Genomic DNA, 282826 nt, shown 5'->3' on the forward strand with positions numbered 1-282826 from the left:
GCAGTTTTCAAACACTCAAACCCATCTTTGGGTTTAGATCAGGGATTCCCAACTTGTGGTACGCGAAGATCTTCCAGGTGGTACGCGGAAACTTCAAGTTTTTCACAAAAACCTGGATTCACAGCTTTCTAGTTTACTTATCGGCTTTTGTTTCGAAATCAATAAATTTTCCTGTAGCCCATTGTTCTATGAATCCTTATGGTTTCGTAACAATACGATCTTAAAGTACGGGTCATCTCAACAAAGAGCGTTACTTCTCATAAGCGTTATAGACATTAGGTGAAATGATTCCTCATAAGTCATAACTCATAAGCGTTACTTCTCTCACAGCTTCATAGTAATTCTATGAAAGTACTGGAAGTAATGCAGGTAGGTGCGCAGCGTAAATGCAGGCATACACGTAATGTGGTGTAAAATAATGCAGGCAACGGTAATGTATATTCGTCTTCTGAATAAACTAAGATTCCATCAAATTAGTTGATTTGCAAGAAGTGATACGTGTTGACAATACAGGATGCCCAAATGGTACGATATCGTAAAAAGGTTGGGAACCCCTGGTTTAGATAATATAAAAACACCTGATTTTATGAGGTCAGTTAAAAATTCCCGTGAATAACTACATCAAAACATTTATCCTACCTTTTTGTTATATACTCTCCTGGGATTAACACGTTACGTCCAACATCATCGATTTTAAATATATCATTTTAGGTATACTTTGATGGGCTATATGGCAGAGGTTTCAACGTATTTTGTCCATGCTGCACAAGATCGGTTGCCAAATGCCACGATACACTGTATTGCTTGTTGTAAGCAAACAAAGTACACATTTAGCAGTAAACTATGTCATGTTTATTAATGCATGTGAAAAGTGATTGAACTACAGTTGGATTGTGCAAGATTAGACAGCCAAAACGTTATTTGCTCTTGTATAACCAGTAGGGATGTGCCGCGAGGAAGATTATTCGGGTTCGTGCGAACCCAAATATCATGAAGGTCGACACGAACGAATCTCGAATCTATTCGTATTAGAAACAAACAATAAAATTTCCTCCAAAAGTGGTCAAGTCTTGCTTCTATAATGACGTAATCGATCAACAAATTGCTTTCTTTCGAAAAATAGTGTTTAAAAAACGATCGAAAAAGCAAAATCGTTACAAAAACGACCTTCATTGTCAGTACTGCTGACTCTAGTTTAGCATTGTCGGGAAACTAGATCATCATTTTTTAGGAAAGTCAGTAAATTTATAAGCAATATTGTATTCGGGTTCGCCATTGTTGGTATTCGTGTTCGCCCGAATCTTCCATAAAGGCGATATTCGGCGAATCTATTCGGGTCTGGGTTCTTATCTGCCAATCCCTAATATCCAGTATATTTAAAGCATACCAATGCTGTATTTGTTTGTCTACGGACATTATAAGCAACCAAAATGAATTTGTTATCTACAAAGGTCTGCAGACTTCAAAAATGGAAGTGTTGGTAAAAAAGAAAAAAGATTAGAAAATTTTGTTTGGAGAATACACACTAAGAATAAATTTAAAAGTTAAGTTAAAATCTTGCAATTAGGGGCGAAGGCAATGTCATCGATTACTTGAGAATGACAAAAACAACGAGAAAAAAAGCAATGTGAAGCGGTCTGGTATGGCTGCATAAAATATTGTGTTTGCAGCGTTGGCCTACAGACTATAGCATGTTTTGTGTGTAGTCGTTTTCGTTTCGGGCAAAGAGAAGCTCACACGCTGGGTTGTTATAGTTAAGCGAGAGCGCTACAGGTTAGCGTATAGTTATAGAATAAGTACTGCGACACGCCCAATTTCCAAAGTTGCACAATTTTCCTGAAGGTTTCGAATGAAAAAAACCTGTCTGCGTTACTATAGGCCTACTTCCAAGTACCAAACATCGGCATTGTATAAATTAGGAGTTTTTGATGACGTCTGTCGTGTTATTAACTAATACAGCCAGCCACTTTACTGACTATAATTTATATAATTTAAAACAGTGGCATTTAGCCCTACAGTTACCGGAGTATTCAAATTAATTTGGACGCATTAAAACCACGCAGGTATTTTTGTGCTACAGGCCTGTCACCAGTCAATCCGACCCTGGGTACAACATTGTCACTTGGACTGATACGTCGCTTACAAAATAGATGTAAATTTAGAACAAATTCTGTTAATTAGATATGAATTTGACGTGCACTGGTATTTTAAATTACAGCTCAGCTCGAAACGATGGGAAAGTATGTAACCAAATTGTAAAAACAGAAAAAATTACAACGCATAGATGCTATTTTTCTAATTTCTCATACTTTTTATTCATGTCTTTGATTAAACTCGGTCAAGACAGGCAGACAGCTTGCAGAATTGCAGCTTCAGACAAAGACAGCATCAGCAGCAAAAAAAGTTACGTGCCGCAATGTGAAAACTAAGATACATCTTAAGAAGCATATTTCTTTTTTGTTTAAGTCCAGCTCAAATTTCGGCCAAGCATTTTGACCAGGCCTTCGTTATAACTTCTATAAAAATCTCTCAGCTTGGATGCAGTAGTATTTAACATTTCCATGTTTCCATTTCTTGTTCTTCCCTTTCCGTTACCTAAGCAACGCAGCTTGTTCTCCTGCCAATCTTTATAACAATAAAATCTTTTCTCCGGACTCATGACTAAGTCTTCTTTCAGTACGAGTTTTGGAAGCCCTGTATAGTCTTGCACTTTTTCCATTAGTGGTCCCGGATTATTTATCAACTCCTCACCATCAATCACCATTAAATTGCTGTTATTATAGTATTCAAACCACCTATGCAAGTGCAAGGCATAAAAGCCAGTAGTCAAAATAGTGCTTAAGTAGAGGTTGCCATGCAGCTGGAGCACAGTCCTCATTTGTTGAGATGATTTGTGTTCGTTGTAATCTCCTACCAAGCCTGATACTAAAGGCAAGTAGGCATCCAAATAATCTTCCAATGTAGCATACTTGGTGATAGATCGTGGGTGGCGAAGTTCATACATTTTTTGCTTCGATAATAAATGAAAAATAGTTCTGTTATTAAAATTAGGCTATACATTATTATGTACTCTTTAGATTGAACGTTTTTGCAATGAATCCATAGCCCAATAAAGTTAATGGAAAACGTTAGAAACGTATTTTCTGTAATTAATTTAGAAATGCATATAAGTTATATGTAATGGAAATATAAACTTGAAAAAGCATATAGCTGCGCCAAATGAAAGTACCTCTTGAACGTAGTCAGATAACACCCGCTTCACTGGGTCACATAAAATCAACAGAAGTTTAGCCTTCGGCGCTGTTGTATGTATCGCTTTTGGTATCGTGTGCGGTGGGAAGCTGAAATAAGCAGGAGATTTTTCCGCAACGAAGGCACTCTTCTCGACTTCGGGAAAGAACCTCCTTTGAAGCAATTGGTTAGAATTTCGATGAAGAAAAGTTATCATGCTTTTAAAACTAACACTGTTCTGTCGTTTCGCTTATTTTGCACAAGTTAAAATATGATATAGTTTATATCGTATACGTCGGATAAATCCTCTCAACTTTATCCAGAAATTGCTTCATCAGTTGTGTCGCAGGTATTAGTATATAGCGTAATGCTTACATATATTCATCCTTCGAGTACTTGTAACCATGTGTGTCGAAGTAATGGACTTCAAGATTTTTTGTTGCAATTCTCAGCGATGGATGGAAGCGGAGAAAGTGAAATAAAGCGCCAGTACCGCATTTTTCCACTCCGATCCCTATTATATCCGGTAAACGTCTGAATTTAGTCTGTGGAATTAAAAACAATAATCCGTAGATTTTTCCATCTTCCAATACCATATGCGTTTTAGACTACGTAGCTCGTACTTACACATAGGCTAACCGCTACACGGTTTTTTGTTATCACTTATCACCATACAATAATTACATTTAGGCTAACCAACATCATTAAATAACGTTAATATTACAACCATAAGCTTTGTGGTCAAGAACGTTACCTCGTTTTTGAAGTTTTCTTCCAAACCTTTCCACAAAGCTACTCTTTGTTTATGTCTTGACGCGGATGTAAGGTCCTCGTTTGATGATAAGGGAATTTCCTTACAAAAATAGCAGTATTTTTTGTATTTAATCAAATGAAGCCGATGAGCTATCTTACAAAAATGGAATTACTATTCCTATCTTATCGTTCAATACACAGTATTTATAGCGATCATTTCCAACTCCATTGCAAAGTAGCCTTTTTGAAATACAATGTAGTTACCAGTTAATGCGATTAATATGTAAGCGACTTTGCATAAACCGAGTAGGCCTATAACGTTGTTACAAGGTATTGCATCAATGGCCGCAAGACAACAGATTCTTCTCTGTATATATTTTTCAAATTGGATTTATTTAAACAATACATTTAATTACGCTTTGTACGCCCAGCCATAAAATGAATATAAAGCCAGCTTACCTTTTCACTGCTAGCATTATAATAGGAGATTCCATAGAACGCGCTAGAAAAAGCGATTAAAAAAATTGTTATGACGTATGCCTTGCCTCGGGCCATAGCAGGAAGGTTTAAATTCAGCTTTTAAGATCCACTTCTAGTCATATTTCTAGCAATGTCGGTCGCTAAAACATATTTATATTTCAACTACAGCGTTTAAAAAATTTTAAACCTTGAATCTGAGATATTATCCTTCAAATTTTTGTTACGCTTTACCTTCGACTGCAATTCTTTAATATTTTAGTTGCTATTGATTTTGTTAATACACCAGATATAAACATGCATGACATTTTCCAACAGCAAAATATTTAAGACTATTGTTTCACATCTTCTTGTTTGTTTCATCTCACTAGCTCATAGTTTGGTTTTGTAACCTTCGTAGGGTCGGGTAGCCAGTGTACGAAAAACGCTATGTCTTGCTGATTCAAACACAAATGAAACAAGTTATACTCAACGTACAACAACAAATCCTGCATAACATACTTTTAACACTAGAAGGACGGGGCGCGTCAATTGACGCATTTTCAACCTAAGTGCATCTATAACTTTTAAGTGGTGCATCGCACAACCGTGATATTTCCTGACTTTTCCTACATTAGTGTTAGGTAACTAACCCATGAATATGAAGTTTTTATTTTACCGGTAGAGATAATTAACGTGGTCACTACCTAGAAGGACGGGGTGCGTCAATTGACGCATTGTTACTTCACACTACAAAAACCAGTTCTCGCAATTGAGAGCATCGTTTTCTTTCTGCTGATAATTACAGGTTTATCGAATTAGGTCACAGCTGGCGTGATAGGAGGGCGCAACTTCCCTGTGAAGAGTTTGTGGGGGAGGTCGTGGGGATGTCCGATGTTTTCCCAAACCATGGCAAGAGACAGGTTTCTGGAGCTCATACGATTCCTTCGCTTCGATCTGAAGACGGAAAGGCGTAGGAATCTATTGCATGATAAATTTGCACTCGCTTCACAACTTTGGAACAGTTTTATATCAAACTGCCAAAAAGCATTTATTCCACAGTGGAAGATAACTGTGGATGAGCAACTATTGCCGTGTAAGGCACGCTGCAAGTTCATCCAATATATGGCCAATAAACCAGACAAGTTTGGTCTAAACTTCTGGCTTGCAGTTGACGTTGAAAACAAATATTTATTCAACGGCTTTCCTTACGTTGGAAAAGATGACGCAAGGAGCCCCCACGTGAGTGTGCCCACCGACGTTATACTGAAACTCATGGCGCCGCTTTTTCAAGGAGGTTACAACGTCACTTGCGATAATTTTTTCACCTCACTTGACCTGGCGTTGCGACTTGCGGAAAAGAAGTGCAGCCTCGTAGGGACAATGCGCCAGAACAGGAGAGAAGTCCCGGAAGAGTGCAAGAAGAAAAAGGAGTTGCGTGAAACAGAAGTGTTTAGGCACGACGGCCAAACAGCAATTACACTCACATCATACCAGTGCAAAGCAGCAAAAAACGTGGCAATTTTGAGCAGTCTACATCTGGACGTCCACGTTTCAAGCGACGAAAATACGAAAAAGAAGCCTGACTCTATACTCTACTATAATGAGACAAAAGTGAAGTCGACGTTTTTGATCAAATGGCACGGTTGTACTCGGTCAAAGCAGCAAGCAGACGATGGCCGGTGCATGTATTTTACAATGTAGTTGATATGGCTCTTATCAACAGCTGGATTATCTACAAACGCGTCTGCCAGAGCAAGATCAGCCGCAGAGAATATATACAAAAGATAGCAGAAGAGCTTACCGGAAGTGTGGAAGCAATTACTCGCAAACGTCCAGCAGAAGGCGGTTGCGGCCCCAGTACCACGATTACCAATCCAGTTGTCAAACAACACGTTACCTGCGCTACCTCAAAGTGCAGAAATCGTACCACCGAAAGGTGCCAAGACTGTAAGAAAGCGGTATGTGGGCGATGTGCTACCAGAAAGTGCAAATCGTGTGCTTAGGAAAAGTATTTTTGAGTATGGACTTATAAGTGTTCACTGGTTTCAAGCGTTGTTTCAAACTGAGGCTTGTATTTTCAATGCGATTGCTTTTGTTAATTAAAATGCACAAAGCGGACATGCGATAGAAGTAGTTTTTTCGGAGCAACAGCACAGTTTTCTCAACAAAAAACGTTAGATTTGCGCCGTTTTGACCTTATGCGTCAATTGACGCACTCCGTCCTTCTAGGTATACGAAAATTGCCGTCCTTCTAGTGACCGCGTCATTTAGCCAAAAACATTTCCAGTAATGACAACTGTTGTAATTTTTTTTATATTTTAAAGAAACATAGAAGAGTTAATGCACATATCTGTGAAAACAAGACTCCCTGACTCGTTTCTTTAGGTAGCCATTGATTTCTTTCTGTGCTTGCTACTTAAAGACTCAATACACACGTTCTACTGTTCCTAGCCCAACAGTTTCTAACTCCAAGTTGGGTTTGCCATAATCTACCTGAAGGTCTAGTTATCAATGGCGCCAGAAAATATCCAAATGTGCGGGGGCAAACAGTCCAAACATTAACTTCTTTAAAATATTGCATTTTGTGATACATTTTCTGTAACTTGAGCTATAGTAAATATGTAACTACAGATAGCTATCTCAGATAGACGCCTCCGGGCACACGGCACCAATGGGTATGATAACATGTATGGCTCAGCTTCACCACTAAAATTCAGAAAATTGAAGTAAGATAACCCTGGTGGTTTATATTCTGACTTAGTTTTTGAGTACAAGCACCAAAGAATGTTATCTGCTATTGCTCTTGTTATAAATTCAACATTACTGATATATTCAATTAGTGGAAACACAAACGTCAGTAAATGTTGAACTACTTTAGTTCTGGTGCTTTTGAACTGAAACTAAAGTAGTTATAAAGTGCCATAAAACTGCCAAAATTTTTTTTTTCTACAAACTGCGTAGGGAGATGTAGGGTTTTTTTAGGTGTGCTGGTAGGGTTAATTTCTTTTTTTGAGTGGCAACACTGATAGCAACCCCTCATGACGTGTTTGAAGTAAACTAAGCAAAAACGCAAACTTCACATTTTAGTGATTTAGTCTATATAATTCCCATCAATCCAGCTTCCACCTTTTCTGCAAAACATTTTAACTGCATATACTTACTGTTATTTTTCCAATCTTAATTACAAAAGAATCCCGTCTCCTGATTTTTCACATAAATTTCCTTCAATAAAACTTTCAGTAGGCTAATCAAGCAAAATTTTGAACACATTAGGATTTATGAGCCAATTGTTACGGTACCGTAACCAGCTAATTAAATTTACCTGCACTGCTTCTAACCTGCTGTACCTGTCGGCTTGCTGTCCAGTTAGATTTATTAGCTATTACTTGACACTACCTTGTCGACAAGACAAGATGGCTACTTACTCAAAATTCTTACTATAATCATGACAATCTGTATAATTAATTACACTGGACAACAGCAAAATTATTCCTCAAATAAAAATAAACTGCCTAGACTAACTTTGGGACGCTGATTCCAAATCTGAAATCAGAATTGGTCTATCACGTCAGGTTTTCAAGATATGAAAATTCACGAAATTCGGATTTTGCATTGATTGGCACTATATTATGAGGTTCTACAGTACAAGGTATTGTGCAATTTTCTTTCCCAGCGAATTGTTGGTCATATTATGTCACAATGCATGTTATGTAAGATTAATATTGACATTATTTTGTAAATGCAATGTTCTATCTTTTCACAATTAATGCATTCTTGAATGTTCTTGGCCATGACTATAGAGGGGGGGGGGGGGGGTAAAATCGAAGACTCTGTGTGTTTTTGCACTGATGTTGATTCACTCATGTATGAGCTTGGCCACCAACACATTAGCACTGAGTGGAGACTGTTCATTGATTCTAGCAAAGCTAGTTTGAAAGCTGTCCTACTGCACAATGGGAATGAAAAGCCTTCTGTCCCTATTGCTCATGCTGTCGATTTGAAGGAGACGTACGAGTCTATGGAAACCATCCTACGGGTCATTAACTACCGGGCTTATAACTGGAACATATGTGGAGACCTTAAAGTTGTGTCACTTTTGCTCGGATTGCAGTTGGGTTACACCAAGCATATGTGCTTTCTCTGTTTGTGGGACAGTCGAGACGATGCAAACCACTATGACACAACTGAATGGCCAATGAGAACGGACTACATTGTTGGAAGATATAATGTTAAGTGCCAACCCCTAATTGATCCGAGCAAAGTGTACTTGCCACCACTTCACATTAAACTGGGCCTGATCAAACAATTTGTGAAGGCAATGGATTTCAATGGAGATGGATTCCTGCATATAAAAGAAAAATTTGGTGCAATACTAAGTGATGCTAAACTGAGAGCTGGAATATTTGTTGGCCCCCAAATACGTGATTTGATCCGTGACCCAGTATTTCCATTCAAGCTTAATTCAATTGAATTAAAAGCCTGGAATGCATTTGTACAGATTGTACAAAATTTTCTTGGGAAGTACAGGGCAGAAAATTACTCGGAACTAGTGGACAATTTGCTGGAATCATACCGCGAAATGGGCTGCAGAATGTCGGTTAAACTGCATTTTCTTCATTCACACTTGGAATTTTTCCCGCCAAACCTGGGTGATGTGAGCGACGAGCATGGGGAAAGATTTCACCAAGACATCTCTGTGATGGAATCGCGGTATAGAGGTCGATTTAACCCAAACATGATGGGGGACTACTGCTGGTTTCTTCAGCGTGAAACTGACACTGAACATACTCGAAAGAGCAAGTGTATAAAGCACTTTTGAGGGAATATAATGTTATTTTTGTCTGATTTAATTATCCTGGGTTGTGTTAAATTGTGCAGTATGATAATGCTGTTATTTTCAATAGAAACTACTGGGTTGATTACATGTAATGTTTTGTTCCGCTCAGCCAAAATTAGCCAAAATCACAGTTATGGGTTGTCGTGAGCATATATCATATCTCAAAAACGTGACGTGTTAGAAAAAATCTAAGACCAGATTTGGATTCAGCATTGCAAAATTAGTCTAGGTAAACTTGAAATGAGCGAGGAATAAAAAATAAGTTGTAAATTGTTGTCCAGTGTTATCGAACAAAGACCAATATACAAGACATGCAAACTCGAACAAAAACAAACTTAGGATCACGTGAGTGGCGACCACTCATGTGTGTTATGCCGGCGAAAATTACTAGCTAGTAAATATATAAGATTTTCCACGTCGGAACAAAGAGATTTAAACACATGAGTAGAAACTTCTCTTTTGCGCATGACGTCATGTTTGTTTCTTTTATTCTCTTGCAGCATATTCTACTTTCTCCACGGTCACGGTTCACTACATAACAATAAACATGCAGACGACGACAATGATTTTCAGATCTGTTTGCTGCTGGAACAGATTAGTCTTATTATTACGATGCAGTTATTGGGATCCATTGGGTGTTAAATTTAATTGAAATTAATTAATGAAATCAGGTGATAGTTTTAGGTTCAGCAATTAACTTAGTTTCAGTTCCTTGAACTGATAATGCTGCTGTTTTGTATCAAGGCATGGCTTAGCCTACTTGAGTTGCGCGGGAAGATTTTTTCGTTCACCACATTTAAGGTAAAAATAAAATGAATGGATGAAAAATTTAGATAGACCGAGTCATATTGTATTGTTTCATCTGCGCATAAAATTACGCTCCACGCGCAGAATAAAAACTTTACAGATTAAGACTCAGTAGTACAGGTCTTATGTTGCAGGCTTTGAGTTATTGAAATAAGCTAAATAGTCTGAAATAATGGCAAACTTGTGCTGTTTACCAATGTGCAACAACAGGTCACCTGCCGTGACTCTGTTTAAGATACCTTCGAGAAAATTTGTAAAAAAGGAGAAGGAAAGCTGGGCAGAAAGGTTAGAGTGTATCGTGCTGGCTTGCAGAAGCGACGAGCACATAAAAAATCTATTTGCTCGAGATGCTGTGAAAATGTGTGAAGTGCATTTTGAAAGATTTGACATTGTTTTAAGTAAAATTTGTTTTACATACACTTACATGTAGTGTAACTAGTGTATTGAGGAAAGATATTTAATGTAATGGCATATCTAGCGTTTGATGCAGTGTTTGTTTTCCATGAGATGGTTTGATGCAGAACTTCATTAAATTTACTAGCGAGTGAGCACAGCATAACACTGCATCTGTAACAAGCTATTAGTGCAAACCTTCACTGTGGTTTCAGATTAATATATGTACCATTACAAGTATCAAAGTACTTTGGCGCAGGTACATTCAAGAAAGCCGCCGAAGAAGCGTATCTTTGAAACAAAAGTACATTTCAAATCTGTTGCGTCCTTGAAATCTGCTCGCTTGGCGGAAGGTTGGCAGAGATCATTTGAAAACAAAAATCTTGTTTTTTCTTTTTATGATGGCTGTGATCAACCTAAATACTCGATTGGAGTATTATATGACATGTCATTAAAGATATGCTATTATGGCTGGAAAGCACCTCGCTCAAGTTGTATTTACTCCCTGGACATAACTACTCAAACACTACACGGCACCATAAAAGATATTGAATCGTTTTCAATATGTTCTGGATTGTACAATTCTGGAAGTGGCCTGCCACACATGACCACCAAATCTATGACACCATTCAGTTCTGAAAATGCACCAACAGTTAGGAAACTTGCATACAGGTGAAACTAGTTTTTCAATTGTGCCTATTGCATTTGTTACATAAATGAAATTCATCATTATTTAACATTGAATGAATCATATAGAGTGGTGGGATTCAGCCGGTTCGTGCGAACCGGTTCTTGGAATTTTAATGACATCTGCGAACTGGTTGTTAACAAGCATATGTATAAGCCTATGTGTATGTCGGTAACGGGTCAATATGGCATGCTGCTAGTGAGAGAAGGAAATTTTAACATATTTCAATCCCACCGCTGACCATATACTTACTTATTTTTGGTAACACTGATAATGCATTGCACTTAAAGTGTACACCGTATCTTAGGCATATTTTGTGACTTTTCTTGTTAAATGAACCAAATTTCTTGTTGTTAGAAATGCAAGTTGTGAACTTTTTCTCAAGGAAAGTGGTCAGTGCAGGAGTTGTTGTAATGTAAATGAAAAGGAGGGACGGCTCAACCAGAAAAGGCTAAATTATTACCATATGGTTAAAGATCAACCTTTAAAACGATCAGCGCAGCCAACATTTAACCTACCATCTCGAATTACCTCCACCTTTACTGCTAATGAAATTTGGTGATATTGCACTTCGTAATCCTATTAGTAATAGTCTCATTCGCAAGGTTGTCAGTGTCAGTAGCTGTGCTTTTTACACTTAACTATATGTAGGTTGAGCAATGCCAGAAGATAGAAATAAAACAGTATTATTTAAGACAGTCTTGTTGTTATGAAGTAAATCTTTATTAGCATTAGAGAATTGGAAGCTAAGGTTTCGACTCTGTTAGCTGATGATACGGTGCAAGTGGAGGTAGATAAAATTATGTCAGATGACATGACAGCCATTGTTAAAGCAGGTATCATACCGATTACAAAGCTGGTAATCCAGAATATGTTACTTATAACTATTCTAATGAAGCTACAAATGTAATGTGATGCACCTACACAATGCATATAACTCAGTCTTTTTTGTGTCGTGTGTTTTTGTGAAGTTTACGTAAATATCATACATTTTATTTAGCTCAAGATGAGGATAAAATTGATAACTTCTACTCAATCTTTTGGAAAGAGCAGCAAAAGCTAAATAGTATGAAAAGAAATGGGGAAGGATATCACCCTGAGTTAATAAAGTAGGTTTAGGTCTCCTTGAGTAATAAACTACTGAAGTAATTGGTGTAAAGATATCAACATGTTTTAAGTTCAGTTGACCTCAATTTTTTGTTTATTTCGTAAAAGCGTGCTAAAATCAACCCTTGCAATTTTCTTTATAGATTCTGTTTGAGTCTAGCTGCTAAAAGTAAAAGCGCCTATGAAGAATTACGACAAAGTGGCATTTTACGACTACCAAGCTCACGCACCCTAAATGACTATCGGTAGCGTATGGGTTCTGTTCTCTGCAATTTGGCTACTACTAGCTACCTACGAGCAATTGTTTCACTTGCTCACTTTTGTACTGTTTTCAGAAACGTTTACTGCACTGCACCTGGCATTCAAGATAATGTTTTAGAAGAACTGAAATCCAAAAGTCTCAGTCTAGCATCACATGAACGATTTCTCGTTATATCAATCGATGAAATGAAAGGTGAAACTTTTCTTGGTATTTTTAACACTATTAATCACACTGTGTAAGATTCTTATTCATGCTTTATGACAAAACAATGACACAAGTTATTAACTGTATATGCACGAGATATAGCCTGTTGCTTATTTTGTTTACAGTGAAAGAAAATATTGTGTATAATGCAGCAACAGACCGAATAATAGGATTTGTTGATCTGGGTGTCGACAGACAATACAATAATGAAGCTCCTGCCACACATGCCCTACAATTTTATGGTAGGAGTATCCTCAGCAATTTTTCCCAGGCCTATTGTCTTTTATGCCACCAAGAATACAAAGGCATTTCACTTGGTTAGCATGTTCTGGGAAGTGGTTGAATCCTTGGCCGGATGTGGTTTTACAGTCTTAGCACTTGTTGCTGATGGTGCATCCTGCAATCGAAAATTGTTCCAATTGCTCAATAATTCCAATTTGACCGTCCCCTACAAGTGCATTAATATTTATCAGCCAGAAATGCCTATTTATTTGATTAGTGACCCTCCACACTTGCTGAAGACAGCCTGTAACTGTGTGAGATCCAGCCGTCCAGGTGGAGCTAGAATGATGAAGTACAATCAACATTTCATTTTGTGGGAGCATTTTTGCCATGTTCCTTACCTATTTGAAAGTTCAGAGTTGAGAAGTTGCAAGTTGACTGATGGCCATTTTTCCCATAAGAGTTACGCAAAAATGCGGGTTTGCTATGCCGCACAATTGCTCTCTGGAACTGTCTCCAGTTTAATGAAGAGTCGTGGTGGAGAAGAAATGAAGATGAGTGCGTGGTTTGCTGGTTTGATGAATAAGTGGTTTGACCTCATGAACACCAGATTAAATTATTCATACAACCCAGACTTGAAACCATATACAACGATTGATGATCCTCGTCTGAAATGGCTTAATACATTCCTTTCAGAGTTAAAACAATGGAAAAGCAGTTTAACTGGGTCCGTTTCCGAACAGTCAAAGCAGTTTCTGAGCCATCAAACCTACGACGGTTTAGTTTCCACATCCATGGCCATTGCTGAATTGGTGAAATTCTTGTTGGAGAACAGCCCAGAAGGTTCATACGTCTTAACTAAGCGCTTAAACCAAGACCCATTGGAGGCCTATTTCGGTCATATGAGACAAACTGGCCGTCGAAATGAAGTGCCTGATATTCACCAATATGCACAATTTGAAAATGTGATAATGTGCAAAAAGAATATCAAGTCACTTAAGGGGTCAAATGTAAATCACGTTATTGACTGGAAACATGGTGATGTTTGCGATGATCCAATGCCGAAGCGAAAAATATAACTTGATTTCGAGTGTTTTGACAGTCTGCTTGTGCAATACAGTAACACTTAATCCTTCTTGAGCTAAAACTGACGAAGTACATGTAAGAAGACAACTATGTAATGTACATTCATTTTAATGATTTTCTCAGACTTACATTTTGATCAGAGGTTACATGCAGTACTGAATTTAAATGATTGGCTTTTTGATAGCATCTAATGATTAGATTCTAATCTTCACGTAAAATTTACATATTTTCATGCAATTTTTGCAAACATTCATCAAAAACAAGATTTTCAAATATATCTTTTATGTTACAAACACTCAAAGAAGACATGCAACTTTCCATGATGTGCTCCTTTATGTCTTGTTTCCTAAAGACACTTTCTGCATACATCAACAATTTCACTAGTGATTTCGCTGGAACTGTAAGATGTCCATAATTGTTATTATTTAAAGCGGAAATCAAGGAACTATTAGTGGTTTCATTACTATAATCAGTTAAACAAGATAATAGATCTATTTCTCTCGGATTTATACAGCGCTTAGTGAGTTTCTGCAAAATATAACCACCTATGTACTGAATTATGAATTCTTCGTCTCGGGTTAACTTGTGTAATGTCAAGTGTTTCCCCTTTTTGTTGTGTGCAACAGTGGTAACGTGTGATAAAAATACATCAAACAGTTTTCGTGTTAAACATAGTGACAATTTTCTTGGCAAGAAAAATAGTGATGGGATGCACGTAATTCCATCACAGGAGAATTTATGAAACAGTTCATCCGGTGAACTGTACGAAGAAAATAGCTTCATAAAATAGTTAACCGCATCTGCAGTTAGATCTGTTTTAACGCCACCCACTGTTTCCCACCATTCCATCAGCTTTTCTCTTGTAACATTATTGCAAGAAGATTCTGCAAGACAAGTGTAAAATTAAGTTTGTTTGATTTTTTTAATCGGAATCTGCCAATGATAGAGCTCCAAATGAAATAAGTTTCAAACAAAAAACAAATATACCGTGAGCAGTTTTTTGATGAGCCAGCAAAGTTTCATTACTTGTGCAATTATGCAAACATTGTCCACATCTGCAAATAAATATTTTCATTATCAGATTAAATGACATCAATATATCAGTACAGCATTTCTTCAAATATTCGTTACGACTTACATTAATTTGTTGTTTTGCTTGGCTGTTTATTATAAATTGGCGAGAACGTACGCTCTGGGTGACCGCCATACAGGACAAGCTCAACAGCAGTTGGCTAATTGATTAATAGGCATATCGTATCTTACATGAAGTTTGCTGCATCGTCTTCTGGGTCACAATCTATTTCAATAATTAACTTCAAATTGACATCCATTAGATCTCAACAACTGCACCACAATAACAAGATCTGAAATCAGACTTCCAGTAGCCTATTTTAATGACACAACACCTGCAACATAAGGCCTATGCTAATGAGTTTAGTTGCTAATTGCCTGGTCGAAGAGAAATGTGGGGAACGAAAAAATCTTCCCGCGCAACTCAAGTAGGCTAAGCCATGCCTTGATACAAAACAGCAGCATTATCAGTTCAAGGAACTGAAACTAAGTTAATTGCTGAACCTAAAACTATCACCTGATTTCATTAATTAATTTCAATTAAATTTAACACCCAATGGATCCCAATAACTGCATCGTAATAATAAGACTAATCTGTTCCAGCAGCAAACAGATCTGAAAATCATTGTCGTCGTCTGCATGTTTATTGTTATGTAGTGAACCGTGACCGTGGAGAAAGTAGAATATGCTCCAAGAGAATAAAAGAAACAAACATGACGTCATGCGCAAAAGAGAAGTTTCTACTCATGTGTTTAAATCTCTTTGGTCGGAATTATGACACTAATAAATACCATTAATTATTTATTCACATTAGGTTTTCCTAAATGAGCTCGTTGGCTCTGAGTCACAGGAGCCAGATCAAAGAGATGAAAGAGCCACGGGTTGCCGACTTCTGGTCTAAACAGACTCTCAATTGACAACAGTGTATTGTTTTTCCTGTTATCATTTCTTCAAATTTATTACAGACTTTAATTAATTTGTTCATTAAAGATTTGTGACCATGCTTCCACACAGGTATGCAGTACCGAATGTAACTCTTCATTAAAGAGTGGCAAAGGGTGGTTAGGTGAGCTTTGTTTAAATAGGCCGCAGGGGTGTCAAACTCAATCGCACCAGGGGCCAAATCTCAAAACTTATTTAACGCCGCGGGCCGTAAGGATGAAACTTGATTGAACGATTTGTAACTTGACGTGATTTGATTGAACGTTTCGCGACACCAGTACATGAATTGGAACAGGCATCGAAATAACACCAAGTTTTTGATGTTTAAAGCTCGGTGTATTATTCTTCTTCGAATACGAGTCGCACAAATACGGACGAAAAACAGGAAAAATACGTCGCACTCGATAATATATCCTACCAAAAAGTAGAAAGAAAGGTCACCTACCACGAAGTAGGCTTATTATTGAAAACAAGGCTTTGGGGAAAACCCGTGTATTTCATGAAAATTGCGCCGCGCAATCAGTTAAGAACAACGTGAATTGAAAATTTTTTTGTTACGTTTGTGCTGCATTGTACGATGTTTAAAGAAGCCGCTCTCAAATATGAGCACAAAGTAGACCGATAAAAATAAAATGAATATGTAAAAAATTAATGTACGCGGCATACGGTATGCTACAACTATAAGCACATACACAGAAATGCAGTAATAAGATTCTGTCAAACACGACCATACTACAGGTAGCCTGTATAAAAAAATGTAAATTAAACCGTGCATTTGAAAGTTAAAAAGTTAGCAAATTGAAGCATTCAACTGTCTTCACTTCAGTGGTGCCACTTTATCAGAGCTGGATGTTTGACATCTTTTCATGGAAACAAGTTTGTCGATGTTTGGGGTAAGACTTTGTGTTGCGGAAATTCTTAAAATGGACTGTAGGTGTTCATCAGTAAGACGACTTCTGTGTGATGTTTTGTTAATCTTCATCACAGAAAACAACTGTTCACATATATATGTGCTACCAAACATACACAAGGTTCGAGCGGCATGTAGACGGAGATGGGGCATTGTTTCAGGAATAAAGCGAATAAATTTTGTAGGCCCCACAGTGCCGTACTTTGCTTTTAGTGTCCCATTACACTGCAGTTTTATAAGCTCCATCTGAATATTTGCAGGGGCAGTTTCTACGTCAACTGCAAATGGATTGCGCAGCAGCTCAAAATTACTTTTCTGTGCTTCAAAGTCACCAAAACGTCGTGCAAACTCGGAGCGAAGTTCGCTCAATTTTTCAGCGAAGTGTGCTTTTGGGAATGTCGTGGCACAGAGTTGGGGGAACATTACCTGGCAACAGGAAAAGTGAGATAAGTTGCATTGGTGCGTTTGTGCCTCCCATAAGCGCAACTTTACCTGAAACGCCTTTACTGCGTCATACATATCAATAATCATACAGCCCCGTCCCTGAAGCTGAACATTCAACGCGCTGAGATGAGAACTTATGTCAGCCAGAAATGCCAAGTTGCATCTCCAGATTTCACTACGGAGTATAGTAGTGTCTTTTCCTTTGCTTTGTAGAAACTGACAGATTTCCTCTCTCAGCTCAAACACTCTGTTGAGAACTTTTTGCCGGCTTAGCCATCTCACCTCTGTATGATAAGGCAAGTCGCCAAACTCTGAATCTAACTCCTGCAGTAAAGATGTAAATTGTCGGTGGTACAAACCTTTAGCTCTGATAAAGTTTACGGTTTGTATTACCGTGATCGTTACGTTTTCCATTTTTAGTATTTTTCCGCACAACGCTTCTTGATGTAGGCTATGATGCAGTGATATGCTGTTAACTTTCCAGAACAGTTCTCTTGCTGCATCTTTAACCGTATTCTTCCCACCAGTCCCTTTTTCTCACCACACATCGCCGGTGCCCCATCTGTTGTAAGCCCAACAAGTTTGTCCAATGGAAGGTTCATGTCGGTTAGACATTGACATACATTTTGAAATATGTCTTTCCCTGTCGTGGTCCCGTGCATTGATTTAATGCCCATTACTTCCTCTGTAATGCATAGTTTGCAATCTACTCCACGGAGAAAAATAGCCAGCTGTGCCGTATCAGTCACGTCCGTACTTTCATCAACGGCGAGAGAATAAGCAACAAAGCTTTTACCCTTTTCAATCAACTGCGTTTTTACATCAGTTGCCATCTCGCAGACTCTATCAACAATTGTATTTCTGCTAAGGCTTACATTTGCAAACAACTTCTTTTTCTCTGGACACAAAAGGTCGCACGCTTTCATCATAGAGTCTTTCAAAAATTTTCCTTCTGTAAAAGGTTTGGCTGCTTTGGCTATATCCTTTGCCAGTTCAAAACTTGTTTTCACAACAGCTTCACTTTGGGATTTCGCTTTGGTGAAAAATGTCTGCTGCGTTGTCAGATTCCGTTTTAACTCTTCTACCTTCCGCAGTTTCTGCTCTGCATTTAAGTTTTTGAAGCTATCTTGATGTTTGGTTTCATAGTGTCGTCTTAGGTTATATTCCTTAATTACTGCGACACTATCGCCACAAATGAGGCAAACCGGTTTTCCTGAGATGCTATTGAACATATACTCCGCTTCCCAGCGGTCCTGAAAATACCTGTTCTCTATATCTACTTTTCTTTTGGCCATATTGAAAGCTGCCGTACTATTAGACTTGCCAAAATTAAACTGAGGCTGCTGAATAAGAGCAGTTTTCACTGGGCTATTTTTGATTATTCTTCTGTTACGTCATTATGTTGCATTCATCTCCTTCCAAAAGCAATAAAGAATCAATAAAGAAAAAGGCAACCCAGATTACAAGCGTTAGATTAAATCTACTTATTGTATCGTATGGTGGAAGAACTGTTGTGCTACTCTTTTGTGCAATTTGTTATAATCTTGTTTCTTACTTGAAAAAAGTAAATTATACTGTACAATGATCTCGCGGGCCGGAAATAGTTCAATGTATAAAAAACTTTGCGGGCCAAATTTTATTGTAAAGCGGGCCGGATGTGGCCCGCGGGCCGGGAGTTTGACACATGAAATAGGGGTTTGTCTTTCTAAATATGCTGAAGTTCATGCATAGTTTTTGCAACATGGTGTTTATGTGGATTTTCCAAGAAAGATTTTCCTGCAAATGCAGACCTAATTTTATAGACCTTTTATTCTTGTCCTTACTCTCACTTTGCAAATACAGTTGCTCAGCAAACCTGTGATAATTAATCTGCATAACATAATTAGAACTTAACAATTTTGGCATAAAATTTTTCTACATAACACCACGTTCACAGATCTTGTAGTTTATTTTATTGCAGTTTCAGTTGAAGTATTAATAAAAATAAACCTATATTGTAAATATATTATTGTTTATTTTTTGCCATTAATTCCGTGAAATGAAAGTATGATACATGCTATTTAACATTATATTATTTTTTTACAAGCAGATGAGAAAGGCAGAAAAGCGGTAAAGCTCAAAGACATGGTTATACATGATACAATGTTGAATAAAACAAATAAAAAAATTATTTGTTTAGTCATTACTCATTAGTTAACAATCATTTATACAAGAAAACTTTGATGATACATCTGTAGCTAGCAATGACATTTGTGTAGGGATGGTAAAAAGGAAACCTAGCAAATATTTCACTATCACAGAGATCGGAACTCTGTTTCTTTGCCAGGTTGGTAAAATGCTTGCATTTTATGGTTTAGTGTCTCATGAATAAATGTAATAAAAACTGTCACTAAAGAAAACTCTAAATTTGATATGGTTAATGTCATCCAGAATTACAACAGAAACTCTTAAGTCAAAAGATAAGATTGTTATGACCTCGAAACTTAAACACTAAATTCAAGTAACTTAGGCTTTAATGAAAACAGAACAATCCTAAAACAAATAGAAATCAGTTACTTAGTACTTATACTACATAATACTTATATATGAACTCGACACTGCGCTTACTACTGAAATGATGTTGTGAAATGCTTACTACTGAAATGTCAGACGAGACCAACACATTTAAGGCGGCAACAAGCAATTAAGGCGATTAATTACAGAGGCTTGATTGTGCGCGAGGCAAACTGGCGTAAACAAAGGAATGTCACCACAAAGATACTCCTTGTTTATTACAAATTCTTGCTGTCAAGGTAAAGTCTGGCAAGGTTCTTGTATTATTTGAAATCAATAGTTTTTAGATTGCTGTAAAATATAGTAGTGTAAAAATAATTTAAAAACAGGATTTATTTTGAATGTGATTATTGTGTGTATTTATCATTTACTTTTTTCATGCTCAATTGCTTATCTTACCTGGATCTTTTTGTGTGATTGCCCCAAGGTCATTGAAGTTGACATATCCCACTTCATCTGAACATCACAGAATAAAATTAAATAGAAGTTTTTTGGACTTCATTAGTTTAAGTAAACATTTCTAAACAAGGTAGTGCTAATGCTCTAGTACACTGTTTATTGATCGAAAAGGCATCACATGCTTCTTTTTAACACTTTTGCATTCATGACTGTTACAGTAATATCCCATTTAAGTTCGCAAAATTTATTACAAAATCTAGATTGAACTTTTTCAGCAGTTTATCATGTCATCAAAAACATGTCAACTTGTCATAGAAAAGTTAAAAAACATCTCTATTAAAGTTCACAATTTATTAAACATATCATGAATCGTTAATTGGTGCATATTTGCACATATTATTTACAAATTGCGTCTGTTGTACATGCAAAAAATTTAGCCCAACTTCAATTGAGGCATCTATCGGTCTTGAATGGTTACTGATTAGCGCCTTCAGTTTTTCTGATATATACAAATCATAACAATACACCTATTTTGTAGCTAACTGTATTTACAAAACTATATTTGCTGATTTCACACCTATCACATAAGTTCGCACAAACTGCTCAGATTCAAGTCGCGAACTTAACCGGGATCTTACTGTATTGTATTTAAAAAAGTTAGTTTTTCTGTAGCTGATTTTGAAGTGTTTTTAGTATGAATCTTTCACACTCATTAACTAAATCTGTAGCAAATATTTTACATCGCAACCACACTTCTTTTTGCACATTGCTCAATCCGAGTGATGGCGAAGGTTTGTCCTGATCTATCATAATGGTTACAGTAAGTAATGGGGAATTGTTTGCGAAATCAGTAACGCATTTGCATATTTGTGAGAATCCCAATGAACGGGAATTTCGCAAGATATGATATTTGCAGCAAATTTTTGTGTTCTCTTTTTGCAAAATATTGGAAATTCAAGTAAATAGATTGTTTCTTGATAAAAAGGCATTAATTTAGTTTAAATAGAATTAGTATGTACATCTTTTGTTTGCAAGTTTGGAGTTAGATACATACCAGTTTTCAATTCCTGAGATGAAGACAGGCTTCCATTTGTTTGTCTCTGTATTGATAAGTTATACTGTATCAAATATTTTGCTTTAAACGTATATTAAGAACAGTGCATTTGTGAGTGTATGTGTAAAGCTAGGAGCTAAGTGAAGTATTGAAGTAAGAAATGTTACTTTCATATCAGAAGTGCTTCCTTTCATCTCAAGATACCCTGTCTCATCTGCAAATAGAATTTTGTGTCAGTACAGTTTGATTTTGGCAGTGAATCTGACTTAAACTTCTCTTTCAAGTCCAGCAGTTCCAGGTGTAAATTACTTTCATTACACATTACTTTCAAGTCCAGCAGTTCCAGGTGTAAATCCTCAGGACCCGAATAAACTTCTGTAGTGAATGGAGAGCTGAGCATATTAAACTGCGGTTCCAGGTTCTTTAAGTCTTGGAACTTTCTGCCGAATTCGATAGCCAAGGTATCCAACTCAACTTTATACTTTGCTGCAAGTTCACCAGAAATGTTTGCTTCTTTCAGCAAAGGAAAGTGACAAAACCTGTTGTTACCAGCTTGTCTGAGGAACAATGACAGCTTCATTTGGAATGATTTGACGTGGACGTACATCTTGTGTGCAAATAAACCATTGCCCTGAAGTTTTACATTTAATTCGTTCAACTTTTCCTTGATATCAATGGCAAACTTAAAGTCCATCCTCCACTCTTAATCAACTATGTTGGTACTAAAATCACATTGAATGCTTTTCATTTCCAGGAACATCACGATTTATTCTCTTAGCTCCCACACTCTCCTCAATACTTTGCCCAGGCTCAGCCAGCGGACATGGTTGTGGTAGAGGAAATCCAAATGTTCAGTTTCTAAATCTGCCAGCAATGCCCGGAACTGCCTGTGGTTAAGCCCCTTGGCTCTGATAAGATTGACAACATCGACAATTGAATCAGTAACGTGCTTAATGTTCAGTGCACCTTTACACAGACTTTCTTGATGGATGACGCAGTGAAGTGGTATGAGGGCATTAGTACTGTAGAATTTTTGGTCAACCTAGAAAAAATTCTTATAAAGACGTATTATATACCGTTGGAAAGATAATTTTATCAGCTTTTCAATGATGGGTTTTGTCATGTTTTGTACCTTGGGGAAAAAAAGTTATGACCAAAAACGTGCCAGGGGGTAAAACACTATTTTGCCAAACATTATAATACAATTATAAGCTAATATACGATACCTTCGTAACAGAATACAACACCATAAATTGGAATATTACTATCAGCAAAGCAAACTAACAATAGGACAGCAAAAAAATAAAACATAACTTTATTAAGAGGTATTTATCACACGTTTAAGGGGGTAAAAGTTGACCGAGACGGATATAATAGGAGAGATTTCACCGAAATAAAAGGTTTTTCTTTTATAAGCAAGGTCATGTAAGCAACACATAAAAGTTATCTAAGACGTAGTGAAGATGTGTTTAGTTAAAATGCTATTTCATAGGGTATTTTGTTACAAAAATACACCAAAAATCTGTACACCCCCAGTCCTGGAGTGCCAAAAAAGCCCGGTCTTGCTAGGGTTAAACCAACTGTAAAGATGTAAAAACGATATTTACAGTTTTAAGTTCGAATAAAATATAAACACATTTCAATCAAAATCATGCAAACGCATCCATAAAATGTCTTTCTTCTTCTCCCAATTCGTCATCAAACACGACTGTAGTATTTGTGCATGTCATTCCGCAACATTCCTTGCATGACGATGTGCATGTTAAGCCCGCTTTCCGACAAGAGCAGCGTCTGTTACATGATCCCTTGCAGCTACATCGAATGATTTTCAAGACATCTTCTGGTGCAGCAGCTACATCCGTCATCACTGGAGAAAACATGTCATCTTTCTTTTGCCAACCCCATGACAAGGGTTTCAAATCTGAGTTGCTTAAAGTTCTCCAAACTTTCAGCTGGTGATATACTCTGAGGCCGTGGTGATATGCAGCTCGTGGTGATGGTGGAAGGAGAGCTGGATCAACGTGAGAACGATTAGACATGACCATTTCCTCGTACTTCTGTTTCCTGATTTGCAATAAAGTATACGTAGACGAGTTTAACAATTCGAAGAACCGTATCGAAGCCCTGCCAACTTGGTCTGGAGACACGTCGTCTTCGTAGAAAACATCGGCAACATTTCGCAAACTGCTTGATTTCAACTTCTCAAATACAGATATCTTGCCGAATTTATGAACTGCTGAAGTTGTATCGCAGCCCGTAAATGCATGAGCGAATAACAAGTACTCCAAAACAATAACATCTACCTTCTCAATAATATCTCTAACTCTGTAGCACTGTCTTTGCTGGCAGTTTTTCCCTCTTGTAATGTTTGTCAAGAAGATATCAGGATAGTCGCGGTGCATAGCATGATACACTAGCAAGCAAAGGACATCAGTATCGTCGGAGTACACAGTTACAGGTGTCCCACCTACCGAATCAAAAGCAACTTGAACGATTGTTGTATCTGCATCACTAGGGCACAAATGAACTTTGAAACCATTCAACTCCAGTTGTTTCGATAAAGCCAACACAAATCTTTTGTTTGTTTGTATAGTTTGAGAAAAAGATGTTGCTTTCAGTTGGGCAAGGATTTTGATTATTTAATTCAACAGTTTGAGACGTCGTACCAGAGCGTTTTTGATGGGTTGAATCTTTGGTTGACACCCTGTAGCCATCAAAAACAATAACATTGGCGCGCAAATGCTGAAGAAAACTGATGTACTTTTTGAAGATCTCATGGAACTTCTCATTCTTCTTCCAGTCACAACACCACAACAAGGCACCGCCATCAATAATTTTTGTGGAGTCCGGTTCTTTAGTCATTTCAACTTTGTCCAAGATGTGTGACTTTAGTTTTGATTTTTGCGCAGTTCGTAGAACTCCATCTTTGAACAGTGACATTGGGTACAGTGATAACTCGTAGAAGAAGTAGTCTGCAATTTCGTTTTCTGGCTTTCTCTCTATGACAACAACCAATCTCAAAAAGAGCATTAATGGATCAATGGTGATAGTATCATGGTCAATTTTCACACGGGAATAAAGGCTCTGTATTGTACGTATTTGCTTCTTCCTCTTGAAGGAATAGCTGGCAAAGGTTTTACCATCAAGTTCAGCTTGGATAGACGCCCCTATCTCCTCAGCTCGGTCACAGGTCACACTGTTGTTGTCATCAACCAACCCTGAGTCTAGAGCCATAAGCTGAACTCCAACTTTAAATGGATTGTGTGAACGAAACCAGGTTTGTACTTTTTCAAAATCATCATTATCACGTTTGATTCTTCCAGCAAATGCCTCTTTGTGTTTATCATCAGAATTTGACAATGACGTGACTGTACTGAGTGCATCTGTCACTTCTGCACACCTGTGCATGGTTTTAGTCCACACCCTTAATACATTATCGGTGATGCCCTTGCCGATGATTCCGCCTTTTCCTTTTAGAGATTTCATGAGAATCTGTTCAATAGACAAATCAGTCCAGATTCCTGCCCATTGTGCCCAATGTTACCTGTTTAACTGGGGCCATAACCAATTCGTTCATGAATACTTTTAGCAATTCCGGTACATGGGGGTTTTCTGTGCCAAGAATATCTTCAACTGAAGGATACGTACTGCTTTCGTGTTCATGATTTTTTATGGCATACTTTATGAGTTTTGCTGCTGTTTTAACAATGCGCTCAGTCTCCTGAGATACATTGCTGTATCTTTCCTCATACCATTTTTCACCTATAATTCCACTCACTCTGTCAAGGAGAATAATTTTACTCTTGCCATTTCTTTCGACGAAGCGCAATGAATTTCCATACTTTTCTATTATTTTTATTTGGGTCATCTTCAATGAATATACATCATCCCCAAGTTCCTGCATCATGGAATGAAACTCTGCAACGGTGTACAAGTCCATATCATCTTCCATTTTTTTATACGCAGCATTAAACAATGTCATTTTTTCAGTGGATGTTGGACGACCAGGTGTTGAATACTGTGCAGGATTTTCAAACCTTGTTCTGCATGGTACATGGTATCTGGCTTCAGCAGCCACCAGGTCGTGTGCACTAAGCAGTCGTACCTGAACAGTTTTAGCAAGTTCATCGTCTCTACTTTGGCATAAAGCAAGTGTTACGTAATATATTCCTGATGATTTTGTCCGCACCTCTTCAAATTTATTTCGATCAGGGTGCCGTTCATCAAACATACAACTATATCCACAGTAAAAACACTGCTTTTTAAAGTCGAACGACTGTTGATCTGACCGGGTCGATACTCTCTTGATACTAGATTGTTTAGTGCTTGAGGCTGGACGTTTCTTGGATCTCGCATGGTTTCTCAAGAAAGTACGGCATGATGTGTGGATGTACGTAATATGGCCATTTTCTTTATTTTTCTGCAAAGTTGCGACCAGCGTTTCACAATCCAGTTTCAAAGCATGACCAATTATAGTGTCCAAAGGGTGTGTGGTACTATCACTCTCGCAGAAATAAGCTCCAACATGACATAGCCTTTTCTACACTTAACACAAATTGCTGTTTCTTTTTGACTAAGCATTATCTAAAAAAACAAGCAAGGTAAATAAAACTGACCATAGTAAGCAAACAATAACATAATAAAGTTATAACGAACAACGACAGCTCTAATGGTCCCTCCCCCCCGTCTTGCTCACTCTTACTCCCTGAAACAGATATATAATTCCTTTTTTATTTTCATTTATACCTTTTGCATCTATATCCTGCTTTTCTGTTGATAATTCATTACTTTCTAGCCTTTTGTTCATATTTTTATGTTAAATTGTTTTCCCTAATTTCAATTTTTACCCCTTGGCACGTTTTTGGTCATAACTTTTTTCCCCAAGGTACAAAAAATGACAAAACCTATCATTGAAAAGCTGATAAAATTATCTTTCCAACGGTATATAATACGTCTTTATAAGAATTTTTTCTAGGTTGACCCATTTTTAGACCAAATTCTACAGGACTACATGGCCAGGATGTTCTGCTTTAATCTTGTCATTGATCAACTTCAACAGCCCTACATTTTTTCCTGTCAAAGCACGAGCTCCATCAGTTGTTACACTTGCCATTTTATTCCACTCAAGCCCAGTTCTTGCAATACAGTTTTCAACAGCACGAAACAAGTCCTTACCAGTTGTTCTGTCTTTTAGGGACTCGACACTAAGTTGCTCTTCAGTCAGTTGAAAATTAGCATCCATTCCCCGTATAAATACCAACAACTGTGCAGTGTCTTGTACATCGGTGCTTTCATCCAATGCAAGCGAATACCACAAAAACTGCTTGCTTGTATCCTTCAGTTGACTCATGAGATCGTCACTTATTTTTCCAACACGTCTAACCACAGTTCTCCTCGATAAGGCAATGCTATCCATTTTGGTTTTCTGTTCTGGACACATGATATTAGCTACGTCAGAAATGCATTCCTTGATAAACTCACCGTCTGAAAACGACTTGTTCTTTTTTGCAAGTTTGTAAGAAACCATAAAACTGGCTTCCGTTGCAGCATCTTGTATGGTCGACTGTTTGGTGAAAACACTCTGTTGTTTCTTCAGCTTTTTCACTAGCTCTTGGCATTTCCGTTTTCTTTCTTCACTGATGAAATTTTGTCCAAAGTTTGCGTGCTTGGTTTGGTTGTGTCTTTTTAAATTGTACTCCTTGAAAACAGCCACGGACTCACGGCACAACAAGCAAACTGCTTTGTTCCCAATTGAATCAAACAATGCGTGAGAAGTGTACGGCTAGTTGCTGAGAGCATGTTGCAATACATGCGCGACTGACGTGTGTGTGTTTACGCACTGAAAGTGAAGAGAAAAACACACTCGTAAAGGGAATAATATTTTGTCATGTAACCTGTTTAATTAAAACAATAGGCCTAAGTGATGAGTAGGAGTTTCTGTAAGTGCCCGCGGGCCGCATAAAATGGGCCCGCGGGCCGTAGTTTGCCCACCCCTGTGTTAGACCAATCAGAGGCCAGCATTGCGGTGTTGTTTTTCAATGCGGGAATTACCGTAACAAACGGCAAGTTAGAAACTTCCTGGTCGTATTCTTAGGTTAGGCTAAAATGTAATTGAAACTTGAAAAAAGTTGACTTTTTTGGCCAAAAATTGCTGTCTTAAGTTTAACGAGCTATTGCAAGAGCTAGAGATATTTCATTTTCATTGTGATGCAGGATTTTTTGATTAATTGTATTTTTAGTAATTTCGCTTTATAATGAAACAAAAATTTTCACAGACGGTTTACCAGTACTCGACTGAAAGAAAATTTAAGAATCTCTTTTGTTTGTTTATCCAAAAAGGTTGCTAAAACAGGAAAACGCTTTCAACGCATGGTAGCCTATAGGCCTATATTTATATAACTTCAACCACCATGCTGAAAAAACTTCTGGAAAAAATTCAATTTTAAAATGGAAAAGGATCTAGCGTGTTCAGATGTGCCAACCAATAAGTGCTTTTGGCACCTGTATACAATCAAAAACTTTGACGCATTCGGTAAATTTTACTTTCGGGTGTTTTTGGGTTGAAATTGAACTTCGGAAATCAGTGTTGTAATGACTCAAGTCATTGACTTGACTCGAGCCGCATTTTTTGATGACTCGAGCCAAAGGTCCTAAATAATTATAATAACAATAATAACTTTTGATTTCATAAAAAATTTTGTTCGTTTGAAAACTTTTTACAATGTTATAGGGATGTGCGTAATGGAAAAAGTGTCGGATTGGTGAGAATGCGACTCGAATCCGAATCTGCTGATTTTGCTCACCTCGCTTTATCAAATTACCTGTCAAGATAATTATGCTTAATGACAAATTTGGGGCCTAACTTTGTCATTTTGTTGGTGAATAAAAAATTAAACCTATTTTCCGCTTTCAAAAATTAACTAAAACATTTCGCAAGCATTTGACTGTCTTTTCAGTGGAGGATAGGCTACAAGCAAAAACTTGAGTCTTTTACGGTTCATTTTTTACTATAGCCTATGCAAAATAAAAGTTGCAAAATTCTGCAAAATTCGGATTCGTGAAAATAACTAAAATGGTCGATATTCGGGTTCGATTCGACACATCTCTACAATGTTCACAAATTTAATGCAACATCACTCACCCTTTCTAATCCACGCTGTTCCTTTTTCACTTTAAAGTTGAAAAAGCGCATTCGTCATTTTATTCTAAGCTTTACATAACTAAAAGACCTGATGTGTTATTTGTCATAGTGTGATAATTTGTGGTCTTCCTTGACCAATCACTAATTGCGAATTGCCCGAGGCAGCTTCTCTGTTCAATGTAGGGCGTTCCTTAGTGCACTGGGACCTGTAACATTGCAGTATGTAGTGCATTTGGTTGCCTTGCTTGTTGTGACGAGGACTTTTATTTATTTACTTATTTATACTTTAATTATATTTATTGCTTGGTTGATTCGTTATTTGTTTGTGTAGATACTGGAATTGTATGTTTAATAAAGCCTATGTTGAGGTTAAATTGATTTGGTCCATTACGCATAGGCCCTATATACACCAAGCAAACTCTATCAAACTAAAGCAAGCCCATCATAAGACACCTTCTAACCCAAAAAATATTTAAAAAAAAAATAAAACAACTCACAGTACGATACAGCATCACAGTAAACAACTCACGATACAGCATCACAGTAAACAACTCACAGTACGAAACATTCCTTTACAAGTAGGCTACATCAGACTGCCAAATGTCATAGACTCATAACTAACATCACAAAAACATTAAACAATTGCAATATTAATTTTACAGTTAGTGGAATACTGTCTGTAAAACATTGAAGGACTTGTAATAGACTTATAGTGTTAAAATCACGGAAATGATAAATTACAACAAATAAGCTAGTTACCGTATCATACGTGCAAATAGGCAGTGTTAACACAGTGTCTCATACCCACAGTTACTGTACCATTATCAAATGACAAACATTTATGAATATAAATCACAAAGTTGTCTAAGAAACTAATTAGGCAGTGATCTTCTGAGATCAAAAACAAAAAGGAAAATCATCATTGTCCATAAATTCCACCTCTTCCGCACAACACGATCATCAGCAGAATATTTATTCACATATGATCGTCTAGCATTTGCATGCAGCCGAGCTAGTCTTGGTGTGACGTCAAAATTATCAGAAAATTTCTCACTCACTTTTATAATTGCCTCAAGAGTATTTACACCAAGATTGTTTCGCAGTTTGGTTTTGTTTAAGTTCAGCTTGGAGAATGTTCTTTCCACCACTGCAGTACTCTGTAGAAGAGCAGCTACCTGCAGCACAAATGTTGCCAGAGTTCTATAAGAATCAATTTTGCTCATAGCAAGCCAAAAATTTTCAAATGACTTGCCTTTCCATTGTCCAGAGATGATATTTTCATCTGCTAAAAGTGATCTCCATTGTCGGTCAATCTGCATTAACATTGAGCATAGTTGTAATGCAAGCAAGTCCACTAGCAATCGTGGCTGCAGCAGTGATTGAAGAAGTTTCGTTAACAATAGCAGATGGTTTCAAATGCGAAAGAAATTGGAGTACAGGGTCATCTAAATTGATCCTTCGATATAATTGCTTCACTGCCTCCCTATGCCATTCCCTACATCTTTCCAAGAAACTTTCTTTCTGATGAGGTAGCAATTCTTTGATTGTGTCACTTGCCATCAAGCCTGGATAAACCTCTTGGATAGAAAGCCAGCGGGAGCTTTCGTCAACATTAAGATGGTGGATATGACTATCTTTGATATAAGATCGCTTCATAAAGTTCAAAGCAAACATTTTGATCACACGGACCACTTCGAACCACCGCGCGCAACAAAGTCGTAAATCTACAAAACAAGATCACTTGATTCCTGTCTGCTCAATCTGCTGATTCTGCTGTCTCACTCTCCAGTCTCCACCTGTTGGGCTTCTCCAACTCTTTTTGCAATTTACAATTATTAGTACAGTATAACCACAACCAAGGCTTAAAACTAGGTCAGCCCTGACGTACAGCTTCAATCTGACAATTTACTTAACTAAAGTGTCCATTGTTACAACAATGAGTCCATTGTTACTACATCAGATAGAACGCATTGTTTCATAATCTGATCAAACAACTCGTCTAGACCGGGAAAATGCATGTCTAATTCAACAATGCTAATTCATTAAAGAGCCGCAGTTTGGCCACCCCTGGTTTAGAGTAGACTATGTTTTTGTCATTATTCAGTAAATTTATTATTTGAATTTATTTTTATTTTACTTTAAACAAAAGGAAATCTATGAGTAAAGGTGAAAAACCCGTAGGGTCACCCTACAAGGGGCCAAAAAACCCTACCGTAGGGTAAAATCCCTACGAGTGGCAGCCTTGGTTGCTATACTTCTAAACTGCCCTTGAGATAGTGTCGTTCAGCTTTTATATATAGAGAGAGTTAATTGTTTAAAAAGTTTTGTGGGTATTTTTTTGCCACTACGGGTTAAAGAGACGGTATTTCACAAGTCAATTAAACACGTTAAAACGTGAAAACTGGGTTCAAGCCTTTTACTGAGTGTGTCTATATATATTTCACACGAATTAAAGTTAGTCTACTTAATCATACACACTCGCGTAAATTATCCAACGAAATCACAGGTTTTCTTCTGGTAAAAAGCTTTATCCATTCACCAGTCGTTGTAGGCTACAACTTAAGCATTGGACGCTGTGTACAGTGGTGTTAAAATGATTTTCTTTATAAAAAGGACAATATTCGTGACTGGCAACAAGAGTTAGAAATAGAAAACGACAGTATCGAACAACGACACAATTACAAGTTGTACAGAAAAAAACGCGACCACAAAAAACTTAACACACATATATCTTACATATTCGAAAATAAGAAAAAAATAAATAAAAACATAAACAACAAAAGGGAAATTCTCAAACCTACTACTGTGTAACATCGAAGTCAAAGTCGTGTCCACGAGTAAATTGTACCAAAAATACATAATCAACTATATTAAAATGCAGGTAGATTTAAACAATACGTGCATAACACTGATTGAAACTACCAAAAAAGTGAAGATATATCAAAGAAACAATATAGCGGACGTATCTGCCAAAATTCGATTCCGTCACCTACTCCATATGCGGCCTTTCGAGCAGCCTTTCTGGAGCTTCTGCGTGTAAGAGAACAGAACATAAATACGGAGGTAGAGAAGACCACATTTTACAAAGTTGTTTGCGATGTTCAATAGCTTATCTTGCAACATTTCTAAGGCGAAGTGATCGTACTTTCGGTTTCTGAATCCACCTCGTCATAATTTGAACCTTCTTCTGCATCTAAACGAGGACTGCTGACTGCATTGCTTAGGCTGTCTTCAGAAAGAACAGTGCATGTAGTGGTGACACTGACTTTTGCCTGTTTATCCACAAGCGGGCGCAGAAGTCGATGTTTTGATTCAGGAGTGACTTGATTAGCTGAGCTATCTTCCGAATCAGAGTCATAAGTTGAATGTGAGACGTTAACATGGTGGCTAATGCACTCTTGCACCTGTGCGGGATGTGTGATGTCAGCCACACCAAGCTCGTCACTTGTGATGTCAGCCACATCGTCACTTTCGTCTTCTGGAACCTCAAGAGTAGACATCTGGCTGTAGGGTGGAATTGTCTCATAATATGGGGCTTCATCGCATTCTTCGGAGCCGGGAAAAAAATCGTCCGTACGCGTGATCGTCTGGGCTTCGATCAGCGATTTCTGGTCAGGGCTGTCTCCATGTGGCTCCACACCAGGCCATATACTAGGGGTATGGGTCAAACGCGTTGAACTACTCGTGTTGCTGCCACTCAAAAGCAGAGTGCTGTGACTAGTTCCGCTATATGTGAAGTTGCGGAAACTAACAGCGCCATTGTCGGCGGGGACGGTTGATCTCTTTCTCTTTCTTTTCAATTTTCTACGTATAACAGCAAATTTAGGTTTAAAAAGTGCACAATAATCACGGTACAATTTTCAGTGTTGGCGTATATCATCATTAAGTCGCTATTCACCTCCACATTATGAAGCCAAACCCGGAGAAGATCACAAAGACGATGAAAGCAGTTGCAAGAAACACGGCAAGAACGTGAAATATAAACTGATCTGTAGCACAAGTGTACCTTACATTAAATAAAACTATTCTTTACAATGTGGTTTCAACTAATACAGAGAAAGATAAAATGAACGTACTTGTATCACTAGCGTCGCCAATTGCGTCCGGAGATATCAAATTAATGAAAACTGTACTATTTCCATGAGCCAATATAGTCGTCGGATTTATGCTGGTAGCAATAGGGTAAATGCTACAGTTGCGTGCTTCTGGCTCAGAATGTACTTCGAGAACAGGCATATCTGTGGCCGGGTTTTCTGGGTCGGGGCAAGTACAAACGTAATTAGAAGGACCTTTCATAAGGCACAAGTGTGTGCACCCTCCGTATCCCGTAGTGACGTCACATAAGCTAGTGTCCGTTTGTCTGGAAGCTGAGACGGCCTGTAAGTGAAAATAAAACCATTAAAAATTCAATTGTAAATTAAGTTCTGTCACCGTATTTGATGTTTTTTGTTCAACTCATGCTACATATTCAGTTTTTATCCTGCAGCTATACTGATGCGGAGTCTATGTCTCTTACTTTTATGTCCATGAGACTTTCCACGCTGCTCAAGATTATCTTGCTTTTCCCGAGCTCATAGGGGTATGCGCTTGAATGGATTTTTTTCGTGTGCCAATCGGTCCAGTACAATACACCATTCAACTGCATTTGAAAGAAAATGTTTAGAATTAGAAACGTAATTATGCTGTACGCTGGAGCTGACGTCAAGTTAAATTCGTTTGCAACATATCTTCTCTTACATTTGTGATTGAAAATCCATGTGGAACTGGTGAAACAACAATTTTTCGATTCCTTCCGTTAAAATCGCAAGTCTCTATGCGGTTATACATGTGATGGGCGTCAACCCAGAATATTTTAGAATTGACATAGTCGATGGTGAGACCGTTTGGCCATTGCAAGTTCTTCCGAACAAGAATCTAGAAGAGCCAAACTTCAAGTCAGACACCAAAAGAAGACAGTAGAATAGCATAACTGAATAGTTAGATCATTAGTTACATAATTAACTATATATTTTGATATGATCACCTTTCGTCCACTTCCATCCATGAAAGCTTTTTCAATCCTTGCCTTTCCTCCCCAATCCGTCCAGAAGATCGCCCCTCGAGATGGATGGACGCAAAGAGCACGAGGCTCATCCAACATCGCATTGATTATCACTTTCCTAAGAACATAGTACAAAGTAAAATGGTATACAGTTTAGAACTCGGTATACATTTTATGACTAACGTACCAACTATAAAAGTTTTAGGTTACTAAAATATGTTGGATAATAAAGGAATATTGATAAAAAAGTGATATGAACCTGCTACTTCCGTCTAGCCTGGCGACTGAGATAGTGTTCGGGCCAGCGTCTGTCCAGTAAAAATTATTCGCTGACCAGTCGACGGCTATTCCGTCCATTGTCTTAAGGTCTCTTGAAACAATAGTCATCGCGCCTGTTCCGTCCAAATTTGATCGTTTAATGACGTTGAGGTACACGTCAGTGAAAAAAAGCAGCTGTGAAGCAACACATACTTTCATCGTAAAACCTAAATCATAAACGCGAGCCTAACGCTATGAAAATCTTAAACAAACCATGAATACTTTCAAAAGAACGTTAGTTGATGTTTCAATTACGTTTCCTTAACAATTACAAAACGTTTAGAAATTTTGCTACCTCAGCAACTCACTTGCTTTCTGTAGTGATAGTCCAAAGCGATTGTGTTCCTTAGATCACTGATAGGTAGCTCAGTATCCGTCTTTTGATCTGCTTCTAAAGAAACGCGTCGAATCGCCGTTCTAGATGTGAATAGGAGGTATTCGTTCGGGAGATCTGTGCAAGTTTTTCCGTCGTCGTGCAATCGAACTCCGGTGGGGCATGCACAAGTATAACCAGTCTTACTAACAGGGCTGCGGAGGCACAAATGACTGCAACCACCGTTATCACTTCCACATCTGTAAAAATTAATAACGACTTTAGGTGTTTTCTATGTTTTGCAGCGAACACTTTTATGTTACACCAAGGTACTTATTATTTCAAAACTCAAGGGGTTTAAGGTGAATTCTCACCTGTTGTGCCCTTGAACTTGCAAGGAAACAGCTTTCATGCCCATCATGCTTGGCATGTTTTCGCGAACTATTGAAACATCAGTCAAGTTTCGGAGATTTATCCTGTGAATGTTGCGTGTTTGCCAATCATTCCAATAAAGCATGCCGTCCATACAAGCAAGGCTGTATGGATGGGGCACGGAGGAGTAAATAACTCTACGATTTTTCCCGTCCAGGTCAGCACGTTCTAATTTCTGATTTTAACAAAATTCATCTTAAGTGACCCATAAGTTTAATTTGTATTGATATAAAATTTAAAAATAACCAATAAATATATCTAATACAATCCATTCTTAAATAATAGTGCAAATATCACAAACCCAGATATGTGCGCCTTATATTATACGGCCTAATGGCACGTAGCATGTATATATACCTCGCTCTGCGCATCTCCCCAGATTATCCAATCTTGTTCAAAGTCGATTGTTATGCCGTTCGGCCACACGAGATCGGTTGCTACAATCACGGAGCGGTCGCTTCCGTCCATGCCAGCTGCTTCTATTTTGGGGGTTGTTCCCCAGTCAGTCCAATACATGTACCTAAATACAAAAGGTTTATATTGATTCCTTTAACGTATAGTCCTTTTTGGTATACCTATACTTTGTTGGTCACTATTTGAATATTTGATAAACATACCCCTTTTTGTAATGCAGAGCAATAGCTCGTGGGGCATCCAATTTCTCATTTATCAAGACACGTTGAAAGTGACCGTCCAAAGTTGACACCGATATCATATTACGGCCGTCATCTAAAAAACAAACGGCCGTTAAGAGTTTTGCAAAAGTTAGTCGTTATAGCGTATACGCGTATCACTGTTTCTATACAAAACAGCTTTGCATCGATACAGAATTTCTGAATCAATATCCAGTATTTACAATGTTGTTCAACCTCCTGCTGGGCCCCCAGAATTCCCATGTTTATTGTATAAGAATGCATTTTACACTTATCTGTAGCATCGCTTATTTGTTGCAGACGTTTCTCTAGTGTTGCACGTGGTGTCTGCAACAGGATTTACTTTGTTTCCGATCATTAAATCGGCGCCAAAAACAAGCAAATGATTAACCATCGAATTCTACAAAACCTTCCCAGAAACGGTTAAAATTAAACAATTTCTTTATATAAAAAATAACTGGTGTGCGATTCATTAATACACTTTTTTGTCTTGCTCGCTTTTATGCTTAGAGTTGGGGCTTTCTGGCTGAAACCATGTTGTGTTATACTGTATAACATACCAATGCAATGGCAATATGCCAATTGCTTTATTAGTAATTATGTATCCGTCATTTAACTAGTCATGTAACGACTGGTCAATACTTTGACAAAATGATTCGCAGTATAAGTATGAAGTGATATTATAATGACGTTAACTTTTAGTGATCAGTAACGAATAATATCTCACAAACTAGTAATCGTTGGAAATATTCTGAGAACTAACAAACTCGAATGCATTAAGCATTCGTAGGCCTGCAAATGAGGGACACAGTCTTCAAGAACTGCGGAGAAAAAACATCCACGTATACCTGTCCAGTATAATTTGCGACCAACGGGGTCAACAGCAATTCCATCAACAGTTTCCAAGCCAAAAGCTATGACCGTTTCGGACTTCTCCGGATTAGCCAGTGATGTGTAAGTTATGTTGGTTGACCCGATGTCAGACCAATAAAGATGACCTGAGAGAAGAAAACAATTTGAAAATGAAGCTGCTAAAAAGCGCCAAAATACTTAAGTTTTTGTTTGCCTTGTAGAAAATTTATGGGTTATAGGTGGATTACATGTGTGATTTACCCTCAATAGGGTCAATTGCAATATCGACTACGTTGGTCATATACCCATCAATAGATAATTTGACGTCAGCAGAGTATGGAACGTCTAACGAGATAACCCGGATGTCCGAACGACGGGCAATCGCCAGGAACCTGCGCGAGAAATTTAACTTAGTTAACTGTTAAGTTTTCTATTAATGAATAATGCACTTTAAAGTGAATCTTATAGTAGTGTAAAATAATTATAAATAAATAGTTAACATTACAGTTAGTAATTTACTGACTTGTTCATTTCTGTATTACATTGTTTTCCCTCTGGTCCCAACGTAAACCCAGTGGGGCATGCACAAGAATATGGGGTGGAGTAGACGTCACCCACAGCTGTTGGGTTCTCACTCAGTAGGCAAAGATGAGAACAATCTCCGTTCCTTATTGAACACGGATTTGGCGAGATGGGTCTGGTTACACGATGGAAGCGGACGTCCATTAAATACAAAAGGTCTTTGCGAATAACTCGACGATTTTCACCTAATAAACAAACGGTTAGACAGGGTCTCTCTAGACAATCCAGCAGACAATCTACTTTTGTTAACATTTTACCCGATTTGTCAGCAGCGCTTATGGTCTTTGTACGCCAATCAGTCCAGTAAATGTTGGAATCATCCATGGTTATACCGAACGGGTGCGGAAGATTCGAATCAACTATGACATGTCTGGCGCTTCCATTTAAGTCACACGACTCTATCATATGAGTACCGGCGTCAGTCCAATAAATTCTGTAAATCCGAAACAGGGAATTTTATGCTGAGCGCATTAAAAACCTCCTCCTCTCCTTATGGTTGTTTAATGTGTTGGTTGAGTAGCTACCTCTCAGCGGAATAGTCCATGGTAACTCCGTTGGGCCAAGTTAAACCCGTGGATACAATGACCTGTCTATCCTTGCCGTCCATGCCCGCACGTTCAATTTTGGGCACCTTACCCCAGTCTGTCCAGATCATGAAGCTATAAGCAAATATTTGGTCATAAATCAGAAAATGTTGTAGTCACTGGAAGATAAATCGTTGCACTTACCCTTGTTTAGGATAAACTATGATTGCTCTGGGCCGGTCTAGCTCGGTCCAAACCAGTACACTGCGCATCGAGCCATCCAATAGAGCTACTTCTATGCGGTTAATACCGGAATCTGTCCAGTATATTTTGTTTGTTATCCAGTCCACAGCTAGTCCAGCAGGGGAATCCAAACTGCTGCTGACTAAAACTTGCTGATTTTTACCATCCCATTCTGATCGGCTGATGGTGTCCAGGCCTACATCGGACCAGTAAATATGTCCAGGGTGTCCGCTATGCCAGTCAAGAGCGACGGCGTTTTTCAAATTTTCCAGCGGTAAAATTGTATCGGCCATGGCTTGCTCGTCAAAAGAAATGCGCCTTCAAAAATGTAAATATATATGCGGTTTATATAAACGGGGAAAGATGCAATAAATAATACTTAATGATTAATTGAATATTGTAGATAAATTTGCGTACTATATTCTTATATCAATACGCTGTGATGGTTCGTAATAATTTTGGCAACGTTACACAAAGACCGATGTTTTTTAATATAAAAAACGTGAACTCTAAACAATATTATGAGAAATATTTCATGGAGCACCACTGCCATTAATGCTTCAAATAATTCCTTAACTAACCTATATACCTGATATCAGATTGTCGGGTAAAGAATAAGAAACGTTCAATGTTTTCTGCGCAGTGAGTATCATTAACGGAGCGATAGCCGGTTGGACATGCACATGTAAACCCGTTTGGTTTTGGTAAGCAAAGATGACTGCATTTGGCGTCGGCACACAGATTTGGACCTAAATAAAAACACCAAACTTAGAGGTAAAACGTTTATCCACAACTCGATAAAACGATAATCCAAAACGTCCACAAAAATCTTTTATAGTCTATACTCTATACTCATAATAATAATAATACAGTACTTCGCAGCATTTTAATAGCGCCCTGTCCAACAAGACACTGCTCAAAGGCGCTTAATCTACACATACCGGTCGGTTGTCGAAGTGGATGATATGTTTGTATGTCCATCGGAAAGTGAAGACGTCTTTTTATAGTTTTTACACCGCTTCCAGTAAATTTATTAGCGCTGTTCACGCTTTTTGTTCTCCAGTCCGTCCAATACACCTTATCCTCAAATATGGTGATCCCGAAGGGATGTGGCAGACCTATGACAACAAAGTAAAGACAAATGACGTGATGAAGTCCCAGATTTTTTGCAATTTCGTTAAAGTATCCCAAAGCGAATCCTACCGAAAAACATTAAAAACCATGAACTGCGGAGACTGAACAATAAAGTAAAAAGAAACAACAAAACAGTTGTTAGTTATGTTGTAATGACAATCTAACCACTCAAGTATGAATGAATATAATCGCTAAGTCGACGTACCACGACTGACGACTGCTCTTCTATCTCCGCCATCCAAATTCGACGTTTCAATGATGTGATACTTTGCATCGGACCAATACAAATGATTCCTTGTATAGTCGATGGCCAACCCGTTTGGCCAATAAACGTTTCTGGAAGCCACCGCCCGACGCTGGCTGCCATCCATGAAAGCACTTTCTAAACAAGGTGCTTCCCCCCAATCGGTCCAAAACATAAGGCTGTGTTGTAAAAAAGAATTTAAAATCAGCCAGTACCCAACCATGATTTTAACGGCATAAGCTTACGCATTACATGGTGCTAACTGGCACCTACCAATGCGCAAATCATAACACCGATCCTCTAAGTGGATCCAATTTGTTTATAGCTACCAAGCAACCTAGCATCAAGTTTTGGGTCTCTCTGGAGAGAATATTTGTCAGTCGTGTTTCTTACCCTTGCAATGGATGAAGAGCAAGTGCTCTTGGCTTCTGGAGGTTATCCCAAATAATCACCTTCCGATTCCTTCCTTCCAAATCTGCTACCTCAATCCTGGATGTTCCAGAATCAGTCCAGTAAAGGAGATCGTGGATCCAATCCACTGCAACTCCACCTGAAAGAAAACAACAGTTCATGAACTTTAAAGAGTTTTAAAAATATGAATGACGTCTTATCAAAAAGGTTTATGTTGCATTAGCGTATGTTGTACTTGTTTTTAAAATTTTTTTTTTCAACCGGTTTGGTGTTGTGTAGATTGACAACACTACTGTACGTAAGACACAATTCTGACTAAACTAGTAAATGTGAAATTTCTATTTTCATAAACAATTTCAACGCATTATGAACTTCTAAATGGACCGATCGATATATGCATACACCAGAAAAACAAGACATGCAGACAAACATGAGATTGCGTGATATAATTTTTTTTTACACAGTAATGGCAGTAATTTTTTTGTCTCTGGTTGACTTTCCACTAGTAATGCGTTGTATAAAATAAAAATTCAAGTACCTATATCGAAAAATTATCTACCGCCGCCTTACTAAGTTTAACAAACGCAGGTTTGTAAGTACAACAGGGTAATGACAGGCAATTTTACTTTACGAGCACAAAGTGGTTAATACTCCGACATCGATCCATTTTCAAGATGTTATCGCATTAAAAATAGCGGATGCAAGTCATAGGCTCAATACTCTATACATTGTGTGGCCGAGAAACGGTTAACAAAAGCCGGCCATATTAGTATATATTTGGCCGATCTATCATCAATAATGATAACAGAACCTTTCCTTTTATCAGGCTGTTATCGAAATGTAACCGCAAATGATCCTCGAACGTCAATGATGAACAGATAAACGGTAAAAAGCAAGGAAGTGTTCAGCTTGAGTGGCAGTGTATGTCAACCGTGAAAGTAGATGTATTGTATATATAGACGCGGAAACGTTTGATAAGTGTAAACGTTTTTTTTTTTAAATCACGGAAATGTATTGTTTGTCAAAACAATGACACAATGTTTTATTTTGCAAAAAAAAGTTAGTTAATGACATTATTCTTATATTTATTACATCTTTACATTTTCATGAATAAGCAGTATTTTATCTTAAACATAATATGTCGTTACTTTATTTTACTTTTAGGTGTTACAAATAAATCTTTTGCGAACAAATTTGGCCGTGTAGAATTGCATGCTTTAATGCCGGAAAAGTCGTATTTATTTTTTCACAAGGCTTGCTGAAATGCTTACACATACAAAACTGGCAAGTTGGTCCGTTTTTATTAAAACATACATAGCGAAGGTGAGCATAATTTACAGTAAAAGTGCCATACCGGTTGAGTGCATGCTGTCTTTTTATACAAACTACGTTGTCAAATTTTTGCCAATTATAGGTTATGCTATTTCAAGATAATCTTCATGTCCAGTTATCGTAGCAAACGATGTTTTTTGTAAAATTATTGCAACCGTATTACGCAATTGTTGTTTACTAAAATATCTAAGTCATCCTTATATTAAATGATAAATTTACCCTTTTGATAACACCACAGCTCGGCTAGCAAAAGCAAGAGCTTAGTAAAGTTCATGCAGCCCATTACTGAGCAAGTATAAACATAAAGTGTCTGAAAGAGAGGCATATCAAAATACAATTGTAGACGCTTATATTAGCAGTTGGAGACCAAAACATTTCCTCGAATATAGCAATTCAACACGTCTATCACTTGGGTGGCGGATGAAGTGAAAGTTGACAAAGACCAACGCAATGACTTTGAATCCATGCATACGGTAGAGATGAAAAACGAGTGTTGAAGTTTGGCGCTTTGTTATCAGTAAATCAGTAAATCAGTTTGGCCGGTTAGCTCATACTGATAGACATTTGTAAGGTCTCACTTAAAGGTAGAGGAAGCTTGTACGGATTTTGCCCGAAAAGATATTATCTTGGGCTTCAGTGTTGACAAAATAAGTCAACCTCACACTTTTTAGAGTTTAAAAGCAAAAACTCCGCAAAAGCAAGGTTTTTGAGTCCACTTAACAATTATTGCAACTCATGAACTGAAACATTGTGCCATAAACACTTTCAGGATCTCGTGAAAACGCTAATGATGCATTTGAAAATTTCAACTAACCCAAAATTTCCGCAAAAACAGACGTAAACTAATTTTGTGGTTTAGTGGTTAACACGATGGATAAACAGAAAAAACATTAGTTCACATTTTCTTAGCTTTTGACCCCAATGAATTAATAGGTAGAGAAATATGTGAAGAATCTGTAAGTACTGGAAGATATTTCACGGTAAGTTGGGAAAGCTCATTTCACGATGATTTTTCCGCCAAGTCTGGCCAAATAACGCGAATGAGTAAATAAACGTTACTAAATTACCTGGACTTTCAAGTCCTGAAGAAATAACCTCCTTCACCTCGCTGCCGTTGACATTTGACCTCATAATGCTGTCTAACGTAACGTCACTCCAGAACATAAGCCCATGTTCGATGTGATAATCTGGAATTGGTGCAAGGAAGAATAAACTTAATAACCAAGTTATTAATCAACACAAGACAAAAACTTTGAGGTTTAACCAGGTGACATTGTTTGCGCGAAAATAATCGGTTTGTTCATACACATATCTCCTTAAAACAGCCATTTTAATTTGATATTTTAAAATACAGGCAAACTTGATCAAAACATCATAGCAGACCAAAGCAAAGTAACCATTTCGGAATGCAGGCGATCCCGGCCAACAAAAGTCAGGTTACCGCTTCATCGCACAAAAATTTGCTGTTTTCCTGCACGAAAAGTTATTTTTACCGGTGTCCGAAGCCCGATAAGTATGTTTTTGTCGTTAAAAACGGAATGTGCAATTATGCGCGACGTTTTGCAACAAATAACTGTCCAATAACGCATTTGGCACATAAATAACAGGTTGAAAAGTCTATCTTTGAATATCTCACTCATATCTTTTGCCGTATTTTCCCGCGAGATCGACCACGATCAACAATAGTGCAACAACACTGATACAACGACCAATTAGGGTATAAAGAACCGGCAGTTATCAATTGATGTTTAAGTGTTCCCATGCTTAAAACCGCGAACATTTTGGGTTTCAACAACAAATTATACCAACGTAAATTTGACGCATTCGTTCAAAGAAATAGAAAACATTTCCCGTAATCCTAATCACCGTTAATAAAGGGCGTAACCACCATAATGTATATACAATTTGCGTCGCTTTACAAGCAAATTCAAAAGCTTGGTTTACCACTTTAAGCTCATAATAAATATTTTCCCTGTGGCTTGCTTTGGTAACTGACACATAAATTATCAGACTATACTGAAACTTTAACAGCGCCGGATAATTCTTTTGAATTTAAACTTATTTGTCAAAATGTGCGCAATAAAAGGGTGTCATAGGTAATAACACATTAAAAGGTTCATTTTAACAAAATACTAGCAGTAAAAATACTTATCGGGCGATTAGCAGCTCAACAAAACCTTTGAAAACGCTTCGGACTTTTGTGTATAAGCACCCATCAAATTGAAAGACTGCGTAAAACCATACACGAGATGGCTTATAGGTAAAGAACTATTCTTATTTGTCTACGGCATCACGTATCTGAAATCATCGAAAGCCGTGATCCATAACGTCTTTTATAAATCCTTATCCGAAACTTTGCATGGATAATTTAAGCAGTTAATGAAGGCTAAGAAAAAAATTACCAACAAAGTTGGCCAGCGATTATTTATGAATGTTAATGTTTCGCCGAGACATCGTTCAACTGATTAAAAGATTAGGACTGGTGCCTGCTCTTTCGCTCCACACAATAAAAAGAAATAGAACAAGATACTACATCCGCAATTGGGGATTGAAAAACTACACATGTCGTAGAAAATAAACGAGGTATGTTATAACAGCAACTATGGTGGGCGGATAGGAGAATTAAACGTCAAAACAGCAAAAACTCCGTTAACGCAACTTTGCGTTTTGGCTGTTGTGTTAAGTAGTAATACACGGGAAGTGGCAGAACGATTTAACGCACGAAATACTATAGTGATAACGTTAGTCTTTTGTGTTGGTTTTGTCTTCTACATATAGTGCATTATATGAATAATATGATTGTAGGCTGGTAATAGCAAAAATGGCAAATTTTTCACTTGCGGTTGGTGCGCCTGGTGCACCATATCAGAAAATTCAAGTCATGTTTGGTTTGTTTCCGATTTGCTTTTATGAAAACAAGCTTTCTGAAGTAAGAAATCAAGACCACCTTCATGTCAAAATGCTCTAGGTAACTGATCTTTGTTTTGGCGTCTGACAAAGTGAATAAGGGAAAATGGACCACCGGGTCTGTCGTTGGCTCCTGTTAAACTAACCCGCTGGTCAGCTACAGGACACACAATAAAAATTCAAATGAGGCGTAGCTTTGGGTTTTACACTTAAACTACTAAGAACCCCATTTTCTATCGTTTAACATATTTTTCAGCAAAAAAAAATGCAACATTGATTTCTAGCAGACCTTGACAATTAGTAAAAAAAAAACTACTTCAACGTACTGGAAAAATGCACTTGGTAAGCCATGCTTTTAAAATAAATTTTGACTTTTTATATTCAAACAAATTCATGCAACATTGGCGACATTATACTGCATAACCACAATTTAAATTAACGACACGAAGATAATTGCGGTCTGCAGATATAGCTCACGGTGTACGCAAATCGCGAAATGCTCTTTTCAAGTCAACTTTGTTTATATGATGTTTATGTTTACATGTAATGCGCGCATTATTCTCACGTGAACAAGCTCTTACCAAACGATCAAGTCCGTTGAACGTTGTAAAACAAATCAAAAGATGTTTATACCAAAACATGCGACAACGTAACAATTATGTCGTAGTTAGATATTCCATCATCGACAAAAAAGTCGCTTCATGAAGTTGGGCAGACCTTTACGATTTACTGTTCACTTTGAACGTAACGAAATTCAAACGAAATGGTTAAATAGTGCGCTGCAAAATTGCACAGATGGACAATTTGGACCAAGAAAGCGAAAAGCTGTGACTTTGGTGGTAACAAGAAAGGACAATAGCAAATCTTTAACCTCTTTATTGCACAAGTCGAATGGAAACACGAGCCCTTGGTAAATGAGTTCTATGACGCAAAGACGTAAACGAATTTCTTCGCCTGCTTTTTCCTTTTTGACATAAATGTTTTAAATTCTTACGAGCATGCTTGTAATGACAGGTGAAGCATGTGTAAGAAATCCATGAAACGGTTGCATGTATTCCCATACATCATCTAGATCGAACTATAAAAAGCTATACCTTAAATTTGCCATTAATACTTAAAAGGCATCAATCTAGCGAATTCTTAACCAGTGTGCGTGACATTAATCTATCAAGAACAAGACCTAACATGGCTTGCTTTATTTTCTAAGCGGGTTGTTGATGTGACATACACAACCACAGCAACACTAATTAAAACAGACGAGCAGAAAAAACGGATTAGACAAAAAATAAGCTTAATCTAATGTAAGGAGAAACGTGCAGAAAATACAGATCAATTTTTATTTGGGTATTATTTTATTAAGATGAAATTTGTCGAATCCTGAGCATCTCTCAACTCAAATATACTTAATTGGAAATCTTACCCAATCCAATCGCGTTTTTGAGATCACGGAGGATCGGCTTAAGTTCCGATTTATCCGGAACCATTTTACGGATGTCGATGCGATTGGTAAAAAGGAGAGCCGGTTCCGGACCAGTTGCCTTGCAGGTCCTTTGGTCCAGTCTTAGCGTGTAACCAGTCAGGCAGGAACAGGTAAAGCTGCCAAAGCTGTTGTTACACGTCTGGCTGCACGAACCTTCCACCTTGCACTCGTCGATATCTGCGCACATTATCAACTTAAATTGAACTTGTTATTCATTTCAGGCTGTTCAACTCTTGACTTTATTATTTTGAAGAGTTATATGAGCGCAATTCTATCATCTAGAAGCACTGCTTTAAAACACACTCGCAACGCTAAAACACGTTTACACTTAAATAAAATTGATGATATGTAGGTAACATATCGGTGAAATTTTCATTGCAAAAGTAGCCCAGTTATTTGCAATACATTAATTATTTATTAAATAATGAGTTCTCCCTGACCGTTCCAAAATTCACCTTACGTCATAGCCCTCTACGTTGGAATCATGACAAAGATTAGGTACCGGTACAGTGTTGGATACAAATCACTGAATTATAGGGAAACGAAACATTAACGTCTGTTAACGTCACAATCTTTTATAGTCGCTTGTTGGCAATACTGATATAAGCTATGCACACATTAGCTTCAAAGGGTAAACAGTGCGCTTCATTTTACAACCAAAACAGTTGCACGCTTAAGACCGAAGGAAAGCATCAGGCAGATAATGACTTGGCCTATATATACCGATAAAAATACAGAAAATGTGTTTATTTCAGATCAACGAGGATAATCGTAGTTTGCTTGATATCAATAACTTAGTAAATACCAATAATGCAATGATGCAAGCTCAAACATTTAAAGTTAGGCTAGATTAGACCATGACCATAAGTATAACAGCTCACCTCTATTAGTTTAATAGAAATTACGAAGCGAACAAACACTGTTATTAAAAAATAACAATCCACTCAAGCGTTACCCTGAATGCCAAAAATCTGTAACCAACACTGCACTTGGTAGACCTACCAAACTAATCTTCCGACAGACTTGGGCCATTCGTGCGGAAAGCATCTGTTGGGTGGTTATGACGTGAAATAAATTTTGAAACAACCGCAGAGTAAAAAAGTCAATTTTTCTTGGTTTATTTCTAGTAACTACAGGAGTGTCCAGGTACAACGAGCGAGGAATTATTAACTACAGATAGTGCGAACTTCATTCTAAGACCAACTTGTGTTGCACTTAATTGCTCAAAATAGTAAAAAAATACCCAACCACCCACAGTTGGACAGCCAAAGCATGAACTTCATTTGAAAGAAAAAACATTTCAGCAAGGAGAACTCACCAATGCAAGATCGCATGTCGGATGCGATTTGAAAACCAGCCGAACAGACGCATTCAAAACGTCCGCTAGATGTCTCCCTGCAAGAGTGTTCGCAACCGCCATTATGATCCGAACACGACGTATAGTTCGACCCAACTACAAGTGTGCCGTCTGCATAATAAACGTAACATTATAAATACATCTGTAGCCTTTCAAGCTTTAGCTGTCACACAGAGTTCGTTAGGTTAGGAGGGTAATGGGTATACCGCATGGTAAACGCCAGAATGAAATATGACGTATGAAAACATAATATATGCATTGCTTACTACAGCTGCGCTGAGGTCTTTCATCGGAGCCATCGACGCAATCAAATATGCCATCGCATACCTTTCCTATAGCTATGCACTGTCCGGAATGGCAGTGGTATTGTCCGCTAGAACAAGCTGTAAAAGAAGTCTTTGAAATCTACCACTATTTACGGTATTTGCTTAACGTTTCATAATTGACAGTGTGTCAATGTTGACATATCACGTCGTGAAAGTGATCTGATTGTAAATCTGCAAGAAAACCCACAGAAAATCACCTTTAAACGTCGCCATTTTATGACAGTTGTTGCATAACATTAACTTCCTTGTTACTTTTTAAGATTTGAGGATTTTATGATTTCGTGACTATAGAATTAGGTACAGCCCTTTCAAAACGTTGCCATAACTGACTGTAACAAAGTATTACAGCTGTAAGGTAAAAGCCAAAGAACAATTGGCCACGTATTAAACTCTCAATTTTACGAGATAATTTTCCGGGCACGAACTTACGGCAGTCTTCCTCGTCACTGCGATCGTCGCAATCTTTTTCCCCATCGCATCTCCAGCTTGAGCGAATACATCGACCGCTTTCATGGCATTTGAACTGATCTGAGCCGCAAGTCGTGTCTTTCTGATCTAAAAAGTTCAAATCAGCATTGTGCGTGAGTTCGCCTGCTGGATAAGGTCTAAGGATTAAAGGATTTTTATGGAGAACTCAAAATACCAGTCATAAGGTCTATACTGGTGATTTACAAATAAAGCAGATTGGCGGCGAAATATGAGCAAGCGAGTGACGGACGTTTTCCCTCAATTGTATGTGAAGTTTGTCTTATCGTTGGCTCGTAACGCCAATTAGATCGTAATAAACTAGTCAAACTTAGAAATCACACATAGTTAACGACAGACTTAGACTCCAAGTGTTACATGATAAAACGCACGCAAGTGATACTTTACAATCATTGTTAGCGGTTTAATTGAGTCACGATATATTTGCGAAATACCACGCACGTATGATCTCGGCAATCAAATCATTAACCATTCGTATGATAAGTACTTCATATTACGTGGCTGACTTCGAAAAAACAACAGCTATTATAACTTTGTTAACTCAAAGAAACATCACTATTATTAACATAGTGTAACCTCGAAAAAACTCAGTGTAATGTAGGCTATCCTGAATTCACAGACATTTGTTCAGAAAATGGGTGCGCTTTTCACAAAAGCATGCATCGGTTTCAAAAACGAGGGAAGTCAGTCACAGATAATGGCAAGACGCTTGAAAATAGAAACAGATCTTTTTGAAATGAATGTTTTGTTACGCAACATGCGAACCGCATCGACATTTTCAATTAAAATTGCAAGTACCACAATTACAAAATCAACAATCGGTTGTTTTCGTGGAAAGCTTTTTCATACTTGGCAATATAATTATCGTTCAACCCTCAGAAAACTTATTGACAGCAAACTAAACTATGCAGTAATCTTTAACAAAAAGAACTGTTAGGCTTAACACATCATCGTAAGGGTCAAGGCCATGCGCATCACTTTGCATATATAAGGTCATCTAAAATATGTGCATGGACCATAATCCTTACCTGAATTTACATCTGAGATAAAAACAACCCATGATGTAACTAAAATTTCAGAACACATATTACAATACGAACTGGCGTTTCATATTGTCATATTCAAAGCTAGTGATGTTTTCTTAACCCATTTTGATGTTGTACTCTGGGCGTTATACGACAAGGCTATAAGCCTATAACATTTCATGGGATGGTAGCACAGCCTTCGACTTATTCATGAAAAAAGTTGGCATATTACGTCAATCCAGCTCACCACACCCATCTTCATCTGATCCATCCTTACAGTCGCTGTCTCCGTCACATCTCCATCTTCTGCTGATGCAGAATCCGTTCTCGCACTGAAATTCTCCGTCTATGCAAGCTTCGCTTTCGGCTAGAAAAATTGAAATGACGTCAATTAAAACTGCTTTGACAAGCACAACTCCATTCCAGGTCGCGCAAGTCAAACAGTAGAAAATGTGGTAAACACTGGTGGCTTATTTAGGTGGTCGAGGAATGTTACTTATGAACATTAGGATAAGCGCCAACCCCATTGTAGATACATGCAGGTTTTTACAATGCTACAGAACACACACGGCTGTTTAAACTGCGTCTCAATTCTTGTGCAAAATTCATACCAAGCAAACAAATCGCCTGACAGCAAACAGCTAATCGGCATAAACTGCGGTTTGAAATCAAAACAGTGAATAAAAAGGCAGTCACTTTGTCATGTTTGATACTCACGACATTGTGTTTCGTCGCTTCCGTCGCCGCAGTCGTCGTAACCATCGCAGTGGTCGTTCAAGGAGATACACTGGCCGCTCTCACATCTGAATTGCTCCGGTGTGCAAGGCTTAGCTGAAAACAAAGGGAGATTATTGGCTAAAAGAAACGCAGCGGTCATTACTCGATATAGCGTAATTGTAATGACGAAACCAAAAACTGTGCAAATAATTCGCACGGGTATTAGTTTACCTAATAAAGTTGTATATAACAACAAACAAACTCTTGCTAGTCTTGGAGTCAGGACTAAGCCTTTGAATGGCAAGTCCAACACAGGATATTCGCTCGCCATATTGTCAGCTGAACAAGATTAACAGCCAATACGTAAAAGCAAATCATTGATACGGGTCTATTTCCCTATTCGCAAGTTACTTGCTCACGCGCCGCCAACAAAAGTAAAGCATTGGATTTAACTTAGCAGGGGTTAACTTAATATGCAGGTGAGGTGAAACGTAACGTCATGGGCTTAGAAAAACCTATACTCGTCGCACGCAAGTACGTAGTTAATAGTGTTAAACTTCAGAAGAAACAGTATTAACATTTAAAATAAACCAATGGTGTTTTTCTAGGGGCTTAACTATCCAGATAAAATCGTGACCATAACATTACAACCAGGAAAAAACTTTAAAATGTCCTATAAGTAAGGTAGGCTACCGTCGTCGGAGGTACGTTTGACTTAGTTTCGAATAATAAGTGGTTGCCAATGTGATTTGCAGTCAATCAACGCTCATAGGCTCAATTGAGTTTCTTTTCTAGTAACACTGTATGAACGCCGACATTATCAACAAAATGAAGGAAAAAGTAGTCTAAATAAACACTAAAGAAATAATGTGCTATTCAAACATTTACAAAAATACAATTTCGGCCGTTAACCGCTGGAGGAAATTCTTCAAAATTATGAAAACTTACTGCAATTGCTTTCATCCAGTCCGCTTCCACAGTCCAGTTCACCATCGCAGACGTAGTCAAGAGGAATACAGAAATCGAATTCTCCTCCAGCAAAATCGTTTCCACTTCCTTTTCCTTCGCACGAAAACTCTTCTTCCTTGCAAGTGAGGTTGCTTGGATCGGGAATTGAATCCACAAGTCCGTCAGTTTCTTAAAAAGCGGGTTTATCAACCGAGAAAGACGAACCGAGACCGAGAAACAAGAACTATATTAAATGCTCTTGGACGCTTTAATGTCAGGCGATGGCTTACCTTCCGGTCTGGAGCAAAACCTCGGATCTTCATCTGATCCATCTCTACAGTCGAACTCCCCATCACAAGTCCAGGATAAGGGCACACATTCGCCCTCACCATCGGTGCAATTGTAATGCGTGGAAGTGCACGGTTCTCTGTCTGCAATAGAATAAATGCTTTTACATTAATCATATAAACCCATTGGAAATTATTTAGCTCAAAGAATTAACACAAAACACAAGACTTCATTAAAAGTTTCAAAGCATGTAGGCCAACCCTATATAACTGAGTGTAAGTTTGGCTATCAATTGCAGAGTTCATCGCTACCATTTTGTATAGAAAATGTCAATCATCAAACAAGTATCTCGGCAAACAAACACACTCCTTAGAATGGTACTCAAACGACGCCACTCAAACAACTAGTGACTTGCGAATGGTATCGATAAGACTTCAAAGCCAGTCAAGCAGTTAAGCAGTGCTTAATCCTTTCGCTTCAATAGAGAATGTGCGAGAAATCAACAAATGTCGATTTCTAACTGAGATAGCATTACCACAGCAAAGGTTAAACAATCTGCAGCAATCGTCGTAGTTTGAAAGGTGTTCCAGAGTAAGCCGTGCATGTCATCATCTGTCCGTCAATTTAGTGCATGCTGACCAAACAAACTTCTACACTGCCATTTACAACTTAAAACTGCAAGTACCGTTTTAAATCACACGTAGAAAGACATGACGTTTTAATCGTATAACCTATACTTGCTGCTTACGTACGTAGTGTCTCAATGAAGATCGTAAACTTATGCTGTCTGATCCGGATGTTTAAAGAATTGATATGATCGTAAGTCTTTGATAGTGATAAAAGGTAAGGTCACGCAAACACGCAGAAAGAAATGATGGTGCAATAAAATCAATCATCGTATCAAGTGGAAATAATTATCCAAAAATAACGATATCGTTAGCTATATATGCAGATTTCTTTACAAGAGTTGTTGGAAGACCAAACAAACACTAAAAAGCCAAGTCTGTCGGTTAACGATGATATAGGCGCAAATCAACACGGTGATCATGGTGACGGACACATCTCGTGTTAGACATGTATTAGGGCAAAGCACTGCTCTGGTAACACGAGGAACAAACAAACTGATTGAAATCTTAATGGAAAAAACGTGCAAATCGTCGTTTTTACAAACGCCACCAGCGATGGCTGTCCATCTACATACAGTCTGACGCTTCCAGACGTGTCAAATCTCGCAGGTGTAGCTGTACTTACACCTGCTTCATCTCAGTCTGCGGCACATTATTTCTGTTTAAAGTCTTTTTACACTTTGGAAAGATTCCCTGTCGGTGGTTGCTTTAGGCAGCTGTTGAAATCTCTGCAGCAAAGCAACGACTCGGGCTCAAAGAGGTAAGCTTCTTAAGGAATAAAATGTGTGCACCAAAACGCAAGAATGTGAGTTCTTTCATTAAATCACAACTTATGACATCCATGATTAACCAGAAGAGATTAACGAAATCTGTCGATTCATGCTGGAGACGCTTATGTGGTAATTACGAAACTTTTATGTAAAGAATTTTTCTGAACATGATTACTACCCGATCGTAATACCAAAGCCTAACATTACCGCCAAACAAGCTTGTTTCAAACGACCACAATTACCGAGTTAATGTCATAAATTTTGCAGCTAAATGTCAGTAAAGAATATACTTGCAGTTAATCAGCAACATAAGGTATTTGCAATATATCGTAGGAATTTCAGAAGACTACGTTACGAAAATAACCTAACGTGACTATTTTTTCACAAATAAAAGCAAACCGATAAAGATGGGGAATTTTTAACAAGACTTACGACATTCCTTCTCATCGCTTCCGTCTGAACAATCCTCCTCCCCGTCGCACCACCATCTCTTCAGAATGCACTCACCGGAATCACATCTCTTATCCACTGTCTCGTCGCATTCCACCGTAGCTGGAAAATGCAACGCTGTATCAGTAGGGAAACAATTTCAAGTGTAAAGTAAACATTTCGCTTACAAAAAAAACAAAACAAAAACACGAACCAAACAATTTACATCAAAAGCCAAGATCATCATTAAGCCTTTGCATTTATTAGCTCCGAAGAAAGTTGTTGTTAAAAGGTGAAATGTCATGGTGAAATATAATGCGGTTCACCGCTACTCGAAAATACAGTTACTCGGGTATATAGGGAGACGAATAAGGATGCAGTCTGCATTAGATGCTGGCATGTATGTATTGTAAACAGCATCAGATTCCCCATATCGGGAATATCCATGCAGCCATGACTAATACTTCAAAGACCCACTTATAGATGCCACGCGAAAAGATAAGTTTGTTGCATCCTTCAATCCTTCGCAGCTGCACATTCATTAATATCTCGTACAGCCGTGAGATAACGTCAGAAAAGATTAGTTGTACAATAATTAGCCATGAAAATGCAACTAGCCCATAAAAGATGAGTGAAAATGATTTCTAGGAAACCTTTGATTTCTCTGCTGTAATTTTCTTGTCTAGTTTTTGTAGAACCACTATAGCGAATATACATGGCTCGAGTATTCATCAACCAGCGTGATATCTTTACCGGTTCTCTTTTGTTATTCACTCAGTTTTAATTCAAAACGTGAATTTGGTTATCCGCTATATGGTTTTCATTCAGTGGTTTTTCGATTTATTGATTCGTAGACAAAGTTGGTTTAGATTAGAATAACGGATAACTGAATAAGTACCCGAGAAACCAGCAAACAGCCTCATGTTGGTTGTTCATTATCACAAATTTGAAAATGTTTCGCACCATTAAGGAAATGATTTTATCGGAACATTAACAACCGTTATCTTACCTAACACAGATTATAATTATTACACCAAATACCTAAACGGGCTACATTTGAGGGACTTACGACAGGATTCTTCGTCGCTGTCGTCGGTGCAATCGTTTTCACCATCGCACTGCCACTCACTTTTAATGCACTTGCCGTTTTCGCAGCGATAAAAATTTGGCGGACACGACGGCATAACTGCAAAAGTTAAAATAAGGTTTGAAATTTTGTAGCAATAGAGGTTACATATGGTCTATGCCTATTACCTATATACTATATAGTATCACGTCTAAATGGATATTTCTAAACACTTAGCAACCACAATAGGATATGAGCAAGCTTACAACACATTTCAATAAACTAGGAAAATGCAAGATAACGTTTAGCTAAATCGACTTTACAGAATAAGTTTGTGTAAAATTCACTTTGTGTGTATCTGCCAATTGAGAATAGTGCAACTGTTAAACCGGGTTTACAATTTCTCAATTTTGCACGTGTGGCACTTCACAGAATAGAAGCGCAGAAGAAATGACGCGGTATAGCCGCGGCCGCTGTAATGAGGGTGCTTGACACAGGGTATTTGATTTAAAAGGTCTATACCGTGTAATACGAGAGACCTTAACCACAGCAAAGGCTAATACCTGATGGGTGCCATAAAAGCGGGGTCTATGACGGCGGTCTATTGACAGACCCAAGTCGCTTTGTAAAAAGACCGTGGGAATAAACCAAATAAAACAACTAAAATGTTTCCTGATCCCAGTTTACACAGTCCGCCAATGCTCATAGAATTTCAATTGTGGTCACGTTTTGTCATATCGAATGAAGATCCTCCATAACCTTCGGGGGCAAACTACTTTTCTTGAAGCAGTCAGATTAAAATTACGGTTACACTTAACCCAAGGTATAAAGCAACAGGAAGTGCCTGAAATGCCGCAAAAACTTCAAAAGCGGTTAGCTGTGTTTTAAGTGTTATGCTTTCTGCTGAAGAAATTTTGTGTCTTTCAATCTGAAGTCACGATGTGTCAGTGAATGTTGCTGTTCATGGTAAATCTCATAAATATGTCGACACATGGCCCTATAACTGCCGGTAACTATTTTTTTTGAAGTGATGAAATTGCCGCTAAAAAGATCGGAAGAGAACAAAACTAAATTCAACGATTTTCCAAATGTAACATTATGAAATGTTTTGTCCGCGATAAAGGTTTGTCACGCAAGTTACTAAAAACACTATGTTACCCTCGTATAATTAACAAAACATTGCTGTTATGTCAAGTTTTCTTTTTATTTGCACATAATGCAGTCTAGCCAGGAAGTATCTTGTTTACACTATCTGCCAAAACAGGGAATAAGGCATTTATTTACTGTTTCATAAGTGAAGTCGTAACAGAAGCAGAAAATCTGAAGGTCATACCCGCATCATTTCTCTTCTAAATATGGATGCGGCCAGGCTGTAAATGACTATGTGGATTATTGTAGTATGCAGAGAATGCTGTTTGCAAACTCCTCTCATCGTTCAAATGTTCAAGGCTTAACGGCACAAATGGTACTGGTCGTATTGAAACGAGCTACTCATTCATCTCCATTACTAGGCGAAAGTTTTGCAGAGCCATGAAACTTTGGGTTTCAGCATTCTTCGTGAATTAATAATAAAGATTCTTTCAAATCTTACAGGTAAAAACAAAACGCAAGCAAGGCTTTTACATGTAATTATTTGAAAACCTTTACGATATCTCCTATTTCAAAACCGGAGCATGGTGTCATCTGTTAGAGTTAGACTCCTTAAACTTAAACTCTAAGAATAAAAATCTTAAGAAAATGTTATCGACAGCCATATTTGGGTCGAAACAGTAAATCATCATCTTAACAAACAAACAAACAAACAGAATAACAGTGATTGAGCGCAAAACGTAAATCAGATCTACGGTGAAACGATGACTCAGGTTCCAGGGAGTTGCGGCGCCCTTCACAAGATATTGTTTTGTCGCGCTAACTAACATCTAGAATCTAGATGTTATATAGAATAAAGGAACAAGTGCTAGGCCTGGTGTAAAAAGCCGGGTTTGCAAAGGAAATTAAAGAAGTTAAGTGGAGAGTTGTTGAATGTGAATCAGACATAATTTCTTTAAAAAGGAATCAGATTGCGCTTGGACTGAACATGCAAACACTAAACGCTCTTTTATGGACACAAACTGTTGCGAATATACAGAGTCTGATGCTATGCCTGATGTCTGATTTCCAAGTAGGCCTATACATCAACACCGGGAGCCAGTCGTCAAACTTTTAAATTCAAACGGGAATTCTCCAACTTATGGGTAAAGTGGGTCACAGAGGTCATCATTTTTCGTCACGGAAACTCGGCAGCAAAATAAAGTTTGACAAGCTATTGCTGGTATCCAATCAGTTACAAACGTATTGCTGCCTGTATCTGAGATGTTATCGATGTACTGAGGTTGTGTTGATGGAATGCAATTAACGTGGTATTCACGTAAACAAAATCGTGTAGTATGAAGTGTGTTGTTTATCCTAGTATTCTTCGTCACATCATGCGACATTCAGCAAGAAAACTCATAGATACAGGGTGTACACATGTTTGCACGCAGATAATTGCACATACAGTACATATACGTGATCAAAACGTGGCGATTATTCAGTACCAGTAATTAAGCAGTAAACAAATGGTTGTATATCTGACAGCACAACCTCTGCAAGAATATTAACTTTAGTGATGTCTAAACCTGTTTGGTCAAAGCAGTTTCTATCAATTGCTCAGTATGTTGGATGTTGACAAGCTAGCTGATAAAACATTTGGTTTTTGCAAATACCAATCCACAAAAAATCAATTTCCATTCCATTTACCATATCACTATACGCACTCATACTTCGTACATGTTCGACTGCGTCATATTCATATCGAAATTTCCATATAATTCATACATACTGTATGTAAGACAGCGAGTATGTGGGTTACACCAGCAAAAAGGTGAAGACCTCATTAAACAGTCAACAACCAAATTAAACAGTCAAACTCGATTGCGTAAGCGATATCTTTCAGTAGGAATTGAACTGATTTTCCCACGTGCAAGTCTTATGATGACCATGTCACGCCTGTTTCAATTACACCCTATAGGGCGTATCAGCTATGCTATAGGGTATATACGTGGCATGGATAAAACTTCTCATTCCAAGATAATCGGATTTGAAGTCTAGTTAGATATCTATACAGAATTATAGATGTTTTGGGGGTCGTTTAAGTGTACCACAAACGAATAAATTTTTAGGTATCTGATTATTACTAGCGTTATTTGTGGTCATGTAAAAATGTTGCAAGTCGGTTGGCATACAGAAATATCCAGTGCTCTTGTTATTTTTGACCACCCTCATTAAAAATATCCACGGTATTTGCACACAACCTCTGCAAACCGTCTACGCTGTCACAGTAAATCAAGATAAGAGCTCTTGCAAAATATATATTTACTCGACAACCATACTAGATCACACATAAACCTGCTATTTATTTAAAGATTATATTTACAACGGAAAAGCGGTTAAATCGTCGTGTTGCTTGTCCAGAAAACTCATTTAGATGAGTACTTTTAAGTTTTAACTAATAACTAGGCGTGCCGAAGTAAGCTTTTTATAAGGTAAGTTATTTAGTAAACTCCATTAAACTATTTAGTAGTTAGTGTTCAATTTTTTAACCTTGAAATATATACGAGTCACTTCAGTTATCGGATTTTTAATTTGAAAAAATGCAATGGTACAGTAACACGAGCCGTTATAAACGTGTAATTAGTGTCCCGCAGAGAAAAGTAGTTCACTTGAATATGCATTGATATGAAGGGACAGCGATCTAGTTAAATAAAGCTTTCATCGCAACAGCCGTGAAGACAAGGCGAGGGGCACGGTGCTATTTACCAATACTTTAAAATCTTGTTTTGTAAAAGTTAACCCATTGACTTATCGTGGGTTGAGCCGCTAGTCCGATCAGCGCAGTGGGTGTTCTTTTATTGAATTAGACGAATTTCATCAAACAGAGTTCGTGATTGAAACGCCAACTCAATATCACATGTTTGTTATTTTAACAATAGGATTTACTTTTCACTGCGCAAAACCCCGCTACAAATCCTTACATTATTATCGGCATTCAACAAAACTCCTCTGGGCAATGGTCACCAAATTACCAAGGCCAGATTTGGTAATCCTTAACTTTGAAAATCCAAAGCGTTGCTGAAGTTGAGGTTCAAGTGACGTGTGAAAATATGTTTGCCTTGTATTAATACAACAACCGCTTATGCTTTGTTCGGTCAAATACTCGAAGCAAAATATGCCAGCCACAGCTATCCCAGGAATGGGACTAGATGAAGGCTGTCCATCATCAAGCTGTGGTCAACCAATCCAAACAAAACTAAATATATCACCAACCGCCTGAGATAGGTCACGACGATGCTGGGGTGTAAACTTAACAAAGCTTGGCACTTGCCAAGCAGAAAAAAATTTTGATTTTTTAATCGCAAGAAATTCGTATACTCAAGCACATAACACAAATATCAGTATATTTATAGAACTTAATTTCATGTAACTTTATGACGTCATAAAAATCTTGTCGACTTACTGCAGTCGCTCTCGTCGCTCATGTCGCCGCAGTCATTGTCGCCGTCGCACTTCCAAGCAGTCGGGATGCAGACGCATTTTCCCGAATCGGAACCGCAGGCGAAGTTCTTGCGAGTGCATTCACATTTCGGAGTCCGCCTGCTTTCTCCCAGATCTACATGAAAGAAATTCAAAACGCAAATCGTATACAATATTCAAGTTATCGAAGCTAAGAAGATTTATCACGCAACATGTAGTAAAAATTCACGTACACTTTTACAGTCACAGTCTTTAGAATTAGATATAACATAATCTAAGTAGTAAATATATCACGAATCCGTTGTGTGTCTCAATGTTTACCCTGTTTAATGGGCCAGTTATCGCAAAGAACTTTCAGCTAAGACCATGAATCAAATAATGACCACATATCTTGGGGAAATGTTTTATTACAAATTCTCCCATTAAACAGCATATAAACAAGTAGCTGGGTCACTCCAACTTTCGACTGGCGTGCACGAGCTTAAAATACTCATCTTAACATCAAACGGAACAACGTGAATTCTGAGGAAGGTAGCAAGATATAATCCTTTGAAGTGGTATTTGTGGCAGTACACCTCAGTAACAGCCATTCCTGTTATCCCCAAAGCACGTTTTTATGACGTAGATGCGAGCAGCAAGTGCGTGATACTTCATGATTGGTCTGAATTTTCGAAAATTCCATCATCAACACAATGTGCGATTACATTACACTATACGCACTTTGTACTTTCTTCCTTTGATTTCAAACAATAGGTAACATTTTATTAAGATTATCAATGGAAAGTCAAATATTGCTCAATATTTGCGTTATCATTATTTATGACCGGAGTATTGCTACGAAAATTACAATAAAAGAACATAGTCTCAATTTTGTTATCTTCAGAAAAGTACTTCAAAAGCTTTCGTAGAAAGCAATCCTCGAAAAAGGAATTATACTCATTTTCTTTCTCCTTTCCTGGCAAACCAAAGTCATAAGATTCAAGCTCTGTAGTGTACAGAACATGTGTCACTTTACTTGTCAACGAACGTCAATACATCAAGAAAAAATACCTCCCGGCTAAATTTGTACCTCAGACTCCTGTCATACATATTAGGATACCTTGTTTACAAACCCTCACAAGCGTCAAATGTGTGGCTTTCCATACAAACACTGGACAGTGTTCGTATATTTACCTGATTCTTTAATACTTCCTAGCAAAAGCCTGACGTGGTGTTTGCCGACACTTTTGAGATGGATTTTTTAACTAATTAGTAATTACACAACGACCTCATAATTAAACTCTCGGAGTCTTCCTCTGATGAAGTACTCTCGTCCGGGCTTGCTACCACAGCGTTGTTAACGACGGTACAAATGTTCTCGAGCCTAATTACTAATAACTCACACAAACAAATACTTTCACCCGCAAAGGATAGTAATCTACGATTTTTGAGCATAGTTTGACGGACGTTGACACTCAAAAAACAAGAATAATAAGGAACACCAGTAGAAGTTACTTGGCAGTAGTTCGGCATAAATAATAGCTTATTAAGTTTATCATGCGTCACACTTCGCTGCTATGTTATGCTGCGGTTCATAAAGATACTATGCATAGAAAGTCAAACAATACTGTGCACATGATCACCAAAACAACGCATATGGTAGCGAACTCAAGAGGGCCACTGTGTTAAACACACCTATGTAAAGCATGACCGCTGGTACTATGCCCAGAATTATAACCTACCTAACAACGCCAGATTGTAACTCAGTGACATAAGCTAACATGAAGTTAAGCTAGTTGAACAAACCTGTTTATACAATTAAAGAAGACGTCATCGGTTTTTAAAAATTCCTCTTCAAAGACGGGCTTAAACACACAAGAAGCGCATAACTTACTCTTGAAGAAGTCGGCGCTGTGAAGACAAGCACTGCAAACACTTCAGATGACTATGCGCTTAAAAGTGATTCATAACAAATTGCAACCGAGGAAGACGTAATGTGATAGAAGAAATCTTTTCAACGGAACTTCATGGGTGAAAGGGGTCAGGCAGTGAGTTAAAACTGTAACCATTTTAAACTCCAAGTTAACTACGTGGTAGTTTAGTCACGTTTGCAAGCTATTGTCTGACTTTCAACTCACAGTAGGATCCTTGAAAAACCAATGCTAAAGAATGCAGGGAAACTCCATGCTGACAAAACACTTTTTGACCCTTATGACGTAACTGTTGTAGATCCTGCAGAGCTCTCCGATTCGAAGTGTCAAAATACAGAAGCATGAGCGTTTCAAAAGAATGACTGTTGTCATCACTTTGGGTGGACTACTGGTCTGTTAAGCATAAGATATACGTAATTACAAAGATCGATTTGCCTTTAGCGCAAGATGCAAGTTCGGTAAGACAGGGAGCAAACACATTCGAGAACTTCCAATACCGTCGCTGAAACGGGGCATTCATAACGGCATGTTCGTATGCTAAGGAAGCCGGTATCGTGTGTTTGCCCAAGTTCAAATTCTTTGCGGATAAGCTACGGAAGACTTCACATGATTTCATCCGTTAAGCTGATCCTGGCTGCGCTCGCAAACATCAGAAACCTGACTGCAAATAAAACAACTTGCTTTTGGAGCTTTGCAATTACGAAATATCACTTGCCTGAAGGAAAGGGAAAACTATTTCTGGTCGAAGAAGAATATTTGCAGTTCACTTTTGTAAAGAAGCTAAGTATTCGATGCCATTTTTAACGCACTGTTAATCACAATGATTGTACAACAAGACATCCCAATGTTCCGACTATGGCACAATTAACTTACAGGCCGACCAACGGTAAAGATCAAGCGTACGGTCGGTAATGTTCCATGATCTTAATCGTACTTGCAGGTAGTTACTATATATACAGTACATACAAGTACACCTCCTATTGGAAACATGGATAAATTAAAACCTGCTTTCAACTAACCAAAACCTGCAAGACGTGAGACGTTTTGCCATTAACACACGACAACTAGTAGAAACAAGATGAGGCAAAATTTATCTATATTAGAACAATTTTATTTTGCTACATAACAGCTTGTATGACGAGAACCACTTAAGATAATCTGGTTAACTCGTTAAAATTTACTGGCGAGAAGCAAGTTTAACAGAAAAACATACTGAAGTGTTGTATTGTCGAGCTAGGGTTGGCTTCGAAATAGGCCGAGTATAGCGGTAGAGTATAGTATAGTGCGGACTAATTTAGGCTCAGTGTTATTAGCAATTTTGAGTTTAAGGTACTGACCAAACAACTGTAAATTAGGTTTAATGCCAATGAGATTCATTTTAAGTGAAAGCATCAAAGCACTTGACGCGGATTATGAGAATAAATTATATCCGAGATTAAAATTCCATAAATGAGTACGGATCTAAAGTCATAACCACCAACAAAGCTACAAGTGTAGTTGGACAAAATTAAGCGCACAACAACAAAGATTGATAGGTTATAGTCATCTGGTGAAGCAATATCACCGCGTGTATCTTTGCGATGTGGTGTTAATTAAGTGATAATGAGTCAACTTAATTTCGTATCACCGCCGTATTGAATTGTCAGAGTAGTCATAGAATGGGCGAAACGAATTAAATTAAAATCTCATATATCAAGGCAGGCATTGTAAAATTTCTAAGACTCCGTGTTTGTTCTGAAAATGACGTAACCCAAATCTAGAAAAATCAGCGGGATACGCCATTGATAAAACAAAAACTCAGGGCACTTAATAACTGTTTGTCCGTAACAAAATGTACAAATCCCTTAAATGTAAGTAAAAGAAATGTGATACTTAACGGGTTAAAATTAAAAGTGAGAAAATTAAACAAACGACGGGGAAAGAGATTATGGAACATCAAACAAGGTGTAAGCACGGTTTGTTGTGAAAAATAGTCACAGACATTGTCGTTGATGTTTGTTTTTGCACGAAAATATAATCATATGCAAAGTATTACAAAAGTCCCCGGGCCGCCACATTGACGTCTGTAGGCCAACAGCCTACTAAAAGTGATTAGCGTTAGTATCAGTCTTTGAGATGGTTTTCATAAATTGATATGACGAATAACAGCCGTTTCGATGTGTAATTCTGTCATAAATTACCGTATAGTAGCAACGTGTACCTAGGCAAGGAAGTTTTCCGACTGCTGCCAGCAAACGACGCTTATACATTAGGTATAGAACTGTGGTACACCGGTATCTGAGCAACGTCAGGCGCGATTTATTTTATCTGCGCTTGTCTGTGTTACCAAAACAAACAAAGAAAAGCTTGGCGTCTTCGCCGAAACGACAGTCTTGCGAAAATATTTACTAGTTTTGATAAAACTTTTGATTGTAACCAACCCCGTGGAAATCGCCAGTCGTTCCAAAACGATCACAAACAGGTCAACACAAATGACTACGAAAGTGCGCTCCCATGTCAGATAGTGTTCAATGAAATAAACAACTCTCCTAAGTGGACCGATTAATGGCCACGTGCCTGACAACGCAAGCAGCCGAAGATCAAAGAGATTCACCGCATAATAGAGTCCGGTTCTTATCCAGCGTTGCCCTATATGTACCATCTACTTCAGGAACGTATACAAGATTCCCTAAACATGACGTAAAGGCATGATGATCAGCAATTGCATTTAATAAACATAATGCCATCGAAAAAAATTACATCATAGATTTAGCGTATGGTATTTGTCAGCAAATATAAATCTTTGTTAAAGTTGCCTCAACATTTGAAAGGTTTTATTTCGGAAAGATCGCAAAAACGGCTTCAATATGAACGTAATCATAGCAATCTTGTACAATTAAAGCAATAAAAAAGCGGCCATTCACCGTAAGTAGAACAAGCATCCTTGTTAGGTTTAGTTACTATGTTGTAACCTTCAAGTCAGGTTAACAAGAAACTGTAAAAATAGCTTTGAACGAACGATTTTCCGGTGAACTAGTGGTTGTCGTCTTTAAAATATAATTTAATAGTATGATCCTTGAATTCATGACGTTAGCAATGTAATGCTACTGCATTCCACAACTATTCTTAACCTCGAACTACCCAGAAAGCGAAGTTTGACGTTCTAATTTCACGATTTCGTTTCAGAAAAACTAAGTGATCTAACAGAATGGCGCAATTAAACCATTCCCGCATATGAAGTCAGCCACTAAATCTATTTGGTGATCATGATGATGGGTCACAAAACAAGGCCATTCAACATACTAAGAGTGTCATGTCAGCACCAGTACATCAATTCGTTTATCTGCTACAAGTAAACTTTCCCTCTATACTGCACCCACGCCCCATTTTAGTGTCGCAAAAGTGAATATTAGTTGGTAACCGCTTCCTCGCGTTGTAATTACGTATGGCTTTAAGATCTATAGAGAGAAAATAATAAACATCGTAAATTGCAATAACTTGAATATTTTTCATTCATGGACGAGTCCAAACCCAGAGACCAAATTTTCCAGCCAGAAAACGACCAATCCACCAAGAGAGCAAACAAAATGCTATGCGGTCTTGACATAGATGATACCACACGCGTAACAGCAGCACATCGTAACCGCAGCACGCGAAAGTGCTGCAGTCAACATGCCAAGAGCGGCTTGAGCTTTTAACGGTTAACAGCATTCGGTTTCCGTTGAATAACAAGCAAGCCAGTGACAAGGCATTAGGGGAATAGGTTTCTCATACCGGGGATTACCAGATATCGATGTATCAATATCGCCCTAAGCTCCAGTAATTGACCAAAAGATAAAAGTAATCGGAAATTCATAGCGATAAAAAATTTTGCAAGTGTGTTAAGTGTTATTGTGTAGACTACATCCCATTTGCGTTGAATATTCAATTCGCGGTCTGACCTGCTTAAAACAAAAGTATAGCCATGTGATTACAAAGCTAGGTTAATGTAAGCTAAGACCAGTTCAGTATGCAGAATTATAACAATGCGTAATTCTAACAATGCATGGTCTCATACTTTTAATACCCAACATGCAAAACCGTACCCAAACGATAAACAACAGTCATGGGTAAAAGTGCAAACTTGTGGAGTGCCTCCGCTTCCTTACATAACGGAAAAACAGTATCGTATTGCGAGAGACTACTTTCACCCCTTATCAAAGATATCCCAAACTTTATCCATGGTGTAATTGCAGTAACAACCTCCGACTGACATTTTTCCTCCGAAGGCCTCAACTATAATGGCAATGACTGAATAACGGTTTTAGAGCTTGATTGTGAAAGCGAATAGACAGAGTAAATATCTCTCAGTTCTCCTTTCTGCAGTTACCACTTAATTGTTCGGGATTCGAGCGCTCATTAGCAATTGTTGGCTTCGAAATATGATGATTTACTGTACGTCAGTTTGCATTGGCATTAAAAAAAGTTTCCCACGCCTGATACTTTACAACAACTTTTGGCACTAGCAAAATTTTTATTAATCTAAAATACATGTCTAAAGCAGCCAAAAAGCAAGCCCGAACAATCTGTAGTTTTCAAGGAAACTGAGTCCGACGATAATAATCGTGCTGTAAGACTGGTTTGACGGTATGTTGTTTACTTGAAGCCCATTAAATCGAAATTGAATTGGCCACTGTAAGTTTGTAACAACTGACAAGAATGAAATGTTTGCTTTCCTTATCTAGGACAAACACCCTCAATACTGATCTCACAACACTCCATTACATACGCGACTAGCACCATGACGCCGCCATTTAAACAAAACAATTAACTCATAACTCGAGCGACAGCCTCTCTGGCAATCCCGAGAAGTAATGTTGAACCGTTTCCAGAAACACGCAGGGTATGTATTTTCTTGAAAACCGATCAAGGTCGAAATTCAACAAGATCTGTTTTTTAACTGACTTTTGGAAACAGATTTTGTCGGCACACGCCAATGTGACTGCCCAAATTGGTAGTAGGCATTTACATTTAAGAGCGAAGGTGAAATTTTTGCGGACGAAACAACGGAAATTATGCTTCGGAAAAGCAGGTTTTATTGTGAAAACATCAATTTAGTCAGTTATTCAATCATCTAAAAACAAAGAAAGAAGAGAAAAACATATTGCTTTTTTAAAAAACTATTTTGGCCACTTTATTTTGCATTTAGTGAGAGCTATTCAGCGGGCGATCAACGGTCCGTGACAAGAGCGCTCTAAAGTCTAAGGTAAAAGTTTCTGACTTAATTTTGCCAAAATCCTCTGGTTTGTCTTTGTTGCGTGCCAAGCAAATATTTGGAGAAATAATTGGCCCACATTATTAGAATGATTATAGCAAATGTCTCATAAGTACATGAATATTTCGACAGCAAGTGCCAATCCAGCTTCATGAGTGGTAAAGTTGATGAATATTGGCTTCACAACAACGACATTCAAGTCGACGTTATAGGTGATCTTAGGGCTTCAGAAGTGTCAACTCCAGCGCAAATGAAATAAAATATCAAATTCCACTTAACAGCGAAGATAACATCGTTATGATGTTTTTCCCATTGTTGAAAGAAGTAGTTGAGGTACATGACAAGAGGGAATTCGACACATACCAAGAATTTCACAATAAGGTTACCGCTACACAATGTATAAAAATGTAGCAAAACTTAGAACAATGATTTGTCGACATATACTCTTGTCATCGACGCCTAGGAAAATGTCTTTCTCGGTATTGGCACGGCATAATTTAAAACTTCGCTATTTTATGCTTGCCCCAAATTTTGCATATGCAATGATAAAAAGGTCGTTGACAGTCGTTTTATCGTTATACTGTTGTCAATACAGTGCGAGGAAAACTTCCAAAAGTTTTACAACTGAGTCAATAACGTGTTGCGTGGTTACCTTCTTTTCTTAGGACTTACATCATTGTTGTGCAAGGATCTAAATTGCATCTCGAATTACTTTTAGATCAAAACGCGGTCTAAGAATTGATTCGTGGTTTCATTTCCTTGAAAAATGACTTCAAGTGCACGATTAAAAACAATCGGACAAGAGCATAACTGCATTTATATATAAAATGGTATAATTTCTGCATAATCGCAAAAACCTTACTTCGTTATATCTACTGAAAACCTACAAACATGAAAATTGACATGAATGCTAACTATAAAATTGGGAATAATATTGATTTCAATCGCAAGAAAACTATGTCAGGCTTACCAGTTGATAGCATAGTCAATAACAGAACAGCTGTAAGTAATCCACAAAAACGTGTCATTGTCGATGTCAAACTGCTTTTACATCGACGTTCCACTTCTTCTTTGCCGAAATTTTGCTTGCGACAGGCGGCAAAGACACTGGTGGTTGGTCGTTCTTAACAAATCATATTCAGCATAGACAGAACAAATTGATACTGTGATATTTGACGGCTGGTAAAACAAATAGTTACCGTAAGTAACAAACTAAAGATTATTAGGTTCGTTAACCAGTCTGCATGTGCTGGTAAACTTTCAAGAATATTTTGTCTGTCTGGCTTAAATCTCCTAGATTAGGCGTCGTTCCTCTTCTCATATTCAATTATTTCTTGCGTAAGTACTACCGCGACCGAGGTTGACTGTCTGTGACAGCTAACTGATTCAGAAGACAACTCTCATTTGGCGTCGTATAGGTAGAGCAAAAACAATAAAACAGGATAGCATCAGTCAATGTTGATATAGCTTACGACATCCTTTCCCTTCAAACGCGCCTTCTTTTTGTCAAAAGGGGTACTTTTTAGCTTTTCGTAACACTGTGGTTGTTGGTTACTACGCCACGCTTCTGCCGATCAACTTCAGCCGCCGAGCCCCAGGCTGCTCAAATGAGACTGAAAGCGCGGACAGCCTTTTATTTTGTCGCTCAGAACGCCATCTTGGATAAGATTGTTTGTTTGTTGAATACTTTTTCTCGCTCGTGCGGCCAAGCGAGGGTACAAACACGCGCAGTGGGTGTCTATCGAACCTGCTGGAAGGGCGTTTGATGTGGTAAGAAATATATTTTAAATGTACATTGCTCTATCGTATTGCATTGTTTTCTCATTTACATACTTCAATATAATCGATGCAGTATGTGTTGATATGCGACTTATTTTCTTTCTAAGTACCAAGAAAACTTAATGGAGCTCACTTAAAATACGGCTGCTGTAAAATGTAACAAGGCAAAGAAAGATTTGGGTTGAACTTTTCATGACATTACTTCGTTATTTTCGCAAGTTTTACACGTGAGTAAATATACCACAGCTTTACCTGCCAAGTACTGCTACGTTTCAGTGAACTATATCGTACAAAACGATTGACTGGTACAGTTTCAGTCATAAAACAAACCATAAAAGTACAGAATAGTAGACTCGTCTTTTAATTTTAGATTCTTTGTTGTATTTGATTAAATCAATTTCCTTCTCGAAGAACGCAATAGGGATTTAATGCGAGTGGCATGAAACGATCTAATAACGTCGAACGGACACTAATAAAATGATGCACTGCGCACAACGTTCCTGTCCTTTGTTTGTCTATGCTCGCGAAGTGGGACACTGGCCTTGTGAGTGACGAAGTGGCATATTTAATGATTAGTTGTTTTGACGTCAGCAAAAAATAGATGCAGGCCTAGTTCTGATTTAACCACGGAACCAAACAATGCCGCAGCCCGGAACTATTGGCAATGAACTTGAAACGGAATACTTCTGCCATTTCCCATTTGCAAAATCGTCTCGTCTTGAGTCACAGTTTATGTCCCGGTAGCCCGGTACGATAAAATGGTTTGAAAGTATAAAAAGTGACAATTAAAAACCGGATGGGCTCCTGAAATAACTTCATAGCAGGTCACAACAGAAGTTAAATCAGATTTAAACATATTGTTCTGCTGTTAACGGAATAAAACGTTTTGACGTTTAGACAAAAATGAGTTCGTGTACATGGTAACAGAATGTTTATCATTGAACTAAGGAAAGTCTTTGTGAACGATTTTTACTCGGCCATGAGTGCTCACCGCTTGACCCCAGGTTATCGGGGCATATCTGCGTGAATTGTCCGCTAGTTACATGTTTATTTAAACTTGTGGGTTTTGGAGTTACTACACAGGACTAATGCCACTACGCAATAGGTAGCAGCCCCAAAATCTAAATTTGTCAATAACTTTAAATATTTTTAAGGTAATTTTCTTCGTTTGAGCAATGATTAAAGTACTTTAATCTTTACTTAAAGAAATTGCCAAAACTGTGTTGCTAAGATCCTAATGCGTGATTTAGATTATGCATCTTCTATGCAGGGACGCTAGAGAACCTTTGTTTTAAAACAGACTGGAAAGAGAAGAACTTTGATCTTTGAGGCATTACCTTGTGCACAATAAGAATGTTTAAGTTTCCAAAAAAAATTTTTTTGTCATTTCATGCAAGTATTGTTCGTTCAGTTGTTTCAAATTCTGTGCAAAAGTTTGTCAGATGCTCCATGTGCTAAGTTTCCAAAGCGAGATAATATATATTGGATTGTTTGTAAGTGTTCTGAGCTGAGTGAGGTTTCACACCATTCAAATTGTTTGAATTCAAAAATTCATTTGCCCATGGCCTGTGTACTGTAACCTAATGAAAATACGGTTATCGTCAAGTGATCCAACATTAAATAGAGACCATCCGCAATAACGGTGGTACACTTAGCGTCTTGGCTGCCGGCAACCTGCGTATCAAAAAACCATCGAGTGATAGGTCATACATTATCATTTCAGTTACAGCTATTTGCCTAAACGAATAATCCGTTCGTTTCTGAACGCTTTTAAAGCTAATAAGTTTTATAACTAGGATGTAGTAGTTTACAAAGAACGAAGTTCTGAATGCTGTCGGGGTGTCCCATAAAGAAATTACTGTAGAAACAAATGTACTTCTTTTAATGCAATCATTATAACAGTACTTAACGGCAAACTTAACAACGATTGAATATTTTCTAGCAGTGAGAAAAAAGTACAGGAACGACGCGAGTTGATGCTCAAAAAATCAATAAAATACAAAAAATGTTAACGCCACATCGCTTCAAAACAACAAAAACATACCATTGTTGAAACAGGCTCTAAAAAGATATCGAAGCTTTCCGCAATTTAAAATACTGAACGTTAGCGTCCACTACGGCTTGACTGACTTACAACCTGCTTTAGCATTGAGGGTGAAATAAATTGGTTAAATGTAAATGTCTAGAGTCTAGACCCTCGTAGTGAAGGGCAACATTTATCAGTTACCCAATCTGGTTTGGTCTTCGCCATGGTCAATTACAGATTTACAGCACCGTAATTTGAACTGGACAACTTTTGCGTGAGGTAGTGAATAGTGACTTTGAGAATTCCGAGATAAATTCCCACAATAAACACAGGTTGCCGGTACGCAGAACGAGGTTGACGAATGATCGCAAACTAGTGATCCTCGAAGCAAACCGTATGCAGGATTCGACATTTGGTAATGCTTCATACTTAAGCTCAAGTGATTGGGGTTTTAGTTAAGAGTTCCGCGGCAATTGGGGGCCCCACAATAACAAGGTATTTTCACGTCTTCGATTGGGAACTTGTAGTCATATGTGATTTCATCAGAAGGCTTAATCACGTCCTTTGAATAAATGACGATCTTCTTTGCACCTTCAACGGTGATAACCTTTGCGTAACAGCTTGGCTGAAAAAAAGTATATTATATGCAACTGGACGTTACCGTTTCGAAGCGCACAAAGCAAAAATGTGAAATATATTAAGTTTAACACAATACAAGCGCTCACGTTGCAAGAATGATTCATGAAGCGAGCGTAGTTTCCGCATTTTGTTGCATCGATGATATGGTCACCATCTATCCTGAAAAGATAAGAGCTTCCGATTCCCCTCTTGGTGTAATCAACCTCACGGCGATCAGCTACAAGTGAGCGAACCAGTTCTCCTACGTATTCGATCACCATCTCATCTGCTCCTATCGTCTCTTCAGCAAACAATCCCCATCCATGGATACGGCTCCTCTTGAACTTAACGGACTTTTTACGAAACTGCGTATTAACGACATATAGTTGATAACCAACGACGATAAAAAGTACTCAATAGACATTGACACCACTTACCATCAACTGATTGTATTTGAGCAAGTCACTTGCATCTGCACCAAACTCTGATGCAATCCTCCTCATCATATGGCGAGCTTCCCTCGATTTTTCCGTAGCTACTGCAGATGATGAGTTTGAGGACGAAGTCGCAGATTGCCTGCTTTGAGATAATTCTGCTGTGTTTTCAGCCTGCCTGTACATCAATCGACGCTGGATCTGTTTCGTCTTATCTGCGACCTTATAATAACCTGCACAAGTAAAGTGATTGATGATGCTGGGTAAATTGATGCTACCTTGACTATGGATAAACAATTTGTTTCTATTTTAACTTTTACAGCCTGGTTCAGGTTATTCGGTATCACATTGGCAAGTGGCCTTCCCAAGCATATACCTTCAGTCCTCGCACAACCAGATTTGTGAAGTTTTACATCCTGCAAATCATCTTTCTTGTTTCTCCGTGCTTTCTTTTTCTTTACAGGAGTGCCGGATGATAGTGAAACGAATTCAGAGTCTGGTATGTTGGTGACAGGATGGGCCACCCAGTGAGTATCATTTGCCCATCCTGGAACATTTGTTTGAGTTAGCATTTGCTCATACTCGTATCGAAGAAGCTGGAAAAGGTTTGTGTTGAAATAAGTTAATATATATCTTGGCATGTAGGAATTTAATAATTTTACACCACGTATAACTTGGTGATCAACGGTAAATTTACAACATTGTGTGGAAGTTACCCTCATGTCCTCTAAGTCCAGGCCTGTCATCCACATAAGTGAGAGTAATGACATCTCCTCCACCTCAGAACGAGGTTTAAAAGCTCGCTTTCTTCTCACTTCTGGATAAAAGTCGTTGACGATGACAGGTTTCGTTTTCTTGGATGGTTTTGGTATGCGGTGATGTAACTTCACCCTTTCTGCTGCCGATGCCTGGGAATTATGAGGTGATCACCAAAGATGTAATAAGTTTAGTTGTAAAGAAAACAAAATAGTGAATTAATGTTTAATATCTAACTTACAGAAGACAAATCGTCAGCAGATAAAACGTGAGTTTCCATCAAAGACTCGGCTGCACTTCCATATTGTTCTGCAAACAGAATGAATGACATGCCTTTTAACAACATAGTTGTTTGTAAAAAACTAATTTTTGCCTGCAAATTGCATACCGACTTTAAAATGCAAATAAGAAGAGAGCATAAGGAAACTCACCCTTTGATCTGCTGTGCAAGGGTTTTGGAGCTAGGCTTGGTTGACAGCTATAAGAGATAAAAATGAAGACTTTATTGTTTTTCAAGCATTTTACTAATTGTATTTATTAATACATCTTTTCAGTTTTATGGCATTTTCAGGGTTGTCCGTAGCCATGATATATGTTATTGTAGTTTCACCTATAGCTATGTTCTTCCGCAATTCTTAGCACATGTGGATCAACAGTGGCATCAACTTTGCGTTCCTTGCTTGGCGATAACGCAAAGTAATTATGCTCTTCTGCCAATGCGGCCATTATATCGCGTTGCTCTTGGGTTAAGGTCACCTTTGGAGGTTCAGCCTAAACACAGTTAAATAAACTTCTAATGATACTGACGCCATTGGTCACTATCTCACCAAGATACCAATTTACATGGTAAAGTGAAGATGAACTACAGATGAATGAGGAGCATACACCAACTGGAAAACTCGTACGTTATAGTTAGTATTCCATACTGTTTACCAACCTCTTTGAGTTCTGTGTCCTTTTTGGAAACTTGGCCTAGTGACGTTATTGGCGACAATGAAGGTATAGGAGGTTGGGATTGTTTAATTGACAGAAGAGCTTCAACAGCTCTTTCCTCTTCAACTGAATGCTTCCGTGAGCCGAAAGCAGGAGACAGTGTCCTTGGAATGCTACCAGGAGTGATGGGAAGCTGAGGGTCATTAGATTGTAAGGTTACCAGACCACGACTCAACTGGCAAGGTAGCACAGCAGTAGAGGAAGGGGAAAAAATGTTTTCGCTGAGCTGACGACCTGGTGTAATTGGGTGCAAGGGCTGCTCACTGGAGTCAGAGCTTTCAGATAACCTAAGGTAGAAAATAAAACATCAACAGAAATTCATCAGAAAGCTAAACATTATTCAAAAAGTCAGATGCATTGCACATTCTTTCAAAGCAAGGTTGCTAGGTATGCTCTGTTACCTTGGCAAAAAGGGCAGTCTTCTTTCAGGAGTGCCCTTCATGTCAGCTAAGATTTCGAGTGCTGCCTTTTCCTTGTCACTCATTGCTGTTACTTCACAATCCTCCGACCGTAGACGATCAGAAAGCTAAATTTTGGGTGGATAAATGTTTGTCATTAGATTAACAAAGTAAAGTTTCAGGATGTTAAACACTTCAATTTGAAAGCTTTATAGACCGACTAAAGCGATCTTATTTGCAAAAACATCTTCTTACCTCGGCAATGAGGTCAAGATTGCGAGTGTCATCTTTTGAAAGCAAACGTCTTTTCTTAGGATGAATGTAACTGGGCTGCTTTTGCACATCAGTTCCAGTTGGAGAAAGAACTGGTGGAGATGATGAAGAAAGTTTGCTTGCCTGAAGTTCTGACAGAGACAATGCAGCTTGCGCAACAGCATTATCGATCCTATAACAGCAAGCAATTAATATCAACTACATGAATGAAGTATGCAAACAGTCACCCACCAGTTTGTAATCCTGCAGTACAACTTAAGGGATTATATAAGCACAAAATAGTCAAAACATGGTCAATGACATTTTAAAAAATGTTATGAAAACACTGAAAATCATGTCAACTAACTTCATCTCTCGAATCTTGCATTGGTCTTCAGATTCAGAAACCTTGTGTCGCTTCATTGATGGTTCTAGATCCTCGTCACCATTTGATGGTCGTTTCAAGGAGGCAGGCTCTGCGTTTTTATCATCATCCTTGCTTTCCATCTCCTTAAACATTCATTTCATTGTAAGCACATCAAGAGGAAGAATATAATGTACAGAGAGACAACACATAATTAAATAGACATTGTTCTATAACCATAGCATTTAGTAAAAGCAAACAATATGCAGTAAGTCCCAGTATCTTCTTATTTCTAAAGCACAGGTAGAGTGTATTTGAGTGGTAATTTAACATAAATAAACCTCTTCTTCATCACTTTCTTCTTCATCGTCATCATCTTCATCAGATGATTCCTCTTCATCAGATTCAGAAGAGGAAGAACTGAAAACGTCATCCACATCGAGTACTGTAAGAAGCAAAGTTTAAATTAATAGGACAAGCTAGCAACAGGCATGACTGCAAGCAGCAGCAGTAAAGCTGTGGATGCTATGTGCTGGAGGAGTACCTCTTGATTTATTATCCTTTGCAATTTCTTCTTCGTCAGATGTTTCTTGATCACTTTCATCCTCTTCTTCACCTTCACTATCAAGGTAAATTCTCTTCCTTCCTCCAACTTCCTTACCTCGTTTTTCTTTTTCATCTAAAATCATATTGATATTTTACAGCAATAGATCATGGAATCACCAATCAAAAATAACTCAAAAGTTTAAATTCATTTTTTACTGCTTGACAAAAAGTTAGTTATTTTGCATGCAAATTTGCTTCACAAAAATTACTTTGTAAGATGCCAAGCAACAGAAAAAATATACCTTTCATTTGTTGGGTATCCATCTTTGATTTCTTGTCTGCCATACTGGTAGGTGAAGGAGAACGCTTCTTCAGCCTGAATGAAGGCATCTTAGAAATAGCAGAGCGGAATCCAAGTCCAATGCGAAAACCATCCATTTCCAGGGAACCTTTTGCCCAATTTAATGGATCAAAAGTATTGAGCAAGGAAGGCATCTTGCCTGTGTTCTGTCCGAGAGGTTTGTTTTCTGATTCAACTGGCTTTGTTTCTGACTTGACCAAAGTTTCCACTACAGGTTCGGTTTTCACTGTTGCTGCTACTGCTGCACTTACAGCAGGTTTAATAGGTTTAGGATTTTTAAGTGCACATTGTTCATCCCACCAAGATTCGTATATTTTAAATGCCATTGACTCAATGACTTTACGATTAAGGTCCCGTTTCACAATGTCTTTAAGTTCTCTAGACACCCGATTAAGAACACAGTCACCCAGAACTTTGTGTGGGTTGACACCATCAGGAGCAGGATGAAACCCTGGCCCCACTGTTTGTGAAGGAGGAGGATGTTGTGAGCCTTGCACCCATGGGCGATCCCAACCTGGAGGTGGTGGAGGAAGCATTTGGGAATCGAATCTCACATCCATGCGATTGCAATCTGTGACAAAAACCTTTAGATGAGTGACATACAAGAGCATGATTAACGAAAAAGTGAATCACTCTGTATCAAACCAATCCAGTGTACTGGGTTGAAACAATAACCTTTAGTGCAGTATTTACCGGGATGAAATTGACCCCGAGTGGGGAACCTCCCGTGCATGTTGGATGGGAAGCTACCGTGCTCTGGTCTCGGACCCCATGCCTGACCTTGGTTATGCATGTTAAACCTACACAAGAATAAAACACTCACATAACAATCTGCCCACACAACAATTGCTTTGCTGTATGTAAGAACTTATATAAGATACTGCTATACAGTCCAAGTAATCCTTTTTTTAAGCAATATTTCTATAAAATACCTTGGATCAAATCCATTCCAGACATTAGGTCTAGGAGCACCGTAAGGCCAATGCTGGGCAGTGGGTCCAGGATACACTGGTCGAAACCCTCCATTTCGAAACTGAAAATCATCAGTTGGATGTTGCTTTTGTTGTTCAAGATGCTGTAGATCATCAGCGTCACTTCCACCACCTGAAGATATCTCCATGTCTTCAGGGATCCCTTCAGAGTTGTTCTAAATAAATATCAAACACAAAACTAAGCAATTTTTTTTATAATTTCTCATATTGTCAATGGTCTTGTTCTAACTTCTAACCAGTTAACTATAGCAAGAAAGCAAAAAAAAGAATTTTAAACAAAAATCATCACATCAGTGAACCTGCATCGTTTCATGATGTTCTTCAACTTCTTTATCTTCCGGAGAAGGAAGAGGGGATTCTGGTTCAGGCTCTCCTGTTATTGCTCTCAGCCTTTCATCCAGTGAAATCTTTGGGGCGTCATGATCTGAAGACTCTCGTTGTTTCCTTTGGGCTGCTTTACTCAGCCCAGAATCTAAGCATACACAAATTCCTTCAGAATAAATAAGAGTGATTTTGAACTTGGAAAACATTTAAACTTCTATTCGCTGAAACAGAAATCTTTGCATAACAATAACAGAACAACATTTTACTTTGATCATTCTCACCAGGTGGCTAGACATTACATTTAACAATTTTATCTTTACTATCACCAAAGGAAGGAGTTGCAACGTAGGTTGGTTAGATCAACAAAATTCTTGAATATTCATCTGGGCTACTTTAGTATTCATATCGGTATTACATAAATTATTTAATTCAAAGAGAATATGATTTATCTGTTATACACCATGTACAAGACAAGCTTTTACTGAAGGTAGAACAACAGGTTCTGTACAGATCACAATGCCAGAACTGGACAAATTTTTTTTTTGCCCAGTAATCAGGCCAAAGGGTGAAAAACTGGTTCCAAGCCCTTTCTCCTAAGCCAGTTTTTGAGAAATAATGGGAAAAACATATATGCATATGTGTGGCGAAAGTTCAAAAACTAACTTGAAAATATTTACGAATACTGTAGTAGAACCTACTCAAAACAGGCTTCGTTACTTTAGGCAATTAAAATATTTGTAACACAGCAAAACTTTCCTCTTCTGAGCCATGCAATCGCTTTTCGGTTAACATTTATACCTAGGCGAAGAAATTGAACATTCATATCACTAAAACTTGTTCACGAAGCATGTAGCTAGCAAGCATTAAACACCAATGATACCATACTCTGGGTTGACAACCAATCTAAAAAACCATGTTGGTAAGTGAACTTGCTTCATATTGTACACGTAGCTACAGTATAATACTGTTAATAAAGGTTGATTAATTTCAGGTGCCATAAGTTAGAAAGAAAGGGCACAAACCCCTAACTTATGAAGATGCTAACATTATTCTTATCCACAGTGATATAATTAGGCTGACATATTTCAACAAAAATGTGTGATTAGATTATTTGAAGACATTAAGGTAAGTTTGCCAAAATACGAAGGTGACAAATAAAGGGCCGAAGTGGGTAAGTACCAGTAGATTAAAAACTGTATCACATTAAAAATATGTCACAAATGTACAAATACAATGGCATGATAGTATGAAAGAAATGTTTTCAAAACATGCATCTAATTTCGAAAGACAAAAGACGAATAAAGGGGTGTGTTTAAAACGGTTACTTTTTAATGGGCAAACTATATATACAATGCCATCACATGCTAACGTAATACGGAGACATTGGGTAGAAAAGACATAACGGAGACATTGGGCCGCCAAAGGGGTGAAAGGACAGCCTATGTGCAGTATTGTAAACATTGTCATTTAGGTCAAAGCAATAACATGACATGATTTTAACAACCCGGTTCAGGAAAAGAACAAAACATTGATGAAGAGAGAAAATATGCCGTGAAAAGGGTGGTTAGTTGTCTGGCTCTCTAGTATGCCAACATAACCGTTAACTAGTAAGTAGAAACCGGTTAACTCAATGTTGAAATAAACAAGTGCTAGTAATAAATACTAATAAACAGTTACTTTAAGTTATCTCAAGTTGAAAAAATTGGTAGCCTCTTATTTGTAAACGCTTAATGTTAAAAAAATCTGATGAATCACTTGAAATCACATCAAATAATCACTTGAAGTTAACTAACGTTTCAAGTTATTGTTAGTTGTTTACATACATTATAATAAATGATTAAGAGCTGAGGCTGAGGATGTTGCTTTGATTTATATACATATTCTTATATGTAGATATGAAATTTCAAATGAAATGGCTCAGTCGATATATTGAGCTTTAACCAGTTTAAGGTTAAATAAAAACTATCAACAACTGGCAACTAGTCACAATGGAGCGGTGCAAATAATCACAAAATAATCAATATTTCATTCAGTTCAAGTAAAGTGGAACATTAAAAAGCACCTGATTCCAAGTAGTTTGTTGGAGCCAAGCCGGAGTGAATGGTTTCAACATCTTCAGACTGAGTGGAGTCTTCAATCGGAAGATCACCTGGAGAGTATGGCACCTGGTCAGAATGTGTATTATTTGGTGAAGTCATCATGTTATGTGCTTCAGAAGAAGAAGATCGAGCTGATCGATGTAGATGCCTTTCCTTAATTGCCATTGGCTTGTGAAGCCTAAATATAAACAGCAAACACATTTCAGCGACATTACCATACTATAAATTAAAGATCAAAATACTTGCTGTGATCCATTCAGTTAATCGCATGGGCTTCATGAGATAAACAAACAGGCCAAGATATTAGGCAGTAAATACAAATATATAAATTACATATTCAACATTGAAGTAATAGTAAAAGGCATTATGTACTATTAACAGAGCACAAACATGTTAAATACAGTAAAATACTTCCAAGTCGCAACACATGGCACCGATGGCGGCATCGTATAGCGAAAGTATAGTTAAAATGAAATCAGACAAAATGTAACTAACCATATTCTCTCAGAGCCTACCTTATATGTCCATGTGGTTCAGGACTAGGAGAGCGAATGCGAGATCTCCGTTCACGAAACTCCAATGGTAATTCACGTTGCTCTCTCAAATGCCTTGTTTCCGGACTTGGTGGCGGTTTTGCAAGCCACGGAGGTTCAGGTCTAAAACCTGGAGAATGTCTTCGACGTTCATGGTCTGCAAACCTTGGACTCATTTCTCGTCTGCGCCTGTCCATTTCCCGAGGGGAGTTGTGGCAAAATCGTTCCCTTCTTGGACTACCATCGAATTCTCTTCGAATGATAGGCCCATCAAATCTTCTCGGTGACAAGCCCCGTGCTTGCCTTTCAAATCTTGGACTTGGGGATCGTCTCCTGTCAAATTCTGGATGTCCAGGTGGAAAGTCATGACGTCTCATGAATCCTGGGCTTGGTGGTCTGCCCCTTCCAGGACTCAGTGGTCTTCCTCTTCCAGGACTCAGTGGTCTTCCTCTTCCAGGACTCAACGGTCTTCCTCTTCCTGGACTGCGACAAAATCTATGATGTTCAAATCCTGGACTCCTGCGGCGTAGGTGATCAAATGGACTCGGTGGCCTTCGACGCCGATCAAAAGTTGGACTTCTTGGCACTGGTTCAAACCGATTATGGGAAAAACGATCAAATTCAGGACTTCTGCGACCAGGACTTGGAGGTCGAAACCTTTCATTTGGAAAAGTACCACGTGGGTGGAAAAACTCACCAGGTGGAAACCTCCCATGCCCATCTTTTCTTTGGTCAAAATCAGGATGATCTGGTGGAAGGGTTCTCTCCATGTGAGGAGGAGAATGACCAGGCATAAAACGGGGCGATGGGCTGCGAGAAAAACGATCTCTAGGGCCCTTGGAAAAACCTGGAGGAGGAGGAGGGGAACTTATGCCAGGCTCAGGTAATCCTTCTGATACAAGATGACTTTCACTTTTTTCTTTTTCATCAGACAAATGTACTTCATCAGATTGGTCATCACCAGAACATTCTCCATCTTCCAAATCTTCTGGAGTACAAGGTTGTTCTGAAAATCTATCTAATTTACCATCCAATGAATAGTCTGGATGTTGGCTAGGACTCTGAAATTTTAACTGTGAGTTTTCAGAATTTTTTTGTTTAAACGGAGCTTTGTCTTTCTTAATTTTTGAATCAGGCAAATTGTATTTTTGGTTTTGCTCTGTTAAAAGATTATGTATTCTGTTTTCCAGATCTTCTGTCCACACTTTTGGACCTTTTCGCTTTTTGTCTTGTTCATGAACCTTTTGTTTGTTTTTATTGCTTTTCTCATTTTTTTCAACATGGTGTTCATGAGAATCCAAAAATTGTTCTTCACTAGGAGCGGTATTGAATGGAGAAGACTGATCAGTAGGTAGTGATGCACTGTTTGGATGACTAGCGTAACCGGATTCCAGGGAGTGGTAAGATTGCAAATTTAGTCCACTGGAAATCCTGTGTAACTGCGCAGAAGGCCTTCCTTGATGATCAACCATAGGCTGAGGTTGTAAAACAGGAAGGGCCATACCCGGATGAGGCGGCATATCTATCTGTAGATCTTGGAAGTGTATGTCTCCAAAATCCTGAAATTTAAAAGAAATAGCTACATTTATAGTTTGTACAATTGGGAGTAAAAGAAAATCAAAACTAAGGCAACGTTTGCATGCAGATGGGGTAAATTGTTAGGTTGCATCCAACAGTGTTAAATACCTCATCAAATGATTTCTCAGAAATAGAAATGCTTGGCTTTGATTTTAAAGGAGGGGTCTTGGGGCCCTGACTGTGAGAGTGGGGATCTATTGACGATTGTCGATCGCCAATGCTGTCTGTCGATTTACGCCTATTTGACAAAATAGTACATGACATGACATCCTAATTCTACAATGCAAGAGCACGATGACCATGACAAAGATATCCTCAAAATTACCTGGGATCTTCCTGTGATGACTTTCTTCTTGACTTGCGTGGCAGTGGCCTTTCCTGTGTATGTTTGATTACATCTGGCATTGTATCAGCTAATATTTCCCCCTTTAGAATTTTATGATGTAGGCGCTTCAGTAGTTCACCTGTTTAAAATAAATGAGAACAAGATTGAACAAAAACTAGATTCAAACTACGAGCTTTATAGCAATTTACAAGATGGATAAGAATATCTGCAGTATGTACCTTTACAATCAATTTCTGCGTTTATGACATTGCCCATGATGGAAGTGTGATGTAGTGCTTCAACGCACTTTGCAGCTGATTTGATTGAAGCAAATGCAACCTGTCAAACAAAAATTACAATAAGAATCAGTAAATTTTACCAAATATTTTACCTGTAAGTGAATGCTTGGAAAATAGCTTAAAAATATGCTAGAAGTTTAAATTCCCAAAACTAAGTTTTTACTTTAGCAAGTCCCATGTGCTCGTCAGTTTTTGGATGTTTGTATACTTTAACTCTCTCAAGTTTTCCAAATTTAGAGCACAATTGCTGCATAAATTGGATAGTAATATTATCATTTAGACAAGAAAAAGTGATCTCCCGTGGTGGAACAGCCCCAATATACCACTCATCCACCTGGAGCAATAAGAATTCTCATCATTAAAATTCCACATAAGAGAGTAACTTTTTGCAAACAAGGTAAAGTTTCAAACATACTAGCATTTTAACAAAACGTAAATACCTTATATCTAGGAACAGGTAAATCAACTCTTTCTTTTCTTCCCCATAACAAAGTTGATCGTGAGCGAGGATCACGAACCACAACTGGACGCTGACCATGATTCTGGGCAGATATAAATAATGTAAGAGGATAAAGTTACAATTAACTCATAAACACTTTCCTAGCTTATATTAACTGCAGTCAGACCTCATTAATTCGTAGTACTTTATTTTGTCGAAAATGAAATAGATGATACATATTTAAGTTTGACGTTAATGTTTATCAATTTGCATTTTCAATGATTCACTAACCGAGCAGCTGTAACTTTCACCATCAAATCTTATTAACTTCTCCTGGCCTTTTTTCAACTGTGGGTCAACAAGAAGTTTGAAGTTTCTCTTCACAGTAGGACCACCTCCATGGGGAATCATACTTCTTCCAGCAGTTTATCTAACAGCCACTTACTCAGGAAACATCTCGGATAACATTTCGGCAATGTGCAAACAAGTTTGTGCCAGAAAGTCAATGAAACTAATTACTACGCAGTTGGGTGTTAGAACTCACCTTATTGAATAAAAGCCTATACCTAGATACAACAAAACCTCAACGCTAAAACAAGTACAAAGATCATACCACATATATATATATATATATATCAAATTTAAAGCAAGGTAGTGCTTTTAGTAATATACATTTATACTTTATTTACCATAAATTATAAAAATTGAATTTGTTTTATGACCCCAAATGGGGTAGCATCCCAATAGTTTGAGAAGCTTTGGTCTAACAAATGTATGAAGAAGTAATTAATTGTGTAACCTACCATTTTTTCGGAGTGTTGCGTGAAAAAGGGTAATACATATAAAATGCATATTATTTCTTATAAAAACAGGATTGAGGAAATATGTGCTACACTTTGAAAACTTTGAAACTTTGGTGCATGCTGTTCAGCCAAAAATCTTTACATATAGATTTCTCATATAAATTGACATTTTTTCCATAGTTGAAAATGTGGAAATTGCACATACGTCATTCTTCCACATTCCGACTTATATTAATTAAAAAAATAGTTGTTTGAACGCCAATCTATAATAAATAAACAAAAAATTAAGGCTTCAGCGCATACCATCACAACAAAATTTGCATCTCTGCATGCATAGTTTCTCATCAAAAACTGACGTTCCATCTGACCACAGTGGAAAGCATGGCAACTACACCTTCAAAATTTTTGAAGACTTTGCCTGCTGTATCCAAATGCAAATTTAGGAAATGGTGCAATCTTTAAACAAGGAGGCATTTACTCATACGCTCTTCGTTTTTTTTCTTTTATACATAGATGAAAAAGAGCACCATACCTTCGTTTTTTGAAGATGGCACATTTGCCAAAGAAAATGGGGTCTAGAGATTTTGCATTTAGCCTAGCCTTCATCGAAGACTGCAAAATGCACTCCAATTTTAGCCAACCTGTATCCAGTCACCCCAATTTTGGCTGTTCTCCAGGGTGCATTCCATGCAAGTAACCTACAGTCTGGCAGCGTAAATTCGGTTTGACGTTGGCGTGACACAGTTTTGACGAATTCACATCTTGAAAAAGCCATGGCAATGGCAAGTTTACTTTGCTTATTTGTGTTTCTCATGTTTAAACGAAAAAGAGCACAGTGTCTCCATTCATCTTGTTTAGAAATTGTGGCTGGCAAATCGTCTTTGGCGGATCAGCAATGTACAACAAAGTGACCTTCGGCGTAATCATCACATCCAATGCACCCTGGGCCATCACGCACTCCCAAGATTGCATCAAAAAATGTTTTGAGTTTCCAGTCCGGCCTGCTGGAACGTGGATGGTCAACTTACCAGGGTTCTACTGTAATATGTCATATATTTCCAACAGACTGCATTTGCACATTTAATAGCAATTATGTATACATTTCCCTTAGTTTTATAATCACATCATTTGCCAAGATTCGTGCGTGCAGCTCCCACACTTTCCACTGTGGCATTCCAGTCTGGCTGTACTGCCAGTGAAATAGACCTGATTGAAACAGGCCTATACTACAGGAAGAGGTGGGCATGATCAAGCTTCTTTTTTTAGGAGCGATCTCGAGAGTGACGCTCTTTTTTCAATGTGGAAATGGAACTACAAGCAACTTTTTAAGGGTTATTTCCTTGTCGCTCTTTTTTGCATAAACATTGCTGTAAATGCACAAAATGGATACAAATGCTTGGATTGAAAAAAAATTTAGGTTTCTGGGCTGCTGTAAAACTATTATTTTTGCAGTGAATAAAAACATGGCTGCTTTGAGACTAGTTTCATGCACAATTTCTGCTCCGCAAAGTTAATGGCGAAAAACAAACAACATAATATGCAACACAAAGTACAGCACGTCAGAACCATGTTATAGTGGTTCGATATGAACGCTTTGTTTTTTAAGCTGACAACAATGAGCTATACGAATACGATTGGTGTTCCAAAATGCACCGGAGAAAAAAATATTTTTGTTTCCAAAAAATGCGGAAGCATTTGCAACAAAATGAGCACGTCTTTTTCTTCATAGAAAAACGAGAGCACGAGCAAAACTCCTTTCTTATTGATGAGCGAGAGTAACGGTCTTTAAAAGAGCGGTTGCCTATAGCTCTGAGCCCTACTGGAAAGTTTGCTTTTGTTGCGCCGGATAAATGTGCCAATAAATGTAATGCCAAAATTTGCGCCAAGTCAACATAATAATTGTAACATAGAATAAATGGTAGTTTTGCGCCAGAAAATTGGTGCCAAAGTCAACATGCACAGGATTTCTCCGGCACATCATACAAACGTTCCACTGTATAGGGGTTTTGATCCTCAGACTACTGGTAAATGCCAACTTGTTCTACCGGCACGATACCTGAGCAAAAGTGGTATGCCGGCATGGAAAGTTTGTATATTATACAGGAGATCTCCGGTGTGGTGAAGGAGCAAATACCGATATCGTTACACCACTGCTGGTGTAAATATCAGCTTTGGCTGTTTAGCCGATCTGTTGTCAGGTAGTGGGGTCACAAAGTTGCAAGTACAAGGCAAAGGATTTTGAAACGCGGTAATCGGTTTAAATTCACTAAACTACGAGTTTGGTTATTACACAGTTAGGTTTATAGGCCTATAGTCAGGATGCAGCGGAAAATAATAGGAGTTTCAATTTTGGAGTGGTGTGAAAACTAATTTTGTTGGCATAGCCTAAATCTCTCTGTGCTAAAATGCAAGCTTTCCATATAGGCTGGTATGCTAAACTTGAAACAGTATGTATCAGTATCATGCTGAAGAGAAGGTCTGGCCAATTACCGGTACCGTAAGTTTGTAAGTTGTTGACTTACAACTGAATCAAAGATAAGCCTACAAAAACTTAACGCTATATTTTAGGCTACTTACTCACCAAACCACCAGCTTGCATTGTTCATCAGCTTTATCTCTACCAATGTTTTAACTTTCAGAGCATTTTAAGCGAAATACCCTATCCTAAGCACCAGCCTTGACTGCCAGAACGGATCAGAATAATAATGGAAATAAACATTTCTTCCCATAATGCGTCGGGAAAACAAAAAAGTTGGTTGTTGATACATTAACTTTTGCGAGAAGGATATTTTGCGAACTGTGCAAAGACATGACAAGTAGTTCAGTAACTATAAGAATATTAGGTGCTCTAAATTTGGTCGTCTTCATAGCTTCGCACATTAGATTCATTCTACGGTTTCTTGCTTTAGTGTTATAAGGTCCATTATTGCTGTGAAATTTGTCATACAGCTGAAATCTTAACATGTCCTAATTTTACATCATTTTAATTTAGCGTTTTTTCTGTTTTCATTTTCTATGTCTAATTTATACCATGTGTAATTCCAGCTGAATCCAAAATTTTGGAACAATGACTAGTCATCGACTCATCGTAGTAATGCATGATTCAACTTTTTATCTTAACAATTTATTTGGCGAAATACTATATCGCAGCTTTTTATGCTTCTACATGAGGAAAATGTTTATAACGCCACCGCACGGTAGAATCATTTGTTATTTGCCGCTTTGGGGGGAAGACCTCACGTGTCTGTGACAGCTAGGCTAAACGTTTTGCTAAATTGCTTCCAATACTTCCGATCTTAGGTTTGTACGCAATATTGCAATTATTTCTTGATGTCAAATGTTATGGTTATTTGTAGTTAATTGGCAATTGTCGAGTTTTTGTGGGTTAACTGTTAAAGTGATAATGTTTGAAAAATACAGATAATCCTGTAAAGAGAGAGTGAGAATTTATTTTCGCCAATTTCAAATAATAAATAAAATGTACAAATTAATAGTTGCTTGGCGTGGAGCGGAAAAATACCTTGTGGTTGTTGAAGTCTGCCGCCCCATATTTTATGACAAATCAAACGAAAACGGCTAGTGTTACGTGCAAAAAATAAATGTTACAATAATAAACGGAACAAAATAAATACATAGGCCTAAAACAAATATTACAAGAACATTCACCTCAACAGCACTTCCTCTGCAGAAATTCGGATCTCAAACGTTTAGAGAAGAATTTGTTTGATTTAGTTTTTCTTCAACTTATTTGATAATAATTTATTCCAAAAATTAGCGCCTCTAAATATTAAGCTCTGTTTTCCTTGTTCTGTTTTAGTACAAGGCAAAAATAGGTTACCTTGTGAAGACCTGGTATTGTGTTTATGTAGTATGTACTGTTTGTATTTCACAAAAATAGTTGTTGAATAAATGGGAAAGAGAATTTGTATAATAGTTATGCATGAATTTACCTGTATGCAATTGATAGATTTGAGATAAATCATTTTGAACATTTGAGTTTTTAATTTGGTATATATATTTGTTACTAAAGGTAACTAGTCTTTCTATTTTGTTGTGTAGTATATTTGGGTGTAGTATACAAGTGCACAACCATAGCATAGGATACCTTTGTATACTAGACCCATATAGGGTCTATCAGCGGTATTGCGGCCACATTTTTTCTTTGCGATTTAAAGCTCATGTTAAATACGTCTGCCTGGGGCTAGAGAAAAATTATTTCCACGATATTGTGCTGAATTTAATTTACTTTTTTACTATAATGTTTTATTAATTTCACCTGATACAAAAACGGAGCACAACGATTTCTTCCAAGACTACTTTTTCCGGGTTATTGCGGACACTCCTTTCAAATGTGGCCACACATCCCCATAAATGCGTCCGCATGTCCCTGCTTCTGCGGGCGTATTTTTATGAAGTATTTAGCCTTATGTAGTATTGCAGTTTGTTGTGTGCAAGACTGAAGAACACTGGAGTTAAGAGCAATGCAAAATAAATTGTTTTTACTTCTTGATTTGCGAATAATTGTATAATAAGGGATGTGTATGTATAAATATTGCAATAATAACGGAGAATAATATTCAGGTAACTTGGTTTGTGTAAAACGATGTGCAACCACTACGATTCGTTTTTACTTCTGCATTTATACAATGGATGGACCAAGTTTTAAAACGTTTTTAGTATACCTCGCATATCCTATAGGCGTAACTAAACCGCAACGATTAAACTTACTTATACAGTGTAATGCATAATAAAAAGTGAGTCATTACGCTTTAAGTATTGAAAGCCACTGAGGCCCTTCAAATGGACACTTCGCCGTTTTTAATAGCTGAAAGAGCTGGGTTTAGCATTACTTGTGATCGTAAGACTTCCTTGAGTTCTTAGTTGGTGACTCCATATTGCTCAAATAGAATAGATAGTAAGCAAATATTCGCGTGCAAACAACGCACTTGATAAACGAGAATGACCACGTTTTGCTGAACGCATTTTGTGGTTGTTTTGTAATTGTGATACCACACAGAAAAATAAAAAGAAAACATTGAAAAAATACACATGGAAATCTAAAATTTTGTACATACACAGAAGAAGAATACAGCTACTCGTGTGCGAAAAAAGAATGAAAAAAGAGCAACATTTGCTGAAGAAACAGCAGTTTAGTTTAAAGAGTGAAAAAATTTTTTTTGCTGTTTTTCATATTGTTCTGGTCTTTGTTTGAGATAGCCACATTCTAAGGGTAATAACAAACATTTTACTTGGAGTAGCTCCCTGAAATTTGCTAGAGTTGTTTTTAAGTAATATTAGATGAGTTTAATTAAAAAAAAAATTTTTCGTTTTAAATTTTTTCGGTAATTTTAGAGAAAATTTTACCGGCTGCAAAAGCGCCGATTGACCCCTGTTTAAAGGCTTTCAAATACTGTCTGGTGCAGATCCCCAGATTGTTACACCATATTGTAAGACACTATAAACTAGACCAGGGCCGGACCCGGCCCGCGACGGGATTTTGAGCGGCCCGCAGACAGTTTCCGGTCTTATATGATAATGTGGCCTGCGGCCACGATACATGATTAATGTCAGTCGGCCACGATACACGATTAATGTATCGATTCAGGAATCCGACCCGCCAAGTACTTCATTTTCTAATATCAGGCCCGCCGACCGAAGAAGTTGCCCACCCCTGAACTAGACCATGCTATAACATCATTACTTTTTTTTTACTATTTTGAAGATGCCATGCTAAAATATTTTCTGGCATAGTTTATTGTCAATTGTGAATATTAGGCTAAATCTAAGATTTTGTCACATGGGGGACCTCCGGTTTAGGCATATGATATATAAAAACTTTTTCGTTAATATTCAGATAAAACAGTCAATGATGTTTTACCGGGAAGCCTAGACTTTTGGAAGTCAGAAACAGTCAATCCTTGACACAGTTATGTGATCCTGGTCTAATACTTGCTGGTGCTACAATGCTGTTTTAATGCCTTCTGATCTTAGTAAAGGTATAAATGATGTAAGCTCCAGATTATAACATCTTGGGAGAAAACTTGTATCTGCAGTGCAAAGATGCAAGGTTTGGAATAATAAAGCACCGATCTCTCAATTCTTTCTATATAAATTAACTATATGATCCATATTATTGTATAATATAGCTAAAATTGCCTAAATCAGAGACTTCTCTAGTTGCTGACGATCCAATTAGATGTTACAACTGTATGTTCATACAAACAATTAATTAAATTGGTGGTTTATTGTAAATTGGCCTGAATGTAAGATAAAACTGTGTGTGTGTGTGAGCAGCAACAAGTCTTTTGCGTACATGTGCCACACTTTCCATTAAGATCCATGCTCCTACTCATCGGTTCTGGCAAATTCAAAGTAAAAGAAAAATTTATGTTACTAGACAATGTTATAATATGTATGCGTGTTATAATATCATGTTAGGTTAACAAGAAACTGCAAAAAATAGCTTCTAGCGTATGATTTTTTTCCGTAAAATAGTGACAGCCCTAATTCTTTTTTATGGATTTACAAACAAATACACAGCAATTGATTGCTAACAATCAAAGACAAAGTTGCCGTGAGGAAAATTGTATGGGTCGGTGAATATCATGTAGGTTAGCATGAACGAATCTCGAATCTATTCGTATTAACACGGAAATGTAAAATTTCATCCTAAAGTTGCCAAGTCTTGCTTGTAACATGACGTAATTGCTAAACAGATTGCTTATAACATGACATAATCATTAAACAAGTCGCCTTGTTTCAAAAAAATAATGCTTGAAAAGCAGAAATATTAGGAAAATAGTCTTCATTGTAAGTCTTGTTGGCTCTATTTTAGCTTTGCCGGAAAACTAGATCATTCTTTCTTATCAAAGTCATTAAATTTATAAGTAAAATTGTATTTGGGTTCGCCATTGTTAGTGTTTGCCTGATTCTTCCACAAAGGCTTTGTTCGGTGAATCTAAGTTTAGGTTTAGTTTCATATCAGCTTATCTCTACTAACAATGCATGGATAATTCCGTAGCTACATTTTTAATAGAAATATATTTGCCAACATTGAAGTGTCTATTGGTCCCTGTAATTTTCAGTAACGAGATTTCATCATGTAAACCATATTTACACAATTTAGTTTAACCCAACGCTATGTGGTAGAATTTCATTGGTCGTATTATGTTTTATAGGATATTTGAAAACAATATTTTGAAAAGGTCTTTGGACTAATTATGGCCTCTAATGTTATGCTCAGTTAATACTTAACACAGTACAGTATAACATGTACTGTATATTATTTGATTGAAACATCTCTTTGTATTCTTCTAATTACAGTTGATTTTGTTCAAAATATATATAAGTTTAATATTAGATTACCAAACCACAAATTTCATTCTATCATAACTACATGGATTTGAAAGCTGACAGACTTCTTTCAAAACTTGCTCAACGTCTTGCAGGTTAGTTTCCAAATTTTGCTTGTGAAGCCTTTAATCATTAGAAATATTGCGAATTTAATCATATATGTTTACCATACACAACACAACACTTTATTGACATGGCATAAGCTCGGAAAATTTTGTTAACAATAAGTTGACAGTATTGGTAACCATAACTGTGTTCACATTTCTTTCATGATAACAACAAAGCTTTATCAGGTGATTGGTAAAGTATCACCTGAATGTTTTTGGGAAAGAATAAGTTGAATTTGTGCCTAAGTACTCGTGGCACAAATTATTCCTAAATTCCTAAGTGTTGGCATGTACTGACTCTCTACATTATTGAAGCCCCTCATACCTCATAACTTTTCTCATTTATTTTTTGTTTTGTGTCATTTATTTGTGGGTTTGTCTCTATCATGCGATCTTTGCTGAATCCTTGTAACCACACCTTGTAGAGTTGATCATTCTATCCCAAGACGTTGACTAATGAGACCATGGTATTTAGGCACATGTAAACCTTCATTAGATGTTTTTTCATTGATGTGGTAGGGCCAAAAAGGATGCTGGTTTATTACATATTTCACTCATATATTGAATATATTGAAAAACTTACAAAGGTTAAAATATTCATAAAAAAGATGGGATAGACTTACTGGTAACAATAGCATGGTCGCTAAACCTGTAAAAATAATAGATTATTCACACCGTACTCACATTAAATACATTTTATAATACTTTTTGCATTTTCAGTCCAGATCATTTTATCTCATGATTAGGGCTACCATTTTTTGTTATTTTATCACAATGATGTTATCTTTTACCTCCGCAAAAACTTTAGAGAAAGCAATCAACACTGGCAATGTCTATGATATTGGAAAATGGTCATATGGAATTTTTTGTAGCTGAACTTCGCCTTCAAGGGTTAAAAAGTGATCAGTTTTTGGTTGAAAGCAAAAGCCGAGTGCCCACTAGGCGTTTACTCGGATGAATTTCAGGTGCCGAAGTTGAGATTAATGGCACTTTAGAAATTTACATGCTGACTGTGACTTGTCAGATCCGAGTGATGAAAGTCCAGCCTGAGTACTCCAACTATTTCACAGTGTCGTTTATGATTTCAGTTATTTATACAAGATACGACTGTGTAAATACATTGTGTAGTTTGACTTGATAACTAGATTAACAGACAAACAAATGCGCATAAAATCATAACCTTCATGGCAGAAGTAACAAGGCATTACCAGTTACGTACTTATAACAATAGACTCCATGTTGTATCAGCAAATACAGTAACTATAAGTGTAGTATTGACTTGATATGAAAAGTTAAAAGAAGGATGGTTGCAGAAAAAGGAATGTAGTTGTATGCACTTGGTATAAGTGATCTTTGTCCAAACAATTTTCTTTAATTTACTTAGGTCATGATATTCGTGGAGCTCAGCTAGATGGTGTGTATGCTGATGCCATAACCTCTTTGCCAGACAACAAGGCCAAATTGAAAGAATACCTTCGGCTGAACTCGGTGCCTTTAAAAAAGAAGTTACACAGGTGACTTACAACCAAAAATACTTTTGTATTCAAAGTTTCAGAATTGTTACAATTTCTTTTTTCTACATATATATAAATGCTTGCATCACCTTACATGCCATTGCATTCAGAACTATTGATGTATATACATTTGCTAATCGTCTTTTGTATAAATTGGTCATTACATACAAAATCAACCAGTAAAAATAAAAACAAACACCCTTACCTCACAGATTTTTTGTTTTAGTATATGATAATGAGTTTCAGAATCGAAGCAAAACAAAAAAATTTCAGCGTTCTTGATCGATTAGCTTTTAAGATATAAACCAGAGGTGATGAATCTGCGGCCCGCAAATCGGTTTGATAATAATTAATCGCTCTTGCATGGCGAAGCATTATGGCGAGACCAGCAGTCTTGAACTTTCTTTGACCAGTTTCTAATCTTTGCGCAATGCAATATCAAAAGCTGATAGCACAATTGAGTCGCAGCAGTATGTCTTCAATAGATTGCGATGAATTTTTTGCGGCCACGGGAGCAGCTAAAACCTGTTCTAAAAGATTTCGTAGTATGACTAAAAAGTTTTGCGGCCTGCTTACTCTGCTGTAACTGACAATGGCAAAGTGGCCAGCGACAGCAAATAGGTTTGTCACCCCTGATATAAACCAATGAAATTTTGGCTTTTTGCCATCAGAAGGAGCTTTTTTTTGCTTGTAGCATCAACAGCTTCCGTAGTAAAATGCTAAAAATTGTTGGGTTTTAATATTTGCTTATGCTGTCTATATTAATATAAAATTTAGTGTAATAAGAGCAATATGTTGTTTTGGAAATTTATGATTTAATGCTGAATGTTCCAAGGTCCTCGATCTTAGTGAGGACATCAGAATAAAGTTTGTTTTTTATTTAAATGTATTACATAGATATCATACATACATTCTATTCAGCATTGGGAAACACTCTGTTTCTTCCTAAGTCTGCGTATAACAAGTAGAGTAAAATAAATGAAGATTTTATGCACTTACATTTGTTAACGTTCGTGAACTTTTATTTAAGCCAAATTTTCTTAACATTGGTAATTAGCACTTTGGTTATTATAGAAAAATACATTGCACAATATGCTACCGCAGTGCCAGACTTTGAAGCACTAGAATCATAAAATGAAAAAAGGACTCCCTTAAGTGGCCAAAATACCAAAATTTTAAAGCCTTATATCTTAAAATCCAGTTAAGCTAGAACGCTGAAATGTTTTTCTTTTGTATCAGTTCTTCTACTCTATAACATATAAAAACATAAAAAAATCTTACAGGTAAGGATGTTAAGTTTAGTTGATTTTGCAAGGAAAAACCCAAATGTGAAAGTAAAGTTGTTATTTAGATTGTTTTGTTTAACAAAATGCAATGTAAAGGTACTTTGAGGATGAATGCAACAAGCAGCAACAGTGTCCTCCAATTCATCGTGTGCCTACCTTTGTTCAGCAAATATTAACACATAAGAATGATCCTGGAAAATTGAATGTATGTAGCTCGTATGATTGTATGCTAGCTTTTTATGTGAAGCTGTGTCATGAACCTTGTGTTTAGTTTTTATTTAAGGTTGGTGTACATTAGTTCATTTTTAACCAGTGGGTACTGACACAAGTCTATTCATGCATGTCTTTCTTTAAAAGAAAATAACTGAAGGGAAGATACAATCTTTGGAGAAAACACTTTCCACACAAGTACTAGTAAAGCAACTGTGTAAAACTTTCATTAGTTTCAAATCAGCAACTGTTTTGCAGAGTGTTGGCTACTCACTGTATAGGTATATAATATCTATATTGTAATATAACATTTTATCTGTAGTGTAATTATAATGTATCTGTGACACAGAATTGCTTGAAATGAGCATTTAGTATTAATTTGGCATTAAATAGCTTCCTTATTGTTTCTATTGAATAAGTTATTAAATGCAACAACACATTACAAATATGTATTTTTTCAACTCAAAACTTTAACAACCAAAGGTATTTTAAATAACAACAATATGAATCATTAGGGAAACTTACATATACATATTTCTTTATTTTTCATTTCTTTGATGAATGATTACTTAATGATGACAGAATTTGTTTTTTGTACCTTTGTGTATTTCTAGAATGTTTGATAAAAATCTTGAAGACCTGCTAGAGGGGAAGCTTCAGAGTGAACTGAATGAGCTCAAGGACCCCATTTTGAAAGTAGCATTCATGATTCGAAATTCAAGCTTACACCTTTCAAACATGGTGAAAAAATTTGAGTGTTAATTTATGTTTACCCCAACCCTTTTAAAAAAAATTTAAAGCATGATTGTGACGAAACAGTAGACTGTAACTCCAGCAAAAGCCTTTGTAATGCAATCGGGTCAACTTCAAAACATGACAAATGCGGTCTTCATACTAAAAATTTGAATCAACATTGACCGGTCTGATTAAAACTTCTAACGGGCCGTATATGTGCAGTAGGCCATGATGCACATTCCCATGTATGGCTTAGCTAGGTATAATAATTTACACGCAATGACTGCATAATTTTAGGATGCTACATGTACAGTCTGCTATCAGTCGGCACTCACGTGCACCGCAGAGAAACGGCTAGGTGGTGGATGCCAAGTTTCAACCTACCAACTTTTAGCAGTGTGCAAGAATGGACATTACCTGGTACAAATATGGAGCCCTACAAATCATAAGCTAAAATTGCCAATGGATACCAACCACATATCAAGGGGTTGTTAGATTTTGTACGCTACAAGTTTTAGATCCACATTATACCAGGGCCATTGTCTGAAGCACAAGATTTATATGATACAATTAAATTTTGCTTTTTATCTGTTTCAAATCGTTAACTACCGATTACTGAATTATTTACAACCGAGTCCTGTAAGTCCATGTGAGTATGAATTGTTGAATACCTTCTGACAAAATATCAGCAAGGTACAGAAATAATTAACTGTGTCATTTTATTTGTGTTGTAGGGAGAAAAGTGTTGCAGTGATACTGTGCCGAAGCTACCACATATATTAGCAGCCTTCTATTCATTGTATATCGACATCCACCTGATATTAGCCAGATCTGAAACTGAAGAAAAACAAATTCTAGAAATGGGAAACAATCTTGTTGCTACACTAGTTTTGCAGGGTATTAGTGAAGTTAGCTTTAATGTATACATGGTATTTAGGTATCTAATATTATCAACATTTATGACAAGTTGCAGCACATTTTGAAATTATTCTTGGGTTTTATAGGTGCTAAAGCAGAAAATCTTATGGAGTCTATTATTCAACTATCTTCTACTCAGACGAAAAATGCCCACATTTTGCTTTCACCACTGTACAAGCACATATTCCTGAACAAAAGTCACCAAAAATACTTTACTGTTCCACAGTATTTGCAATATCTTGCATCATTTCACCAGGTATGACATTTGGGCTACTGTTTTTTTCAAGCAAGGTATACTGAGTTCTAAAACGTTTTCTATTGCTTGTTATTTTCAGTCATGCACTTTGTTAAAGCCTCATGACCCCGAACTACTAAGCAGTATCCGTAGTGCTGTACTGAATATTCGCTGCTCCAAGTCATTTTACAAGTGGGTTGTCAACAGAAAGGGTGGAGCTGATTTGCTTGATCTTACACCGATACTTGCAATCTCTGAGTCTCAGTTTATAACTGAATACTTTGTCAAAGAAGCAGACGTTGAAATTGTAGACGATTTTCTTGATGTATGTAGGACTGCAGGTTTATGTTTACCCAAGCTTTGCTAAATGTTTATTGTAAGGAAGTAAATTTTGTCAGAAACTATTAAGCATTATTGAGCAACTACATTTATGACAGCTTTGCCATGCTGAGATGGAGATTCAAAGCAAACCAAATGTGGAAAATGAACCCGATGGAAAGCCGCATGAAGGTTACTATAGATCATATTCATATCCTATTGTCTTTAGCTGATTTTTTTTATGGTTTTGCTGCCGTAAGGTTAAACAATGATTGAACAATAGGTTTGGGATTTTTTCTTGATACCATACCAACTAATGTTGATGATTCTAGTGGATCTGACAGCCCTCCTGTTGAAAATGTTGACGAGGAAAACAGTGATGAAGATCTTTTGAAAGAGACTGCATACTTAGTTGGTAAATACTTCTATGCTTTCTAAAGTCCTCGTTTTTACATTGATTTTAAACCAGAGGTCCCCAACCTTTTTGGAGTGCGACCCACAAAATTAAACTTGATGAATGAGCGACTAGCCACAACCAGAGAAATCGCCCATTTTAACTGTGGTAAACCCAGGAACGCAAACGAACCACAGGAAATTAAAAGCAAGCCTATTATGTCGTATAAAATAAATCATCCGCCAACTATAACAACTATAACAATCGCTGCACCGTCACAATTAAAGCTACAATGAATAAAGCAGTTCTGGACCTGATCAACCTTGTAAAAAGGGCTGACTTTCTTGTTTGTTACATGGAGTGAAGTTACTAAAACTGCAATTACTTGAAAAACCCTGCTTAGGACTCCCTGAAATTTGGAAAGTGCGTTTAATATGCTTTAGGCTATTATTTCATAAAATCCCAATAAAGTATCGTATCTCTAGCGCTTGCAGTAGCTCACTAAACTTAAAATTACGATTTTGGGCCAAAAAGTCGTATTTCATCAATTTTCATGCAATGTTTTTGGCGAATTTATGCATGCGACCGGAAAGTGTGTAACGCGTTATCTGCTAGGGTAATTCCCCGACTGAAAAACAACACCAACCACACTAGCCTCTGATTGGTCTGACTTTCTTGAAGCATTACGTCCAACAGTTTCACGGAAATACAGTATCATAATTTAAGGTTGAATCCGTAACACGCGACCGTTTATGAACCATTGGGAATGCAAGCTTCGGAACTTACTTCCGTTTACCACGGATGCTTATTTTTCACTCGTTGCGTATTTTTTACTCATTAGAAAATTCAGATCAAGCAAGAAATCGCCTATACCAGTATCGTATTTTTGAGAAATTAATACGTCACAGCTCCTAAGCATTTCTTTAATTGACCCGAAAATTCATGTCTTACAGTATGTCACACACACGAATCGCACCCTGACATATGGTTCGCAACATACGCGCGTGTATTATACATATTACATACACTTTATTTGTTTAGGCTGCTTTACTTGTAAAGCACAATCGTGCAAGTAAGGTGGATCTCCCAACGCTCCTGGCAAGCTCAAACGACGCACCGTTGTGTAGCTAATAATTGAAAGAAATTGTTGTTAAAACCTTCGCTGGTTTGCTTCAGTGTTTGTAGTAGTTTTCCACGTTTTTGGCTCACAGCGTTTCCGGGTGAAGTTTGGATTGAAATGTCATTAAATTATTTATTATGAATGTGATAAATCACGTGATGCAACTTTTATACAGATGAAGATGGCGAGGATGATAAGTCTCAATCAAAAGAATCTCAGTCCAGTAGTCCTTCGCCGGGACGAGATACTGAAACTGGTTTTGAAGAGAATTCAAATATTGAATCATTCTATTTGTCATCAGCGTCTGATATAGATGGTGCAGAAAGGATGCCCAAGAAGAGAAAAACAAAACGCAGAAGTATTTCAGCTAAAAAATCGAACATTCAATCTAAAAAGCGCAAAACTCAATGTGAGAATATTTTGTCAACTATTGATGAAGATCTAGTTCCGGACGATTTTAAAAACGCACTTGCCAATGTGAAGCAGAGTGCAAGAAGGAAATTACGTTCAGATTCAGAATCATCTACTGGAAGTCACGGTGAGTAATGCAACTAGTTTTGCAGTTAACATACAGTATTTCGTTAATATTTGAATACAAGTGAGGTAAGAGTTTTTACAGCTTGAATCATAATGGCTTAAAATGAGATGTTAGCCGGGTGTTACAGCGACGCAAAGCCAATAATATCTATCAGTGGTTACTTCCCACCAATCCACACAGCTAATATAATTAATCGAACTTACATTTGTTGTACACTTATTGAACTGAGGTGTTTTCTGTTAATCAAAATGATCATAAAGACATGTTTGTGATGCGACAAATGAAAATGCTTTATTTTTTTTTCAGGTTATATGACGAGATCAAAGAAGTCTGCTGTATGAAAAATAAAACAAATTTTTCTAATGGCTTGTGAATTTTTTGGTAAAAGTGAGGACAAGTGCTAAGCAAATTGATCGAAAATCAATCAGTTTTCACTCGTTATACCGGACAAACTTTTTAACATTTTAACCAGTGGTGGGATTCAGCCGGTTCTTGGAATTTTAATGACCTCTGCGAACTGGTTGTTAACAAGCCTTTGTATAGGCCAGGAGTGGGCAAACTGCGGCTCGCCGGCATGTTTTTTGTGGCTCTTCTAGTCGAATCGTAAAATTTCAAAAAAATTGTAAAGGCTACCAAGAGTACCGTTTATGAACGTTTCTCTCTTTTTCTTTTCCTTATTTAGGCCAGCATTGATGACAAGTTGTTAATTATCCAAATTTAATGATATTTTTAGATTGAGGAATGCAGATATGGAACAATTAAACGACATAAACTATTTATGACGTCATAAGTTCTTATGACTTGGCTCGTCAGTAAAAATTTAACAACCAAAGCGGCTCTCGGGTTCAAAAAGGTTGCCCACCCCTGGTATAGGCCTATGTGTATGTCGGCCCTGCGTCAACATGGCATGCTGCAAGTGAGAGAAACGGATGTTAAAATATTTCAGTTTCAATTATATGTGATTTGAAAAGGATGTATGATTATAAAACAAAAGCATAGTGAGCTCCAGCATGGCAGGGTGCTTGTCGTTCCGGTTATCAAGCATTGAGAGAAGCTTTGCAATGACCTACTTTATATTCTCAACCAAGTAGATCAAGCATTGCTGTTGTTGATACGGATTTTTCGCCATTTAATTGAGTTATATAGCTAGATGACTCGGTGCTGCGAAGAACGTTATAAAATCATTATGCCCTGTGTTGCGATACGGATTAGTCAATTTATGTAGCTGGGTTAGTGACACGGTAATATGTGTTAAATCACAAGCTAATGTATAAGTAACAAAGTCTGTTGGGATAGGGAGTTAGTTACACCTGTTGGCTTTCGTCTAGAAAAACTATGGATCTGCCAACTGGTCAGTCAGGTTAACGTTGAGTACAGCATCGTGTGTGGCACCAAGAGCAGATGAACGCATAAAATGGGCGTCTGGATGCTTTTGCCTTCAAGACGCTGGGCATGTTTCTTCTCAAATCCCATGATACTTGTTTGCACATGTTGTCTCCATCCTGCACGGTCTGTAGCAACAGCTTCCCACATCCAAGGCCTTCATGTGGAGTTTACAAACGTATTCTAGTTACACCTACGCCCACACCACAAAGGTGTTACCATCACAGCCATTCTTTAGAATTACCTGCGCACCCCTTTGAACAACTGCGTACCGTACTGAACTTTGTCCACCTTCAATGGAAAATATCCCATCCTAATAAGCTAACTTACTTATTCATATCCATTTAATGAGCTAATTGTTTTACATTACATAAAGAAAACAAAACTTTGCATAGAATGACTAATCCACACTGTAACACTGCTCATAATTATCAACTACAGTACTGGTAGTTGTTTGTATTCTATTTCTACAGCATGCTAAACTTTGCACAGAAATCACTTCAGTACTGAAAGGACGTAAAATGTCGTATTTTGCCTAGCAATGCTTGTATTTTTACAAAAAAATCAAGCTTGTATGGTAGTACAATACAGTATGAGAATATTAGTTTTCCCAAAATTCATTCTTGATAATGATTCTTTACATTAACAACACCTTCCTGGTTTTTGCAAGCTGACAGCAAGAGCATTTACAAATCCAACATTCAGACAGCAACATAAAGTAGTTGATTTATTTCAAAAAGCTAGACATAACAATTTTTACTATATTATCCTTCCAATTTATCAAATACCAGAGTATGCTAACACACCTAACGATTTACAGAATCATAAATGGCAGTGACTCCTAAGGAATAAGTTTATCAGATAAAAAAATAAAACCAAGAAAATCCATTTCCTATGCTTCTGCAAGGCGTAGGACCGTATTTATATTTTTGATTAAGGGCTTAACAGAGTAGGGGAACAAATTTTTGGCACATAGTTTTTCAATTGTTGTTTTCAGCTGAGTGAATGCAGATAATATTGATGGGAATGTCTCCTGGTCTACAATGTTGCAAATTGTTTTGAATTCAGCAAAAGAAGAAGCGATGTACTTCAGATACTTTAAAAAATACAACAAAAATTTTGTTTCATTAGAAGTTAACCAATCGAGCAAAACTGATGTGTCAAAGCACAGCCGTTCCAAGACTCCAACAAAGAGGTGATGAGGATGACACAAGAAAATCTCGAATTCTGAAGAGGCCCTAAAAGTTCCCAAAAATAAAATTTTAAGTTAACAACCCTAGCTTTCCTGGTGAAGCTATTCTTATTATCACATCAACCTATCATTTTACATACATGTTAATGCAGTAACACATAAAGATGTACTAAAACAGTGGTCGGCAAACTTTAATAACGATGGCCCAAATTTTCACTTCATTAGTAAATGAAGGCCCAACATCACATGCATAATTTACTTCGCCTAATACGGCAAATATTACTAGCTAACTAATAATTTCAATGTGCTCATTTTTCTTCATTTCTCATTTTTGCAGCAGACATTATTTGCTGAAGCTATTAGGATATCCAACTAACTTTTAACCTTATTAAGTACTTTCCACTGATTTTAGCAAGATACGGTAACGTGCAATGAACAGACAGTTAACAAATGAAAATATACTCGCGACACCAATGTTAAGTTGTACTGTGGCCTTGAAACTATAACGTGCATTTGTTTGTGCGTGCGCGGGTTGAAATCCCACTAGCTCAGTATAACAGTCAGTACTGACTACCCTAAATTTAACATCTTAATTATGAGATATGAAATTCAGATTCAGCTTTCACAATTTATTGGAAATTATCATTTCATCATTACTGATAATGCAAAGCTTGAACCTCTGTATATATCAGTTCGCTGACTGAAGTGTGACTCAGATATCTTTCGTACTCTCACTGTGAATTATATATATATTGTTGAAGTCACAATTGGTAAAGGTAATTGGTATTGAATGATTAGCGTTACAAATAAAAATGGGCTTGCACTCCCACCATGACCTAAGAATTTACGCTATGTGAGTGGGAGTTTGCTGGGTTTTTTTTTCAGATTGCCATTATAGCTGTAGTTAACCATAACTTAAGAAGGAAAAAAATCAAAAAATGGCTCGTTAGTGCTTCCAAGTTAATCGAGCTAATAGAAAAACTATCACTCAGCCCACATTTACTTGATTACAGAATACAATATGCAGTCCATTATATTTTGCTTGAAGGCCTATATTTGGGCCATGGGCCACGGCCCACAGTTTGCCGACCACTGTACTAAAACATTTTACCTCTGGAGATGGATATTGATCAAGAGAATTAGTAGCATCATCTCGACTAAGGCATCATCTTGTTCAAACAATAAGTCTAAAAGAGGGTCAGCTGATTCCAAAGATTCTGACAGGCCATCAGAAACAAGCAGAGATATTATTATTCCAGCAGCTGATATCAAATTATTTCCTGGGTTACAGCTAACTACATGTGCAGCACGCAAAACCCCACCAACTATAAGCATCCGTTCAACTTTACTAAAACCGTCGACAACATTGCTATTAGATTTCCAATTCCGATCTAGTGTCCCTGCAAATCCATCGCACGTTGGTCTGTGTTCAATTAACTTTTGTAGTATCTGCTCATTTGTTTGAAGCATATTAATGTACGCTTTTGATGTTGCTATGCTTAGCTCTGAAAAGCTGTCTTCATCCAATGGTAATAGATCTCCCAAAATTTTGTAATATATGTAGCGATAGTGAGGTTTGGAGGAAACTAAAGCAAAACTATTAAGTAGTTGATCATACTTTTGTTGCAATTGCAAAGTTATTTCTGAATCATCTGTGCATTCCAGTAAAACCTGGATAAACTTTAGAACATGATATATGTTTTCAACTTTACCAAGGGTCTGCAAAATTAAAGGCAAGCACTCCTTTAATTCATCAAGTAATGTTGAAGGAAAAGCGATAGTTTCCTCCTCAATTTTAAATTCTCTTATTACAGTAGTAAGCATTTTAATTCCACCAGTTAACTTAACAGAATCCAAATGCACTTCCAATATCCACTTGAACAAAGCATCGGCAAGTTTTTTAGCATATGGGTGAAAACTTTCAAGCTGAAAAAATGAGGTCAGGGAGATAGCAACTGTTTTTCCAGCAACATGCACCAGAAGTTCTTCAGAACAAATTGTTAATACCATGATATCTTCCCAGACAGTTGGCGATGTAATCAACTCAACAATAGTATTTGCTGCGAAACTTGCGCTGTCAACATTGCATAACTTAACCATTTCTTGAAGAACATTAAGATGCTCTAGAATGCTTACCACATTTTCCCATTTACTGAAAGAAGTTTTAACTTTTCCTACTCTGTTGCCAAACTCTTGACACCAAGTCTGTATAGATTCCTCAAATTGTTTTCGTGGCTGACCAATGATGCTTTGACTCTTTGACAAAAAACTGATTTCGTGACATTTTGATGTGGTTCCGGTGTCCATTTTCTTAGTATTTAGACCTAATGTAATTATGTACAATAATAAAAAAGTTTTTAACGAAAGTCACAGAAAGTTACATAACAGTAGGTGGCTGCTGGGTAAGCAGAAGTCCAAATCTTCTTTTGCAAATAATTCTTTGTCTTGAGTACTTATCATCCGGAGAAAATCTGGCTGGATGAGCTGATTGTGTTGGTGTTCCCTGTGGAGAAACTTTCTTTAATGTATACACACGTTTGCCATTTTCATCAACATAATATTGTAAATACATGATTTTTACCTATTAACCTGAAACAATAAACCTTTTTTAGTTGGTATCATACATTACTTTGTTTGTAACATATATAACTACCAAACAGTTTTAGTGAATCGATCAAGCATGGAATGATTAAATTACATACAACTTGATAAGATCTTGGTACTTGCTCGCACTTGCTCTTCATATTAAACTAGGCTAGGTCAACCACGTGTTGGTTAGCGGGGTGACTTGTTTTTGTCTCTGCAAAGATCATAGAAATCCCATAGAATTGTAAGATATGGTAAGAAAGATATCTATGAGGTGGACTTTGGTACATAGACATCCTACATATAACTACTAGATGTCTAAATCTTGCTGAAAAGTGAAGCAAACCTGCGATGACATATGCGCCCAAAAGCGTTGGGAGAAAAATTCGGCGTGTACGTTGATGAATCACGTACGTCCAGCTGCCACACTTTCCACTATGGCGTAAATTTTTTTCTAATTTGTACCGGTAGCCTACATAAGCCTAAAGATGAGCTCTTCGCAAAGTGCATGCGGGTATATGTAAACTCCAATCTGTTACTGCTATTGAGCTGCATAGCAGTATAGCCTATCTAGGCTTTGCACGATTTTCTCCAGATTATACAAATATCATGTTTAAATTAACTCAAAGTAAATTTGAGCAAATAATTAATCTAACATAGGCAGGATTCTAACATGAAACCTCCAGCTTATGGTCTTAATCACTAACCATTAAGCTACATGACCAAATTTCTTTTTTACCTCGTCCAAAATTTTGGAAAACTTTAATAGCTACAGGGTAAAGGCTACTATGATGTTGTAGCAATAAAAAGTTTCTTAGTTAACTTTGTAATGAAATGATTGTTTATCGTTCCTTAGCCTGTAAGGACGATCACTTCAATTACAATGTTTGTTTGTGGAATTGCTTAATGTCCTCGAAGTGAAATGAGTCTCAGGTCGTTGTTTCGCTTCTCTTAATCTTAGAATGAATTGTATACCATGACAACTGTATAAACTGGTTATATTGTTTCTTGTTTAAACGATTACATTAAATAAGACATTGTGACAGCTACATAATAAAGTCGACCACTTTCTATGGTTAACTTCGTAGACTGTAACGCATTGAACAACTATGAATAACAACACACGCAATGCAGGCATGCACGACATTTTTGTCACGACTTAATACGATAAGCAGAGAGGAATCGATTACGTAACGCAATGCTTTGCTTTGCCGATTTCCGTAAACAAGTATTCTATGCGGCATTCGATTTGCAAGCAATTTTATAATATCATCACAACTTAAACGTTGTTTTTTTGTCCTGTCTCCTATAACTCCAGTTACAGTACGATTTTCCAAAAGGTTTTGTTGTAATCAATTCGTTCGTAAGTTTGCACAAACACAACCAAGGATCATAATAATATGATTTAAGTCCCAAACAGTTAAACAGTTCACCGTGAATTACTCGGGTAGCCTTCATAAGTTACATTTTACGCATCTTTCTAGTATCGCGAGTGTCTCTATTTGTTCGATATGAATAGCTTTACAAGGGTTAACCGTTGAATTATGACGTAATCACTCAGAGAAAGGCACAACGAAATGGGCTTCTGAATTAAGGAGAACTATTATAGTCAGGCGTACCTAAGCTTATTAGTACCGGAACGACAGCCGTCATACCGTGGTCAAATAACTTATAGTAGGTAATGCAGTAGTTTACTGCAACTGTTATTTGAAGGAACAATAAACAACAGAGCAAAAGCCACGCAAAATACGTATATTTTCTTAAGATATCGCTACAACATGTCGGCAAAAAGACGAAAATGCGACTTGGCGAAATATTTGTAGTCTTTGTAAGCACTGTGCTAAGCTGCTTGGAAATTGCGTTGACACGATTCTTGGGAGTGCACGTGATAAAACAAATCTTTCTCTAGTCGAGAAGATGCAGATGGCTTCTCCTTCTGGGCTTTGTCGGGATCTCCAGTGTGGCGCATTGAGTATCTGGGTATTACAATTTACTACTGAAGGATGCTGGTTGAAACTTAATGGTGAACTTAAATTGACTCCATTTTTCATTCGGTGTCCCATCTGGGAAGGCTACTTGTCCTTCCCAGAAGGGACACAGAATGAATACGAAATAAAATCGCAATTTCCACGTTTGGCAAATCAAAAACTTAAAACGATCTTCTCTGTAACACTTGCATATAAGAGTAGGGTTTAACTAAATCTAATGCAAGAATACGACAGGTTACACAAATGTAAATAAAAATTAACTGTAAAAGTCCAACTTCATCAAAAACATTTGAGGTGTAGGATGTTTGTGTGGCACTGACCGCCAGAGGACCATCCGAAGAATGCAACGTCTACCAGTATATACTGTAGGAATAACTTAGAATAATTGTGAAATTATCCGTGAGGGCTGCATATCATTAGTGGACACTAATGATTAGTACCATTAGCACTGGTGGACACTAATGATTTTGGGAAGTTGTACATGCGTGCTTTTTGTCTTCGTGAATTCATTTGTTATAGATAGTGATAGTGAAGAGTTAGAGGAAATGATGGGACATTGCCCAAGATGGGACAGCGCAATAATTTCTTTCAGCCACAGAGTGCCACAAAATTTACTTTTGTTTTATGTCCATTACATTGAGGCCTTCCTTTCGACATGTTGACAAAAGACAAGCTTACTTTGTGTTTTGAGCTGTTTTAAACGAAAGAAAAAAATCCAACTTTTAAATTCTGCAAGGATTTTGCTGCTCCATAACTAATGAAGTTTTAATTCGACGTTGTAGTTGATTTTCTTTTGTTATACTATAACAATCAAAAGACGTGAGTTAGTAGGCTATATGATAATTTACAAATTGGCAGACATAGCGGTTTGTAATTTAGAAGCGGTTTATTGACAATGTAGTGTTCACTCAAAAGACGGGATGCATGTCTCGACTTGGGGCACTAACGTTATACATGTATGATGTTGAGACTGATTTCTACACTTTTTTAACGTTTGGCTCAAAACAAATTTATCAAAATTTATTATGATACGAACGACACAATACAAAACGCTTAGAGTTACATAGAACAAATACGACGTCCTGTCTGTTATGGGAAACATTAGATAAGAAATTCTTTTATCCACAAAGCTTAACTCTCTTGTCTTATTTCAAAAATCAACTAAATCTTATTAGAAATGCCAAATCTTCTTTAATCACCTGATTACTTTTCCATTTTTGAGAAAATATTTTTTTGTTTAATGTTGGAGTACTGAGTTTAAGGTTGAAGCTTGAACCGCTTTTTCCAACATTAAATCGGTGCTAATATGTTAATAAAACTTTTTTTGCGAAAGAAAAAAGTCCTGAATTAGTGAATTATTTCCTTTCTGTCTCCTTGATCTGAATTGCAGAAAACTTTTTATCTTTCCAATGTCACATTTATTAAGCTGGAAGTTTGTCGCATGGAATAATTGTAAATAACGTTGAGTAATTGTCAAACACGTATAATGAGGTAAGAAATGAAATACGTTCATGCAGATGTAATAAATAATTTGACAGTGTTTTACGAAATTCAAAACTTGAGGCTATGAAATGTGTATCTTTTTATTTTATCAGTAAGTTGTTTTATAAGTTAAGAAAAAGATGCAAGAAATAACAAACGCTACTCGATAAAGTTTGGTTAATAAATAAAACTAATTTCCCTCATATGTGCACAGTATTTTTAAATAAAAGCTGCAGATATGATTACAAGCACAGGTTTTACGTAAAGAAAAAAAAATTACGTCTTGTTTCACATAAGGCAAAGGAAATTTCATGGAAATTAGCATGGCCCTGTAGGTCCGTATAAGTATGTGAGCCTTTAGGCAAAGTAACATTTTATCTGGAACAAAGGAGAACCTTAAAACTGCACTTACAATGCAGCTTTGTTGCACAACAATATGTAAAATACAAGTTTTGGTTTTACTATTGGATACATAGTACAAGTACATAGTACATAATACAAGTTTTATTATTTTTCACAAATTAGCTGCAGTTAATATAACTGCATATCAATGCATTAGTGATTTTAAGGTTGCCATGGCAACCAATATTATCAGCCATTAATACAGAAAAAAAGTACTAATGTATTGATTAATTATTTTGTTAACTCAATCTAATAACTGAGAATTGTTTCTTCTTCTTTGGAATTTAACAAAATGCTTTCTCCACTGCTTTTCTTGTCACCTGCTTCTTCATCTTCATCAAAAAGCTGAGGAGTCATAATCGTTTCCCAGCGCTATGAGAAGGAAAAATTGTTAAGTGGACCAGCACGAAAAGCAATAAATTAGTGTTAAAGACGAATTCACGCCCAAGTTTTAGACTTACTTCTGAAAAGTTTCCTGGAGTTTTCAAGAAATAGTACAATATCCAGCTAGGGACACAAAGAACTGGAGCCAGTGTTAAAATCCAGGCTATAGCTTCTGCCCAGTCCGGGAAAAGATTTCCATTTGAGTAGCTCATTCGCTCATGTCGAATCAGAGCATAGATTATTGCAGCCTGCAAGTGTGAAAAACGCAAAGTTAAAAACATGTAAATGTATTAGTGCAAAACATCTTACAACAAAGTGCTAATAGGCAAATCAAAAAAACATGTTTAGAAAGTAAAAACTTATAGATATAGCGTTTATTATAAACACGTTTCTTTATGGGAACGCAAAAAAGAAATTATCAACAGATAATACAAAAAGTCGAATTTACCGATAAGCGATAACAAATAGATTTGTGTTATGCATTGCGAATCTATTTAACGCCCCTGTGATATCAAATCGTAATAAACTGCAAACTAACGCTGTGCATAAAAATATGAATTTTTTTTATGTAAATTGTTATCAAATATATTACCGGCGCTGCCAATGGAATAAAATATTTCCAACAATATTTGCACCAAATAAGAAGTTTTGGCGAATAACCCAACAGATTGCTCATTATTTCAATATACTTGTCCGCTCCAAGCACCCAACCCACGGCTATTGACTGGAATATTCCGTTGAAAATCAGGCACCAACCGGTTCCACCAAATTGGAAGATTTGAAATACATAAAGCCCTCCCTATAAATACAACAAAAAATAAGGATAAACTATATTTCAGATCAAATTAATGTGGATAACTTACTTCTGTCACCATGGTGATGCCAAAAACAAACAGAACCAGCATTACAACCGCAAAGGTTTTCTCCATGGCATGAGACCTCCGCCTTATTTTCAATGGAAGAAGATCAAATACTGTGGCGCACAATGCTTCATCGTAGACAAACTATGGCAAAATTTTAAGATTGATAGAGAAAAGCTATGTCAAAATGCAGAAACTAATATCTAAACAAATCCAAAAATGTGGCTCAGGAAAAAAGCTATGGAAAAAGGCAAAAATTTAAATGTCTCAATAAAAAAATCGTGACGTGTTGTTAATTTAATTCTTATTTTGTTTTGTGTTTAATTATGGAATGCTCCTGTGTTGGGCCTCGAGCACGTCGATTGTACGCAGAGCCTGTAGCACTCCTATAATCTTAACTGCTGTGTTGTTTGGTGCGTGTCTCGTACCACAAACAATTGGGTCTGCTTTGTTGTATTGAGTTGCTAGTTGCTAATACTAAGTTATACATTATCTGATCTTTTCCTTAGATAATATGTTTTATAAGATTATTTAAGCTTAATAAAGTTAGGTGTTATGATATACTTCATGAGTCATGACGTTTAAACGTTTTGTTTTGTTTTCCTGTAAAATAACATGACGTGATGTCAATATGCCCCAGCAGTGAGGCCTACATGGCCGACCAACTTATATTTTTAAGTAAGGAACCAATAATAATCAAAATAGTCAATCAAACCTCTGGTATATCAACAAAATCGGTGCGATTTCTCAGGTTGAACTATATATAATAATCCATAAAACGAAAGCAATTTGTACTATTATACTGCTGGTAATTAATTATACAACCATGTGTATAGTAGTCTAAGTTATATATATTTATAGTTGTACCCAACAACGTTTAAGCTTTTACATGTCGAACTCTAAGTTTTTGTTGATATCTAGATAAATTCTAAAGATAAAACCAAAATTCTAAACACGTAAGTTCTTACCATGACTGTTACCTATAACTGTATTACTATAGTTAACACCCAAACAATACGTGCTTAGTAAAAAAGAAAATATATACTCTGTTTAAAAGCTTACAGCACTGTCCAACCCCAAAAAGAACATCATCAAAAAGAACAAAGCGCCCCAAAATGGTGCCAATGGTAACATAGATATTGCTTGAGGGTAAGCTATAAATGCAAGTCCGGGACCAGCCTCCGCTACAGCATCCACGGTTGTATTCTGAAAATGAACAAGGCTGTTAATTACTCATCTGGTTGATAAGCAGCTTGAAAGTGAGAATCTAGTAATTGTTGCTTGTGTCTATACTGGACACTCCCTATTAACATTTTTCAAACGTTTTTGCCACATGTGTCCCTTTGATTTTCAAAACCATATTACGACCTATCCTGATTCAATCATCCTTACAACTGTATTTTACTGATTGCATATAGGTACCAGATAAAATAGAAAATCTCTGTTTACAAAAAATTACAATTGCCGATGACTGTTGTGCAATGTGCACCTAGTGCATGGGTCAGCCACCCACATGAAATTCACGGCAGAAAAAAAATCTAAAAAGTTATTAATACCGTAAAAGTTTTGATTCCTCACCGTTAAGTGCTAGATATGCTCTTCCTGGTAAATTTTACAAATTGCAACATCTGAAATTACTTTTAATGGATTAGCCTAAATCTTGCTTTTCGTTTGAAAGGCAGTTTATCAGAGACTATATATATATAGAGAGAGTAAACTAAAGTAAACTCTACATAGTTTGCGGAAATTTGTAACCTTTTCGTAGTTGTGTTTGTAGTATACACCAGTCCCAATATTCAACTTTTTTATTTCTTTACTGGAGAATTTACCAGTTCAAAATATAAAAAGAACGGTTGTTGTCAAGCAATTAACTTACACAAATATTGTTATTACACCTTGAAAAGAATTCAACTAATCAACTTTGGATTAAAATTTGTAAGGGTCTGGAAGAAGTCTAATAGAATACTTTACATACATGACACTATCGTTTATATCTCCCGCAAATACAGAAGTAATTGGGTATTCCTACTAATTTCAAAAACAAAAAGCCATAAAAGCGGTATAAACTAAATCTGAATCAGCACGATCAATCATAATACAGCCGTGCTCCCCTTTGTAAAACACTGCAGTATATTTCACTGCACAATAAATAAAAAAGACAGAATGAAACGCTAAATGTTACCTGTTGTTTGGCCATGAAACCAAGTAAAGAGAAGACAGCAAACCCAGCAATGAAACTTGTAAATACGTTGAGAACAACAATGAACAAAGAGTCTCTTCAAAAAATTAACATCATGGATTAATTTGTGCATTAGTGAGTATGTCGTAGCAAGTAACATGTAACATTGTAACCAATTTGTCCAATAGTAAACGGAAATCATTTAACCTGACTTGCATATGTAGGAAATTTATTGCGTCGCAATTTGTAAATTAAATATCAAACCTAACAAAATTATGATTCTTTTTGTTCCGACTACCAAGAACTGTAACAACTCCGAGGCAGATTCCGTATGAAAAGCAAACTTGTTCTGTCGCGTTTAACCAAACCTGAAAATTCAAATCCCTTTACGTATTCCATGCACAAATGAAAAAAATGTGTGTCATGTTTCCCATCGGTTTATAGTTCGGATATTGACCAAATTCTTGACGACTTTATGCTCTTGTTTATATTAAAACAAAACATTGCTGAAATTATTTACTTACCTCAGGTTCTTTCAACTTGGTGATGTTTGGTTTCAGGTAATATCCAATTCCATCCATAGCGCCATCTAACGTCATTCCTCTCACAAGCACGGCCAAAAGTAGCAAGTAGGGTAATGGGACAGTAACGTATACAATCTATGAGTGAATGCACATTTGCTGAAAAAACCCTAAAGGCTATTATAATGAAACTACAGTTCCTAAGGCCATTCTATAATGAATATATGTTTACTGATGTTACAATAGTTTTCAGAACATAATTTCATTAGTATCTCGCCTTCGAGGCCCATTTAATACTTTTCCATATGCAGAGGTACACGATCACAATAACGGCGATTAGGCATAACAACATTTTCCAGTTGACCTGACCGATGTGATTGACATCTACTGAGAGTTGAAGAACTTCTCGTCTGTGATTGATTGAATAAGACGTATAAAGACATGAATGTTGCTTGATTATTCCGATGGCTTTATATACTATTAGGCCAGTAATTAAACCGTAAGTCACTTTAAAAAAGAATCACACGGGAATCGTCTTGCGATAAAGTTTAATCTTGCTTAGGTAAATTATGACAAATTAAAACAAAAACAAATTATGCATCACGAACTATGGTCTTTAAGTTACTTGTTGAATTACGAAGGATGACTCCGACTTCCGCGCGCCACAATGACGCCCGGAAAAGCCGAGCACAGTTAACGAACAACACAATTTGTGGCAAACCAGCTGTAAAAAGCCATCGGAACTTCATTTAATTAATGAAAGCCTAAATATAGTCTGCTCAACTATATGAACACGATATCCTTTCTCTAATGCGAAAATAGTTATCTTAATATGTAGTCAGCAAAAAATAGGTAGACGTAGACAATGAACTTACTCCCAAAATTCGATGACCGAAGTTGTTGTGGACGAATTAAGAGTTATCCGTTGCGTTACATTAGATGATGCTTTGAGGTCGGCAACTGCAATAGCAAAATGAATATTACATTCTGTAGAAGTATACAGTATACGTGCACTTTAACTACGGATGCAAAGTAAAGAAGATCACAAAGAAACAAAACTAAAAAAGCAAATTCCCCCATCCCTCCAAGGCATCTGAATACCTTTCCGTAACATTTGTCAGCATGCTACATTGTTTCGCGGTAATTTGTTATTGCATTACGCGGTTTATATTCAAAAGCGTCCCATAATTCTGTAATTCACTTTTCCACGTAAGGTTCACATAAACAAAAGTGGTTTATAATTACGGCAATGCAGTAAGTCGCATGAACTTTTGCAAAACGAATTTCATAAATGGCGCCCTTCATTTCACAATGTCTATGCTTTCGACCTTCCTTTTGCGAAGTAGAGTTTTCTCTCGTAGCATTTCTCGCTTTGAAGGAAATGTATAAGCAAACTTGACCTGGGACTGCATAGTTGCACGTAGGATAGCTTCCCGGTGTCTTTGCGAGCCCAAAATGCAATCCGTTGTTTTTTACACAATAATTGAACTATCCTGAAAACTTGACCAAAATGAGACCACAGATTTTTGAGGAATATTGCTAACAGATAAATCAACGATCACAAGGGCAATATCTCCCTGGCGAAGATAAAACAAATAGCCAATAACTGAAAACAGAGACAATTACAGTAACTGCACGAAAGATTGTAGTTATTTAAGTATCACCTGTCAGTATATGAGTGCAATTTTCGCTGTTCCAACTGTTGTAACATGTCTCCCATGGCAACGCAGACTGAAAACTGGCAACCATATACCGGAGAAGCCAACTTTGCAAAACCAAGCAGTATGCGTCTTGACAAAACGTCATCACTAACGAAGCATAGCCAACACCTTGCAGATGAAGAGTAAAATAAAAACGTGGGTTAGAAAAACTTAAGAAACTTATACTTAAAAACTGTAGACAAATAATGAATTTTAAAACTTATTGCCTACATTGCAGGACAGTCTTTGGGATTTTTTCGAAGTTTACTTCATATAGTGCTACCGATTTCTTCTCATTGTGTATATTTTGTTGCATTGTGTATACGTAGTTTGTTTCTGCGCTGACGTCAAGTTTCCTTTAGATAGGTTACCGGCTGCTTGCTGTATCGCTGACGTTAAGAAATTTGCTTTAGATAACATGTAATTTCTTGGGCATTTACAGTTAGAACTCGCTCTAAGTCGCCTTCGGCCAAGGCGCTGGTTCGCCTTATTCGCGGCATATCGCTCAATTGTTCCCTGCTAATAGATTTCACTGGTCGACATGATTTTTATTTTCTGGCAAAAATGGTGACTTCTAAGATAATTTGCTCACGCTGATTACGAATATGAAGTCGCTTTTTTTCTATCACGTCAAGATTTTTTATAATTTGTGATTTAAAATTTTGCACTTCACTACTAATAACAGCCTGTTCTATGAAGTATTCCTCGTTGTTGGGTCATAGTTACTATTGTCATAGCCATTATACGTCATTGTGACGTAATAATAATTTTATTGTGAGTAAACCAGGCTACATACAAGCACATGTACAGTACATTATGCCAGCTTGTGCGCATCAAAGTCAAGCATAAAAGCTGTATTGTTGCACAATACAAATCAATTTGCTTCTATCCCTGTAGCTCATTCAACTAGCATGAAGGAGTCTTACAAAAATATGAAACTTTTTCTTTCGAAGTTGCAATATAGCACTCATACATGGAAAGTTTGCGTTGATTTTAAAGTCCTAAATATGCTACTGGGTCAACAATCTGGATTTACAAAGTACCCTTGTTTTATGTGTGAATGGGACAGCCGAGACAGGAGTAATTATTGGATTAAACGTGAGTGGCCGTTGAGGGAGTATCTTACACCAGGCTATAAAAATGTTTTACAGCCTGCTCTTATCGACAGATCTAATGTTATACTTCCACCATTACATATTAAACTGGGTCTCATGAAACAGTTTGTAAAAGCTCTCAACAAAGAAGGTGTATGTTTTAAATACATTCGGGAAAAGTTTCCTCACTTGAGTGCCGAGAAAGTTAAAGAGGGTGTATTTGTTGGACCTCAAATCAGAACACTCACCAAAGACCCCTAATTTCTTATTACCATGACGGATGTGGAAAAAAAAGCATGGCTCTCTTTCACCGAAGTTGTATCTAAATTTCTTGGAAATACTAAAGATCCGGATTACCAAAATATTGTAGAAAACATGTTGGTTTCTTATCAAGCACTTGGATGTCTAATGAGTATAAAGGTTCATTTTCTACGCGCACATTTGGACAATTTTCCTAAAAACTTGGGTGACATGAGTGAGGAGCATGGTGAACTTTTTCACCAGGACATCAAAGCCATGGAAACGCGGTATCAAGGGCGATGGGATGTAACAATGATGGCGGACTACTGTTGGTGCCTGAAACGCGACTGCGAGAATAGTGAGGCTGCAAGAAAAGCTAAAAGAAGAAAATTCATGCCAAACACCTATAAGAAATAAGAAAGAAAAGTTGTTTGAATCAAAAGTTTATTGAGCAAATGAACATAATTATGTGCTACTGGGGTCTAGGGTTTGGGTTTAGGTTTAGAGGGTTAAGGTTTAAGCTAACAAAATCTCAAATCCAATTGAGTAAGTTAAGCGCCTTGTTGGCTGTGTTTCGTTTCACGTACAGAGCTCTTGGCCTGTAATAGGGCACAAGCGCCCTTAATACAACCGTTTTTGAGTAAAATTTTCATTCAATTTTTGCAAAAAAGTGTGACGTGATGGGTGAATTCTGACTGCAAATTCGGAATCAGCATAGTCAAATTAGGTAAACTCAATTAATTGTTTGAAAAAAATAAAAAAAAAGTTGAAAAATGTCGCCTAGTGAATTATTGTATTACTAATTACAGCATGTTATCAACTTCGGGTAAGTTGTCATCGCTTTATTCCTCTAGTCGCCTAACTCGCCTCCGTTTCTGCTAACTATGAATGAATGATTATGCTGAAGAAGTTCGTAAGACCTCTAAAAACTGCCTGCTTGATTAAATTGCAAACATCAAGGAGGTAGCGACTTCTGCAAAATTTACTGTTTTGCCACTTTTACGTTATCATAGTCGATTAAAGCCTTTGATACATATAAGGTAAGTTCTATGATATCACAGTTGATCCGAAACTTGTAGTGGCAATAATTAATAACTGAAGCAATAAGGAAATCCACTTGTTCTCTTTGTTTCATAGGAATTCAGCAAATTGATTCTACCGTCTATATTAAATTGTTAACCTATACACGAAGTGTTAATGACATTATACATTTTAACATGAGTTTTCGGCAGCTTAAATGTGATGGTCATTCCATCCAGATAAATCGGTATGTTATGTCAAACTGTAAGTTATGGCTATGTATAAATTTAAAAAAGTTGTCTCCACATACAGCATACGCGTGGAAGTATTCAGAAACAACCTTTTCAAAGCAAAAGATGTCTTAAAAATTGCACTTGACAATTGCAAAAATGGATTTGACGGACTCACGCAAATCTTTTGAAATTCAATTATAATAGATCAACCCGATCTATGGCTGCTGTTCAAAATGAAAGTACAGAGTTAAACGGCAAGACGCGTAACTTAGATCAAAAACCTCTCTATACTTGGTACGTTTGCAAAGTCAAGCTTGTGACGGACGTGTTAGATCGTTTAAACATCCAATATGTTCGATTCTTGACCGCAAAACTGGAGACATCGCCACCCTTTCAAAAATAGAATTTGTTTTGATTAAACCTGATGCGCACTTTAACAGCACCTGGTCCATTCAAAACCGATTAATTAAGAAAAACGTTACGATCAGTAACAAGCGACATTGCAAATGCATATGAAAATATCCTATAACTGCTTAGCACTACAACGATCCGAAACCGGTTTGAAGAAAAAAGGAGCGTTTCATGTGCGGCCAGAAACTTCACACGACGCATACGTCTACATTGCATCATACACCGCTATATAGAAACAACAAGAAAACATGACATTTCCAGAATAAATAAGGTATGTCGCCCCGTTGCACTACGATACTCGGCCGAAGCCACGAGTTTGCCCATTGGCCATACAGTAATTTATGCTGATGTGCTTTTGGAATGCCAAAACTCATCCTTAGAACTTTTTCAGCGTAAAAATTCTTTACCGAACTGGGCTACTATACTCCGTCCACAACTACAGTTCGATTAATAAAACCTTAGGTTGTATTAAGTTCTATAAACTTCTATATAAGTTATCGTCAATCCGCCATACAGGCAAAATGTGTTGCACGAGAAGCGAAAACACGTATCTGATGGGAAAACAACTGATCACGGTCAGATAGAAAAGCACTCATATGAAATTGGCAAATAAAGACCATTCGCTTCACCATCGCCAATAACTAGGGTGGAAACCAATAAATGGTTGTACAGTATATATGCTAGCTTTCAATCACGATCGGCAGTCTAGTTTTAAGGCAACCGTATAGCACTATAAATAATACAAATGACAAAAAGACATTTTTTGGAAAGATTTCTCAAAGTTTAATATGCCCCTTGTAAGAATATTTTTGTCATTGATATGAAACTTTCATGGTGATCATCAAGACGCAAAAATTGATACCTCTGTATACTTGCGCAAATTAAAACAATCCACCAAAGAGGTTGAGAGTTAGACTAACCTTTAAATATAGGCACAAGATCCCAGGATCCTATCATTCCCTTGTCGGTTAGTTGACCAAAAGAAGATTCCATGATAAACAAAGGCAAACCGTATGTGAACGCAACTAAGAGGTAGGGTATAAGAAATGCACCTATAAAATAAAAACCTCTTCAGGTTGGTGCGGTACCTAGTTAGCCGATATAACTATGTTTAAAGGGAACTAGGGGAGATGTTTTTTTACTAATATACAATGCTACTTTTAAGCTAATCATGAATTCAGCTACACTTATTATGTAAAGTAAGGCATTATACACACCTTACTTGATATGACGTATATCAAAATAAGTTGTATTTTAAAGCAGCAGCATACCTCCACCATTTGCATAGCAAATGTAAGGGAACCTCCAGACATTGCCATATCCTATGCATCCTCCCGCGCAAGCAAACGCAAAATCTACGCTCTTACTCCATTTCTCTTTTTTTGGTTCTTCTTGTGCCATGTTTAATATAATATATCAAATTCTAACCTAAGGTGGAACAAAGTTAAAAGAAAAATCTTTGTTTTGACTTGTCTTTACCCAAAAGAATCTCAAAACGAGATTTGGACAACTGGTCTACATGGCATAGCCAACTAGTATTCCATTAAGCTGATACAATCCTTTACTATGCAATTTGCCCAGCGGGCTTGGTTTCAATTGCAGCCACACACTGGTATTTACAGCTTTTAGAAAAAGGTTGGATACGATCACTCATCTAACGTACAGTAGAAAACATTACTTCCGGTAATTATAACCGGTACAAATCAAAACTTTTGACCGAGTGTAGCGTCTAGCTTACCGCTGCCACTTTAAGAAGGTACCACAAACACAAAGTTTGCATACAGCTTATTACTGTGTACACTTGACCACTGGTTGAGGCATAAGCGTGCTCCTTTATTATGGAGGAACGCTCTTTTTTCAACGTGGGAAGAAACCACGAGATCGCTCCTTTTTGAGGGTTATTCGCTCGCCACTCTTTTTTGCGCAAACGACGCTGTGAGCGCACAAAATAATAGTTGGATTGAAGACAAATTTAGGTTTTTGGAATACCGTAAGACTATAATTTCATCTAGTGAAAAAGAAAATGACTGTTTAGAGACTAATTTCACGAATAATTTTTGCTCCGCAAAGTAAATGGCGAAAAATATACATAATAGTCGCACAATCCATCAGAAGCATTTTATGGCGGTTCGATGTACAGCAGTATCCCGGTTAAGTTCGCAAAAATTTATAACAAAATCTAGATTCAACTTTTTCAACAAATTATCATGTCATCAAAAACATGTCAACTTGTCATAAAAAGGTTAAAACATATCTTTACTAAAGTTCACGATTTATTAAATATATCATGAATCGTTAGTTGGTGAATATTTGCACATATTATTTACAAAATGCGTCTGTTGTACATACAAAAAATTTAGCTTAACTTCATTTGAGGCATCCATTAGCCTTGAATGATCACTGATTAGCGCCTTCAGTTTTGCTGATAGAAACATTACATAATAATACGCCTATTATATAGCTACTGTATTTACAAAACCATATTTGCTAAGTTCCCACCTATCACATAAGTTCGCACAAACTGCTCAGATTCAAGTCGCGAACTTAACCGGGATCTTACTGTACCGTATGCGCTTTGTTTTTTGAAGCTGACAGCAATGAGCCGAATTGTCATCATGGTGTCGTGATTTGTTTCACGTTGCTGTTCACGTTGCTCTAACTGCTCACAGCTTGATAGGTGACAGCCTATAGCCAAACCACGGCAACCAGTATGATATTGGTTTGACGGGTAGCCTATGCGGTCCAAAGAATACCGCGTAACTTCACGGACGCAAATGATCGGGCTATCGGATTTTTTATGTTTAAAACAATCGTAATTTATTCAATTACAATGCTTCACATGACGCCTAATTGTACTTAGGCTAAACTCCTATGGCCTATACTTTTGACTTCGGTTGACTACCGTGCAAGAAAAGCAACAGCAGCAGCATGTTGTCAAGTAACTTGACTAATATATGACATCACAAGAGCTTTAATTACATCACCATCAACGCCAAAAACTAAGACTTTCCGCGATTGTCTTTTGACGATAACTACCTAACCACAAATTATTTTTCAAAAATATATTACCAGAATGTTCAGTTAATAGTGTTCTTTCATATAAGATCAACTTGCTTTTGGACTTGCCCCTCACTTTAACCAATATATATTTTGAAACTTGCAAGTTAAGAATATTAAATTGTTAAACGTCGGCATCTACAACTCTAGAAAGTTCGTAATACTCTACTCGTCTATTAATAACACTGGTCAACAATTTTTCAAAAATTGTTTGCTTCCGATAAGAAAACAATTGATTCTTATGCATTTTTGGACGCTAAATCCAAAAATGGCGGTTAAAATTGCTGATTAGCTCTAGTTTAAAAGATAAAAACTTTTTTCATTTTTGTATGTTGATCTACATATGGCAAGCCTTGTTGCACTTTATTGAAAAGAACAGTAACAATCTACAATTAGTGTAATAATTGCATGCGTTTATATTTCAGCATAGCATATGCAACAAATAATTGTCACTTGTCAAATATAAATTTCTGATCTATTTTATCTGTTCTTCTCCTTTTTGGCCTGTCGCTTGAATACGGTTAATGGAGCATCCCTAGATATCATCCAGCAAAAGTTAGCAAGCATTGATTGGTTCTGTTTTCCCTGGTACCTCTTTTCCATTGTAGATATGCATTGGTGAAATCGCTCACCATGCTAATCACTAGGGCAACCAAAAGTCAATTTTTTTTAACCTGCCCAGAATGTTATCAAACATGCACAAAACAAATTTCAGCTTTGTACGACGTGTGGTATAGAAGTTATTAGGTCAAATAAAGTCAAAATGTTACGTTAGGTCAAAATACGGTCAAATTGTTTCTTTAGGTCAAAATCTATTAAACTTGTAATTTTGTAACCATTTTGTAATATTATTCTTCCGTTTTTCTCTTTTCTTGTACCGCAAACAATTCCAGTGCCGCAAATTTTACTTAGAACCAAAGCCACAAAGAGAGGGAAGGTTTTTCAGCGCGTTTGGTGACGTCACGATGTGACGGCATTGCATTTGAAACTGCAAGTTGTCAATCTTAATACGCAGAAACGAAAAAAAGTCAACACTAGAAAAGCATTTTGTCATTTTTAAATGCAGCTTTAGATTAGAAAGTTGCTGTAGACAGTGTAGAGACTATCAGTATAGCGTTTTTCAAAATGAGGTCAAAATTTAAACGTTTTAGGTCAAAATAAGGTCAAAATTTAAGCTTTTTAGGTCAAAAAACTGGTTGCCCTACTAATCACTAACATCTCCACAGTTTGGTGGAAAAAAACCAGGTGCGAGCCCAAAAAGTGTATCTTCAGTGACATATTGAACTCCATGCATCTGTATTCTTTAATGAGATTTACACCAATTCCGTGTAGTTGTCAGCTCTTTTGTTCCCCAAGAATTTTGTGGCCAGCAACTTAAACGCTTCCCATGCAATTTTCTCTTTGTCAAATAACACTTGATCAAATTTACCGTCTTCGAAGATGATGATTCTGCCAGAAGATTCCATAGCTGAAGTCTAGAGCCCAAAAGTTCTGATTTAACTTTAGGTAGTTCCAAATCCCGGATAAGATCGTGCTATTCATTTTGAGTTATAAGGTGTGGTTCTTTGGAAGATATGTTTCAATGTAACATAACGTGAATTCTTTAGGTGCGTCAGGAACAGGAAGTAATTCTCCTTGTGGTACGGGACGAATTGCAGATGGAATATTTGTGTATTGAATACTCTGCTTCTTCTATCTTGACAAACATTTACAAACCGGGGAGATCATGCAAAAGTAGCAATCGCTAATGTGGTCAGTAGATTCTCTCCAAACCATTGGAACAGCAAAGGGCATACATTTTCTTTTTTCCATTTAGTCATTGCCGAAGATTTGCACCACAGGAGTTACAGCATATGTGAGGGGCCCAACTCTTGTCCTGATCACCAACTTTGCATCCAAAATACAAGTTGAATACAAGGTTTGCTTTCCTGACCACAGCCGTTATACTTCGCTTTTGTGCTGGAAAAAGTTATTTCACCACAAATGTAAGAGGCAAGAGAAAATGCAGTTTACGAGGCAAATGCAGAAAGAGCAGTTAAGACTAAACACATGAAGTTTTTACAAAAGAAGCAAGCAAACAACCCAACTCAAACATATGTCAAAATAAAAATAATATGAATAGAAACGTCATCTACCTTCCAACAAATATATTAAGTGCCCAACTCTATCTGACCGATCCAAGCTACAACAGAAAAACGCACTATGTTTTCCGCTTCAGCAAGTAAAGCACATTTTGGCATGGTGCCATATCTCAAAAACTAGAGCTAATCAACAAATTTAAAGTTGATATTCGTGATCAGCGACCCCAAATTAGCCAAGACTGACAGCATTCGTTTCAGAAGCAAATTGGCTGTTGACCAGTGTAATTGGTGCTAGGTGTGAGTCTAGAAATGCACGACGCAGAATAATTGCCTATTCTAGAATAGTTTTATTCCGGATCCAGAATTTCGAATCCTATTCTAGATTAGCACAAAAGTTAAAAAGTTAAGTACCCGCAGTGCTTTTTGTATTGTATTGATTGTTATTTGCCATTGAATGTGGGGAGCGAAAGGTATGGTGCTAACCTTGTTGTAAAATGATCAAACAAAAAGTTCACTGAAGAGCAATCAAAAAGCGGGAAAAATCAAAAAACGGCTGCATCTTTGGATATTATCAAGTGGCAGGTGAGCCCAATCGCCACACCAGAGTAAGTTTGAAGTCTATAATTATGGCTTGCTTCGCAAGCGTCTAAATAATCATATGCTCGCATTCATAATTTTATCAGATTATGCACAGTATAATTGTGTAGCTCATATGTGTTAATTCTATAATTTAGCCTAAAATGTACAAAACACGTGTAATTATAGATAAGAACGAGTTTTTACCGTAAGCTTATAATCTTTTAGGAATTTACTTCTACTCTTAATTGAGCTTGTATCCTGCCAACAAATAGCATATTTGTTCAATATTTTCGGATTCGCGTTCCGGAACGTATAATAGACATCAATATACGTTACACGTTTACAACACTATTATTTACGCTTATTTCTAATCGTCGTTCATAATTTCTAATCACTGAAATCAGTTGGGGGCGGCCATGCCGGAATAAATTTTTCTGTAAACATAAAGCTTCAAACACAAGGCGGATCTCTTACAGTAGTTTACTTAGATGTTATAAGCTTTTCTCAGAATTTAAAAAATATGCAAGCATAAAAGTCAAAGAACATTTAACCCAGCCTTGTATCAAAATTTCACTCCTGCTCTTGTAAGCGCACAGTGCCAGATAACAAACGAAGAAAAACAAAAAGGATTGTGATAAAAAGATTAACAGCGGACAATAAAAACACAAACACCATACGCTGCAAAATGCACAGCGGATGAAATGGTTTTATAATTTTAAAAGGCATTCTACAGGAATTCTTGAGCATGACTGGCCAGCTTTATCAATAAATATACACACATCGCCTACTTACAGAAAAAAGTCTTTTCTTTCGCCTATAACACAACATCAAAGCTCCAAGCTTGAATTTTCAAGCCGGATTTTATCACAAACCGTTAAAACTATAACATTTACAGCGTTGCGCAACATATAGCTTGCCCTTCTTTATAAGCAGAGCTACATACATGTACTGATTTTATTACTTTAATTTAAAAAACATTCCAACATAAGTACCAGGTCAGGTGGTAAGTACCAAGTACTCATATTAGGTACTGGAGTACTTTATTGTACAGTAATATAATATAGAAATTACAGAATAAATTTTTTATTCTTTTTTAATCAATTTCCGCTGTTAATCGAGACCACCGCGTTCCTACCTCATATCACTTACATTATTATACATAGTAGTTATGATAAAAAGGGTAATTGTGTAAAAACTGGATAGACGGGTCATACTGTACTGTACCTTAAATTTATAGACTTATCTTATCTCAGGGCCGGATTTAGGGGGGCCCGCACCAATTTTTTGGCCAAAAAATTGTGTGAAAAATGAGCAAAAATAAACTGATGTATAATATAAAAATATTCACCAAATTTAAAGTTTTGCCTAAATTTAACTTTTAAATTTATCAACGTTTAAATTGCATTGCGTGTTTATTTCGTTTTAAAAGTTTCACACTCCACTGGAAAACGTTAATTTTTTAAAGTAAAACTATTGGAAAGCCCGGCTGCACACGTCGATGACTCAAAAAGTTCTTGCTAAGATTAACGTATTTTAAGGAGGGGACCATAATTGGGACAACGATCCTCCATGACGGTCTCAATTTTTTACGACTATGGGTGTTTCCATGTCTTTTACGTTTATTGCTTTTTTTTCCTTTGTTGCTCCTCATTGGCTATATTACATATTGCTATAAAATCCATAGTAACACTGTATAGTACGATACTCTGACATGAAAGTTTCAGACAGCATCGTAATAAAACACTGACCAAAGTCACGAACATAATTGGTTGATCGTGAAACACGACAGATTGCTTGTCGTTCTGGTTAACATTAAGCATCGAGAGAAAGTATCTAAAGTGCATACTTCCAACAATGCGAAGCATTGCAGTTGCTGATACGGAGTTGTTCACTGTTTGATCGAGTTGTAAAAGTGAAATAAGGCTATCCACGTTGTCCAAGGTATCTACCTTAGATGTTAAAAGGATTTGGTATTACAAAACTCATTGTGAAGTGAGTACGGCTACGGTCCCTACCCAATACAAGCTTTGTCGAGAGTTCTGCCCAGATATTTCTGTTAAAATATAAGTGGTCAAGAAAAAACAAAAATTTTGTTGATGTCACTAAACATGGTGTAGCCTACTATTGAATTGTATATGTATCTTCTAAACATGTTTGAGAAAAATCGATTTCAGCAGATTGGCGTAAAAATGCCGTTCAGAAAAACGTCACAATCTTAAAACATTTTCAGAGAATCTGTCCTTTATCCTCCTAAATACTATTTCATGCTAACACTAGCGTATTTAGGCATTGGGCCATATCTCCTCATGAACCTAACGTTTTTAAACCACAGGCCTTTTTACGTTTACAGTTTTCATTTATTCCGTTTCCTTATTTGCGACAACTTATCAGCCACAGCCTATACACAGGAAAACGTATAAGACAACAGGCGGGTTTACGGCGTTTCAAAACTGATGTATGGGCCTTAAAAGTTGTACACGGCGTCTTTAAAGTAAAAAAATATAATTTAACTTCTGTACTGTTCACATAGATATGAAAATACAATTTGTTTAAGGCGTTTTAAAGCGATATTTGAGGTGTAAAAACACAAAATTTTTGCGCTTCGCTCAGTTTAGGTGGACAGATTTGGAAATTTTACAATCAATTTTTAAAGCTTTTTGGCTCCCTTCAACGCATCCCAATATGCCTCTACATGCTAACTATACACAGTTTTGTACACTATTTTTTGCTACCGCAATATTACAGTAACGTTTATTGGTATTTTAATATTTTCAAGCTGACGCTGTTAATTTAAGTACAGGCTAGTTTCGCAACTGTTCATCGAGTCAGTAATAACAACAGCTGGTTAGTTTAATCAGACCTACAAAAAGTTGTTGGAGTTCATAAAGCTAAACTTGGTACATAAGCGCTTAAATTAAAATTTTATTAATGAAAGGGCCCCCACCAATGCTGGGCCCCAGGGCACTTCACCATGTAAATCCGGCGCTGTCCTAAAAAAAGAAACCTTAATATGCAATAACAAATGAACTATAAAAATTGATAAACAAGTAGGCTACCAGTTCAAGTATTTTAAAAATGATCAAGTAGCCTACACTCGAGTATTGGAAAATTAGTACTCGAGTAAAGCAGCTCTGATTATAAGCTGTCGTTTTTTCCTGTGAACAATAGGCTATACAAATTATTGAACTTTCGGCTCGAGAGATGGAAAACCTTCCATTACAGATTAGTGGCCAATTGCGGGTTAAGCGTCCAAGCTACCTGAGAAGCGCAGGGAGCGTTCGAAGAGGCGTTGTGGTAGAAAGCTAACAGGCTTTGTCTAACGTTAAAAGAGTGTGCGAGACACTCTTTCTAGCTTCCATCCAGCAAGCCTCTTGCATTAGCAGCGGACTGGCCTAGTTACGCGTTCAAAAATTCTACTCAAATCATTGCAAGCCGCAGAAATTGTACCCGAGAGTCGCTCAGTGGCTCTTAAAGAGAGGGCAAGTCCAAAAACAAGTTTGTCTTCAATCAAAGATTAATTGTCAGCAAGTGCACTGGAGAATGGATTTTTAATAACACGTTGTGGTTAAGCAATTGTTGTGAAAAATATATCGCAAATTTGGACTTTTTATGACGAAGTTATATCATGATAACGTCATAAATCTTAAAACAATCTGCTTCATTACTGAGGTTGGATTGGGTATGGTAAGCTAGCTAACGCGTTGTGGATGAAATACGTTTCCATAGTTAAGTGATTAGTTGCAGGTAATGGTTATTTTCAGCATAGGAACGTCACAGAAGATAGTAAATGTATTGGTCAAACATTCTTGTTTTTGAGACAGTTACCAGCACCAGTCTAGGGTAGCGTCAGCAGGCAAAACTGAGGTTAATGTACTGTAGCTTACCATCGACATTCATCAGTACAAATACAATTATGATAACGTGGCTCAAGCGGAAAATGTTAAAATGTTAAATGAAAATGTTACGGAAAATGTTTCTGTCATACACTAACCTTCGTTTTAGTTGTACGCATTACTTGTCGACGAGGAGAAACATTCTGTTCAAACTTGATCCAAATACCTGAGTCATGCACATCGTTTTTATATTCTGACATAATAAGAACCGCCACCTCCGTCATAATTAAACAATGACTTTGCGTTTTTGCCACCATTTTATGGCAATAACATCTTAACCACAACATATTAGTAAAAAATTTTCCCCTGTACACTGACTGACAACTAAAGATTTGTAACGGAAAATGGTTATAGGCATATGGCACCTGAACTTGAAAGGTTGACCCACTTCACTACAATAAGTACTTGTTGAATGTTTATTGAGGGTGATGATATATGAATCTCATGAGGTCGTTGTCTACTTTTCTCACCCACAGATGTAATTGTTCACCTTGACGGCTTATTGTCTGATGACTAGCTTTAAATAGCAGTGATCAATATTTTAATGACTTGTTTTCCACTACTATATTATAGGACCAAACTCCTTGTTACCTTGTGAAGATGACAATAAAGTTGTCCATCTTAACACCAAACTTATTCAAATAAAATTCAACTATGGTTACACAGGAATGACAACTGTATATACTGATTATATTGAAGTTTCTTTCAACAATTACATTTAGAGAAAACATTAGCACATCAGCAACAGCATAAAGACGCCCATGTTATAGGGTTGATCTTAGTAGAATGAATGCATTCAACAGCTGTGCATAACTAATGCCAGATAGATCAGGCAGGCAGGATATTTATGTTATGACTTAAAACGGAAAACGAAAACTTATCGGTACGCGATGTTATCTATCATTGACGTCATGTTTCGTAAAACAGACGTCTGGAAATAAGAATTGTATATTCTATTCGATTTGTATATTATAATATCTCTTTATTATCAAAGATTAAAGACCAACTTATTTGTAGACTTGCCCCTCACATTAAGATTTACTTGAGCATCTCATTTCAAGAATACAACATTCTACCACGGAGTTGCTACTACAACCAACTTTTGGAAAAGAACACAACAAATATCAGGCCGACACAACACAACCAATCGACGATGCTGCAGCAGAAGACCGAGATCTTCAACAAAGGCAGAGCAAACACTTGCTGCTGGGCAATTGTGGGCCTACACGTGTTAATAGCGAGAGAAATGTCAAGATCATTTGCCCACAGCACGATTCAATGAAGCCAACCTTCGCCCAACACCATGCTGATTTTGTTGAAAGTCAAGTTTTCTATAAAAGAAACAAAACGTCCACAAAGCTAGGCAACAGGAGCCACTGCTTACTCAGGCCGCGGTTCTCCTAAAGAATAGATACAGATATATTTTCGCTGGCTACACAAAACTGACTACGCATCGATGAGCAAATTTTCTACATTTTTGGTTTAATTACAGATGATTTTGGTTTGTTTCATGCCAAGCATTCAGCCTACAGATTCGGAATCAACTTCAATACGAACTATGACACATGACACATGGACACATACGAACTATGACACATGGACTGTAAGCACAAAGCAGAGCTGACCCTAGCAAGCCCGGGGCCCAGTGCAAGAACGCTGATGCCTGATGGTGTGGTCCCTTGCCGATTTTAAATAACTTTAAAGTAATTATAACAATAAAAACGTACAGCAAACATTAACTCTTTGCAAATTAACTCCCATTAAAGCTTTGCTTTGTCATATGTTTTCACCAAAACATTCGAAAATAATACTGAGATTTACGCAAAATAAAAGTTAAATTGTTATTTCAATTTTGGTGCTAAGCAGCGCGAAGCCCCGAAAGGTGCGGGGCGCAATGCAGTCGCATTGGATTAAGGCCGGCCCTGACCGTAGGCTACCAAATAGAAAATAGTGTCTCGAGGATTGAAAACAACCAACGCGTTATATGTAGCAACGATCCCAGAACAACAAATTACAGAGTAAGTTCGCTGGACCGTCGGGCAGTGCTCTGCATTACCTCCCAGACGAAATGCATACGGCTGCTAATCCAAAACATACATTTACAGTAGTTGTAGTTACACATCAGAGTATACAAATAACACACCTTTTGCTACTAAGCCCAGTTCAGTAATTGACCATAATTTCACGGTACTGTTACATTTACATGTGTATTTCGAATGAGCCCTTTTTTTATGTCGCTGATCCCATACTACAGACCATATATGTCTTGGACAGGATTACATTATTCTTTAGACGAAGTAACCGACATAACCTTGCGCCGCTGTTACAGTCATGTGCTCACGCAGACATGGTTAGATACTCGAAGGTGATATCGGACTCCAATTAGTCAACCTCCCACATTAACTCATTGAAGCAACTTCACCTTAGCAATCTCCGGGCCCACACGCAAAATCGACCCTAAGAGGTTTTAATTGATAACATGTTAGCTAACGATATAGAGCTCAAATTCAGAACCAGATTGACGGATCAATATCTGTTATAGGTAATGTGAGAACGTTATAGAGTAAGAGGTTATTGTGAAATTTCTCTTTTACGCGTTCACACACTCCCAAAACAGGTGGTGCCAGTTTTCCAAGAACCTAGCGTTTGCATTAAATTATCGTTATGTCAATTTGAGAAGTATCCGAGTCCAATTGCCATATAGGTGTATAATCATTTAATTGATGGGGAGCTTATCGCTGCAGTGTTTACAATCCCTGTACATTTCGTTATCTATATCATACTCTGTATCGTATATCACATTTTACATCATTCATTCTTAGGCTATAGGTTAGATAGCCTGTGGGGAAGGTATAGGCCTACCTTCCTTTTCATAAGTTATTGTCAAAAGAGTTGTTCTTGTTCGATTCTTGTTAAAGCTGTTTTTGTATCTAACAACTTTCATTTTTTACAGTCAAATTTGCGTCCGCCTTGCTATCCACTTTCAGAATTCCAATGTAAGTTTATTGCCAAACGTTTTAAAGGAAGGGGCGTATACAGCCGCATAAGCTTCCCGCTATTTATTAATCAATTATTGTAAATCCACATTTGCTACTGCTGGACTTTAAGAAAAGGAAAGAAAATAATTCTAATTTTCGGTAAATGGTTTTGCAAATTAGCTTAAGATCAATAAATATGGATGCGCTAAACGTTTGAAATACATCCATAAACCACATCCCCAAAGTTTACAGGTATAGCGGCAGTACACACTACGTTCAACCACCAAAAAAGTCATTGTGCTCTTGATTCTTTCACAGCTCGCATTTTGTATCAGTCGTCTTATAAACTAGTAGGCGCACAAACACTCTTTAGATACGTTTCGCCACGTTAAATTAAGCCTGTGCTGCGTCATTCGTCGTTTGCCATAAACTAAACTAAACATATATTAAAGTTAGCCTCAGTTGTGAATCAGGAACAGTCCAAAAGTATAGGCCTCCAACTTATATTGCCAAACGTCTTGTTGCGCTATACTTAAACCACATTATGAAACTCAGCAATCAATCAATCTAAACATTTATGCTGGGATTACATTCAAGTGTACACCAACAATCCTTTTTCAAGGAAATCCAATGATACAAAAACATTCTAAGAAGCATTACTAATAACTTCCGTAAACACTGAAAGAAAGGACAGATGGCACATAACGACCTCCAAGTTAGATATGACCAACATTAGCAAAACGCATAGGTTACCGTATAAAGAAACTAAACTACTAAAAAACAAAACAGATTATCTTCTGTCGCCCTAAACCAGTGGTTATCAAACTGGGGTCCACGGTCCTAAACCGGTTGAATGTGATTCACGATATTAGGGTTGGGTTGTCCAGAATGGAACCAAACATAGCCGAACTGGTTGCAAAGAAGCAGGTACACCCGTCACATTGATACCATAAAAACCAACGTGTCGTGTTGTGCTTATTTGTGTTGATTTTTTCAGGGACCGTGAGGCTAAAAAAATTGCTAGGGAACCGTTGCGTACTTTCTTTTAAAAAAGTTTGAGAACCACTGCCCTAAACCAATTAAGTAAACAATTCCTGGTAAACAGCAACAAAAAAACGATGCGAAAGGAAATGAAACAGGATATTGAAGCTTCCACGCTGGCTTGCCCCGATGACTGTCAACTATTCAGCTGAGACAAATTAACAACAGCTGTGAAGCATCACTAAACGTGCAAAGCAGCTGGTTTAAATGTGAAAACAACAGATATGATCAATGATCACACACTTTGGCAATAAAACCCAAAACCATATCTTAATTTTTTCTTTTTAACCCATGCAGGCTGACACACAAAAGCAGGAAACGAGAAAAAATTGTAGCCCAGCAAAAGCCAAACAACGAACCAGAACAGCCCAAGACCTACCGGCCTATGTAACTTTTTTGTATCCCCTTCAAACTATATAAACATCTCCTGTTCCTGAACTATTGTTGAAAAACAGTTATCAGCTGGCTGGCTTCAGGCCAGGTTGATCCTGATTTTGATGTCAGGCATTAAAAGGGAACTGAATTCAATGCCAACACTTTGTCTGCAAAGGGATGAAAACACGCTGATTCCGAAAATATGAACGAAATTACTCTATCTTTTTTTCGTTAACGAGGTTTTGGCAAAGGCGTTTTCAAAAAGCTGTTCAGCGGATGTGATATCACCAGGGTTGTGGTTGTTGAAAAGTTGCTTTTGCAAGAGTAGTTTCGGCGATTTTACTGGTCGTGTTGGACATTTTTTATAATCTTTCGGGAATGGATGATTGACTAATTGTAGGAGGCGTTCTTAATTAAACAAATCATATATCTTTATATATTTCTTGTAGTGATCCTTATAAGAGTTAGTACACTGACCATAAAACTGCCATTTTGGGGAATTTAAGTCTGTTTTGAAGTGTGGGACCGATGAAACAGAAAAAATATTTTGCGTTTTTCATTCGTAATTGAAATAAGTTGGGCTCAAAATTAAAACGACAGGGTTGTAAGTTGAAATGGGCTTAGTCAAGTTTTCCATGAGTTGGACTCAAGTTTTTCGTGGGCTGGGCGCAAAGTTTGAATGAGTTGAGCTCAAATTTACCATTGGCAGGCTAAAATTTTCGATGGGCTGGACTCAGCCTTTGAATGAGCTGGGCCTTGGATTTGAGAGGGCTGGGTTTTGAGCCCATCTTCATTATCACAACCGCTGTTGCAAACCACCAGCTATTTTGCTTTCAACTTGCTAGCAGGGAACTTTCACTTCTGCGAAACAACAAACCAAAGCACTTCTGGGCACAGCTAAATTTGAAATCTCCAACTTGTATAAGTTTATTTGAAAAGCATTGGACCATGGCTCTCCTCACAAACCCAATTTTTGGGCATAGAAGTATTTACTCATTTCCCTACATTTTTGTTCATCGCATTTCCTTGCTTGCGGCTAATTATGACTCTCACCTAGAAAACCATACAATAGGCTGATATACGACGTTTCAAAATCGTATTATACGGCTTGTTTAAGTTATAGGCTTCACAAGAAATGGTCAGAAATTGTACATATATAATTATTAGAATACATTTCATTTCAATATGTTTCTGGAATGCTAGAAAAACGGGAATTTTGCGCTCCGCGCATTTTGGACGTGCATGATCGTCAAGCGCGGGACATGACAACTCAACACAATGAAGTTTAGTTTAATAGTTTCCTTTAAACGTGCACAATATTTTTAAATAAAAGCTACACGAAACTTTAAACTATTTTAAAATATTTTCTTTGTTACCAAAATGGTTGTGCTCAGGATCGCAGTTGCTCACAATCTCATTGTTTCTGGTCGTTAACCTTGTTTGACATTTTCTGCACTGGTAAAATTTACAACGCCACTGAATATTTCCGCTTGTATATTTTCGATGTTCAAATTCATGTTCACAGCTGTGAAAACTCGCCCCAACGAAAATATTTAGTAAAACTGCAAGCGGCGGTTGGTAGAAGCATGTTACCAATTGCTAAACTTTCAATTAATCTCCCGACACATCAAGCAATGTAACTGACATAAAACGTGATGTAAACCAATTCTTATTCAGGCAACACAACCTTTAACAATAATTATTGTTCGATTATAATCGAAGTATTTATCGAGTACAAAACTTATGATGATAACTTAACATGGAAGCTGTATACTTTTCTCTTTCTCCGTATGACTTTGTGCCTAATCAGAATGAAAATGGCGGCACAAGACAACCGCAAAGCAAATATGATGTCAAAGCAGCCAACAAAAGTAGGAAACAATAGCTGTGACAACTTTTGGTTAACTTTTGGGATTTCCCTATTAAGAAGCAAAGCGCAAGACTAAGCGGTTTTCCAGTAGCAGCTTTTTGTTACTTGTTCTCAGTGACTGACAGGCTGGTGAGTGTAATGTGACACCAAGCTGCTGTTCGTGACGTAATCAATAACAGTTTAGGCTTTTCAGATGTGCATTTTTTCATGCTCACAAACAATTAACGAAAAAGTGGCAAAGCACAAGGGCTTAAAACATGCAAGATAGCGATAATATATTAAATAGCGATTATATATTATTCTATAGAATTGTGCTATAAGATGCTAGGTTAGCATTGCCACCAAACCCACAAGTTTGTTTTATCAGCTTACTTGTAGCCTTAGTATCCAACTTTGTATAACTTATTACACATATTTGTAAGCATCATTCATTCATCTTTATCATTTGGTTACATTATTATTCTTGCACGTTGTAAGCCTTTGGGCTTTGCTGCTTTTCCCACTCATTGTTTGCAGGTGGAATTGATAATTAATTGTTATTTTATCACGCTATAATGGTCAATATTTTATTTTTGTTCCCCTATAGACAATGATGAAAAATAAAAAATACAATATGACCCTGCCTCTTTAAATGTATTCTACTGTTTATTGTATACATGGATATTAACAGCCAAAATAAATATATAAAGTGACATGGTTTGATTACAATGACAATAACTAATAAGCAACTGGGTGACGTCACCAATAGCAGGGTGTTGTATGCAAAGTAAATTGCAAATTTATCTTTTCTATTAAGTTTAACCTATACCGGTCAGCAACCACATAACGCTACCAATTACAGCGTGCCACTCAAAAACAACAGGCTGCAATGGCTGATGTCACGAGAAAATTGTAACATGTGCTCAGTTAAAAAAATGCTATTGCAGAGTCATTGCCTACTGCCCTAAGAAGAAATCGTTCAGGCCAAGTAGTACAGTAGACTTTTACCAACCGTCATATATTTCACCTAGTGGGCCTAGTGCAGAAGTGTAAAACGGCATAATGCATTTATATTATAGACCCCTACTACCCCATTAGTTACGTCATTTGGTTGTGCAAGTCTGCACTAGACCCAAGCTTTTGAACTACACAATAATCAGTTTTACAAAAGTTAGTGGTTCTGCATTACAATTACATACTAACTGTAATTGCACTTGTAATAGGGTATAGACAGTCAGCTCGGTAGCTGAATGGTTCGACCACTGACGTTGTAATAAGCAGCTCGTGTTCAGTGTTCGATATGCGGCATAACTATATTGCTGTAATACTCTTGGGTAAGGCATTACCAACACTTGCTCCTGTTAAATGGACCTGGTGGACAGTTTAAAGTCAAGCAACACTACATAAAAAATCAAAACACCAAACTAAAATATATGTGTGAGTGTGACAATCTGAACCTGCACAAAGGCTACCTCGGTAACCAGAGTTCGAGCGATGAGGAATCATTGCCGGGTTTTAATTGTGCAAAGACTTTCCTCAGTCCAATGATAAAGATTATCGTACAGTACCAGATAAGAGTCCATGAGGTTAATATAAATTTTTTCATTGACATGCACCAAATGTTTAAACAACCTTTCACCTACCATCCCATGTTTTTAAGTATACACTTATTCAAAAAAGAAGTCAGGTTTTCGTTTACATTTTTCAATTTATAATGAGTTTGGAAAGTACTAATATATGATAGTGCATACCTAAAATTTTAGACAGAGTTATGAATTGTTTACTATGTGCCTTGCTTTCATGTCTCAGCACTTGAGAAAAGACTAACCTGATTGTATACCCTGGATTGTGAGTTTGTGATACAATATACAATAAGTCACTTAATTGTAACATTGCCCATAATATAAATAGCTTGAACTGAAGGATGGTTTCCCCTTCGGTTGGGTCCCAAATCCAATTAATTTAGCTCATGCAACGATTTTTCTATTGAATCTTGGGTACTGGTAGTTGCACTGATTCTGAGTGGTTAATAGATAGTTTGTAGATTACTTATTAGTTTATAGATAAAGCCAAAATTTCAATAACGGTATAATCAGTATCTATCTAAGAAACACATGTTAATACCATTACCCAAATTACTTCAGTGTTCTGCTTCTATCCATGTGGGGCACTTTGAGAGATCTATGGTGCGTACAGTTGTATACTATAGGTTTTTTATGGGTAAAAGTGCCATGGTACTTGTGCAAAGGCACTATATAGGGCAGGTATTTAGGATGTACACTACGTTGTGTCACTGTAAAATTTTCCAAAGCAGCATTCATGTCTTATTATAAAAATAACGATCGCACTGAATAGTTTTTAGATTAATAACTTTTCGACAAGGAAGTGACTTGACATCTGCTTGGCACATACCTGCCAACCATCACAGTGCATTGCACTTTAAGATGAGTCCATGGCATTTAATGTAGCCCTGTTACTACGTTTTGTCTTCACATGCCCAATTTCTTATGAAAAACCATATATATATATATAAAGAAATTTTCAGTCAGCACTAGCATTCTTTATTTTAATGTACTTGCAGTGTGTGCGCACTATAGAATACATTTTATTAAATTGAAAAAAATGCAATCTTCACATGCTGTGATTGTTGCCATCAGATTCATTTATATTTTCTTGAGTTTTCTGAATAACGTACAATGTCATAACAGTGATGAACACAATTTAGGTGAGATAATTCAGTGACTTTAGCGTACTTAATGTTAATGGTTTCAGCTTTTGTATTATGCTATACAACTGGCAATGTATTAGCAACAGCATTTATGTTTTATAGACAATCTGTTATGTAAGCAGTGTGGCAATACCATAGCAAGTACCCATGACATACGGTCATTTTCCAGCAAGCTAGCAATAAAACATTGGAATCAGACTTTGTTGAATATTCCAAATGTCCTTGTGCAGCTTTTCGAAAATCCTCATAAAATGCGCTTTAATGTGATTACATTATCTAATGCAAATGTATACATGCATGAACAGGTATGGCTAGACTTACAAGAAAGTTCCTGTGAACATTTTTGGATTAATTTAACAACAATTCTATTTATTTTTTGTAGGTATACAATACTGATACTTGGTTTCCCAACTATTCTTGGAGTATGAGTGTTTGTTCAAAATGCGGTACTCACTTGGGCTGGAAGTACCAACCAACAAATTTTAACCATATTACTCATTACAAAAATGAGACTTTTTTTGGATTAATTCTGGATAAATTACTTGAAGAGCACCTTTCTGATACCTTGTTGCTAGTTCCGAATTCATACAAAAGCTGATTGTAAATTTAACTTTATTGCTTGGAATAAATTCTTTATTGTCCACAATACATAAACATATCATACAAAGCAGCTAACAACACCATTCATTATGACAGTTCACTTGGAAGTCATCCGAGGGCTAAATTTGCTCACCCCTTTAAGAAGATTTCAGAGAGCATTGTAAGGGAAATGCAAAATAATATCTTCGAATAGCTGGACACACACATCCCTAACATTTCTAACATTATTTAGACATGTTAATGAGCAAGCGCTAAAATTGCACCAAAACATTCTATTGTATGTGGAGAAGAAGTTACAATGACAATCTTGATTCTAAGAAATATCCATTTATGACGGTGCATATTGCATTGTCAGACGATCAAATTCATTTTCCTGTTGAGCAAAAAATATGTAACCTGATTTGAAAAACTTGGTAGAATGTGAATAAACTACCATATTTGTTAACATAAACAAATAATTAGCACAATGATTAAGTTATGTAGTAGGCCAGTAATAAATAAATATTTCACTTGGGTAAGAAAAAAGACGGTAAACACAATGTCACCTTCTTTATTAATTCCTGAACAAATCTGTGGCTATTGTGGGAATCTTTGAGTTGTGACAAGTATCGATTCGTCACTTCTGGTCCTTTTCCTTGATGTTGGGAAAGAAGGATCATGTTGATGAGAGTTTCAGGACAGTTACTATCCTGTTTAATATAGATGTAATTTCATATATACTGGCCATCTTACCAACTACTCTCTTTATCAATTGTGACTGTTTAAAAGCATAGGAAATGCAAAAGATCATTTTGAACTTGCTGTTAGTGATTAGAACTTGAACGGGTACTGGTATAGTAAAATTAGTACAAGTGCAATTATGACAAACTTTGATTCAACATTGACTGTTCTCAACCATACCTTGTCCATGGCTTCCTGCAGCACACCTTCTGCTTCATCCCATTTGCCTTGAGCCATGTAACAGGCTGCCTGACCATTCAAAAGCAAGCTGCTTGATTGGTTTTTGTCAGCCATTTCCTACAATACATTAGCGGTTAACAAACTTCATACATCAAATTTTTTATGACATTCTTAGCACTAACAGTGGGTAATGACTATCACATGAATACCTGGAAAATATAGTATGCATCCTGTAGTTTTTCACCTCCAACCGCAATATTAAACCAAGCCTGTGCAAGCTGAGTTAAGGTTGCATCTTCATCTGTTTCTTGCATTCGCTTCAGCTCCTTTCTAATCAACCAACAAACATTTGGCAAAGGAACTTTGATAACTTTGGTTGTTGATAAGAATATGCTCTTTAATCAGGTGAAAAGACTTACTTGGCTAAATCCACACGGTTTATTGTAATGAATACTTGAATTGCCAACGCAGACCTAATGTTAAAACCATAAAACAATAACTATTTGTTTGCAGCATCTCCATATGTTATATATATATATACACTGTGGGTTCATTTTTTGTACATTTAGAACAATAAAAGATCTGATTATACAACATACGCCTCAAGTGATTCTGTACTGTGAAGAACACGCAAAGCAGCATCGTAATTTCCTTCATGATAATATATGCTTGCTGCCATAAGCGGTAGAGTTATGTTTTCAACATCAACGTTTCCAGAAAGCTTTTGATCCAGTGACTGCAAAAGTGCATTTAACAAATAATGTGAGCTGCAGGGATGTGCAGCGAGGAATCTAAATACCATGAAGGCCAACATGAATGAATCTATTCGTATCAGCACCAAATGATAAAATTTCATCAAAACGATTCCAAATCTTGCTTGTAACGTGACTTTGCTACAAATTAATAAGCAAATGCCGATTTAAAAAGCAAAATCATTTTAAAAGTAAGAACCTTCAGTAAGAAATGTTGATTCTAGCGTAGCCAGGAGAAAAGATTTCTTACCAAATTTTCACCATCACATCATTTCTTTCCAAAGTCGATAAATTTATAAGTAATATTATATTTGGGTTTACTGTAGTTAGTATTCATGTTCGCCCGAATCTTCTCCAAATACGATATTTGGCGAATTTATTTGGGTTAGGTTTTTTAAGGGCCCATCCTTAATGAGTTGCTACAAAACTAAAAGTAGTTTTCAAATACTCAGTTTACCGTTACCAAATTAATTTACAATGGCCTGGACTATCTAGAAGTAAATAGTTTGTTTGTTTTTCCAGCTACAGTGCTTCCTCGATTATCCGTACCTTGTTTAACCAGCATATGATAATCCGATTGCCTGATAAAGTGGCTTTATTATTTAATATTGATAATAATAATACAATAAAACAAACGAATTGTAAAACCTCCTGCAGCTATAGCTACACAGTGTCTGATATAGCACAAACTCACTATGTTACCGTTCATTGTTAAAAACAAAATCTAGTACTGTATCTTAAAGTTTTCAAACAGCTTCATATTTGAAAGGCAACGTGAAACGTAAAAAAGAATTGTTCTATCTCTTAAATGTAAGAATTCAATTGTGTTGTTTTTGCTTATCTGCTTGAATTTTTAAAAACGTTGTCTCAACTAGACCGGATAATCGAGGAAGCACTGTACCATCATGTTTTTGTTACCCCTACCTAGAGCTGGGTGTAAGTCATAATTTTTGTTGCATAAAAATATCCCATGCAAAAATGTTACATTATTTTGATGCAATTAATTGGGAACCTGGATAATATTTTTTTGGACTGGACCTTACATATAGATGTTTCACTAAACAAAAGTGTGTCTTTGGGATACTTCTGAATGTATATATATGTTTTGTGTGTTGGTTAATTGTGCCATTGTTCTATCTTTGTAAAAGACTGTTGAAGTTGTCATAGATATACAGTAATCACATGTTACAAATAACTTTGTTTCAACAGTCAAAACTAAATTAGAATTAGTTTATATTTATGACATAATTTGACAAACATAATAATCAATGTTTCGTGTAACCCAGTGTTTCCTAAGCTACGGTTTTTGAGGGGATGCCAACCTAACATGATATTTACTTGCAAAAGCTTTTAAATTAGCAAAAAAACTGATACAAATTAATGAAATATACAAGTACAAGGTGAGGATTTGGGTGCCTACTTCAGAGGATCAGTAAATAGCACTTAACAGATATTTAGCTAATAAAAATTTGGTATATTGAAAATTTGTTATTCAAAATGAGTTTGGTTCTGACTATGTTCTCAACCTTTAACTGGAATACTAATAATTAAAAGATCATAAAGCATCATATTAATAAAGTGTGAAAAAATGCTAAAATACTTTTGCTGAAGATATGCATATAAAAATACAAATTATACAATAGAAGTTTGTTAACTTTACTTAACTCATAATTTCTTAATTAACTCAGCTGATTAACAAGACGCTTAATACAGCATACACATGCAATTGTAACTGAATTCCATTAATTAAAATGTTCCAATCTTTTTATTTTCACAAACTCAAATTGTTTGCCATGGAATATACCGATAAACAGCAATAGCTAAATCAAAAATTGTGACTTATCACTCATTAATCATTCAGTTAGAATTAAATGTCACCCTGATTTTAGCTGGCCTGCACCCCCGAGATCTCGTCAAAAAGTGCCGTGCTTTCCAGCCTGGGCAATCATCTTAGGCTATATTATATAGTTATATACCTTTAAAACTCCATCTTTTCTGGAAGGATTTGAGAGGTAATCAGCCAATAAACGCACTGCTTGGAGTTCAGCTGGAGCAGAGGATCTTATTTCATCCAAAACAACGCCATACTTTCTTTGTGCAATGTATGCCCGATACAAGAATATATCGCACTCCGTCTTCCTTGCCTAAAAAATATATATGTAGTTAACTTATTAGTACGATTATGGATAACTTTAAGATTAGCTTAACATGTAGTGAAAAAATGCTGCATTGGTAGGCCCCCAAATCCCAAACCTAAATGTTATGCTATGTACTGAATTTGTTTCAATGTGCATGCCACAAGGGATGAAAACTTGCATTGAAACATGTCGTTTGTTTTTCAGAAGGCATACGACCCATTCTACCATTTTTGTTTTTATATCTACATGAAAAACTAAAACCGTCAAGTGAAAACAAAGTAAGACTATATCCTATTCCTAACTCCTAAAACTACCTTGGTTTTCTGAGCTTCATTTATGCACTGTTGAAACAAACCAAGATAAAAGGCGTTTTTCACATCAAATAATTCATCCACTTCTGATTGTGCCATGTTTACCTAACAATTAGCCACTAAAAAGGTTTGAAGCCAAATTTTTTTTTAAAGCTTTCAGAACCGCCGTTAACACAAGAACAGCAACCAGCCTTTACAATCGTTTAATATTTACAGTATGGAGTGGACAACGTCACAAATGCTACGATACAAGTATGACTCAGCATCTTTTGCGTGCAGAATTTTGTCATTTGAAACAGCTTGAGTTTGTCATCAAATATGTTTAAATCCCATAAAATATTTAATGAAAAATATTTTTGGAAAACTAATTGAAATTATGCATTAACTTTTAAGTTTTTGTGGTGATTTTTGCTTAGTCATTGATTCTGCTAACTTTTTTCAAAGATATCTTATAGTCTTTTGATATGGCTTGGTATGGTATGACAAATCTTTATCCTTATACTGATTAAAGCCTTTGCACGACTTAAACCTGGTGATGCTCATCGCTCGAGCTAGCCTTTGTGCAAGTTCCGTTTGTCACACATTTTCATAACTTATGTTTTTTTTAATATTGTATTGCCCGAAGTATAGAGCTGTTCACCAGTTTCACTTAATAGGAGTAGCCTAAACGTCATTAATGCCGTACGAAAAGGCATTACAACGATAGCGCCACTATCGAATACTAAGAACGGTATTGCGGTATATCGATAATAATAATTACGGTATTTATAGAATAAACTTGAATAAACCATAGGTAGGCCTATTACCTTACAATGCAAGTTGATTACTTGTGCTAATATCGTTAACCCTTAACCTACATTATATCTAATGTAACTGACTATCATACTGTATATGATAAAAAATTATTCCAAAAAAATTTGCAGATAGCCAAATCAAGGCTATTTTTTGTTTTAAAACTGATTTCATATTTTCCGTTACATTTACTTCCGTTTAGTTCAAGCATGAGTTGAGCGTAAAAAAAATTGAATAAAAACAACAAAGTACAAAAAGCTCAATTTTATTATAATGTGATGCGCGGCAAACAACGGATTCAACAAGTATTCTCTAGATACGCTCTGGAGAGAGACAAAGAGAAAGAGGGAGAGCCCCGTCATGACTCCGAGGTAATCAAACTCCTGTTAAAGTTCTGCATTCTTGTCGGCTAGCATTGCATATAAATAGACTGACATTAAATGAAATGAGAAACATAGCCTAAATGAAATATATATTGGACCAAAGTAAAACGAGCATAATCAATTTAACTGAATAAGTCCCTGCAAATGACGCAAGCGTTTACTTCAGGGGTTCCCAACCTTTTTTGCTGCTCGTACCCCTTTGTCAGGTCAGAACATTCTTCGTACCCCCAAAAAAATTCTGATGGAATTTTTCATATATATATTGCTAAATTAAATTGCTTTTATAGCTCAATTAAACGTACGTAACGTACGTTCGTACCCCTTGATGTTCAATCTCGTACCCCCGGTTGGGAACCCCTGGTTTACTTAATATGCATACACTATAATGGTGAGGTTCATAAGAAGTAGAATTAAAAGTCAAATTCCTCCGGATCCTTTTACTCACCGTTCAGAACATGAAAGAAAAAATGGCTGTGCTCAACTGCTCATGTGATTTTAACCTCTAGGCCGGCAAGGTTGTTGGAGCCTCTTTTTTGCAATTTGAAAGAAGAGAACCTATCTTTCATATTCTGAATGATGAGTAGAAAGCTACATATAGCCTACAACCACTAGCTTCACAACACTATTATTTCTTATTTTTCTGCTTTGTTTTTATAGTATGCCTTGTTTGTAAGTTCTTGTCGCTATGGCATTTGCGTCTTAAAAAGATCTTTTATATGACATTTCCTCCTTTGATGGGAAAATTATTTCTGACTTACAACGACAAAAACTCCTTGAAAACAAAAGCGTAATTTGAACTGTGGCCGAGCGCTCGTGTCATGAATAATAATCCCATCGAAATTAGATCGTGCAAGACCGGCAAAACCATTCATTATGATGTCTTCTCTTCAGCCCAGGAAATGAAAGTCTAAAATAATTTTGCTTTTATAAGATAACAGTGAATAGTGTTTAATGTGTCATGAACCTTGAACTATAATGGGGACCCAAAAATGTGAGGAAACATTTCTGAAAAACACTTGTTAAAAGTTTTTTTAAGATGGAAAAGAGTATAGAAATGGGCCTACAAAATGTTTTTATAATTATTTGTTTCGAGCCGTATTTCTAATTACAGTAAAATAATATGATTAAGTGTAAAAAGCACAACTCTGACATTAAAGAACTTGAATAGGTCCTGCAGTAAATAAATATTTTGTAAATGCATTTTTTTGCTTGATTTACACATCAACAAGCAACCATTGAACGTGGTTATTCATAGCGATGCGTCTCCAGTACCTTGTCGAATTGCTTCAATTTTTATTTTATTTTTGGCGTTTCCTTGTCATCAATAAATCACAGGAAACGTAGCATTTTAATATTGCCTCCAATAGAGCCATTGAATATGACGCCGCTACTGATTACGTCACTTCATCGAGAGCGCTGGCCTGCCTTCAGTTTAAAAGTTTGCTGGTAAGAAAACTTTCTCACGGAACACAATTTTTTCCCATTGGAACATTGGCAAATTATTCCTGTACTTTGGCAGGTAATTGTTGACTTCCGCATTATTTCATGCTTTTTTCTTTACAACTTGCCTACATATTGCGCAGGTATATATTCTTCCGCTCTCAGACATTTATCACAGTACGATACCTTTATCACATTAAATATTGAATGTTTAATGACGTTAATCAGCGAAAGGTTTACTTTATATGAGTTTATCGTATATCATTTCCGTATAAAGTGTATAGCATCTGCATAATACCATAGCGTTTATCTCATCAAAATTTTAAGCCATTTTGAGTATAGTTGATCACAGAATGGAAAGTCCAGAGCCATATGCTGAGCGCCCTTTGTGAGCTGTTCTAAAAAGTTTGATTAATAAGGCACTTGTGGTATATCACCTTTTTAGAGGGGAAGTTTTTCGATGGTCTACTAATAACAAGATGGTTAAACGAACGTAAACGCAGATACCAGGTGAACTGAAAAGCTTTCTTACTTGAGCAAAGGGAATATTTAAATCATTTTATTTCTCTGGCTGCAATTCTAATCTAATTACAAGCATATAAAAGCATCAATTAGACTAGAATACGTTACCAAAGCTTTAAAAATGTGAAACAAAATCGTTTTTAATAAGATTTGCATTGAGCTTTCAACTCCAAAAGCGCTGTTTGTTAAAACGGCAGATAGCAACTTTACGAACGCTTACTGCAAACGCTGCTATTGAATAATAATGAAAAGATGGAAAGTTAAAGCTTACAACCTTAACAGGAAAGTTAAAGCTTAACAGGAAATTATTTAGCTGTAAGTAGAAAATAGTAGCATGTTGGTTATTGATGCTAACTACAAGCTATTGTGTAAAAAGGCTGCGTAAATCCGGCGAGCAGATGTTCTGCAAAATCTGTAGGCAATGTTGTGGCTGTAGTATATGAAGTTTATAATTTTGACAAATATTTCACAAAGTACTTTAAATATTATTTCAAGCTTATAGCGACTAACGTCTAACAGACGTTTATAGTACTAAAATATTTATCACCTGTATTTATTTCATTTCTTTGTTGGCAAAATGCATGAGAAATGTCACGTCTTCGCCTACGTGCTTCTGTCAATGTTCCCCCTGATTCAGTTCAGTTCTGCAATTCGAAGCAACTTCACATCAAGTGAAATAACGGAATTGCTCAAAGCACATAATTACTACCGACGTCGGGTAACTGTTTAGAACTATCTTAAGTAATGTTACTTGCAATGTTGATAAGTAAAAGTGTTTATTTAGGTGTGTAGTTAAGTCAAGATATTGTAATCAGAATAAAAGCGAACTTTTTCAATATCAATATTTTTCAAAGTAAATTGGTTTTCGTTTGCGACGTTCGAAGATATATTGTTTAAGGTATATATATATGTATTGTAAGTGTTTGACAACAAATTCAAATTTTTATCATATCACATTCTCCAAAAAACTCGGTAACTCTTCCAAATTTTGGCCTAGGCCTACTTCCAAAAAGTTAAGTTCCTGATTAAAAGAACTTCCAATAAAACAAAAACGAAACACGAAAAGTTTCACACAACTGTTATCTAATTCACAATTAAAAAGCATAGACCTCTTTTTGCTCACGTTGAGAAAATTTAAACTCACAGGTTGACCCTCCGGCTAGCAACATGAGAAGAATACTATGGGATAAGCGACTTGCCATGTTGGCCCAGGATAGAGCGGAAAGATGTATCTACTCACACGGACTTGGAGTGTCTCATGATGAACTTGGGCCAGTCGGGGAAAACATTTACATTACAAACGGCACCTTTCCTAGTAAGCGGATAATAAAAAAGTCATTTGGAAAGACTGGGTGCTAATATTTGGCATATTGCAGGACCAAAGTTTGGAGTGAACCGTTGTGTCCAAAAGTGGAACAGCGAGAAAGAAGATTTTACATACCATTCACGCGAATGCAAGGAAGGAAAGCAATGTGGACACTATACACAAGTACGTAATTATTAAAGATTTAGTGAATTCATACATGTATATTGTCCTTATACTTTCCTTTAAATCGAATCTGTCTAAATATTTTCATAGACATTTTTTGTCATATTACCGAGAAACGCTGTTTTGATGCTGTTTATATTTATTGAAATATCGTAACTATTATCTTAATACCCTTTAAAATTACCTTTTATCTAAATTGGTTTTAAAAGGTTAATTAAAGTTAGTGGATGTTTGGTTGAGGTTTTGGCTAAAGATATTCTTTCATATGCAGCTTGTATGGGCAACGTCCCATCTAGTCGGCTGTGGTGTAAAATACTGTCAAACTCCATTGGAAGCACCACAGCATGTGGGAAATCTTCGAAACGTCACCATAGTGTTTTGCCTTTACCACAAACAGGGAAACAAAAAACGGCAGCTGTTTGGCGGAGAGAGGATCAACAAGCCATACGTCGAGGGTGAATTTTGCAGGTACAATTTAAAGGGTACTTAAAAAGCAGCACACTTTTATGCATTATTAATGAGTATAACCTACAAATTAAATGCACAAAGCATGGTGTTTAGGTCGAACCAGAGCCCGGGCCCTAAGGGTCAATACATGAACTTCTCCAATTATTCCCACAAAGCCGAGCGCATTACTCATATATTTTTGCCAGAACGTTAATTTATGGTGCAAATAAACAATTAAGAACTACATACTGCATGCAATTGTTGCCAGGGTATTCTGATTCTCCCTTACAGGGTTAATATGAAATATGCATGTGCATAGTGTAGCTGTAGCCTATACGAAGTACTAAAAATGTGAAACTTGTTAAAATTAATCAAATACCAGTACTTAATTCATATTTTCTCTTGTACTCTTATTTGCTTGTTTATATGCACTTGCTGTAGCTTTCCTGTTATATGGAATTCATATGGTGGTACGCAGTGTATCACGCGTATCGCACACAATATTTTTCTTTGTTTATTTTAAAAACTTTCCACTTATGCGCGAAGTAGCCTAATTGCAGTTATACCGATATATTTTCCTGAAAGATCAGTCCACGATTTTTGTTTGACAAACGGTCTAGTTTCATAGATCACCTTAAATATCCGTATACTTTTTTATTTGCTATCTGATAAGTGATAACGTCACAGCATGTTTGGGCTCGGGTCGGGTTTTAACGAACGTTAAGTCGGCTAGTTAGGTGACAAAAGATTTTAAAAGTGTTATTTTCAAAACAAATGTTCTTAATTTAAAGGTATTTTACTTTATTTTACTCTATGCTATTCTTGTGTTATTCTTTAATCTGTGATCATTACAATGCAAGTTAATTACAGATTATACAATATTACACATTGAAATATCTCATTATTTTTCGTCCAGTAAATGTCCAGCTTCGGCGAATAAATGTTACTCGAAGTTGTGCTCAGTCGATAAGAAGAAGGGACCCAAACGAGAAAGAGTTCCCGAAGTAGAAAGTCACGTGGTAGAGCACACCCAATCAAACTCAACGGATCATATGAATACTGTTCAAGTCTACTCAAGTCTCAATACTGCTCAAGTCTATACCTCAACGATCTTACCTACGGTAGCTGAAGACGCGAAAAAAAACCAATCTTTTACCACTACGACAAGAACAGGTTCTTCCACAAAACCACTTGTTAGCGAGTTCACAGTGAAGCTTGATTCGGTTTCAACCCGCGTCACCCAAAAAGAAGTTGAAAAGGAAGAGATTATTACAGCGATTATGGAAAATAAAAAAGAAGAGCATAGTACAATTTTTTATCCAAAAACTGTAAAATCCACGCCTGAAGTTGTTGCAGAGCAAGATAAGACCAAAAAACAGGGCATAAACGACAAAGGCATTGAAATGGACTTGACAAGCACAAGTACAGAAATAGCTAAGATGACGACAACTAAAGGAAATATGAAAGAAGAAACCACTTTGATGGAAAAGAAAAACGAGGTCACAATTATTAGCACATCGAAAAATGATTTTGAAACGATAGAATGCTACTCTTGCTCAAACTTGGAAGCCCACGCCTGTAGAAAAGAAGATGATCGCGTGTCGTGCCATCACCGTCCGAAAGGTGTCACTAAAGAAACAAAGCAAAGGTCTCATGTCTGCCTGATCTCAATTCAAAAGAAAATGGTGGGTGACAGTATTATTTCACCATTTCAAACTTGTAGCTTGCTACTTGCCAAACGCTTGCGCAAAATAACCAAACGGGAGATTTTGTTTTCTAATTTCAATCTTATTCCCTGACTCAATCATCTTAAAATCATTCTAAACCTATCAGTATTTGAAGAATGTATTTCATCAACCTATTTTCAAAACTTATCTTAATTCGTGCAGGTTGAACAGGGCTGCGTTCCTAAACACGAATGTCACAAAATGATGAAGGAAATTGAAAATGGCGACGTGCAATGCTGTTCAAAAGACTTATGCAACAAAATTCCCGGTGATCATGATAGCAGTGATCAGAAGCCAAAACTTAGTCAAAGAAAATCGGACGAGAAAGGCATGACAAACGGTCCTGACCAGAATGAAAAGCCAACCAAAGCTCCTATACATATGGAAACTACAAAGGGTGGAGACGCGACTGCTGTTACCCCACACGTGACTTTTATGTCGTTGATAATATTGGTTGTAACTTTATTGCTTGTGTAATGTACGTTGTGATGTGCTTTTATCAAATGTATTTATTTTATTTCCTGATAAAAGAATAAATCACTTCAAATTCCCAAAGGTTTCCAAAGTAATTTTTCTATCTAAACTGTTAACAGAAAGATCATATTCAATTACCCGTCTCACTTGTTAAAAGTAATGTTAACGTCAAAATGAGTTTGTGAATTAATCATTCCAACCCATGCAAAAGTGCATTGCTGTTTTTGGCTTCTTTTTCATTTTTTTTTTGTAAAATGTTCATAACATTTCTCGGCTTTCATGCTTGAAATTGCGTCTCTTTGTTCATCTCAGATAAAGATGTGCATGAAATGTATATGCACGTCAAACTGCACAAGTAAGGCGTTGCATCAAGAAAACGATTTGATACATTTTACAATTTATACAATAAAACGTCCAAGGTACTATCAAAGAACGGAGATGTTTTGCTTACCAAGATTAAAATATTTATTAAATGGTTTTATGAACTTATTTAACAGAACCATTTTTTTGTAATTCCTTAGCTGTGTTATTAAATCACATTAAGCATATTTTCAGCAAGGGCCTATAACCATATAATTTTGTGTCGGGCTATATAAGCTATCATACAACATATGCTTTCCTACGTTTCAGTGGGTAGGATAAGTTACGCAAATGAATTACGTTTTATACAGTCGTAAGCAAACTTTGTGACAAGTTATGCTTGGTCCAAAATTCTTCTTGACGTCAAATTTCGTCCGCTGTTACGAAACAGTGTTTACCTTGGCCTGCATTTTCTACTAAAAATCTGAAATTACGCAAAACATTTCTCATCCACAAGGACTTTGCCCTTCTATCGGATGATGTCGATTAATATTTAACCTGTGCAGTGTTTTTCTGTTTGTTATGAATATGTCGTCATGATTCTGAAAACCAGTGTTGCAAATAGCTGATAACACCGGCTGAAAAAGCAAATAAATCATTGTAATTTATTTCACCAAGTGGTGTTTGTTCCATATATAACGGATGGCTTTAATTTTGTTACAACACAGGCCGAAGGAAAAGTAGTGGGATGCAGAATAAGTTGCGGAGAGGGGGCACTGTTTTTTCTGACGGTGAGATTTCGTATTGAGGATAATCGGTGAGAGGTAGCCAATATGTTTGAAAACACGATTCAGAAGACATTTTTCTTAGGAATCTTTAAGCCTCAGTCCAAATTTTTCTAATTATCATATCACGCGTCGTGTGACGAGTGCATTAGAATAATAATTTTTTCCGAATAATGTTAGAAAACAACATTATCAGCAATTTAAATATAAAACACTAACATGCACTTACAGTTTACTATACAAAAGTATGGTGACCGATAACAAGAATTAACTCAGTTTGCCAGACATATAACAATTTCAATTTCACACGGACCCGTAGTGTCTTTTGAATGAATGGCACGATATGTGTTGCTTCTCACAAACCAGCAAAGGGTTAAGAGGGCATATATAGTGTTATAAGAATAACTACTTTGTTAAAACGAGAGTAATAGCTTATATAGGAAAACGAACAACCCTCTTTCTTGAGTAATTATTGTCGAAGAAACAATTAAATATTGATGTAGGCCACGTCTTGACAATGGGTCGTGCAATACAACGCAAAAACTTTCTTCATAAAGCAGAGATTAAAGAAAGGTCATTACGCTTCTATACCAATCATAAAAAACAAGCACCAAACACTGACGACAAATCTTCTTTGCAAACAAGTAAATATCACGCACTTGTATACAAGGAGTAATATTGTTTAAAATAATCATAATCCAAATATCAATGTATAACAGTACTTCTCGGTATATTTAAACACGTGTACATGTTTTGACGTATTGAACGATTTTGATTGGATGAGCGAGAATCACCCCATACTGGTGCCAGAACTTATAATATCGAGGAAGGGAACAAGTCAGAACAAGAAAGTGTTATCCGTTAGCTAACATCGTTCAAAGTCCAAAGTGTTTTACATGAAAGCACCTTTAAATACTTATTTCAAAACTAACTTGAAGAGAAAAGTAACATGTCGTGGAAGCAAAACGATGCCTTGAGAGTCAAAGATCAACATCTGATATTTTCAAAGGTTTTGTTATTTCGAAACGATTTATGGCGTTATTGATGCTGAAATACAGTTTATTTCTGAAATGCAGACTTTATTAGTTTCTTTTATTTCAGAAAAAGTAAAAAAGTTGGTTTTTTAAACTGAAATAAAACTTAAACAGCTTTGCCAAATCTTCGACATGTTTCGGTGGATTGCCAAAGCAGAACATTTTTTGGCACTCCTTGTGTTATGCCTTACACTAAAGGTGAGTTAACAGAAGTTACAAAAACGCGTAACGGAAAAACATTTTGGTGTGAGCAAGCTTTGCTTTTGATTTATACCCTATTATATAACATCGCCAGAATTTATACAGTTAGTACTAGTATGCACTACTGACTACAATATACATGGTAAATTAAACTAACGTATTTCGATAGCTAGCGCTAGGCATGGCTGCAGCCGTTTAAGCGTTAAATATTATATTATATCTATATTTATTACTTGTTGTTTTCATTTTCTAGCACACACGCGGACAAAGTGGAATGGATCCTGTTGGTGGACCGTGGACTATTTCTCATGAACCGGGGATGTGCTCAGGGTTTGGAAGTTGTGGATACAACAATGGAGTGGACAACCCCAAAATAAGAGGTGAATCACTTCATGAATTGTTATTGTGTTGATATAAGGTTATGTGTTCTAAAAAATAAGTTTACGTGTAAATGAAGTTATATTGCATGTTAGGTAGCTTTAAACGGAAAAAAAATAATAAACGCATAAAACTATTCTTTGGTTGGTTGTAGGGGAAATGTCTTGCGCAAATAACGTACCAGCATCAACTATTTCGAAGATAACGGAACCAACATGGTTCGATTCTTTAGAAAGTGTGTGCCCTATGTTAGTGTCTCCAGAAGGCCCCACTAAAGTGTGTTGCGATCGATCGCAACTTCGCACTTTAGAGACACAGCTCACTGCGTCAGAGTTAATTTTCCAAAGATGCCCAAGCTGTTTGGAAAACTTTGTGACATTGTACTGTCAGGTAAATTAAATTATCAATCAACTATTTTTAAATAGTTGCCTTCCATATAATAACGACTGAAACCTTATCTTTGCAAGTTGTCGAATATTTATTGTATGCTTTATTTCATAGATTACGTGTTCACCGAATCAAGCGACCTTTGTAAACGTTACTAACCTTTATCAAAATGTGGATGAGACAATGCCTGGCGTTTCGGGACAGTCGGTGTATATATCAAAGAAAATGGCGGATGGTCTGCATGCGTCATGCAAAGATGTCACTTTTCCACAAACTAATGGTATTTTGGTCCGGTGACATAATGACGTTCGTTTAGGATTTGATGCAATATGTTGACATTTTTATTTTTCGAATTTTCGAAGACGAAGTTTTCTGTACCCTGTATAGCTGCTAGTAGGATAACTTATGTGAAGAAATTGGCTCTTACATACGCTTATTTGCACAGAAAGCATAACTAATTTCGAGTTATTATTATAAATTTTTTTCGTCAGAGTAATGAGATAACTGAATAAAAAGCAAGTAGAAATAAATACGGAAATAACTAAAAAAGCAAATACTTAATGTAAACGTTTAGCGCTTAGACATCAGCTAAGGTGTGGGGGCGAAATTGATAACAGATAGAACTACTGTAAAATATGACAATAATATGATGTGATGAAAGACACAAAAAGGAAGGGCGGGAGTTTATGTTATGTATAGTTATTGTAACTTATTAATTGCCTACTGCACCAAGTGCTATCCTTCTACAGTACACTTCAAATGCTAAAATGTTTGCTCTTTCTCTGTTTATATTTCTAGTTCTTTTCTATTAATTACTGTATGTCATTAAACTGAAGAATAAGAACGATAGTAAAGTTAGAAACTTTAAGTAGTAGTCTATTTTTATTGCAAACAATAGCCTATATTCCTATAATGTGCTTTTTTACTTCGAATGCTGAAAATGAACATTTAATCGACCAAAACAATTTCATTTCATGTTATCAGCTTGTCTCCGCCTTGAAACCGGCGAAAAACTTCACACAACTAATTTATTTAACGATCATTTTCAGGAAAAGCTATTGCCCTCGTGTGTAACGGTTTCAGTGGAGATGCGTGTACAAGCCAACAATTCTTGAACTATCTCGGTTCAACGAACAACGGAGTTGCTCCAGTCGATATGGACTTTCAACAAATAGGAAATAACACGGGGATCAACAGCGTAACAACACCAGAACGTAGGTGGCTTTTATAAAGGTTATTGACCAGTTTAAGGGTACCTAGCCTATGGTGTTAATCCGTGAGCAAATAATTCAAACAGCAAGAACTTTAACTACTCAATTATGGCAATTTTTAAATTAAATTATTAACCGACTAAAAGACTTGACAGTTGGAATTGTCGACCAACTTGCGTGGTATCTGCAGCGCGTGTGAATATAATAATTCTGTTTTACTTACTTCTAATTGATTATTTTAAACTTCACTTGACACATAAACATAGCTTATGTAAAGCGTAGCAGATAACCTGCAAACCCTTACGCATTTTACGTCGCATGCTTCGCTGAGGTATAGAGGTCTTATTGAGCAAGTCCAGTGCGTAGGTTTCAAACTGCTGTAAAAAAAATAAGCATTGTTTTTCAACGGTTTTTTATCGTGTAAAGGAATTCATATGCTACTCACCTGAACAAAATCTTTACACATCGATGCCCAGAACGCTTGTAATTTAAAAACGAATCAAAGTGGGTCGACAATTTCCATTGTTAAGTATAGGCAATCAAAAAATCTCGCCACCCGAAAAATGGCGGCCGTAACTTGGAAAAGGGCCAATACTTCATAGTCATAGCATTTTCAAAGCAAATTTAGATTTTGTATTTCATGTTAAATTACGCGTGGTAGTTGCAGTATAACAATTCTTGTAGTCTTGTTTCCTTTGCTATATGCATTGGAATTGTTACAATATAGATTATACGTAGCCTTGTTTAAATTTGAACCAATCAGGAATTTATCATGGAAAGAAACGTTTATTTCAGCACCCGAAGGCATGGATGTTTTGGATGCAAACACATACAGTTGCAACGAATCACCAAAGATCGGATCAAGCGCTTGCAGTTGCACTGATTGTCTTGCATCCTGCCCTGCCCTACCGCCACTTCCCGAAGCGCCTGAAAAATTCATGATAGGTACAGCGGATGGAGTCGGAGTGATTTCGCTGATCGTTTTTTTGTCGTTGACATTGCTGTTCCTGACCTATATCATGATCACATGTGCGTGCAAGGCTAAGAAAAAGAAAGTGATGGACTACAGTGCTGCCGCGGCTGAGGAAAAGCTAGGACGATTGTCTTCCACTTCTTCCAAAGCCCAGCTCACCGAAGCTGCGATCAGTGATAACGCAGGTCGACCTTTAGTACAAAAACATCAGATATCAAAGTTTCAAAAGTTGGGTAAAGCATTCCAGGACAAACTGTCTAGTGGCTTTAGATGGTGGGGTACATTTGTGGCTAAGCACCCGCTGCTTGTTCTCATTCCAACAATTGCCATCGTGGTTGGATTGTCCGTGGGAATGAAGTTTGTTATTTTAACCACCGACCCTATCGCTCTGTGGTCAAGTCCCCAAAGCAGAGTGCGTCTGGAAAAAGATTACTACGATTCCCACTTTGGGCCTTTTTATCGCACCGAGATGGTGATCATGAAACTCAAACCAGAATACCAAGGCAATGGGACCCTGTATAGCTCATTCACTGGAATCAATTACAACTTCTCCGAGATACTTAAAAAAGAATACTTGCTTGCGAGTCTAGATTTACAAAATCATCTCCGATACATGGAAGTCAGCTACGAGGAGAACGGAAAAACTGTCAACGGAAGTTTAAACGTAAAACTACATCCTTACAATTTATTGTTCAATCAACTTTTTAGACCACAAGTTCTCAAAGTTGTAGATAAGCATTGATTTTCTAAGTTAAAAATAAAAATGCAAGCTGAAAATTTAACCGATGCTTAAGAATGCATTTTAATTACAGGACATCTGTTTCAAACCTCTCGAACCAACGAATAATAACTGCACGATCACATCCGTAATCAATTATTGGCAAGGCGACCCAGCTTTGTTAAACGAAACTGTCGTTCATCAGGATAAAATAACTCAGAAGAATTACACAGTGGATTATCGAGACCACTTTCTGTATTGTGTGCAGTAAGTAAACGAATGTCGGTGACTTTCCTTGGGCAATTAACTATACTGCTGTTTGATTAATAGTAGAGGTTTAAAGCATTTTTTCAGAATAAATTCACAGGTTCTATTTTGCAAAAAGCCGTTCTTTTATTAGAGCTCCAGCAACTCTTCAAGATACTACGCCACTTAAGCAAAATTGCATGGGAGATTACGGCGGGCCTGTATTCCCTTATCTTGTTGTAGGCGGCCTTGGAGAAGTATGCACACTATAAATTAATTTTTAAAAATGTGCATTATGTTTACTGGATTTAAAGTAGTTTTACGCTTCAATTTATGAATGCGTGTAAAGTTAAAACTTATTACTTCGGGTTTTCATAAAGTATGATTTATTATGGTTTTTACTTTTGTTACATATATACAGCTAGATAGACACAAACAAAACTGTATATAGTACTTGAAACATATATCATTGTTTACTTAATGTTTTGATCAATTGTTAAAATTAATACTCAACATATCATTCTTACAGTATTTACTTGAATAACCCCAGCGTATGACTTGTTTTGGGTCTAACAAACAAGTATAATTTTTTTAACTTATCTGCGTATAGTCCAACGACCAATTCTTTTGCTGTTTTTCAAAATTTTCTCCTAGTATATCTGAGTGCCAATTACTGATTGCAAAACATTCATATAAAAACAACGTAAAGTATTTCTTTTTTGCTGATAGGTATAGTTCTAATAATTTTGTTTCGCGTCGGACAACGGTGAGAAAGAGTGACTATGTTTGGTTTAGTTGAGACCTTACCAATCGGGATGATTGCGACGATTCAGGTCATCGGGATGATTCAGCGCAGTTCGATCAAAATAACACGTCCGCCATTAACCCGAAAATATCATAAAAATATTATAACTTTCAAAACATATACACATGTTTGCTTATTTTCTAAGACGTCTGTGTCCATGCCATTGTCAGCTAGAGGCTATATACTAAAGTTGTTTCAAATAGGCTACTGGAATGAAAATGGTATACATAGTTTAATGTTGTATGCTTGCGTGTGAAATATATATTATAAGCAGGATAATAGAGTGCGTTCATTTTCTTTAAGGACGAGTTGTATAACGAAGCGACAGCAATGATCTTAACTTTCGTGGTGAACAACGTCGATAAAGGTGACAACCGTACCAAGCTGATCAAAGCGTGGGAGCAAGCTTTTATTGAATATATGGCTGCGTGGGAGTCCGAGTATTTTGACTTCACATATTTCTCGGAGGTAGTAGTCGTACTTGAGGTGTTTTCTATAGATTTTAGTATGTATATGAGTCTGAAATCTCAAACAAATGACCTCTATTTTGCAAAAATCCGTTTATTCGTTCCAGAAATCCGTAAATTGGCATCTTTAATTCTGTGTCTGTTGTTAGAGATCACCAGAAGATGAGTTGATCAGATCAAGTGAAGCAGATTTGACCATATTTTTAATAAGTTACATTGTAATATTTGTTTACATCACCGTAGCATTGGGATCATACTCGTCATTTAAAAGAATACCCGTGAGTTATATTAGTAGTTGGAAGGTATCATGAAAACATGAAGTGTTTGATACGTTGCTCACTTTTCTTTGCTTTACACAGGTGGATTTCAAAGCCACTCTAGGAATTGGGGGCATACTCGTTATTTTATCAAGTGTGTTAACAAGCATCGGATTTTTTGGTTACATCGGATACGAGACTTCTCTTATAGTTATCGAAGTTGTTCCGTTCCTTGTGTTAGCTATTGGCGCCGACAATGTTTTTATCCTCTCATTGGAATTTGACGTATGCAAATTAGCTGCTTTTTGTTCATGAGCGTTGAAACTTGATCAACAGAATATTCGAGCCAAGAAAGTGACAAAACAGGTTGTCTCCATAATCTCCTTTACATTTGCAGCGGTCTGAAAGAAAAGAAGGAGAAACTTTGGCGGAACAAATCGGTCGTGTATTTGGTGACGTTGCCCCGAGTATGACATTGTGTTCCATCACAGAATGTGCCGCTTTCTTTCTAGGAGCTTTGACTAATATGCCCGCTGTTGAACAATTTGCGCTTGCTGCAGCTGTGGCTATCGTTTTTGACTTTCTGTTACAAATAACAGCCTTTCTGGCTATTCTTTCGTTGGACGCCAGAAGACATGAAGTAAAAATATAACCACTATTAGTCATGCAAGAAGCAATGACTCTACAGTAGAATAAAATTAAAATTTTTCTTGACCTGTATTTCGTATTCAAAGCCATTCACCGTAGCTGCTAGATCAGTTGCTTATACATATCTATTTCTGCTTCAGGATGACAGAGTGGATTGTTTATGTTGCGTCAAAGGCAAGAAAGCTACTGAGCCTTATAAAAGCTATCTTCAGATATTTTTTGAAAAGTATTACGCTCCATTTTTGATGAACGATTTAGTGCGAATTACCGTGGTAAGTAAGTTTATCAAAAGTCTAATCAAGTTTAGTATTGATGGTGATAGAACCGTATATGATTAACCTGGTAGTTGATCAACTGAGTGACAGTTCATTTGAGTGACACATTGGTAAGTACTGTTCAAACTACAGTAATGGGTTAGGGTTAGGGTTAGGGTTAGGATTAATTATGTCACCGAATGAACTGTCTTTGTGTAAGTAATGATATACACCCGATTCACCTTACGTATGCACCAATGATAAAAGTAGAAGCAGCAGAATATAAGGTCGCTACTTAAAAGTCAACATTAGTTTAATAACTCGAGCTTTTGTAAGCATTTTCAGATGTAACTATAAGTAAGATGATCGATGGTACAACTACTTGTATGCCTATATGCAATTTTGTGTCAAACTTTCTTTGTGCGGTATTGTGATATCAATTCCTTGATCTTTGCCAGATGATTGTTTTTACTGGATTATCATGTTGGTGTGTTGTCTTGTCCGGAAATATGACCGTTGGCCTTGACCAAGATCTTTCAGTTCCTTCGGACTCTTATGTCCTTGATTATTTCGACTACATGGAAAAATATCTTGACGTTGGCGTGCCTGTCTATTTTGTGACAAAAGGTAAAGCATGTATTCTATTGCGTATTGAAAAGCTGCAAAACTTTGTTTAAGTTGCAGTACTCTATTTTCGAAATTAACTTTCGATTTTACGAATGTCGAACATTTGAGCGATAGTTTTAATAGATAACTTGTCCAATTTCTAGGACCGTATAACTTTTCTTACCCGAACGCCAGTTCGATGATATGCGGGTCAGCTGGATGTGACACCTACTCCTTGACGCAGCAGATCTTTTTCGCCAGCCAAAGGCCAGATTAGTAAGTGTGTGTGGTCCACGTTTCAGCAGGTTTGCAAATTTGGTCAACGGTTGTGTATTGAACGTTTTCGTTAATTTTTAAGCTGGAAAATAGAAACATCTGCGGCGTCTTGGTACGACGATTATGTTGACTGGTTGACTCCCACTGGTTTGGGTGGAAGTTCGTCTTGTTGTCGATATTATCATAAAGATGCAGATGAATTTTGTCCAGCAACGGTTGAAGATACTGTATTTGATCGATGTGATCCGTGCCTTGATGATGAAAGCTATGACTCGCAAGAATTCATGAAATATTTGCCATGGTTTCTTATAGATAATCCTGGATTGGAATGCAATAAAGGGTATAATTCAGTTGGCACTCGCAACAAAAAACATCAATACCTACATCCCTATAAACTATAAAGAGTATAATTTATAGCGGTATTTTCTTTATACGTTTATTTTTCCTTTTATGTTATACAGCGGACATTCAGCATACGGAAATGCAGTGAATATTACTTCAAACTATACTGGATCGGGTTATGATGTCGTTCAATCGAGTTATTTTATGAGTTATCACAGTGTCTGTATCAAGTCAGTCGATTGCACCGAAAACCTAATCAAAGCAAGAGAGCTTGCAGATAATATAACCAAGACTTTAAGAGCGGCAAACCCGGCGAACAACACCTACATACTCGAAAACGAAGATGATTTTAGCGTCTTTCCTTACTGGTACTATCTTTGTGGTTTACTGATGCTGCTAAGTTGCAGCTATAGTTGATCATGTAAAAATCAAACAACATACAGTTAGAGTTACCTTCGTTGTTTTGTTGTAATTTTAGTTTGTACTACGTCTACTACGAGCAGTATCTGACCATGGTGGATGACACCCTATTTCAAGTGGGAATTTGTCTTATTCCTACCTTTCTATTCTGTTTCATCCTTCTTGGGTTTGATTGGTACTCGGGAATTGTGACAGTTGTGACAATTTTAATGATAGTAGTGGACACGGCTGGACTGTCATCTCTGTGGGGAGTCGACCTGAATGCCGTTTCCTTGATCAATTTGGTGGCTGTGAGTACAATCATTTATGTAACGTTATAAAAATCCCTGTTCCCTTTTTATGTAAGCTACTTACGCAGCTTATTTCATCGGTGTTTAGGCCATCGGTCTGTCGGTTGAATTTACGATTCACGTCGTGCGCACGTTTTCACTAAAAACAAATCCATCAAAGAAGGAACGTATAATCGAATCTATGGGCACAATGGGACCAGCAGTAAGTTACTGTAATGGTTCAGATACTTATTACTACCGTAATTAAGTAATGTAGTTAATAATGAAGACGTTTGCATTACGAATTTGCTTGTCTTTATGCAAGTTTCAATAAACACAAACATAAGGTAATTATTTTAATAATATATCAAATTGGTCGATTTTGGAGCTCTATAGTCTATACCACGACCATACTGAAAAAAGCTAGCGTCGTTCATGCTTTGCTCGGCCAAGAACATTACATTGCTGTCGTAACACGGTATAGACCTATATTATATCTAACTCAGGTAGCATTATTCCAAGTCGGAAAACGGCACTCTAACAGTTCCGCCATCACTCGTCTACGATAAACCTTTGCAAACATGTATTTCAACAAACAATAATCTATTGATTTCATTTAAAGCATTTTTTTATATTAGGTGTTTGCCGGTGTTGCTTTGACTAATCTCCCTGGTATCATAGTGCTTAACTGGGCAACAGCGCAGTTGATTCAGATCTTCTTTTTCCGAATGTGCTTGATAATCACCTTGCTCGGAATGGCCCATGGCCTCATATTTTTGCCTGTGTTTCTTAGCTATTTTGGTAAGGCATTTGTCGGGAAAAGGAAATAAGAATAAAACACTGTAACAAAATTGTTATAAATCTATTATCATATCTTCCACTTATTTTGAATTTTTATTACTACATGCTTTTAGTTCAGTTATGAGTTTAAGCCTTTAAAACGTTTCATGGGCAATGTAGGCTTAACTTACATCCTGTGTTATAAAAAACAACTTTGCTTATAGGTCCTCCAGTTAACAAGGCCATCCTTTATGAAAAACAAACTGTTTTGAGAGAAGAAGCTGAAAAGGAAGGTATCGCCAATCTAAGCTTTATCGATGAAAAGAAAACAAGCACTATTTTGTGAAATCTCATTTCACTCACTCGATTGTGAACTTACGAATTTTCATTTTAATTTTTGATCATCAATCAGACTTTGGACCATGCAATAGCTGCTTCTTGTGTGTATAATCTACATTAGTCACATCACAATTGTAAAAGTTTGCGCCCGACAAATGATTTTATCTTGTATATGGATAAAACCTTTACACGGGCTATGTATTCTGCCTACTGACAGGTTTGCTGGTGCTAATTGAAACCAAAGTTAACATATGTTGCAGTCGGCATTTTTTTTTGAAAAACAGCCGCAATTATCAACTTTATACCTCAAACAGCCGTGTACCACTTTTGCGAAAGGTTGCCAAACTAGACGTTAAGCAACGATCACTGTTTGAATGCAGTAATAAGCCAGACATTTTTTTCTCATTGATAATTTTAGGATTATATTTTTTTAGTTTTGTTATAAAATAAAATCTAACCATCAAAATCAGTGCTTAATTTCACTTTCACAAATACTACATCAGGAATGTTTTGTAAATTACAATAAATGAAAATTAGTGTGCTGTGGCCAGGATTTCTCTAAACATTCCAACGTTGAACTCTCACCATTTCAATAGTAGTTTTGTTTAGAAATGGATATTAAGCCATTTGTTCATCACAGATCAAGAGAAAGCTATTGCTGAAGTTGTTTTTCTGTTTTAACAAAGAGGGTTTACTTAGAACCCTACATTAACTTGTTTTTTACAGGTGAGGCATTTCAAAAGTAACGGAGTAAACGTCGTTTGGTTGATAAGTTAATGTTGTTATCCTACGTTCCGAGATAAATAAGGCTAGCTGTTATACACTAAATTTCAAAAACGTAAATGTAAAATCCAGGGCTAACTACGACAAGTTAAGACATCTGATATTCTGTTGAATCTCCCTAATTCCTGAGCCAAGTGTACCATACAGGCAACAAGCCTAGGTTTGCGTCGGTGACACCAAGACGAGTGTGTAAGATGGGTTAATAAGCAACAAATAAGGTACTAAACCACATCTTGTGATTCATAAAAACAGATTGATTGTCAGACACTGCTGTCAAAAAAATGTCACAATATGCAAAGCAAATTAACCAAAGCAGTCAGTCATGATGGCACTTACAAGTTTATGGGAAATTAAGTTAAGCAAACAACTGGAAGCATTTTAATACGGACAAACTCCCCCCCATCTCAATCATGTCGAATTTGCACCAAGGAACTCCTCAAAGCAATATCAGCTTTCCTAACAACTTTTTTTCCAAAAATCTGTATTTTCTGTTAGTGTATTTAGTGAATTCCCTTGTTGTAAAAAATATACTGCCAGTCATTTCATTCAGCTACCATCTTGTCATCAGTTTTGTATTTGGTGTGTTCACCAAGTGATACTGTGAGAGCAGCTGCAGGTTGCTGGAGCAAGTCACGTGTGGAGGAAACGGCTGAAGACAGTATGCCGCTTAATTCACTCCTGCAGTGGTCTAAACCTTTCAAATTGGCATAGTCGCTTAGCTGCTTTGAACTCATGTATTTTCCATCTACCATACCACCTGAAAAAAAAAAATTAAAAATATTACCACCGTAAAGCAATGAAAAACTTTTGTTTGAAAATAGTTAAAAGGTTATTATATTGATGACACTCTATGCTGCTGTTTATCACTGTAATATTCCCAAGCATGACAAAATGAAGACAAAATAAAATGTGACGAGCGGTGAGTTTGTAACCAAGACCACACGGCAAAGTCATAGTCACATACAGACTTTGTCATATGCGTGCAAAACTAAAAGTAAATTTTATAACAAGGTGTTAATCTTACCTATTAAGAGCATTTGCTTATTATTTTTCAAGGCTGATATCATTTGCGGTACATTGGGTTCACCAAATATCATAGTACATGGTCCATCAAATAAAGTGAGAAATTGTGCGTATGGTGTACTCTTCAAGGTAAAATCTATGACGTGCTGATCATATTGCTGTCAAATAAAAGTTCTTGATGACAACATGGTATTTCAATTTAAATCGGGATGTATTGCTAGTTAACCTGGCTTTTGGATCCCACCACAATCTATAACCGGCTTCAAAATTAAACACTGAAAATTCACTGAGCTATATAAAAATGACATCATTTTATAGCATCTAAGTACAAAACCACTTTCTGGGAAGCACATTGAAAAATCAGGTAAATCTTACAATGAGATGGATTTAGTATATGACAGAAATATCTTTTAAAAACCTTCTCACCTCCATGCTTATTTCATGCTGCTGTAGTTCATAGCGCACACGATAATAATCATCATCAGGCTGATCTGCATATAAGCACGCAGCAATCATTCGATTGTTGTTAAATATTTCCTGGATTTCTTTGTGTAGTAAAATATCCAACCCATACAACTGCATACAGATTAGGTATTATTGTCCTTTTAAATAGTTGAATAAAAAATTTACTAATCAGAAAATTAAGCCTTAACGACATTGTTATTAACTTGCAACAGGCTATAGAAAGTGAACTATATGCACTAAATCCAAAGTAACTCTTACGAGCCTTTCTCATTTTAAGGCAGTAAGGTTGTATGCAAATATATTTCCGACTTAAACACCCCTTGTTAAGAAAATAGAGAAATACCAAAGTATTGGTAGTTACTGCAAGTAAAATTGGTCTATAACTTACAATAGACAAACGAATGGAACTCATACACAGTTAGCCGAGAAATTAAGTAACATCGAAGTGTACAAAAACAATACCAACATTAAGAAGTTTGACGAACTTCATAAATATTGCATGAGCACCTTATCTGGTTGCTTCCTTTTAATGTAGGCACTATCTTTCTTTTTCCTAAGTTTTGGCACGGTGATCATCATCAGCATTTTCCTTTGTCTGTTTTCTGCTCTGGCTTCCCAATAGTAACGAAAACGTTTGGGAAGAAAAGTGCAGGTGGCTTTCAATAAGAAAGAAACACAATTAAGCCATCACAACACAAATTGGATGCTATTTCGCAAATGCATAAATGTGTTTGGAAAATAAAGACACACATACTGCAATGGCAAATGTGTAGTAGCTATATATAATAGTTAGACCATGTTTAATGGAATCACTTTGTCATATAAATATATGTCAATTTATGGAGATAACTGGAAATTTGATATCAAAAGAATATTACAGTGAAATCAAATTATGTAAGATTGCAAGCATTTAGGATTACACTAGTTTAAAACGTGAAAATAGGAACTGTATTGAAGAACTAACTGCATTAAAAATGAATAATTCAAGTAAAGAAAATTAAAAAATTAGTGTATAAATATGTAACATTATTCGTAATTCGGATAAAAATGATTTGGCACATATCTTTCTAAATTGCGTTTTAGAGCCGAACAGCAAGGTTTCGTGATTAAACGGTAAAAAGCATAGAAAGAAATCTGTTCGGTTTCCAGGAGTTTCATATTAAATAACAAGGATTCCAGTTTTTTGGGATTTGGACAAATAAGGTTCCATTGTAAATTCTTATTTTTGTAGATACAAATGACAGTTCTTAAGGTTGTTTTTAAATCATAGTTTAGTTTAGTAGCTGTTCAAGTTATTACCACAGAAGTGTGAAGAAAAACCATCCTCTTAATTAGCTATGTTACTAAACTGTAGGAATTACATGTGACCCATTTATGTGTTGTATAGATTACCTGATTCAGCTTGAAATATTCGCAGGCATGAGTTACATAACTGACCAAGCTTGAAAATATGCAAGCTCATAATTGTTTGACAAGAAATTGAGCAATATGATTAGATACCTAATCAACAAGACTAAATATAGTGAAGCGATAAAAGATTGTGTAAAATAAGTATATTAAACGCAAATGTAACCTAAATAAAATCCAAAAAATAAATTATAACACATGCGCTAACATTATTGACAGAAAAAGAAACAGTTTAGCTTCCATAAAATGAGTAATAAAAAATGCAAACATTTGCCATGCGGTATAAGTACCTTAGAAGCTGGCTAAATGTAAATATATGTAAAAATGAAAACAAAATCCTAACAATGAAACAGAATTTTGAAGTTGAATTGGAGAAGGGAAGACGTTTACATCTTGGAAAACTTCTAATCACCTGTACTTACTAATATCCAGGATTTCTTTGCTGTTTAAACATTTTGACATAAATTTGGCACCCAAACTTACACAAATAATAATTAATAAATAAAAACCTAGTACTTCACTGATAAATTCAATCAAAACCACTGTAAAATACATAACACATTCCTTCCTCAAAGTGACACTTGTAAGAGGGGTAGTACAACACAAATACATGGGTATTAGTTTAAAAAGCAAGTGAGTGACACAGCAACATTCTAAAAAACTGCATTAACGACAAATAAACATGTTGCTTACTTGCCAAATCGTTTTTTATTCAGGTAGCCAAGTGTAAGAAATAAAAATTATTGCTTTCATTTTATTACAAATCTGAATAATTAACACATTGGCCAGAGCTCTAGCACAATAACTTGTATTTAATGGCATAAAATTCCATGTACTGAATAGACATCAAGTGCCATATTTATGATACAAGCAAAGGAGTAAAATTCATAAACTAACTGGATCTTGCCAGCACCTAATCCAGTACACTGATTCAAATAAAAGACAGGTTAAAATTCAAGGGATGTTCACTACCATACTATACAGACTGAACAACAAAATTCAATAGAAAAAATTTATACCTGAAAATGTAAAACAACAGGCAGCAGGTTTGGATGTACGACTTGATTTCACTTAAATGACAACCGATCAGACATGAGAAAACACAGTGAACAAACATGAATTAAGCAATAAATACACCACATGATAAACAGTGCTTAACTAAACAATCAGGAGAGTTATCACAACTGAAACAAATGATCATCATCATCTCTTTGTGAATGGGAAAACACAGTTCCTGGTTCAACTTTGTGGAATTTCTTTTTTGGAAAGTACTTTGTTGAAGAGGTTCGATTTCTGCTGTTCCTATCCAAAATGTCTTCCTCAAATTTGTAATCTTTAACAGCCATTTTACCTGCATTTATTTTACAATCAAGTTTTTGCAAAAAAGAAAATGCATCCAGTTCTTCAGGTTCGGTGGCTTTCGCTGAAGGAGTTTTGTTTTCAACTTCAACATTCATTAAATTTTTGGATGAAGCAGGGCAGGTCATAGGTGCAGGAACAAGAAGAAAAGTCCGTAAAAATATAGAATCGCTGCTATACAATTTATTTATCCTTCGCAGTTCCTCGGTCGAAATGTTATATTTCAGTGCAATGCCCTGCACAGTGTCAGATTTGTGTAAGTAATGTTTCACATATTCTTGCATAGTTTTTGGCGTGGATCGTATGCATGAACCATACGATGATGCCTTGCTTGAACCAATAATTGATTCCCACTCACTCATTATAAATGTACATTAAATTGTCATCGCAATAAGAGTAATTTTTCTGAATTCTTACAAATCTGCAACATAAACACAGAGTTTGCTGTTGCTCAAGTTTTTCAAATTGCAATAAAGTACCGTAAGTAGTGGAAAAAGTGGAACACAAAGCCATCATTATAGTTGCATTAGTTAATTGTACACCATAAAGTGCATGCCAAAGCCGCATATGGACAAAAACTTCACAAACATATTCAGTTTAATGGCTGGAATATAGTTAAAAAGTTTTTATTGATCTAAAACATTAATACCAGTACAATTTCATTGAACATATAGTAACAAGAGTCGAAAAAATATATATTATTCCAAACTGTATATGAATGAGGACCTGTTGATAACAGAGTGTAATAATGACATAACAAATACTGCGGTGCACTATGTCAACTTTGTGGATTCAGGATTCATGCCATTTTAAATTTCAATTTATTTGCTAAAATGACAACTATGTTGGATACAAAAAGCACAATACTCATTAGTACGTTTTAATGAGCGGACTATTCCTGCCAAGGTCTGTAGAACAACAGGTTGTTTTCTTGGAATACCATTTTGTGTGATCACACTGTTTCGTTTACTCTGTTTGTGGGAAAAACTTTTAACCATGTAGTTGTTATTGCTAAAAGCAAACGTCTCGTAGCTTCTAAAACGTAATATTACAGTGTTTTATGAAATAATTTTCTCAAGAAGTTGGAAACAGAAATACTTATCAAGCTATCACCCACAATCCTAGGCACCTAACTTTCTAAATTCTAAGGCTAGGAAAAGTAAAATTGGAGGATTACTCTGAACTTCAAGCAAAAACATAGCCAGTAAAAGACACACAATTCCACAAAATGCACGTGAAAATAATAAAACGATGAAGTATATTGCGCATGCATTAAACTAAATAACTTTAGTTTATGCATGTTTATAAACATATTACCAATAAAAACTAGAAAGTACATATATCTTGTGCTCTTGTTCTTGCTCATATTTCAGTCAAACAGAATCAGGCATAACTGTTTGCATTGCAGGTATTTGATAAGAGTTGTTAACATTATCTGAGTACAGTTTTTCTCATAACATTTTTAAGAGACACGGATAGTCAAAGAGTGATACACATTATACATCAAGCAATCTTGACAAAAACGTCACTGGAAAATAGTAAATATTCCCATTTCCCAGTTATTGTAAAATTCTGCCAAATAGAGAAATAATTGACATCTAAAAAGAGGCTTTCAAAGAGCAAAAACAACTAATTTTAAGTGCCAAAACAGATAAGCTAACTTCTTAGAGCTTCGAGTCTTTGTTGCATAACATCATCATCCTCAGTTTCCACTTCTTCTTCAGGAACTTCTACATGCGGGAGTTCACCAACTTCAGAATCAGGTATTTTACCCAAAGCACCAGCGGTTATTTCATAGAGAACTTTATCAATTTCATCTTGGGCAGCTTCCTCCATCTCTTCACCTTCATCAAAAGCTGGAAAAGCTTCATCCATTGTCTCCTCAATGATGCCCATTTTCATCATTTCTTTTGAAAGCTCCATCATTGAATCTCGCACTTCTGACACTTTCACCAAAGACTGCATGGCTTTCATAACATCAGTACTCTTCTCAAATGCACCAGATACACGAACCATAGCAGCTTGATTTTTAACAGACATTTCCACAGAACTAATTTGTGCTTTGGCAGCATAAATTCTGTTAACGGCCTTTTTAGTGTGAACAATTTCCTTGGCCAGAATAGCACAGGTTGTTTTATCACCTTTGCTGGCAGCAGCCTTTAAAGAGTGCTTCACTTTCAACTCTTCTTTCTTTATGTTGTTGAGTTGTCTGTCTAAAACTCTTCCCTCTTTTCTCAAGGCACGAGAGACTTCCTGAACTTTCTTACGAGGGTCAGGTGGAGGTTTTTTCCCAAACAAGTGCATTGTAAAAATTCATGCATATAACATTAGCAAATCCTGAATTGAAATTATGATTATTAGCTGTACGATGAGAGTACACATTTATACATAAATACTTATATAATTATATTTATGATATATATAGTATTAATAAAATAATAATTAAATATGAAAGGAAGGTTGCACCAGCCTGTCTTATTTTAACATGTATTCACCTGAGCCAAGCTAGTGAACAATATTTGAATATCATTTGTTAACGTAACAAAAGTCAAGCCAGCAAGAGGATAAGCAAAGACAGTAAACAAAATTAAAAACTAAAGTGGAAAGTATCCTATTAAGATTTCTTTCAACTCGCCTTGATCAATATTTGCATGCACCAAACTTTTTGTTAAACTACTCCTTCTTCTACAAATGAAAATAGGCCTCTTGAAATTCGGTGGCCATTTTGTCTAAGGGTGTAAGCATGAGAAAAAATAACGGAAAGAGTGATTTCATTTAACTCCCAATGTGTTTTTTATAGTTCAACAAATTTTTGTTAACTCTAGAGCTATATCATGACAATCTTCAAAACTTTAACTTTCTATATACGGTACATGTTTTAAATTTGTTTAACATCACTAATGCTGCAATGTTATTTTTGTGTTTTGAAACAAAATAATTTTCATTTTCTGGTCTTACTTTAAAACACCATATTGAAAAGTCTAGTTTGCTAATTTATATATTGTGCATATGAATAAAACCAGCAGGCTTTAATAAAAATAACGAAGTAAAAATCCTATCAACAAAATATTAATTTTATTTACAACAGCAAAAAAAGATACGTACTAAAAAAATCTAACGTACATAGCTGAACACGTATAAAATAGAAGGACCTAAGTGCGACCTTTGAAACACTTGTGGGTGAGTTGAAACTGTAAAATACAATTGAAGCTTAAGGTGCGGCTATGACAATACATCTCACAAACTTTAAGAAGTAATTTTGAGTTTACGGTCATAGACTTAATGTTTGAGTCATGTTTAAAATAAATTTTAAGTTGATAATGTTTTTGTTTGCACTTTTTGCAGAGTGATAATTGCGCAAGTCCATTCCTTCTGTTATATACATGCCTTGATCATACTTAATTCAATTGGTGGTGTTATGAATAGAGTTCAAAGTATCCTAATTAAACGAACAGTTTTAATTAAATTTTGCAATTTCAAATTATCTTTACGCGGTCAAAGTTTCACCTAAGGCTTCGATTGAATTTTACACTTTCAATGCATCCACAAGTGATCAAAGTTATCAAAACGATCTAAGCTGTTTAAGCAAACCTGTATATTTCGAAAGAAATCCCCTAATGGCTTTGGCCAGTTGAAAATGGGATGTAGAAAGCAAAAACAGCCTTAAAATACCTCCGTGGTGCAGTTGTTATGCTTTCCGGTCAGAAAATAGCAGTACGGTACAGAAAATGAAAGTACGGGAAAATGTCTTTATTATATCTTAGTGATGTACATTTAAGATTTTGCGAAAATTGTTTGCACCAAGCCAGACAGGTCTGTTGAAAACTAGGCGTAGGCCTAGGTGAAATGGCTGATTTTGCAGTTCTTTCTTAAAACTGTTTTCATGCATGATGCATCATATACATGCATGTTCACACAATCAAAAAAAGCTGTCCTGACCCCAATAAAGATACCGGTACCGGCATTTAAATTTGTTTGAATGTTTTATGTTTACCCATCTGTATTCACTTTGTTGGCTAAACCTAGGTTGTAGGCAAACCATTTGGACACTAAGCTTGTACAGAAGTTTATTCGGGTCTAGTATACAAGCGCACAACCAGATGACGTCACAATTTAAAAGCTGGGATCTTACCTAGTTTTGTGTTTATATAATATTTATGAGTCTAGTATACAAAGGCATCCTGTGTTTGTGCACTTGTATACCACACCCGTTTATTCTATCACGTGAGAAGTAACGCAGTTTCGATGAAAGTACCTGTATAAGCTTTTAAAGTTCTTTTATCTTTGAGTTCGAGACGCAGTAACCACTACAGTGACTACACTATGCACCAAGTGGTGCGTGGTTTCTGACGTCAAAAAAAGTGATGCTTGTGCGTCGTAAGGCGCATAATGGCTTAAGAGTAAGCTGCGCGTCATGGAGTTTACGCAACGCTAATTTACAGTACTTTCCGTTTGACAACTTATCGGCAGCTATTGATTTAAATATTGTTTGATTAATAAAAATTTTAATGCAAAACTATTTTTGATAAGTATTAATTGGTTTGAAATTTATTATTTGGCAGTGAAAGACAGTTATTGGTTACGGTAAGGCTATAGTTTCTGAATTAACTACAAATTGCTGGCTAGGAATATTTTTTAACAAGAGACAGTGCGTTCATTAGCTTACTTACATAACGACTTATTCAGCCCAAAAGATTTTGTTGCGACTTTAGCATCCATTTATCGCACCTTATTTTTACCTTATGTTAACACAAATGATAGATATTAGGCCTACTTCTAACTTTTGCATATTAATATTTTATAAATTCAGTTTCATCAGCAACATACAAAAATGTAACAAACAAACAACTTGGCTTATAAAAAGAGGTTAGGTCGTCGAATAATGTAATTTATTGATTCCAATTAACGAAAAATCAAAAAAATTGCGATGACGGGTAATTCCCCTGGCATAAAGCCGAAATTCAATTTTCTAAACCCATTATAACCTATAAGTTATATTTCCTTTATTAAACAATCTATACTATTAAATATGCTTTATAGATGTGTTGGTTAAATAGTTCTAACAAAACATTTTTATTACACGTTTGGGGTAATAGGCTACTGCATGTAAATATCCTGTATGCATTTTTTTGTATTAGGCTAAATGTTTGAGACAAAATTCCGTATAGCTCCTTAATACGTTTTAGTTCCAGGCCCACCACGGTTTTAATCCGGCTCTGAACTCGACCACCCAAAAAAAGATCAATCGGAAAATATACAATACATGGGTTAAACTTTTATAATTCTGGCAATATTAACATCACCATAAATAATTAACGTGCAAGTTGAAGTTTCTGTTTTGATGGAATATTCTAAATAACTTATTTTAAATATTTTATCAGGTTATGTGTGATGATTTTGATTGTTTCAGATGGTGTCGCAGAGTGTGTGGTCAGCACACGGATTTTGTTTGCTTACAACTTCCAAATAGTACACTATATAGAATTATAGATCATTGAAATATTATAAAAAGCTGCCGGATTTATTTAAATAAAATTTTAACTACTAGAGGTGATAACAAAACGTATATCATACGATACTGAAGTATTGCCATAAATGGACCTAGCGTATAGCGTTATTCGAAGCAAACAAATTTGTGCGCTATGTTGATATGACGTCACCTGTCACATGCGCCACTGGCGCATAAGTTTGTGGAGCCTTAAAATCGGTGGTAGCGCGTATGGTGCGTTACCTAATAAAATCATGGCGTGTATTGCGCGTGAAAATTATTTACTTTGTATAAAAGCGTATTTAGGTATGTTACAGAAACATGTGGTTTATTTTTCGCCATCAATTTTAGGAGTTAAGTTATATAGGCCTAACTTAGTCGTAACTTTGTTGCAGTAAAATAAAACGGAACTATACTCACATGATGATGACGTTTTAAGATAATGTTCAATATTGTAACAGTTAACACGACTTGTAAAGCAAAGAAACCTTAGGGCTACGAAGAAACAAAAACGTAGTGGGAATTAAAATGTTTATCAAAATCTCTGCGATACTGTATTATCTGTAAAACTTTGGATATTTTTTGTATTCCAATCGTGAACAAGCTAAAGTTAACTAATTCTACCGAAATAAAAATGTCAAGAACACATCTACAGCAGCAATATTACGACTAACTTACATCTTGACGGATCCACAAAATAGTTGTCGTTAACAAAGTTACCCAAGTTTGTGTTCTCAGCAGTTTGTAATCATCCATTTATAGACTATAAATATCATTTTAATGTGAAAGCTATTAACAATAGACTACTTATAACTTGATTATATTTATCACTCGTATATATATGTTTTATTTTATTATCATAACGTTTATAAGCATAACAAACTTGATCTTTTTGTGAAATTCTAGGCATACGCGCTGAGCATAGTAGCCAGCATAGTTGGTTTATTTACACGTGCACTTATTTTATATTTGTGGAAATACACATATCTGCCTGCCTAATATTTTTTCACATCCTTTTCCGTGGTGACTTTTTTATAATAATATTATATAAATATTTAACATTTAAATAAATTCAAAATTTATATAAATAATATTTCGGTTACTGTATGTGGGCAAAGTAGGTTTATCCGCCTATCTATAAAAGAGGAATAGTTACTCCTACTATAACTCGAAAGAAAGATTCATTGTTATGTTCTTTATTCTTATTAATGAATCCATATACTTTCTTCATAGGCCTACAATTGATAGTTTGAGCATGTTAAGTTAAAAACATAGATTAAACATAACTTTATGATGTAACGCACCATCACGCCACACCATCGGCCATTTAAGTTTGCCAAAATTTTACTCTACTACGAATCTTTATTCCTATATCTGAAAACCGGAGTAAGACTTCCATCATATTTTCTTCTCAGTGAAACAAAACATAAAGTAGCTTGAAAGGAAACAAGAGTTGTGGCACCCGCCATCAGTGTCATTACCATTTACTTCGTGTAAACGCAACCGCTTGGTTAAAATGTACCAACTGCGGCACTCACTGTTGCTGTCCTTCCAGTTATTTCTAGCAGTAAGCTATACTGAGCAGCAGGGTCTCTTGCTATCCGAGGTGTCAATACTTTCCCCTACAAATGTTTCTTTCTACAGGCAATGGCATGTCTGTTGATTTGTTAATCAAATTTCCATCGCATTACGAATTTAATTCCATGCAGGACTATAGAAAACAGAGTGAAGCATTGCAGACAAACGTAGCTATCAACTGTATTCCATATAGGTCCGCCGCTAAAGAAACTGGAACTTTTACAAACTGAGAAGGATGTAAAATAACTTATGAATGTGGATATATATATATACGCACATGATAACCGTAATTAATTAGTGATATGCTATCACAATCTCTCTCCCCGAATGATGATTGCACCACTTTTATATTCGGCGATGATTTCTCATTACCACTCCAACCGCGATTACCGAGCTTAAATTTGGTAACGTTATGCATGTTTGGCACTTAAAGCCTAATAAATAAAAAACATTCGTTATTGTAATATTGAAGCATGTAAAACATGAAATGAAAGCAAGTTTTTAACGAATATATTGCAATATCATGCTACACAAAGGGCGTTTAGCTACAACTTTGATTTTGTCGTCATAATCAAGTTGCGTTAACAATCAACCATTTATATTTTCACAAACATTTGGTTGTAATAATAGACCTTCTCATACAGCGAATATTTACTAATTGACATGTATTAATCCAAAAAAGAGAAGCGGGATTTTCGTGGATATGGTTTTACTTTGTAACTGGGAACAAGGCCTTCCGCTTTTGTTTTAAGATTTTGCATCCAATAATAACCATTCAATTTAACTTGCGGATCTTCTTGTGCCATGTCGTATATTTCTAGGATGTCACCTGGATTCACGTCAAGTTCATTTAATCGTGTGTTCGAGCGATGAGTAATGATTGTAATGTAGCGATTACGAGTGAGAGGCGTGGTCCAAAGTGGGTTATAACCGCCGTCAATCGAATATAAACGGTCGCTTGGGTCCGCATATAAAGATTGCATCAAATGATATACTAAGCGACAAACGTTTGATGAATATCCACATACAACGAAGTCACATTTGCTCAGAATATGAATATCTGTCAGCAAACCTTCAAGCCCAGGATCGCTTCGCCTTTTGCTTCCAGATGCGTAAGTCGTGCTCACTTTGTTGTGCACTATCTGATATTCAGAATACCGGCTACGAAGTTTTGGTATCACAGATGACGCATCTGTAGCAACATATATTTGTCGTTTGAAATTTTTAACGTTTCCTCGTAGCTGATTTCTCTGTTCTTCTCTATTCCACCAACGTTCAACGTGATCCATATATGCTTCGACCGGATGAGTAATAAACTTGTCTGTACGCCGTATATGAACTCCTACAATAGGTTGGGTTTTTAGCAAAACTTTTTCTTTTTCTTCAAATTTGGTTTTTAGCCATGCTTTCGGTCTCATTACAAAACTTGCTATCTGTCCATTCCACCAAGCTAAAGGTTCACTGTTGAAGCCATATATTAAGGGCATGAGATCGTTAGGCACACTGTATGATGAAGCAATTATACTAGCTCTTGGTCGCATGTTCATCGTAAAGTTAATGCATGAAACGTTTGTGAAAAGTGTTGAAATTGTGTCCTTATGAATGCTTTCCATTACACGGCAGCGTTCCGTCACGTTCAAACAAGTTGTCATTGGCCTGAACACAGAGTTAAATTGTAACAAAGTGTTTTGCATTTTGGTTTCTTTTTTCGCTGACAAAACAACTGTCCTGTTCAGCGTAATTCCAAGATTTACGCAAGCAACGATATGCCGCATTATGCAGCCATAGCCACAATAAAACTTTTGTTCACAGATGAGCAACTTAGTCCTACTGCAGTCTTCTGGATTTTGTAGGTCAAAAATTTTACTTGCAACGTGTCTTTTTAATTTAGTTGCTATTCTATTCAATTCTGGTGGTGTTGCTTTATCGGTTAGGTCATTAATTTTATTCAACAAAAAGTTAATTCTGTTTTCGGCTTCTTTTGTAGGCAACTCCTTGTTTCCAGATTCAGGTTTCTGATTGGACAAATACAACTGGAGTTGAACAAGTTCCTTTTGACATAAAGTAATAGTTTCTTTTATTGCTGATTGGTTTTGGAGAAATGAAATATCCGTTTTTGTCAGCTTAAAATTTGATTTGTTTTGACGATAATAATTGTGATGAAGTATTTGCTTTATATTTTCCAATCTGAATGTTACAAGAATTGTTCCAATAGATATCCCAACAAATATAAGAGCTAAATAATTCAAAAACTTCATCGTTTTTTAGTTCAGCAATTCAGTTCAAGCTTATTGAAAATTGTTTTTCTATATCTGCTAACAAAAACAAATTAATTTGGCAAATGGCAATGCTAAAGTAAAGGATATGCCTATAGGCTAACTAAGCTGTAGTCAAGGGGTGCCCAAATTTTTAAGGTTGCAAGCTACTTTTGCCAGGTCGCATCAAAAATATCGATTAATAAAGAAAGTCTTACATCAACTGCAAACCTTATCTACATTTTTACAGAGTTTTTTTCGCACATAATATATTCAATCAATTTGACTTTAACCTAAAGAAGCTTTATAAAACATCAGAACGCCTTCCTTGTTTAAAAAATATATGAAAGTTTGGTTATCAGAAAATATCTAAATAAGTTTTGAGTGTTGTACAATCGATGTATTGGGTACTCCTGCTGTAGTCTATTGCGAATAAAAATAAAACAAAAAAGAGCACTTCAAATTCAGACAAAGAAAGAAACGGCGTTAGAAAAGGGGAAAACCCTATTGCGTTAACATACTTATTTCTTCATATAATTTTAAAGTTGTACCTCCTGTAAAGCTGTATGTAATGTATTGTTCACTACCCAATGATAAGTCTGAGTGGAGACCGCACTCGGTTTCCGAACAATGTTATACGAGCGTAGCCTGGTAGCATTTTATGGCTTGCTGGTCGTTAAGTTCGGAAGTTTGCTTATTCATCATTTAGTCATTCTTTTTTTTTGTAGGGGCTACCATTGTGGTTGCATAGACTAGTCATATAGCCTATATCAGTACGCGATCCAGACTGCAGTTTGTCATAAGCGCACTCAATAACTGCTTTTTATGAGCTTACAGTGCCGCACTAAGGGCATTATTTTGCACTTAATGACTTGGGCAGAACTTCTGTGAACTCAATTTTCAATTGATTTAAAATTGAACAAGTCAAACTGTGTACATTACCGGTAACATTACTGTATAGACCTAATTGCACATTTCCATTGCGTCTGAGCAATTTTGCACACCGCACTTGTCACTTTTGGTTCTTAGGCGCACCAAAAATCTTGCTGAAAACGGCCATAATCTGCAGTCCGGTACATTTTCCATGCTCCATGGAGATACCAAAATGACGAATTTTTGTCGATCGCAGTTGTTTGGAGAGTTTTTTTACAAATATTTAAGTTAATATTAATTGATAAGTCTTTAAGCCAGACCGCAGGGTATTTCACATGCACTTGGGATTTTTTTGGTGCAAAACAGCTTTTACACCAGTACAACATATAATAATGCATAATTCCAATCATAATTTTGTGGACCTAGACCAGAAATTATTCAGGCTAATATATTTTACCAGTATTCTAGTAAGCTACAAGTTCTAAAATTAGGTAGTATTTAAAGATTTTCGCTGACCAGCAAACCGATTGCACACCAACTCACTGGTGTGATGGCCTCTGCACACCACAGATTTTGTCAAAAAATGATGTATTTTGCAGACTGTTTTGTAAGTTTAGGTAAGAATTAGAGAATTAACTGAAAATATTTGGTCTACTTTGAATTTCAGCACCCAATATCCAGATATTAGAATCAAATTTTTAGCAATTATTTTATCATAACTTCTTTTATTTTGCCTCATTTACTCCTTCCAATTCAGGCCTTTATGTGTGAGTGCAAAAAAGGGACCCAACTTAAGAAATAATTGCATAAAAGAAATAGGCCTAACTTTATAGTAAAATAGTGACAGCCAACCAACGTAGCTGTTTTTATGATAAAGAGTTAAAAAAACAACGGGTTATTATCTATATATAAAGACTGTTATTATAGTTTCTAAAGGTTGGTGTATTCATGCTGCCACATCCTGTGTCGTACATGTGATCTTTTGTCAAAAAATAATCTGTCCTAAAACAATCAGGTATAAGATTATCAAAGTGAATATTTCATCAGCGTCTGTTTAGTGAAGTAGAAAAATTGTGTTACGATAACCGGCAGGCAGCAGGATTCCATTGGTAATGGATTTATCATTCCTGTTTTTGCTTGAGGAAAAAACGAGTTTCGTGATGAAGTGGTTGACGTCAGGACTAATTGTGCTGGAGGCCTGGGGCTTGAATCCTGCCAGCGTTTGGTTAATTGTTTTTTCAAAATTATTTTTTAAGGTATTTTAGTTGCGAGAGTTAAGAATTAGGGTATTAATTGAGGGGTTATGTTTGGATAAACTTGGAGTTTGGAAAATTTAGGATGTCATTGCAACTTTACAATTAGCGTATATTTCAATTTTTCCCTAGCCTAGTAACTGAATCATGTGAAACGGGAGTTTGGGTTTGAGGAGACTAATTTTCGATAAGTTTAGACTTTAGAACAATTAGTATGCCATTTTAAGTTTGAATTTAACAGTTATTTTGATTCAAAGACTAGGCTGTTTGCTGTATTGGTATTTTTTACTTTGATAACCGGCGACCAACAAAATAAGTGTTCATATTCTTTACTGACTGTCAGTTATCGAAGTAGTAAAATGCTATATGCATAATTGGCTAGCCATTTACTGAAGTTGCTTTTTCTAAATTCAGTAAGATGAGATAGACACTGCCTTAGTTCTTTTGTTCAATATTTTTACAATCTATTAAAAATTGATAAGTGAAGTATTGAAATAAATTAGTAGGCCTACTACAACATCAGGATAATGTGTGCCATATACAGTATACTTTAAATATGGTGCATTTCTGCAATTATGATACATTGGCCTTTTTATTCAAAAAATCTTCTTATGTGCCAAGGACTTTAAGCATATAGAGTTGTGAATCTTGACACTTATGTGGCACATAAGTGTCTACATTTATACCCTGTAATTCTCATTTAAAATTCATCATCCTAATGTACTATTTAATTGAGTAGGAACATTTAATCTATCAAAAATCTAGTATAGCATCTTATAACTACTCACCACAGTGCAATTAGTCAGATTCTAACCCAAATGTACTTTTGATATGTATCATTTATTATGAACAAAAATAGAATTTAGAAGCTTATTTACAGAAATATGTCATATGAGTTGTTATTATGTCTTAAAGAAAACTCTTTAGGTTTTCTGGGAATTACACCATAAACACTTTGTTTCCATAGCATGCAAGTGTCCTCACTATATTTTACTAGTCTACCGTATTTAACTCCTAAATATTTATTTGATCTAATTCGCCTTTTTAAAATAGGAAGTTCATATAAAATGCTACCTGCTTATCAAACAATCATAGACAATGTAGCAAAACTCTGTTTAATATGTCCTACATGAAAATACTTTATTCTATATTATTTTGATTACTTGTAATTAATAGTTACTAACAGCATATTACATGAAACAGTTACAGGATAAGTTAATTTCAACTTTGAATTGAGTCAAATGCTTATGTTCACGTAAGAACAACTATTTTAAGAATGAAGTTACTTGCTGTATGAAAAATATGGAATCAATAAAAACATTGTTTATGGAGCGTTTGTAAAGTAACTGATTCATAGAACTAAGATGTACTGTGAAAGTTTATTAACTTCCAGTTGACTGACTGCAGGTCCCCTAACATTACTTTAAATTATCTCAAATAGGTATAATTGGGAGAATTTATCGTATAAAATGTGTATGAGCACTAGGGATGTGAGATAATTGGAATTTGTTAGAAAACAAATGATAATTTTTTTTTATTCATGCGAATTTTTAACTTTGCTCAAATCCCTTTATCAAAATACATGTCAAGCAACATTCATGCATTAACTTGCCTTTTTGTTGTTGAATGAAAAATTCAATCTGCTTTTCGTTTTTATACAAATTAATTAAAAATTTTCACATCCATTTAACTGTCCTTACAAGTTACAATCGATAACACAAACAAAAACTTTAATATTATGCAGTTGATGCCTTACTTTTTGAAAAATATAGGATTTGTAAGGATGACAAAAATTATATATCAATATTTGCGTGTAAAATTTGGACTCATGTTCAATTAGGCGCATCCCTGCTGGGTACTGCACTGACATTTAGCTGGAATTGGTCTTTTTTCTCTAAATTGACAATAAAAATCAACTATTTATGCCATGGGCCAGACAAACCATTCCCATAAAATATTTACCTAAAATGTCATTCCATGAAGTTCACCATACCTGAGTTTGACATACCTAAGTATTTCCATGTATTGAAGAGGGGTTTTGCTTTGACCAATAAAGTTATGTATCCAAAATTTTGGGTTACTTAGAGTCAAGTTAACATGTCTTCACTTTATTATTTAAAGTATTGTTGTTGTAAGTTTAGGGTGTACTATTTATACAAATTGATAATAATTTTTCAACGTCATGGCTGTTGACTATCATGAGAAGTATAAGGTTTTAAAAAGAAAATTAAAAATGCTGATATACGTGAGTATTGTACAAATGTACACTTATTCCTTTATGTTTTCCATCTGGAGTTTATAGACTTTGAATAACAAGGAATTTGGATAATTCAAAATTTATAAGATTAATCATTTTAAATTTCATAGGAACATGAGGGCCTGACTCAGGAACTGGAAAAATCACAGAGAAAGTTGTTAAAGGTTTCAAGAGACAACAGTTTCTTGTTAGACCGACTGTTGCAGTATGAACAAGTTGTTACGGGGTCACCTTTTAATTCTGATGACACTTTGTCAACTGACAGTGATTCGGATGGCCTATCCCAACCCAAGTATGTTTTAACAATTTAATACTCTTAACAACTTATTTCTATCATATTTTCCCCTTCACATTGTTTTAATGAGATTATGAGAATTGCTAAAACAAGAACGTATTCATATCTTGATTGGAACAATCCAACTGCAAACAAGATAGCATTCGCAAATTAATTTTTTTGATATTTCGGGTATTTGGTATTCAACAAAATTCAAGAACTGCCATTGTCTAATATACTTTGGTATGAGATTATGACTTTTTGAGTTATGCTCAGTCATAGACTATTTCAAAAACTAACTCTATTTTGTAATGCTGAGCTCCTTAATAAAAATGATTTCATTTATATTGCAAAAATAGCTGGCATAAACGAAATGGTACATGAAACCTTTTGCCAACTACTCTTCACTTTGCAAGTCAAAACTGATTAATTACCTAAACTGGTTATCTTTCTAGAAAACGATCCGTCCAGGCTTCTGGATCAGGGAAGTCAATTAAGTCTGAAAACACAGAAATAGTAAGGGACATTGCATTGGTGTTTAATACTAATTTTCTAACTTTTATGCATTTCTGGTTTTACTGGCTATCTCACGCCCACAAACAAACTAAAAAGCATTACAGCAACTTTTAGGAAGTTACAGGAAATATTGCGTGGTACAATAGTGTGAACTCTGCATCAATTGCAATATGTGTGTGTTAGTTACAAATTCCCTTTTGCATGCAATGCATGCTGCTTGACTTTGTCTGCTTTTTGTTTTACTTCTAAAGGCCACAGTGGAAAAAGATGATTCAGCTGCAGACACTGGCCAACCAGACAGCAAATGTTTGTTTCAAAATAAATAATTTCAAATGAAAATTTTGCCTTTCATATCGGTCTCTGTTCTCACTTTTTATGATCTATTTCACAGCTGATAAACCAGACACTGAAATAGTTGAAGTCCAAGAAATGAAAGAAGAAGCAATTCCTGACGATGACAACAATATTAAGAAGCAATTCGACATGAGTCCGGCAGCGTCAATAACCACTGACAATGACACGAAAGGGTCTGATAAAGAAATGGAACCTAACAAATGACAGCCTCAAATCACTTGAGGGGCAGTGGTTGTCTGCAGTGCCAAGTTGTATAAACTGACTAGTGCTGGTCGGAGCTCCATTGAAGATCATAGAAACGGAAAGCAACTGCGCAAACGTCCGTTTCATCAGATCATCATGCTATTATGTACTTTCAATACTGAAATACTGAAATAGTTTTACTCAGTAGCTCATTTCTTTAATGTGCATTTAAATGACAACACACTTTTAGAGTTTTTATATAAAATGGCGTTTATGTTTTGACAATAAAATTACAACCATGCTAGAAAATATTTAAATCAGGACACTACACAAAGTAAGTATACACAGCTTAGTACATTAGAATTGCATAAGCGAATTACGTTGTAGTCGTTACAACATAGAACTGCAAAATATTACGTAATTCATTGCGAAAATGCGCAACATTGAAAGTTTAGCGGCAAAGTCTAAAATCAATTTTCAGCAACTGCTGCTGCACACTTGTGCAGTCCGTCTTATCTGGTTAGGACTATTTTTAGTGCAAGTTATTGCTGCTTAGATTAAAGGCAGAGTAGAACGGATGCGAAAAAACAACGTCACAAAATACACACAACATATCGTCTACGTCTAGAAATAAAACCGAAACTTTACCAAAAGAAAAGTGCATTTAATTTCTCTTTTTGTACAAAAATGCTAAAGTACAATACACTGCAAATTTCATTAAAAATACACTACTTTTTTAAATTGTAACTTAACGTACATAAAGAAATGTTGCAACTTTTTAAGTGGGACTGCACACCACACTACGTAGTTCAGACCGGCTCATTAATCAGTTCCTTTTACATAAAACCGCTCTTCTAATGGAATAGACACAGGCAGAGCTGTGAGAAGCGCAGTAAAGAAATAAAATTAAAGACAGTGTTGAACTTAGATACACAATTTCCGAAAGTAAGGAATAATTTTTTCTTCGCAATTGAATGTCATCGTGTTAATTATTTGCCGGGGGCCACCTGCAGATATTTGAGAAGCTCAATAAAGGTAGTGCGCCATGGCATAGGATATTTGCAAAAAAGGAAGACAGTGACTTACCACCAGCAAAGACTTGCCGTTTTTCGCTTTTACAACCGATACGTCTTGGCCAACTGCGTATTCTATTGTACCTTGTTTACCGCCAGCCATGTCATGAACGATGCTGCGATAATGACGTAAGTATTACTGTGGGTGTGACGTATTCCCACTAAACTATGATATACATTACCACTTCCTACCTTCCGTTGTCCACTACTTTTACGTCGTTGTTCTTTTTGGCGATACTGGCTAGCTTGGTAACCGTCTCAATTGCAAAAGTACTCTGCACGATTGCATCGCCCTTTTCTTTGTTCTCAGACGGAGCGTGCAGGACGAACACGTTGTCACCGAGACTACTTGTCGAAATACCTGCAAAGATTAACTTTTTTATATTCCTGTAAATTGCGTATTTACGCAGCATAACCTGCATGTACTTGTTGTTTTTTGTAGTAGCTTTATTCTCATTCATAACTACTTTGTCACCTTTCAGGTCGGAATGTTCGATTCTCTGTTTTAATTTTCCATCTTTGCTGTCAAACAAGTAAGTAGCTTTACCGGTGATCACTAAAGTTCGCGACCTCGGGTGGTAACCGTGACGATCGTATTTGGTCACTGTGCAGCAGTAGCGAGCATGCTCACCAGCGTCAATCATAGTCATCATCTTGGGTTTTAACTCTGTTGCAACATACAAAATGCAACTTTAAAGATAAAATCATTGTGCTACGTAAAGCAATTTTAATACCTTGGTATTTAAAAAAATGAAACCCAAATATAGGTAGGGATAAGGAGGATAACTCACCGTCTCTTTTTTCTACAAAGGGTTTAGCGATGCTTTCTTCGTATCCTTTCTTCTTCTGTCTGAAGATTTCACTGGCCAATACCTTCTCTTCCATCGCTGCCTTGCTCTCTGGTGTGATGTTCTGCACATATTTTTTCACCATGTTCCTCATGTTCAATTTCTGGAGGAGTTGTGCGGTCTGCAGTAAGCACAAAACGTTACAGCGTTTCAATATTCTCTTTAAAAACCTCTAAATAGCATTTGTTATGCACGCTGAATATAAAAGTCAAATTTGCAATAAAATCAATGTATTAAATGAACATCACTAAACACACATAAACATCACTAAATCGGTTAGGAATTAAATCAAATCGTTTAAAAATCAAACCTACACTGGCAATAAATGATGGAGGCTATTTCATTAATATTTTATTAATATACTATTTGCCTTTATGATATGGATCTATTTCCTATTGGGGTCGAAATGTAACATGTGCTTCAACGTTACTAATGTTACTTTCTCTCACAACCCTACAAATCGGCGTCATAAAATACGTTTTAATTAAGTAGATACTCGCCTCCGCCAAAGCAGCAGGAGGTGAGAGCCAGTTTTTGTCGAGAACATTCTTGGGTATGTTATCTCGGCAACGTTCTAGGTATGAGATTCTGACGTAATCAAGAAAGTGGGCGTTTTCCGGGCAACGTGGCTGCAATCTCGTCATAAAACCAATAATGAACCTGTAATACATGGTATGTCATGTAGGAAAACTGATAAAAATGTGAATGGGATAAAATGCACTTAGTTTACAACCACTATCAGCCTGGGTCCAAGTATACTCCATTACTCCTACTACGCTAAGATAATAAATAATAGGCTGCCACTATTTCACCGGAAAAAATCAAGCGTTCAAAACTCTTTTTCACAGTTTCTTGTAAAGCTAAGTAAAATGTCATAACATAGTAACCTAAGCCTAAGCCTAACTCTACCTTCTAATCTACATCTAACTTTAATTAAACCCGAAATAACTAAAATGAAGTTTTGCACACCAATTCTCCTAACTATGGGCTGCCTACTTTCGGTGAAATATTCACTCTCAAAACAATAACAGTAAACAATTCAAGAAATGTTAACAGTATCCCACTTTCTGATTTCCAGGGTTGCTTTCTTTCGTTTTTCTCTCAACCGAATAGCAAGCATACGACGCCAATGAGCGTTTATCAAGGTCACGGCTTCTCGCATACGTCGGAATTTCTTCCACTGACTCCAGCCTTTGAACGTAGATTGAATTAATGTCGCCAGCTCGTGTTTACGGATCTAATAAAACAAAAGTGAATTGACATTTTCTGCCATCTTTAGGGAAACACGGTGTTCTTGGATGACAAATCGTTATCAACCTGGAAAGCATCTTCGGTTGCAAAAAGAGTCCTCGGTAATCTGATGAAGATTTTGGTCTTTCCAAGCCTGTAGTCTGTATCCTTGTAGTCGAGATACCTGCACAGCTTGTCGACACCTTCCCGTGGAGAACAGTAATACCTGGGCCAAGTGTCTGGACATAAGCTCTTGTACCTGAAATGTTAAGTTTTGTCATTACTTTGCATGGATTAAAAAAATACAAAACAGGGTGTTGTTGTTAATTCACCAAACCAGTACAGTGCTTTTATAAAACGAAATGTTTTCGCAATTATAACCCAAACTACTTAACCTGTTAAGGAAGATTTCGTGAGTTCTTCGATAAGCAAACCCAGCTCTTCGAACGCGAAGATTTTCCATTAGACCGAGGTACTTGACTTGGTGACGTACAAGGTTGTCGTCAAAACGATCTGTAAAATCGTCATTTTAAGTAAAGGAAAAAGAGCATCTATAACTTTGAGAACGTGTGGATCTTATGTATTCAATCATATGTTAACATTAAAAATCTGTTTCAACTTACCCGCCATTTTGCTATCATTGGGTTTAATGCAACGGACGTACGAAGGTTCCTTTGACATAAGAATTTCCATTAACTTGGCCAAGCTAGATCGGAATTGTGTTCCAACTGTATCTGGACGTTTCAGTCTACAATAGTGCGAAGGTTTTTCAATATTAATCAGATGTACATTTTTACAATGTTCCGTGTAACTTGCCTGGAAAGTTCAGATTTGGGAAAAACGTCCTTCACAATTTCGTTTGAGGCTTCAGACATTGTCTCCTTTAAATCCCTATAAAGGAGGTCGTTGTTCTTGTCCAAGAAGCCTGTAAAAGAGAAATCAACAAGGTAAAAAACAAACTCAACAAATGCCTCCGTAATAACAACATTAATATAATTCATTATAATTAATGAGTAACAAGTAACAACAAATTTGGAGAGAATGCAAAACTTTTACCTTCTATGCTGTAGGTGACTTCTCCTGCATAATGCAACAATCTAAACTGGTCATACCCAATGGTCTTTCTCAACTTTGAATCACCAAGTTTATGTCTGAAAACCATAAAGAATACTGAACATATCTGCAATAGTTATGAACTTGTGATAAAAAAATGGGAGCTTACGTCACAAAATGAGGATGTTCTCCAACAGTTTCTTCAAGCTTTTGGAGAAAAGTGGTATCAGTAGCATCACCTGGACGCAGGCACTCTTCATCAAGGATGTCAATGATGCCACGATGTCTTTCTTCCACTAGATCGCAGATGATTTTGTTATTGAAATATTCTACTGGCTCCCACTGCAAATAAAAAAATGAAATGTGTTTAAGTACAAGAGTAGGTAGAAAAAAATGCAGTATACTGTATTTGCAAACAATCTGTGTAACAAATCACTGACTGTGCTGCTGCTGCAATTTTTCACATTTCAGAACGTACTTAAATATGATAAGAGTATTTAAAACTCACAAAATGTTTTCTTTGTTATCCGTATCTCTTGAATTTTCAATAACACCCACATGCAAACAACGCTCTCATATCTAAGCAAGCAATCTACCTCAATTCCTTCAGCTCTGTATTCCTCTTGTTCCTGCTTGAGTGTGAGCTCAATGAAAAGTTGTTGCAGCTTTTCGTTGCAATAGTTAATGCAAAATTGCTCAAAGCTGTTGGCTTGAAAAATTTCAAACCCGTAAATGTCTAACAATCCAATTACATTTTTCCTGGTCACATCCTAATAATAAAAAGTGTTTCTGCATAAATATGTCAAAGAAATCATCACCAAAGTTATACAATTGTTAACATATTTAAGCTTCAGATTTATGTTCAATCACAATACAATTAATTATCATTTAGACAAAAAAATGCATTTGTGATGAACTAACGATGCAAGTAGTAAACAGTTACAAAGGGACAAATGGGCAACTTAATAGTGGTAAGAGTCAAACAAAATGATTTCAATGAAAATTCAGTAAACATTAAAAAGTTTGCCAAAAGTTACAAACAAAAGAAACCCAAAGTAAACTGAACTAATTAAACTAAAAGAAAGATATATATATAAATTGAGAAAAAACATCAACACTTTTGAATCAAAACAGTCAAAACAGCAGAAAGTACACCTTTTACTTTTTTTAATACAAATTCAAATGTTACGAACACAACATTATTATGAAGCAAAAGTTACATTGTATTTATTATTCTATTAATCCGAATATAAGTTCTACCTTACATACAATAAATGTAAAACTGTAATGTATCTTTTATGCTAAATTGAGTGGTATTAATTAACAATGTTCAAACAACTTTTATCTCATCACAGGGCAAGTTAAGTATCAACAAATAAAAGATAACGTACTGATACCAGGACAATGAATAACTTCACTGTTGGTAAATTATTACCAAATTTCTGAAGGGTAAAAGTTATCGTGTACAAACAATAGATTGTACCTTGTTTGTCAAGGAAGAGTTAAGTTTCTCCACAAGCCAACTGAACATGCGCCCATACACAGCTTTTGCAAGAGCATCTCTAGCATAGGTGGCCTGATCAACTGTGAGGGGTGAAAGCATCTTCTCTCGATTAGCCTCGATTGTTCGATGAGTCAAAGATTTCATCAGTTTATCAAACGGACATCCAACCAACTACATTTAAAAAGATACAAGTACAGTATTCAAATTCTGGTAATTTATTGTTAGTATTAACTTGTAATCTATTAATTGTAACTGTAACTGTAAATGTACTCTGCAAATTATTAACGAAGAATTTGAAATTTGAGCAGGTAGTAGTTTAAAATCAAACTATCTCTATTGGTTAAGCTCATATTTTATAAAAGACATCACAGAAATTGCGGCTACATTTCCTTACGTTGGCAATCTTCTGCACCGTGTGGTCTTTCTCAACAACAGCATGCCCCTTATCGTTTCCACAATATGTGATGTTTCCAAGATGAAGGACACTTGCCACAGTTGCAAAAAGATTCTGTAAAGCATGGGTTGAATTAATAAAGATGCTTTAGACATGATGGCTAAACTTAGAAGTATGCCAATTGTTATGAAACTTTAACCTTTAACAAAATGTAATCCGCAGTATCGGTAATACAATGGGTGCACAATTAAGTGCATAAAATATGCAGACAGCAGACAGCCTTGAAAAACACTGATTTCACTAAAATATTCAAAAAGTAACTCACTTCAATAGTTTCCTTCGAGAAATCCAAGATCTGCAAGGCCTTTTGAACATCACGGAAATCGTTTCTGTCATTGATCGATGAAACTTTTGCACATTTACCCTACACATATTGAAAAAACGACTTAAAAATCACACAAAGCAATACAGCTGTGAATGACAAACAGGTAAAAAGGAAAGCAAACAACAGACTAACAAGATAGAGATATTTTGTAAAAGTAATGATTCAATAACAAGACAAATTTCCTGAACATATATATGTAATTTATGTATATTATGGTTCAAAGGCAAGCAAAACAATCCATACAGAAGGTAAAGTTTGTTAACCTGCAACATGTAGTAATATTTGTCTGGTGTTTTCTCAAGATTTAGTTTGTTTAACAGGTTTTCATCAGCACCTTCTAGAAGTTGGTAGAAAATGTGAAAATTTCTTTCGCCATGTGCCTGGTGAACCTGAGTTAAGAAGCATGGCATTTATGAATAAAAAGGCCTTACCGCAGAAAAACTCACATAGTGTGAACCTAGTTACCCTCATCAATTAAATTATATATTATACAAATGACAGGCTTATCTTAATTTTCAACAGGTGGCAAACAGAGAATGGTAAACCATTATTATAAATTACAGTTTAAAATGGTTCGGGTTAACAGTAAGTACAGACACGATAGGCAGCCAAACATTTATCAATCTACTATGTTTTGAATGAATAAAGACAGCAACAACTTTCAGGTATTTTAACAATGTTTACTTACAACTCTTGATTTTTCAAGGAGATAATTTAAAATTTTGCCACCAGCTGGTGCACCTTTGAAGTCAAACTGAATGTCCATGTACTTGCCAAATCGAGATGAATTGTCATTCCGGTGAGTTTTTGCATTTCCAAATGCCTAAAATATACAAACAGTTAACATTAATACCATTAGCAGGAAGCAAAAATAGCTAGCAATAAAAATAAAATTAGCTTTCTAGAAAATAAGCCAAACTCTACCAACTTCTTTTTACCTTGTATTTGTGAAATAAAATTTTTACAATCACTATAACCACTCAAACAATTTATGGAAGATTACTGTATGAAGTCATACCAAAAACAAAGATGACATAAATCCCTTACACTATTATGTCATCAACAAGGTATTGTCAAACAGATAGTAAAACATTGTCAATGATTAGCTATCTTTGATCTTCCAGCTAAGGGCAAATAGAATAAGTGTGTACAGACATAAATTGACATGTTTTATGATGCTTGATGTTAACAAAATAATCATCACAATTTATATCAGTAGTAATTGCGTACTTGTAAATTACCAAAACTTGGGTGCATAAACATTGCACATTGTAATAAAACTTATTGTACATTCAAACCTCTGAAGATGAAGTGAGAATTAGTCTGAGAAGTTACAAAACCAATTATGGGAAAAACACTACTAGAACTTGTCAGCAGAAAAATTACTTGCAAAGTACCTCCAAAACAGGGTTGGATTGCAGCAGCTGGCTTTTAATGTGTTCCACCTTTTCATTTGAAGTACTGCAAACACTCAAGTACTGCAAGATATATTTTGAGGCTTCTGTTTTCCCTGAACCAGATTCACCAGATATAAGAATACATTGATTCCTTGCTTCATTTCGCATGGACCGGTAAGCATTGTCAGCAATCGCATATCTTTTGGAGTTTTATAGTGGAATGGTTAATGTTCTGTCACAATATTCATATACTTATATTGCATAAAACTTTACGAATCCTCTATTTATTGCAAACCTCACAGAAAACTTACACATGAGGTGGTTTTTCATAGAAGTTAACACCTTTGTAATTTTCCATAATGTATGGAGTGTAGATGGTTAGTTTATGGTATGGGTTCACTGATACAAGTACTGATCCAATGTAAGTCTGAAAAACAAATTTATAGCAACAAATAACACATAATAAAAAGTATATAATAGTGTTTTCTACTTTACTTACATAAATATGTTTTTCCTTGAATCTTTTTCTTAGATTGCCAATGAAAGCATTTTCACTTTGAAAGTCTTCGAGAAGAACAAAATCTTGAACACCAACCCTATCACGGGCTGTTAAAGCACCTTCCATTGTTGACACAGAATATCTTTCACCACGCTGAAAAATAAATGCAACTTACTGCAATTATACATGAATTTATTGGTAAAGAAAACTGCTAACTTTTCAAAGACATTTGAAAACTAGTACTTTTTAATTTCAGATTTATATATAATGCATATTATATATATATTTTCTTAACATATTTCATTCAGCTAGTGAACAGTGAGATGGTGTTATAATAAAAAAAAATGAAGCCATCTGCCATTTAAATTTGACAACAACTCCATTAAGTCATGAAGTGTTATTTGCTAAGACAATTACTAGCCATTTCAAGTCATCAGTCCTAAACGGAGGGTTGAAGTTTCTCCAACTTCACCCATAACAACTTGAAAGAAACTGAGAGTTTTCAACAAGTATCTGCTCTTCAGAGATCAGCGAAATAAAATATAAAGCAAAATTTTATGGCATGTAATCTACCACTGTATCAGAACACAAAAACTTCGAATTGCCTTAGCAAAAAGTAACACCTTTTTTAGTGCTCTATTTTGAATAGCGGGAGTCATGCGCGTGGTTCTTTGCGTCATACTTCAGCATTCAAACTTAAGAAGTCGCGAACGGTGAAGTGGATACGACATTACGTCATCCAACATGTTGAACGACGCCTTGTATGTCTGAAAGGCGCGTATATCGAAAAACGTGATTACAACATACATGCTCGCCTCGAGGCGCTAAGTATCTGACCTGGGCGTTGATAAGCAACTCTTATACATGGCGATCAATTAAATGCGAGAACTTTGGTTCAGCAACACTTTAGAATCGACGTTTCTTGTCGTTAATCAGCTTCTGACAGCATATTTTGACAGACAAAACTTCAGTAGTCGTGTTATCTCTCTAGTCTATAGAATTTGATTTATGTTTAAAAAAAACACAACTCCGGTAAATACTGTGCACAACAAATACTGTTGTTGGACCTTTCTTAAGTAACGGGACTTGCAAAATGCACAACAGTCACATTGACATCAACACCTCATGGTACAGGTGGTTTCGAAACCTGATTCAAATTTTCATTGCCGAAAAACCATGCCTTAATGATCAGCTGTTAAGCTAATCTCACACTTCTTTTCGTAGTGTTAAGAAAACGTCACAAGAACTAAACTTCTTACTTTGCGCATAAGCTTAAAGCTAATACAGCATGTTTTTTACGTGTAAAATCCCTCGTCCTGCTTTCCGCTTTTGATCAGCCATATTTGGTCATAAAATAGGCCAACGTAAGTCACGTCGGAATTGCGTCGAATGGCAGGTAAGTAATTGCGATTGGAGCTTACAACTCCCTTTCAATTATTTACCGGAAAGCTGCGCTAGATTGGTAACATGTGAAAGGGAAGTCATATAGCTTTTAAACAATACCGCTGCCCGTTGCCGGTGCTGTTGGACTTCACAATCTCTAGACTCGCTTTAACCCCAATAACAACTTTCTGGTCTTAGTGATTTTCAAACTGGGACTAACTAAGTTACTAAATGATACTTGCTATGAGCGAGGAGCTTCAAGTGCTTTCTGGAGATAATGCAAGCAATGCCAAGAATTACTGAACCAAAAAGTGGTTAGACGGTTTTGTCATGCTTCAAAGAAGACCATCGTAAAATTTTCGAAACCAAGCAAAAAAAGTTGAGGTACCTCCCTAATCTGTTACAATCTATACTAGCTCAGACTAAAAATGCTGCAGCTTTTATCTTGTAGTACTGACCATGAAGATGAACTTTGTTCAAATTATATACTGAAGCCGATCTTTGACATAGTTGAAATTCCATTACACTTATGCGAATGGTGCGAAAATTTTGCAATACCTGAAGGTTGCATCAAATAACTACACTACGGAAACAATGACGAATAACATATGGCGAGCTCTATTGAAAATTTTAAATAATATGACTCAAAACAATAGACAAGTGACAGAAGTTGTCACATCATCAATGACACGAAGTACATCCTAATTATTGGATAATTGCTTCCTGCGTGAGTATACCCATTACCTACAATCCATGCAACGTTTAGACTTAGAGGCTTTGCCAGTCAAACAACATCGGAAAAATTGGCGGAGTATTTCTGAAACGTACACTATACTGTACTCATAGAAAAGGATGTCAATCATCATTACACATCAGCATAACCTCTTAGCGCCGGTAAAACATATAATGCCCTTAGATGGTCAGACTAACGGAATTTCTATGATAGAAAATAAAGACCAAAGTCAAATGACGTCAACTCGGTACAGTACTTGTTTCCTACCTAAATACACCAAGCAGTCTAGCTTACAATACCGTGGGCAAAAGGGGTATTCCAATACATACAAAGGCCTGATTAAGCTCAGTCTGCATTGAGCAATAACCCTATGAATATCCTGAGATGTACTACGAAAACAAAACACGTATTTCAGAAGATACAGTGCCTTCTATCATTTCCGGTATCAACAAATGACGTTTTGGCTCCATCAATCTGTTTTGGGTGTTAGAAATTAGAATGATGGAGGCTCGGTCAACTGTAACTAAAATAATTTAAAACTACTTACGTTGAAGAAGCATCTAAGACGTTAAGTCACTAATAACTTACAATGTGTAGTAAAATCTAAAATATTATCGGTGGTACCTGGACCTAAACTTCGTCAAACTGACATTTTACCATATACGAGCATATCTGAGAAGGCAGACAGACGCAATGGCTTACACCACGTTTTTGGTAACTTGAAATTACAGCCAAATGAAGACAAAAGAACAGCAGATTGTAATTTGGCAACCTACAGCCTTTTTCGAAAACTCCAGTAGCAAAAACGAACGCAAGTTGTAACTTTTTCGAGATGGTTAGAATCTACAACAAATTTCATTTGAAATATTTAGCAGTCTTTCTTTTTCTAAAAATTAGTGACGTTTGTAACAATGAAATATGCCTGCCTCATTCCTTTAACGCAAGCTTATTGATCAAAGACAAGTAAATAAATGTAATGACGATGTAGCGATGACAATTCATAACCATACAAAGAGGCATCCATTCGATCTGACTGAAATATCGTCACTCCCAAACGCCGTTATGCAAGAAATACCAGAATCAATGTAATCCTGCCATTAACGACGGCAGTCGGCACCAATAATGGCAAATAAGGTTGCGTTTAAACTAAAGCATGAGTTAAATATATTCAACCAGTTTTATTAGCAGGATGCTTACAATAGCATGTAAATTTGTGTGATGAAAAAAGCAGGTTAGCGTAGTAGGCTGTCCAACGCTTTGAGCCATAGGATTCAGGCGGCGCTCAAAGTTTTACTCTCTGTTGGGCAAGTTGTTGATTGTGCTTGAAGTGCACTTTAACTTGTCAAGTTGCGAAGAAGAGAGATTTTAATCTGAAATGAACTGTTCAATCGTTTAGCGTCTTCTTTTCTAAAAATACACGCGGACGCTATTGAATGTCGAACACGCATATTGGCGTCGTGAACAAAATTGGATATTTTTTACTTAATCATGTCACATCTAAAGCTATTTTTATCAAAAATCAACAAGTTTTACTATTCATGACGGACATATAAGGCAATGGTAGAGGCCAATGAATTAATGCTACTAATTCGTCACGAAAATCATATTATTCGTCTCCTAAATACCAATCGTCACCCAAGCAAGTCGCGTTGTCATTATGAAGATTACTTAATTTATATCCATTAGAAATTTTAAGGAATCGAGTTCCAAGCCGTTGCTAAGTATTCAAAAATGTCCACGCAAATGCCGCAGGAATAGGGATGGGCCGATACGAACCCAAACCCGAATAGATTCGCCGAATATCGCCTTTATGGAAGATTCGGGCGAACACGAATAACAACAATGGCGAAACCGAATACAATATTACTTATAAATTTACTGACTTTTGTTAAAAATGATGATCTAGTTTCCCGCCAATGCTAAACTAGAGTCAGCATTATTTACAAAAAAGGTCGTTTTCCAAACGATTTTGCTTTTTCAATCGTTTTTTAAACACTATTTTTCGAAAGAAAGCGATTTGTTTATCGATTACATCATGTAACAAGCAAGACTTGACCACTTTTGGATGAAATTTTATTGTGTGGTTCTAATACAAATAGATTCGGGATTCGTTCGTGTCGACCTTCATGATATTCGAGTTCGCACGAACCCGAATAATCTTCCTCACGGCACATCTCTAGGCAGGAAATTAAACGATGTTTGACAACAAAAGCGCTCCGGTACGATATTTGGTTGTTTACAACGTGAATACCAGATCGCAACAGTCTGTGTAGCATTGCCAACTTTTCACAACATATCACGTCATACATTTGGAATAATAAACTAACTAATCTCAAATTACAATATTTTGAAAACAGATAAGCGTTCGTATCAAATATGATACTTTGTTTCACAGCATATAGGCTATACAACTTGCTCATTTCAACACTGAAAACACCAAAGAACAATCAACCAAGTATGAACACATTGTGAATCAGACACAGCTCAGCATATATGTAAATAAAATAACTCAACGCCGGCGGCCGTAATAAATAGGATGGAAACAGTTACACAGTCTTTTAGAATCAGCTGTAACTCGTAGAGCAGAAGACGGCCAATCTGCAAACACTGTTCTAAACAGTACGTACCAAGATTTATTACTTAGAAGTCAGCGATTTTAAAAAATTATTAAACAATACCTTGATGCCGTGGCCATGGTCACCATCGTTGTACGCCATCTTCAAACACTGACAACAAGCCTAGGTGTAAGGTTCTGGGCAATTTTGTGCTAGAGTGCTAATATCAAACCAACTTTAAGTCACCTTGATTCTGTAATAACACAAACGTACTACTGCAGTACTTGCCAATTGTTTATACAATGCAGGAAATTGAGCTATAAATTACGTTAACAAATTGTCAAACATAAACGGTTAGTAACTACTACTACTTGTATAGGGATTTATCCAGTAAGCTTTGCTACGCCAAGCCACCATAAACCAACAAGCAAAGGGCATACGCAGCACTTTCTAATTCGCCTTTGGCTGCAAGCTCGCTATGACGTTATCAATTTCATGAATGCCATGATAATGTCAAGACAACCGAAAAAACGCCGATTCTGAGAAACGCCGTTCTTTCCTGCGCATTATTCTTAGCTGCAGCTGACAAAACACGCACGATTGCTGACAATTTCAATGCTGCTGGTAAACTTTATATTCTTAATGGTATCAATAAAGTTTAAAAACGGAGAAATATAGGCTAATTCAAAATTATTTATCTGCAGTTACCTAACATCGTTGAACTGATCTCTGCAACTATTAAATATCGTGGACAACTGGTAGTTAACTAAACGCATAGTTCTTCTCGTTTCATAGCACACAATGGACCCAGTTTAAAGATAAAGCCAAAGTAAAATTCTCTAAGCAAGCCTTTTTATAGGATGTTAAATAGAAAGGTAAATAAAAAACTTGCCTTTGAAAAAAGGCGCAAAACACCACGCCCCATCAACACACAACGCACACAAATCTATAAAGCGCTGTTACTCAATAGTTAGGACAGAGCTGAACCAGTACCTGATGAGAAATTTGTCATTCCTAAAAATGAAAGATATGTACTCAAGTTGGTGATACTTAAATGTTGAATGCTGTTTATTCAAGCGTGCTGCACTCATCAAAATGTTTATTTTCACTGAAGCAATGAAAGTGCGCAACAAACATAGTCCCAAAGTTCTACTGTTTCTAAGAACATGACAAAAAACTCTCCCGAAAACAGTTCCTTCTTTAATTATACCATTATGATACTCATTTCAAAGCTTTAACCATTGATAAAAACACAATTTTTTGGGTTTATTAAAACAAAATCATGCAAACTTAAAAATAGCGTCCAATGCAAACATGACACACAAAAACAAAACTGCTATGTATTGTTATGCTTATGTACGATATTCACACATTTCCATCATGCATATCGTACATTGCACATATATGGAAAAAGAATATATATATCACAAGCTTTGATTTGCAGATTTCACCAAATAAGCGTGTATCAGTGCTGTTGTATTGATCATATGATATAATCAAATTCACATCACTAAGAATTTATGACAATACTTTTAATAGCTTAAAGTGGTAGTCTATTTATTCATCATGCATAATTATTACTCCTTGTTCATATATTTTTATGTTATGATATATAAAGTATGTATAATATATTTTTTAAGCATAAATCTAGTGATATGTTTAGTATAAAATCAACCTGTAACTGTAAATTATGTAAACATATTGCCATACTGCATGCAAAATTACTCTAAAGTCTAAGTATTATAAAAGTTGCTCTAAATAAGCTTTCATGCATAATATCTAATATAACACCTATGAATCTGTCTACATTATAACTATGTCTAATCTTATGCATTGCATATATAACATTCTAAAGAGAATATGATTATAACTTTAAGTGATATATGTAAACAACAAAACCAATATCAAATGGTTTGCCATAAAAAAATCTAACAGCAAAATGATCTGTTCCCACAGTTCATCACAGAAAACTGTGAGAAATGTGAGTGAAAAACAGAGTGATTGAATCTAACATGTAAACTGTATAGGCCAAAGCAGATAAGAGCATTTTATCGGTGGTGTCATGGACTGCTAGAAAGGCCAATCCATCAGGCTATAGCTTTAGAACATGTTTTTGCCTGAAAGCTTTGAAATGAAAGACCAAGTTGTACAATTTACCAGCAAAACTAACAGGCTAAATCGGTGGACTAGAAAACTTTGTAAAAAATTATTGGCAGAGTTTAAATAGTAAGCTAAAACAGTAAGCTATAGTTGTTCGGCTAGAAAGCGTAGCCTACAGTTTGGTGATAGAATAAATAGATACTGGAGGCCACAAGCATTTCTTTTCAGTATTATTTCTTTGCATACAAACTTAAGTAAAATCTGAGGGTTGTAAAATATTACTGGAACGTAGTAGCGTTAACGTTTTTACAACATATACTACGCTATGCCTTTTCCATTACCGCAGTTAATTAGTTAGGCAATAGCCTACAAAAGTAAGAGTAAATAAGGAAAAAGCTCACCTTATGTTGGAGTTAAATAGATACCCAACATAGATCACAATCTTCTAACACAAATTTCAAATGAGATTACAAACACTTGAGGTAATAATAAACAACGAAATTAACAAATGATGAAAGCAAAAAGTCGACATACCAGATGTTTTAGCCTGTCGTATTACCCTTAACTACCAAAAAGATTAGAGAATTGTAATTAACTCAGTAGCGACAGCTACCGGTGTGTTTTATAGCATAACCTGCTGTTTGCTAGAACTCCTAGAGCGTGTTTAGCTTAAAAAGTGTTGTGTGAGGACCGATGAATTGCTTTATTCCTTTAAAATTAGGCTAATATGTTGAAATAAAATACAAATGCAATCTACATTTACCTTATAAGGGCTTCTGTAAACTGTTGCTGGGTGCGTTTTAAATATGCTGCAAGAGTGCAATTGAGCTCTTCTTTGCACAGAATTTCTGTTTTTAAGCGCGAAGGAAGAAGCTTGCGCTTGACTTTCTGCTGCATCAACATAACCATAATACTGTAAATCAACATAACGAAAAGTGTTTTTACTGCATTAGCTTTTTTGTCATAAACTCACACATCCGGTAGAAGTAGAACCCATTAAAACTGCATAGCTTACCGCCATACGCCACATCATACCCAACTAAATTGTGAAACGTTACACAATTGTCAGTCAGGAAACAGTTAAGACTGTGTGGTTAAGATAAAGAACACTGCAAGCCTAAGGGAGCAGTTTATCAAAAATAACTACAGTAGGTCTATTATTATTATAGGCAAATGCTAAAAATAACCTTTAAAAAGAGAATGAGATGAATTGAATGTCAGGTTAATGGGTAAGTTTGTGCCTGGATCTTTTGGCTGCACTTGAATTATGTGAACACCGTCAATATCATCATAAGCATCATAGTTTTCGTTGTCGGAAGAAATGGAATTTGTGCGTCCTTCATTAATATGATCCGAGCTTTGTTTACTGTTCACAAGATATGTAGAAATGGCGCTATCTGCAAAGAAAATTAACCACGTTAGCCTACTTTTAACACAGCATTGTGTTCTGCAGCAGTCAACTAGTCAGATACTTCTTTTTAGAATGATTTTTATTTAATAGGCGCAACAATTTTTCTTTACAGAAGTAATAAATCTTCAGCAGCCATTGAGCTTTCATCGTGTAAAAAGTTGTAACTATGTTTTTTAACATTTGTTGTGCAGGACCAACATCACTGACCAGTGACTAGTCACTAATCTTAAAAGTATCGACGTTTTCACAAATAAGTTATTAAATTAGCCTACAGCTCTGCTCAGCCACAATGTCAAGACTAAGTATTTGCGTACGAATGTTCATACCTGTCATCTTCGTAATTCCTCCACCCATGCTTTTTATTCAATAAAAACAATCTTATACCCAAACATAAGTTTGCAGAACAATGCATAAGTTTTTTTTAAACGTAAAACGAGTAAAATACTTGCTAACTGCCAATTTTATGGCCGACATGTAGTTATTCCAGGATTATAACGACTTGAATAATGCATTACGTCAAACCTTATGCTCTTATACGCGCTTTTCAATTACTGTGGCCCGCCTCGCTATGAAACAATTACATCTACGAAACCACTCAACCTTGATTTTTATAATTAAAAAATATGTTTGTACATATAGACACAAGGCGAAGATGACAGTGCAAGGCATTTCTACTTGAATAGTATTTTGAAAAACCGATCTACGACAACATTTGTGAAAATCAGGTTTGGTTTCAGGCTGATTTAACCCAGAGTCTGTAACGTATCGGATATTTCGATAGGTGAGGTGTCGCTGATTTATCTTTTGTAACGCCGATCAATCTGTATTAAGTTATCTATTGCTAAGTTCATAACGACCTAACTATCATCTGAGTTAGGCATTCCTTGAGTTGTATTGCTCTGGGTTTAATCGTACATTGGATGAATTGACCGGCCACCATCAAGTATAGCTTAAAAACGTTTGGTGGCCGGCATAGATCACATCGTACAGCACTAGTGTACTATTACTGTCTTGCATGTTTGAAGATTAAGCTCTTGGACCGTGCCACATTTTCATGTTCATTAATTTTTCGTGAGCATGTTCTCATTTTTGTGTTATAATTGTTACTGGTAACTGCGTGTTAACGTGTTTTTCATTCCGCCCAATTAAGGGTAAAAAATAAACGATAAGGTAACATGTCCGGACTAAAGTAAAGTAAAAATGCGTCCGCGTTTTGTAAAATCATCTTTAATAAAAAACCTGAAAAACATTTCCATGATTGCAGAGACATTTTTTGTTCCAATTGGTTGCGGTCTACAAAATTATTATTGTTAAGGATTGCTCACCAAAACACTAATTTTCCATTTTGTGTAAATATAGCAAGCAACAGCAATTTAGATATACAATGTCGGCCTATTTTCGACTTGTTGCAACTCCAATTAAGTTTAAATTATTATTGTGTTGGTATTATAAATATCTAAACGGGAAGATAACAAAGAACACGGAAGGTACCAGACAAAATAATAAGGAATCGACGTTTTGAAGATGACGAATTGAAATTAACTTTGCGTTAGCGAGATCTTTTTCGAAAATACAAATGAATAGTTTAAAACATGGTAAAAACAACACAATGGCAATGGCAAACGAGTAAACAAACGAAGTGCAACAGTGATAACTTTGCAAGTTTTCACAAAGCTCATACTTATTACATTGCTAAGAAGCTAATTGTGTGATAAATTAACGAACCTGGCAAAGAAATAATTAAATAAATCTTTTGAAAAACAGTACTTCCAGATAATGAAAAACAAAAAATGCTAAAATTTCTCAGACATATTTTCTCACTTCACGATTTTTACAAACTTTTACTCAATTTCATTTCGCTTTTTAGAATAAGGCAATAGAAAAAGCAAAAGAAAGATTGATAAAATAAGAAACAAAACATTATGGCAAGCAGAATATTGGATTAAAACGGAAAAGCAGAAAGTAATATGAAAAAGAACTACATTAGGTTGATTAAAAACTTACAACAGTGCTCATACAGTAATTAAAGGAAGCAACGAAAAGGAGCCACATGATATCTTCTGTAATATACTCTTCATATTTTAAACAAACAAGTGAATCCGAGTGGCATTGCACATGCAGATTTAGCTCAGTTTGTAAAATCTTTTTTGGAAACTACAATAGATTGGTTTGATTATGGGTAGCATTGAAGCGGGAAATACACAAAACAACACAAAGCTCAGAAAGCAAGGCCTAGCGTTTTGTGCTCCAACTGACAACAACCTTCATCAAATGATTCAAAAAAGAAAAAGATAAATAGGAAATAAAAAAATCGTTTTATGTGAAGCCTCAGGAACACTTTTATGGCGACAAATCATCGAGTTCCTCAGCATTGGAAGAAAGAGTTGTCATTTCAGATGGTTCCTTCTGTTCGTGTAGAGCACTGTTTATGTTAATACCAGGTAGAAATTGATTCACCTCTCCTGTATTTACTAAGTTTTCACTGTCTTCTTCACTTTCAACAACTTGATGATGTTGTTGTTTTTGCGTGATTTGTTTACTATTTCCATGGCGACCAGTCAGATATGAAAAGCTGCAGAAGATTTGCAGTGTGCGTTGTGATTATTACAGAAGTACACATGAACAAATAACAACAGAAAAAAAGCCAATTGCAAAAAGTTTGAAAATTTGTTCAATTTCACCATATTTGATGAAAAGTACATCAATAGGAAACATAAAAGAATATTGGACGAAAATATTTAGATAAGGAGAGGAAGTTACATAAATTAAAAAATTTAAAGAATAACCTACAGTCTTTATACCCAAATTTGTTGGTTTCAATGGTTTGGTACAATATTACAAATAATACAAAATTAACTTACAATTTACGTATTCCACTTTCGGTTGGTGCCGACTTCGCTTCTTGGTGCTCTTCCGCATAATGGCGAGATTCTTTTATTTCACTGTCGTTCAGTTCTTCCCACTTTTCATCTCTGTAGAAGAATCAAACTATCTATTTGGCATGGCCAGTATTGCAACTTTTTGGCAAGTTTACAACCAAATTTATTAATGATATAGATATATATGAAACTGTAGTGTATATATAATAGTTTTGGCAGAAGTAGATTTTCAACTTTATATATATACAACTTAGGTTACTTTAACTCGCAACACACCACACAAATAGCAGATTAATAGTGCTATTGTTAATGGTGTAAAACCTGGTATTGTCAAATAAAGAAAACATTGCACTCAATATGCATTATTCACATCCCAAATCATTTAAATTTCAAATAATGTGCACATGCAATTTGATGAAGTTATTCTACATTGTTAATTTCTATTCCTAAAGCTACTGAAAAAAGTTTTCCTGTTATTAATGTATGATAATTTGCACATTGGCCAAAATTATTCAGCATGCAATCTCAAAAGTAGTATACAAGCAAGGTCCAGATTTGATTGAAATGCTGTTACAATTGTAAACAAACAACTCTAAGAAAAATTGTTCATAACACATGTACTCACATTCCATATTTCCTGGCAATACTTCATGCAAAAAAAGAAGTTCATTAAAAAACAAAATTAATATAAATATAAACATGTCTTATCATCATATCACTGTATACTTTATCTTGATACTTTGTATATCATCTGGTAACACGATACTGAGGTAATGGCTAATAAAATTGAGGCAATGGATTCTTTAGTGACACACATACAATTACAGATCATGCGCAAAAATTAGTTTCTTAACCAACAAACTAGCAAAGCATATATAAAAATAGTAAAAGCAACAATTAAATCAATAAAAAACCAAATAAAATGAAGTAGAATTGAATGTTATTACTGCACAATGTAGCAACTTTAATAATGATTTAGCACATTTACCCTCGATGGAAAATAAGTTCTTCTTCTAAAAGAAAACACCTTGCTTTTAGCTGATTTCGATCATTTAACACTTCTTGTAGCTCTTGCAATGTATACCGGGGTCTGTTGGGATCGGTAAGATCAATAATCTGCTTATTTGACATCAATGGGTCACCTGGCCACTAAAAGAATTGACAATTTTTAAAGTTAAGGAAGCGTTTGAAAATTTTTAAAAATCTGCACAAAAGGCTGAAAAATATCGACAAAAAAACCTACATTTTCATCATTAGAATTGACTGATGTAGCACAGTGTTTGGTTTCTAGTGATGAAGTACCACAAAAATTTTTCTCCTGTCGTAACGATCTGAATACAAGTTAAACTTAACAAATCAAATAATACAACCAGTTTTATTTTGAACTACGACTGAGAAAACAGATTAGCGAACAATCAACCTAAACTCAAGGCTGCCAGATGGAATATTCTAAGGAATAAACTCCAAAGGAAATATAGCAGGAAATCGATTTGTTTTACACTTCAAAACAACATTACCTCATTTGCAAATCTGTGAGTGCATTTCCTTTGGTAAATAAACGAGCCTCTAGTTCAGATTGTTTTTCAATCAAAGATTTTCCTTGTTGTTCAAGTAAGGCAGCTTTGTTGCGAAGATCAACGTTCAGTTTTGTCATACGGGTAATTTGTGACTGTAACTGCGGTTGAAATAACACAAATAGTTGCATACAATTATAATGGACTACCTTATACAAGTTAGTTTGGAAAAATACTGTCAACGTTACATCAGCTATCAACCTACTGCATCTATTTCTTGTGCATTTTCGTCCAATAGTTTATTTTTGTTTTTTATCTCAGTGCGTTGCTTTTCCATCTGTTCGGTGAGATTGGCAACAAAAACATTTTGTTGATCATGAAACATTTGAGCATTGTTGTTGTCATTCACTTCAAGCTCCTTTGAGCACAACAGGGAATTTTATAAAATTTGGAAATTAAACTAGTCTATTACAATCACCAAACAACCTTAAAGTATAAAAAGTGCAAGCAATGTTTGTTTATAATTGTTGTTTTTACCACTTTACTTGCTTAAGAGTAGTTGCTCTCCTACCTCCAACTTTTCAGTAAGCAATGCAGTCAAGCGTCGATTGTCCTCTTCTAACGTTGAAACGGTTTCTAACAAACCTCTAGTTTCGTCTTTCCAAGCAGATTCAACTATTTCTACTTCCTGCAATACAATTTTTTCTAATAGATTTAAAAGGTTAAGCCAAACCATATATTGACTTCACTATAATGTTGTTACTAAAGAGTATTAAAAGTTCTAAAAAACAAGTTCTTTTTACCTCTTGCTGCTTTTCATCTTTTAACATGCTATCCAGCTGTAATTTTTGCACTGCTGCAGTCAGCTCTGTTATCTTATCCATTTTTCCATCCTGTTTCTTTACCAAGTCTTCAAGCATTTCCAATATTCGTATTATTTTTGGCATTACTCCAACAAATATTGCACCTAGTAGAAACAAGTCTCAGTTAATATTTATTCCAGTAAACTCACACAGTTAACTAGTTTATCAACTTTTAGATAAAAGCACAAAATAACAACAAATTTTACCAGCAAAAGGTATGGTTGGATTTTATCCTTACATTCACAAAAGTGTCATCCAAAATCTTGTCTTCACATAACTTATATCTTACCTCCAAAGGCATCAGTTAGTCGTTCAAATTCTCTTCCAACACTTGAAGCAATGCTATAGACATCAATAACAGTCAAAATTTCAGCTGATTTTTGAAACACAGTTGCCGCATCATCCTTTAAAGCAATGGCTAATAATTATTAATATTAACATGTATATACTTAGGAACAGAACAAATAGTGATATACCACACTTCGGAAACAGATATAAATTCAAATTAATTCCACCCAAAATTGGCAAAGAAATGTTTGCCTATAAAAAAAACTTACCACTTGAAATGAGTACTTTCCACTTAAAGTCAACGGTGAATTACCATCAGAATCAAAATTATTCTGTGGATCAGCCATTTCAATAAATTTTCACACTGCAATAGGCTGTTACTGTAGCAAAGTAAAAGGGTGTCTAATCTTTGTAAACGACAATCCTGTATGGAGAATATCTTTGTTAGACTGAAGGTTTCCAGTGGAGCAACATATTTAAAACTGAACACCACTCTGACATAAATTATGCCTCATAATTACTTAGCAATACGTATTCTCAAACAAAGTGACTATTTGACTGTATGTAGGTCATGCAACCTGTTGTTAAAGATAGGCGGTTAGGTCAGAATGGCCATGCAAAAAGTTGATTGTAGCTATTTAAGGCTTTATTGGAGTAACGAGGCTGAGATATAAGTATTATTTTTTTATTAAGTTTAACATTAACTGGTTTGATGGTTATCCAGAAGGGAAAATACGGCAGTTTTCTATGAGAAATCATGTACACTCGCAAATTCTGGCATAATGGCGTGCACTGAAGCCTCAGTTCTTTGTTTATTTATTATAGACTGGCATTCAAACAACCAGTTTTTCTTTGTTTATTTACTATAAATCGGCGTGATAAGTAAAACATTCAGCGTGCATGTTGATGAATCTTGTGCATGTAGCTTCCACACTTTTCACTATGGATGGTTGTTATCTGTGATTCTTGGCTGTAGAACAAAATGGTATGGCTTAAAATATCAATAATTTTGGTTTTCAACAAAATCTTGGCATTCTAAATGTCAACAAACTTTCCAAACAAAATCAATAGTTTAAAAAGATTAAATTTTACGATTATAAAACCTTTAAATGTAGATAAAATAATTTAGGTATTGCAATAAAATGTTTGAAATTCTAAGCCATTTAAAGTTCAAACTCTGTTTGAATGTCTGTCTCCCTGGCACTCAACATATACGGTACTTGGTAAACAGAAACACTGATGCAGTGAAGCTAATGTGAAACAATATCTGTAATATTTCATGAATTCTTACCATATGCAATACAACCAACAACCCAAGTCCTTGGTTGAAAGAAAATGCCATTTTTGACGATATCTCCAAAGTGCAATTAATGGTTTGCTTGACTAGTTAAATGCCGACATGCACCAATCTTAAAATTTTACACTGTGTTTGGACTTTTGGTAACCAATTAGAATTATAGAATGCATAAAGTAGTTTTCCTAAACAATTCTATATATGCATATACTAGAGCAGCGTGGTCCAACTGCAGGCCCGCGGGCCAAAGTTGGCTCGCGAGCACCGATTTTTTGGCCCACGAACTGATAGTCAGCTTTGATAGTCGCTATTGTCGAGGAAGAACCTCGACCGCATATGTCACATTGATCAGCATTTAATAGCTAAATAGCTAAGCTATTCAGTTCTAATTTAAAAACATTGGCCGGCAAGATAAAAAAATTTTCTGATTTTGGCCCGCGATGAAAAGAAGTTGGACCACGCTGTACTAGAGTATAAGACATCAATTACTCTAATGGCGATGTTATCTGGTTGTGGGTCTCTTTTTTCATTTAGAAGACTTCACCCACCAGTCAGAAGCCAAATATTTTAGCCCATACTAGGCCTAAAGCAGCAGGCTACTAAATCCTGGTCAACACGATTGGGCTACAGAAAACACCTACTGAACTATTTCATCTACAAATCGAAATCTATTACGCACAAATAGGAAAACCTAATTACAACAAAGAAACAATTACGAACATAAACGACAAACATGTGTACAGTAAACAAACGAAATGGAAAGTTCACAACATCACATGATAAACCATAACTAAACAGAATATTTTGTTTTCACCGTCACGCTCAATTTCTCATAGCGAAAGCAACAAATCAGCTGATTGTTATATGCGTCGTACCGAACGTTTCGTTTTATTAATCAAGTAAATTACAGAAATTGTATTTTATGAATTAAAAGAAGAACTACTACCAATTGTCACAAGATTATTATAAAATAAAAAGTTTAAAAGCTTCCTTAAAGATTAGAAAACTGTTTTATCGGAGTATGATACTACACAGATGTTTGTGGAACTATTCCGTATGGTAGCGCTAACGGATAAATTTGCTTGCCCAATTCAATCTACGGTCGACGTGTCCAATTGCCGTGTAGGAACTTATCAACTGTTACAGAGAAACTGTAATGGCAAATGTAACGTAAGATAAAGTCCCAAATTTCTTCACGTTGACATATCACATTGTATACTGACGTAGGTGTTGATTCTCTAAAATATTGTCTTGTGTTTTTGTAATGATATTGATTCTAATTCAACATGGCTCACATATCATTCCACGAGGCATACATGCAAGTTCCAGTCGTTACGAGGACGTATGCAACCGCATGCTTGTTTACAACCTTGGCAGTAGTAAGTAATAATGGTTAAGGAATAATTTGAGTTATTTTGATTTAATGCATGTATAGTAGGCCTAACAACTAACAAAGTGACTTCATACTGCAGTACTGTAATAAACAAAATAAAATGTTTGTGCCAATCAGAACTTGCATAAAACAAGCTCAGTGACTGGCGCTTAAACTATGAGTTTAAGTTATGCAAAGAGTTTCCTTAACTTGAGGATAAACATTTTAATACCATTTTGTGAAACCCTCGCCTGATGAAGACACAAGTTTTGGCCTGATGGCATGCACTGAATCAATTCTTTCTTTGTTTATTATAAATCGGATGAGGATAAACATGTCAGCATGCTTGTTCTTGAATTTCATGCCTGCCAGTGCCACACTTTCCACTATGGCTGAAACCTTAATCCTTCAATTTTGATATATTATTAGTTAGGCTATAAATTCATGTTCAAACTCCAGCTTTAATGCATTGTGTTGTTATGGATGGCTTAGAAAACGAAGTATCTATTGGTTTTGCGCTCACAAATCAGGTTTGAATGTTGAAAAATTATACTGGTCAACAAGTTTCCACTTAAACTTTTAATTAGAAAAGCAACTGAACTTCCGTGAATGATTTTTTGCGCTGATCCCAAATCTGTCTGTTTTTTCTCTAGCACATCAGGCTTTCAAGATACTTGGATTTTATGAATTTAGTGTTATTTTGGATTTAACCAAACTTTGTTTCAAATTAATATCATCAGAATGTTTTAAAAATCTTCCTTAAATAGCTTCCGGATATTTTTTGTGTATGGTGAAAGTGCTTTGAACCAATGAAACAACAAATTAACTAGAAATGTTGCTGATACATCTTATTCAATTTCCAGAATTGCTATTATGTTATCGGTGGTATTACACTTCTAACATGCAATTAGGCATCTCGCAAATCGTTGTTGTTCTAGACAAAATCATTGCTTTTAACTCCTCCGCCCACACACAATACTACAAGCAAATTAAGGTTAGCTAAAATTCCTAAAGAAAAGTAGCTAAACTTCTTGGGCTGTATGAAACTTTTGCAGGCCATTATTTCTTGTTATATTGCGAAGCAGTATAATAGGAAATCGCCATCATTCCAAGAAAGTGGTCTTTAGGTTTCCTGCATATCATAGGAATAGCAAAAACTATTGCTGGTGTTCGTTTGTTCAGCCAATTACTCGAGCCACTTGAACAAGGAGTTCATATTTGATACGGAGCTCACTGCTTGTCTTCATCTCCCAATGGACAACAGTTGAAATAAAACACTGCTTGTATACTTTTCTCAGATCTGCTCTGATGGCTCGCCGTTGAGTTTTAAACGTAAAACTACCACAAACATAACAAAACAAGTCTGGACTATTTTTGCACTTTCTTGGAATGATGACGATGAAACCAATGCACATACACTATACAGCAATCATACAGCTCTAAAAAACTGATTGTTATTTTTGCGTTCAAATGAAACAACGCTACAAACAACTAAAACTACCGATAATTCAAGACCTAAAGCATATCACATATGCCCTTAATAATTAAATAAATAAGCAACAAAACAGGAACACAAAGCCATCTCCGATTAAAATTTGCTGTTGATTAGTGTTATTAATTTTTTCTCTATATATTTTATAACTCTTTTCCACAAAGGCCTTCTTGTAAGAATGCAAAGGTACAACAGACCCAAAAAATGCACAATTAATGTTGAGCTTCTGTCATTTTTACAGCAATTGGAAGTGATATCACCATTCCAGATCTATTTTAATCCAGAGCTTATCTTCAAGGAATATCAGTTATGGAGGTTGATCACAAACTTTCTATTCTTTGGAAAACTGGAGTTTAATTTCTTTTTTAACATGTTATTTTTGTATCCTTTATGAGAATAATTAATTAATTATTAGTTAGTACTGTGCAATGGGCATAGTAAATATTACTTGTTTATTGGGTATTTCAATTTTGTTTAGATGCTATACAGTAAAATATTTTTTATTTTATCCTTAACTAAATTCACTATTAAGATATCGCTACTGTCGTATGTTAGAAGAAGGTTCTTTTCGAGGAAGGACTGCTGATTTTGTTTTTATGTTTATTTTAGGAGGAACGGCAATGACAGTATCCTTTAGTTAAGCAGAACTTACAGCTTATAATTGTGTCATTAATTCACTGATTGTATAGATGTTTTCTAAGTTACAATGTCATAATGGATAATGCTTTTATACGTTAACTAAGGTTTGCATTGAAAACCTTAACTTATCATGTTGACTATGATTTGTAATCAAAATTGAAGGTTTTTGAAGTAGCGAAGTAGGTTTCCATGGGTGCTACTCCAAGGGAACCAACCCTCTTTTAAAACAAAGTATATTCCTTAGTTATCAATTGACAGCTTGTAGCATTCTTTGTAAATCTGGTGTTTCTTGGACAAGCTTTCACAATAATGTTGGTGTATATTTGGAGTAGGAGAAATCCATATGTGAGGATGAGTTTTTTTGGTGTGATAACATTCCGGGTAAGGCAGTCTTGTAATATTTTTACAGCTATAATGTGGTTGGTTATAGTATGCTTTTTCTTAAGTTTGCATTGGCATTACCATGTTTTCTTCAGGCGCCATATCTCCCCTGGGTACTAATTGGCTTCTCAATCATGTTAGGAAACTCCATCATTGTTGATGCTATTGGTAAATAACCTGATGTTTTTCATATTTATATTTTTGGATTACTAAGTAAAAAGTACAATGTTTTGGCTCAGGTGTTGCATGTGGGCATATATACTACTTCCTTGAAGATGCATTTCCTGAGCAACCCGCTGGTTTCAAGATTTTGCATACTCCCAGAATATTGTTAGTTGCTGATTACTTTGCTTCATACCCTTCCAATATTTCCTATTCTGACCATATGTTATTACTTCCAGAAAGTACTTATTTGATCCGCCACCTGATGCTGATGAGTATGCAACCTTGCCAGAGGCAGAAAGACCTGGAGGTTTCGCCTGGGGACAAGCTGATAATGGTCCACCACTTGAAGATGGAGGCGATGAACATGGGGGTGAAAATCAATAAGTTTCACAAAAGTGCAATTTAAGTATCTTTGCATGATTTTTTACATCAGGTCATGCCCGAGATTGAATGGTTCTGCAGTTAGTCAGTTATTTATTCTGAGCTTCTATATATGCCAATAAAAACCACAAAATATTTCGGATGTACATTTTTGACCAATTATATTTATCTCAACTTTAAACCAACAGACAAGATACTCAAATTTCGACTATTCTTTTATGATCAAAAAAATTTTAAGAATTTTTAATCATTTCGTAATATAAATACATAAAATAAGCAAACAAAATGAATGTTGACCCATAAAAAACTTTGGTTTGGATAGAATCGTATGGTCCAGATTTGTGAACTGGTATGCCTTTTTTGACCATACTCTGTAAACATTGTACAAACAACCTTGTATAACTTGGTATGGTAATGCAAATAAACAAAGCTATACATTTATACTCACAATGTGATAATCTTGTTTTGCAACCATGTGTGGAAAAACTCGAGCCAATTCTTCCCTTGATTGTGTAGTCCAACCTAAATAAGAATCGAGCATAAATATGTTTATATCACTGCACAACTGTTGAAAGAGTTACGAATACAGTTGAAAAATTCTCAAATGAATCGATGTCAAACACAAAATCAGTTCCAACCAATTTCTCCCGTTCCGGCCTCAGTAGGATCTGTAACCTTGGTGGGCTTTGAATTAGGGACCCCATGAACCAAGACTGACACCTTCACTGTATCTGCTGCCTGCAAGTACAAAAATACATTGTGATAGTTAAAAAAATAGTTCAGTGGCTGGTGAACAACTAACTCATGCAATTTGCAAACATGTCTTGTTACAAGGCAGCAAGAAATCTACAATACTAGGCATTAACATAATGATCATAATGCACCAAACATGAGTGGGACATACAATTTTTTTATTATATAATAGCCTATGTTACGTAATTTGCAATGTCATGACATATTTCGGATTAGTCATACCAAAAAACAGCCTTAAATCAAAGTTAATACTAAATTGATGCATATCACAACCTTTGCAGCATTAACCAACGGCTGTTGAACTTTTGAAAGCAATCTTCGAGTAATAAAAGGCATCCTTCAGCCAATGAATAACAGTAATAAACTATATACAAAACCAGTAACCACTTAAGCAGTTCTTAAATCTTGCTCTTGCCAATTTAACCTGCTTAACACAAGAAAATATTAACTGAGTTACTAACAAACTTGCACAACGCAGACTGCAGAGTTTGGCACATGTACACGCAATAGTGCTTCTCACTAGCTTCAGTGGCACTTTTAACAAGGACAAAACTTCTACGCATTCAATTTTCAATTGAATTAGTCAAACAGCGTAAATTACTGTCAGATTTTGTAATTATGCACCTAACACTTCCAGTGCGTCCCAGCATTTTTGCGTACACAAAATCTTGCTCCAAGCTGCCATGCTCAGCAATCCGGGGCACAACCACATGTTACTATAGTTGTATTTCTATTTCTTCTGCACTAGACCCCATCTCTCAAGTGGGGCTTAACTGAGGCTCGACACAGCAATCATGCAGATGTTTGCCAGCTGGACTATAGAGTATGATCGTTTTCAGCAAAATTTTGTGTGCACAAAAATGCTTGGATGCACAGGAAATTCGCACTTGGGTCATTAAGTGGGAAATTACACAATTTCACTAATTCAATCTCTAAATCAATGGACAATTGAGTGAAAACTGTACGAAATTACGCACCTTAAGTACGCTGTGGCAAGAAACACAGTACTGAGTGCGTTTGTGCCTATCCGAAGCTCTGCAACCTGGTCCGTCAGGATGTCATAACCAAGGTGCATTGCACATGAATTACGCTCAAGATCTTTGGTCACTTCGGCATGACCTACAGTCAAACAGCATAAACTCTTTTTAGACTTGAGGCAAACATGGCAACTGCAAATTTACTTTGTTCTTGAACCATTTTTCTCTTGTTAGACAAAAAAGCACGGTGTTTCTTGGTTTAGAATCAGCAGTTGGCATAAATTCTTCTCATAATGTTCGCCAAACTGACCTTCAGCGTACAAATCGCACGGAATGTACCCAGGTGTAAGAACAATACAAGAAAATAGGGGTCTAGTATACAAGTTCGCAAACAGACGACATAATATTTTAAGTAGCTGGGGGCATCTTATGGTTGCGCACTTGTATACAAGATTATATGTAAATTATTACGTCATACTTTAATTTCTTTAGCCTCATAACACCTTCTCATTGAAGACTTCAAGTCGGAGTGCTGGAAAAAGTAAAAGAGATCCGACCGCTGCCTATATATAGCTCTTGCAGTTGCAGACTGCGCATTTTATAGATTTAGGCTACTGGTATAACTTTTCTAACAGTTAGTAACTGGCTTGAAAGTTATATACAACATACGTACATCTTTTCTCTATTGGGTATGAGACGAGCTCACGCTGCTAATGAAACAAAACTTGCACGGTTTAGCTTGTCCTTCACCTTCAAGGAACAGAATATGTTGACAGAATTGTCGAAACCCCGGAACAACTTTAATATTTTTCCAAATAACATAAACATCTTACGTGTCACATTAAATACATCAATTCCAGACTTGGACAAGTAGATATTATTCTAGTTGTCTAATTCAATAAATTAGAGCAAAATACCAGTAATTTTAAATCTAATCTAATTTTCGATTTTGCTAAAAATGTTAGTTTGTCTAACGAAGTCTTTTCGTAAGTGAAACAAGAAGCTTCTTCACGGAACAAAATGATCAAAATCAAAGTGCTATACGCCTATGCCAAAGTGCCATTGTCAATGTATTACCGGTATAACCTTGTTTTGAATGTTTTTCAAGAAAAAGTGAGGAATATGTTAAAACACTTTGCGGAAAAGTAAGCAAAGAAAATTTGATTTTTTCAAACGAATTTGATTTTGAATCGCCCTAGTGATAAATCTAATTCTAGTTCAGTTTCTAGATTTAGCAATTTTAGCAAACAACGTTTTGGATAAAAACATGGTTTTGCGGTTAACAGTCTAATATACCAATTCGATGACATATGGCATGGGTCATAACCGTTTATTTACCATAAAAATTGTTTCCGCACGTTCGTACTTTTATCTTCTATCTGAACAGTTTTACTCCTCTGGAACTGGTAATCAATCCTCACTTTAGCATCAATAAAACTTTGTGCTGTGAGTATGAGCCGATTTGAAATATATTCGGATTCGTGCTGGGAGCAGACTTACCAATGGTAGGTTTCGATATTTGAGCAAATCTGAATTCGTTGACCTTCAGCTTAACAAAATAACTAATGACGAGCAAACGAACGATAGGCTACATAAACGAAATGAATAAAAGAAATCTGTTGTTAGCTGATACAAAATCTTCAAAATATTTTTCAGCCGTTTCACTTTCTGTATGGTCGATCATTTTGATTAAATTAAGATTGAAATTTAGGACTATGTTTCACTGTAAGTAGGTCACTCAGCCCGTTGTTAAAAATAGGCGTTAGATCAAAGTTAAATTTAGATTAGTAAGTAGACCTAGGATAGGTTTAAGTTATTATTAGGGCCCGCAAAAGTCAATAAAGTCAAACATTTTTAAGGACCTCGTCTGACCACGAATCAAAGAATAAAGTTGTTTTCAGCACCTAGGGGGGTGTTTCTAAGAAGTTAATAGGTCAAAATAAAGTCAAAATTTACAATAAAGTCAAAATTTTCAATAAAGTCAAAATTTGTCAAATTATGGGTTTTGACAAAGTTTTTGTGTTTCTTGAGAGTTATTTTTGTAAAAATCCTCTTGGAAGGATTGTAAATCAGGAACTGCGACACAATTAAACCATATTAACCGATAAAAGCAGGAAATAAGTCACAATGCCCACTTGGATCAGCAGTAACTTTTATCGCAAATTGTCCATTGTTTATTCATTGTTACGTATTTAAGTAATCCTTATGCCGAGTGAAGGGGGTTACATTACTTCTTCTCTGTTTAATTTGCTGTTTATTAGAATTTACCATGCGGAGAAAATCGAGGTAAAGTGCCCTTTTCATAAGGACAAAATAACACAAGCTATACCTAAATCTATCGCCAAAAACACGACGCACTTTTTATAATCCATAAAACACCTTGACTTTTCGACAAAATATTACGTTTGGGTCTGAAATCGACAAAATATTATGTTTGGGTAACTGGAGGAAGAACTGTGGCCTCTACAAATAAGCAATTTCGTTAGGTCAAAATAAAGTCAAAATTTGATAAAAATAAAGTCAAAAAAAATTTTTTTTAGGTCAAAATAAAAATGGCCCTATTTATTATGTTATAACATTTAAGTTTAGTTAACAAGGGGCATGTGAAAAGAGCTACGAACGTACTATTTTTCCGGTGAAATAGTAACAGTCTTTAGAATTTGATACAGGCATATTACATTATAATGGAAGCAATGTTGTGGGAGGAAAATTATATTTTTGACACCTGCGCATGAAAAGCGTTTAGAAACGTCTAGTATCATCAATAGTATGATATGTTTTGTGATTGTTGATCCCTGACTCAATTTTAACCATTGGCCCCACCCAGTCTTAGTTCGGTACTGCCCATGTATCAGCTATGTAGTAATGTAAAAGAAATGATTTTTTTTATATATTTTTGGCAACTCGTTTGATCTTACGTCTCATAGGCAGTCGCCTATAGTTTGCTAAACAGCGCTGGTCTCCCTAAAATCCCCAAATCAAGGTTTAGATAAGTATCGTCCCTTACACTTTGTTATCCAAGACAAACAGTTTTGTTTAAGGTTTATAAGGGACACAGTCTATTGTTAACATTTTATTCATAACTTCTTAATGTGAGGCTGGCTATAGCACATTATGTAGAATTGAACATATTTTAATAATGGCTGATTGTTTCAAAAGTTATACTTTTACAGAAATCACGATGTCAAAACGTCTTTTCTCTAGCCTATTTAACTTTTTTCAGAGTCGTAACCAAGTCGTCAAACTCGAGCCGTAAGTCAAGTCGAGCCTTTTGTGAAAAGTGACTCGAATCTAGTCGAGTCATTTTACAGCAAAAACTCGAGTCAAGTGAAGTTGATTGGTGTCTGAAACCAAGATGTACAAAACGTAAAAACACTGTACCTGCCAACAAAAACGGAAATAGTCTAATTGAAAATTTATTTTGTTTTGCGGCCCGGAACGCGTTCTTAGATAAACAAACTTGATTTAAAGTTACACATTAATGGTTAGAACGCTAGTAAGAAAAATCGTTTTTCCTTATCCTGAAATCTAAACAACAAGGATCGACTCGAGTCAAGTCATCATTTCATGTCATCTTTTAAAGCATTGGCTCGAGTGACGTAAAGTCTTTTAAGTTGTTTTCTACAAAATAATTCAAGTGAAGTCTTTGCAAAAACTGACACCAGTCGGACTGTAATCGAGTCACTAACTTTAGTCATTAAGACGCTGGTCTTTTGTTATTTGCAATACAATCATACCAAGGCCAATAACATTGCGTGTTCTGTTGTAGAGAGTACCATCACCATGATGTAACTACTGTAACATAATGAGGAATCAAACTTTTCTATTAGGGGTTTCACATTTATTTTATTTTCATAAATTGGTCGATTTTCGCAAGCAATTTTTTTTCAACTTTGGTACTTTTATTGTTTCGTTTCTTTTATTGTCGAATGCTTTGGTAATCAGGTACTTAAGAAAATCATTAGATTAAAAAGTAAAGTAGTATTTTTCTATTACAACATTACGAACGAACATCTTAATGCGTATCCGGTGCCGAACAAGTACAAACACGATTTTTACAAACTCTTTTAAGACATGTTGTATCAGGCAGATTTGGAGGGATAAATAGAATGTTATACCATGACCGCGCACAGTGGGCGATAAATGTTCATATAAAAGAAACACAACTCTTTTCCTCTCTCCCAGCTTTTCTTCGGCTTGTTGGTTTACTTCGCCTAAATAAATACTGCGATTACACACGTGTTTCTAGTTCCTAAGCAACCCGACACCGCGGAGAATAATGACAGACTTTTGTTGTGGAAGATGAGATTTAATGCTTTTGTTTGAATATGACCTAACAAAAGTCTAAATATTCTTTAAAATCAAATTCTTTATAAAAGTATTGTTGTCATTCAGTGGAAGTCCTTGGAACTTGGTGAGGGCCATAAATCAAATGGAAATCATTTGACAGAATGCCAGAGAAATATGCAGTCACAAAGCAAACATTTTCATCATCTGTGTGTTGGGAAAGTTTGTCAACGATGAGTGATCTAGTGTGTTGTCATTTCTTTGTTTTAATCAATACGTTGTTCCACATAGCCTCAGCGGAGGGATTGCTAAAGCTAAGCCTTACCTCACTGAAAATTCTTGCGTGTAGTTATACAAGTATACTGCCGACATAGTGTCTACGCTACTGCCTAGTACTCTAGTTCTTTAGGAACATGATGCGAGTTGAACGCTTTGCAGTGCAGTACAGTGATGTTGTTGTTTACTTGTTCTTTTACGTGACAAATTCGTCATTAAACGCAATAATTACCTAAACAATGCATAATTATTCGGAAATTAGGCGCCGTGTAACAACAATTTGCCGGTTCATAACTCATAAAAGCAGGTAAAGCAGTTTGTGTTCGTTGTTTCAGTTGCTCGCGGTACAGCCTCGCAGTCGAGATCAGCAAAGATGGCTGTAGGGGTGAGTGACTTTTTAAGCATTTAATGCATTCTTATATTTGGTCTTCTCTGCATTCATGCGTCTGTGGTTGTAAAAAATCTTACTGTAGGTACTTAAACTTGCTGTAACAATGTGCTGTTGTTCCGCTCAAGCTTTAATTTTGCGTAGTGTTGTAGTTGCAAAGATTTGATAATTTTGCAATATTAGCGTTGATGAATAAGCAGCAATGGCTCTGCCACTTAGGCTATTGTAGCCAACCCTTTTGGACAAAGTGAATTAGCGCAATTTTATTTCGCGCAGTCTTCAAGCGGCCTGTGTTGCATACTATCAATTGCGTTATTTTATCTATATACAGTGTACTTATTCAGTTTGTCTAATTCTAATCGAAGTCGATTGGACTTAAAATTTTCTGGATGGAACTTTTGCGATATATTCTGGAATTTTTTCTCGTTTCGTTTTTCAAATTACTTTGTGAGTTTGTGAGATACCGGTGTGTGTGTAGCCTGAATGTGTCAATGGCCGATTTATCTTACCAAAAGTCGAGGACACTTGTTTCCAATATACATCCATTTGAGTGTGGCAGAGTTCGTAACAAAGTAATATCTATGTATGAAATATATCACTGACTGAGTGCGATGTTTGTAGCAAATTTTAGCGCATAAGCCATGATGAAACCTTTGTGGACATATTCTCCATCAAAATTTTCATCTGTATTTTGCGTTTTAATGAACATAGTGAAGATTTCTGCGTTTAGATTAAGATGTTTTAAAACAGCAGTCGTATAACTTTCAATACCAGAAGTTGTTTATAACTTTCGTGAACGTTGCTATAACACTGTTAATTTCTCAGTAAACTAGGATTTCTGAAGGTACTTCACTGTCAGAATATTGTGTATTAAATAGTTACGATACTTACTGTGGGGTTGCTGTTTTGTCAATTTTGTCAATGTATAGCTGTTTCAGTGTATTGGGAGTCGGTGACAAATATAAGTTGCCGAAGTCGTTTGTCAAGATTTAGCTATTGTCATGGAATAAGGGTATGCGTCTCCTTTGTATAAACAGATCAACACAAAAGAAATTAGTACTAACATCGAAAAAGTCGCGATCTTGTTTTGTAACATCCCTTTAAATTATTTGTGACATAATAAGAGCCATTGTTGCGTCTTGTAAATTCAGTTTGGTTTAGTTTAGGGTGATCGCGTTTATTGTGAGAAAAATGCTTTCTCACTAAAATGCCCCAAGCATGGGCTTACGTTTGGCGGTACTGTATTTTTAGATGATTGCCATTTGCAAATTACAGAATTAAACTCAAACTATAACAGAAGTGTAAGAAAGAAATGATAGACTATGATCAAGAAGTGAAAACGTTTTGTTTTTCAAAGCAGACAGTTTTGGTTCATCTTTTTCACTGAACAATGCGCATGATAAGGGAAATGTGTGATGTTGTCAACACAATCTTGGCTGCTATCCGTACATGTTGAAATTCAAATCAATTTTTCAATGTCGTAAAAGAAAACTATAACCTTCGTAATCTGTTTTCAGATTGAAAAATCAAAATCTTTTCCGTCTGATAACCCGGTGTCAGTTAAAAAAGTGCAAGATAGGACAATGTCGAGGTCAGCCGGACCTCGAGGGAGGAAGAAAAATAGTGCTCCACCTCCCCGAGTAGGACCCGGAAGTACTTTTGAATCCGTACCCAGCAATGTTGCTCGTCACATGCATCGCTATAGCAACAAAATTGTCATAGACATGGATACAATCAATTTGAAGGTGTGCAAAATAGAATAGACTTACGTTAACTTTTAAACTTTGTAAAATAGTCATTTTATACTAAGTTTTTTTTAAGTAAGTGGAGGTATTACTGGATCTCTTCCTTTGTAAAGTATAGATATGACCATATAATACCGATGTTGGCTTAATGTAGACTAACGGAACTGTTTGGATTGTAACTCTTACTATTGTGATTTTTATTGAAAGGCTTTTCCTGAAGAAGTGTACGCTAACGAAGAAGTGGCCATGATGACGCAGATCATCCGAGCTCAAAATAATAAATTGAAAAGATTGCCGAAAAAGATGTCAGATTTGCAAGGCTTGCATGAAGTAGATGTGCAAAACAACGTAATTGGTTGGTGAATGCAGCCAGCAATTACATGCGTTGTAAACCTACAGTATTCGGCTCGACAGACATCTTATGCATTTTTAATTTGATCTATTTTCCTGATTTTATTTTATTCCTAGTTACATTTCATTTTCCTGCTGTTTTTTAAAATGTTTCGTATTCTTTTTGTAGGTGCAATTCCGGCTTCCGTTTCAAGGTTGAAAAAGCTCTCTTCTCTCAACGTGTCGGACAATAAGCTGAAAACTTTACCGAGAACAATTCATAAAGCTACAGGGCTTGAAACATGCGTCGTATCAAATAACAAAATCAAGAAACTTCCAAAAAATATTGGCCAAAGCCCCAATATGACCATGCTCAATGTATCAGATAATGCTATAAGAACCCTTCCGAAATCAATTTACCGACTTCCGAAGTCTCTAGACGTTTCCGGAAATTTACTGGAAAGTCTTCCGGCTATCGTGATCACTAAAAAAGGCAAGGGCAACATTTCTCAGTTAAATCTATCAAACAATCGCCTGTTGAGTCTACCTGAGGATATTGACCGGCTGCAACGACTAACTTACATTAACGTCGCCCATAACAACCTTAACCACTTGCCAACAGGTGTGTAACAAGTGCTTTAAGGTTTAAATTGCGCTTTACCGATTGTTGATTTGAAAAATTTATTGCATTAATATCGCTATAATTTGTTGCCTCTAACTAGCCCTGGGTGCCTTAAAATACTTATCTTTTCTGGATGCTTCCCATAATCGCTTGGATACTATCCCAGGGACAATATATGGCCTAGGGTTTAGTCTGGGAACAGCGAACTTTTCCAGCAACAGGTTAGTTATAATATGCTTTAATTTTTAACATGATATCGAAATGTATCCTCTCAAAAATCTTTAAGAGGATCATGCGTTGTTTTGAGCAAACAAGAAAAACATCTTAAACTCACACTTCAAGCTACGTGATTAGGATTCATTTTATTCCGGAGGGTATTGGCGCTCTCAAGCGCTTAAAGACCTTGCTGCTGGATAACAACCAAATTGAGAAGTTGCCACCGGATTTAAATGAATTACTTTCACTCGAGCAGCTAGATATTTCCAACAACAAAATTGCTGGAATACCTGAAATAATAGGTAAGTCGGTAAATTATTACTTAGTAAAGTCTGCTCAACCCTATTGGATACTTAACCTATAACTTTTGTTATGTTGTGCAGGATTGCTTCATCTTGAAAAACTGGATGCATCACATAACAAAATAAAATCCTTGCCCGCGGAACTGCAGACATTAAGGTGCCTCTATCGAGTTTTGTTTTTGCATATACTGATCAATCATACACTTATCATCTAATAGGTGGGTGAGTGTTCTAAATCTCTCGCACAACCAGCTGACTGAACTTCCTCCGTCCATTGGCCACATGAAGTCGTTAAAGGAGCTCAACCTTCAAAACAACAAGCTTGAATTACTTCCAACCTCTCTTGGGGAACAACAGCTCTTACGCACCCTAAATGTATCCGACAACGAACTCACTGACTTGCCAAGCGATTTGCGCAAATGGCGGACTGTTGAAGTTCTTTTTCTTGCCAGCAATCAGCTCTCACAGATGCCGGCAAGCTTCAAGTACCTTGAAATGTTGCACACTTTTGATATTAGCAACAACAACTTCGTCACCTTCGCCTTACCACACGGGGCGAGCAAAGCACTAAAAAATCTAAAACTTGCTGGAAATCCGTGGCGATTGCCACCACCGGGAGGTGAAGATAACCGGAGTCTTATTACTCGAATTCACAGGTATTTAAATTATTGTGTCCAAAAAAGTCCAATAATTGCAAATGTTCCACTTTCACTTTACCAAGCATTTATTTTGCAAAAGATCTTGAAAATATTGTCTTTTGTTAGAGAATTGAATCTGATAATGACGTCACTGGATTTGTCCGGAGTCGAACTGGAAGAACTTCCTTTGCATATTTGCATCTGCAGGAACTTGAAGGAACTGAGAGTCGCTAAAAATGATATTAAAGGTTAATTGATGCATATGCACATAAAAAATTTCAATCTGGGCTTTATTCATGTCGTTTTCACAACTAAATTTCATAAACAACTGTTTCTGTAGAGTTGCCATGCAATATAGGAAGACTGCGAGGACTCCACATCTTGGACGTTTCAAACAATGAAATTGTAGCAATTCCCGAACAGATAGGATCTCTCGGACAATTACGGGAATTACACGCTCAAAATAACTGCATTGAAGTGTTCACGCCAAATCTTGTCAAATTGAGGTAAACATTCGGGGATGAAATTTTTAATATTTCTTCTCCTCCCTTCTTGGATCAGGTGTTTGATGAGGATTTTATGTTTGTTCACTTTTCCGCAGATCTTTACAGATACTAAATTTTTCTGGGAATAAAGTCAAAAAATTGCCAGAAAATTTTGGAGAATTGAAGAAGCTGATAACGATGGATTTATCTGGTACGTTATTTACTCTCCACTCTTGTATAAATTTGTAAGTATGCTTGATATGTTGGCATTAAAACTTTCTTTTCAGTCTTCCATTTCACACATGCTTTTATGTAGACAACCGCTTGCCCGAACTTCCAAACGACCGAATAGATGTTTTGGCCTCGTTAATATCCTTGAATATTTCCTTCAATAGGGTCAAAGTTATTCCATCAGACATGCCATATTTGTACCGAATGCAGGTAGCGCATGTGCATTAACATATGCTCTGAAACATTGCAAAACACTTAGTCAACCTATGGTATACTCAACTGATTACTGTATCATTAGATTTTGAATCTATCGAGAAACGATATCTCTGGACTTCCTAATGATATTTGGCGAATGAAATCGCTCACAAAGCTCGATCTTTCAGATAATCTCTTGGAAAGCTTACCGGAATCAATTGGAAAACTACCATCTTTAAAAGTAAGCGATAACAATTTGCTGATCGCTATCAATCACATTAAATTGATGGTGTTATTATTGCTATTGCTGATTTTACCTTATCCAATAAGCGTTTAGCAAACAAACAAAACTTCCATTTTTCTGTCACAGGAGTTAAATGTTTCTGACAACAAAGTACGAATTTGGCCAAAGTCGATGATTTCGTTAAGGCAGAAGCTGGATGTGAAAGACGATCATCAAAACGAAAAGAAAGTCCGAGAACCATACGAGGATGAGGAAGTAAAGGAACTCCATCCGGAACCAGAGGAAGGTAATTTCGGAGGTGGTATTTCATTCTGTTAAGAGATTTCATGTTATGATAATATTCATGTGTAAACTACTTGGCATCCCACGACATAAAAACGACTTTTGCATTGGTCATGGAAAATTTTATGTTTTCATGTCCAACATTTCCCCCTGCCATAGCTGTTTGAGTTTCAAAATAAAATATGCACAGATTGTGAGATAGTCATTTACTAATCAATTATAATCAATATTATACGTATATTTCCTACTAAGACAAATTTATAGTTTAACGTTTCAGCAATAGCCTATGGGCCTTATTATATTTTCACTCTGCTATTGTTTAACACTGCATAGGAATTTACTAATTTCAACCGTATATTTTTCATGTAGACAAGAAACAGAAAGAGAAAAAAGGGAAGTCGAGTCCAAAGCTAGGCAGAGGTAAGAAGAGTGTTTACGATCTGTGTAGTAATTTTCATCAGTCATGGAAAATTTCATCGTTAATAAACTATAAGTTATTATGTTATTGTGAACGTAATTTCACCTTTTAATTGATCTTCATTTTATATGTATCAGCTGCACGACCGAAAACCGCAACCGCTGTTGGTGAAAAGCGAAAGCAGAAACAAGCTATTAAGCAAACTGGTCTTCAGTCGCAAGGTGGCGTAGGCAAACCGGAAGCAAACACCGTTGCAAAAAACGCAAAGCAAGCGGACGTTGTGTAATCTTACACGCTTGTTGTTATGGTGATATCTTTCGCCTGCTCTTTCTTTCATGAATATGGCTCGCGGAAAAATTATTTTCTGTATGATAACATCACCTTGGACAGCATCATCTCTATAAAATGGTTTTGCAATAAACCGCAAAATGTATTTACGGAAGTCTTGGCATTTGCATGTGATGAATCTCTGCTGTAAATTTTTAATTCTATCCTTTTTTCTTTTTCTCTATTTGTAATAGTGATTTTTCTTGATTTCTGCTTTATATATACTGGGAATTGTTGCAGGCAATGCAGCTAGAACCTAATGCAGTATTTTATGTAGAATATAACAATATACATTTTTGTACGTGTGGGCCCCTCAAGTGCTACCAAAACGTGTGGGAGTTTCACAGCTGTAATCGTGAGCTCTGTTTGAACGTAAATGTACGTAGATATTCAATTGCTTCTTTATAATTTTCATGCATTCCTATTCCATGCGTTACGCATAACTTTTGGCTTTTTTATTTATATCTATACACCGCATATTAAACAAATGCATATATTGTTACAACGGTCAGTGTTTAATTATAGTTGCGCTCATTTTTGTTCTTTGCTATTGCATACACAGCTAACAACAGGAAGAATATTTAGAAATTACGTGGAAGACCCTTACACAGTATCAGGTGACATGACCATTAAAAATATGCGTTGGTGAGTTGGCATGTCGCGTGGAAGATGACGAAAGTGTAGTATTCAAAGCGAACTGATGCAAAATTTGCGTCATCGAAATCCACCTCCGCCAGTAGATGTTTATTGCGCATGTCGCGATGACGTTTTGACCGCGGCATGACTTCGTTCCATATAAACTCCGTTACGACGCATGTTTAACGCCTTTATAGAGCTGACAGTGAAGTGACGATCACTTAGTTATAAATGGTTAGAAAAACAAAATTTTCACCTTGTTAAATCGCAAAGATTGTTTTCAAAGTCATTCCTAATTATCGGAATTAATTAACTCGAAGCATGGAGACTACGGCAGCTACGATTTACGTCGCAGAAAATACGATGACAGCTTTTAGTTTCACCCCAAAACCGCCCTATGAGGAGATCTATTGGATTGCGTCTGAGGTTATCATAAGTGCTGTTTTGCTTGTTGCCACATATCTTTTGATCTCCGTCAGCGCTTACACAACTCAAGTTGAAAAGAAGAAGACAACCAAAATTCTATTGTATCTAGTAATCGCGACCCTGGTCACTGGAATCGGACGATTTGTCGCAAATCAAGTTGTAGCTTTTTTAGGCTGGCAAAAAGATACATACTGTGTCGTTTCGACGTCTATCAGCTTTTTTCTGTATTCGGTTAGTTCTTGTCCAATATATGTGTTCTTATGGCTTCGTCAGAACACTTTCTACTCCGACTCAAGATTGAGGCAACTTGTGAACAAAAAGGTTCATTATATCAGCAAGCTTTCTCTTTTTCTAATCATCGCAACTGCCGGATCAGTCACGATTCTCTTTCAAATTCCAAGCATTACGGGCTGGGATTACAGGGCTACCGATACCGGATGCCGTGACACAAACGACCAGCGTGATTTGGAGATTCTACCGTTATTGGTGCTTGTCGTTGTCCTATTTTCACAGCTGCTGTTGTTGTCACTGCTCGTTTATCCTTTAGTGCTCACGAAACGAAGACAAGAGCGTATGTTGGCGTGCAAGCAACCGACAATTCCAAGAATTGAAAACAAATCAATGCGCCGCTTGGCTACACTTGGAAATTTTCGACACCGGCAACAGAGCGGGGAAATGCCTGATTTCTCAACAACACCACCAGCCTCTCCTACTCCGCTTCAAGCCTCCAACTCTCAGCACACTGATGGTGAAACGTTTGCAGACTTCACAGGTTAGTAATGGTTGATGATTATCTAGGCCTCATCTTGTGTATATAGTATACCATCTCTTTTATACGCTTCAAAATGCAAAAAATGAGTGAAATTTTGAGATTTTTATTCTTGTTTTTGTCCTTCATTTGCATCTTTACCTTGTGTGTTTAGCGAGTGATATGGAAATAGATGTGTATACCTCCCATTCTGAAAGTGAATGTGAAACAAAACAACCGACTAAGACCAAACGAAGAAGCCTCATCACAAAAGTTATTTACTCCAGGTAAAATGAAACACCGGCAGTATCATCGATTTTTAACTTGACAGAAGTGTTTACTTATTAGTTATTACCTTTCTTACTGTTTTTTTTTTGTGTGAGTATAGGAAAGCACAAAACATAGCGACAGCCTCTACGAAAACAACCGGGAAGAAATTTACTACAACCCATCGCCGTAACATTTTCACTTCATCTACTCAACATATGCTTTCGAAAAAAAATGGATCGTTGAAGAAAAATGAAAAGGAAAAGGAATTTGCCAGGTTAGATAAGTGTTAGAACTGGTTATATACATGGAGCCAATATAGAACAGCTTAACATTGGTTGTACTGAAAAAGTTTAAAGCAACGGTCACTCTGATTTTTAGAGAAAAGCAGCTGGCCAACCTGATCAAGAAAGTCACAATCTTGGCTTGCGTTTGCGTTTTCTCAGATATCTGCGCAACAGCATTACAGTTGCTGCTGGTGGTACCAGAACTTGTTTACCTTGCTCTGTACGACGTCAGTTTGTTTGTCAATATTATTTGCGTGCTGATCTCATTTAAGGAATGGCCCAAAATGCTTTCCCCTCCGTGTGCAATCAAGTAAGACATTAAACATATCATTTTTGTCTATTGTTCCGTTTTGTACTTGAACAGGATCACATACACTGTGAATTAAACGTATTACACATCTGAGTGTAAAACGGTAGGCTAATTATAAATCACTACATGCGTAGTAGGTAGTAATCGTAATGAAACCGGCCTCGAAACTTACTCCTTCTTACGAAATTACCCAATTTTGAAATAATGTAGGATGTAATATTGTTCATGATGCGCACATTACAGTGACACAAGTTTAATAAAGCTTGTGGTAACTATCCACGATAAGCTGCAAAGTAAAGTGTTGTCGCAAGGTATAACGTGATATGTACGATCCACATTCTAGCATGCTTAATAACTTCCGCATTCGGGGCAATATATGGTTATACTATTAATCACTACACGAAGTGTGTTGCAATACGTTATTCAATATTCATCTAAAAATTATTGCAAGATGCGTGTTTTAAATTAGATATATGAGAGCCTGATACAAGAGTGCTGCCTACAACTTTTGAACATCTCTCTGTTTTTAGATTTTCAAGAAAGCTCAGAAGCAGGTCACTAAATTCTCAAGCCAGTAGTGTCGAAACAAACTTCACAGTCGTGCCTTTCAACCGTAGCAAAATGCACAAGCGCGGACCGTCTGAAAGTTCATTGATGACAGTGACACGTCCAAACACACCAGACTCTTTGCCATCTCGAACTGCTACTCCCGATCACATGACTTCACGGATGTAAAATCCGATGATAAGCTTCTAAACTTGCTTTATACCTAACGTCAATTTATTTATACTAATTGTTAAGTGTGAAAACCGTTCTATAGCGTTGCATAGGCTTGTTATGATATTGTTTTTGTTCATCTAAACCACAACATTTATTGTAGCCTACAGCCGGTCTTGTGTCCGACTTTCTGTATTTGGCATTGTTATTTGTAGGTAGTTTTAACCTTTTCGTGAAAGCCGTTTGGAGCAAACTTTTATGAGTCAAGTTTTGAACAAAAAAATTTAAATTCATTTTAATTTTTTTGGAAATAATTCGTATTTCATTGCTGTTCTTATTGTCGTATTTATTTGTTTAACAATCGTTACAGGTTTTATCAATGCTTTTGCACTTATAAAATAGCTTTCTGCGTTTTATTGATGAGTGAGTCATGATTTTTTTCAGATTACTTCAATACGTCTTTGCTAAAAAGTAACCATTTGCCTGTATAGTCTCAGTGTGATAGAATATGTATCAAAATATTTTTTTTATAGAATTTTTAAACTTAACTTTTTCTAAGCTTTTTACTGACTTTGAAAATTGCTCAAGAACTGTGAAATTTATTACTCAAGTTAAACTCTTAACTTTACATTATATCTAATCGAGTATTAGTCTTCAACCAACAGAATAGAAACATATGTCTGCACTGCTAGAATTAATTGGATTTTAAGTTTATTAATGTATTTCATCAGGCAAGCTGAGTTACCTCATTGTCATTAAATATTATTTGAATCTGAGGTTGTGTTTGCTAGGCACATACGCAATATAAAAATTACAATTTCACCTGCATATTCTGTTGTTTGAGATGTATGATTGGGTTTGGCTTCCGATCCCGACCCAACAACGTACTTACAGCAAAATAGGCTTTGTTAAATAGACGGGATATTCAGGGTTCGGAGCAAGTGTACAGTAATTATAATTATGTGTTGATCGTAGTGATAATTAATTAATGATCATACATACTCATAACATGTGTTTCAAATACCGTTGATTTTTGCATGTTATCAGATTATACATCCTTCGTGAGCAGATACAGAATACAACACGCAAAACCTTTTTTATAATATCGGTTGGATTAAAATTTCTATTCTAAAGGTAATAGAATAAGGTTAGGGTAAAATTAATACGTCATAACGTTTAAGCTAGACTAAGTTAACAAGTAATCCAAACAAGCACTCTAAATGTTATTAGGCTATACAATTTTTGCGGGTCGAATGGTCGCTGCAATCAAACAGTATAGCAAAGGTAAAAATCCTGTCCTACACTACCTGTAGTCGTGTGCGTATTCCACAGAGTATTTCAATGTATAGCATAGATAAAGCAAATATTTTTTTAATTATAAACTTTCAAGGTGATGTAATGTATTACTCATGCTGATTGCGCATTAGTAGCAGACTCATGCAGGGCACATGATGGTCTGAATATCCTACACATGACGTCTTTGAAAAGGTTGATTATGCTGTAATTGGGAAAGCTACAGAATTTCTTGTTCTATGTAGGCGAGGTGGCGCAAGATCAGCTAACTCTATTAATAGAATTCCCATGCCAAGAAATCTTCTGAAGTCCCGAATATACTACCAGCAATATGATTGCAACTATTGTACGGTATATATTGCGCTGTCGTGTCGTGGTTATAAGTCCTAACGATAGCCCATTTAGACTACCAGTTTTTGCAGACAGATTGCAAATGCAAAGCGCGAAAGTTACAAGCTTGCAGTTCATTTGTAATCATCTACATGCCACTTTTGATATTTATATCTACTGTACAGTATTTAGCATTAGAATTAGACAAGAAAATTAGAATTTGTTTATAAATCGTATTTCATCGAAGGTGACTTAGTGACTTACACAACGTCCTCTTCGCGACCAGGATATATATAAATCCACATGTGATAAGGTGTTACGAGGTTCCGTTTTATGTTTGATTGCACCACAATGTCGCTGTTATGACATGTGAGAATTTTCTTCTCTTGTGACATGCAGTGACCATACCCGGATTCATTAGCTCGTTGAAAGCTTGTATTAACCACCACTATATTACTTCAAATAGATTTCCAGCTAGGTAGTTGGTTTGTCTTATACTTGGTGATATAAAAGTTAACTTGATTATGTTGAATGCAACTGTGCCTCCGCCAGAGCCTTACAACGAGCAATATTGGATTATTTCCGAAGTGTTCATTCTTTGCACTGGACTCTTGGACCTTTATTATCTGGTCTGCTTAATGCCATATGCCTGCAGTCTTAAACAGAAAGGTGAACATAAAAGACTCGTACTATTGTCCGTTCTAAGTACCGTAATTATTATGGCCCGTTTAATTACGGATCAAATAGTGGCATTTCTCGGTTGGCGAGCTGACATTTACTGCGTTGGGTCAGTGTCGGCTAGCTTTGTGCTTTACGCAGCAAGCATTGGACCCGTGTATCTTTTCTTGTGGCTCAGGCAAAACGCATTCTTCTCTAAGCCTCAACTGCAGCATCTGGCCTGTAATACGCTGAAATATACAAGTTGGGCCACATTGTTCATAGTAGTAGCAAGTGCAACAGTGGTGTGCATTATTTATCCAATTCCAAGCGTAACTGGTTGGTCGTACCAGGCAACAGCACAAGGATGTAGGGACGTGAATGATACAGAAGATTTGGAAGCAATGCCACTCATCATAAACGGCATTGCTTTTGCTGGACAAATTTCGCTTTTACTGCTCTTGGTCTATCCCTTGATTTCGTCAAAGAAAAGGCAAAAACGGTTTGCATCACCCAATAATACAGAGCAGGAGAGCGGTCCGCATTCTTCAACTGCCCCCGCAAAACAGGAACCTTCCTTACGTCGGAAAGCAATCCTTGGAAGTTATCACAAATGTCAACCAAGCGACACGCAAGTAGTACAGCAGGATATTGAACTGTCAGCTCTTCCGGTTCATGACCGCTCATCTGGAATATACAATGTTGAACATAGCGATGACGAATTAGACGTCTTCTCGGAGAACGGAACCGGTAATTTTTGATAACAATCTGTACTTGCACATTTTTAAGAAATATGTATACGTTTGTTATATTAAGCAGATGAAGATGGGAATCTAACGGATGACTTTGCGTCACAATCTGACCTAGAGAGCGAAGTCGATCGGGCTTCGCCAGGTATTCCGAGGAGATTGAGCCTTTGGAAGAAATCAATCGTTTACATAAGGTGTTTACTTTGACACTTTTGGCAAAAGCCACTGGAAATGACATAAAGATTTATGTTCTACCAGTTTGCAGAGTTGTGGGCTATGCTATATTGCGCAAGCTATACACTGTGTATCGATTTCAAAGTTCAAACCTGCAAATTACTCAGTTGTGGTGTAAAGTATAAGCTAAGGATAACTGCAAATTATAACCTGTCCTGTCGGTAGGAAATGTTAATGCCACTGATCTAATGAATATCAGCATAAGCCCAAGTATTAATTTACAAGAAATGCAATTTATCCGGCTCAAGATATCTTCCGCACAATGTCTAGCAACCATATAACCCGACGTCAGCAATTAAAAGAACGAATCAGGTGCTTTGTGGTAGCACTCGTTTGACGAATCAAATGAGGCGAATCAACAAATCATGCATAGTGTAACATCGTTCTGTCGCAATCATTTTCGGTTTGGGAGATGGTTATAAATCGTCACTGTTTCACCTTATATACAAATCCACGTATTTCTGTTTATCATACGCGTGCTGTAAAATTTGCTTAATTGGCTTAAATTGAGCTTTTATTTCCTATAAGATTGATCCATAAATGTAACGAATGGAAACAGATGCAACTGTTAATATCGAGCTTCAAAAATCAAATAAGCTTATTCCTTGTTCAAACGTATTGTTAAAACGTCGGTTTTAACAATCAACAAACATTCCTGAAAATAGTACTGACATCATGAACGCGAAAGTATTAATATATTTTAATAATTGTTTTTACTATATTTATTTATGTGACAGAAAAGCTGGAGTATCTAAAAATCACTACAAGAAAAGCCCCAAAAAGCGTGATACCGGTGGCCGCAACAGAAGCGAATCCGCAGGATCGGCTAAAAGCATGATTTTTCGTAAACGTGAAGCAAGAACTGGCCCGCATCGACCCCGCAGTAAATCAGAGATACGAAGGTTTATTTATTACACTGGACAACAATTTACAACTTATTTTTTATTCCTCGCTCATTTCAAGTTTACCTAGACTAATTTTGCAATGCTGAATCCAAATCTGGTCTTAGATTTTTTCTAACACGTCACGTTTTTGAGATATGATATATGCTCACGACAACCCATAACTGTGATTTTGGCTAATTTTGGCTGAGCGGAACAAAACATTACATGTAATCAACCCAGTAATTTCTATTGAAAATAACAGCATTATCATACTGCACAATTTAACACAACCCAGGATAATTAAATCAGACAAAAATAACATTATATTCCCTCAAAAGTGCTTTATACACTTGCTCTTTCGAGTATGTTCAGTGTCAGTTTCACGCTGAAGAAACCAGCAGTAGTCCCCCATCATGTTTGGGTTAAATCGACCTCTATACCGCGATTCCATCACAGAGATGTCTTGGTGAAATCTTTCCCCATGCTCGTCACTCACATCACCCAGGTTTGGCGGGAAAAATTCCAAGTGTGAATGAAGAAAATGCAGTTTAACCGACATTCTGCAGCCCATTTCGCGGTATGATTCCAGCAAATTGTCCACTAGTTCCGAGTAATTTTCTGCCCTGTACTTCCCAAGAAAATTTTGTACAATCTGTACAAATGCATTCCAGGCTTTTAATTCAATTGAATTAAGCTTGGATGGAAATACTGGGTCACGGATCAAATCACGTATTTGGGGGCCAACAAATATTCCAGCTCTCAGTTTAGCATCACTTGGTATTGCACCAAATTTTTCTTTTATATGCAGGAATCCATCTCCATTGAAATCCATTGCCTTCACAAATTGTTTGATCAGGCCCAGTTTAATGTGAAGTGGTGGCAAGTACACTTTGCTCGGATCAATTAGGGGTTGGCACTTAACATTATATCTTCCAACAATGTAGTCCGTTCTCATTGGCCATTCAGTTGTGTCATAGTGGTTTGCATCGTCTCGACTGTCCCACAAACAGAGAAAGCACATATGCTTGGTGTAACCCAACTGCAATCCGAGCAAAAGTGACACAACTTTAAGGTCTCCACATATGTCCCCCCCCTACCCCTACCCCCCCCCTCCCCTCTATAGTCATGGCCAAGAACATTCAAGAATGCATTAATTGTGAAAAGATAGAACATTGCATTTACAAAATAATGTCAATATTAATCTTACATAACATGCATTGTGACATAATATGACCAAAAATTCGCTGGGAAAGAAAATTGCACAATACCTTGTACTGTAGAACCTTATAATATAGTGCCAATCAATGCAAAATCCGAATTTCGTGAATTTTCATATCTTGAAAACCTGACGTGATAGACCAATTCTGATTTCAGATTTGGAATCAGCGTCCCAAAGTTAGTCTAGGCAGTTTATTTTCATTTGAGGAATAATTTTGCTGTTGTCCAGTGTTATTAATAAAGAGTCTTGCTAAACCCAATTTTGCTTTTACTTTACATAGCCTATATGCTGTTTTACCGCAGATAGGCTACATTGTTTTTAATTGTGCTTTATAACATAATGTTTTAAATCTATAGCATCAGCAGAGGATAGTCGATTGAACAGTTTAACTTATTTATGTGCTTCCTTTTCAGGGAACGACAGCTAAATAAAGTTATATGGAAGGTTTTTATACTTGCAACAATATGTGTTGTATCTGACATGATAGCAACGGCGATTCAACTTATTTTGGTGGTACCTGAACTGGCCTATCTTGCTTTGTATGACGTCAACCTATTGGTTAATGTGACGTGCATTATTATGTCGTTCAAAAATTGGGACAAGATTCTTACATATCCGTGGAAAAGGTCGGTCGGTATTCATCGCTAATATCCGTGAAACATTAACTAACCAAGCACTTGTTTACGCCATTAAAGCGAAACCTTATTCCTCGAGAGAATCGAATTGAAATCACTAACACTGTTGCTACTAAGTATTAACAATTGTTCACATATTAGTATTATTGGTGCATTGAGCCTCAGAGTGCTGTGGAAATAGAGTATTAAAGTGCAGAGGTAGTCCGCAAAGTGTACTGCGGTGGCAGAGGCTGGTACGGTTGATTCATTTCACTTACAAGCTATTATGGCCATATATAGTCGGGGTTTGTTACCCATAACGCGTTTACTGATAACAATTCTGTATGACTAATACGGAGAGGTGTAGAAGTCATTTCGCATAAAAGACTTTTGAAAAGAAAACTTCACTACAAAAAAGTAAAAATGGTAATAATTGCCTTTTTTGATGACTAACTTGTTTTGATGCTATTATTTCTTATTACTGCCCTTACAGGATTTTTAAATCACGGATATTGTACGTTTATAATAATAATAATCTGTGCTGTGAGCTTCTGTCACTCTCATTCTAAAAAACAACAAGGTTTAACTTCATTTTCTATGTGATTTTGTATTTAATTTTCAGATATTTTCGTATCACAAAGCCTCGATCTTCTTCGAACATATCGCAAACCAGCACAATCTCGGGAAGGGTTACCACGACAACAATTGTCAGATCCGATGTAAAATGTATTGGTCGAAATCGAGTACAATCAGATGCAAGTTCTCTTCGGTCTATGACAAGTCAGAAGACTGGTTCTTCAACACTTTCTCGCCCAAACACTCCTGACCGTTCAAGCACATTGCCAAGGACATTGCGCCATAACAACAACGTTAAAGAATCGTTTGTGTAATTCATCGATACGCACCTGTTTTACTCATAGTTTGTTTGTTTCTCAAAATTGTTTATTTATTTTACTTTGGCTACTTTGATAAAAAAGTGGAATTGTGTAAATTGATATTAATGTTACTGTATATTTTAGGCAATATCAATTTTTTGCTGTTTTCTGTTTCAAGCATTCTGTTAAGCTTTTATGCAAGCACATATTGACCAAATTAAAGTTTGCGTTTAACAACTAAGTTATTGCTAAAAGAAAACAGTGAAAACGTTTAAAAATTAAATCTGCATTGAAATTTCAATAAAATTTACATCAGAATTTTAAGACACTGATTTTAATTAAAATGAAAGAATGAGCTCAGAAGCGTGAGAAATTTATGTCTTTCTGAAGGAAGCCAAGCTTGAACATGCAAACCCACTCAGCTCGTAAGGGTGAACTCCATGTTCAAGGAGAAACTTGGCTGACGCACGGCAGGCCAAGTAGCCTGTAGTTCGAGCACAGTTTGCGTTTCCATATCCAATTTTTGGGTCGGCCAAGCATTCAAATGCCCACTAACGTTATAAAACTTTAGAGAAAACAACTGTTTTCACCCACTGCGTCGCTGTGAACCACACAACAACTCATCAATTACTATTGTGTTTAACTTTAAACTAACTTATGACGTATTGAAGTATGAACGATTGCAAATCAACAGTGAAACAAAATACTGTATAAACGTTTACAGCTACGTTTCGTGTCGCTTATACGTTTATTTCTTTGTGATGCGTTTTCCTGTACTAATCTGAAAAACTGTATATTATTCTGGGTTTACACCCAAAATAGTTTTTACGGTAACCCAGTCTAATTTGGACCTTCATCTTTCTAGTACTCAAGCCTATGCTACGTAATGTTGTTCTAGTCTTTAGTGGAATTGAAATATATTTCGATGTCAATTAATATGGAAATGAGTTGAATGCAAGTTTAATAATACAGTATCAGTTTTCTGGCTCCGGAATATTTCACGCCACGTTTCAACGTGGCCACCACACAACGTTTGATTACTATTACTATCACCAAAAGCATTTGGTTATAAACAGACGTCTAGTGGTCCCTTATTTCATTTTATTTGGTAGATTAGGCTTACACGTCTTACTCCTTCCAAATTATTAAGTAACTACCCTGCTAGTAGCCTACTGCCTTAAAAATCGTACGGCAACTACCGATATCCGGATATCTAGTTACGGCTTGGCTGCGGTTATTAAGCCTTACTGACGGGCCATTTTTTTTGAAGACCCGATGACCACCCAGTTCGCACCTATTGCTGGGCCTGAAAAGTGGACATGGAAACGGGGAAAAATTGCTGATTTCTATGAGTTTACATGATAATTCATTACTGTGGTTTATTCAGGCAATCTCTTTGCGTATTATTTCGAATGGTTTTTAGAAAATAGATGTAAAACGGTAAAAATATACTAAGCCATTTTGTACATAAATTTTTAAAATTTAAAATTCGATAAAATAAATTTTAATGAACGTATTATGTAAAACGTTTAAATATCAAGAATTGATATTTTCGGTAGATTTTTATTACTTCATATAATCAAAAGTTCGTACCCAACCATACTCCACGTTAAGTTATCCTTTTTGGATGAAACAATGGCAGTCAAAGGAGGTGGGAGTAATATCTGTGTTTGTTACAAGTTTTTTACCTGTTTAGTTGTATTACTTTTTACTGTTTATAATTTACCATTTGGGAAAAGTCCTTTTTACATTATTCTATTAAAGATATTCGTCCAAAACTACTTGCTTACATGGAGAAAATCCGTAAAATGGACTTGAAAAGACTAAATTCTAAAATTCTTTCTGTTATTTGTTTTCTTAACTAAATGTGGTTACTGATGCTGGAATTGAACCCTGAAGTGGCCATTTTATGAAAATTTATTTGTTTATAAGCATGTGTGCTCTTTGTTGTCATATAACCAGTGTTCAATTTGTGGGCTATAGCTTAAGACTTTGTTAGAGAATTACTTAAATTTTATGTTAACTTTTAGATTCTAAATATTTTTAAATGCTAGAGTGCTTTACCATATGCAAATTGCAGTAATGTCACGATTAAGTTATAGCTCAGTATAGTTAAAATGTGTCACGTATTTTATCGCTTCTGCATTAGACCCGTTAAGGCCTGCCAGTCTGCTAAGTTTACAGATTTGTTTAGGGATTGCAATTTTATTCAGAAAAATTCCAGTCATTTCAACAGTCTCTTTTTACTTTTTCACTCCCATATCAGAATCAAGTATTGAGGAATTATTATGTCAAACTTTTGTATAACTATTATATAAGTTCTAGTTCAAGTCAGAGTGCAAAAGTAGAAGAAACCCAAATTGCGTAGAAAAAGTTCAATATACCAAATTCGCATTGCAAAATCTTTATCGGTGTACACTTTGCTTCTTAAGAGACATAATTAATTTTCTAATCTAGTTTACGAACTTGTTCATTCTTCACCATAGTGGAAGGATGTTAACTACATCATGCTCAAGATATTTTAAGACTCTACTTGCTGCATGCCAACATCAACGTTATGCTATATTGCCACCTTTAAAAAGAAGACATTTGGCATGGTTCTAATGCTTTTTTAAGACAAAAAAGATCAGTTCACACTTCTAGACAGATTGCACCCCCTCACACAAAACAAGCCGAGAAAGGCTTTACGTTTAACATAGGCCTTTGTTATAAACTTTCAAAATTCACCAGGTACATCCTGATTTTGTCCTGTGTTCTGAAATCTCAAAGTCCACTTGGTGCAGATAGATTAAGTTGCCTAAGCTTTTATACATGAAGAACATATTCCTCATAAAGCCAAACTTTCTTATTTTTATTATCAGGAAGACATGTATATGATTCAAGAAAAAGATTTGTGAGACATCTGTTGCTTTTTGTTAATATTGATTGCTAATATGACGATGTCTTCAAAACTTTTTGCTATGCAATGACCATGCAAGTATGAGCTTGAGATGGAAGTTAAAACATCTTTTAGGATATATGTATGTATATACAGTAGTTGGACGTTTCTTGGTTTTATTATAGTATTCTTCAATTGGGTAGTCACTTCCAGTATCTTTAAGAGTGAAATCAAGGGTCCTGAAAGTACTTGCGGTGCAAGTTGTATAATTTCACTATTTATAATACTCGATAAAAATCAGCCATTTGTTTCATGGAGTATATCTTTTAAGCTCACTGGAGGTCTATCATGCAACCCTCTTCCACAATGTGCTTATTTTCACGTATCAATTGAATGACTATCTACACTACAGATTGCAAAACATTAATTGTCCAATTTCCTATTATGCTTCGTAATTTGTTCAAACTGTTCACTTGGAGTGATGAGAAATGCAAATGGTGACATGATATGCAAATGTAGGCAGAAACAAGAAAGAGTTGTTATTACGTGACAGAAAGATTATAGCACGTGTTCTATGTAATTTTCCAGCGGAGGCTTAATGATAAACATTAAAAGTGGTAAACTGTTTTTGAAATTCATTATTGATCATAGGTCATGCAACGTCTAGTCAAGATAACTCTAATTCTACTCCATCAGTCATCATTGTAGGATTAACAAGTGGAACAGATTAGTTATTCAAATAGTTTAAATTGTTTTGTGAAAAGGGATCTTAGCAGTATCCTACTCTATATCTCTATATTTCAATGCAATAACTTGTATATTCAGCAAAAGAAAAGGCCCTAAAGGCAAAGAAGGCCGTTTTGAAGGGCCTCCACTCTCATCGGAAGAAAAAGATGAGGAAGAGTGTTCATTTCAGAAGACCAAAAACACTCAAGTTGCCTAGAGCTCCTAAATACCCTCGCAAAAGTGTTGCCAAGAGAAACAAGTAAATTTTAGTCAATATATTAACAAAGCATCAATGAGTAGCATAGTTTAATTTTATCATTTGTATGCTGCCTCTAATCGTTGCGAAAAAATTCTTTTATGCAGAATGGATCAGTTTGTTATTGTCAAGCATCCGCTGACTACAGAAAGTGCCATGAAGAAGATTGAAGATAACAACACGCTAGTCTTTATCGTCGATATTAAGGTGGGAATGTGTGATGTATATTATTTTATTCATTACTTTATATTTTCTATGAATGTTCACTCTATTTACATCTTTTCACAACATTGAATACAAATTTTCAAGAACCCTATAATGAAAGAAATGAACTTTTTGCCTAAAGCTTTAAAAGCTGTTCCCAAATTTCAGATTTAGCTCATAGCTGATTTTACTTTAAAATTTGTAAATTGAGATGATCCAGTTTTTTTAAGAATAGATTGTTAACTGCAGTATTTATTTTTATGAAGGCCAACAAACCACAGATCAAGCAGGCTGTGAAAAAGCTCTACGATATTGATGTAGCCAAAGTTAATACTTTGATTCGTCCCGATGGTCGCAAGAAGGCTTACGTCAAACTTGCGCCAGATTATGATGCCCTTGATGTTGCTAACAAAATCGGCATTATCTAAATTTTAGTTGTAAGTTTTGAATACAATTGCAACATATGTAGAGTGGTGTAAAGAAAGTTTTCATTAGGCTTGAAACAATTCCAGATTGATCAGTGATCATATTTACTGTTGCTGTGCCACAGTGGTAGCTGCTCACTTAATCCGAAATAACTCAACTAGGTAGTATTATGGTGGATATCACAGCATGAAGTTAAAGTCTCTACAAAAATGGAAATTTGTGTAATACATAAAGAACAATCAATTGACCAAGTTGAGATAGCTCTTAAACAAATGAAAACATACTAAATGCTTTGTAGTGTTATCAGCAAATTTATTTAAATAAATTATAGAGAAATGGAAAGGTTTTTAGTAAATAAAGAGTACACATCTTTTAGTACACCAGAAGAAGCAAGCTTATACTTGTGAAAGGTCATGTAGAAGAATCAAAAATAAAGTTAGATCACGAACTTTAAATCTTTTAGTTTACTATATACAGTACTGGGTTGACACAGTTCAGCCACCATCAGCAAATCGATGTAAATTACATTGAATTGGCTCAATTCAAGTTGAAAATGAAGACTTCCATACAACTTCGCCTGAACAAAATTAAACTCGTGTTGAAAAAAATGATGCTAATCGTTGAACAAATCATTGGAATAGAGTAAACATTAGGTTTTATGGTATGGAAAGAAATTCAATTGTTTAGATAAGATTATCATGCCATTTCGCTGTTAAATAAATGCATACTTAAATAGGTAGAAATGCTTTATTACATAAATGAGACCATACAGAAGTTATTTTCTGTGGTAGCCAGCTTCCATGAGTATAAATTCAACACGCTGTGAAATATGTATTGGTTTCGGTTCAATCCTTTAAAGTAATAATAATTACATCTCATAATTTTCAGGGCTGGCATCACTCCTGAATGTGCCACCCTTTTCTGGTATCTTTCCTTTCACGTTTACTTTTCTGGCCAATTGTGACTCCAAACAGTAGGAGTTTATCTCTCCATCTAATTCCAGTTACTTCTGCCATCAACACAAGCGATTTTTAATACGAAATGAAAATAAATAATTTGAAATCACACGATCACAATGCACGTGTTTTACACAAAAAAATCACTCCAAATAATTCTAAGCAGTCATAAGCAGAAAAGTGGTCCCCAATTGCTGGAAAACATACAGCAGTGATTGATTGTTAATCAAACAACATACTTGGTCAATAGTAAACTCAAAACCTGTATGCCATGCAGTGAATACGACAACAAGAGGTTCAGTATAATTTCTACAATAACCTTATGACAAAAGTGATGCAAGAATCACCACGATCTGCTACAACCAGACAAAAAGAAAGTTGCAATGAAAAAGCAGCACAAAAATACAGTGTTCGCAATAATTGGAAAAAAAACGAAAGACAGGCAATGAAAAACATTTTGACACACAAAGTAACAACAAAATTAAATCAAGAACAAAACGCTTCATAGTGAATCTAGAAACAGAATTTCATTCAATGCCACTTTTAAGTAGAAACGAGATTATTGAAAAAATAGCAGGGATTATTAACATAACCGTGTGCCATAGCTACTTCAACCTGCTTTGCCAATAAAGAAAACAAAAATTTGCATAGAATAAATAAAGAAGTAACCAAATGGAAAATGGACTCATTGAAAACTAACATAATTCTTGGCAGGGCAAGATACGTGCCATATTTTTCCACCATTAGAAAACTCTGAAAAGCAACAAAGACGTTATGATAATCCGATAGATTGCTGAGATGAAATTTGGCGCTTTTTGTTTTTCTTTGAATGGGAATGTTTTGTAGTCTTTTTGGATTTTTTAACAATGCCGCTTGCAGGGGCAACCCCCATCAAAGACTTGCTTCCGTTCCCATCATGCCCAGACAGAGTTGCATTGATGTGTTGTTGCCATAATGATATAGTTTGATTAATATTTTCATTTCGTTTGTTACTGCTGTCTGGGTTATGTCTAACATTTAAAATACGGATATTATCATTATGGTCCGCCCTGCGCGCATGAAGTTTAAGATCTGATTGACTACTTGAATGACTGGGACCAGATTTAGGAGAGTTTTTTGATTTTGATGTTCGAGCTAGTCCATTACTGCGATCAGCTTTACGTTTCTTTGATTTTCTTGTTGATGTTGATGATTCACAGGCCACAAACCAGTCTGCATCATTTACATCATCTAAGTCATCTTCTGTTCCAAGGGTATCATTCATAGAGGATGCAAATTTTCTGTAAAAATACACAGATGTCATAGCTCCAAGTTGTAAACTTATAAATATGACCAACAAAGCCAAAGTTTTCTTAAAAAAATAAACAAGTAATTATTCTTATATTAGTAAAGATGTTCTGAACTGTGCATACATTTCACCTTTTCACATGGTAGTTAAATTTTCTTGTATTTTTGTTTTAAAATATGTATATTTTAATCACTATAGTGATGGTTTTAAATGTAAATTAGTTGATGTCTTAGCTTCTTCATATACTTAACCTTAAAATATTGTGTATCGTGTAAGCCTATACATAAGCATTTCGTGGAGATTAATTTTACTTTTGGAATCTTGCTTAGGGTAAAAAAGTGAAAAAGGTTAAGAACCCCTGCAATTGAACATTCAGGTCACGGCTATAGCGCCTTTGTCAATCCAAGAACCTTTCTTACTCAAAAACGTCTCATATTTCATAATTCTTCTAGTGTTATTTTTAATATAGAAACAAACAAAATGGTTATTACATGCATACACAGGATCAAGGAGTTAAACTTCCAGGTAATACAAAAACCAGAGACAGTATAAAGAATCAACTTTGTTATTTTAATTGTCTGAGATATTTAAAAGGCCAATGTCACAGTGATAAAATACTCAACTAGTCGAACTTACCCACTATTAGCAATCCGTTGCGATGCAATTCTACTAGAATTTCTACCCATTCCCATACATTTTTCCAAATGTGGTGCAAATCTACTGGCAGCCATATTCCTGTTGCAGTTAGGGCACAAGCATTCCACCTACAAATACAGAATTATACTGCAACTGCAATGGCACACCTAAACTACTTGCACAAAATTTCTACAGAATATGTAAACCAGTGTCGGCGAGAAACATGCAAGTCTAAACCTAAAAACATATACATTTTAAATATTTACATATTCATTAGCATCTTCAAAATTTCTTAAAATGGCTACTTCCATGCCAATTGACTGTATGTAAGAAATATCACAGTTTACAAGTAATTGATGCATATGTGTATTATTTCATTTTTAAACAATAACCTAAACTACATAATATAATTTAATACCCAATTAAGAAAAGTAAGAGATCTTAAAACGTACATGTTTCTTGGAACCTCCGATTGCTTGTCCAAAAATGTCAAGTCCATTTTCAACAACAATTTTGTATTTGGTGTCATCTTCATCTGATCCATTTTCATCAAGAAAAAGTGTTCTTTTGGTAAGAGATCTGTGTACCTACAACAACAAATGAAAATATTATAATAAATTCCTCATAAAAATGGCAAGAAACGAGCCCTAGTTCTGAAACTATCATAATTATTATTTTTTTGTCCAGGAATAACATCATACCAACATAGGCTGAGTCATCGTAAACATTTTGCTGGGCTGCTCAAATGAAATTAAAAATCATTGCCTTTGAGAAATATTTTCACAATAATGCAAAAAAACGTAGGCTATATTGCTCTCACCTCATATGAAACACCAAGAATTGCTTCATTTAAAAATTCGTTCAAAAAATGGTCCGCATACATTTGTAGATCAGCCATAATGTATAGCCTGATTTAAAAGGCTATAGTTGGCAACATGCATAAGGGCAGGTTGCTGCTGATCTCAAAATCCTTCACAGCACAAATTTGATGGATGTAAAATTGAAATTTCGGTCTTTACAACAGCGCATTAAAAGTGGTTCATTTATTAATAACTTAGACTCGCTAAAATTGGCATAAAGCCAAGTTAAGACATAACAAAGCGCATTAAATTAAATCAACATTTTTGTTTTCAAAGTTTGCCACACCTCAGTCAGCCTGCCACGTTATTACTAACTGGTTTTAACACTAATCGACGAAAACAAACCTTTTTAATTTCCAAATAAGTTGTTTTTAACCCAATTATCCTACACACACGTTTTGTTTGGAAAATCGTAATCGCCAAAACTCACATTCAGTATTCCGCTTTATAATAAACAAACAAGAAAAATTCTCTTTCTTTTCAAAGTTGCTACAGCGAGTAAATTATGGAGGTCAATTTTTACGGTTCGCTGCACACTGTTTTTCATACACTGGATTGCAATTGCACCAGCTAATGCTAGTCTATACATTTCTGCCAAACAGCGCCTTACCATACCATATGTAGATAACGCGTTAGAAACGTTTGCATTTGTCTACACTTTATTACAGTGGGCGTTGATTTGATGTTGCGGTCGTCTTTGTTCGATGTATTGATAAAATTGTAATCGTGTTAATGGTTAGTCAGGCTGCAGAGTTTGGCTTAACGTTAGGAGAATGGGTATGCAAAAAGTTGATTCAAGTTATTTTGGTTTTTATTGGAGTTGGATTTAGATTAGAAAGTAAACATACGTTGATTTTAGGTTACTATGTTATAAAAATTAATTTAGGGTAATACGAAACCATGAAAAATGGCTTTGTACGTACGATTTTTGGGTCTAGATCCCGATTTTTTATGGTGAAATAGGCTATAGTTGCAGGCATAATCTTATACCGCAACTTTGCATTTGTGGTACCTACCAAAGCAAAACGCTACCTACATCGCTATAGTTTACAAAGGGACTACAAACGCAAAGTCTATGCAGCTTATTATTGTACATGCCCGACCATGGGCAATTTCTTTCAAGGTGCAAGTCAGTCACAACTCTATCCATATGATCAAGTGGCAGGCGACTCAAATCGCTATAACGCTTTGAACAAGACAGAAAGTAAGGACATTATCATAGCAGGGAAAAAGTTACAAGCACCACTTTGAAAAATGTTTACAATTATCAAATTGTTACAAATAAGCAAAGCTGGCTTCATCCATTTAACCATAACGATTGGTTGAAGTTCCATTAGAATCAATGCAAATTCATCCAGCCCACAGATAGCCAGAGCCTAAATCAATTGATAAATCTATAGGCTTAGCCTAGTTACAAACTGTGTTAATTAAGATTTGCACTGGAGAAAGACTGAATATGTGCACACATGACTAGTGTGTTTGCACATCCAAGATTTTGGTAAATCCTTTCATGAAATGCAGACCGGCCTGTTACCCAAATTTTGACGTCATTTGGTTGTGCACTTCTGCATTAGACTGTTCTGACCGCTTACCATACTGTCATGCAATTGTATCATACCAAGTTAAAGAATAAGAGTTATATGCCTATGTACTAGCCTATTATGCTTATTCAATCCAAGGCTTATTATGCTTATTCAATCCACCTGTATGGAAAGCTTGCATTTTAGCACGGCGATCTACGCCGAAAAAAAATTGGGATTTATGTTTTACCCAATATTAGAAGTCTAATTATTTTTTTGCTGTAACCAATTCTGATTTTAATAAGTGGAACCAATTTTAAGGCCATTGGCTTCGCCCTGCCTATCTGTGCCACCGACTGGAAAGTACAGTTGTTTTTGACGTGAAATCGTGCATGCAAAGATGCATATTTTGGTATGAAAGTGTGCACTGAAGCGTTAATTCTTTGTTTATATATAATAAATTGGTGTTCAAACAACCAGTTTTCCTTTGTTTATTATATCTCGGTTTGAAGATAAAAATATTTGATGTGCATGTTGATGAATCTCATGTGTACAGGTGCCACGCTTAGCACTATGGCCTCTGCCGCTGTCAAGAGAAAAAACTATTTAAAGAGAATTTCACTGCACTTGCAATCTTTACATGTGTGTGTTTTTGTGACATGATTTTATGGCAATATGCCAAAAAGCTGAAAGCTGATATTTACACCAGTGTTGTAACGATTTTTGCTCCTTCGCCACGCTGAAGATTACCAGCGTATCATACAAACCTTCTATACAGGGGCAGTAAGGATTAGAGTACGAGGCTAAGCCCTTACTGGAAAGTTTGTATGATCTGCCTGATTTCTTTGGCGCAGGAAGTTGGCGGCTGTGCCAATTTTCTGGCACATTTGCCATTTTGCTTTATATTCTATGTTAAAAGCAGTACGTTGACATGGTGAAAATTTTAGCATTACATTAGGTGCAGCGAGAGCAAAATTACTTTCCTGTAGGGGGCTAGGCCAATGGCGACTTTCAGTCAAATTATTTTACATGTTTTAAAAGGATATTTATCAAATTTTTACCAAATATATTATATAAAGGTTGCTAAGCATATAAAATTTGTTTATTCTGTTAAAGTTAACACCATGAATTGGGTGTTCATAGAAGTTGTACTTTTTACACTGGTGATAGTTCAGTGTTCAAGTCAAGTTACCGCTACCTCAGAGACAGTAGTTTTGAGTTCAACCACAAGTACAAATAACCCTGTACTGGTCTATTGTAACGGTTTGAATGAGCCAGGTTCAAATGACAACATTACTTGGGAATATACCAATGCAACTGGGACAAGTAGAATGCTTAGTGAGACCTCATCGTCATTTAATCTCACTAGCACATCCGATGTGGGAGAGTATACATGCAATCTAAATGGAAATCCTGTGCATAATATCACTGCTGCATACTTGGCTAAACCTACCTTGGAGGTATACGCATTAGGCCTTGTTTTTTAAGATATTTCGAAATAAGACAAAAAGTAAGATAAAAATATGCTTATATGTTAAACATGCTTTAAAACCTTTTATGTATATCTTTTTAAAAGCACACTCAACATTCTGTTACATTCAATGATGGTGATAAAAAACGCAAATTAACTTGCACTTGTGTGGGTTCATATCCTGCTGTTACATTTGAATGGAGCCGACGGAGCGAAGATAAAGGAGCACTCCCAGTAACATTGTCTTCAGGTGGCAACATAACCATTGAAACAAGTTCAGAAAGGTAACTTAGTCATTCAAGATTTTGTAACATTATATGTTATTAAAATGCATCTACATGTCAGTCATCAATACTTAAGTGCCATTGAAGTTTAATGAGAATTTTACGTTGTTTATCGTAATGAGAAATGTTTCTTTTTACATTGCAGATCTGTTCTTACCTTTAATAAGTTGAAATACAACATGCAAGCTTATTATGAATGTCAAGTTATGAATTCCGCTGGTAATCAAACAGTTGAAGTAAGCACTGAAGCTCTTATGAACATTTTGTCTAGTATGATAAATATATATATATATATGGATAGATGCTTCGAGTTTTGATTGTACTTAATTTGGACTTTTTTGTGACAGCATGATATGTCAATTACAACACAGCACCAAACATTTAGAAACAGTTTTTTCACATTTTACTGTTTTTCTTATGTTTGTTTCATGATTGTTTTTCTATTAAGCATATTGTAAAAACTTCAGTATTTATATTTTATGGAAAACTCATTCTTTTAGGTACACGTTCGTGTGAAGGACAGACTAGCTGCTTTGTGGCCATTTCTTGGAATAGTATCTGAAGTGGTTATCCTAATAATTATCATATTTACATATGAGAAGCGCAGCAAAAAGGTTTGCTTTGGCTATTTTTAATATCCACATATAAATGTAACGCATGACAAGGACTACCGGTAGAAATTTAAGCTTTGAAATATATGTGTAATCCAACTAAGTCAGTTCCAAACAAGTAAGGTGTTGGGTTGTAGAAACATCAACTGTTACTGAACTTAGAACCCAATACCAGACAGACTAAACGCTTTTTAATTCCTGACTAACTCTCGTAAGGTTAACACTAGAAGGACGGCAATTTTCGTATACCTAGAAGGACGGAGTGCGTCAATTGACGCATAAGGTCAAAACGGCGCAAATCTAACGTTTTTTGTTGAGAAAACTGTGCTGTTGCTCCGAAAAAACTACTTCTATCGCATGTCCGCTTTGTGCATTTTAATTAACAAAAGCAATCGCATTGAAAATACAAGCCTCAGTTTGAAACAACGCTTGAAACCAGTGAACACTTATAAGTCCATACTCAAAAATACTTTTCCTAAGCACACGATTTGCACTTTCTGGTAGCACATCGCCCACATACCGCTTTCTTACAGTCTTGGCACCTTTCGGTGGTACGATTTCTGCACTTTGAGGTAGTGCAGGTAACGCGTTGTTTGACAACTGGATTGGTAATCGTGGTACTGGGGCCGCAACCGCCTTCTGCTGGACGTTTGCGAGTAATTGCTTCCACACTTCCGGTAAGCTCTTCTGCTATCTTTTGTATATATTCTCTGCGGCTGATCTTGCTCTGGCAGACGCGTTTGTAGATAATCCAGCTGTTGATAAGAGCCATATCAACTACATTGTAAAATACATGCACCGGCCAGCGTCTGCTTGCTGCTTTGACCGAGTACAACCGTGCCATTTGATCAAAAACGTCGACTCCACTTTTGTCTCATTATAGTAGAGTATAGAGTCAGGCTTCTTTTTCGGATTTTCGTTGCTTGAAACGTGGACGTCCAGATGTAGGCTGCTCAAAATTGCCACGTTTTTTGCTGCTTTGCACTGGTATGATGTGAGTGTAATTGCTGTTTGGCCGTCGTGCCTAAACACTTCTGTTTCACGCAACTCCTTTTTCTTCTTGCACTCTTCCGGGACTTCTCTCCTGTTCTGGCGCATTGTCTCTACGAGGCTGCACTTCTTTTCCGCAAGTCGCAACGCCAGGTCAAGTGAGGTGAAAAAATTATCGCAAGTGACGTTGTAACCTCCTTGAAAAAGCGGCGCCATGAGTTTCAGTACAACGTCGGTGGGCACACTCACGTGGGGGCTCCTTGCGTCATCTTTTCCAACGTAAGGAAAACCGTTGAATAAATATTTGTTTTCAACGTCAACTGCAAGCCAGAAGTTTAGACCAAACTTGTCTGGTTTATTGGCCATATATTGGATGAACTTGCAGCGTGCCTTACACGGCAATAGTTGCTCATCCACAGTTATCTTCCACTGTGGAATAAATGCTTTTTGGCAGTTTGATATAAAACTGTTCCAAAGTTGTGAAGCGAGTGCAAATTTATCATGCAATAGATTCCTACGCCTTTCCGTCTTCAGATCGAAGCGAAGGAATCGTATGAGCTCCAGAAACCTGTCTCTTGTCATGGTTTGGGAAAACATCGGACATCCCCACGACCTCCCCCACAAACTCTTCACAGGGAAGTTGCGCCCTCCTATCACGCCACTATCTTGCCAGCTGTGACCTAATTCGATAAACCTGTAATTATCAGCAGAAAGAAAACGATGCTCTCTATTGCGAGAACTGGTTTTTGTACTGTGAAGTAACAATGCGTCAATTGACGCACCCCGTCCTTCTAGGTAGTGACCACGTTAATTATCTCTACCGGTAAAATAAAAACTTCATATTCATGGGTTAGTTACCTAACACTAATGTAGGAAAAGTTAGGAAATATCACGGTTGTGCGATGCACCACTTAAAAGTTATAGATGCACTTAGGTTGAAAATGCGTCAATTGACGCGCCCCGTCCTTCTAGTGTTAAGCCTGGAACAAAAAATCAGTCTCAGTCCCTTTTTCCTCACCCACTTTTTTAAAGAAGACAAAGAATGGTTGTATATATTTTTTTCGTTGCACAGGGACTGTGTAAATGCTTTTTGGTACTCCTTTCAGTGATTCTAATGTACATTTCGAAATCCGGATTTCACAATATAACAGTTAAAAAAATCTGATAAAAATGTGTGTGTCTATTAGAACTTGCACAAAGACAAGCTCAGCAATCAGAGCCAGTAAGTTTGCTGAGTTTACATTGCCCAAAGACTTTCCTCAGTTTGATGATAGAGATTCTTCTACCAAACTATGACATGGAAAATTTTAGAAAATCAGTTTAAGACCATACTTGGGCAGTACCGAATTACTCTACCGCGGTACTTTTCCAGTACCGAGTTACTTTTCCAGTACCGAGTTACTTTTTTCAAGAAATTTCAGTTGTTCCCAGTACTTGGTACTTTTCACATAATAATTTCAAAATTTTAACAAATTTGTTTTTCAAAAATAAATGTTAATTAAACCCTAATGCTAATTTTAGCATTTGTTGATCTTTTTGTCTAGAAACGTCAATTAAAATTGCAAGCGATTAACGTCACATATGTTTTGACCTGGAGTAACCTTTAACGGGGGCATAATAGCAGTAAACATTGCATTTGCAGCAGCATCTTTTACACAAAAAGTACCGGTACCCACAAAGTATCAAATTAATTTTTTTAAATAGTACCGTCGGTACATTTTTTGCCAATTACCAGTACTGTTACCGACGGTACTTTCAAAGTGCCGACTGCCCACCTATGTTTTAGACTTAATCTATTTCATTAATTTCACCTGCCAGATTATGATTTAAGGGTACTAAAAGTTTTTTCATAACTAACTTTTTCCCATAGGCTGCTGCCAAAGCATCAAGAGGAGCAGCTACAGATGATGCAGAAACACCTTTGAAGGCTAACGATGAAACTGGAACAGAACTACGAAATCGATCCTCTGCCAACAATAAGGACAATTGCTAGACCTAATAGCACCACGATTGTTTGTGTTAATGTTGTTTTATATGCTAAGGTTTGTCTCTAATTTTTTATGTAACATTTTTAAAAACAATGTTTTGTGAAAAATTTTCTTCAAATTGTTAGCCCTAACTCCTAAAAATGCAGTAATATATATCATATGTCATATTTAAATTATACTGCTTACTATAAAAATAATAAGACCTTAGTATATATAAGTGGCTACGAAAAGATCTTTGTTTTGCTGTGAATTCTCAGCATGCGTTGGACGAAATTTATTTCTTTTACTGCATCCCTTATGCAAATCTGTTTATATTTGAACTGGTTGTTACCCAGCTGACATTAGTTCGATTTACTGAAGTCCTGAAAATTCTTTGTAGTACAATAATTCAAAATGTTTGTGCATTGTAATGAAAGAAAAGCAACAACAGTCTTAATTTTGCATGCAACGTCAATTCTGTCCTTTCTGTGCGGAATTTATTGACCGAAGGAAGAATGACGCTTCCAAACTGACCTGCTTGTACTTTTGAATTTCTTTCTACCTACTCGCCACACCCTACTTTTGGTGAAATAATAACCGGCTATGTGAACTGAAAGTGATGTTTTCATGCTCTTTGTAACGTTCGTTTTGCTCTTTGTTCCTGTGATTAAATATTTGTTCATGCTTAAAACAGTACAGCTTTGGAAACCGTAAGGTAAATTAACATCGTGTGGTCGGATACAATGAAAACAACGATGTGTGGTTGCGCAAGCAGTGGCTCTGGAATAATTAATGCAATTTATAGTGTTGATCTTCCAGTAAACTGGCCTAGTGTGCCCCAGCCACAAATATTCTAGAATCTAGATCATCACAATTCGAAATGTGTTGCCACCACCGATTACGGATGTGACGCAACGCGAGTTTATCTGACAGCGGATGTTTTATTTTCACTTACCAATACGTAAACAAGGTTTGTTTACTTTCTAGTGTAAGCTTCAGATGCATTTCCTACTGCAAATAGTTTACTACCAAAACGTTCTAGTGACTGGATAGGTAAAAGGCTTTTATGATTTCAAAAGTGCCGGTTTCAGAAGTGTCATTTGAATGAATCTTTGAACTCTTTTCTTGCAAAGCAACTGTCTCACGACCCACAGGATATAAGGTGACGCGCCTGGCGAAATGTTAGAAGAAACAAACGCGCATGCTCAGCTGTCGCGAATTGGATTATTGATGTTTTAGCGCACGTATGAAGTCGACCGTTATATAAAGTAACCATTGAGAGAGGCAATAGTTACAATTAAAGCGTAAGTGGATGTGGGAAGTCATTACGTGCCGCACTGGCTTTTGTTTACCAAGTGTGCTCCAAGCTCACACGTCCACCATGCATGACACGCCTCATTCAATTGGTGTTGGCCTACAGACACATAATCACGCGAAACTTAATCACCGACACATAATCACTTGGACAGTTAATCACGCGACACTTAATCACACACTTAATCACGCGACAATTATTCCCCGACAGTACGCAAACTCCACAGCGCCTTTGTCTATAGCCTGCCGTTATTCGCCGACAGTACGCAAACTCTACCAGAAAAGTCGGTGCAACCGAAGGACCTGCCGCTGTCTTACCGTTGTAAATCGAGATTATTTTAATTTAACGGACATTACTATGACTAATAAGACAGTGCAGTTTAGCTTAACATCGAAAGGGAAACAATCGGTGCTGCACAAACAGTACGAGTTTGTCAAACACCGTGAGTACGCAAACGGAACGATTCAGTGGCGTTGCAAACTCTACCAGAAACGTCGGTGCCAGGTTCGTATAACAACCGAAGGAGACCAAATCATAACTGACGCTGATGCTGAACATAACCACGGCGGCAACAAAGAGTCGGCTTTGGCAAGACAGGCTATCAGTCAAATGAAGGTGAATATGGGTGAACTGTCAGCCAGTACAAGCAATGTCATCGGGTCTGTAAGCAGAGACTTGGAACCAGGTGTACTCATGGCGCTGCCAAAAAAGCAATCTTTGAAGCGGACCTTGCAGAGAAAACGTCGCAAACTGCAGACTGCACGGCCACTCTACAGTGCTCCAAAGCGGTACAAGGCACTGAAACTGCGCGTGCAAAACACAGTTGACCGTTATCTGTCAAGTGAAATTTTAGTTTATCTTCGTGCAGCTGCTCACATTTCCCATGTGTAGACTTGCAATTTTCGATACTGTAAATGTGTGATTAAATGTCGCGTGATTAACTGTCCAAGTGATTATGTGTCGCGTGATTAACTGTCCAAGTGATTAAGTATCGCGTGATTAACTGTCCAAGTGATTATGTGTCGGTTATTAAGTGTCGCGTGAGTAAATGTTGCGTGATTAAGTGTCACCAAACCCATTCAATTAAATCTGCTGGTCTCAACTACCATTGTCTTTCAACGTAGCTGTTAACACCCGCGTCCCATTAAGACTGAAAATTTTGATAACATCCCAGTCAATGTTCATTTCTGTGCACATGTATTGTATATGTGCGTCTTTGGTATTGCTCAAGTGACTTCAACTAGACCAGCCTGTCATTTTACTCAGTAACCCCTCGGCTCGTTAGGTGATGGCATATTATTTTGAGCTTGTAAACAAACTCTGTGAAAACTGTTACCAACATTAAGTTTCAAGTTTCCAAAAAAAATGCAGATTCATCAAAATCTAGATTGAGTAGAAAAAATGGGTTTCATTGAACATAGCAAAGTAATTATTGCTAAATCTTGTCGTCTACCGCCGCACTATCTATAATGTTTTAGCATCTTATGCCGTAAAAACAGTTTTTTACCAAACCTGCGCAAAAATATTTCCTTTGCTATTTCCGGAACTTTTGTGCATTATGAAATAACGTGTAATGAAAACAATGCATAAAAATACCTAATATAGAATTAATATTTCGTTTTGTGAAGAAAGCGATAAATTCGGGAAATATCATAGCGCAGAAAATACATATAAACGTAAACAAAAGCACAAACTATCACCAACTAACCTTGGGGGAATAAAAAAAAGTAATAATTGAATAAAATTGAAGTAAATAACACCAATACAAAACAACTCGTACAAGGCAAACAGTTATTTCCTGAGTGCAACCATTCGATCAACGTCAAACAAGTAAGTTAAAGATTTTCCCTGAATAACAGGCGCGTTGTTTAAAACAAACACGCTGGAATGGCAGGACAGCGGAATCTCACAGGCTTTTCGAATTGAATTTCTTGTTTGAACAGCCCAGCCAGCGTCCCACCGACCTCTGTTTTTTTCATTGTAAACTTGCAAAGGCGACGCAGCAATGACTTCATACCGTCCAGTCTGGAGTCGCCAGCAGAGAAAAAACTTGAACTGCTGCGACTTGTCGTTGGACGTGTCCAAGTTGTTGTTTTTAAAGCATTCCTGAACTCTTCCCTTTGCTTTGCGTGGTGAGATATTCAACAAGGCCGCAATTAAAATTACAACGGAACGTGTTGCAGGACAAGTGTCAATGATTTGGACGTCATAGTCAATGAGGTAACCGAACTTGTACGTGGTGTAACAGCGTGTCCTCAACACATCGAATATAACATGCTCAATATCCAGCACCAAGTGTTGGCTGTAAGCCAGGGTGTGACGGGATAGTTCCTGTCTCATAGGATGTAATGGCGTTCCATCTACTCCTTCAAACGTAACAGGGCCATAGAACAAATTGTTGGCAGCGCTTGGGACCTGATCGTCCAAACCAGAAAAGCCTGCAGAATTCCCGTATAAGGTCTCAAAGAATGACACTATACCATCGGTTCTTCTGAGGTTTTCAGATTTATGACTATACTGAGATCCAGTATCACCAACACAGTACATACTGCTCCCGCTTTCACTTGCTGACGATGGACTAGGGGTAGGAGCGTTTAAGTCCAAGTAACTTTCTGATCGTTCTTTTGCGTTGCGCATTGTAGATAAAATAAGCAGCTTTGAAAGGTTTCGAGAAGGAGAGCTCATGTGAGGCGATCGACAAGTATAAGTCGAAATACCAGATTGGTTTTCTTTCTTCTTAATGTTGTTGTTGGTTAACAATGAACTTTGTTCACGTATCTTGAAACCACAATAAGTGCATATATCATTGTAGGATTTGGCTTTCTTTGACACTGTATCAAAATTTTGATATTGTTTGCTGGATAGATTAAAAACTTTATTGCTTATTGGTACTTGCATAAACTCTATGCTTGACTTAGCATGTAATACATTTCTATGCCCAAGATTATCACGTTGATCTTTGGGCTTTTCACTTTGATCCCAGTTACAGAAAGCGCTGTGTTCACTGCAGTTACGACTTGAAATGATACCACAGCAGCAATTTTCACTGGTCTCACAAAAGTTAAAATCATAAGTTTGCTGAGGATTAAATGATTTTGCGTTGGAAGTAACTTCATGTGACAAGCACTTTCTTTGATTACGAATGTTTTCATCACTTCGAGAAAGCAAGGCTATACTTTTTGGTTCAGTTTCAAAATCAAAGTAGGGATCTACTTTGGAATCTTCTGCTTTGTCTAAAACAGATGTTTCTGGCTTTTTCATCTTTGCATCATCCTTTCTTCGTACTCCGTTTTTTGCACAAGTACAATAGTCCACTTTAGCCTCATTTACAAAACCAAACTGGGGTATATCTTGTTGAGAATCAGAAGTTGTTCCAGATAGAAAGCTTTCCTGATAGTGATAGGGTGTGGAAGAGGGGTCTTCAGTTTCAGGCTGACTTGGGAATAATTCTTGAGAATTTTCGCTTTTTATTTCTAAAACTAAATCCTTGGCAAAGGTACCCAAAATCCCCTTTTCATAACCACCTTCATACAATTCACTTGAAGGAATAGAACTAGTTGGATGCTGTGGGCTGTAAAGAACATTCCCGTTTTTATCAGTAGTTGAAGTGGTTGTTGCAGCAACTTGATCTTCAATAGGTTTATCCTCAAAGGCAGCCCACTTAACAGAACTAAGAGGTAAGGTTTCACTGCTTTCATGTTCAGAAAGCATACCTAAACTAATCACGCCAATTGAATGACCCATATTCAATATTATCAAATCATCTATCTGTAGCCCACTTGTATTTAGCATCGCAGACAGTGTAGATACAGAAGTATGTTTCATATGAGCAACAAAACTGTGCTTCAAGCAATCTGTAATACATGGACAAGATTCATCAGAAGTCCTGGTGCAGTGTTCGCAAGTTTCTCTGGCAGGAACTGCTGACACAGTGATGTAGCAATTATCTGATCCTTTCCTGTAGCCATAAACAATCACTTTCGATTTTACTTTTGGCCATTCAGCATATGACAACCTTAAACTGGCAGATATTTCTTCATTTGCAAATAGACGTACTGTGCGCAGCTTGATCATCTTTTTATGATGCTGAAAAAGCCACCAGTGTAGACGATACACAAATGACAAAACACCAGTGTTGTCAATAGCTTCAACACTTTCAGTGTAGGAAATTACAAAGGTTCCATCACTGTTAAAACCTAGAAACACATGAGCTTCTTCCATCAGCTGCTGTTGATCAACAATGTCCTTTAATGAATACACTAGTCGCGTAGGTATGCTTGAATACATTCGATGATGACTACTGCCACGTTTACTTGTTATATGCTTGGAAACGAAACCATATAATTCCCTTTTTCTTAAATGGTGTAACAGAGATCCAGACTGAGAAGCTTTCCGCATAATCGGCACCATAGCCTTCTTTACCATGCATACCCCAATTACGTGCTTAGCACTGAAAAAAAAACATTCATCAGTATATTAATATTCATACAAGTGTCAGTATCTATACATAAATCTATAATAGCAATTTTCTCTATCGGTCAGTCATGCAACAAAACTTTCATGGCAGAGTACAGGTATATATATATATTTTATATATATATGTAGACCCTGACGTTATAATATGTACCATAACAGTTTACTAAAAGAACCCATTATCACCTATCAACCTACAACAACAAGTGCGAAAAACCAGTCTGAAGCTGCCCTTTCTCCTCACCCAGCTTTTTGAGTGAAAATGGAAAAGCATGAGTGTGCATGTGGTGGCAGCAAAATAACCAGCTTAAGATTTTTACTACCACTCAAGATGAGTTAGGTCAACTGTGATGATTGTAATATGATAAAACATTCACTTTTTTGGACAATGTAGTCTTTTTTGTGTTAGCCATAGGCCCATAGCGATAAGCTAAAAATAGAACAATTATAAAGCTAATTATTATTTACCAAGCATACTGTAGCGAGCAAACATTACCTCACCTTGTTAACATAAAAACTTTAACACTTTGGATTGTGACCTAACAATGGCCAGTTTCTATAAAACTTTATTGCATTGACAATTGGGCTAGCTATAAAAACCTGTTGGTAAATAATCTTGCTAGATAGTGTCAGATGTTTAACTGCAGTTACCAGAACAGTAATGCATTGGAAAGTTCAGCAGAAGCTGCCTAATTTGAGATAAGGTAGAAAGAAATCATACAAGCTGATAACATATCTTATGTATAGCAGGATGTCACAATTATTTTTATGCATAGCAAAAACAAGTTGCCAATATATTTAAGAGAAATGCACGATTTAGATTATTTCACTTAAGGAATCGATGTTGGTACTCCAAAATTAAAATTTAACAGATATATACAAAGATTTATGGGCAATACAGTAGAACCATTGTGGTAAAAATACAAAATATTATAATAATGGAGAAAACAATGATTAATGACAATGATCTAGCATGTACATAAAAAATTTTGTATGAAATTTGCAGAAATTTAGCCGAATAAAATTTTACAACAGATAACGGTAGCGTTGGAAAAATTAATAGATATATATAGTACATTTTGAAGACGGAGTGCATATTAGCATAAATAACAATAAGCATGTTATGTAGAGCAGGGCTTTTCAAACTATGGGTCACAAGCCCACTTGCGGTCACAAAATGTAACTTTGGGGCCGTGAAACAAATTGGCTGAATACATCAAAAACAAACTTTTTGTAGCCTTCACACAAAAAGTAAAAGTAGGCCTATAGTTAAAATATTTCTACTGCATTTTTAGGGGCAACTCCATACTTTACGATGTCAGTTGTTTAATAGGATGTCTGTCTGAGCTATCGAATGATAATAATTACTGTACAGTGTATTGTTGTTTTTCGTGGATTATGCTCATTTCTATGATTTCACCATACACAAAAATACCACTTGAGGTTTGTGATGGGACATTTATGACGATGGGCTGTAATGCTAGTCATCATGGGGTCACAGAACGAAAAAGTTTGAGAAACCCTAATACATAGAATGTTTGTATATTCGAGACAATACAATGTCATCATACAACCAAATAGATATATTTGTTTAATAGGGTGTATAGGCTATGACAAGACATTGGTAAGCAGAGTTCCCTAGGGTATGTGGCAGCCATCTAGTATATAGATATATTACATCAATAGAGACCAGACCATTACACTCATATCCCTCATAGATTAATCAGTAATAGAATTTTGTGTATTGGCCAATACAGGCCATGCAGTTTGTGTAAGAAGTGTGTACGTACAGTACGTTGGTATGCTTGGATTTACAACTTCAACTAGCAATTCACTTGCACAATGAACACAACAAGGTAACTCCAGTGCTCTTCACAAACATGTGTAATATATATGCCTGGTTTACAACCAGACTGGAAAGTACAACAGTTTGTGACAAGAAATTGTGCATGCAAAGACAGAAGTTTTGGCATGACGGCAGAAACTGAATCCTCAATTCTCTGTTTTTATTATAAATCGGTATTAAACAAGTTACTTGTCCTTGTTTGTTTATTGTATATAAATCATAAATCGTTCCCACGACAATTCTAAGAATTAGAATTAGGTTTTCAATTGTCTCACTGTTCGCAGGGAAAGGGTTAAAATTGTTGTACAACCTGTTAGCTGTTACAAGCAAGGTTTGAAAACTTTTGGGTGAAAATTTATCAAATGGTGCAAATGCGAATAGATTCGGGATTTGTTAGTGTTGATCTACATCAGCGTGGTCCAACTACAGGCCCGCGGATAAAATTTTTGCGGCCCGCGAGCTTTCACAGTATTGATTTAATTTATTTCAATTAGAACAAGTATAGCATTTGGGTAAAAAGTGTCAAAAATTTAATTCAAAGTTGTAGACAGCAGGGCCTATGCCCTATACTGTTTCAACCTATCAAGTCTCGTCAGTACAACTGGGTTTCTTAAAGGCTGATATGTACCTAGTGTTCCGGACGTTTTTGTTTCCTTTAAATATTCCACAGTTTTCATGTTATGTATCTTTTAAATTGGAACCCTAATACTGGCTATTGCGCAACAGTCAGAAATTTGGCATAATCCAACAATTGCGACAGTATTATTGCATCGCATCATCCATTTGTCTGTTACGTCATAATAGTGGGCATTATAGATGTGAATGAACAAAGTGGCCCGCAAGTTGTCACGTTTTTGTAAAGTGGCCCGTAAGTCAAAAGTAGTTGGACCACGCTGATCTACATGATATTTGGGTTCGTGTCTCACGTTATAAGGCAATTCCTTAGTAACTTGCAAACTGAAACGAACATCGGGTATGGTGCAAAAGTGCACTATCACCGGATGCATTTCTACACTAGATCCCAGCTACCAATTGTGACGTAAAAAAACGCATTTTTCGAACATCTATTTTTACACTACCTTTTGGCCAATAAATTGAACACTTTTTAACGGGAAAATGACGTGACGACCTGTAATGAAATGATTGTATGTCGTACCTTATCCTGTAAGGGCGACCAAATCACTACAATGTTTGTCTGTTGAATTGTTTAATGTCCTCGATGTAAATGAGCCTCAAGGTCGTTGTTCTGCTTTTCTTGATCTTAGAATTAATTGTACACCTCGCCAACTGTATATTCTGTTTATATTGAAGCTTCTTTGAACGAATAAATCAAGATAAAACATTGTGACAGCAACAGCATAAAGACATGTTGCGGCGTAGAACGTAATAGCAAAAAGAGACTGATAAGAGATAACTCGTACTGCACGCACAATAACCAGGGAAGCAATCGATTACGTCACGCAGTGTTATGCTTCGCTGATTTGATAGATGAGAATTCTATGTCGTATACAATCTTATATTACATAAATTCATAATATTATCACAGACCCTTCAGCCTTCATTCGAGCCTGCCAAAAATATATGTACCCTAACTTACCAAAAAAAACCTAAAAACGGAATCCCTTCACGGAAACAAGAAAAAAGAAGGGGAATCCCAATAAGAACAAAACAAACGAACCAATTTATAGTTTTCACCCTTCATTTAAACTTTAATATCTCTATAACGAGTCGATGAAACAACTCCAAGTCTGATAAACATACGTAGGAGAGTTTGTCCCGGCCCTCCATTAAAACCTAATTTTAATTGCGCCTTCAAGTGGCGAGTTATTACGTAACAAAGTTAGGGTAAGTTTAGCTACCCGTAGCTACCAACTAGTTGGCGCTGTGTTAGATCTTCCCAAAAACGAAACACGTGACGGACAGAGAAATTCCACTCAATTCCCACCTGATTCGTTGATAAAGAATGAGGTATAATTCCAACAATACCAAAACGAGAACAACTCGATTGTGCACTAGGTGTAAAAGTTGAGTTGATTTAAGTTGGGTCAAAGGTCGTTTATGCGAGCTCAGACCACCCCTCGTATTTGACAACTTATCTTCTTTTCTCGTCAATACATCACCTTCTTGTTAGGGACAATTACGTCACAATTACCTGCCCCCGCCCTTTGTTGAAATTCAATTTTAATTGCGCGACCCAATGGCAAATCAAAGTCCAGTAGCCTACTCTATCCTGCGTTGTAAATATTGTTTTTCAGAATATAAGCAGAAATACCTTGGAGTGAAAAAAGTGTTTCATTCACACTCTGGCAAAGAAAACCCAACTGTAAAAAATGGATTTTCAAGATCAAAATTCAAAGCTCCAAAATCCAACAGGGCATCAGATATGTTCATCTCTTCCTGGTACTTACATCACTGTCGATGTAAGCCTATGCAACCTCAAACAAACCGATTAAACCATCAAACTGGACATGAGTGACGTAGTTGATCATCTTCTACTCTCTCTCACAACCGACCTGTGCAAACTTTTTACCATGTTGTGATAAATATATCACTTAATATAATATAAAATTGTGTACGACATAGAATTCTCGTCTATCGAATCAGCGAAGCATAACACTGCGTGACGTAATCGATGCTTCCCTCTTACTGTGCGTGCATTTTGATTCATTCAGTCTCTTTTGGTTTCTACGTTCAACGCCGCAACATGTCTTTGTGCTGTTGCTGTCACAATGTTCTATCTTGATTTGTTCGTTCAATGAAACTCCAATATAACCAGATTATACAGTTGTCGAGGTGTACAATTGATTCTAAGATTAAGAGAAGCGAAACAACGACCTGAGACTCATTTCACTTCGAGGACATTAAGCAATTCTACAGACAAACATTGTAATTGAAGTGGTCGTTCTTACAGGCAAAGGAACGATAAACCTCCATTTCATTACAATGTACTCTACACAGACCACATGAACAGGACTCCGGTCCCTTGAATGGAGTTCATTTTCCCGAACTATCAGCTTAACTTTTTTTTTACAATAATGAGTTTTAATTATGCTTTTGTAACTTGGGTTTGGTTGCCGTGCTGTCGCTCGTAACATTTTTACATTCTGATATTATTACGTAATGCATGTTAAGTTAAAGCCCTCGAGGCCTCGCCACATTTGCCCGTCTAATTTGTGGAAGTTGTTATCATAACTGCAAATAATATGTTTGAGGCCACTCGCGTTAGTACAATTTTTCGACCCCACATTGAAGGCGAAACATTATGAATGAATTATTACCTAACAAGGTTAGGGTAGGTTTACCCACCGGTAGTTGGCGCTGTGTTGGCTTTTCGCAAAAACGAAGGTCATGACGGACAGAGAAATTACTCCCATTTCCAACAATACTAAATTTTTCAAAATTGATAAAGCGTGAGCCGATTGGTTAGCAAAAAATTCAAGAGCAACTTTAATAACTTCCAACGTTGTGCACTGCTCCACCAAGTGCAAAGATTGCATTCATATAAGTGAGATCAAAGCCCGTTTACGCGCCCTCAGAGTACCCATCGGACAATACAAAGTTTAAAATTTGTTTTCTGACCATTCTACATAGAGAATTACAACAAGCAAACACATATTAATACTTTCCAGCCAATTTGGTAGAAAAAATTTGCTTACAGTTGTGTACTTACTATTGTTGCGTATTAAGGAATTACATAGGTAGGTAGTACCGCGGTACTATAGTACCGAATTACTGTACTGGGATATGATTTCAGTACCGATACCGGTACCGTTGGTACTTTTGTAAAAAGGTACCGAATCTCTGTACTGAATTATTTTTTTCAAAAAATTTCAGTTGGTCCCGGTACTCAGTACTTTTCACGTGATACTATTAAAATTTTAACAAGTATGTTTTCAAAAATACACGTTAATTAATCATTAATACCAATTTTTGCATCTGTTGATCTTTTTAAATCAAGAAATGTCAAACAAAATAGCAAGCGATTAACGTCACATATGTTTTGACCTGGAGTAACCTTTATCCGGGGCATAATAGTAGCAAACATTGCATTTGCAGCAGCATCTTTTATAAAAAAAGTACCGGTACAGAGTACCGAACCACTTTTTCAAAATAGTATTGAATACCGGAAACGTTGGTACATTTTTTTCAAGTAGCCTACCGGTACCGTTATCGTTACCGAAGGTAGGCTACTTTCAAAGTACCCACTGTCTACCTCTTAGCAATTACATAGTAAATTTGATAAAATCAGAAAAGTTATTTTTGCAAAATATTTTTACGAATCCATAAACTTTAAAATATCTTTTTTTACATACCAAGTGGTTGCAATAAGAGCCACAAAAGCAGGTATAAACATTTTATTGCAAAAACGCTAACACGCTTACAACCTTTATTCTTTATCAAATCTGGAATAAATTACAGTAGTTAATTAGCGAAATACATACTTTACAATGTTATGTTAGAGGAAGAAGAAGAAATATGAGCTATCAACTTGTAGAAGACAAAAATTATGGCAGGAAGTTTTTTATGATGTTTTCACTTCATTTCATAAATTACAGCTAGATTTAGGACACAAAGCGTGAAAAACAATGTATGGTATCCAGGGAAATAATGCAAGCATGAGCTCTGAACATACAGTGCCACATAAAGTGATGAGGTATAATCACTAAACTATCTTTGAGCAAGGGAGTTCGTGAGCTTTTCGTTTAAGTAGTTTGGTTATGCTATCTTTCCTATTGGGGTTGAAGAAAGTTTTGCGTAGAAAACTTCAAGCTGTAGCCTAATTCTTTAATTTCTGAATTTTGGTGTTAGAGTATAGCAGGCCTATAGTAGGCTATATGCATGATATAGGATGACCGGTATGACTACATGGTGAATTGCGCTAGAAGTTGCCCATAGTGGAAAGTGTGGCACCTGAACACACTAGATTTCTCAACATGCACCGGAAATAGGCTATTTTACTCATATCGCCGATTTATAATATAGGCTATAGCCTAGGCCTAAACAAAGAAAAACTGGTTGTTTGAACGCCTATTTATAATAAGGAAACAAACAATTGAGGCTTCAGTGCACGTCATCACACCAAAACTTGCGTGTTTACACGAACAATTTCTTGTCAAAAAATGCTGTTCTTTCCAGTCGGGGAAGTTGCTGTGTAATTTTCTGGCAGTGGCAAACTGCTGTATCAGTGTATTAAAAATGAATCCGTTGAGTACAAAATATCATAAGCTATAAAGTGAATTTGGTTAACCACTAGCCTATATCATTGCACAATGTACATTGTATGGCAAGCTATGTGATTATCTGTAGTCTCGGAGTGAGGGAAGTCTAGCCTAAAATAGTACAAGAAGTAAGTTACAAAGTATGAAAAAGATTGATCTCAGTTTGTAACAAAATTTGATGGCTGACTTATTAGGGACTGCACTTTTTTATGCATCAACAGGACATAGGCTAATCGGTTTATTTTTATATGCAACAATTAGTTTTTTGTGTTGATGTGATGGGAATACATGATTAGTTTGGATTCTTGGTTTAATACAGATTTTGGTTACATAAGAAATATATTGTAGGTGTAGACTATTATGGTTGTATGATAGATTGTAAGCATACTGTTTATTACATGAAGTAAATATCATTAGACACAACTTACATTTTTGTGACGTCATGCTGTTGATCATATCAGGCAGGTAACAAAACAATTTTTAGCTTTTCCTGTAATATTTCCCCTTTTCTGGGTAATATAGATTTTATGTAATATTCACTAAAGTATTCTTTGAACAGACAGTTAAAAGTGGGTTAATAAACTAAAGGTTGAACAGACAATGGTCATTAACAGCTCTTATCTGTCCTGTGTAATACATTTCTGTGTCTTGCCACGTGAAAACAATTGATTTCAAACTCAAAGCATGGTGCGCAAAATGTCATATGATTTAACTCTGAGTTAACAATGATAGTAGAAATTATGACTTTCTAATATAAAGAAAGCAGTATCGAATGAGCTACCAAGCATAGTGTGCAAGCTATAGCAACACTAGATGGTTTAATTTTCACTGATTTCAATCTAAATTTATTTTTAAACCTTGTTAAATTAAGACGGGCAGATTTAACGTTCTTAATAAGTTTCTTACTCCAAATTTTGTCCAATAATGTGCTGCATCTTTCACTAACAAGATTTTTAACAAGAAAAATTTTTGCTGCCAATCAAAGCACTTAGGGTCTCACATGTCACACTGTTTTCTTCATTAAGACAATAAGATTAAGTTTCATACTGAGGACAAATATAACATAAATATAAATAAGAATACATTCCTTCCTTTATTTGGTAGTATTGTGCAACGTAGCATCATGGATTCACCACAAGAACAGAAATAAATTTATCCCAGTGCTTACTACTGTCAGAATAGCTGAAAAATCTGGAAGAATATATCGTTATGGGTGAAATTACTCAGCTTTATAAGACTTATTAAATCCAGTATTTTCAGTAAATTAGCAACATTGGGCGTACATTTTTGTTTTCCGGCTCTGCATTCAGCTGAAAATAATAAATATTTATCTGCAATAATATTGCAATGCCTTGGCAGAATTTTTTGGAAAATAAAACATGTTTTCTACCAAGCCAACAGGTTTAAGTGAAAGCTGTGCCTTTTAAGCATTTCACTTTAGCTTTTCTAAATATCATATTGTTGCATTTTATTAACTTTTCGTTGTTTTATAATTTCATTGCTTTAATATAAAGAATTGTGTAGACCAACCTATTTTATTTGATATGTTTATAAAGATAGATATATGTAATAGGATATTATGAGTGCCTAATTAACCATTTTTTGAAAATACATTTTTGTGAAGAATATAACGGTGTATGTAGAGTTGGCATCTGTCACATATTATCATGTGCATTTGGCATTGACCAAACTTGCATGCTAATTATTGGATTCGCTAATGCTGTCTTTGTATAATTACAGACTATGCAGTTTATGAATTCATCTCCTTCTATGACTATGGTTTTGCAACCTGAACTCTGCCCTCCTCCAAGACAAGCACATACAGGTTGGCAAAACATCCACGTAAGAGAACCCACACCACCAGTTGCAATGAATAAACATCGAACTACTAACTATGGTAAGAGCAAAACTTAAAATCAAAGCAATTTTAAGTTGGTTACCTAACTGGTGATATCTTTGCTTTAGTTTTAATATCAATTAATGCTAAGTTCAAAAAGTGTACATATAAAACACTTATGTTATATATACCATGCAGTAGGTTTTAATTCTGATGTTATTTACAGTCATTGTAAGTTATAACATTTTGTTATCATCGGGAGCCCATATTTGGTGTGCAATTACTTTTGCATAAAAGTAACGTAATTATGAGTAATTTCGTATTGATTTATATTCTGTGTTTTGTAGTAATTCTTATCAGAAACTCTTTTGAATCAACTTTTTCAAGCAATTTTATAGTTAAACACTATTTTAATTTTATACAGTACTAACACTGTTGCACCTAAGTATGTACGTACAACTTGGATAAGCATAGCACCAGTTCTGGTATTGAAGTGAAAAGCAATAAAAATACATCTAGTTTTATTTATATTTGCTGTTTTAGCAAAATCATCACCTGCTCCAGGACGACGACGTCCTACCTCAGCTCCTAATAGGAGTCTTGTTGCCAGACATCGAACAACACAGACTGCTTGGGTTGATGACAACACTAAATCAGCATCAAAACCTATGCACTTCAACGTGACTATCACTCCCCGTCCACCCAGTGCAAACTACGAGCGCGGCTGGGCAACACCACCACGTATGTTGTTTTTTGTATTTGAAATTAAATCTGGCATTTAGAAAAAATTAGTTAACAGTTTAAGAAAAAAATATCAATGACTTTTAATCTCTTTTTTGCTTGTTCGCTTTTGGACATTTAAGTTTTTTGTCGTAGTCTCTTGGCTGCCTACCCTTATTCACTGAAAAATTTGAAAATTTTCTACAGCTCAATATACATTTTCTGGAAAAACTATGACTGGGGCATTGACAGTCTATCCTCGTGTTGTAAATGGAAAAGTGTTCAATATTCCTCCATATGACTCCACCCACGATCCGCATTTGGCTGATTATTGGTCAAAAAGGTTCAATCCTCAACCACCCCAGAGACCTCCGGTGAGTTTTCGTGGTTTATCTTTGGTGTAGCTGAAAAGACTAATCCAAATTTGTAATGTGTCAGTTCAATAAACTGGTACTGAATGATATCATGCTGTTATAACTGATGTTATAAACTATCTCAAATTGAATTTTTTCAAAAGTTTGTTGTGATTTGTTGGTTTAGAAACGAAGTTGGTCAGCTGATGTATACAGATCAGGTGTTATGAGTAGCAGTGGAAAAACAAAACGTTTTTCAGCTTATCCCCCAAACCTTAGGTAAGTTTTGAAAGTTTAAAACAAGTGTACAGTGCATTTGTGGAACATGTAACCAAACAGAATTTATGTTTATATCTAAAAAATGTTTCCAAATTCTAAATGCCAACAACCTGGATTGTACACTGTAGGTATCAAAAAGGCTACTCTAAAGTAACCAAAAAGGGTGGACAAAGAAACGGCAAGGAAGTTTTGTACAAAGTCACTGTGCGGACTGGTGATAAGCAGAGCGGTGGAACTGATGCCAAGGTGACAATTTTTGAAATATAAGACCTTCTGTGGTTACTTCGAATAGGTTTTAAGATAATTAGATTGTCAGCAAATGAGAGGTGCATATGCTTGTGGTTTTTAATGCATTCCTATACACATTTTGATGTATTTAACAGTAGATAATTAAATAGTGAAATATTATTATGCACATTTTGACTCGATCAGTTACTTGTGTTAAATAGGTCTTCCTTCGCTTGATTGGACGGCGAGGCAAAGTGTCAAAGTGGAGATTATTTAAAAAGTCCGGCCAGAGCAACAACAACACTTTTCGATTTGCCAAGGGTTCCTCACATATTTTTAAACACAAGGGTAACATCTCTACTTTGAACATACAATATTTCATGATACCTGGCTACAGGAAAATCTAGTTTTTTCACTTTAAACTGTTGTTATTTGATTACAGGCCCAGATATTGGAGAGATACAAAAGATCATAATCGAACACGATGGTATTACAGAACGGGATAGTTGGTATTTACAGGTGTTTATGTAAAATTGCAATTGCTTGGACGTGTAGTTTAGACTAACGGCTTGGCTGTTATAGTCGTGTCGATAAAACATACTCAAATGATATTGTAGACCGGCCTAGGCATGTTAAGACGCTGTAATATTCACACAAAAGGATGTGGTAGACTAACTCGCCATTGTTTGTGCGACAGTGAATACTCAAAATTGTTTAACTCTAGTTGTCTTGGCGCTCAAATACTATGGAGAAATGAACTGAATGGTCAATATGGATTATCCTATTTGTTTAGCGATAAACTTGTTTTACAGTTTACTTGCGTCCAGATTTGTAGCTGTTTGTAATATTTCATTGCTCTATTTGGTAGTTTCTTATATGTGTTATAAGCACATATTTCAACTTTTTAAAAGTTTACTGAACAAGTTATTAATCACAGAGTACCATTGGATATAACCTTTGATAGGGAAAGTAACCTTAAAAAACAATATAAAGGCATACGATACAAAACGCAATATCGCATAGGAGTTCACTATGCTTGTAGTCACCAAGTGACCAACATGTAACACACGATATTGTTTGAGAACTATGGCAATGTTTAATGCTTTTCTTGATTGTTGTAGGAAGTGGTCGTAGAAGACACAAAGTACGACAGGTCGTACACTTTTCCCTGTGGTCGATGGCTGTCACTTTTCAAAGAAGATTGTCAAATCTCAAGACGTCTTAGCGCGGTCTCGGGGAAACAAGCCAACCGCACAACATATGAAGTTACCGTGGTGACAGGTACTAATTTGCTGGCTGGTTAAATATTGTTTAAAATTTAACCGCTTAGCCCAACACGCTATTTTGCATCTGAATCTAGCTAGACAAATAACAAAACCCAATACATTCTTATTTACACAAACTTTTATACTTTTCTTTATCGTGACGTAGGTGAAAAGAGAGGGGCGGGTACGGACGCCAACGTTTTTTTCACTTTGCGAGGTTCCAAAGGCACAACTCCGAAGCTTCAATTAAAACCTCAGTAAGTTATTATCACCATTTGGCGGCTTCTCGTTGGATAATGCATAGCAAAATTTTATTAATTTTTTGCGCGATTGCTGTATTGCGAGAATTGCGTTGCATTTGTTGAGCACTTGTCCTTTTTATTTGTAATTTCTATTATTACCGGTATTAGCATTAACCTCGCTTTTTGAAGCAAAATATTTCGTTTCAACCCTTGTGATCGGGTTATTTACCGTTTTTTTTTTAAATCTAGCTCCTCTAATTTAAGCGTCTGCACTATGTGCGCTGTGCTCTATGTCCCTTTTGTGGATTGTGTGCGCATAAAACGAAAACGAATAGTGCTATTGGTATTCTTCGTGCACACTGTGTATAGGTACACATTAGGGACTATCTCTATTAAGCCTTTCCTAACACTGTTGCTGTTTCCAGAAAAAGGAGAGCTTTTGAAAGAGGAAAGTCTGATGTTTTTAAACTTCGAACAGTCAACGTTGGCGTTCTGAAGAAAATGAGAATTGAAATTGACAATCAAGGATTTAAACCGGACTGGTTTCTGGAAAGGGTAACAAGCGTACAGTTGCTAACCATTTCTTTATGTCCGGAGTGTTTGTTGATATTATTACACTGATTACATTGTGTATTTGACGCTGTTTTGCCATCAAGGCCTTGGTATTTTACATTCATATAATGGACACATAATGAGATGTTTGAATTCTGAAACGTATCAGGAAAAAAATATATTTTTCAAGCTTTTTCCAGGTTGTGGTCGTTGACATGTCAAAGCCAACGAAACGATTTTATTTTCCGTGTGGACAATGGCTATCGGAAGACCAACAGCTATTTAGGGATTTAATTGGAAGCACAGATCCGCTTGCCACGCCTAAAAGTAAGTCATGTTATGTCCCTTTTTGTATTGAGGAACTCACTCACATTACTACATTACCTTTAGAAAAGGTTATCTGTTATTAGTCACCCATAAACTCAATATACCTATGTTGCCAGTAAAATATATCTATTACTAAGGACGTATGCCTTAATAATAACTATAATTAGAGGATACATAACCGTTACGTCATTACATTGGCTAAACGAGGGAACGATTTTCTGTGGTTTTATGTATACTATTGTACACTATTGCCCATAGTGAACGCCTATACCGTCCACATATTTACTGGTGACGTTAGATGGGCTGGTACCGATGCCACTGTCTTTATCACCTTGTTCGGGGACGGAGGGGACTCGGGTCAGCTGATACTTGACAATGACCGGAACAACTTCGAACGAGGCAAGAAGGATACTTTCAGTCTCGAATGTCCACACCTCGGGAAATTGAAGAAAATCAGAATCGGTTAGTCGGTTATTTGTATACAATGATTTGCGGTGCTTTTTGGTTTATGTTGACAAACTGAAGCCGATGAGAAATATATACTGTAAATGATGATTGTGATAACGCAACATAATAATCGATATATCATGTGAGGTATAGTAGGGCATTTTAACAAATTTAAATCCTTGTCCGTTACGAATCTTTGCTCCCATCATTATTTATGCATGATTAGATTTTATTACCCGTTCTTGTTGGCGGCCTGGTACTTTGAAATATAAAAAAAATTTTGACTAACAATTTCTTGAACTAGGCCACGATAATAGCGGGCCTTCACCTGGCTGGTATCTCGAAAAAGTGGTCATTGACGACACAATGATGAGTTGTGTTTACACGTTTCCATGCCAAAAATGGTTTGCCAAAGACGAAGATGATGGCCGGATCTCTCGCGAGCTTGTTACCGGAAAAGGCGACTCTGGAATCCCGTACACCGTAGAACTTTTTACCGGTATAAATTGAGTTAATATTTAAAAGAAAATCTATCTTGGTGGCTAACGTATTGTCGTCCTTATCCTATCCTGATTATCGCCAAAATTACTCTAACTATGGAGAATCGTATCCACAGAAATAGCACAATTTGATGAAATTATCAATATTCCTTCAAATTAAATTTAAACATTCAAGAACAACCGATCTGAAACCTCAGAGCTACCTTCAAAATTCTAAGTTTTTGCTGCTACCTCCTGTATAGTGAGACGGTCCTCAACACCGTGTCTTTTTTACGTTTATCTATTGTTTAATCCAGGCAATATGCGAGGTGCAGGAACAGATTCTGAAGTATACATAATTCTCTATGGTGGCAAAAAAGGACAACAAAATTCTGGAAAAATTATTCTGGATGGAAAATTTGAGAGGTTTATGTTAAAAAATTGGAAAATTCTCCGTAGAAAAGATAGTGACTTGCATGTCATTTGCTGCAACTCGAGCAAAAAGTTGTAAATGGTGCGATCAGAGCAAATTTTATGACGATTTGTAATGTTAATGTTTTTATGAACGTCAGAGGCCGTGTGGATATTTGCAATGTGGAAAGTGCCAGTCTTTTGAGCCCGCTTGAGAAAATTGAGATCGGCCACGACAACAGTGGTGCTGCGGCCGGTTGGTTTCTCGATAAAGTGGTTGTTACTTGCAATTCAACTGCTTGTCAGCAGGTAAAAAAGTTTATTTTTATCCTTTAAGATTTTTTTGTGATTTCAATTGGATATACCAAAATGGTGTAAAAGCTTAAAATTTGCTAGTTGTCTGCCGTTACTTCATCATTTACGGCTACAGCAATACGTTTTAGGTGTTCAACTGCCGCAAATGGTTCGCCACTGACGAAGGCGACGGCCTTTTACACAGAGAGTTGTACGAAAACAAATCATTACGCAAACAAGTGGTTCAGAGTAAGTCGATAATGGTAATTTACAAGTATACTAGACTAGATGCATCTCCCGCTTCCCATAATTATACCAGAAACTGATCTGTTTAAGCTATGTTTTGGAACTGGTATGAATAAAAGTCGTTATAAAACATGGCAAAAGATGTCATTGCTATAGACAAAATGTTAAATTTTGTCAGTAACATGTTGAAATTTACAGAATTACCATGGAATTGCACTATCTGGACAACCGATGTTAGAAACGCTGGAACAGATGCCAACGTTTTCATGCAGGTTTCTTGCTGGTTTTTGAAATACTTTTAACGTGTAAAATTATAAATGCCAGTTTTTACTGTTTTTACGTCTTTATAATATTGATACTCGATTTTAAGTTACTGGCCGATGTACACACTGAAAATCGGCATGTGTGTATAGTACGACGTTTGAGTTCATTTTTTCGTTTAGATTTATGGAGAAAAAGGCAAATCAGATCAAATACCACTGAATAACGAGACTGACAATTTCGAATCTGGTCAGAAGGACACGTTCAAGGCAAGGAAATTTTGATGCATTTAACAGCCGTATAGCTAAAGTAAAATGCATACAACTGCGAGTATAGCTGAAACCTAAAGCGTGACTACTTCATATAAAAATACAAACACGAAAGATATAAGCCCCGTTTTAAACGGGATTTACCTGATATAGACAGGTGATCAGTTAGAAATGTTTTATGCTATATATATTTTAAAAGTCCAAATATTGTTGACTTTGTGGTAAGTGAAACCATATGATGTGCTTCAACAAGCGGTTTGTTACATCAAAACTACCCTTCGATCTGATTATAATTTTACCATTACTACTAATACACCTCTCTCTGAACAAACGTTTCCACTTTGTAGGTCGGCTTCGCAGACGTTGGTCGGATTTACAAACTCCGTGTCTGGCATGACAATTCCAATCCCTTCCCTGGGTGGCATCTTGATAAGATTGTCTTGGAACCCGGGCATGGCAAAAAATCATCTTACACTTTTAACTGTCAAAAGTGGCTTGACACGTACGATACTAACCCTATGGAGCTATCTCACCAATCGATTAATTATTAACTAATTTATCGAATAAAAACCAGTTATTTCTCTTTCCAGGCGGGAAGGTGATGGTGAAATTATTAGGGAACTTCCCTCCACGGGTCCCGGGGTGAAAAGGATACAGCCCCTGGTGCGGTACCTGGTTACCGTTGTAACCGGGGACAAACGTGGGGCTGGCACGAACGCAGATGTCTTCTGCTGCTTGTACGGCGAACAGGGGGACACGGGAGACAGGCCCCTAGCCAACTCGAAGAAACACACCGATAAATTTCAAAGAAACAGCGTGAGTAGAGAAATAGAGTTTGGTCTTAAAACGTGTCGTTGCCTTGTTGCTTTCAATAAAGCAAGCTTGTTACTTGTGCTCTCGAACTGATTTTGACTGAATATTGTTTCTTCCAACAGACTGACGAGTTTATCATTGAAGCAGTTACACTGAAAACCGTCAATAAAGTGAAGATTGGTCACAATGATTCGGGCGTGGGTAAGTTATCGTTTTTGTTCAATTATTATCAATTCTCAACAATAATTTTAAGATATTAAGCGATTTTGTGACTTCCGTTTTGCAACAGCAAGCGGCTGGTTCCTGGAAAAAATCTTGGTACAAGAGGAAGGCGGTGGTCCGGTGAAAACCTTTCCATGCGCAAGGTAAATTCTGATTCAAGTTAATTTCGACTGAAAATTCGTCGGTCATGCATTTCAGCTGTCAATATCATTCTAAAAAGACAAGTAATTTGGATAAGCCTGTTGTATGAATACTACCAGAATAAAAGTTGATTTCAAAAATTCATTTTCAAAACAATTTGATAGCAAATGTAACAGTTTCCTTTTTTATTTTAGGCTTATATGTCTTATACCATAGACAGGCTAAGGTAGCTTAAATGGGGTATATTATCAGGCGAAACCAGAACATTGTTTATTAATTTGTATTTAACAATCGTCTTTCCGCACTAGATGGCTCGCCACAGACGAAGATGATGGTGCCATCGTGCGGGAGCTGACAGAAAAAGGAAGCCCACAACTACTAAACTGTAAGCTATGGAAGTGTAACTCATAATCGGTTGATTTGTGATACTTCTTCGCTATGATCGTTATTTAACCAATTAAAACATTTTTCCCCAGCCACCTCGTACCACGTGTCAGTTAAAACTGGCGACATCAGGCTTGCTGGAACTGACGCGAATGTTCATATCAAGGTAGCGAAGCTATCCTGTGTTTAAGTGCAAGGTTGTAACTACCTGGAGAATATATTGCTTTTACTATTTGTGTTTTTTTATCTGCGTTACCCAGATATTCGGTGAAAATGGAGACACGGGAAAGCTGAAGTTACATCAGAGCGATAACATCCGGAATAAATTTGAGCGCGGAAGAACAGACCTGTTTAAACTGGAGGCGACTGATATTGGAAAGATTTCGCGTGTTTACATTGGTGTGTATTGGTAATTACAGAACTTATTATCGATAGAGGCAATAGATACATTCTTTGTTTAACGTTCGTGCATTTTCAGCGATTTAGGTATGGCAGATTAAGCCAGTACAGTTTTGAGCCAGATTTCAATATATATATATATACATATATATTAAATATACATTTCATATATCAGGACATGATGGCACTGGTGCAGCTTCCGGCTGGTTTCTAGATGGCTTAGAAATCGATGTGCCATCTTCTGGTGTGCACTATACCTTCAATTGTCACAGGTAGACCTTAAGCGACTTACTAACAAATATGGTTTCGGTCATTATCGTTTAAAATGAAGAACAGTATTCATTTATTTTGGAAAACCGGGATTTTGGTTTAAATTTTTTTCTAAAATAACTAATCCATTAAATTCCTAAAATGGATTCTTAGGTGGTTGGCTCCTGATGAGGGCGACGGTAAAACTGAAGTAGAATTGTATCCCACCCAAGTTAGACAACAAGATAAATGTGAGTAATTAGAATAATCTGTTTGCCATACTATGGCGAATTGTTATTTGGATATTTACATTGACAACTTCCATGCAGTGCTTCCGTATGAGGTCACGGTAACCACCGGGAACAAGTTAAACGCGGGAACAGACGCCAACGTCATATTACAGATTTATGGCGAAGATGGAAAATCTGAAGTGATGCCACTTCGAAACCAAACCGACAATTTCGAAAGGAATGCTGTCGATAAATTTAAGGTGTAGTGGACAAAATTCTGACATGAGATTAGCGGATGTAGGAATCTGAATGACTTAATGTTTTAAATACTAGTTAAAATCTCTTACTTAAGCAGCTAATTAATAATCGCAAAAACTTACCGCATGGGCTTCACATGTCCGCTTGAAAATATTTTTTACAACGTTGCTAATTATGATTTTTTACAAAATGTTTCATTGACGTAGATTGAAGCGAAAGATGTTGGTCCTATCACGAAGATCCGCATCGGACACGACGGGAAGGGATTTGGATCGGGATGGTTTTTAGATTCGGTCAAGATTCAGAGATTTGTTCATAAAACAAGCAAGAGGAAGAAGAGGAGAAAAGGTAATAAAATGAAAAAAACTGTTTTCGTCCTTTTTTTCTTCAAGTGCAAAAACAGATGACATTTATTTAAAAATCCACTTTTTATTAAAATTTGTTTCTTTATTTTCTTGCTTATGATTGTTGTTTTCCATACATTTTTCAAGTTTTTTGTTTTTTTCTTATAAGTAGGACGTTTGTTTCATAACATTACGTTCTGAATGTATGTTCCTAATTTATACTGTTTTTGTTTAATACGTATTATTACTTATTTTAAACAAGAAACAGGATATAGTTTGGCACTCTTAAGGTTAACTTTATATTTTTCGACACGAGCTTACGCAAGCATAAGCTTGCTTCTTCAGGTGTACTGTGATGTCACAGTACACAGTACAAGTTAACCTTAAGAGTGCCAAACTATATCCTTTTTCTTATTTTACTTTAAAATTTGATTAACCCGGTTCAGACAACATCAACTTATTTTAAACAACGCAACTTTTTTTCCTATCTTAGACTCAGCTACCCAGCAAAATGAGGTTGAAACCTATTATTTTGTTACCCGTCGTTGGTTCGACAAATCAGAAGACGACGGTCAAATAATACGGGAGCTGGTACCAACCGATGAGTCAGGACGCCCAATTGATGAGGCTCTGCAAGGTGGGATCGATTTTCGGGCTAAAAATTGTATACCTACACTACTTGTGCACTTCGCTACTAGATTGCAAAATCAAAAGTACCAAAATACTTTCTATTTGCAATATCTGCTTATCGCTTTAGAAATTGAATACATCGTGAACGTTTACACTGGAGACAAATATGGAGCTGGAACTAATTCAAACGTCTTCCTCACGTTGTATGGAGAGAGCGGAGATTCGGGTAAAAACAACCTATGACGAGTAGTTTTTCTCGTTATTTGCAGTTGTTGTTATAAAATGTTCCCTTTTAGGCGAACGCAAGTTGGAAAAATCCAATAACTTCAACAAATTTGAACGAAATCAAGTGGACAACTTCACTATGAAAGCTGCCGACTTAAAAGAACTTAAAAAGGTTTGCCTTTGTATTAAACATCAATGGCTCCACTTTTGCCTTGACGCTTGTTTTGTTTGTGTTTTAGCTTAAGATACGTCATGACAACAGCGAGGTCGGGGCAGCCTGGTTCCTAGATCGGGTCGAAGTGAAGTCACGTGATCGAGCGTGGGTATTCCCCTGCCAACGTTGGCTTTCGACTAAAGAAGACGACGGGCAGATTGAGAGGACGTTGGTTCCGGTGGACGAGGTAATTTATCGACGCTTCTTGTTCTCTTCGATTGCTGAGCGATTGGAAACATACGAACTGAAGCGTGGCGAGGAAAACTAGTTTTAATTAATGAAACCTATTTCGTAAAAATACAGACCTGAATTGTTTTAAAATATTTTAAAAGGCGACCTACATGCGTTTGCAACAGCAAAAAGTACAAGGTAGGAAAGCATCGTACGCCGTGCGGGACGCCGTTGCCTTGGAAACGAAAGCGATGCTAACCACGTACGAGGTTACGGTGAAAACCGGTGATGTAAGAGGCGCTGGTACTGACGCAAACGTTTACATTGTCATGCATGGAGAAAATGACGATTCAGGCATTGTGTAAGTAGCATTTACATCTGTAACTACCGTACATTTGTCATTCGGGTTAGACCAGCTACGTTTGGAAATTGTTTATAGGTTACCATAGAAGTGTTGTTTGTTGGCGTTGGCATTGATAAATCAATCATAAAGAATTGCTGATTTCGAATTAATGATTAGTGTACTGTAATTCGGTCATTTAGAAATACCTAACTTTCATTAGATCAAGTTTATATTTTATCTTTTCAAACTACGGTAACCTTAGAATGCCAAAACCTAGTTATGACTTAATTTTTACACAACTATTAACAACTATTATAGTTTTGATATACCGCGATGTTTAGCGCAAGTATAGTGAGCTCATTTATCTGGAAAAAACATCTCTGTTTCGCAGCAATCTCAAGTCCTCCAAAACACACCGTGATAAATTTGAACGTAACCATAGCGACGTTTTCACGGTTGAATCGGCCGATCTCGGTGACTTGAAAAAGATCAAAATAGGTCACGACAACGCCGGCTTATCTGCCTGTAAGCAGATTTCTTTTTTAATTGAATCATGTTTTTATCAAGCTGATATACTTACTACAGCTTAACACGTTTGCTGGAAGGTACTTGATAATTGGGAGTCATTTACGTCCGGCATTTATGCAAAATTTCCAATATTTCTTCAGCGTGGTATCTCGAGTATGTGGAAATTGATGCCCCTTCGATGGGAATGAAGTGGAAGTTTCCGTGCGGAAGGTGGCTCTCCAAAGATAAAGATGATGGGAATTTGGAGCGAGAGCTTTATCTAGCTCAGGAAGAGACCGTAGATTACGCCGCCAAAGTACCTTATGAAATTACAGGTATATGATCACATACACAGGATCTTGACATCTTTGGTATACCATATCGATTATGTCTCAATAAAAGCATTATTATAAACTCCCTTTATTTTCAGTTTACACGACTGACATGTCAAGTGCTGGAACGGACTCAAACGTCTTCATTGTCTTGTACGGGCGAGATGGTGTCCAAACTGAAAAAACTTCTCTCTGTCCTAGTAAGGACGACAGAAAATCTCGATTTAATAGAAAGTCAGTTGATACGGTAGGTTGTTTTCATCGTTATGTCGGGTCCCTATCTTATTCCTGACACTGGGAAACGCCAAATCACGTAATAAAAACCTTAGACACAGAATTTTAACATTAGGTTCAATTTTATTCTATACAATTGACCAGAACTTCCTTAAACTCTTAAACTTATTCTAAAATATCGGAATCTATGACAAATTTTATTTTGAGCTGTTATCTCTATTGTAGGTCGTTTTACCGATGTATTTGAACATTGTCAATATATACAGATGCTTTATTAAAAAGTTATTCTTTTCTTATTTTTATCAGTTTGTTTTGGAGTTGGATGACATCGGTGACACAATCGAGAAGATCAGGATCGGACATGATGGGAAGGGATGGGGAGCTGGCTGGCACCTCGATAAAGTGCAAGTCAGGAGACTGCTTGACAAAAGAAAGGTAACTGATACTTTTTTTTGCTTTAAATGTGCCCTTTTGTAAGATTTTTATAGGTCGTCTTCTTTTTGAGCGTAAAGAAATAAAAAACGTTTTAACATCACTGTGATTCTTGCCACATGGGAAGTTTTTCTTGATAAATTTGTGACTAAGTCTTGAATCCTCCTCCTCGGAAACGTCCATAATAAAATGATTGTGGTAACGGCAAATAGAACAGTCAGAAACGTTGCATTTACACAAGTTTATCTGTTGTTCTTGTCTATTATACATTATACCTATTACACTATACTTCTGGCGCTTTATCTCTGAATTCAAGTCAATATTGACAACGTTTACTATTCTTGCTAAGGGCTCCGAGACTTACTTGTTCAATTGCGGCCGTTGGCTGGCTCGTGATGAAGACGATGGTGAGATTGTTAGAGAACTGGTTCCTACTCAGTTAGTCAAAGAGCAAGTGACCAGAAGTGGAAAGATGAAGAGAACGGAATCGGTTATTGAAGATGCTTTGAAAAGTAAATGTGTGGTTACGATTGTGTAGGAGTGGTAGTGATTTTCAGTCTTCCTTTAGCTGTAGATAACCCTCTGATTACGATTTTTTGACTAACAAATCTTCCAAAAAGTCGAGATACTTGAATGATAGACAGTAGCTGGTTTATGGCATTTTCTCAGACCTATTGCGATGCAAGCGCTTTAAATGAAGCACTGCTGCCAGGATTGGTTATTTTCCATCCACATTTATCACTAAAAGTGACATAAATGACATTCCCAAAATTTGTTAAATAATTACTAAAATTGTTTGATTGATTGATTGGTATAACAAAAATAACCGCCGTTACATTGATTCAAGTGAACCGATTTTACCGTGAATTCATACCGATTGTAAATGGTTATAGATTGGAATGTCATTGTTGCCATTAGATCTGAGATTAAGTCATTAGTGCCTAATCATGCATGTTGATGAAGGTGATTTTTCTGACGATTTAAACCTTGAGTCAGCTGCATCTGCTGCTAACTCGGCCAGATCATTTAAATTGTCTTCTAAAGTGGAGGATTCGGATCGAGATGAAATTCCAGAGGAATTGCAAACAGAAGAAAATTTGGACACAGATGCAGAAAGCATCCCTCACGAAGATGCAGTAGACTTTGTTCTTCGAGTAGCAGAAGAACATCTTCAGCGGGAAAACGATGTCGTGGATCAGGAAGCAGACGACAAACATTCATCTAGTTATTCTAGTAACAATGATGGAAACGAAAGCGTGAATGAGCCGGATATTGAGGAAGAAATTGAGGAGGAGAAAGAGGAGAGAAACATTCCTAACATGAAAGTGAATATTTCTGCCTCCAGCCATGTTTCAGAGCCAATAGAATCCAAAGATGCGAAAGTACAGCCAGTGGATGAAATTATTGAAGCAATGGTAGCATGCGATGCGACCATAGCTCCTCCTTCCCACGAAGAAGATACAGCCGCACCCATAAAATCTTCAGGAGCCGAATCTGATGCATCAGCATTAACGATATCATCTCAGTTAAATGAGGAAAAAGAAGATGAAAACCTTATAAACAGAGGAAATGCTGACTTGGAACTCGGAGGAACACTGGATGCGTCTTCTCTCATGGTCAGCATGTCAGTATTTGACATCAGCAAAGTCGACAAGACATCATCTAGCATCAACCTTCTCGGAACTGACGTAACTTCCACTAATGAAAGCAGTGAAGCACAAAGATCTACTCCTGAACCCCATGAAGATGCAGATAAGGAGAGTTCTCAGAAAAACGACAAGGAACATATTCAACATCCAAGGAGTTCTTCCCAGACTTCTGAAGGAGTACTGAAAGCAAAATCTCTTCTTGATGAAGATGTTGCTAAAAGCACTTCTCCAAATAAAGTTTCCAAAGTCTCAAGTACAGAATCTATTCAAGAGGAGATAGTGTCTTCTGCTGATGAAGGTGAAACCGAAGTTAAACACACATCTGAAGAAGAATCTCCATTGCTGAATTTAAGCTAGCAAGACGTTCTTTTGTTGTTACAGAGTTGCGTTGCAATGTACTCGCGTTGTTACAGAGAAGATAATATTACCATAGATGTGTTGAAGTGTACTTATCAGGTGTATATTGTGCAAACGCTGTCATGATCAGTGCAAGAATCTTGTGCAATATGTAATTTTTTATATCCTAGTCATAATTTGTCAAACCTTCCAATATTACCATTGATTTGACTGATGATTGTTTTCTGTTTATTATATTTTGAAATTCTGTTCACGTATTTTTGCTTTATTCCTACTGTTAATATTTAAGTTACATTCGCAAGTTCATTAGTTGAGCAATGGAATGCACATCAGTATTATTAGGTTCTCACTTTCGTGTAATCATCATTTCATCGCATGATTTGGATTGATAATATTTCTAAGGTTTTAGGCTTTATGCACTACATGTTAAATTGGTCACTGCGATTCCTGTCCGCTGAAGCTTGACCGACGGTTGCCACTTGGACGAGCTTTAGTGACCTAAGAGGTACGTTTTTATTTGTGTCTTCGTTTTAGCTTGGTGAATGTGGTGGTCATGGAAACCCAATGACGTCATTGCCCGTTTTCATACCCGTATCTCGCACTAATTTTGTGTTTATCAATGTTTTAACGCGCAAATAAAACTTTCAGCATGTAGCGTAACAGGCCTTGACGATCGCTGTAGCGAAATAGTTCGTGTTTATTTGCTATTGCATTATTTTGTTTGTTTTAAATTTGTTTACACAAAGCAATGAACTGGCGATACCGTCAAACGTTTATAGCATTTATGATGATGACGTCACCTATTTTACATAGTTACCTGAAGTGGCATGCTGCATGTTCCATTTGTTTGTAGTCCATTAACAATGACTAATCTGCATTTTTGGCACTGAGATTCATAACATGTGGTCACTGGCATGTAGCGCAAGTAGCATGATAGCACTATTTGGTACCGAGCACAGTTTCATCTCCAATGTCCGGAAAAGCTTTCGTTCTTAATAGAACATATCGCTAATTACTCATTTTACAATTTAGACCAGCAATATTCCGTACACATTTTCACTGGTGACGTTTTTAACGCCGGGACGGATGCTAATGTGTTCGTTACCATATTTGGCGAAAACGGAGACACAGGGGAAAGGAAACTTTTGAAGTCGGAAACAAATTCAGATAAATTTGAACGTGGAAGGGTAAAACACATTTCCACTTTAATCTGAATGAACATAAAATATAATAACTTGTTTATTTCTTTCTGAAGGATTTTTTATTTTGATTGCGCCTATTTTTTATAGCAGTGATATTACCATATTAGCTTCTCTTTTACAGGAAGACATCTTTAAACTGGAAGCAGTTGATCTTGGAAAGTTGTACAAAGTTCATATTCGCCATGACAATGCTCTTCTCAATCCCGCTTGGTACCTCGACCGCGTGGAAGTGGTTGACATGGAAACAAATGAGAAATATGTCTTCCATTGTGAAAGATGGCTCGCCAAAGGCAAGGATGATGGTAAAATAGCAAGGTCTGTCTTAATACTTGCGAGCATTTTTTGCCGTGCTTGACGCGAGTCTAATTTTTCGGGAGCACGACATATGGCCGCGGGAAAGTGGCCGCGAACAAACTCACCGGGGTCAACTGAACGTGACGTAAATTGACCGCAGACAAACTGACTGTGACATAAACTGGCCGGCGATCAAATTAACCGTCGATAAATTGGCCGGCGATCAAATTAACCGGCGACAAATTGGCCGTCAAAAGGTCAAAATTTTAAACTCGGTAGTATATGATATGTAAAGTAAATATTTGTTTGTAACTATTTCCTTTGTTTTTAACAAAATTGTTTTTTATTTCAATACACATTGAAACGTTTATTGAAATAAACAGAAGTGACTAGATAGTGAATTAGAATTTTGACCTTTTGACGGCCAATTTGTCGTCGGTTAATTTGATCGCTGGCCAATTTATCGACGGTTAATTTGATCGCCGGCCAGTTTATGTCACAGTCAGTTTGTCTGCGGTCAATTTACGTCACGTTCAGTTGACCCCGGTGAGTTTGTTCGCGGCCACTTTCCCGCGGCCATATGTCGTGGAACCTAATTTTTCAATGTCAGCGGGCATTTATACTCTTTATTGAAGTACTTCACTTGCTTCAATGGTAAGTGCTACAACTTGCACGATTGCACTTTTGTTAAGTGTACAATTACAAAAACATGTTGTATACAAGTTGTAACGTTTCCAGCTTCTATAATATTTACAACTGTTTCAGGTCATTATACGTGGTGGGTTACGATGGCGAAACCTCGACGAAAAGAAGTTATGCAACGACCAAGAGTTATGGGAGTATCGGGAAAAGATCTGTTATCTCTGATGGTATCCCTGAAGGACCAAGTAAGTCTTCTTTCAAAAAAGCAAAATATAGCAAATATAGCAGAAGTGTATGCATCAACCCACTTAACAACAGTGCTTTATATAAAATCTTCGTCTAGATTTTCTGATTTTTACGGAGTGATTAAGATCGGTTTTGACGCATTTGTCAAAGTTATTCACTTATAGCCAGACTCAGCATATACAGTAAATGTATTTTCAATTTTTTAGCAATACCTTACACGATAAAGATAAGAACGGGTTCAGAAGCCAGTTGCGAGGCGAACGCCTTTATCAAGATATACGGTCCGAGCAAAAAAGGAAAAGAAAAAATTTCGCGAAGGTATATGTTTGCCCAGCGGTTAATATCGATTGCAATATTTAGGACATAATAACATGTTACATTGATCGCTCGTGTATTTATAGGATCGTCCTTGAGCCGCCAAATAAGAAATTCAAACGTGGAACGGTGGAGACATTCAACGTTGATGCTATTGACGTGGGTTCCGTGAAGAAAATTGAGGTAAGTTATTTCAGTGATGTTGTGTTGACTTATCAATGTTTGCATTGATATAGATGTGCTGAATGTTTTAGTGCCGCCTGAATTCTTAGTTTACCGATTTACGTTCAGGTTGGGCACACTGGTGTGGATAGCAGTTGGTTTGTCGAGGACATCATGATTGACCAACCGACGTTGGGCAAGAGCTACACTTTTCCATGCAAAAAGTGGTTTGCCAGGTAAGCCAACTACCTCTGGTGTAATATAGATGAAATAATGGAAAATTCAGAAATCGAGTATATTTCTTTCGCGCACAAGTTTATTCCAAAACTTTTCCGTCACAGAGACAAAGACGACGGGTTGACAACTCGGTTTTTTACGTCACTGGACGCGGATAAGATCAAGTACAAGGCGAAAGTGCCGTACGAAGTCACTCTGTTTACTGGAAATGTGCAAGGATCCGGGACAGGTACTTGTTACCAATAAATTTATATCTTTATGGTGCGTTTGACCCGGTTTTCTAAATACGGTAAATTGATGATTTAATGTATAAATAGTACACACAGAGACTTTTTGTATTTTGCAGATTGCGTCATTCACTTGAGCATATACGGAGCGAAAGGAACTGCTCCAGACATTGTGATTCGCAAATCTGAAGAAGCCGGTATCCTCTTCGAACGAGGATCTGTGGATGTCGCGAATATTGAAATTGATGATATCGCTCCATTAAAGATGATTCGATTGTCACATGACGGTAAAGGTCAAAGGCCAAGCTGGTTTTGCGAAAAGGTAAAGTCTTTTCTATAAGGTCGCCAATATGAAGTGTGTGAATACAGTTTCGTCTGTCGATTGAAAGAAATGACCTCTTACAAACAATGTCACTTTTTCTAATGCCAAAGTTGCCCAAAACATTAGTTTTTTTGTAACTTTTCGCAGGTTCTACCGTCAAGTTATGTTTTAAACTAAATAAGTTATGTTTGACGTTTAACAATGTGATTAGTTGTTTTTAACATAAGACATGCTTTTTCCTACTCCCTGTATTTAGGTTGAGCTCCGCAACCTGGACAGTGGTAAAGTGACAGTTTTCCCATGCGACGCCTGGCTATCCAAGACCATGGGAGAAAAGCAACTGACCAGAGAATTTTCCGCATCGGTTGGAGGAAGGACAGTCCTCAAAAAGACTACTTACAAACTCAACGTAAAAACATCTAATCAGCGAGGGGCTGGAACGAATGCCAATATCTTCTGCATTATATTCGGTTAGTTGCTTTGTGAGATTGTGATTTTGCGTGAGCGTTCTACAGAGTTTACCATAAAACAACCTTTGTTTGTCGTATTACATCGTTATTGATATTTTGCTCCTGGTATAGGTACCTATGGTGACACCGGTGAGCTGCGATTGAAAGATTCCGAAACCCGCAAGAATAAATTTGAAAAAGGCTCCCTGGATGTATTCACTTTCAATGATAAACTAAGCATTGGAGATCTTCAGAAGTTGAGGGTTTGGCACGATTCCAAAGGATTTGGAGCAGGTGAACGATTAGCAGCGAAAATATTAGCGTTTTCGATGTATTATAGAATTTTCTGACATCACTTGTTGTTATACTGGTAATGTCAATTACATTAAAAATTTTGAAGCACATTACTAAATACACGCTCTTAAAGAAATTATATCTTGATAATGCGGTAGGGTAAATGAAGTTATACTGTGTATTAATGTAGTCAGTGTACTTTTTAAAGGCTGGCATCTCGAGTACATCGAAGTAGAAGATTGCTCCACCCAACAAAAGTACATGTTTCCCTGTGGTAGATGGCTTGCTGATGATGAGGATGATAAACAAACCATCAGGGAACTTATTTGCTCTAATGCTTTGGAAACCATGAGCAGACCAGGTGTGTATAATTTTTATGGTTTGGACTTGGCAAAACAGATCATTTAGTGTTTGGGTTCCAGCCTTCAACAATAACAATTTCTTCATGGACGAATAATAATGTGAAAACGAGAATGCGTAACTAATACTTGTTGCTAATGAACTTTTTCTGAAACTCATTAAGCTATTTAAGAATTTAGAATGCTTGGTAACAAGCTTATCGGCATAGAATAGAGTATAGAAGCACAAATTTCTGAGATTTTGCGATAATATTTATAAAATTCTACATGGGTCAGGATCCTCGCAAGGCCGGGAAACCTACACGGTGTCCGTGCTCACCACTGATAAGAGGGATGCTGCTCCGGATGGGGACGCTTGGATCGTACTCCATGGAAAATCAGGAGCAAAATCGAGGAAGACAAAGCTTGATAACGGATCTGGAAGAAGAAAGACGCTTGGGAGAGGACAACTGACGGAATTCAAAGTGGAATCCAAGGATTTTATAACGCTGCAGGAAATCACGCTTGGATTATCAGGTTTGTAACTAAAAGAGGACTTAGTTTTTTATTTGGTTTTTGTATTTCTATGTTGTGCCTATTTACAGTGTTGGTATGAAAGAAGGTAACATGAAAGCAATTATATCATTATTGTATAGCGTAGTGTTTTTGTATTGTATTGATTAATTATTTTTTTCCATTGACTGACGGGAGGGAAAAGTATTTTGCTAACCTCGTTGTAGAATGCTCAAATTAGAAGTACGCTCACAGACAATCAATGAACGGGAAAGCGGCAAAGCCGTGAGGGCTTAAAACCTGCAATGTGTGAATTCCAGTGGTGCTACAACGATGAAAGTTTAGCACTACCGCCAAACCCAGAACGCGTTTGTATTAAAATTAAACAAAACTTAATCAAACCAGAAAACACACAAGTAATAAGCATTTACACCAAACACAGTAAATTCAGGGAAACGTCGAGGGCGTGATTAAAAGTTGTTATTGTGCCCGTCGGATGATACAAATAAAACCCCACCAAAAGAAACACCATCCCAGTTATCAAGATCCCGCTTCTGTGGCCAGAGTAAGGGCAGGATATTGGAGCCCTCAATTGCACAAAAACATGTAAACGAATGAAACTATCTAATACAGCACACCTCAACGTTCCCATAAACAGCTACGGTTAATATATAATTTAAGATAATATGCATACTATAACGTATTCTCAGCGGTGATTAAAACAATTGCAATTCGGTACTATGTTACAATAGCATAAAGAATTTAAAGTCGATGTAAATGCCCAGACAATGTCCAGCGTTAGTCAAGGTAATATTCTGTTTGTGATAAAGTAGCCCGTGGTAGATTGCCGACACTTTTTCTTCGTTAAGTTCACTGCCAGTGTCTTGCTGCACGCTCCCGACCTAGCAATGTAAAACAAGAATTGAGACAGTATCCATTCCCCAAAGGAGCATTTTAGTTTGTTGCTAAACAAGGAAATTTTGTTTTGTTTTATTGCTTTGGAAATTTCGTTTTAAAAGACATGCAAAGTTATGGTGAAATTTATTTAAGATAAGAAAAGATTGCTACTGGCTCAAGGGCCAATTGAATGGATGTTGTTAATTGTTATTACCCGTCAATATGTTAGAAAATATAGGGAGTAGAAGTTTATACAACTGTCCACTGTTCAATTTTCCACATGTTAAAATCAACAGGAGAGTCAATTTGATTTGAAGAGATAAGCTTGCCCAAAATCGTTCTGTTGAATCTATCACGTACCTTTTGCATAAGATTGATTAAAGTAATTTGCTAATGACACCAGAGAAACGCAGTACCATCAATGTGATTTCCATCAGACTATGGTACAAAATAAGTAGACTATTACGATTTAAGTATCGCTTGATTTTCATCACTGCACCTGTATTTCTTTTGATTTTCTGCCGCACGGTAGTCATATGTCATTTCCAAGAAAGATTTTCGCTTTTATCTATTCCGAGAAATTTTACTGAGACAACACGTTCTTTTTCTTATCCATTTGCTGTTAAAGGCATTGGACTGGGTTGTTTGGACTTGGTTGAAAAAGTCATACATTTTGATTTTTTAATATTTAGAGTTAATTTGTTGGCAGTAAGCCAGTTCTTCACTTCTGACATTTCAGAGTTTGCAAATTTGGTTAATTCGTCAACGCATTTTCCATGTACTGTACATAGATGCTAGTGTCATCTGCATGGCCTCCATATGATTCTGGCACTTAGCAAAGTCATAAGCATAGATTAAAAAGAGTAGAGGACCGAAGATGGAGCCTTGTGCAACACCGCGCTGTAGGTTGCATGTATTAGATGACAGTGTGTCGTCGAGCTGGGCATTTTTTGTCCATTGTATAAGTAGCTTTTAAACCACCTGAGCACTGTGGTCCTCTTACACCGTTATGTTCTTATAGCATACAAATCAAAACTTTGTGATCAATAGTATCACGTGCTTTAGATATATCCAAAAATGTTTAATATAAGTGAAACATTTAGTTGTCACCGACTCAATTTTGCTTTTCGTATTTCTCCAAGTAATCAATCTTCAGTACAACGACAAGATGGCCAAAACAGCGCTGTTGCTATTAACCTGAAATCTTTTTGCTTATCAATAGACATCGACCGTTGGCATGTGGCAGAAGTCACAGTTGAAAGCTCCACCGGCGCCACATTCCAGTTTCCCTGCAACACGTGGATCAGCAACCAAGACGGCAGCGACACTAAAGGCCGTACTTTTCAATGCACCTCCACCAAAGGCAGGACAGTATCTGTGGCTAGCTTGACTCCGGTTAAATACGAAGTTACCGTGGTTACTGCAGACGAGAAAGGTGCATAATCCAGTAACGCTTTCTTACTTTGTCTGGTGTTTAGAACAATACAGTATAGGAACAAATTTTTTTTTCTTAAGAAGGCGGTATTTTTTATCTATTTTAATTTTTTATTTTTAAAATTTTGGTATGTTTTATTTTATGTTTGTTTATTTGATTTTATAAATAATAGAATTTTTTTCTTTTATTTCTAATCTTTATCAGGTGCTGGCACCGACGCTAACGTTAACTTGACTATATATGGGCCGAATGGAGATTCTGGGAAACGACCGCTCAAACAAAGATTCAGAGATCTCTTTGAGAGGAACCAGACTGATAAATTTACGCTGGAGATTCTTGATCTTGGCGACCTCACAAAGGTCAGAGACACTTAAAATAGTTTAACTAATAACTTAACTAATAGTTTAACTGTAATCAAACATTGGTAGTTTTTATTGTTTGGGAAATATATAAGTGAGTTATACCAAAATCTTGTCTCAGATTCGCTTGGAGCACGACGATTCGGGGTTCAACGCCGATTGGTTGTGCGATCATGTGACTATACGTAATCCGACCAGTGGACAATCATGGATGTTTATGTGTCGCGAGTGGATTGGCAACAAAAAAGCAAACCAACTTTACAGGTATTTATTGCCTCGGAGTGTTGGATAATTTAATTGATTGTATTTTAGGTCTATCGGTTGTATATTACAATGGTTATACAAACGTGCATTTGTTGTTCAAGGTATTTGTTACTATTCACCATTGATATAGATTTTAATTAGTGTAGCAGTTGATAAACAAGTCACGAGTGAAGACAATATATGCTCATAGTGTGATGTGTTTTTACTTTTTTGCAAATTTTGTAAGTTTTTCCGCTTCAAATGTAAGATTATTTGTAATTTCCATAATTGCTTTTTCGTTGTTTGAAGTTTTGTAAGAGTATTACCTATATATATGAGTTAAGAAATTATGTGAATATTGTTGTTTTTGCAGTAGTTCCTATACATACGCACTCATTTGCACTTCATCAAGTAGTTGTTTAATCACTGTACATCTAATGATCACTTTATTTGGCTTTGTCTTTGGTTTTGATTTTTCATGGCTCGTTTTGGCTAGCTTTACTCTGATAGCCTTGCTTGCGTAAGCAATATTTTTATCATTGTTTTGTAATGTTTTTAAGTGATTTAGGAGCGCTTGTTATAGTAGACTTTAATGTTAGTATAACTTAATGTCAATGCATTAGCTATAATTCAATATATTTTTTTAAGAATCTGAGTTGTATTTTTATTCGGCTTACATTTATCACTTTAAATTCAGGGATAAATTTTTCAATTATTATCTCAATCCACCTTCAGCTGACTATATGGTGCATCATTGATTTTGTTTCCATGTTCGGTATTTCTTGGTTGTTTTAACGTTCGTTTTGTATATTTATGTTTCAACTTCTATTGCGTTTATCAGAGCCTACTAACGTGTAACTGTATATGTAACTGTAGAGTATCGATATTTTTTTACGTTTTGTAATAAAATTTACCATATGTCAGGTTTTTGAGGGAACTGACGGAAAAAATATTTATATTAGTAAATTTTGTACAAGTTATAATAAGCTTTACTATGTGTTTCTATTATATATTCATATACTTTTTATCAGTCCTATAGCACAAAGATCGTTTATTGGCAATTTACAATATGTTAACAGACGTCAATTCAAAATAATCGATATCCGGATAATAACTGATATAGTGTTTTGTTTGCTATCACGATCCATTTTATTGTGCCTTTTGTTAAATTCCATTTTTAAAGCAATTTTCTTACAAAAAGGATTAATCAATTACGTCTACAACGAAACCTTTACACACACATAGTTTATAGGTTTACACTGCTGTATAACAACTGACAAAATGTGAAGCTTCGGCCAAACTAAAACCAGATAAAAACTGATTCAAAAGAACATTTGCCGATAACTTTGAAAATGAAGCAATACTTTTGATAATCAGCAAAAACCACGATAAAGAAACAAAGTTACAAAGTTTTTATTGCAAACCAAGTTCTTCTCACTACACATCGAAAACAAAATTACGAAACGGTGAAGATTTTAACTTTTACCGCAGATAAAATGCAACAAACATAATTCTACAAGAACACGAAGCATGAATATTTATCTTTTTAAAATTTCAATTTATTCAAGATTTAAAAGTTTTTGCATCTTTATTTTAATATAAATTGTTGCGATTGATGCTATAAGAATAAAATGTTGTACATAAGTAAATATTTATTAATACTTTTATGTAGCCTATAGCAAGTGGACAATTTACACGTCACTATATGCTACACAGTATTATAACTGAGTAACCTATATTATTTATGCAGCCTATTTGCTTCGGAAAAGTGTTCATGAAATTTTTAATTTTCGCCTGATGTACCATTTCGAGAAAATTGTCAGAAACAATACGGCAGCTGTCAAGATAGCAAACGTTGGCAAAGACCCCTTCAAAAATCCATCAAGTCGAATGTCTGTAAAAAACGTAAATATAGTTACTGGAAAAGTTTGATAAAGCAGTGTTGATTTTGTTATTAATATTCCTTAGTGAAAGTATAGTGAAGGGAGGTTATTAAAGTAAAAAAAGTAGTCTGACTTACTTCTGCAAGATGGTCCGGATGCAAAGTGCAACGGACAATTTTGGCAGAGGTTAGGCGCTACACATACCCCATCTCCGCACCCTTGCGGACAGTTGGCTGGAAGAAAATTAAAATTGCGAAAGTATAATTAACAAACAAATCGAAAACAAATGCAAGTTTTAAACTTTAACCTTGTCCATGTCCAAATGTTTCAAGAAGATAATAATACAATAACAACAACAACCATCATCTTCATTGGTGATGACAACGCTAAACTCAGCAGTATCATTTCACTTACGTAAATCGCAATTTTTGCCAGTGTATCCCTGAGAACAATTGCTGCCTGGTGGACGAGTACTTCCGTCACTATTCAAGCAAGCACCCGTTGTCATATCGCATAAACTGACGTACTTTCCTGGGCACCCATTACCACAAGAGTTGAGGCAGGTTTCACCCCAAGTTCCAGGGACCTGGCAACCTTTCTGTAAAGTATGTAAATTCAAGACAATTCTTCAAGCTTACTAGAAACAATTAACACGAGATTTTATTTTTGAAACAAACGTTTATTATTTTTGAGTTATACAGATTAGCAATTTGTTGTCTTTTATACAAGCAGCAATTGAACTAAATCAGATAAAAAAACGCAAACATATGTCTTTCAGAACCTAAAATGACGAGTTAACAGTAACATAGACTTTAAACTTTAACCTATACCTCACTACACGTTGGCCCAGTGTATCCAGGAGTGCATACAGTCGCAGCTTGACCGTTGATATCCGTGCACTGCCCTGAATACCTATCACATGTTGTTCTTACGCAACCAGCCCCACACGTTTTATCGCAAAATTGTCCCCATGTGCCATTGGCGCACAGAGATGTGGCGTTCTGAAAAATACGTCACTTTATAGAAAATTTCTAGTAAAAAAAAACATTATTATTTTATGACATTCACAAAACAGTTATTGGATCATAATGTTATTATATCAAAGCAATTAAATGGAATCGCAGCAATGAAGATGCAGCTATACCTGGTCACATCTTTCTCCCGTATACCCCATTGCACATGTTGTCGAAATATTCCCATGTCTATCTAAGCAGCTCCCTGTGGTAAAATCGCAACTATCAGGTAACACGCAACCAGCGCCACAGCGATTTGCGCAATCATTTCCCCACTTTCCCGTTTCGGCACATCCCATCTGTGTAAAAATATAACAATTTAGTTATTTAAACTATGTCACCCCTTTCACGAGATAAGGAAGTATGATACTTAACATCAATTTACTGGCTGATTATATCTCCCTCTTCCTTACCGGAGGTTCACAAGTTTGATCAGTTGGTGTCCATCTAGCATCTTTGCCGCAGACGGATCTGTTTATGCATTGATAGACAAAATTTGCATCTGTTTTCTGCACGGTGCCAGATGCAATGCAAAGGAATGTCAAGCAAGACCCGTTGAGATCATTTGGAGGTGAGCCACAGTCCGCTGATGTATGCATAAATATAAACGGATATTACGTATTAGTAATGCAACTTACAAAAAAATTAATTGAGACATTGTAATCTAGAAATAAATGTTACTTCATAAACCGATATTTTCTATGTAAATACACATTTTAACAAATATCTGCAATATAGGGACAGAGCTTTAAGCTCGATAGTTAATTTTGAGAACAGTCGCGTCACCTTACCTTCTACAGTTAGGAATGTGAATGTACTGGCATCTCCAACTGTAATGTTAACAAATCCTGATTGTGAAGCAGAAAAATTCAAAGCCATGTTTAGAGTTTGCGCAGAAACCATTCCCGTCTTGAGCTCTGTCCAGTGAAATACATTAATAGATTAACTGTTAGTATGAAAATTAATAAATTTATAAGACTACGTTTCTTATTAAAAAGCATTTTAAGACGTGTTTTGAAGTTTATTTGAACTGAAACAAACTTGTAAACGTGTTACTATAAACGAGAATACCATTATCAAAATGGTTGAAACAGGCAAAATGCAATATATATACACAATTGTGAACTTTAAGCTATTAATAACTTGCCATAACCAGTTGAAGCTGCAGTCATTGGGTAAAAAGTGGAGTTGAATGTAACATTGGCAATCATTTCATTACGAACAAACCATCTAAATACAACGGTGGGATCGCTTACGTTGGCTGCGGTCACCTGTCAAAGTCAGGTT

At 36.4% G+C, this 282826-nt stretch overlaps 30 protein-coding genes and 2 long non-coding RNA genes across 51 annotated transcripts in view; 13 read left to right on the plus strand and 19 right to left on the minus strand.

Moving 5' to 3' along the window:
• Positions 1 to 2184: 2184 nt before the first annotated feature.
• LOC143446085 (heparan sulfate glucosamine 3-O-sulfotransferase 1-like) lies at positions 2185 to 7096 on the minus strand. Its single transcript, XM_076945570.1, has 6 exons — positions 6703 to 7096; positions 4444 to 4970; positions 3986 to 4084; positions 3607 to 3776; positions 3230 to 3404; positions 2185 to 3010 (listed from the first exon to the last, which is right to left on the minus strand). Exons 2-6 carry the CDS (start codon positions 4537 to 4539, stop codon positions 2462 to 2464), a joined length of 1089 nt encoding a protein of 362 aa, XP_076801685.1. The 5' UTR covers positions 4540 to 4970; positions 6703 to 7096; the 3' UTR covers positions 2185 to 2461.
• A 3859-nt stretch (positions 7097 to 10955) lies between these two features.
• LOC143445041 (uncharacterized) lies at positions 10956 to 14174 on the plus strand. Of its 5 annotated transcripts, XM_076943850.1 has the most exons (6): positions 10956 to 11152; positions 11526 to 12004; positions 12169 to 12277; positions 12419 to 12520; positions 12611 to 12729; positions 13241 to 14174. In XM_076943850.1, the coding sequence occupies exons 2-6, from the start codon at positions 11971 to 11973 to the stop codon at positions 13258 to 13260; spliced, it is 384 nt and encodes a 127-aa protein (XP_076799965.1). In that variant the 5' UTR covers positions 10956 to 11152; positions 11526 to 11970; the 3' UTR covers positions 13261 to 14174. The 5 variants fall into 5 exon arrangements, with proteins under 5 accessions (XP_076799965.1, XP_076799964.1, XP_076799962.1 ...); XM_076943847.1 differs by lacking the exon at positions 11526 to 12004 and having other exon boundaries at positions 10959 to 11152; positions 12867 to 14174; XM_076943846.1 differs by lacking the exon at positions 10956 to 11152 and having other exon boundaries at positions 11566 to 12004; positions 12867 to 14174.
• A 94-nt stretch (positions 14175 to 14268) lies between these two features.
• On the minus strand, positions 14269 to 15509 carry LOC143445039 (uncharacterized). Of its 2 annotated transcripts, none has more exons than XM_076943842.1 (3): positions 15313 to 15509; positions 15037 to 15104; positions 14269 to 14933 (listed from the first exon to the last, which is right to left on the minus strand). In XM_076943842.1, the coding sequence occupies exons 1-3, from the start codon at positions 15378 to 15380 to the stop codon at positions 14269 to 14271; spliced, it is 801 nt and encodes a 266-aa protein (XP_076799957.1). In that variant the 5' UTR covers positions 15381 to 15509. The 2 variants fall into 2 exon arrangements, 1 of the variants encoding a protein (XP_076799957.1); XR_013113785.1 differs by having other exon boundaries at positions 14795 to 14933; positions 15188 to 15509.
• Positions 15510 to 19351: 3842 nt separating this feature from the next.
• LOC143445040 (zinc finger BED domain-containing protein 5-like) lies at positions 19352 to 28663 on the minus strand. Of its 3 annotated transcripts, none has more exons than XR_013113786.1 (3): positions 28564 to 28663; positions 20369 to 20425; positions 19352 to 20260 (listed from the first exon to the last, which is right to left on the minus strand). XR_013113786.1 is itself a non-coding variant. In XM_076943844.1 (3 exons), the coding sequence occupies exons 1-3, from the start codon at positions 26947 to 26949 to the stop codon at positions 20253 to 20255; spliced, it is 417 nt and encodes a 138-aa protein (XP_076799959.1). In that variant the 5' UTR covers positions 26950 to 27369; the 3' UTR covers positions 19352 to 20252. The 3 variants fall into 3 exon arrangements, 2 of the variants coding, with proteins under 2 accessions (XP_076799959.1, XP_076799958.1); XM_076943844.1 differs by lacking the exon at positions 28564 to 28663 and adding an exon at positions 26598 to 27369; XM_076943843.1 differs by lacking the exon at positions 28564 to 28663 and adding an exon at positions 26598 to 27371 and having other exon boundaries at positions 19352 to 20425.
• Positions 28664 to 28991: 328 nt separating this feature from the next.
• Positions 28992 to 30802, minus strand: LOC143445042 (uncharacterized). The gene is made up of 2 exons (XR_013113787.1): positions 29816 to 30802; positions 28992 to 29738 (listed from the first exon to the last, which is right to left on the minus strand). It is a non-coding gene; the product is annotated as an uncharacterized LOC143445042 (long non-coding RNA).
• A 339-nt stretch (positions 30803 to 31141) lies between these two features.
• LOC143445240 (low-density lipoprotein receptor-related protein 4-like) lies at positions 31142 to 65956 on the minus strand. 3 transcript variants are annotated; one of them, XM_076944189.1, is made up of 36 exons: positions 59736 to 60485; positions 59404 to 59656; positions 57602 to 57754; positions 53071 to 53187; positions 52005 to 52124; positions 50179 to 50319; positions 49889 to 50077; positions 48941 to 49054; positions 48471 to 48590; positions 47142 to 47267; positions 46653 to 46769; positions 46348 to 46497; positions 44970 to 45206; positions 41710 to 41829; positions 39293 to 39449; positions 38861 to 39078; positions 38463 to 38639; positions 38111 to 38270; positions 37483 to 37839; positions 37279 to 37413; positions 37012 to 37187; positions 36696 to 36939; positions 36434 to 36564; positions 36169 to 36318; positions 35285 to 35396; positions 35025 to 35187; positions 34610 to 34842; positions 34231 to 34495; positions 33864 to 34057; positions 33587 to 33722; positions 33301 to 33477; positions 33080 to 33202; positions 32640 to 32940; positions 32462 to 32552; positions 31709 to 32367; positions 31142 to 31593 (listed from the first exon to the last, which is right to left on the minus strand). In XM_076944189.1, the coding sequence occupies exons 3-36, from the start codon at positions 57621 to 57623 to the stop codon at positions 31553 to 31555; spliced, it is 5973 nt and encodes a 1990-aa protein (XP_076800304.1). In that variant the 5' UTR covers positions 57624 to 57754; positions 59404 to 59656; positions 59736 to 60485; the 3' UTR covers positions 31142 to 31552. The 3 variants fall into 3 exon arrangements, with proteins under 3 accessions (XP_076800304.1, XP_076800303.1, XP_076800305.1); XM_076944188.1 differs by lacking the exons at positions 59404 to 59656; positions 59736 to 60485 and adding an exon at positions 65732 to 65956; XM_076944190.1 differs by having other exon boundaries at positions 59404 to 60485.
• Positions 65957 to 68395: 2439 nt separating this feature from the next.
• Positions 68396 to 80472, minus strand: LOC143445479 (uncharacterized). Its single transcript, XM_076944601.1, has 26 exons — positions 80169 to 80472; positions 79879 to 79980; positions 79602 to 79772; positions 79379 to 79478; positions 79140 to 79278; positions 78923 to 79052; positions 77219 to 78795; positions 76667 to 76881; positions 74580 to 74752; positions 74221 to 74435; positions 73982 to 74088; positions 73230 to 73859; positions 72926 to 73060; positions 72723 to 72826; positions 72385 to 72527; positions 72021 to 72210; positions 71769 to 71893; positions 71312 to 71654; positions 70985 to 71145; positions 70806 to 70852; positions 70616 to 70683; positions 70335 to 70526; positions 69995 to 70214; positions 69622 to 69851; positions 69292 to 69549; positions 68396 to 69191 (listed from the first exon to the last, which is right to left on the minus strand). The coding sequence occupies exons 1-26, from the start codon at positions 80286 to 80288 to the stop codon at positions 69018 to 69020; spliced, it is 6069 nt and encodes a 2022-aa protein (XP_076800716.1). The 5' UTR covers positions 80289 to 80472; the 3' UTR covers positions 68396 to 69017.
• A 7500-nt stretch (positions 80473 to 87972) lies between these two features.
• Positions 87973 to 95771, plus strand: LOC143446480 (uncharacterized). The gene is made up of 12 exons (XM_076946122.1): positions 87973 to 88128; positions 89525 to 89654; positions 91037 to 91145; positions 91298 to 91431; positions 91765 to 91891; positions 92620 to 92782; positions 92890 to 93059; positions 93139 to 93363; positions 93476 to 93548; positions 93640 to 93771; positions 95046 to 95408; positions 95715 to 95771. The coding sequence occupies exons 1-12, from the start codon at positions 88077 to 88079 to the stop codon at positions 95747 to 95749; spliced, it is 1713 nt and encodes a 570-aa protein (XP_076802237.1). The 5' UTR covers positions 87973 to 88076; the 3' UTR covers positions 95750 to 95771.
• A 1734-nt stretch (positions 95772 to 97505) lies between these two features.
• LOC143446502 (uncharacterized) lies at positions 97506 to 100365 on the minus strand. The gene is made up of 2 exons (XM_076946157.1): positions 99095 to 100365; positions 97506 to 98029 (listed from the first exon to the last, which is right to left on the minus strand). Exons 1-2 carry the CDS (start codon positions 100288 to 100290, stop codon positions 97684 to 97686), a joined length of 1542 nt encoding a protein of 513 aa, XP_076802272.1. The 5' UTR covers positions 100291 to 100365; the 3' UTR covers positions 97506 to 97683.
• A 3593-nt stretch (positions 100366 to 103958) lies between these two features.
• Positions 103959 to 114511, minus strand: LOC143445624 (sodium- and chloride-dependent GABA transporter 2-like). The gene is made up of 13 exons (XM_076944861.1): positions 114355 to 114511; positions 114004 to 114135; positions 110050 to 110214; positions 109261 to 109345; positions 108663 to 108795; positions 108389 to 108523; positions 108129 to 108232; positions 107868 to 107961; positions 106748 to 106891; positions 105689 to 105829; positions 105418 to 105624; positions 104903 to 105073; positions 103959 to 104813 (listed from the first exon to the last, which is right to left on the minus strand). The coding sequence occupies exons 1-13, from the start codon at positions 114482 to 114484 to the stop codon at positions 104691 to 104693; spliced, it is 1764 nt and encodes a 587-aa protein (XP_076800976.1). The 5' UTR covers positions 114485 to 114511; the 3' UTR covers positions 103959 to 104690.
• Positions 114512 to 120224: 5713 nt separating this feature from the next.
• Positions 120225 to 136586, minus strand: LOC143445625 (coatomer subunit epsilon-like). 2 transcript variants are annotated; one of them, XM_076944863.1, is made up of 9 exons: positions 136369 to 136586; positions 135893 to 136060; positions 133764 to 133900; positions 133584 to 133637; positions 133374 to 133494; positions 133165 to 133281; positions 132810 to 132953; positions 132564 to 132637; positions 120225 to 120235 (listed from the first exon to the last, which is right to left on the minus strand). In XM_076944863.1, exons 1-8 carry the CDS (start codon positions 136462 to 136464, stop codon positions 132593 to 132595), a joined length of 882 nt encoding a protein of 293 aa, XP_076800978.1. In that variant the 5' UTR covers positions 136465 to 136586; the 3' UTR covers positions 120225 to 120235; positions 132564 to 132592. The 2 variants fall into 2 exon arrangements, with proteins under 2 accessions (XP_076800978.1, XP_076800977.1); XM_076944862.1 differs by lacking the exon at positions 120225 to 120235 and having other exon boundaries at positions 132259 to 132637.
• On the plus strand, positions 128798 to 132177 carry LOC143445627 (uncharacterized). The gene is made up of 2 exons (XR_013113843.1): positions 128798 to 131661; positions 132047 to 132177. It is a non-coding gene; the product is annotated as an uncharacterized LOC143445627 (long non-coding RNA).
• Positions 136587 to 139105: 2519 nt separating the features above from the next.
• On the plus strand, positions 139106 to 144605 carry LOC143447180 (uncharacterized). Its single transcript, XM_076947143.1, has 6 exons — positions 139106 to 140220; positions 140649 to 140817; positions 140879 to 140991; positions 141263 to 141459; positions 142355 to 143123; positions 143328 to 144605. The coding sequence occupies exons 1-6, from the start codon at positions 140080 to 140082 to the stop codon at positions 143640 to 143642; spliced, it is 1704 nt and encodes a 567-aa protein (XP_076803258.1). The 5' UTR covers positions 139106 to 140079; the 3' UTR covers positions 143643 to 144605.
• Positions 144606 to 145795: 1190 nt separating this feature from the next.
• Positions 145796 to 155876, plus strand: LOC143445168 (NPC1-like intracellular cholesterol transporter 1). Its single transcript, XM_076944076.1, has 21 exons — positions 145796 to 145956; positions 146213 to 146339; positions 146492 to 146727; positions 146839 to 147004; positions 147774 to 147938; positions 148731 to 149572; positions 149721 to 149893; positions 150027 to 150129; positions 150981 to 151145; positions 151294 to 151422; positions 151504 to 151686; positions 151799 to 152041; positions 152190 to 152321; positions 152762 to 152930; positions 153074 to 153185; positions 153268 to 153525; positions 153647 to 153895; positions 154006 to 154237; positions 154326 to 154439; positions 154855 to 155017; positions 155221 to 155876. The coding sequence occupies exons 1-21, from the start codon at positions 145891 to 145893 to the stop codon at positions 155340 to 155342; spliced, it is 4149 nt and encodes a 1382-aa protein (XP_076800191.1). The 5' UTR covers positions 145796 to 145890; the 3' UTR covers positions 155343 to 155876.
• Positions 155877 to 156441: 565 nt separating this feature from the next.
• Positions 156442 to 160123, minus strand: LOC143445169 (large ribosomal subunit protein uL10m-like). Of its 4 annotated transcripts, none has more exons than XM_076944079.1 (6): positions 159436 to 160123; positions 158999 to 159106; positions 158114 to 158262; positions 157568 to 157717; positions 157143 to 157299; positions 156442 to 156875 (listed from the first exon to the last, which is right to left on the minus strand). In XM_076944079.1, exons 2-6 carry the CDS (start codon positions 159066 to 159068, stop codon positions 156661 to 156663), a joined length of 741 nt encoding a protein of 246 aa, XP_076800194.1. In that variant the 5' UTR covers positions 159069 to 159106; positions 159436 to 160123; the 3' UTR covers positions 156442 to 156660. The 4 variants fall into 4 exon arrangements, with proteins under 4 accessions (XP_076800194.1, XP_076800193.1, XP_076800192.1 ...); XM_076944078.1 differs by having other exon boundaries at positions 159304 to 160123; XM_076944077.1 differs by having other exon boundaries at positions 158999 to 160122.
• LOC143445171 (lysM and putative peptidoglycan-binding domain-containing protein 2-like) lies at positions 159556 to 160743 on the minus strand. Its single transcript, XM_076944082.1, has one exon. The coding sequence runs from the start codon at positions 160732 to 160734 to the stop codon at positions 160192 to 160194; it is 543 nt and encodes a 180-aa protein (XP_076800197.1). The 5' UTR covers positions 160735 to 160743; the 3' UTR covers positions 159556 to 160191.
• A 49-nt stretch (positions 160744 to 160792) lies between these two features.
• Positions 160793 to 162729, minus strand: LOC143445170 (charged multivesicular body protein 3-like). The gene has a single exon (XM_076944081.1). The coding sequence runs from the start codon at positions 162674 to 162676 to the stop codon at positions 162029 to 162031; it is 648 nt and encodes a 215-aa protein (XP_076800196.1). The 5' UTR covers positions 162677 to 162729; the 3' UTR covers positions 160793 to 162028.
• A 5185-nt stretch (positions 162730 to 167914) lies between these two features.
• On the minus strand, positions 167915 to 169736 carry LOC143446438 (alpha-(1,6)-fucosyltransferase-like). Its single transcript, XM_076946070.1, has one exon. It carries the CDS (start codon positions 169694 to 169696, stop codon positions 168107 to 168109), a length of 1590 nt encoding a protein of 529 aa, XP_076802185.1. The 5' UTR covers positions 169697 to 169736; the 3' UTR covers positions 167915 to 168106.
• Positions 169737 to 171567: 1831 nt separating this feature from the next.
• LOC143446229 (uncharacterized) lies at positions 171568 to 175712 on the plus strand. Its single transcript, XM_076945771.1, has 5 exons — positions 171568 to 174064; positions 174187 to 174368; positions 174806 to 174866; positions 175118 to 175172; positions 175258 to 175712. The coding sequence occupies exons 1-5, from the start codon at positions 174002 to 174004 to the stop codon at positions 175422 to 175424; spliced, it is 528 nt and encodes a 175-aa protein (XP_076801886.1). The 5' UTR covers positions 171568 to 174001; the 3' UTR covers positions 175425 to 175712.
• On the minus strand, positions 175645 to 191096 carry LOC143446227 (unconventional myosin-Ic-like). Of its 2 annotated transcripts, XM_076945769.1 has the most exons (24): positions 190959 to 191074; positions 188581 to 188710; positions 183787 to 183939; positions 183599 to 183714; positions 183288 to 183486; positions 182579 to 182713; positions 182154 to 182279; positions 181831 to 181929; positions 181506 to 181619; positions 181091 to 181282; positions 180204 to 180377; positions 179777 to 179949; positions 179611 to 179705; positions 179371 to 179479; positions 179178 to 179302; positions 178950 to 179067; positions 178642 to 178813; positions 178389 to 178561; positions 177825 to 177984; positions 177268 to 177445; positions 176952 to 177143; positions 176669 to 176837; positions 176490 to 176592; positions 175645 to 176410 (listed from the first exon to the last, which is right to left on the minus strand). In XM_076945769.1, exons 2-24 carry the CDS (start codon positions 188617 to 188619, stop codon positions 176393 to 176395), a joined length of 3132 nt encoding a protein of 1043 aa, XP_076801884.1. In that variant the 5' UTR covers positions 188620 to 188710; positions 190959 to 191074; the 3' UTR covers positions 175645 to 176392. The 2 variants fall into 2 exon arrangements, with proteins under 2 accessions (XP_076801884.1, XP_076801885.1); XM_076945770.1 differs by lacking the exon at positions 188581 to 188710 and having other exon boundaries at positions 190959 to 191096.
• Positions 191097 to 193397: 2301 nt separating this feature from the next.
• LOC143446230 (RILP-like protein 1) lies at positions 193398 to 199579 on the minus strand. Of its 4 annotated transcripts, none has more exons than XM_076945773.1 (13): positions 199296 to 199578; positions 198804 to 198921; positions 197782 to 198482; positions 197514 to 197628; positions 197165 to 197328; positions 196933 to 197049; positions 196627 to 196779; positions 196365 to 196522; positions 196091 to 196178; positions 195836 to 195996; positions 195473 to 195493; positions 194830 to 194940; positions 193398 to 194540 (listed from the first exon to the last, which is right to left on the minus strand). In XM_076945773.1, exons 3-13 carry the CDS (start codon positions 197857 to 197859, stop codon positions 194309 to 194311), a joined length of 1398 nt encoding a protein of 465 aa, XP_076801888.1. In that variant the 5' UTR covers positions 197860 to 198482; positions 198804 to 198921; positions 199296 to 199578; the 3' UTR covers positions 193398 to 194308. The 4 variants fall into 4 exon arrangements, with proteins under 4 accessions (XP_076801888.1, XP_076801890.1, XP_076801887.1 ...); XM_076945775.1 differs by having other exon boundaries at positions 197782 to 197936; positions 198377 to 198482; positions 198804 to 199578; XM_076945772.1 differs by having other exon boundaries at positions 198804 to 199578.
• Positions 199580 to 199904: 325 nt separating this feature from the next.
• Positions 199905 to 203371, plus strand: LOC143446231 (derlin-2-like). Its single transcript, XM_076945777.1, has 7 exons — positions 199905 to 200185; positions 201912 to 202051; positions 202203 to 202296; positions 202568 to 202690; positions 202786 to 202858; positions 202930 to 203020; positions 203092 to 203371. The coding sequence occupies exons 1-7, from the start codon at positions 200093 to 200095 to the stop codon at positions 203237 to 203239; spliced, it is 762 nt and encodes a 253-aa protein (XP_076801892.1). The 5' UTR covers positions 199905 to 200092; the 3' UTR covers positions 203240 to 203371.
• On the minus strand, positions 203372 to 204436 carry LOC143446232 (uncharacterized). The gene is made up of 4 exons (XM_076945778.1): positions 204263 to 204436; positions 203875 to 203974; positions 203685 to 203758; positions 203372 to 203607 (listed from the first exon to the last, which is right to left on the minus strand). The coding sequence occupies exons 1-4, from the start codon at positions 204323 to 204325 to the stop codon at positions 203470 to 203472; spliced, it is 375 nt and encodes a 124-aa protein (XP_076801893.1). The 5' UTR covers positions 204326 to 204436; the 3' UTR covers positions 203372 to 203469.
• A 5030-nt stretch (positions 204437 to 209466) lies between these two features.
• Positions 209467 to 216490, plus strand: LOC143447044 (uncharacterized). Its single transcript, XM_076946965.1, has 16 exons — positions 209467 to 209914; positions 211435 to 211662; positions 211870 to 212017; positions 212183 to 212614; positions 212715 to 212835; positions 212969 to 213132; positions 213214 to 213289; positions 213351 to 213788; positions 213897 to 214018; positions 214111 to 214276; positions 214372 to 214466; positions 214572 to 214696; positions 214785 to 214922; positions 215052 to 215211; positions 215577 to 215627; positions 215763 to 216490. The coding sequence occupies exons 1-16, from the start codon at positions 209903 to 209905 to the stop codon at positions 215909 to 215911; spliced, it is 2625 nt and encodes an 874-aa protein (XP_076803080.1). The 5' UTR covers positions 209467 to 209902; the 3' UTR covers positions 215912 to 216490.
• Positions 216491 to 216767: 277 nt separating this feature from the next.
• Positions 216768 to 220419, plus strand: LOC143445908 (uncharacterized). The gene is made up of 5 exons (XM_076945302.1): positions 216768 to 217786; positions 217938 to 218049; positions 218151 to 218306; positions 218411 to 218626; positions 219157 to 220419. Exons 1-5 carry the CDS (start codon positions 216910 to 216912, stop codon positions 219359 to 219361), a joined length of 1566 nt encoding a protein of 521 aa, XP_076801417.1. The 5' UTR covers positions 216768 to 216909; the 3' UTR covers positions 219362 to 220419.
• Positions 220420 to 221400: 981 nt separating this feature from the next.
• LOC143445178 (uncharacterized) lies at positions 221401 to 226516 on the plus strand. 2 transcript variants are annotated; one of them, XM_076944090.1, is made up of 5 exons: positions 221401 to 222373; positions 222440 to 222566; positions 223344 to 223508; positions 225123 to 225335; positions 225946 to 226516. In XM_076944090.1, exons 1-5 carry the CDS (start codon positions 221491 to 221493, stop codon positions 226211 to 226213), a joined length of 1656 nt encoding a protein of 551 aa, XP_076800205.1. In that variant the 5' UTR covers positions 221401 to 221490; the 3' UTR covers positions 226214 to 226516. The 2 variants fall into 2 exon arrangements, with proteins under 2 accessions (XP_076800205.1, XP_076800206.1); XM_076944091.1 differs by having other exon boundaries at positions 221403 to 222373; positions 222443 to 222566.
• Positions 226517 to 227693: 1177 nt separating this feature from the next.
• LOC143445180 (large ribosomal subunit protein uL23-like) lies at positions 227694 to 230732 on the plus strand. Its single transcript, XM_076944093.1, has 4 exons — positions 227694 to 227849; positions 229902 to 230061; positions 230166 to 230265; positions 230529 to 230732. The coding sequence occupies exons 1-4, from the start codon at positions 227834 to 227836 to the stop codon at positions 230688 to 230690; spliced, it is 438 nt and encodes a 145-aa protein (XP_076800208.1). The 5' UTR covers positions 227694 to 227833; the 3' UTR covers positions 230691 to 230732.
• Positions 230733 to 231695: 963 nt separating this feature from the next.
• On the minus strand, positions 231696 to 234862 carry LOC143445179 (uncharacterized). The gene is made up of 4 exons (XM_076944092.1): positions 234389 to 234862; positions 234021 to 234155; positions 233569 to 233696; positions 231696 to 232924 (listed from the first exon to the last, which is right to left on the minus strand). Exons 1-4 carry the CDS (start codon positions 234464 to 234466, stop codon positions 232417 to 232419), a joined length of 849 nt encoding a protein of 282 aa, XP_076800207.1. The 5' UTR covers positions 234467 to 234862; the 3' UTR covers positions 231696 to 232416.
• A 2145-nt stretch (positions 234863 to 237007) lies between these two features.
• On the plus strand, positions 237008 to 241964 carry LOC143446611 (basigin-like). Its single transcript, XM_076946329.1, has 5 exons — positions 237008 to 237408; positions 237525 to 237703; positions 237849 to 237939; positions 238204 to 238317; positions 241175 to 241964. The coding sequence occupies exons 1-5, from the start codon at positions 237073 to 237075 to the stop codon at positions 241295 to 241297; spliced, it is 843 nt and encodes a 280-aa protein (XP_076802444.1). The 5' UTR covers positions 237008 to 237072; the 3' UTR covers positions 241298 to 241964.
• A 1900-nt stretch (positions 241965 to 243864) lies between these two features.
• Positions 243865 to 247405, minus strand: LOC143446541 (uncharacterized). Its single transcript, XM_076946207.1, has one exon. It carries the CDS (start codon positions 247009 to 247011, stop codon positions 244378 to 244380), a length of 2634 nt encoding a protein of 877 aa, XP_076802322.1. The 5' UTR covers positions 247012 to 247405; the 3' UTR covers positions 243865 to 244377.
• Positions 247406 to 254447: 7042 nt separating this feature from the next.
• LOC143445132 (lipoxygenase homology domain-containing protein 1-like) lies at positions 254448 to 279570 on the plus strand. Of its 2 annotated transcripts, XM_076944019.1 has the most exons (55): positions 254448 to 254589; positions 255865 to 256021; positions 256505 to 256702; positions 256889 to 257055; positions 257222 to 257313; positions 257442 to 257559; positions 257763 to 257889; positions 257984 to 258060; positions 258663 to 258822; positions 258973 to 259063; positions 259474 to 259603; positions 259801 to 259927; positions 260186 to 260389; positions 260679 to 260873; positions 261171 to 261279; positions 261426 to 261573; positions 261708 to 261807; positions 262003 to 262076; positions 262248 to 262334; positions 262682 to 262836; positions 262925 to 263150; positions 263270 to 263348; positions 263437 to 263512; positions 263819 to 263895; positions 263987 to 264060; positions 264155 to 264293; positions 264469 to 264565; positions 264717 to 264793; positions 264872 to 265032; positions 265237 to 265378; positions 265868 to 266011; positions 266132 to 266230; positions 266301 to 266401; positions 266469 to 266630; positions 266776 to 266975; positions 267349 to 267482; positions 267626 to 267799; positions 267895 to 268043; positions 268337 to 268465; positions 268812 to 268974; positions 271501 to 271655; positions 271792 to 271985; positions 272730 to 272851; positions 273059 to 273170; positions 273254 to 273350; positions 273459 to 273565; positions 273671 to 273795; positions 273913 to 274115; positions 274372 to 274585; positions 274697 to 274858; positions 275067 to 275219; positions 275494 to 275733; positions 277829 to 278041; positions 278246 to 278400; positions 278522 to 279570. In XM_076944019.1, the coding sequence occupies exons 2-55, from the start codon at positions 255868 to 255870 to the stop codon at positions 278690 to 278692; spliced, it is 7539 nt and encodes a 2512-aa protein (XP_076800134.1). In that variant the 5' UTR covers positions 254448 to 254589; positions 255865 to 255867; the 3' UTR covers positions 278693 to 279570. The 2 variants fall into 2 exon arrangements, with proteins under 2 accessions (XP_076800134.1, XP_076800135.1); XM_076944020.1 differs by lacking the exons at positions 271501 to 271655; positions 271792 to 271985; positions 272730 to 272851; ... (10 more) ...; positions 278246 to 278400; positions 278522 to 279570 and adding an exon at positions 269426 to 270870.
• A 470-nt stretch (positions 279571 to 280040) lies between these two features.
• Positions 280041 to 282826, minus strand: part of LOC143445133 (uncharacterized) — a 5476-nt gene continuing 2690 nt past the window's right edge. The window contains exons 6-13 of the mRNA XM_076944021.1: positions 282687 to 282810; positions 282331 to 282456; positions 281953 to 282125; positions 281671 to 281838; positions 281357 to 281527; positions 280941 to 281124; positions 280664 to 280759; positions 280041 to 280537 (exon numbers count right to left, since the gene is read on the minus strand). Of these exons, the coding sequence (XP_076800136.1) occupies positions 280416 to 280537; positions 280664 to 280759; positions 280941 to 281124; positions 281357 to 281527; positions 281671 to 281838; positions 281953 to 282125; positions 282331 to 282456; positions 282687 to 282810 (1164 nt within the window). The 3' untranslated portion in view covers positions 280041 to 280415. The remainder of the gene's footprint in view (positions 280538 to 280663; positions 280760 to 280940; positions 281125 to 281356; positions 281528 to 281670; positions 281839 to 281952; positions 282126 to 282330; positions 282457 to 282686; positions 282811 to 282826) is intronic.

Source organism: Clavelina lepadiformis, chromosome 2 (assembly GCF_947623445.1).
Source record: "Clavelina lepadiformis chromosome 2, kaClaLepa1.1, whole genome shotgun sequence".
Classification (NCBI taxonomy): domain Eukaryota; kingdom Metazoa; phylum Chordata; class Ascidiacea; order Aplousobranchia; family Clavelinidae; genus Clavelina; species Clavelina lepadiformis.

Coding starts and splice junctions, on each gene's coding strand:
- LOC143445039 (XM_076943842.1), bottom strand. CDS start 15,380: ATGGATGTCAATTTGAAGTTAATTATTGAAATAGATTGTGACCCAGAA. Junction 15,105..15,312: donor GACGATGCAGCAAACTTCAT/GTAAGATACGAT, acceptor ATTTATTTGCAG/ATGTGGACAATGTTTGCATA. Junction 14,934..15,036: donor TCATCAAAAAACTGCTCACG/GTATATTTGTTT, acceptor CTTGTCTTGCAG/AATCTTCTTGCAATAATGTT.
- LOC143445180 (XM_076944093.1), top strand. Junction 230,062..230,165: donor AGTGTTGCCAAGAGAAACAA/GTAAATTTTAGT, acceptor TCTTTTATGCAG/AATGGATCAGTTTGTTATTG. Junction 230,266..230,528: donor TCTTTATCGTCGATATTAAG/GTGGGAATGTGT, acceptor ATTTTTATGAAG/GCCAACAAACCACAGATCAA.
- LOC143446502 (XM_076946157.1), bottom strand. CDS start 100,290: ATGGACACCGGAACCACATCAAAATGTCACGAAATCAGTTTTTTGTCA. Junction 98,030..99,094: donor ATCAATATCCATCTCCAGAG/GTAAAATGTTTT, acceptor GGGAACTTTTAG/GGCCTCTTCAGAATTCGAGA.
- LOC143445168 (XM_076944076.1), top strand. CDS start 145,891: ATGTTTCGGTGGATTGCCAAAGCAGAACATTTTTTGGCACTCCTTGTG. Junction 151,423..151,503: donor CGTCATTTAAAAGAATACCC/GTGAGTTATATT, acceptor TGCTTTACACAG/GTGGATTTCAAAGCCACTCT. Junction 152,322..152,761: donor ATTTAGTGCGAATTACCGTG/GTAAGTAAGTTT, acceptor GATCTTTGCCAG/ATGATTGTTTTTACTGGATT.
- LOC143445240 (XM_076944188.1), bottom strand. CDS start 65,789: ATGACACGTTTTTGTGGATTACTTACAGCTGTTCTGTTATTGACTATG. Junction 41,830..44,969: donor CAAAAACGCGATTGGATTGG/GTAAGATTTCCA, acceptor CACCAATTCCAG/ATTATCACATCGAACATGGG. Junction 38,640..38,860: donor AAGAGCAGTCGTCAGTCGTG/GTACGTCGACTT, acceptor TTGTTGTCATAG/GTCTGCCACATCCCTTCGGG.
- LOC143446480 (XM_076946122.1), top strand. CDS start 88,077: ATGGATTTGAAAGCTGACAGACTTCTTTCAAAACTTGCTCAACGTCTT. Junction 91,892..92,619: donor GCTTACACCTTTCAAACATG/GTGAAAAAATTT, acceptor TTTGTGTTGTAG/GGAGAAAAGTGTTGCAGTGA. Junction 93,060..93,138: donor ATCTTGCATCATTTCACCAG/GTATGACATTTG, acceptor TGTTATTTTCAG/TCATGCACTTTGTTAAAGCC.
- LOC143446541 (XM_076946207.1), bottom strand. CDS start 247,011: ATGGTAAAGAAGGCTATGGTGCCGATTATGCGGAAAGCTTCTCAGTCT.
- LOC143445479 (XM_076944601.1), bottom strand. CDS start 80,288: ATGATTCCCCATGGAGGTGGTCCTACTGTGAAGAGAAACTTCAAACTT. Junction 73,860..73,981: donor TCGGGGTCAATTTCATCCCG/GTAAATACTGCA, acceptor TTTTTGTCACAG/ATTGCAATCGCATGGATGTG. Junction 71,655..71,768: donor AGACTGCCCTTTTTGCCAAG/GTAACAGAGCAT, acceptor TTTCTACCTTAG/GTTATCTGAAAGCTCTGACT.
- LOC143447180 (XM_076947143.1), top strand. CDS start 140,080: ATGCATGAGAAATGTCACGTCTTCGCCTACGTGCTTCTGTCAATGTTC. Junction 140,221..140,648: donor ATAATTACTACCGACGTCGG/GTAACTGTTTAG, acceptor TTAAACTCACAG/GTTGACCCTCCGGCTAGCAA. Junction 143,124..143,327: donor TCTCAATTCAAAAGAAAATG/GTGGGTGACAGT, acceptor TAATTCGTGCAG/GTTGAACAGGGCTGCGTTCC.
- LOC143445132 (XM_076944019.1), top strand. CDS start 255,868: ATGCAGTTTATGAATTCATCTCCTTCTATGACTATGGTTTTGCAACCT. Junction 256,022..256,504: donor ACATCGAACTACTAACTATG/GTAAGAGCAAAA, acceptor TTGCTGTTTTAG/CAAAATCATCACCTGCTCCA. Junction 264,061..264,154: donor ACGCGAATGTTCATATCAAG/GTAGCGAAGCTA, acceptor TGCGTTACCCAG/ATATTCGGTGAAAATGGAGA.
- LOC143445625 (XM_076944863.1), bottom strand. CDS start 136,464: ATGGCACAATCAGAAGTGGATGAATTATTTGATGTGAAAAACGCCTTT. Junction 136,061..136,368: donor ATGAAGCTCAGAAAACCAAG/GTAGTTTTAGGA, acceptor TATATTTTTTAG/GCAAGGAAGACGGAGTGCGA. Junction 132,638..132,809: donor TTCAGGAATTAATAAAGAAG/GTGACATTGTGT, acceptor TTTGCTCAACAG/GAAAATGAATTTGATCGTCT.
- LOC143445171 (XM_076944082.1), bottom strand. CDS start 160,734: ATGAGTGAGTGGGAATCAATTATTGGTTCAAGCAAGGCATCATCGTAT.
- LOC143445041 (XM_076943846.1), top strand. CDS start 11,971: ATGTCAGATGACATGACAGCCATTGTTAAAGCAG. Junction 12,278..12,418: donor TATCACCCTGAGTTAATAAA/GTAGGTTTAGGT, acceptor TTTTCTTTATAG/ATTCTGTTTGAGTCTAGCTG. Junction 12,730..12,866: donor ATCAATCGATGAAATGAAAG/GTGAAACTTTTC, acceptor TTTTGTTTACAG/TGAAAGAAAATATTGTGTAT.
- LOC143446232 (XM_076945778.1), bottom strand. CDS start 204,325: ATGCCTTTTATTACTCGAAGATTGCTTTCAAAAGTTCAACAGCCGTTG. Junction 203,759..203,874: donor GGCCGGAACGGGAGAAATTG/GTTGGAACTGAT, acceptor ATTCTTATTTAG/GTTGGACTACACAATCAAGG. Junction 203,608..203,684: donor CAAAACAAGATTATCACATT/GTGAGTATAAAT, acceptor CAATGTTTACAG/AGTATGGTCAAAAAAGGCAT.
- LOC143445624 (XM_076944861.1), bottom strand. CDS start 114,484: ATGGCACAAGAAGAACCAAAAAAAGAGAAATGGAGTAAGAGCGTAGAT. Junction 114,136..114,354: donor TTGCTATGCAAATGGTGGAG/GTATGCTGCTGC, acceptor TTTATTTTATAG/GTGCATTTCTTATACCCTAC. Junction 108,233..108,388: donor CCAAGTTGAAAGAACCTGAG/GTAAGTAAATAA, acceptor TTGAATTTTCAG/GTTTGGTTAAACGCGACAGA.
- LOC143446231 (XM_076945777.1), top strand. CDS start 200,093: ATGGCTCACATATCATTCCACGAGGCATACATGCAAGTTCCAGTCGTT. Junction 200,186..201,911: donor TGTTTACAACCTTGGCAGTA/GTAAGTAATAAT, acceptor TCATTTTTACAG/CAATTGGAAGTGATATCACC. Junction 202,859..202,929: donor CATCATTGTTGATGCTATTG/GTAAATAACCTG, acceptor GTTTTGGCTCAG/GTGTTGCATGTGGGCATATA.
- LOC143445170 (XM_076944081.1), bottom strand. CDS start 162,676: ATGCACTTGTTTGGGAAAAAACCTCCACCTGACCCTCGTAAGAAAGTT.
- LOC143446611 (XM_076946329.1), top strand. CDS start 237,073: ATGAATTGGGTGTTCATAGAAGTTGTACTTTTTACACTGGTGATAGTT. Junction 237,409..237,524: donor TGGCTAAACCTACCTTGGAG/GTATACGCATTA, acceptor TCTTTTTAAAAG/CACACTCAACATTCTGTTAC. Junction 238,318..241,174: donor ATGAGAAGCGCAGCAAAAAG/GTTTGCTTTGGC, acceptor TTTTTCCCATAG/GCTGCTGCCAAAGCATCAAG.
- LOC143446438 (XM_076946070.1), bottom strand. CDS start 169,696: ATGAAGTTTTTGAATTATTTAGCTCTTATATTTGTTGGGATATCTATT.
- LOC143446085 (XM_076945570.1), bottom strand. CDS start 4,539: ATGGCCCGAGGCAAGGCATACGTCATAACAATTTTTTTAATCGCTTTT. Junction 4,085..4,443: donor ATAATGCTAGCAGTGAAAAG/GTAAGCTGGCTT, acceptor TATTTTTGTAAG/GAAATTCCCTTATCATCAAA. Junction 3,405..3,606: donor TACTCGAAGGATGAATATAT/GTAAGCATTACG, acceptor ATTGCTTCAAAG/GAGGTTCTTTCCCGAAGTCG.
- LOC143446229 (XM_076945771.1), top strand. CDS start 174,002: ATGGCTGTTGACTATCATGAGAAGTATAAGGTTTTAAAAAGAAAATTA. Junction 174,065..174,186: donor AATTAAAAATGCTGATATAC/GTGAGTATTGTA, acceptor TAAATTTCATAG/GAACATGAGGGCCTGACTCA. Junction 175,173..175,257: donor TGGCCAACCAGACAGCAAAT/GTTTGTTTCAAA, acceptor TCTATTTCACAG/CTGATAAACCAGACACTGAA.
- LOC143445179 (XM_076944092.1), bottom strand. CDS start 234,466: ATGGCTGATCTACAAATGTATGCGGACCATTTTTTGAACGAATTTTTA. Junction 234,156..234,388: donor TTCTTGGTGTTTCATATGAG/GTGAGAGCAATA, acceptor TTGTTGTTGTAG/GTACACAGATCTCTTACCAA. Junction 232,925..233,568: donor CAACGGATTGCTAATAGTGG/GTAAGTTCGACT, acceptor GTATTTTTACAG/AAAATTTGCATCCTCTATGA.
- LOC143445178 (XM_076944090.1), top strand. CDS start 221,491: ATGTTGAATGCAACTGTGCCTCCGCCAGAGCCTTACAACGAGCAATAT. Junction 222,567..223,343: donor AAATCAATCGTTTACATAAG/GTGTTTACTTTG, acceptor TTTATGTGACAG/AAAAGCTGGAGTATCTAAAA. Junction 223,509..225,122: donor AGTAAATCAGAGATACGAAG/GTTTATTTATTA, acceptor CTTCCTTTTCAG/GGAACGACAGCTAAATAAAG.
- LOC143445908 (XM_076945302.1), top strand. CDS start 216,910: ATGGAGACTACGGCAGCTACGATTTACGTCGCAGAAAATACGATGACA. Junction 217,787..217,937: donor AACGTTTGCAGACTTCACAG/GTTAGTAATGGT, acceptor TTGTGTGTTTAG/CGAGTGATATGGAAATAGAT. Junction 218,627..219,156: donor TCCCCTCCGTGTGCAATCAA/GTAAGACATTAA, acceptor CTCTGTTTTTAG/ATTTTCAAGAAAGCTCAGAA.
- LOC143445169 (XM_076944079.1), bottom strand. CDS start 159,068: ATGAGCTTGCATATTTTCAAGCTTGGTCAGTTATGTAACTCATGCCTG. Junction 157,718..158,113: donor AAAGGAAGCAACCAGATAAG/GTGCTCATGCAA, acceptor ATCTGTATGCAG/TTGTATGGGTTGGATATTTT. Junction 157,300..157,567: donor AGCATGAAATAAGCATGGAG/GTGAGAAGGTTT, acceptor TTTATTTGACAG/CAATATGATCAGCACGTCAT.
- LOC143447044 (XM_076946965.1), top strand. Junction 214,277..214,371: donor CCAAATCTTGTCAAATTGAG/GTAAACATTCGG, acceptor ACTTTTCCGCAG/ATCTTTACAGATACTAAATT. Junction 215,628..215,762: donor GAGTCCAAAGCTAGGCAGAG/GTAAGAAGAGTG, acceptor TATATGTATCAG/CTGCACGACCGAAAACCGCA.
- LOC143445040 (XM_076943843.1), bottom strand. CDS start 26,949: ATGGTTTCTTACAAACTTGCAAAAAAGAACAAGTCGTTTTCAGACGGT. Junction 20,426..26,597: donor CCTAAAAGACAGAACAACTG/GTAAGGACTTGT, acceptor TGTGATGTTCAG/ATGAAGTGGGATATGTCAAC.
- LOC143446230 (XM_076945773.1), bottom strand. CDS start 197,859: ATGGCTGATCCACAGAATAATTTTGATTCTGATGGTAATTCACCGTTG. Junction 196,179..196,364: donor CTCACAGATTTGCAAATGAG/GTAATGTTGTTT, acceptor ACTTGTATTCAG/ATCGTTACGACAGGAGAAAA. Junction 195,997..196,090: donor TCAATTCTAATGATGAAAAT/GTAGGTTTTTTT, acceptor CAATTCTTTTAG/TGGCCAGGTGACCCATTGAT.
- LOC143446227 (XM_076945769.1), bottom strand. CDS start 188,619: ATGGCGTACAACGATGGTGACCATGGCCACGGCATCAAG. Junction 182,280..182,578: donor TCCTTGAAAAATCAAGAGTT/GTAAGTAAACAT, acceptor TTCTTAACTCAG/GTTCACCAGGCACATGGCGA. Junction 179,706..179,776: donor GAACATCCTCATTTTGTGAC/GTAAGCTCCCAT, acceptor TATGGTTTTCAG/ACATAAACTTGGTGATTCAA.